The sequence below is a fragment of the Mirounga angustirostris genome, unplaced genomic scaffold (assembly GCF_029215605.1).
Source record: "Mirounga angustirostris isolate CCGP_5_RB_7025 unplaced genomic scaffold, mMirAng1.0.hap1 SCAF_2, whole genome shotgun sequence".
NCBI classification, from domain to species: domain Eukaryota; kingdom Metazoa; phylum Chordata; class Mammalia; order Carnivora; family Phocidae; genus Mirounga; species Mirounga angustirostris.
In genome coordinates, this window is record NW_026991710.1 from 39,984,790 (window position 1) to 40,247,920 (window position 263,131).

The 263,131-nt window shown below is 40.3% G+C and overlaps 3 protein-coding genes, 1 long non-coding RNA gene and 1 pseudogene across 15 annotated transcripts; 2 read left to right on the forward strand and 3 right to left on the reverse strand.

Annotated features, from left to right (window-relative positions):
- Positions 1-287: 287 nt before the first annotated feature.
- Positions 288-45,876, reverse strand: TXK (TXK tyrosine kinase). Of its 2 annotated transcripts, XM_045881189.2 has the most exons (14): positions 45,506-45,876; positions 44,357-44,459; positions 43,336-43,541; positions 40,744-40,809; positions 34,703-34,757; positions 26,933-27,012; positions 25,301-25,428; positions 17,930-18,004; positions 15,316-15,487; positions 11,755-11,971; positions 9,523-9,587; positions 6,699-6,817; positions 5,064-5,221; positions 288-2,649 (listed from the first exon to the last, which is right to left on the reverse strand). In XM_045881189.2, exons 1-14 carry the CDS (start codon positions 45,595-45,597, stop codon positions 2,581-2,583), a joined length of 1,605 nt encoding a protein of 534 aa, XP_045737145.1. In that variant the 5' UTR covers positions 45,598-45,876; the 3' UTR covers positions 288-2,580. The 2 variants fall into 2 exon arrangements, with proteins under 2 accessions (XP_045737145.1, XP_064440520.1); XM_064584450.1 differs by lacking the exon at positions 5,064-5,221.
- Positions 45,877-51,633: 5,757 nt separating this feature from the next.
- On the forward strand, positions 51,634-137,281 carry LOC135363589 (uncharacterized). 3 transcript variants are annotated; one of them, XR_010409391.1, is made up of 8 exons: positions 52,726-52,986; positions 54,579-54,722; positions 59,084-59,309; positions 71,017-71,187; positions 80,016-80,181; positions 102,404-102,480; positions 103,500-103,640; positions 137,144-137,281. It is a non-coding gene; the product is annotated as an uncharacterized LOC135363589 (long non-coding RNA). The 3 variants fall into 3 exon arrangements; XR_010409392.1 differs by lacking the exons at positions 52,726-52,986; positions 137,144-137,281 and adding an exon at positions 51,634-52,099 and having other exon boundaries at positions 103,500-104,412; XR_010409390.1 differs by lacking the exon at positions 137,144-137,281 and having other exon boundaries at positions 52,728-52,986; positions 103,500-104,412.
- TEC (tec protein tyrosine kinase) lies at positions 62,116-200,080 on the reverse strand. 6 transcript variants are annotated; one of them, XM_045881188.3, is made up of 18 exons: positions 199,981-200,080; positions 150,211-150,396; positions 98,380-98,484; positions 96,774-96,855; positions 95,985-96,113; positions 94,234-94,274; positions 93,138-93,310; positions 89,365-89,430; positions 81,880-81,934; positions 79,460-79,539; positions 78,080-78,213; positions 72,825-72,899; positions 71,899-72,070; positions 71,563-71,779; positions 67,490-67,554; positions 64,576-64,694; positions 64,334-64,491; positions 62,116-63,162 (listed from the first exon to the last, which is right to left on the reverse strand). In XM_045881188.3, exons 2-18 carry the CDS (start codon positions 150,346-150,348, stop codon positions 63,079-63,081), a joined length of 1,893 nt encoding a protein of 630 aa, XP_045737144.1. In that variant the 5' UTR covers positions 150,349-150,396; positions 199,981-200,080; the 3' UTR covers positions 62,116-63,078. The 6 variants fall into 6 exon arrangements, 5 of the variants coding, with proteins under 5 accessions (XP_045737144.1, XP_064440515.1, XP_064440518.1 ...); XM_064584445.1 differs by lacking the exon at positions 199,981-200,080 and adding an exon at positions 199,765-199,962; XM_064584448.1 differs by lacking the exon at positions 199,981-200,080 and adding an exon at positions 199,806-199,915.
- Positions 132,438-133,004, reverse strand: LOC123848591 (eukaryotic translation initiation factor 1-like; annotated as a pseudogene).
- A 15-nt stretch (positions 200,081-200,095) lies between the features above and the next one.
- On the forward strand, positions 200,096-241,695 carry LOC123848589 (neutrophil gelatinase-associated lipocalin-like). Of its 4 annotated transcripts, XR_010409389.1 has the most exons (5): positions 200,096-200,206; positions 204,884-205,037; positions 222,678-222,764; positions 238,501-238,569; positions 238,950-241,695. XR_010409389.1 is itself a non-coding variant. In XM_054508933.2 (4 exons), the coding sequence occupies exon 4, from the start codon at positions 225,733-225,735 to the stop codon at positions 226,120-226,122; it is 390 nt and encodes a 129-aa protein (XP_054364908.1). In that variant the 5' UTR covers positions 200,109-200,206; positions 204,884-205,037; positions 222,678-222,764; positions 225,697-225,732; the 3' UTR covers positions 226,123-227,135. The 4 variants fall into 4 exon arrangements, 2 of the variants coding, with proteins under 2 accessions (XP_054364908.1, XP_064440521.1); XR_006791830.3 differs by lacking the exons at positions 238,501-238,569; positions 238,950-241,695 and adding an exon at positions 227,148-227,624 and having other exon boundaries at positions 200,099-200,206; XM_054508933.2 differs by lacking the exons at positions 238,501-238,569; positions 238,950-241,695 and adding an exon at positions 225,697-227,135 and having other exon boundaries at positions 200,109-200,206.
- Positions 241,696-263,131: the final 21,436 nt, after the last annotated feature.

Consider the following 263,131-nt stretch of genomic DNA (forward strand, 5'->3'; position numbering starts at 1 on the left):
GCAGGCCTCCCGTGGAGCAGGGAGCCCGATGCAGGGCTCAATCCCCAGACCCTGGGATCATGACCTGAGCCGAAGGCAGACGCTTAACGACTGAGCCACCCAGGCGCCCTGTATATGCTATTTTAATTTAAACTAATTATGTTATAAATTTTGTTTGAATTAGAACAAAAAGAAACTGAAACTAAAATGATTTAATTTCTGAATTTCAGGTAATATTTTCTTTTATACAGAGAATAGTTTTTTTTTTTAAGATTTTATTTATTTATTTATTTATTTGAGAGAGAGAATGACAGAGAGAGAGAGAGAGAGCACATGAGAAGAGGGAGGGTCAGAGGGAGAAGCAGACTCCCCGCTGAGCAGGGAGCCCGATGCAGGGCTCGATCCCCGGACCCTGGGATCATGACCTGAGCTGAAGGTAGACGCTTAACGACTGAGCCACCCAGGTGCCCCTCTGGCCTCATTCTTGATCCGTACTCTGTCTCCCGGCTTTGCACTGATGGCAGAGATTCTGTAGTTGACCCTAACTTTTCAGTTGGTTATAACATCAACCTTCCCCCTGGTCTTGGCTTTTGCTGTTTGATAGTCTCATACCCTCTTGCACTAAACTCTGGCATATCTCACTTGAACTAGGGTCTCAGTAGTAGGAGGCCTGTCTCACCTCCCATAGTCATGAGGAAAAGGGTTATGATCGTTTCAGAAACAGCACAGGGTCTCATACAAATATTTCTGAGACCACCACTCGAATTATCAGAGTTGAACACTCTCGTGCCTGATGCTCATTATTTCAGTGCGTGTTGACCGAGCACCACGGATATTGAGATATGTCATTTTGGCAGTGGGGAAATACGACTTAAAAGTCACAACTACTACCAGCCAGCAGCTTAGATTCTAATGAGAATCCTAATGCAGAACCATGATGCAGGGTGGGACAGCATCCCATTGTGAAACCTTATGGTGATAACATCTGTACTTTCTGCCACACCCTTCCTCCTATGGGAATTGTGAAGCACTCACAATGACAAAGATAAATTTCCAATCATTTCTACAAACAATGCATGAGAAATTAAGATTTAATTATGACTCCTGGTTATTTTATCTTGAATTCAAAACCCTGGGCTTCAGAAATAATGGAGTTTGAGGTAACATTTGGGTATCTTGTTTTTGCCTCCTCTTGTTCTTAGGGAAAAAAACAAGTCATCTTCTAGAAAGGTCCTGGAGGTACTTTCTACAGCAAAATGAGGCTTCTTACAAAAGCAGACCCATACATACAGAGAATGAATTGACGGTTTCCATAGGGAAGAGGATAGGGGGATGGACAAAATGGGTGAAGGAGAGTGGGAGATACAGGCTTCCAGTTATGGAATAAATAAATCACGGGGATAAAAAGCACAGCATAGGGAATAGAGTCAATGATACTGTAATAGCATTGTATGGTGACAGATGGGAGCTACATTGTGAGCACAGCGTAACACACAGAGATACTGAATCACTATGTTGTACATCTGAAACTAATATCACATTGTATGTTGTATCAAAAAAAATTTTTTAAGAATTTAACTTAAAAAAGATATAAAATCTTCAAAACATATAACTTTTCTTTACCTAACTGTGCAATAAGCATTCTTTTACACTATGAGGAAAACAAAATAAAATGGGTACATTACACATTTTTTTTAAAAGTCTCTTAAATTGTCCAATTTCACACAAAGTATGAAATTTTAGCATTGAAATTCAGGTTCTGAACTGACCCTCACAATGGATATTACTGGAAATAGAAATGTCACCAGGTCGTGTTCAAAGAACTTTGCCTTCACAGTGTTTAAAACTGGAACACAGTGGGGCACCTGGGTGGCTCAGTTGGTTAAGCGTGGGATTCTTGATTTCAGCTCAGGTCTTGATCTCAGGGCCGTGAGTTCAAGCCCCATGTTGGGCTCCGTGCCTACGTAAAAAAAAAAAAAAAAAACTGGAATACAAGAAACTGTCTCCAAAATAATCAGATATGTGTAAAACCAATTTGTTAAATAACATAAGGAAGATTATAAAAGACAGCTTAAGAATGTTCACATTCATGTGGTTTGTAAAGGTGCATTTTCCATAAAGATCTGTACAGCTCAGAAGCATTAAATTCTGCAGAGAAGGCTCCTTTATTCCATGCGTTAGCAGAATTTCTTTATTTCAGTGAGTCCCTGAAGTAAAGGATGTCACTCCTCTTCAGAAAAGAAATTTCCTCAGCTCTGTAATGGGTCAAGTTTTCATATACCCTCAGGGGCTCTCAGGGCTATTCTCATGAAGAGCAGCCACTATGAAGATGGTTATGGAGCATTTTTCCCTTCTTCACATACAGGACACAAAGAATAGTACAGAAAAAAGGAGAGTTTGGAAGTCCCTCTCCAACATCCGTGTAGAAAAATTACTTCCAGAATATTCTTAAATTTTAAAGTTTGAAAAGCCTGTGATCTTTGCACTGTTTCTAAGAGTTAGCCACTCTAAAGGAAGGTGTTCGTCATCAGTCACCCCACGCAGGATTTCCTTTTGTGATAATTTTGCGAGATGATCCTCTGGGTTGGCATTCCATTCAAGTCACCAGGTTTCTGCAATCTCTGTGAGAACCTGCAGCAGCTCAGCAAATGTAGGGCGGCCTTTAGGCTTCTAGAAAAGAGAAACAGAGATGGTCAGCTCAGCCTGAAACTCACTCAGATACCAGCTCTGGAACTTGCTGGCAGGGACCTGGAACCAGGCTGGTTCTCCACAGGTAGAAGAGAAAGATATCTGGGCTGACACACCGGGCATGATTGGTAGTTGAGTGAAGCATGAGTGTGAAATTATAAGAGTAGAGAATGCTGCCAGAAAACACAAGCCACCTGAGACCATTTAAATTTAAATTAATGAAAATTAAATACATTTTTAAGTTCAGTTCTTTGTCACACTAGCCACTTTCCAATTCTTCAATAGCCAGGCACCATATTGGATAGCACAGACATAACACAGTTCCATCATCACAGGAAGTTCCACTGGATAGCGTTGCCCTAGAGATTTATTTGGATGACTTGATATGCATGGGATAAAGGAAGAGCTGGGAGAGAATGGGCATCCAGAGTTCCAGGCTCCCAGGCTCTGCCCAGTTATTTACTAGACTTGATCCCCTGTAGAAAGAAGGATTTCAATCAGAAAGCAAAATGTTTTCATAAGGGTCTTTGCAGGTCCTGGAGCACCCACTGTGCTGTCCTTAAGGCTCGGTCAACAAAATCCTGGTCACAGAGACGAAGACTGGAACATTTATCTTATTTCACCAAGGGATGTGGTTTGGCTTTGGCTCCATGAAGAACAAAAGATGACACTGTTGGCATCTTTAAAATCCATGGGAAATAAACAGGGCATGTTCTGCATGGAGCCCTGGGTGCTATATGTGAACAATGAACCATGGAACACTACATCAAAAACTAATGATGTCATGTATGGTGATTAACATAACATAATAAAATAAAATCCATGGGAAATAGAACCACTTGGGGTAGCCACATTCTCACAAGGATAACTGGCCGCAGAGTTTGTGGGGAGACACCACCCTTAGTGCTTTATAAACAGAGGGCATCAATAAAAAGGACCAAGCAGAAGGGTGTGTAAGCACACATTCAAGTTCTCCTTGGGGTTCCAGGAATAATTTCTGGAGGTTTTGGAGAAGGCTGTCGTTCTGCAGCTAGAAGAGCCTATGAAACAGTATGTGTATATCAGTGTGTGTGTGTGTGTGTGTGTGAGATAATACAATCACATTTGAATTTAAAGGTGCCTAAGCACTTAGGGTGTTTAGATTACCTTAAAAAGTTGTAGGCAAATCACCTTTTGCAAACAAATAAATCAGCATCACCAAAAACACTGTTTTAATCAAGGCTCGGGCTACGATTTGAGACTGGTATCATTTACTCGGGCCTCCTGCCAGCGTCCGATTTGTTCCCTTTTCTGTTTCCTCTCCACAGATAAATAAAATCTCAGTAAATATTATATTTTATGCACTGTACATGTCTATTGTTCCAAAAGCAACATATATTTCTAAGCTCTCCACGTTGTTACTGCAGGGAAGCTCCTAAGACAGCCATTTGCTGCTAACAGCTCACTTAACATGTGCCTGTTTTTCAAAATTCCTTGCAGAGCAGTTCATCATATGTAAAATATTTTCATACATCAAGGATCTTTATAAAATTAATACTTCTCTGGAATGTGAACAACTACACTGCTCTTGAAATATTGAGTTTTTCAGTGTTTGTGGATTGAGAATCAAGCGACTTCTTTTTCAGCCAGGAGGAAACTCCTCATCCAGCTGTGGTTTTTCTGGACGGACACTGTCAGCTGGAAAGAGAAAGCTGTCAAAAGTCACAGGGGAGTCTGATATGAAGGGGAGAGGTGCACTGAGTCTGTGCCCAGAAAAGACAGGACATGTCTGGCTTTATTTTGAAGCGTGGCATCTCGAGAAAAAGAAAAACTGGACTGACCCCTGCCCTCCCCCCAAAGGGAATTTCCTGAGTACAAGTTCCTGACACACTTTCTGCCTTTATTCCTAATCTATCAGGAATCTTGAGTGCCAAAAAGAGATGAAATCCATTACTGTTAGCCTTGGAGAAGCAAGACAAATTATAGTAGAATGAAGTAAATACAAACAACATCCTTCTCTTTCCATGTCAGCATTTACCAAACCTGTTTCTACCCTTAGTTTCCACCCACCAGTTCTCAAAGGGAGTGAAACATCTCACCCCTGAGGCTCTAGTCACCACAAGAGTTTCTGCAAGAACCAATCTCAGACAAAGAAGACCTGAAAAAGGCGCTGAATTCCTCAGGTAAGAGGCCATCGTTAAAAACAAAATTGGTTGACGACCTCGACCTCGTAGTGGGAGTTTCAGACAGAAATAGCACTTCCTGCTCTTAGGGATCCTTATCAAGAAAGAGACTCCTCCACCCCCTCCACCCCCACCCCCACCCCCATGGAGTCCTGGGGGGTAATGTTTGTCACACTCAGGCCTGTGCTCTGATGCTGGGACTGCCCACCTCCCAGGAGAGTAAGGGACACTCACCTCGTGCCAGCAGCCGTACATGACCTCGTAGACGGCCATCGGCGCCAGTGGAGGCCGGTACAGCCGGAAGCCTCTAGAAATGGCTTCCACAACCTGCAAATTTGACTTATTTTCAAACGGCATTTTTCCTTCCGTGAAAACTTCCCACATCAAAACTCCTACAACACGAAATGCATGTAAACAAGAGGTTACTTGAAACTGAAAGAACTCTTTGAAACTACAAGGCCTTTTTTTCCTCTTCCGGCCTCTGTGTTATAATCGGTCCAGAATGAGAACAGTTCTGTCTAGGTATCAGCCCGTGTGCGTCTTCGTTTTCGAACAGGCCTGTAATCTGACAATATTCCAAGTGAAAACAATGCCTTTCTTTTCCACTGGTCTTGACCGCCTCCCGATTGAAAGAAAACGCTGCCATCATTTTTCATTTCTAAGTATGTTCCTGTCTTCACACCCTGAAATCAACAAGCCTCTCTGCCACCCCATAGAATGTGACAGAATTGTGTGGCCAAGAGTTTGCCAGCCCGCAGAAGGCACGAGTTCCTTCTGCCCACTGAAAGATGAGACTGCTGGGTAGAGCAGAATATTTAGCAGGGGCTTGGTACGTGAGTAGGTGTTCTATAATCATTGATTGGTTGATTAGTGAAACTCCTTCAAGGCTCCCATCTGAACTTCATTTAATTATTCACTTATTCTAAGAGTATGTATTATGCATTGATTAGAGGCAGGGCATATGCTAGAGCCAGAAGACTCTAGAAACCAGTCCATGGGCTCAAGCAGCTCACTGTCCAGTGGGAGATAGAGACAAGTAGTCAGGTAAAACTCAGATATTCTAATTGTTCTGCACCTACTTGATGAGATCCCTGTGTTGCTATCTGTTAGTCTCACAACTTGACTGCTCTCCTGGAGAGTGTAAAATGTCACCTGCCAAAACTACCAAAAGTCAGTGGAGAACTAAAGGGATCAATGATACAAGTTTCACCTTACGTGGACAATAAAATTCACACCCTTCTGAGGGTGCAGAGGTGTCTCCAAACCCAAGAAGCTATCCAGAGAGGTCTGGATGAAAGAGAATAGATAGCTTATTGCAAATTGACCGCCACTTTTTGAAAATCGACTCAAAGAACAGATTCCACTGGACATGGATCTGCAACATCTCTTTCTCGATGAAGAACATTACACAATATAAACTCCAATTGACAGTTCCCAAGGAGGCCTACATCTAAATACCACAAAATCTGAAGGTAACGAAATAAATGCAATAGTCTTGCTTAGTAGTTAGAAATGAAGTTTATTAATTACACTCAAAATTCAGTGACACCTTAGATCTATTTTCCTTGCAAGTCTCTGTGGTGTAAAAAAGGTGGCTGCCTTTGTTTTCTAGATCAGTAGACTCTCTGTTACGGTTTTCCTGCAAATGCTCATCAGGAAAAGGAAAAGATCCAAAAGGTAGACTTATATAAGAAGGTGCATGACACTGGTTGCCAAAGACAGCCTGGACGTGTTTAGAACACTTAAGACAGAAGGACAGTTCCAAGAAGACCTTTCTAGAACCCCACATCATACTAAGAAATCAAAGCTTAAAAAAGATTGGCCTTTTATTAAATCAATCTCCATCAAATGAACATCAAATTTACTCACCAAATGACCAGACGTCAGATTTGCTGCTGTACTTGTTGAAATGGAAAACCTCAGGAGGGGACCACTTGATTGGGAACTTGGCTCCAGAAGAACTGATATATTCATCATCCAAAACGTACCTAAGGTCATTAGATTCAAAGCACATTGTGCTAATTGCTTCCAAGTTCCATTTAGTTCAAACCCCCTTAGTCTACCTTAAGTTCTAAAAGAAAAAGCAGGGGTGCCTGGGTGGCTCAATCAGTTAAGCAGTTGACTCTTGATTTTGGCTCAGGTCATGGTCTCAGGGTCCTGGGATCAAGCCCCATCAGGCTCCGTGCTCAGCAGGGAGTCTGCTTGGGGATTCTCTCTCCCTCTCCCTCTGCCCCTCCCCTCACCTGCTCAATCTCTCCCTCTCAAATAAATAAATAAATTTTTAAAAGAGAAAGCATTTATTTTTACCCCCCAAAGTTTCTCTTCTTGTTACCAAAATGGGAAGGTATCCTATATAGTGATTCCTCCTTAAACCAAGCCTCAATTGGGTTTATTTGGGTCTCAGAAAACCAGATCAATTCTTCAATCCAAAACCAATTGGAATCAGGAACCCACTGATTATTTCAGTTATGACAAATTCTTAATTTTGCAAGGGAGCTTGCTGAGTGCTCTAACAACCAAGATTATAAAAAGGAAATTAAAAAATAAGTATATATGGCAAAGAATAAAATCAAAGCTGGATGCCTTATTTTTTTTCTTCATGCAGATGGGTTTTGTGAGGCAGAGAAAGGGGGAAATAAGAGTATTGAACATAATACATTTGATGTGAAAAATATCCAATGCATTAAAATGGCCCTGTATGAAATCAGTAATAACTACCAGTTCCTTTTAAAAACTACAAAAATATGGGGCGCCTGGGTGGCTCAGTTGGTTAAGCGACTGCCTTCGGCTCAGGTCATGATCCTGGAATCCTTGGATCGAGTCCCGCATCGGGCTTCCTGCTCGGCAGGGAGTCTGCTTCTCCCTCTGACCCTCCCTTCTCTCATGTGCTCTCTCTCATTCTCTCTCTCTCAAATAAATAAATAAAATCTTAAAAAAAAAAAAAAACTACAAAAATATTAAACCCTCCCTCTCTTTTGAGGCTTGCAGGCAGGAATATCCAAGTAGGGGAATCTGGAGAGAAGAGCGAAGAGATGATGACTAACTTGTAGCAGCTGGAGTGTGCAGCATGGTAGTTTTGAATTATTTATCAGTGCTTCCTCACACTCTCTTTTTTTTCCCACGCACCCTACCTCACCCTACCTTTAAGCGCTTTATTGAGCCAGAAGTCATCCTACTCAGGGAAAGAGTAGCTAATAGAAAACAAAAGAGAAAGAGCCATTTTTCATAGCTTTTGAGTTTCAAAAGTCTAAGATTTCCAGAGAAGGAGAAGGACTGAGCTGTTAAAATATTGGGGAGAATGGCTCATAAATAAGAGTGAAATCTCCCCCCCCCCACACCCCACCATCCATCCCTCTAGCGAACGAACCTCTGGAGCTGGGAAGTGTCAGAGAACAAAGGGAAAGGGGAGGAGTATTAGCCTGTAGTGGGTGACTGAGGCAGGGTCCCGTCCCCTGTGCTCTACAAGGACTGCCCTGCTGACATGGCAGGGAAAGAAGGCCCCACTGAGGGTTGCTGGGATTCAAGAGCAAAACAGAGCCTCTGCCTCTTCCCCAGGTCAAGCCCCAGGAAAAGCAAAAAGATTCCCAAAAACAAATAGCTGTGGATGTTCCCAAGTAAATAGGGCCTTAGATAGCTCCAGGGGCTTTCTTTTTTTTTTTTTTAAAGATTTTTATTTATTTATTTGAGAGAGAGAATGAGAGAGAGAGAGAGAGCACGAGATGGGGGAGGGTCAGGGGGAGAAGCAGACTCCCTGCTGAGCAGGGAGCCCGATGCGGGACTCGATCCCGGGACTCCAGGATCATGACCTGAGCCGAAGGCAGTCGCTCAACCAACTGAGCCACCAAGGCGTCCAGGGGCTTTCTAATCATGGAGAATGCCTGTATGACAGCATCTTGCAGACAGAATGGGATGAGTCAGCAGCCGTCTATGCAGATGTTCCGCCAAGGACAAAACAGGACGATGGTGGCCGCAAGGATACCAGTTGTCAGTGGTTAACACCAAGGACCAGACATGCCCTCTCCAGGACGTGGCCCCATGAAACACTGAATCTGACCCTGAAGCGAGTCAGAGAGAAACTCTGAATTCACGGGCATTGAATTTTTCGCAACCTGAAGGAAAGGGCGCTCAAAACCAACTCTAATATTGCTTCTTGTGTTTTACTATCAGATTAAATTACAGCTTTTATGGATGATTAAATTTTAGTACATTTAAAAATATATATATATCAATGGCATTGAGTGGCAGAAAATATGGTTAGATTTTCCACACTTGAGTCGTAGTCTTAAAGTCAACTACTGCACTTGATCATAGAAATGCATGACAATGACATGGAAAAGTCAGAACTAAACAAATTTATCCTTTTATCTTTCAGAAATATACATATATCAGAAGAGCTTTTTTCTTAACCTCATGCATATAACAAGTAGTTTGAGACATTTTTAAAATTTTTAAGTTATGCCTGAAAATAACCTGAAAGAAGATCCGAAGAATAGTCCGAAGTATCCATTTACCTCACAGCTAACATTGGGTTATGTCCTAAAATTCAAAGCAGGGCAACAGGCCAAGCAACAATATCAACATTCTCCTCCCAGGAAAAAACAAAAAACAATGCTGTTGACATCTTCAGATTGTTAGTAGAGAGATATAAGATTCCCTCTTATGAGTAAACAAAAAATATTTATATATATTATACCTCGTCATTCCAAAGTCCGATATTTTCACTATACTTGCAGCACTGACCAAACAATTCCTTGCTGCCTATAGAAAGAAAAGAATCCGCATTTGAATATAGTCTTTCTTTTGTTTCTACTCTTGTTTTCCTTAGTTTACTTGGGGCCCCACACTACTTCTATGAGCAGCCGTTATTTTTTTGGTAATACACATAGATGCTATGTAGGATTCAATATATCTGCCCTCATGATGGATTTTAATGATTCTTCAAATAACCAAAAAGGGTGCCTGGGTGGGCTCAGTCAGTGTGGTGGCGTCTGCCTTTGGCTCAGATCATGATCCTGGGGTCCTGGGATCGAGCCCCGTATCGGGCTCCCTACTCAGTGGGGAGTCTGCTTCTCCCTCTTCCTCTCCCCCTGGCTTGTGCTCTCTCTCGCTCACTCTCTCTCAAATAAATAAATAAAATCTTAAAAAAAAAAAAGAAAGAAAGAAAAAAGGAATAACCAAAAAAAAAAGTAAAAAGCAATTTTAATACTTTTCCCTTTAAAAGTTTTTAATCCCTCTCAACAAGTATTTTTTATAACTAGGAAGACTACATCAAAGAGACGTTAAACTATGAATCCTGGCATTAAGAACAGTGTGTATTTTTAAATAATGCAGAGACCATGTATTTGATGCCAAAATAATCCATTTTCGGAGAGCTTCATCAAAGAAAATCATTGATTTGGTTATTGAGCCTCATGTAAGTCAACAGTTTGATAGATTTTGTTCTCTTCTAAGCTGATAGGTGCTTCAGTTAGTCCCAAAACAAAAACAAGGAACTTAAAATGGTAAGCCAGAAGGAGCCAGTTTAGAAGATTTTGACAAATACTAGCAAGGATCCCCAAGCCAAACCACAAGTTAAGCCCTTGACAAGGAAAAGACTCATGCTTAGCCGATAGATTTTAAATGGCATAAAGATGAATAAAATAGAACACAAAAGAAAGCAATCAAGGAAGAAACAGGGGGATCTGAGAAAAGCCACTTGGAGCAAAGAGAATGACCAGAACCATCACCCAAGGAAGTTTTGAATTCTAACCCTGTCAGGAAAGACTGACCTGCAGAGACTAGGAAAGTAAGTTCAGTGGAATAGATATCATATTCATCCCTTCAAAAATGTGTTCCTACTACATGCTGGGGACTGGGGGACATGCCTTGAGGGAGACAGAACAGTGGTCTAAACGGCTATGGAAGGGCTATTGCTATGGGAGAGCAGAGCTGAGCTCTTCTATATGCCAAGAGCAATTGTAAGTGCTTACCCATATTAATTCATGTAATCTTCCCAACAAGCCCACAGAAGAAAGGTAGTGTAATTCATACCATGTCCTAGTTAACTAGCTTGCCCAACATCACACAGCTAGTGAGAAACAAAGGCCACATTTCAACCCAGGCTGTCCACCTCCAGAGTGGTACTTCTGAATCGTGGCTGCCCATTGAACTCCCTGGGGCATTTGGGGCAAGACAAGCGTTAATTTTTTTTCTTAGGATGTAATGTTCGGAGCATTCCAGCACAGAATGAATTAACATTTCTAGTCCTCCTCAGTGAGGAGGTAACACTACTGTGATACTGTTATAACTAAAAACACCCCCACATGGGGGCGGGGGGAGCCCCCGGAGCCTGATCTTCACCACTGTCTGTCCAGTGCCCGGCAGAGCGCTTGGCCTATACTGGCCCTTGTCACGTATTTGATTATTGGTTGAAAGGAAGAAAAGTGGAAGTAATGGCAGAAGGGAGGGAAGGCGAGAGGAAAGAAAAGTAAAATAGTTCTGGTTAGTTGATGGGCATGGTAGTTAATCAGTTGAAGGCATATTTAGAGTAATGCCTCACTTGGCTACAGCATCAGGGGGCAATTAAAAATAAAGCTGCCTTTCCCAGACAATTACAATAGGAAAGGGTTTAGAAATTAAGCCAAAGGTATTTTATTTAAAATAGTGAAAGTCCTCGGGATGCTGGGTGGCTCAGTCATTAAGCGTCTGCCTTGGGCTCAGGTCATGATCCCAGGGTCCTGGGATCGGGCCCCGCATCGGGCTCCCTGCTCCGCGGGGAGCCTGCTTCTCCCTCTGCCTCTGCCTCTCCCCCACCCCACTTGTGTTCCCTCTCTCTCTGCCTGACAAATAAATAAATAAAATCTTTAAAAAAAATAGTGAGTCCTCAATTGTCATATTCTTCTGACTATAATGCCTAGAATAATCAGCCAGCTTACATCCTACTTACTAAATCCCTATGGATGAAGCAGTTCCTCTCCAGATACTCCATCCCTTCACAGGTATCCTGGCACATGCTCAGCAGCATCTCGTTCGTAAGCGTCCCCCTTCTGTCTCTGAGATAGTTCAGCAGGCAGCCGTTCTCCATAAACTCGGTCACAATATACAGTGGCTTCTGCTGGATGCACACTCCATAGAGCTGGACCAGCCTGGGATGAGACAATCTCCTGTTCAAGAAAAAACACACACCAGTGAGCAGATTCATTTTTGCCCTTGAGAGTGCTGAGATTCAATCGGTGATATGCACCAACTCTACGTAATTGTCAACATCAAGATATGAGAAAAGCGAACCCAACCACAGAGAAAGTAGAACAGTTTCCTTTCCAGTGTACGTGCTGCATAAGTGGGGTCAGGAGTTCAAGCAGTACTCCCCAAGTCACTGCAGACGCAGAATGTTACGTAGGTTTGGTTTTTTCTGCTTTTCCTCTTGAGTTTCAGCTTTCCTAACTGAAGCTGCTCAGACAACAGTTCGAGGAGGAAACCATGATTGATGCATTAAAAAAAGAAAGAAAGAAAAATTATTAAAAAAAAAAAATAGGGCGCCTGGGTTGCTCAGTCGGTTAAGTGTCTGCCTTCGGCTCAGGTCATGATCCCAGGGTCCTGGGATCGAGTCCTGCAACAGCGAGCCTGCTTCTCCCTCTGCCTCTGCTTCCCCCTCTCTCTGTCTCTCATGAATAAATAAATAAAATCTTTAAATTTTTTTCTAAAAAGGCATTAAAAAAGAAATTTTAGGTAAAGTTGGAGACTGAAAAACACTTGCCAACTTGAAACCCTGCTCTGTATTTAGCAATCACACACACACATACACACACACAATAACACACACACACATGTCTTTGAATGTTGCCTATTAAAATACACACAGAACTCTTTAGTCCTCTAAACTTCAGAAGTTTATTGTTTCTTCTGGAGCATAGTATTCAATCCCTAAAGGCCTGTTATGCCAAGTAGGCACCATGGAAAACAAAATTCAAGATAATGTTTGTAATTTTAGAAGACGTAAAATAAGCCAACTTCTCTGCTAGTCAAAAGTAACTTGAGGGCGCCTGGGTGGCTCAGTCGGTTAAGCGACTGCTTTCGGCTCAGGTCATGATCCTGGAGTCCCGGGATCAAGTCCCGCATCGGGCTCCCTGCTTGGCAGGGAGTCTGCTTCTCCCTCTGACCCTCCCCCTCTCATGCTCTCTCTTTCTCTCATTCTCGCTCTCAAATAAATAAAATCTTAAAAAAATAAAAATAAAAATAAAAAGTAACTTGAAATGTTACCAGTTTTCATTCACAGAGGCAAAATAAAGTCAATGACTCAGGGAGATTATTTACCTTAAAATAATGTATATGAGTGATTGACATATTACCATATGATTAGCATGCAAAGCCACTACCAGGTAGTGGGAAAGAGGCGTTCAGAGGATCTCTACATGATTTTAATCTGTAGATACATATCCTGTATATGTATATTTTGTCTGATTTATCTTTCTCATTTATAAAGTGTATTTTTCAGTTAAGGGATGCCATTTATATGTATGCAGAATAACGGCAGGAAAGTCACTCTTAAAATGGAATATTGACTTGCCATGAGAAAACCACCAGGCTGAGACCCACACATAAACATCTGAGAATTCAAACATCACACTGCGTTTGCTTAGGAATATCACCAGAGCAGTGACAAGTATGTTGATGGAACTAACACAGGTGATACAACAGAAACCACGTGGGAGTCAGTCTGCTGATTAAACATGGTAGGGAAGACTTCCTGGAGGAGGTGACACTTAAACTACACACTTAACAAAAAGGAGGTAATACAGTATTACCAAGCTGTGTATGCTTGGCAGATAGAGCTCAATGTGTGTCAGCTATGCAATTTTGTAAAGATGAATGGGTTTGCAACAGGATTTCAGAAGGAAATTTTTCTGCCTCACTTTCAAAAAAATCAGGAAAAAATAGACTATGTTCAAACCATCTGAACTGACTTAAAAATAAGCCATGAGCTTCATTCCTGCCTCTGTAAACTTCCAGGAGCCATTGGTATTTCTCACACTCTGCACATCTTCCACAGTCCTCAAAATATCATCCCCAGAAACCTTGACCTGAAATGCCCAATAAGGCTTGAAGCTTTCAAGAATCCTCTTGTCATGACATTGGACATCTGTAATTCTTTCTTGTTCCATAGGAGTTTCTACGGCTTCAACTTTCCCTGAACTAAATGTCTCCCAGTCATTCTTATGATACCTATTGAATCAACACAGCAATATAATGTTGTGTCTCTCCTTTAGATGTAGGAAAACTAGGGTCCGAGGCAGGTCGTATCAGGGAATACAGACCAGACAGATATATGCCTGAGGTCACCCAGGGGCACACGATCAGCTTTGGATATCACTGGAAAATTGTGTTTATCATAACTTCCCTTGAAATTCACTTAATTGTAACTGGATGGGAAGAACATTTTGATAGGACACTTGGGGTAGGGATGAGAGCCCTCAGAGACAGCACTGCTCTGCCATTAAAGGAGAATGGGTCCAGTTAATCACTTCTGGTTTTTTGGTTGGTTTGTCTGTTTGTTTGTTCAGTTGACGTCTGACATTTAGAGCAGAACTAAATTGCTTTGGATAACAGAATCTAGGTAATGCCATCTAGGGTTTTTGTTTTTCACCACATTGCTGCTCCTGTAAGTAAGTGTTGAACAAAGACTTAAAGAAAGTCAATGGATTTGATTTGGCTTGTCCGGATCCAGCCCAGATTACAGACATAAACCACAACCACATATTCAACGGAGTCAAATGCTGATCTGGGAAATCACAGATGTGATCCCATAGGAACGGCATCCGACAGGCCACAGGAGTCACTTCTATTAGAGCTCTGGGTTCTTAAATTCTCTGAAAGCAAATACTTTATCCGTATATGACTATTTAAATAAAATCAACATTTTTTGCTTCCGGGAAAAGAAAGAAAAGAAAAAAGGAAAGGAAAGGAAAGGAAAGGAAAGGAAAGGAAAGGAAAGGAAAGGAAAGGAAAGGAAAGGAAAGGAAAGGAAAGGAAAGGAAAGGAAAAGAAAGAAAGAAAGAAAGAAAGAAAGAAAGAAAGAAAGAAAGAAAGAAAGAAAGAAAGAAAGAGAGAGAGAAAGAAAGAGAGAAAGAAAGAAAGAAAGAAAGAAAGAAAGAAAGAAAAGAAAGGAAAGAAGAAAGGAAAGGAAAGGAAAGGAAAGAAAAGGAAGGAAGAAAACCATGTAAAGAACATACATGCTTGTCACTTCCATGGATTTCTTCATGTAATTCACACACTGATGCAATGAATAAAGTATTGTTATCTCCATTTTATGAGTGAAAAAATTGAGGCTTGGAAAGGTAAAAAAACTCACCCCAGGTCACGCAGGGGTCAAGTAATTTGCCCAGGTCACACAACTAGCTTGGGCAGAGTTGTGACATAAACCCAAGTGTGACTACTCCAAAATCCATGTTCTTTCCATGACACCAGAATGTTGTATGCTGTGTATCTGGTGTTGTATGCGTATACTCACATCATCACTTTAGCCTCTTCGATGAAATCCTCTTCGGACATGGAGCCTTCGCTGATGGCCTTGATAGCTACCTGGATGTGCGCTCGCCATTCACCTAAATGGACCACCCCAAACTGACCGCTTCCAATCTCCTTTACAAAAGCCAACTCAGCAGGATCTATCTCCCACTTTTCTAGAAAAGTAAAACATCCATGTTACAAGTAGGGAAAAATTTTAGCTAGAAGAGATTCAGGAATTATCTAGACCTACTCTATTCTTTCACAAAGAGGTTAAAAATTTTATCAGTGAGGGGAGCAGAACCGTAACCATTTTTAATACTCTCATGGTCATTTACATGTGTAATTCCAGAACTCAAATTTAAACATACAAACTTGACTTGCTTGGAGAGGAATTACGGATATCAAAACACTTTCTCTTTCCAGAGAGACCCAAGTTAAAAGGCAACATTTTGCCTTTCTGAACCAAAGCTACCAAAACTATACCTGGCCCCAAGAATATGTATGTCCCCATCTATTTTTGTCCTGCTGAGTAAACTTGTGAGGCACAGAACATTTGGTCCCCCACCTCGCCCCCTATATCACTCCTCTGCTCACTCCCACCCCTAAAGGGCTTTTCTGCCTTGGTGTCTTCTCCTAGGGAAGAGTCTAACAAATTCACCTAATAAATACATGCACTGCTAGGATTCTAACTCACATATATCTAAGTGTACGTTTGAATTGAAATTTGTGTGATGGTATATTTCACTTCCATAGAAGCCAAGTGAGGAAAAAATAACTGTTTTTAAAATAACCCTCTTGAAAACACTTGGGAAGGATCCAATCTTTCCTTTCCAGTACCTCCTTTTGCATAGCAACACCGCCATCTGCTGGAACTTTAGAATAATGCAGTTAAAAGAATTGTAGAGGCTGATGACCCTTATACCAGCTTTGCAAAGTGCTCCCCCTCCCAATAGCAGGGTACGTTTTAAAAGTAACACGGGAGAATATATTTATGACTTTGATATTGGCATAAATTTATTCAACAGAATATAACCCTAAAGGAAAATATTGACAAATTACACTTCATAAAAATCCTCTTTATCAATTGCACCCGTTTAAGAGAGGGAAAAGGTAAGCCACAGATTGGGAGAAGATATCTCTAAAACATGTAACCAGTAAAGAATGCCTATTTCAGAATATGAAAAATCAACTAGAAAAAGGCAGATAACTATATTTTTAAGGGTTAAAAAACCTAAACAGAGTATCTTTCACAAAAGAGAATACGCAAATGGCCACTCAAGCTATAAAAAGTTGATCAAAATAATCAGTCATCAGGGAAATGCACATTTAAACCACGATTAGATATCACTACTACACACAGCAGATTGCCTAAAGTGAAAACCAAAGAAAAGAATACACGAGACTACTAAATATTGGCAAAGGTGTGGAGCAGCTAGAATGCCCCTACGCTATTGATTGAGGCGTAATTTGGCATAAGCTTTTTAGAAAACGAACGAAATCTGAGTGTGTACATACATACTCTATGGCCGAGCAATTCTACTTTTAAGGATATATCCAACACTGCTGGAGCTTACATGTGTACTGAACTTCATCAAAAGACATGCAAGAATGTCCATAATGATGTTATTTATGAGATAACAATTGGTTTCAACCCAACTGGCCATCTAACAGAGGATGGGTAAATCAACTGTGGTACAGTCATGCAATGTCGCACTATACCACAATGGAGATGGACCAACCACACCCAACACCACGGGTGAAGAAGGAGAAGCCAGATACAAATGCATGGTGTCTTATTCTATTTATATTAAATCGTCAAAACCAGGCAAAACTAATTGAGCTATAGAGTTATGAGTTGTGCACTGTTCTACATGTTAAAAAATTGAGTTTATTTTTAAAAAATTAAACAGGACTATGCTTAACTTAAATAAACAGCTAATGGCAGAACTTTTATTATATATATTGTATTAAGGGCAGAGTAATAACCCAGGATCCATAATACCCTGAATCATTCTCCCATCCTAATTAAAATAGAGACCCCGAGTCCTGGTTATCTGATACACTATATAATTATATGATCATTTTTTCAGTATTTTCTGTTTCTCACTAATGAGAGAAATTTAAGGGAATAAAGTGTCACCAAATTACAAAACAGAATTCTTTGGCTCTTCTTTATTCTCACAGATTTGCAAGTACACATCTGCTAGAAAATAGTTCAAATTAAACTTTCTACGGGTTGTATTTTAAAAAGGTGAAGAGGACAATCTGGGCAGCTCTTTTTAGCAGGTTCTCTTGGAGAACAGTCATTTCCCAGCCACCCTTGTACCCGGAGAGCAACAGCTCAAACAGCCAAATAAAAAGAATTATAATTTATCAAAAGAATGCCTGTGTAATGTATAATGAAATTTGAAGTAAAATTGAAACATTTCTTTCCAAAGTTCAAATTGCTCTTGTGAGATGCATAAATTTAAGTATCTCAGAAGAGAGATTTAAACTTTGAAAGGAAACCTATCTAGACATCTCAGAAAAGCTAAGAATTTAAAGAACGTAGAGAGAACGTGGAGTAGATTCTTTTCTGGATTTGATATTGTACTTGGGTGATGCGCATACATTACCATAGCTAAAACCAGCTGTGGCTGGCAAACAGCTGCCCATCAGTCCAACTGGGTAGCGGAGACGGGTCATGAGGCCTGGGGAGAGACAGAAATTGGCATTTCAAGCCTACTTACTGACATAAAAGAAAAAAAACAATGTATTAGACGACGATGCCAGTCTTCAAGTAAATTAGGTGGGAAAGTATTCTCCATTAGCCTATTTACTTATTTTCCCCATTTTTCATACAATAATATTTGCTCATGGGACACACCTTCTTAATTTTTTTTTTATTATTAACATATAATGTATTATTTGTCTCAGGGTGGAAACATATTTTAAAATCTAAGAAAATTTAAAGACAAAGTAAAGATCTCACTAAATCTTAGTAGCCAGAGATGCACTGTTATTATTCTGGTGAACACCTCTGCAAAAATCTCTGTATATGTTCATGAAAGCATATACACACCCAATATGTTTCACAGAAAAGTAAATGTCTTGCCAAAAGCTTTTCACACTCAATATGTCATTGATATATGGCAGTGACTATAAATAGAGCTGAAAGTTACTTCTAAGATGCCACTATTATGTTTTTGAACATAAATTTTTAGGTACCTCTCAAATTATTGCCTTAGGATAAATTCCAAAATGTGATTTCTTGATCAAAGCACATATAGAAAAACTGTACTAATTCATTCAACCACCAACAGTGTTTAAGTGTACTCATTTCCTGACTCCACTTTTTGAGAGTAGTTTTTTTTTTCTTTTCCTTTTTTCTTTAATAACATGGTAGCATAAATGAGACTTCTTTTGATTGGGTCAACATGTAGTATTCTGTTCCATCAATTTCAATTTAGTTCAACAAGCCTTTGTTATTTATTTCCTCGACTAATGTTTATTTGGGGCCTGCTTTGTGCCAAGCACCATCCAGATGGTGGGAGACATCAGTGAAGCAGTGAGTAAGCCAGTGATGGTCCCTGCTCCCGTAGAGCTTACAGTTTAGTGGGGGAAGAGAAAATAAACAAGTACATGCACACCCAAGAAAAAACAGAAGATGATGAGTGGTAAGCAGAGTAGATACAATACAGCTTCTATTGAGTGGGTGCTCGGGAAGGCCTCTCTGACAAGATGACAGCTATGCTGACATCAACTGATAAGGAGCCACCTTACAAAGATCAGGAGGAAGAGCATTCTGGGCAGATGGAACAGCATGTGCAAAGGCTGGAAGACAGAAAGAAACGTGGCCAGTATAAGAAGAGAAGGAAGCATCATTAAGTGCCTATTGTGTGCAAGACACTCTTCTAGGTAGATCTCAAAGATTCTGGAGGACCAAAGATGAATAAGGTGAGGACTCTGTACTCAGGGGCTCAATCTCAGTGAGGGAAGACAGGCAGAGAAAGGCAATTCCAATATATGAGGAATAAATCCTGTGCTAGAGATACACAAGATGCTCCAGGACACAGCACCTCACACATTTTTGGATTTGAAGAAGTCTTCTGAAAAGAAATGATGCCTGAGATGAATATGGCAAGTGGAGTTAAGCCATGAAGAGGATCTATGAAAAACACTCCAGGCAGAGGGAACAGCATGAGATGATACCTAGAGGTATGAAGCAGGATGGGCTACTTGACAAAAGGTGAGAGATAGAAGAGGCAAGAAATTACACTTGAGAGGTAGGTAATATTCTGGTTATGATGGGCCTTGTAAGCCATGTTAGGGAACATTACATCATGCTGCAGGTGAGAAGGAGCCATTGAAAGTTCCCAAATAAGGGAGTGGCATGGTCAGATTTACATTTTTGGTAGATCATTCTGACATCAGCATAGAGGATGGATTGAGGGGAAGTCAACATTGACGACAAGACCAGTTAAGAGGCCATTACAGTTGTCCAAGTGAACAATGATTAGAGCAGCACTAGAAGACAAAGAGAGGCAAGAACCTATATGAGACACACTTAGGATATGAAATTCATTGCACTTGATAATTAACCAGAAGTTGTAGAACAAATAGCATTAAAATTTGTATGGAATTGCAAAAGGCCCTGAATAACCAAAGCAGTCTTGAGAGAGAAAAAACAAAGCTGGAGGTATAACACTCCCTGATTTCAAACTATACTACAAAGCTATAATAATTAAAACAGTATGGTACTGGCACAAAAACAGACACATAGATCAATGGAACAGAATAGAAAGTCCAGAAATAAACCCAAGCTTATCTGGTCAATTAATCTTTGACAAAGAAGGCAAACACATACAATGGTGAAAAGATCCCCATTGATGTTCTCTTCAATAAATGGTGCTGGGAAAACTGGACAACTATATGCAAAAGAATGAAAGTGGACCACTTTTTTACACAACACACACACACACACACAAACTCAAAATGGATTAAAGACTTAAATGTAAGGGCGCCTGGGTGGCTCAGATGGTTAAGCATCTGCCTTCAGCTCAGGTCATGATCTCGGGGTCCTGGGATCGAGTCCCACATCGGGCTCCCTGCTCCTTGGGAGCCTGCTTCTCCCTCTGCCTTTCTCTCTCGCTCTGTCTCTCTCATGAATTAAAAAAAAAAAAAAAAAAGACTTAAATGTAACACTAGAAAACATCAAACTCCTAGAAGAAACCATATGTAGTAAGCTCTTGGACATCAGTCTAAGCAATATTTTTTTCATCTATCTCCTCAGGCAAGGCCAACAAAAACAAAAATAGACAAATGGGACTACATCAAACTAAAAAGTTTTTGCACAGTGAAGGAAACTATCAACAAAACAAAAAGGCAACCTACTTGAATGGGAGAAGGTATTTACAGATGCTATGACCAAAAAGGAGCTAATATCCAATATATATAAAGAATTCATACAACTCAATATCAAAAAAAGACCAAACAATCCAATTTTTAAAAAATGGGCAGAGGACCCAAATAGACATTTCCCCAAAGAAGACATACAGATGGTCAACAGACACATGAAAAGATGCTCAGCATCACTCATCATCAGGGAAATGCAAATCAAATACACAATGAGATATCACCTCACACCCGTCAGAATGGCTAGTATCAATCAGACAAGTGTCGGCGAGGATGCAGAGTAAAGAGAACCCTCGAGCACTGTTGGTGGGAATGCAAAATGGTGTGGCCACCATGGAAAACAGTGTGGAGGTTCCTCAAGAAAACTAAAAATAAAACTACCATACAATCCAGCAATTCTTCTTCTGGGTATTTCTCCAAAGAAATAAAAAACACTAATTTGAAAAGATATATGCACCCCTATGTTTATTGCAGCATTATTTAAACAGGCAAAATGCAGAAGCAACCTAAGTGTCCACTGATAGATGAATGGATAAAGAATATATGGCTGGAATAATGAAATATTCTTCAGCCATAAGAAAGAATAAAATCTTGCCATTTACAACAACATGGATGGACCTAGGTGGTATTATACTAAGTGAAAAAATCAGAGAGAGAAAGACAAATACTGTATGAATTCATTTATATGTGGAATCTAAAAAAACAAAGCAAACAAAACAAAACTGAAACATACTCATAAAAACAGAACAATCTGGTGGTTGCTAAAGTGAGTGTGGGGGGTGGTAGGATAGGCAAAATAGGGAAAGGGGATTAAAAGGTACAAATTTTTGTAGGAGACACAATGTATGGCATGTGTTAATAATATGTAACAACTTTGTATGGTGACAGATGGTAGCTAGATTTATTGTGGTGATTACTTTGTAATGTACATAAATGTTGAATCACTATGCTATATACCTAAATATACTATTGTATGGCAAATACACTTCAATAGAAGAAAGTTTTCCAGTAACCGAAGAGAAGAAGAAGAAGGAGGAGGAGGAGGGGAAGAAGAGAAGGGGGAGGGGGAGGAGGGGAAGGAGGAGGAGGGAGAAGGAAAAAAGGAAGAAAGGGAGGGAGGGGAAGGGTGGGGGAGGGGAGGGAGAGGAGACAGAGGGGGAGGAGGAGGAGGAAAGAAGTTATCCATTAACGAGAATAGAATCATCTCTTGTGACTCCTCTATGTTTCCAGCCCCTGTAATTGGCAGGATGATGACCCTATTATCTGAAATGGACAACAGGAAGAAGAGTAGGTTTGGAGAGAAAGCAGTGGTTAAGATGAAGAGTTCCATATCATCACTGAAGCTCAGGGCCTTGGGATTGCAAGTGCCTGGGACTACCAGGCAGAAGAATTCTGCAAAGGGAAATGCCTAGGGTGAGGAGAGAAGTGACTGGGGACAAATCCCTGCAGAACACCAATGTTTAAGGGAAGAGTAGAAGTAAGACCCATTGGGAAGAACTTTAAGGAATGATCTGAATTCAAGCACAAGAAAAGGCAGTGTCAAAACATCTGGAAAGCAGGGAGTTTCAAGGGGTGACATGTCAAATATAGCAGAGAGGACTTGAAAATATAAGAACTAAAAGCATGACCCTATAGGTCACTATGGGGGTCACTGGTAAAACACAGGGCAATGGAGGCAGAAGCCAGATTGCAGACACCTAAAAAGCAAATGGAAAATGGACCAAGTGGAGATAATGGATGTGGACACATTTTTCCAAAAGTGTGACTTGGAAGAGCAATGTCTAAAGGAAGAATGGACCAAGGGAGGGCTTTGTTTTTTGGCTTTTTGAATAAGAGATTCTTAAGGATGTTTGCAGGGTTAAGGGAGAAGGTAAGAAGAAATGGACTAGATATAGGAGAGGAAAGAAGAGTGGATGGTGGATGGTCCAAGCAGGAGAGGAGTGGAGGGAACAGGAGCATAGGCTCAGCCTTACCAGTACTGGAAGGAGTGAGGTGAGGATGAGAGCTTGGCAGCAGGAGGACAAGATTGAGTGAGCTCATGTCAGGGGGCTTCAGTTTTCTTAATGAAGTAGACAGCTAGAGGTTTGCTGAGAGGGCAGTGGATAATACTGGAAAAGGGGTCTTGAGGAGAATGGTAGAAGTTTGAAGAGAGAACAGGAAAGGATACTTACCAATGACTCAGAAGACCTAGTTGAGGTTAGAGCCCTCATCGAGTTGGGACTCTGTAACACATGATCCCAATAAAGAACATAACAAGGAATTTCTTTAAGACCCTAACATTGTCTTCTAATTTTCAAAGTTCTTATTTGCTAAACATTTTTATTCTGTGATTTATTTATTATTCTATGATATACTACCAGGGGTTTAATGATAGTCTATCTTTCTGACAGAAAGAAGTCTGTCACTCTCTTGGCATTGTCCTTACTTCTGGGAAAGAGATGAAGTGTCATGAACTAAATTGACCAGAAGTCAAAAAGTAGGCAAGATAGTCATGGGCTCTGATTCACAGCGTCCTCTGAAACTGGACCCTCCAAAGTACTCTCCGATGATCTGATCTGTCTCTTTCTGGAGGCTATAGCAGTCATTGAGTGCAGACGCCAGAGCCAGTGGGTTCAATGGCTCTAAATAGGTCTCAAACATTCCTCGAGTTCAAATCTCAGCACAAACACTTATTAACTGTGTAATCATGAGTACCACTCATGTCTCAGTTGCTTCATCTGTAGGATGGAGATACCAACAGCACCTACTTCATAGGATCATTCTGAAAATTAAATAAATAAATATACATAAAAGCACTCAGAACAGGGTCTGGCCCAAAGTAAGTCTTCAATAAATATCGCTATTTCTGGGTCCCCTTCCCTTCCTCTTAGCATCCTTCTTTCTTGTTATATCTTTTGTACTTTCTTTTCTCCCTAATAAATAGCAGCTATAGTTGGAAGTTTTTCTTTTTTGTTGTTGTTGTTTTGTTTGAATCAGTTTTTTCTTTTTTTTAAAGATTTTATTTATTTATTTGACAGACAGAGGGAGCAGGGGGAGCAGCAGAGGGAGAGGGAGAAGCAAGCTTGCTGCTAAGCAGGGAGCCCGACATCAGACTGGATCCCAGGACCCAAGGATCATTACCTGAGCTGAAGGCAGATGCTTAAATGACTGAGCCACCCAGGAGCCCCGGATCCAGTTTTTTCTTTTTAAAAGTGATCTTTTATGCATTATAAGAATAATTTATGTATATTGTAACAAAAGTATCAAACCCTAAGCAATCTCAACAGGCAGAAAATAAAAGCTTCCCTTACCCCCAGTGTCATTCCCCAAAAGTAAACATTAAGTTTGTAGTCTGTTATAATCTTTTCAGTTTAAAAATTCTTACCTAAACTTTAACAGAATTTTTCTATGCACTCATATGTATGTATTTTTGTTTACAAAAGTGGGACTATATTCTCATATACTGTTTTGTACTTTTTTTCTCTTTACTAAACAACTTACCACTAACATCTCTTCATGTCAGCACATCCTGATCTACCTTAGTATTTTTTTTAACCACACCAGCATAACCACTCTGTTTCTCAAATTTTTTCTAAAGGGAAGGAAAAGAGGACTATAAAGAAAAAAACTCAGAACTGATCTCCTGATTCTAAGGGTTTCTGTCTCTACACATGAATATGTCCTCTCTGGTCCCACTCAGACTCACCGCTACTTCCTCTCTAACCAAACTCCCAGAGACCATCTGGAATATCCATGTGGACTCATCCCATAAATGGATAAAAACTTCCTTGGATTTACTCTTGACATATAGACCAGTATAATGGAAAAGTGGCCACTTTCCAAAAGGATTTTTTTTTTTTGTCAACACAACTTTTCATGAGAGAAATCTAAAATAATGGCAAGAAATCAAAATAATATGAAAAGTTACAAGGGGTTCCAAATTCTATAATATTGAGGTAAGAAGATTCCCCTATGGGTTCAAGGTGGTCCAGGAGAGGTTGGGGGAGGGCTAAAGCCAGAGCTGTGACTATAATTGTGGTGGAACTTTCTGGAATCTTGTATCTTTCCATAGATAATAAGTTTGCAAAATTAGCAACTATTGCAAACAACACCTGAAGAAGGGGGTTAAATAATGCTTCTGCTTTATTTAAGTCAAATTTTAACTGCGAAAGGCTGTGTCCTATACAACTTTTTGTGTTCTCCAAACAGAAAGAACAGAGAATGAGATATTTAAGGGTAATTTTCTATACGACTGAAGTAGAGAGTAAATTTATGGGGGCATGATTATCGAGGGCACTTGAAATGCCATTACACTTAGCCCTATGTAAATTTCAAGAACAAATGCATTGATGATTACATTGCCTTTTGCTTCTCTGCCAGCTATCATTTTTCCTAACCTGGCAGAAATGTAAAAAATCAACCTACCTCTTTCCCTTGACTAGAAAAACAAAGAAGCATCAATGAGGAGAAATGTTCAAAACACAAGTTGTATTTCAGGCTCTTACAGATCTCTGCAGGGGTATTTGCTCCTGTTAAAGTGTCTGAGACCAAAGATGCATTGCCTGTCTGGGGCCAGGCTCCCTGACTCTCCCAGCCTGAAGCTCCTGCCTTACCTGCCGCATTGTGCTGGTGATACCAGATCAAGTCAGGGATTGATTGAAAGAGGTGTCTTTCAGCCACGTACCACTGTCCTGAGTCATTCTTTTTAATCTGATAATGTTTGATGGTAGCCTCCATATTTCTACAATCAATAGAATGTGAATTAGTAAAAAAGCAAAAGATCACTTTGGAACTAAGTCAATTCGTGAAGCGACAGGACTCCACCTCTAAAACTTTTTTTTTTTTAAGATTTTATTTATTTATTTGACAGAGAGAGAGAACACAAGCGGGGGAGTGAGAGAGGGAGAGGCAGGCCTCCCGCCGAGCAGGGAGCCCGATGCGGGGCTCGATCCCAGGACCCCGGGACCATGACCTGAGCCGAAGGCAGACGCTTAACGACTGAGCCACCCAGGCGCCCCTTATTTTATTTTTTTTAAAGATTTTACTTGTCAGAGAGAGAGAGAGAGCACAAGCAGGGGAAGTGGCAGGCAGAGGGAGAAACAGGCTCCCCACTGAGCAAGGAGCCCAATGTGGGATTTGATCCCAGGACCGTGGGATCATGACCTGAGCTGAAGGCAGACACCTAACTGACTGAGCCACCCAGGCGCCCCAAATCAACTATAATTTTACTTTATTTTTTTTAAAGATTTTATTTATTTATTTGACAGAGAGAGAGAACACAAGCGGGGGAGTGGGAGAGGGAGAGGCAGGCTCCCCCTGAGCAAGGAACCCGATGCGGGACTCGATCCCAGGACCCCGGGACCGTGACCTGAGCCGAAGGCAGTTGCCTACCGACTGAGCCACCCAGGCGCCCGCCACCTCTAAAACTTTTATCCTAGTGACACTATGCACTGCAGAGTGGGTTACATTCAACTGGTGCCTCAGCATGCCTGGGTAAATTCCTGAGCCATCTATTGGGTCCTTAGATTCGAACATAACTTCAGCCAAAGTTGTCTAGTTGACAACTCCAGTGTCCAAAATCGTAGAGCCCGTTAGGGACACTTATAAGTATTTAGTTATCAGTTCAATGAGTGAATAAATGCACTGCGAGGGATATAAGGAGATATGAAACAAAGAAAGGAGGAAAACTGATAGAGAGTATACTGATGAGCAGGTCTGCTATAGCCACTGGGGCTCTAGGCAGCCTCGAGAGACTGTGGAGCACGTCTGAGAATTGTCCCACCAAAGTGCAAAGGAGCTGAGGGGCCAATCTTCCATTCCTCCCTGAAGGAGGGTTGCTCCTAGGATGTTAACTCTCAGGCACCTCCAGTCTACCCATGGGGACCCCGAGTTCCCACAGCCAGAGAACGTCCTCCAGCAGAAAGGCACAGGACGCTTTCTGAGTGCAGGAGAATGCTCTGCAGGTAAACCCCAAGGGATATGCGGAAAGGACCACCATTGTCTGCTACCACTAAGCCAACTTCCTCATGGTTGAGAAAAGGAGACGAGAGGGAGAAGTCCCTTAACTTACCAAAGTCACACACAGAGCTTGTTAGGAATACAACTTGAATCGATCAGTTGTACTAACTTCCAGGCCAGCAATCTTCTGTGCTAAGACCTCTCTTTCTCCATGTGACAGTGTCTCACTAAGAAAGGCTGTCCCAAGAACCGTTACCTCTAAAGTGATCAAAATCACAATTGCTTACCTTCTAGCTTTTATAAACACAGAAATTGTGTAGGATCCCAAATGTCTTGAATCTCTGACAATAAATGCACCTTCTTTAGACTGCAAAACAATTCATTGTACAGATTTAGTCGTTATTAGGAAGAAAGACAAACCTACATCTCAGGAATGAAAACCAAACCATACTGACTTACTACAAGTGGATAAGATTGTTTTCACAAATACATGCAATCTTATCTCCCTTATACGTTAAGAAGTCACACCTACAAAAATATTTAATTGGGACAAGAATTTATAATGTATGAGTATTTTTAAAACCTTGGTCCCGATTTTTCTAAGAAAAATTCTGCACTTGACAACCTTGTACCCCACCATTTCATTATTTTTGTTATATCAATCAAGGTAATTGATACACATTGCTGATGAACAGGAAGCGCTGTGAGACAGATTGGCAGGTTGTATTTTGGAAGAAAAGAAACAACACAGCAGGTGGGGTGAGGGAGGCAGCAAGAAATACATCTGGAAAAGCAGGGAGGGAGTGGGGAAAAGGGAGCAGAATCCATGACAGGGATGGAGAGAGGATAAGCTTTGAGGGAGTCTGGAGAGAAGAGCGGAGGAGTGATTTTAGTTGCCACCAGGGCATGGGAGAGACAAGAAGAGAACGGGCAGGAGAGAAGAGTATTTTAAGTTTGATGTTAGGTTATAAATTGGATTCCCACTGACATCCTCTGGGAACCCCCAATAAAGCTGTAAATTGTTTTCAAATGACTTGGAATGTTGGACTGTTTGGTTTGTGTTGTTTGTTTGATATCATAAAAAAAAGTTTCCACCTTTACTTAGTATGTTTACACTTGTGGAGAGGGAACCATCTCAGAAGCTTGCCAAACGTGTGAAAGTTTACACTTTCGAAGTGCCAACAACTTGCCTGAGAATTGCCCTAACCCAACAAACACCATGGTGTAACCCTCAAAGTGAGCACGATACATCAAGCAAAGCCTTCTCTTCCTTCTAGATGCTTACCAAGGAACAAGCCTCATTTTCTGGTCAAACTTTTAAACCAAAAAATCTCTTACAGCCACTTAAAATAATAAAAATGTAGCTTTTATTGAATTCCTACCATGTCCATGGACTAGGTTACAAACCACAGAGGACAGAAGGTATAAAAGATGGAGATGTAAAAAGCAAAGTTGTACATACAGTGGCTACATAGGTAGTATATATACACAGACATAGAGATGCTATGCATTCAGTCAAGTTGTCTAAGTAGTGACCTCCTCTTCAAGGTGGAAAGAGTGCAAACAGTCATGACCACAAAGCAATAAAAGTAGAAATTAATAACAAGCCCCAAAGGAGAAAGCTACTACTGCATGGATATTTTCAAGTTCTCTTTTATATAACTCAAGGAAATTCAAATAAAAATGAAAACATCTAGAAAATAATAAAGAAATGCCACATATCGGAAACTCTGCTATATAGTTCAAGCAGTACTCAGTCTTCATGCTTACATCAATAAACAAAAGAAATACAAAATAAATGTATCTACCTCAAGAAGTTAGGGCAAGAACCAGGTCAAGTGGAAGAAAGAAATGAAGACAAAAGCAGAAAACAATCAGTTATAAAAACAAAAATATAATAAAGCTAGTCATTAAGTTCAAAATCTGGTTATAGAGGGAAAAACAATGAAATAGGTAAGTTGCTAACCAATCTAACCAATAAGAGGGGAAATATATCAAAAAAAATAAGCCACAAAGATCCAGAAAAAAAATGAGAGCATCACCTTGACTCTACACAATACATTTGAAAATTTGAATGAAATGAGTGATTACCTAGCAAAACATAAAATTTATCAAAATTGATTCCAGAAGATCTGGAAATGTTAATGGACCTACTGAATGGGAAAATGGATAAGGCTTTAAAAGAGCTACAACATTAAAAACACCACGGAGGACATATTGTGATGCTGCATGATTCCAGAGCATGTGAAAAGAAGAAAAACTTATAAATTTTTATATAAAGTGGGTTTAATATCAACACCAACAACACAGCAAAGATTGTGCACAAATCTCACTCATGTCCACTCAAAAATCCTAATTAAATATTAACAAACTGAATCCAGTAGCACAGTGGAAGAATAATATACCATGACCAAGAAGGATTGCATACAGGAATGAAAAAGTAATTCAATATTAGGGATTTTATTAATTCATCCTACTAACAGATCTGAGAAGAAAAATCTCATGAACATCGCCATAGATATTGAAAGGGCATTTGACAAATTTCAACTTCTAGAATCAGTTTTCTTTAAATTCTCAGTAAAATAGTAATAAATATGTACTTCTGTAACACAATAGTCCATGTTTACGTTAGTCCCAAGTCCAGCATTATGTTTTCTGTGGAATCATTCCAACTAAAATCAGGAAAAAGAAATGCCCACTGTCAGCACTGGTATTTAATATTGTTCTGAGATGCCAGCTAATGCAATTAAATGAGAGGCCAAAAAAAAAAAAAGAAAGAAAGAAAGAAAAGAAACCAAAACAAAACAAAAAACCCACCAAGAAATACTCTATTAAATTATAAAAAGGAGCTGAAATCATCACTGTTTGCTATTGATAAGAGTCTACCTGAAACTCATGAGAATCAACTAAAAAACTACTACCAAAAAAAGTTTTGAATTCACCAAGTCTTCTGTTACAAAATTAATTCACAGAACTCAAGAGCTTTCATAAGTAAAAAAAAAAAAAAAAAAAAAAAAAATACCCATTTATAGTAGCAACAGAAAAATACACAAACAAATGTGCAAGAGCTATATGAAGAAAACTTTAAAATGATCCTAAAGGGGCTCCTGGATGGCACAATCATTTGGGCGACCGACTCTTGGTTTCTGCTCAGGTCATGATCTCAGAGTCTTGAGATCAAGCCCCGCGCTGGGCTCTGCACTCAGCCTAGAGTCTGCTTGGAATTTTTCTCTCCCTCTCCTTCTGCCCCCTGCCACACCGTGCACATGCTTTCTCTCTCTCTCTCTCTCTCTCTCTCTCTCTCTCAAATAAATAAATAAATCTTTAAAAATAAATCAGTAAAATGCTCCTAAAGAATATAAAGATGTTTGCTTTTCTCATTAGGTTTTCAATCCATCGAAGATTTATTTTTGCTTGAAGTAGGGACCTAATTTTAATTTTTTCTACAGGAATAATTAATATGGGTCCCAGAACAAACTGGTCCCCAAACCCCACTGATTTGTAATGCCCAAACAATTTTCCCTAAATTACTCTGTAAATTTAATACACCAGCAGGCAGCTTTTTAAAACTAGGCAAAATAATTGTGAAGTTCACATGTATAAAATGTATCTCCAGAGTATTTCTGGAAAAAAATAATGAGGGAGGCTAGCCACACAAAGAGAGCCTCAGTATTTGAAATATTATAAAGGTATCACCTAAATACACAGGCTGATCAATAAAACCAAGTAGTGAGTTCAGATGTAGTCCAACATAGGAGCCGTGCTTATGATGAAAGTGGTACCTCGAATCAATACAGAAAAGATAGACACTTGGTAACTATCTAGAAAAAATAAAATAAAATCAGATCCATACCTCACTCCACATCAGGAATAATTACAAATGAATCAAACATGTCTATGTAAAAAATAAAACCACTGAAGTAATCAAGAAACATGGGCATTTTTTTTTAAAGCTCAGAGCGGGTAAGATAATTCGAACCTGACACAAAGCTTTAAAAAATTTGTCTGATAAATTTGAACACATAAAATTTAAGCACTATTCATGGCAAAAAAAAAAAATATGACAGTTGAAAAACTGGGGAAAGTATTGCCACATATCACAAAGAGCTAATTTCCTTAATGTAGCTACATAGGTCCCACGAACTGTGAGGAAAGCATTAAAAAAAAGCAACAACAGAAAATTTTGCAAAGGATATGAACAGACATCTTACAGAAAAGGAGATACAAATATTTAAAATTTCATATACACAGAGATGCTTAACATTTTTGGGATAGGAGAAATGTAAATGAAACCCACACTGAGATGAGATGTCAGAGAGCAAAGTGCCACACATTTCATTAAACATTTGCTGGAAAGGTTGTGAGAAAATGGGCACTCTTACAACTTTTAGCAGGTATGTAAATTGTACAACTCCTGTAGAGGGTATTTAATACCTCCCCAAATTAGAAATGTACATTCCCTTTGACCCAGAATTTCTATCTTGGGGGATTTATCCTACATATATACTCACATAAATGGGAAAAGCTATGTAGGTAGGTTACCTATAGCAGCACTGTTTTGTTTTGTTTTGTTAAGACTTTTATTTATTTCTTAGAGAGAGAGACACAGTGAGAGAGGGAACACAAGCAGCGGGGGTGGGAGAGGGAGAAGCAGGCTTCCCGCAGAGCAGGGAGCCGGATGCGGGGCTCGATCCCAGGACCCCAGGATCATGACCTGAGCCAAAGGCAGACGCTCAACAACTGAGCCACCCAGGCGCCCCAACAGCACTGTTTCAATAGCAAAAGAGTGTATACCACTTAAATTCCCATTAAATTTTTTTAAAGATTTTATTTATTTATTTTAGAGAGAGCACAAGCAGGGGGAGGGCAAGAGGAGGAGGGAGAGAGAATCCTAAGCAGACTCTGGGCCAAGCGCAGAGTCCCACGCAGGCAATCCCACAACCCCGAGGTCACAACCAATCCAAAACCACGAGTCCAGTGCTCCACCCCTCCATTAAATTTCCTAAATAAAGTGTGATATGTCCAATGCAAGAAATACTATGCAGCTGTAGAATGAATGAGGACACTTTCTGTGTATTGATGTGAAAAGTTTCCTTCCCAATACATATTGCTGAGTGAAAAAAGTAATGCACACAAGAGTATATATAATATGTTACCATTTGTGTAAAAATAACAATATAAGAAAATATATTTCTAGTTGTTTGTGTATGTATTAAATATCTCTGAAAGGACACAAAATAAACTAATAATAGAAGTTTGTCTATGGGGAAGGGAACTGGTATCTTGGGGACAAGGATGGGAGAAAACTTCAAAATCTTTTGATTTTTAAACTATATGAACATGCCATTGAAATGTGAAATAAATAAAATTATAAAATACTTCTATAAAAATTTATGCAATCAATTTGAAAATAAATATAAAGTAGGCAACTCTCCACGTAAATATAAATTGTCAAACATCTCAAGAAGAAAAGGAAATTAAATCAATACTCAATTATCTGTTTGAAAAAGCTGCATGTCCAAACTATTTTATGAGAGATATATGTAACTTCAAGGAGCAAATAACTTCTATTCAATATAAACTATTTTAAAGATTGGAAAGAGACAAAACCTCATGTCCCAACTCATTTTATGAGGCTAGTACAGCCTTTATACTAAAACTAAACAAAGAGAGTGGGAAATTAGAAGCCAGGCCTCTTGTGAACATAGCAGGACAAATGCTAACTAAAGTATTAGGAAACTCAAACTAGCAATATATATGTTTTAAATGCCTCATGATCAAGTAGGATTTAATCCAGGTACTTAAAAAAAATAGAAAATATATAAATTACAAAAATATTTTTAGATATATAGGAAAAATATGTATATTTTAAAAAATATCCACACACATAACATACACACACACACACACACTTTAGACAGATTAGGACCTAAATATGAAAAGCAAATCTTTAAACCATTTAAAAGAAAATATCATTTTATCACTTCAGGAGAGAGAAGAATTTATTATACTGAAAAAGGAAAAAAGATCATAAAAATTGAGAAATTTGACATTAACATATTTTAAAATTTAAAATAAGAAAAGAGCATAAAAAAATTTTAGGGCCAAAAATCAAAAGAACATAGTGAAAAATGAGCAAAGGGTATTAGCAGACATGTAACAGCAGAGGAAGCCCAAATAGCCAGCACACACATGAAAAGTCACTCAATTGAACTGTTCATCAAGGAAATGCACATTTTAAAATATATATACCATTTCTCAGTGAATCAAAGAAAAGCTACCAACTGTTGGCAAGAACGTAGGGGACCAGTTTTCTCATTCCTTGTAAGAATATAAATTAGTACAAGTACTTTGAGTCATGATTTCAAAATATCTAGTAATGCTAAGTCTGCACATAGTTTCTGACCAGATCATTTCTGGGTATAACCGAAAGAAACCCTTGCCCTTGTGTACAAGGTGACATGTGCATGGAAGTTCTTGGCAGCATTGTTCATACTACTAAGAAGTTAGAAACAACGTGAATGATTAGTAATACATTTGTTATCCTCATCTAATGAAATACAGCAGTTAAAGGAATGTGTTTGCTCTTTATGTATCCATGGGAATGAAACTGAAATACAATGTTTCATTAAAAATCAACATACCTATGATCTCCCTTATGTCAAATGTTAAAACACGTAACACTGTGGGCTGTTCATGCACCAATAGATGATAAAAATATAAGCACATGGATGCAGTGGGGGCACACCCTTCTAAGGTGATTGTCTCTGGAGAGTGGGCGGAGACAAAACAGATGAGGGAAGGGATGGGTGTCAATTGCATCTGCCAGGTTTTATTTTGTCTGAGCATGTTATGGCCAAATGTTGCTATTTGTGCCAAATGTTGCTATTTGTGCTGTCTGGGTTATGGGTGTGTGGAGGTTTGTTGCATAACTCCCTCATCTAGTCTTTGTAGGGAGGTCAGCCCCCGGCTCTGTTCTGGCTCCCTGGCAGGCGCAAGAGTCTCTCCTGCTGATCCCGCACAGCCCCTGTGATTTTGACCCTATCACCCTATTCTTTCAAAATAAATGAGAGAGGGTAACTTGCTTACCGTGGACCGACTTGAGAATTTTCCTTCTCCAGTTCTGCCTACTTGTCATAACATCTTTGTCCATTCTAGACCTACTAATAGCACTTTACAGGAGGCCACCTGCTGTCACCATGCCCGGTGGGTCCCACATTTGCTGCCGCGTCCCATTTCCTCCTAGCCAGTGAAGCCAAGCCTGGCCTCCAACCTCCTTCCCCACCCCCAGCTGAGCCTGGGTCTGGGTCGCTCAAACTCTGTCTAACCCCCCTGCTATCCACCGGACCTCCCTTCTGTCTTGCGTCCTTACTGGTATTGACTTTGTAGTTCCAGAACTGACTCTTTCTCACTCATATTTCTAGATTTCCTCAACATCTGACAGCAGGGCAAAGTGACACACATACCTCTTACCTAGTTTCTAGGTTTGACTCTACATTTACCCACAGTTCGTATTTACCGTCCGTTGGAAACTGTATGCACTTTTGTTTTGCTTTGACCTAAAAGAGCAGTTTTGATCTGAGTTTGATATTTTGGCTACCTCACTCTTCCTTTTGTTCCCAAAGAACAAAGAAAATGTAGCACTTGGTATTTTTCTCTATTTGTGTTTTTAAGAAGCCTTAGCTAAGCTCATGAAGACAGAGTATATATTTTATTGTATGTGATGCAAAGGTGTATGGGCAATTCCAATATAGACTCTACTGCGGGATGCACTTTGGAGTGAATGAGGAGTTTCAGTACGTTGGAGTTGAAATCATTTCAGGAAAAATACACTTCTCAAATTACAATGAAAGTCAATGAAAAACATGAGCTGATACAAATACATCTGGTTTACAACTTATCGGAAATTGCACAGTAGAGATAAAGTTGTAATAATATTTTAGAACTGAAAAGAACAGGAAGTAATAAAACTTTTAAGTTTGGTCAAATCTTTACAATGAACATCTGTTAGAAATTTTGAAAATATTCACAAGTTATTCATGAATAAAGTGAGTTACCTCTTGTCTCAAAATACGTTCTGCCTGATTTCTGGTAATGTTTCTATGGTACCACCTGTAAAAGCAATAAAAATAATTTTAAAATTTTATATTCTATTTTTTCCAGAAAAAAAAAAAAACCTGCTTCATTTCCTTCATTTTTAGGAACTTTACTCCAGAACTGATTTTAGAAAGCTGAGCGTTTTTTATTTCCGATAAACAACAATGTACTATTATGTGTCATTTAGTATAACAGTTTTATTAATTGTAAGCCGATACCTAGTTTATTCTATCATATCTCAATTCAACTTTCTGACAGATACTTAGTTTGTGATTTTGAGTGATTTAATCTCCTGAAAATTTTCATGAAACGTATGTGGTTAATAAGTCAATGAACATTTACTGAGCTTTGGTAGACAAACTAAAAAATACCCGTTTCTTTCTTTGCTCTTGGGAACTTCCTATTTGCCTGCTTTCATCTGTGCCATATTACCTTTCCAAAATTAAAACGTACTCTGGCCCATCTGACTCCCCCAAGTATGTTAACCTGTAGTAAAGTTAGTGGTTTAATAATGTAAATGGAGCAACTAGTACCTGCCTTGCTCCAAACACCCTCTCGTCTTTCTGCTTGTTCTCCCCTCATGCTAAGCTTCGGCCATATTGGGATTCTTTCCTTCCTCAAATTCACCAAGCCCCTTTCTGCCTCCTATCTTGCTGTTTCCTCCGTATGAAACATATCCTGAAACGACTTTAGAATATCAGATCCTCTCACAGTAAACACAATTAAATGAGTATAATTGAAACCCATAGTTTGGCAGAACAAGACCTAGTCAGTAAGCAAATGTTGTACAGGAAAGAGAGAGGAAATGGTAGAACAAAGGAGAGAAAACAAATGGAAAAGTTCTTGTTTCAAAATAAGATTTTAAAAAGGAGTTAAGGGAATATTACCAGAAATGCTATTTTTGTGGACAGTGGAAAGAAGAATGCATGTATAACCATACACTGAGTCACAGTGGGTAGGCCAAATGGTGGCTACATGAAAATCCTCTATCTGACTTTGAGGACAGAATCTATCGTATCTTGTGGACTAACCTGCAGTAGTAAAAAGCTGCCACTAAAGTAGAATGGTCACATATTAAAAATGCTAATGGCCTCAAGTTGAAAATGAACTTTTAAAAAGATAAAGCATAGAGAAGAGAGGATGATTACAGGTGATTCTAGATGAAACCATTGGACTACTTATCACTAGTGGGAACAGGAGTTAATTGTGATGTTGGACTGTGAATATCATTCAGCACTTTTTAACGAATATTCATATTGGGGGAGGGACTTTCAGAATGAGTCTAAGACCTCTTGTTGTAGAAAGAAGAAATTCTTTCAAAATAAATGAGAGAGGGTAAGCATCTGCCTTGGGCTCAGGTCATGATCCCGGGGTCCTGGGATGGAGTCCTGCAGTGGGCTGTCTGCTCAGTGGGGAGTCTGCTTCTTCCTCTCCCTCTATCCCTCCCCCCACTCACCCAAGAGTGCACGCATACACTCTCTCTGTCTCAAATAAAATCTTTTTTTAAAAAGTTCACATAAATTGTTTTATTCTAAATGTTTCTCACCTATAATCACATTAAGTGTTCATTTTGTTGTTTTGTACTTATTTATTATGGTGATAAGTAATATAAGCAAATATATTAATTTTGCTTAAATATAAGTTAAAAATCCATCCATGTGTGGATGTCATTAAAATGACTTCAAAGTAGTAAGAGAAGAACCAGAGACAAGTATATGATGAATTTCATATCCTTTAAAATAATGCAGAATTTCAACAGGCAGAAAAAAGAATAGATGGATATGATATAGGTGAGGTGAGGGGGCATGCTGTTTCAGAATTTCATCTGGTTAAATCAGATAGTCAAGAAGAATTTTGTGTTTTGTTTTGTTTTTAAATAGGTAATGCTGCAACTCTTATGCCTGGACAACACTGATTATAAAACTCATACTGAATGATGTGGACAGAGGGCTTAGGGTGGGGCTTCTACTGGCATATGAAAACCATCTAGTATGTCCAACTGTTACCAAGTACAAACGTCTTGTGTACATGTAAGCCTTGGGTACACCTGTCCCAGTCTTAGAATCAACAAGTAACAGTATTGTGGTCTTGAGTTTTCAACCTAGAAACCCTGTTAGATCTAAGATGGTAAATCTGCTTCTCTTAGTCATTTTCTAACCCTAAGAAGATGAAACTTTCAACAGAGAGAAAATGCAATAAATGAAACTCATACTTCCGTAAAATTCAGCATAAGCAATATGTTTGATATTTTAAGTATCTATTATTGGGGCACCTGGATGGCTCGGTCAGTTAAGCAACTGCCTTCAGCTTAGGTCATGATTTCAGGGTCCTGGGATGGAAACCCACATCGGGCTCCCTGCTCGGCGGGGAGTCTGCTTCTTCCTCTCCCTCTGCCCCTCCCCCCACTTGTGCTCACTCTCAAATAAATAAATAAAGTCTTTAAAAAATAAAATAAAGTATTATTTTAAGAGAATCGGACATATTAAGTTTTAGCCTCTGATTTTAAACGCAAATTTAATTTTAAACTTACAATTTGAAGTTTAAGGGAATTTGACTTTTTAAATGTTTGTATGGTTACGAGAATTTGGCTTATCACATTTAAGTTTGATTTATTAGATTTCTGAGATCATATATGGACTTACAAAGGGCTATTGAAATTGTAAATTCGCCCTGTCAGGCATATAAAATATTTAAACAGAAAATTGAATTCATTCAGTTTATTAATGCAAGTGAAATGTTTTGGGAAATTTAATTAACTGAGCTTATAAATAGGACTGATTGTTTAAGGATACTGTTGAGTTTGAATTAAGGTGACTGTTCTTTTTTTTTTAGATTTATAAACAGTATATCAAGATTTGAAGGCTTACTGAAAACCAGGTTTTCACACTGTACTGTTGATAATTTGGATATTAATTTAAAACCAAAGTAGCCATAAATATTTCAAAGTATAAAGTTTCCCCTGAGATGTCAGAAGCCTACACTAACATAGCATTCCTTCCCCCATCCACCCCTACTTCCTTTAGACCTCAAGTCACTTCCTCAGAGGTCTTCCCTATCCCAATATCCTCATCTTTTAGCCTTCTCCATTGATTTCTCCCAGTGTCCCATACTGTTCCTTCATGACACCACAGTTTAAAAAAAAATTTTTTTTAAGATTTTACTTATTTATTTGACAGAGAGAGAGAGAGCACAAGTAGGGGGGCAGCAACAGAGAGAGAGGAAGAAGCAGACCCCCCGCTGAGCAAGGAGCCCCATGCAGGACTCCATCCCAGAACCCTGGGATCATGACCTGAGCCACCCAGGCACCCCCACAATTTAAAATTTTATATTTATTTGTGAATTTGAGGTTTATGTCTCTTTTCCCATGAAGCTGTAGGTTCCACAAAAGAAGGGAGTGCATCTACGTGTTATAGGTTGTATCTCCAGTGCCCACAACAGCTAACACCCGGCACATCATAAGTGGACAATAAGTAAAGATTGAACAGATGAGTGATTCAGGGGCTGAGGTAACTATGAAATGTGGTACCTCTGTAACAGCAGGCAAACTGGGAATGCCCTTCCTGTTAGCTTCACAGTTCTAGAATGTATCAAATATTTACTAGGTCCTACATGAGACAGGTATCACAGTTCCAAGTTTTCATATCATTTAGAGTTTTATAACTATTCAGTAATTCTGCCCAGAGCCCAGGCACTAGTCAGTGGTGATGTCAGGCTTTGAACCCAGATTTCTCCGATTTCTAAGCTTATACTATAGTATTTCAACCTAGGGCCATAATTTCTACACAGTCATTAGAACGATGTTTGGCATATAGTAAGTGGTGGATCTATTTTAGTGATTTATATTGATAATTTTATATCTATATTTTAACAAACCCCTTTAAAAAGAAACAGAAATAAAAATTAATTTTCCCACAATTAGAAAATTAACGAAGATAACTTTCAAAGACACATAAATCAAAGCCAAGAAAATGAGATGATTATTTTAAGTTCAGGGTAGTTTAATTCAAATTACCCAATATCTACAGTATGAACAAGCTGTTAAGGGCAGACTCCAACCCTCGTCTAAACTAAGGGGGTGGCCAGCAAATTAATTAATAATGAAAGGAAGGAAAGTCACACTGTTGCTTAGTGAGCATCCATTTACTCACTCCCGGGCACTGTGTTAGGTACTTTCACACATACCTCCTTTAATCTCCTGGAAAGTCTGAACTGGGTTTACGATATGGAAAAAAGTATTTTTTTTTTAAAGATTTTATTTATTTATTTGACAGAGAGAGGCAGTGAGAGAGGGAACACAAGCAGGGGGAGTGGGAGAGGGAGAAGCAGGCTTCCCGCTGAGCAGGGAGCGATGCGGGGCTCATCCCAGGACTCCGGGATCATGACCTGAGCCGAAGGCAGACGCTTAACGACTGAGCCACCCAGGTGCCCCGAAAAAAGTCTTTCTCTTAACAGGAGATTTTCACACAGAACTTCCCCTGACCTGACCTTCAAAAGAGACCTATTGTGCTGGGCAGCTCCAGTTGGGGGCAGTGGCGAGCCCCCCAAGGTGAGGGTAGGGAGTTGTGAAACTGTTTTCTTAGGATGGTGTGTTCAGTCACCTAGGGCCTTTGTCCTACTGAGTGGAGGCTAGATTTTGGGGGCAGAGCTAAATGACTCCGGTCAAGAGAGGGGGCATGACAAGCTGAGTGAAGGACAGAGAAGACAGAAGAGACCTGTGATGGTACTAAGCGGGGAGAGGGGAGAGAGAACAGAAGTAGCTGATAGAGAAGCCTGGTAAAGTCATGTGGATGTGTCATGTGTCCTGTAGTCATCCCTTGTCCCCTCCAAGAAAGTCTACATTATTCACCAATGCTTTTATTTATTTTTTTAAAGGAATTATCTTATTATTATTATTTTTTTAAAGATTTTATTTATTTATTTGACAGAGAGAGACAAAGTGAGAGAGGGAACACAAGCAGGGGGAGTGGGAGAGGGAGAAGCAGACTCCCCACTGAGCAGGGAGCCCAATGTGGGACTCGCTCCCAGGACCCTGGGATCATGACCTGAGCTGAAGGCAGTCGCTTAACCAAGTGAGCCACCCAAGCGACCCCCACCAATACTTTTAGAATTGGATTGGCTTTAGGGAGAGAGATGCTGAGTCTGGCCTCCACGTGGGCTTAAATTAGTAGCAAGGCAGACACCTAGGGGCTGGGAGGGAGGGGTTCGTTCTCATTCAATTTATATTTGCCTTCTGGTTCTCTGAGAGGCACCTGTCTTCATGCCTCAACCCACGTCACCTACCGCCACAAGGCTGGAAGCATATGCTAATTGCAAAGCGAGTATCTAAACCGGGGGAGGGCAGTCAAGTGCTAAAACTTAGGCAAACCTGAATTTATAAAAGACTAGGACTACTCCCAGTTCTGCCACTCTCTGCTTGTAAATTACTCTCACAACCTTAGTTTCTGATCTGCGGAATGGGGGGGCTAGAAAAGTGATTGCCAAGATCTCCATCTTCCAAATCTATCATTGTAACAAAAATAAGTTTCTAAGCAGAACCTTAGTGAACACGCCAAAAGTTCCCCCCAAACTACAGCATTAGCCTGCTTCTCCTCTTTAGCTATTTCTAAAATGTTTCAAAACATGAGCCAAAATATAGTTGTGTGTCTCTGTGTTAGGCTCAATTTACCACTCATTAAAAAACTAAGGTCATTTTTGAAATAGTTATTTTTCCATTTAGGACATAGAGTAAAACAAGACCAAGATGAGTGTTTGGTTTCCATGCAGTCACTGTTAAAACAAACCCAAGAAAGTCGTCATACAAAACAAAACAAAAAGAAGTTTAAGAAAAAGAAGTTTCTGAATCAACCATTATAAGGATCAAAGATGTCTCAAACTAAAGCAGCCAGATGTGTTACTTTCTTTTCCTTTTGTAGACCAAAACCAGCTTCTATACTCGTAAGCTGCCCAAATGTACCTGATTTTTCATAGATCAACCATAGAGCATATTTTGGAGGAGACTTACTCATATATTTCTAAATTGGTTAGTTTGTTCTCGGTCACATAGTTGCTTGGGATTAAGCCTTCATTCCTACAACAAAAGACAAAGCCAAAATCAAAATGCTTGGTACATCTGTGGCATTACCGTGACAACAATCCTTTTTAAAACCTCAAGGACATAGGAGGAAATCAAACTCGTTTTACTGATTAAATTCTAAAAGAAGAAAAAGGATTTTTCATTTCCATATTCAACTAAAATCTCTGTTTGACAAATACTAAATGACTTACAATGGAAGTAATTTAAGATGTTTCGTGACACCAAAATTTTTCAAAGAGGGAAAGCGGCACTTACGAGATCATTGGGATGTCATAGTGACTAGATTAAAAACACAGCAACAACAAAGATATCAACTTAATTCTTTTGAATTGCTGTAAAATAGATAGAATAGATATTCTGGTTTAGCCATGTCCCTATTATAGCAAATGCTGCACAGAAACACATGAACATGCCTTCTTGTGCACCAGGAAAAGTAATTCTCTAAGACAGATACCAAACGGGGAAATTGCTGGGTCACCAAATATGTGCATCTCCCCTTAGATGCAGCAAATTGCCATTGAAGGAAAACATACAAATTTGCATACCCATCAGCAGGGTAAGGGTTTCTCTTTTTCTATACCTTCACCAATGAAATTTGAAATTATAAAATTGCAAAAAGATCTCCATGACATTTTTGAAAAATCCAAGCAAGTTGCAGAACAACGCATAAAGCATGGTAAGAATTAGGTAAACTAAATCTGCAAATAAGAATTTGTATTTCAATATGGACATAAAAGTGCATTGAAAATTTTCCAGAAGGGTACTCACTAAGTGAATAATGGTGCTTGGGTTTGGAGGCATTATTTATCACGGTTGCATATTATAAAAAGCGATATTCACTTATTAACTTTGAAATTAAAAGGTAATTCGTCTTTTTTTAAAGTCTGAGTCATGCCAATGCCAACCTGCAGGAGGGCTAATTACATGGTCCTGAACTTACTCATACCTCTTTTCCCACTGAAAAGTCTCCATCACATGTTAAGTTGAAACTAAAAACTGTTAAGAGAGCCAAACCATCAGGAAAATATAATTAAAGAAAGAGGTATATAACTAGATACGTCTAATACACAGATACTTATCATCTCCAAATCATCACAAAGAATAGAAATCAAATGTCAGCATTCTCTTCCAAGCAGCCCAGATCCCCCTCAGAATCATCTACCTCAGACTCTAGGCAGGTACAATCTATTGCTCCCAACATGATGAAGTCTGTTTGCATCCCAAGGTCTTTTTTTCCTTCCAATTTAATTCGGCAAGTACTGCAATGTTTACTTCCAAAACTAGTCATTGCAGAAATATGAAAATTAGCGAGATACTATTTCTGTTCCTACCTTAGAGCTTAGCAGAAAAAAGGAGTCAAATACTCAAAGAAAGTATAAATCAGAAAAAAAAAACCCTGTATGGTAGAAATTATTATTCCCATTTTACAAGTAAAGAAACAAAAATACATTAAAAATAGAACTACCACATGATCCAGTGATTCCACTTCTGCTATTTATCTGAAGAAAATGAAAACACTAACTCAAAAAGATGTGTGCACCCCTCATGCTCATTGCAGCATTATTTATAATAGTCAAGATATGGAAACAACCTAAGTGTCCATTGATGGATGGATGGATAAAAGGAAGAGGTATATATATCTATATAGATATAGATATACAGATATATAGATATATACACACACAACAGAAAATTAGTCATAAAACAGGAGAAAATCTTGCTATTTGCAACAACATGATGGATCTCAAGGGCATTATGTTAAGTGGAATAAGTCAGACAGAGAAAGGCAAATACTGTATTATCTCATTTACATTGGAATCTAAAAAATTTTTTTTAATTAAAAAAACAACCAAACTCATAGATACAGAGAACAGATTGGTGGTTACCAGAGGCAGGGAGTGGAGGGTGGGTGAAAGAGGTGAAGGGGGTCAAAAGGTACAAAGTTTCATTTATAAAATAAAGAAGTCATGGGGATGTAATGTACCGCATGGTGACTCTAAGTCAATAATACTATATTGCATATTTGAAAATTGCTAAGGGAGTACATTGTAAAAGCTGTCATCACAAGAAAAAAATTTTTCATGATTATGCATAGTGATGGATGTTAACTACACATATTGTGGTGATCATTCCATAATAGATATAAATATTGAATTATTATGCTGCACACCTGAAACCAATATAATGTTAAATGTCAATTATACCTCAATAAAGAAATAAGGAAGGAAGGAAGGAAGGAAGGAAGGGAAACTCAGCGTAAGTGACCTACCAAAGGACACACAATAGTAAGTGACAGCATCGGGATGTGAAGCCGGGTACATGCAGTTCTGTGACTGCCTGAAATTGCAGTGCTGTAATGCTCTCTCATACAGATAGGACATGTGGGGACAGGTTCTGCTCCATGCAGAAGGAAGAATTCTAAACCCAGAGGAAATGAGCCACAAAACAGATTTTACGCTTTAGAAGTCTTCAGAGGATAAACGAAGAGGAATTTGATGAGGACCATGACACCAGTCTTACCCCAAACGGTCTCTTGCCTTCCACCAGTGAGGGTTATACTTCTCCAATATCAGGTACTCCTCTGATCTCTTTAATGCTAAATCACACGGCTCTCTGGGCAGAAAATCATAGAGCGCCTTTACTTGGATCTTCTCTTCAGTAACCTCAGAGGGTGGGAGGGGAGGCAGTGGCTTGCGTTTTGATGGTTGCACGTGGTCTCTGTTGGACTGTAAAAACCAAGGAATTATTTGTCGTACTATTGGTTTAGTAATCTGCACTAAAAAAAAGAATAGGGATAGAGTACATTTCCCTGCTGCCCCAATTCACCCGTCTGGATGCACCAAAGCAAAAACCAGAGTGGATAAACACAGGAAATGACCATAAAACAACTTTTGAATCCAGCAACCCACTCATCGTTTTGTATGTTGTCAAGATCACAAATTCTCTTGCCAGCATCACACTGGATGTTTCTCTTTTCTTTTTTACAATAGCTCTGTGCTCAACACGAGGCTCGAACTCATGAGCCTGAGATCAAGAGTCGCATGCTCCACGGACTGAGCCAGCCAGGCACCCCTGGATGTTTTTTAAGCCACAATTCTTGAAATTTGATTTCCACCCCAGTAGTTTCACTTTGTTTTATGGGTTTTTCTCTCTTGAAAAAAGATAAACAGCCCTTTCCTTTCACACACGCTATAACCTGTGTTTGGGTTTATCACACTTCTTAAGAACACTGTTTCCTCCAACACTGAGCTGAAAATTACTCCTGGGTTCAAAATGGCAGTAGCCAGAATACATTTTTCCCCATTCACTGTCTGGTTTCAAGTTCTGCCAAAACATAGCAGAGTAGGCTATTTTAACTGGTCTTTTTTTTTTTTCTCTCTCTCTTCTAAGGCATTCATTCACTAAATGTTTATTAAGCACTTGTTACGTGCCAAGCAGGACCCTAGATTCTGGGCATGGCAGCAAACAGTACCTCGAGGAGCGCAGACCCTAAAAACTCAAGCTTCCTCTGTTCCTTCTCCCTCATCAAGATGATACTCACTTGCTTCTTGCTTGGCAATTCCCTGAACCACAGCCTGCGACGCTGGGTGTATTTTTCTGAAAATTCTTCATCTTTGCTCAGGCTTATATGTGCTCTGACTTGTCTGAGATTGAAAAACAACCATGTTACCAATTATGATCTGAATTCAGGTTATCCAAGCATTCACCAGATATTCACGAAACTAGTAGGAAACTCCAGGTCTCTTTCTGACTTCTTTCTTACTTAAAAGACTTTCCACAGGCAAGTTACTACCCCCCAGAACTGCATTTTCCTTATGGAGGAGCTAGAGATGCTAAGAGCAAATGGAGTTGTTATGGAATAAAATTGAAGAAACGTACGTCCCATGCCCAAACCGAACCTGGTGCATATTCAGGTGATAAAATAATGATCATGATAATGAAAAACTCATTCTGCGTCAGGCACAGTGTTTATCATTTTACATGCATGACCTCGTTTGACGGTATCCATTGTTATAAGTAGACGCGGTGTAGTGATTAAGAATATGAGTTTGAATCCCAACTCTACCATTTTACACTGTGGCCTTGGGAAGCAATAGAACCTCTCTAAGCCTCAATTCCCTCATCTGTAAGATGGAGATTATAAAAACCATAGGTGTTTTTGAGAGTTACGTGGGCTAATAAATGCAAATCTTTTAGCACAGTCTTACACAGAGGACACCTCCATTAAATGCTAACTGTTACTATTATCATGGTACCTTGCATTTATTCTATACAATCTTTTGCTGGCCATCAAAGTGCAAGAGACCCTGATCATTGGTGTGGGCGGGGGGAGGAGATATTCTAATAAATAAGACAGGATTCTTGCCCTTAAAGGGCAAAAATTATTGAGCAGAACACAGAGAAGTAAACAGCATACACAAAATAAATATTAAATACAGACCCAAGCCACATGCTGTGGGAACGTAATGGAAGGAGCAATTCATGCCAAAGGGATCCAGGACAGATGGTGGAAGACCTGAAATTTCTGAAGGAAGACCTTTAGATCAGTGGGCACGCAGCCGGGAGGAAATGGGAGAAGGGCTTCCCCGGCAAAGGGAAGGGCAGAATCAAGGAGCCACGGAGACACAATAGACAATGAAGAAACTGAATGGATGACTTTCCAAGAAGTTGCCCTCAGAAGTAGACTTACCTCTTCTGCATGGAACAGCAGCAACAACAACAGAAAATTGACTGGATGCTGTTATCTGAAAAGCAGATCATTGGAGAGAGCCGTAAGTCCATGACATTGGCTAGATGAGGCCAGTGGTGCTAGTCCAAAGGAGGAAATTCCCAAGGGAAATTCCCAAGGAGCAATAGGAATGATATGCTAGGTCTTGACTCTGCCCTCCTTTATTTGTGGCAGACGAGAAACTGTCTCGAAAGCACAAAGTTACTGGTACCCTGGCCAGTGTGGTTTCCCTTCTCAGGCTCTTCTCTCCAGGTCTGGTTTATGCATTTCCTCAGTCTGTGAATGACAAATGACCACTCTATTCTACTTCACCTTGATCAGGGCTAATGTCAGCTAATAAATGTACAAACACAATGTACATGATTCCAAAAGCAATGTTCTCCTAGGAAATCTGTTAGCAGGGATTTTGAATTAGGTCCATCACATTTCTTTTAAAAATATTTTTAATATTTTAATATTTAGTATTTTATGTTCATAGAACCTGGGTTTCCCAGTCAGCTCTCTCTCATCATGACAGTTGACAATGAAGCATTAGGGAAGCAGAGAGTATGTCAGACATGAGTTCTGAGGTTAGACAGACCTGGGTTTGAATCCTCACTGTGCAGGTGACTATATCTGGGATGAGTCCCTTTACTTCTCTAAGTTTTCATTTTCCTATCTGCAAAAACAGGATAATCATACCTAACCCCTTTGAGAAGCCTTATGAGGCAGAGGTTAATCTCTAACTTAGTGGGTTCGGGGAAGTTACTGGACTGTTCTATACTTAAGTTTCCTCATCTGTAAAATGGGAATAATTGGATACTTGGCATGTAAATCTACTGGGAGGATTAATTGAATGGATTCCTGGAAAGCACCCAGAACAATGCCAGATATATAGGACGAGGGTAATCGAGAAGACCTATTATTACTATAGGTTGTTGAGAAGATTAAATTAGACATCATCTCTAAAGTCCCACGAAAATAGAAGAGGGGTACAAACAGAAGACACCCACTACAGTCTACCCCTCAGCACCCACTCTGTGCCCCCAGAACAGGGGATGCAACGGAGTTTTCATCAGCCATCATGTTATCACCAGGTGATGAAAACTCTGATACCAATGACTGTATCAGTCAGGGTTCCAATATGAAACATGACGTATTTAAATTAGAATAATTTTTAAAGGGTTCATACACAAAGGGACTAATTACAAAGGTGTGGATAAGGGGTAAGGGAAACTGGGTCCAACAGTAGAACTGTCACCATCCCTAGGTCCAAAAGGACCAGGAAAGTGAGAGAGTTAAGTAGATTTCTAGACACTAAAATAAATTACTGAGCCCCCCAAATCTACATTATATTGTGTATTATTAGGTTTGGGGATTTCAGCTGCTTTTGTCAATTATCTGGTAGTATTTGCATGAACAAGTGGCCAAAAACTCCTGGGAATGAGGGTATATTAGCACTTAGGGGTTCTGTCTGCTTTAGCAGGACTGGGTCTAATTTACATTCTTGTCAATTGATTCCAGTGTTGCTTTAGAGTCCCATATAGATCTGTCTCTATCCAGGCCAAAAGATACAAAGTCAAATGTAGGTTACACAAATGAGTGAAGTGGGTCAGAGTATGGTTTAGAATGTGGCAAAAATGCTGTGGCCTCATGTAGAGGTATTCAAATTCAAAATTTTAAAAATACTCCTTCCCTCTCTTGTATCACCATTCCCCTCTCCACTGGATCATTGCCATTAGCATACAAATATGCTGTTACTTCCCTCATTAAAAATAAAAGAAACTACTCTTGATATTATTTCCTTGATCAGCTTTGCTCCCCATTTAGAGTAAAATCTAGAAATGAATCATCTTTACTTGCTGCTTCCAATTCTTCTCTCTTTTTCTCTTAACCCATTCCAGTCAAGCTTTTGTTCCTACCACTTCCCCCAAACTGCTCCTGTTAGGGTCACCAGTGACCTATGCACCACTCTAGCCCATGGTTAATTCTACGTCCTCATCTTGCTTGACCTCTCAGCAGCATTCCACACTCTTCTCTTGGTTTTCTTTCTTCTTGATCTCTTTTGCCACTTCTCTTCCTCCCTACCCTCTCAGTCTGGGGCTAATGATAGCCGGCTCCAAAGCTTTTGATCTCTTCTCTGTCTCATTCACTCCTTTGATTACTTCATTCCTTTCTGTGTCTTAAAAACAATCTATCTGCTAATGACATCCAAACGTATACCTCTACCCAGTTCCAGTGCATTCCAGACTTGCACACCCAAATGCAGTCTCAAATTCTAGACACTTGGGTGTCTAGTGGACACCTCCAATTCACATGAAGAAATCTCAACTCCTTCTCTTCCTTTCTACCCAGACTTGCTCTACCCATCCTCTCCATTTTGTCAATAGCAATTCCATTTTTCCAGTGGCTCAGGTCAAGGATCCTGGAGTTGTCTTTGACTCTTCTCTTTCTCTCACACCCCAGTCCAATCTGTCCGGAAGTATGCTGATTCTGCCTTAAAAATGTATCCAAGAGGGGCGCCTGGGTGGCTCAGTTGGTGGAGCGACTGCCTTCGGCTCAGGTCATGATCCTGGAGTCCCGGGATCGAGTCCCGCATCGGGCTCCCCCTGCTCAGCGGGGAGTCTGCTTCTCCCTCTGACCCTCCTCCCTCTCATGCTCTTTGTCTCTCATTCTCTCTGTCTCAAATAAATAAATAAAATCTTTAAAAAAAAAAATGTATCCAAGAGTTTCAGTTTGGGATGATGAAAATGGTCTGGAGATGGATAGTGGGGATGGTTGTATGGTAATTCAAATGTACTTAATGCCACTGGACTATACACTTAGAGAGAGTTAAAATGGTAAATTTTATGTTATGTATATTTCACCATGGTTTAAAACTCTCTCTCTCTCTCTCTCACACACACACACACACACAAACACACACAGAATCTTACTGCTTTTCCCACCCTCTGTTCTTACTATGGTCTAAGCTACCATGATTCATCTGGATGATACCAACAGCCTGCTGACTTCTTCCTGCTTCTACTCTAAACTCCCTATGGTCTCTTCTCAGCATAGCAGCCAGAGTAATTAATGTAAAACCCAAGTTGGATCATGTTGCTCCTTGTCTCCAAATCCCACAATGGCTCCCCATTTCATTGACAGTTATAGCTAAATTTCTCACACTAGCCTATAAAACCCTCCGTGATCTGGCCTACTGTTGCCTCTCATTTCTGTCCAACATGGCCTTGCTTGTGTTACTTAGCCACACTACCCTCCTCCTGCTTCTGAGGCACACCAGGCCTGCTCTTCCTGAAGTTTCTTTGCTTTTGTCTTGGCTAGACCACTCTCCCCTCCAGGTGTCAACCTTCTATTTTTTTAAATATTTTTTAAATTGAATTATAGTTGATGCAAAATAGTATATTCATTTCAGGTATACAACATAGTGATTCAACAATTACATGCATTATGTAATATTCACCACAATAAGTGTAGTTACCATCCATCACCATACAGGTTATTCAAATTTTATTGACTATACTCCCTATGCTGTACTTTTCATCCCTGTGAATTAATTATTTTATAACTGAAAGTTTGTACCTCTTAATCCCCTTCACCTATTTTGCCTATGCCCCCATCTCTCTCTCTTCTGGCAACTACTAGTTTGTTCTCTGTATTTATGAGTCTGTTTCTGTTTTTGTTTTTTCATTTGTTTTGTTTTTTAGATTCTACATGTAAGTGAAATCATATGATATTTGTCTTTTCTGTCTGACTTATTTCACTTAGCATAATACCCTCTAGGTCCACCCATGTTGTTGTGAACAGCAAGATTTCATTCTTTCTTACGGCTGAGTAATATCCCATTGTGTGTGTGTGTGTGTGTGTGTGTATACCACATCTTCTTTATCCAGTCACCTATCAATGGACACTCAGGCTGTTTCCATATCTTGGCTATTGTAAATAATGCTGCAATAAACATAGGGTTGCATATATCTCTTCAAATCAGTGGCTTTGTTTTCTTCAGGTAAATACTCAGAAGTAGAATTACTGGGTCATATGATCTCAGAAATGGACCAAAAAAAGGTAGAAGTAAATCACTGGGACTACATCAAACTAAAAAGCTTTTGCACAACAAAGGAAACCATCAACAAAATAAAACAGCAACCTACTGAATGGGAGAAGATATTTGTAAATGATACACTGGATAAGGGGTTAATATCCAAAATATATAAAGAACTCGTACAACTCAACACCAAAAAACCCCCACATAATCCAATTTAAAAATTGGCAGAGGATCTAATAGGCATTTTTCCAAAGACACATGAAAAGATGCTCTCAACATCACTAACCACCAGGGAAGTACAAATCAAAACTACAAAGAGATATCACATCATACCTGTCAGAATGACTATTATCAAAAAGACAAGAAATAACAAGTGTTATCGAGGATGTGGAAAAAGGGAACCCTCGTGCAGTGTTGGTGGGAATGTGAATTGGTGCAGCTACTGTGAAAACAGCCTGGAGGCTCCCCAGTCCTAATGAGAAAATGAAAACTATATTTGGAGACAGAGTAAGTAGGTACAATAGGAAGCAGTGAACAGTAAGAGTGGAGACGTACCAATCTCATCCAAACCCTCAGCAGCCCACACTGGCATTTCTGCAGTAACTCATTTAATCCTCATTTAACCGTGTAAAGTAGGTGCTGTTTTACAGGTGAAGAATCTGACCACAAAGGGGATCCTCCCTGCTGAGACTCAAAGGGCTTTTAAGTTGAGAGCCAGGATCAGACCCAGGCAGCCCGACTCCAGAGTCTCTACTCTCAACCTCCGGCCACAGTGTTCACTCAGTGGCTGAATGAACTGGTCAAAGTACCAGCCTCTGAGCCCTCCTTCAATCCGTCCTCTAAGTTCATTTCCCTGAAAGTCTGTCTCAGCCAACGGCCCTCCATCCTCAGCTCCCAAAAAGACCCTCAGTTACATACGGCATCAAGATGATACCCTCCCTTATGTTCATTGCCTTTTATAACCTGGCCAACTCCACTCCAAATCTCCATGTTCACCACTCCTCTTGCACTGGCTCCCTCCACTTGATCTGCTCTCGTAGACATCCTGAACATTCCTATGTCCAACCTGAAAAGGACTGCCACTGCAACCCACTCCCATCTAATGGCCCTCTGGGTTCCCAGAGCACAGGTGATTGGTCCTGCCCTGTGGCTCGTAATTGGGCACCATGTTAGATGGCCATTTATTTTTTTTTAAAAGGTTTTATTTATTTATTTGACAGAGAGAGACACAGCGAGAGAGCGAACACAAGCAGTGGGAGTAGGAGAGGGAGAAGCAGGCTTCCCGCGGAGCAGGCAGCCTGATGCGGGGCTCGATCCCTGGACGCTGGGATGATGACCTGAGCCGAAGGCAGACCCTTAATGACTGAGCCACCCAGGCACCCCTAGATGTTTTGTTTTATTTAATAAATTTATTTAATAAATTTAAACGGCCATCTTTGCGTAGGCTCCATCTCTCACAGGGTTTCTCAACCACACCACAACTGACATTTTAGATTGGATGATTCTTAGGGGGTTGGGGGCCTCTGTCTCGGGCATTGTAGGATGTTTAGCAGCACCTCTATGACCAGGTGTCAGCAGCAACCCCTCACCCCCCTTCACACCCATCTCCTCTTCTGAGTTGTGAAAACCAAAAAACTCCCAGGCATTGTCAGATGTCCCTGGGGCGGCGGGGGGGGGGGGGGGGGGGGGGCAGGGGAGCAGTGTGCAAAAATCCCTTGATTTTGAGAACCACTGAGCTCCATTGTAAGCTCTTCAATTTCAGCGCTTCTCCATCCAGCATGGGTGCCTGGCACACAGGGAGAACTCAATAAATCGGCCAATACCCCCACACCACCACATCACACCTGGGCTCTACTTTTCAGTAGCTCATTCTACCACAGGACATCTCACAGCACGATGCTGGCCACAGAACAAGTTAGGCTGACCACAACCCTTTGACTAAGTAGAACAGCAAAGTTGAAGAGAACAGCTTCCGGATCTTTGGCTAGTACTTATAGGTCATAAGCCTAACCCGCAGTCCCAGAACCATTGAATAAAGAAGTAACTTATCCAAAATCAAGCATCAGTCCATGAGATACTAAATGAAATAGTAAAACCCTCTCTGGTGTTCAAGGATTTTTTCCATATTGGGACAGCACATGGGGTTTTGAGTGGGTTTTGGTGTCAGACCAACTTGCAGTCAAATCATGGCTCCATTTTCTAGTGGCAACAATGTGATTCTGGGCACAGAAAACTCTTCTGTGCCTTTGGGAAATTCCCAGTTTCGGCCAAGCTCGTGCATATCCAAGCCGGAGAGACTAAAATGCCCCAGAGACGGGCAGTGACTATTTGCCCGCTGGAAGGGTTGAGGATTATCTCAGGAAGGAGCCGGAGCCTCCTCTCCCTCGCTTCCGTCTCGCGCTCATCTCTTCACCTGCTTCTTATTCCCCCGGCAAAATCTTTAATTATCCACCAGGTCGCGGCAACTCAGGGAAAGGGCACCGCATCCTGGCGTAATCCCTGCGACCTTTAGGAATGGCCCATCTCCACGGGTAAGGCAGTCGAGCCTCTCGCCGGGGCGGCCGTTCGCGTTCCTTCCAGGGAGGGCTTGCCGCCCCTTCCCTCACTCGCGCCAGCCTCCCCGCGCCTGCGGGCGGGGGTGGGCGGCCACAGCGGGGCTGGGGGGACCCGGCTTCCGCCAGGGGGCGCTGGAAGGGGGCGAGTGAGAGACGGCCCGCGACCCGGAGGCCGCCTCCCGCGCCCTCGCCAATCGCGGCCCGCCGCCAAGCCGGGCCCCGCCCCCTCGCCAATCGCGGCCCGCCGCCAAGCCGGGCCCCGCCCCCTCTGGGAAGCGGAGCTCGAGGCCTTCGCTGCGTCTCCCATGGTTTGAGGTTTACATCGGCTGAAGCTCGCGTTCATCCCCTGGCATGTCCGACGTCACTGTTTCGTTCTGAATCAGCCTCAAGTGAAATTTTATCCCTCCTGAATCTGGTCAGAAGTGGCAGATGGCCGCTGCTTTTTATTTGAAGACATGAATAACTGGCTCGGTTTCGAGGGCCGTCCTGAACCAAAGACCAGGCTAGTTCAGTCGCCCAACCCACACGCTCCAGGTGGCGGTTTTAAGGCGAGGAATTCTGGTGGCAGCTGCCTCGGCGGGGGAAGGAGGGCGCGGGGGCGGGGGACGAAAGCTCGCGGCTTTGGGGAAATGGCTCTGGGTGATTCATGAGGGAGTCTGACGTTCAGTACAAGAGAGGCGCCATTGTTCCCAGAAATTCTCAGAAAGACCACACGTCCTCGTGACGATCATAAATTCCCACCATGAGATGTTTCTTAAGGGCCTTTTAAAATCAGACACATTTTAATCGACTAAACCGATGTCATCTGGGAGGAGTGACACACAGCCAGCTTTCCTTTAGCGCGACATTCTACCTCTGATCAGGTATCAGAGAAGCCTTTCCACCTGCCAAACCAAGAACACACACCTATGGGGGGGGGGGGAAGGAAGGAAGGATGGAAGGAAGGAAGGGAGGAAAGAAGGAAGGAAGGAAGGGAAGAAGTAAGACACTGAGTTTTTCATAGAAATGTTTATTCAATTTAGAAAGCTATCCTTTACACTAATATCTGAGTGTATGCTCTTTATATATTTGAGTTGTTAAATTATCTTCGTTTTGTGTATACACTTCCTCTTGATATTAAAAAGACCTACCCCTCTAAGAGGAATGCTAGAAGAACACTCCTGTGTTTCCTTTTGATGTTAAAATGTCCCTGCTTCTAAGAAATGATGGTCACCAGAGAGGTTAGTCTTTTTGAATGTGTTGACAAAATAAGTTAACAACCCTATGTTAAACCCCAAACTGTTTTTTTGACATCCTCTTGAGTCTTACCTTAAAGGAAGAGGAATAACTACTTTAGGGGAATTCATGGGTCACTAACAGAAAACAGGTACCTAGCTTATGTGACCGTAAACTGATAAATTTGGTGGCAGACACAAATGGTACTTGGTCGGGCTGGGGCCTGAAGGGGCACTGAGTGTGGGGAAGGAGTGAGGAGACTCTAGAAGCCCGAGGAGCTGGATGGGGAACTGGGCAGCAGGGAGATGGTGTCCAGGGAGTAACGGCTGCTCTGAGGGAAGGCAGAGGCTGCCTGAAGACTGCACATCTGTTCTCAGCCTTGGCCAGGGCACAGCCCCAGGCACCAAACATTCCAGCGCCCTGAAGCTGTTGTTTGCTCTCTGCAAGGATATTGCTTTCTTCCCAGTAATGAGCTGGTGTGAGGTGGGCTGGGCAGGCGCCTTGCAGACAACTCCTCCCTGCCCCCAGGTCTCAGAGCAGTATTTTCTAGAAGACTGATGTCTGTGACCTCAGAATTCATGACGAGCTCACAAATATCACACCCAAGACATTGAGCCAGCTTGTGCTCAGACACAAGGCCTGATGGCAGGGTTGGCACTGTGCTGGAAGCTGTGACCACTGGCCCTCAGTGGGCAGGGGGTGCACAGACGCTGCCGGCCGGTGGGCTCCACGGAGGCACGGCAGGGAAGCTCAGCATGCCAGGAGACACGGAAACCTCACAGACGCCATCCCCCATGCTGGCTGCTGTTGTCATTATTACGACAGACTTGAGGCAGTTGCAGGGGGATAAAAACGAAATGATTTAAAAAACAAAAGACACATATTTCTGCTAGTGTCCATAGGAACAGGAGGAAATTCTCTGTTTTTGATAAAGGGGAAAACTCCAGCCTGAGGCAAAATAGTGGTGGAAGTGGCCACGTTTGATTTTGGCCCAGGGGTTCTCCCTGCTTTTGCCACCGAATTCGTCATCTGTTGTTGGAAACAAATCATTATTAATCTCACAGTTTCTGTGGGTCAGGAGTCCAGGCACAGCTCAGCTGGGGGCCTGTAGGTAAAGGTTAAGAAATTCATGAAGCTCATGAAATTGTAGTCGAGTTGAGTTGATCCACATCCACGTTCACTTCCATGGCTCTTGGCGAGCCTTGGTGCCTTCATTCCTCATGATGGGGATCCTCCACAGGCCACCTGAGAACGCTCACAGCATGGCAGCTGGTAATCCAGGGGACAGAGAGCCCGAGAGCACGAAGCCAGAAGCCACAGTCTTTATACAACCTCATCTCAGAGAGAACACTCTACTGCTTTTATCATCTTCTCTTCATGAAAAGTGAGTTACTAGGTCCACTTCAGACTCAAGGAGAGGGATTGCACAAGGGTGTGAACACGGGGCAATGGACACCATTGGGGGCCATCTGAGAGGTGGCTATGCAGCTCCCCTCTTTATCTTCATATTAATAATAATGGTAATGATAGAAGATAGTAACTTACGGTTGGTGTGGAAATTGAATACAACGAGGAATGAGAGGGGGCTTTAAAAATAGGGGCCTCAGAGGGGCAGCTGGGTGCTCAGTCATTAAGCATCTGCCTTCAGCTTGGGTCATGATCCCGGGGTCCTGGGATTGAGCCCCGCATCGGGCTCCCTGCTCAGCGGGAGGCCTGCTTCTCCCTCTCCCACTCCCCCTGCTTGTGTTCCCTCTCTCGCTGTGTCTCTCTCTGTCAAATAAATAAATATTAAAAAAAAAAAAAGGGTGCCTGGGTGGTTCAGTTGGTGAAGCATCTCCCTTTGGCTCAGGTCATGATCCTGGGGTCCTGGGATCGAGCCCCGCATCGGGCTCCCTGCTCAGCGGGAAGCCTGCTTCTCCCTCTCCCACTCCCCCTGCTTGTGTTCCCTCTCTCGCTGTCTCTCTCTCTCTCTGTCAAATAAATAAAATCTTAAAAAAAAAAAAATAGGGGCCTTAGAAAGGCAATGTGATCAGGTGTACATACCTCACGCCCAGATCAAACTATGGAGGTGAGTCTGGAAATCGACGTTTTATCAGTATCCTGTAATACTTCAGGCACACTAAGATTTAAGAATCACTCATATACATCATTAATTTTTTTCCCTTCTACTTCATAAATTGGGAAGAAAAGAAAGGCAGAGAAGTTAGGTGAAAATGAGGTGGAGGGGAAGGAAGAGGTGAGTTTTTCAAACCCCTAGTTCTCCCTGGGCTCTGTCCTCTAAATAACTCTACGGGGGCTGGATCTGTCCTCAGGGCCACTGTTAGTGGGTAGAAACCTTGACCATACCCAATTATATTTCACAAATCGAACTTCACTGGAGCAGTGCTTGGCAACCTCGCTCAGGCTCTCCCCACGGTTCAGTATGACCAATATCTCACCTTCTCCATGATCTTCTCCCGCCCTACAGCAGCCTATCAGGCCAGACTTCTATGACAGCTCTTAGAACAACAAACATATTTGGCAAATGACTCTGGCCTGGCAAACACATACAAACATTTTCTGATTAGCAGTAATACACCTGGAGACATCTCTTGGCTTTCTCTTTTCAACGGTAAACACCTAAGTGTTTTAACCAGAAGCAAATAGAGCCATATCTCCAGGTGGTTGGTGGCAGAAATAAATAGGGGATTCTTACATGGAACAAATGACCAGAAGCTGGAAGAGATGGTGAATGTTCATCAAATCCATGCCCTTCCAGGCTGGCCAGAATGACCCTCAAAATAGTCCCGCCAAAAAGAAGAAGTCAAACTCTCACTCTTTGCAGATGATACTTTATGTGGAAAATCCAAAAGACTCCACCCCAAAACTGCTAGAACTCATACAGGAGTTCAGTAAAGTGGCAGGATATAAAATCAATGCACAGAAATCGGTGGCATTCCTATACACCAACAACAAGACAGAAGAGAGAGAAATTAAGGAGTCGATCCCATTTACAATTGCACCCCAAACCATAAGATACCTAGGAATAAATCTAACCAAAGAGGCAGAGGATCTGTACTCAGAAAACTATAAAATACTCATGAAAGAAATTGAGGAAGACACAAAGAGATGGAAAAACGTTCCATGCTCATAGATTGGAAGAACAAATATTGTGAAGATGTCAATGCTACCTAGAGCAATCTACACATTTAATGCAATCCCTATCAAAATACCATCCACTTTTTTCAAAGAAATGGAATAATCCTAAAATTTGTATGGAACCAGAAAAGACCCCGCATAGCCAGAGGAATGTTGAAAAAGAAAAGCAAAGCTGGCGGCATCACAATTCCAGACTTCAAGCTCTGTTACAAAGCTGTCATCATCAAGACAGTATGGTACTGGCACAAAAATAGGCACATAGATCAATGGAACAGAACAGAGAGCCCAGAAATGGACCCTCAACTCTATGGTCAATGAATCTTTGATAAAGCAGGAAACAATGTCCAATGGAAAAAAGACAGTCTCTTCAACAAATGGTGTTGGGAAAACTGGACAGCCACATGCAGAAGAATGAAACTGGACCATTTCCTTATACCACACACAAAAATAGACTCAAAATGGTTGGAAGACCTAAATTGAGACAGGAGTCCATCAAAATCCTAAAGAAGAACACAAGCAGCAACCTCTTCGACCTCAGCCACAGCAACTTCTTCCTAGAAACATCGCCAAAGGCAAGGGAAGCAAGGGCAAAAATGAACTATTGGGACTTCACCAAGATAAGAAGCTTTTGCACAGCAAAAGAAACAGTCAATAAAACCAAAAGACAACCGACAAATGGGAGAAGATATTTGCAAATGACATATCAAATAAAGGGCTTGTATCCAAAAGCTATAAATAACTTATCAAATTCAACACCCAAAGAACAAAGAATCCAATCAAGAAATGGGCAGAAGACATGAACAGACATTTTTATAACAGACAGTGTAGGAGGGTTCCCCTTTCTCCGCATCCCTGCCAACATCTCTCATTTCCTGACTTGTTAATTTTAGCCATTCTGACTGGGCAGATGGTGTTGGGAAAATTGGACAGCCACATGCAGAAGACATGTTGTTTCTAGGAAGAAGTTGCTGTGGCTGAGGTCGAAGAGGTTGCTGCCTGTGTTCTCCTTTAGGATTTTGATGGACTCCTGCCTCAATTTAGGTCTTCCAACCATTTTGAGTCTATTTTTGTGTGTGGTGTAAGGAAATGGTCCAGTTTCATTCTTCTGCATAACAGACTTAAATAACAGAGTTATTTAGAGGACAAAGCCCAGGGAGAACTAGGGGTTTGAAAAACTCACCTCTTCCTTCCCCTCCACCTCATTTTCACCTAATTTCTCTGCCTTTCTTTTCTTCCCAACCAAAGAAGACATCCAAATGGCCAACAGACACATGAAAAAGTGCTCAACATTGCTCGGCATCAGGGAAATCCAAATCAAAACCTCAATGAGATACCACCTCACACCAGTCAGAATGGCTAAAATTAACAAGTCAGGAAATGACAGATGTTGGCGGGGATGCGGAGAAAGGGGAACCCTCCTACACTGTTGCTGGGAATGCAAGCTGGTGCAACCACTATGGAAAACAGTATGGAGGTTCCTCAAAAAGTTGAAAATAGAGCTACCCTACGTCCCAGCAAATGCACTACTGGGTATTTACCCCAAAGATACAAATGTAGGGATCCGAAGGGGTACATGCACCCCGATGTTTATAGCAGCAATGTCCACAATAGCCAAACTGTGGAAAGAGCCACGATGTCCATCGACAGATGAATGGATAAAGAAGATGTGGTATAGGGCGCCTGGGTGGCTCAGTTGGTTAAGCGACTGCCTTCAGCTCAGGTCATGATCCTGGGGTCCCCAGATCGAGTCCTACATCGGGCTCCCTGCTCGGCGGGGAGTCTGCTCCTCCCTCTGACCCTCCCCCCCCTCATGCTCTCTCTCTCTCTCATTCTCTCTCTAATAAATAAAATCTTAAAAAAAAAAGATGTGGTATATATACAATGGAATATTATGCAGCCATCAAAAGGAATGAGATCTTGCCATTTGCAACAATGTGGATGGAACTGGAGGGTGTTATGCCGAGCGAAATAAGTCAATCAGAGAAAGACATGTATCATATGACCTCACTGATATGAGGAATTCTTAATCTCAGGAAACAAACTGAGGGTTGCTGGAGTGGGGGTGGGGTGGGAGGGATGGGGTGGCTGGGTGATAGACATTGGGGAGGGTATGTGCTATGGTGAGTGCTGTGAATTGTGCAAGACTGTTGAATCACAGATCTGTACCTCTGAAACAAATAATGCAATATATGTTAAGAAAAAAAAAAAGAAGATAGCAGAAGGGCAAGAATGAAGGGGGGAAATCAGAGGGGGAGATGAACCATGAGAGACGATGGACTCTGGAAAACAAACTGAGGGTTCTAGAGGGGAGGGGGATGAGAGGATGGGTTAGCCTGGTGATGGGTATTAAAGAGGGCACGTTCTGCATGGAGCACTGGGTGTTATACACAAACAATGAATCATGGAACACTACATCAAAAACCAATGATGTATGGTGATTAACATAACAATAAAATGTTTTTTAAAAAAATTATGCACACACACACACACACACAAATAGTCCCGCCAAGAGGTCGTCTCTTATTTAATCCCTCGGGCAACCTAATCCTGTCTCAACCCTCACCATTATTTATTTTCTATATAATCAAATCTTGTTAAAATTTACAGCCTTTTCTCTAGTTCTGACCTCAGGAGAAATGAAGAACAGATGCTCGCACAGCTTTTAATAAAAAGGTTATTAAGTCACTGCTCATCTTCGTTCTACCGTCGGGGGCGGTGGGGACAGAAATTGTTGCTTCGTAGCTCTTCCGCTTGGCCCTGGTTCACCTGTATTTCTGATAACAGGCAGCCCCATTCTGTCGATGAGTGGATCAAGACTGTAAGTTATATTCAGGTCAGTACAACTGAAATAGCCTGGTTTATCTTTTACAAATTCTACCAACAAGCGTTGGGTCCTGTGAAGTGATGTGGCTTAAACAGATGACATTTAAAAATTGCCACCCGTTTTTCCTATCGCCACTTAAGAATCAGAAATGTAAAAACTTTGTTAGCTGGTCTTTGATTACTTTAATCTGATATGACCGGGCTTTGTTAAAACTAGGTTCTATAGTCATTCAGAATTAAATAAATCAAAGACAGTATTTTCCTTTCTTATTTTTTAATATTTTGTGCATAAGGTCCTCATAGAGTTAAATTAATAAGCATTTTCAAAATTGCGCATGGAACGGAACAGTCTTCCAAAGCAACTCCAAAATTAAGATCATGAAGGACGTGTCATTTCTAGCTACTGTTTATGCTATCTTGTTGAGAGGTGGGCAGAAACAGGGTACCATTTTACAGATAAGGACCCGACATAAGAAGTTGCCAAAGGTGACCCACCAAGGCTGTAGCAAATCCAGAGGCTAAAACTTGGTCTCCCAGCCTTCAGCTCGGAGCTCTTTACCTTAATATCGCCCTAAAAACACACACTTTTCAAACTGCATTTCCATACACACATATAGATTTAAGGACACTATTTTGTTTCCTTTGCATTCTCCATGCTGAGCATTTACTAAAATTACATCACTACAGTGGTCATTTGAATAACACACAAAACCCTGTCACAACACCTGGGGAAATTATCCTCAAAGTTTCACAAGCCTTATGCCTGCCTCTGCCAGTCAAGAGTAAGTAACAGGCCCAGAACAAGCCCTGAAGATAAAGGACGAAGCCGTCTTACTTACAGGTGGAAAGAATCATGGCTGTGCTTCTGCAGGGAGCAGACCAAACAGCCTTCAGTTCTTCAGCGCCGCTCCAGTCACAAAAACACATCTTTTAACTGAAATCATAGCTCGCCCAAGATGTTTCTCACGAGCAGAGTTAACCCCACCTATTTTCCTGTTCTAAAAACCTCAGAGAAGTGTGTGAATGACAACCCAATGGCCTATATAAGAAAGCTCAGTAATCTCCATCCAGATCTCTGAGGGTAGCTGCTATTGGTTCCTCATTCCCAACTGTGTGGGTGACTCCAGCAAACAACATTTTCAAAAAAAATCACAGAATTTTCGTGCAAGCGACATTAAAAATCATCAAATCCGAAACTGCCCTCTCTGGACAAAGAAGGAAACAGATGCGCAGATAGGACAAGGGACACAGTGGAAGAAATAGAATTAGATTCTAGGTATTGGAGTATAAATCTACAATGTTCTGTCCTCCCACTCAGTACTGACACTTCAAGGACCATATTACAAAACTTCGTTTTTTTGTGGGGATGGAAGCCAGTTCAATAATACACCTAAAAGGTGACTGAGCCATGGCTCAGAAATATAAAAACATCATCAATAAAAAATGTACTTAGGAGTTCCACTTCATTCCCTTGGAAAATATAACCAAAAAATTAAAACTAAAGGGAACAATTCTAACGAGCACATAGCATTTTCACATTGCCCTTCCTATTTCCTGCTTTATAGATTAAGATCTCTTTAAGCATTCTGGGTGGATTCTTTTATTTCTACTTCACTTTTTGCCTTCGTTACGCTTTATACAAAACCTTTTGTTAAGTTTTGGTGAAAAATTTAAAGATTTTTGAAGATGTTCCCAAATGTTGCCAGGTATTATCCATCTTGTTTTCCACATCAATAGTATACGTAACGATTACTACAAGGACTATACTTTGTCCTCACTTTTCTTCAATACCATCCAGCTCCTCTAGGTGAAAAGGAAAGTATGGGACCGGACAGGGAGGTGTGGGAGGAGTCAAGGTGAAGAAGAAAGGAAGGAGAAAGATATAACTGACAGTACTCAGACTCAAGTATAACGAGTATGACCAACTCCTTGAATGGACTACCATTCAGTTAAAAGGTGCATATGTTTTCGTGATGGGGGTACGGTTAAACAGGAAGATGAGGAGGAAGGTGGCAAACAGACTGTGACAAGACTTAAGATAATTTTTTTTTCCATTATAAGGAGGATAAGGAAGGATAGAAGATAGCTTTCAGTGGATGGACAGACCAGAAGGAAGAGATGGTTCTCCAGGGTCCTAGGGAGGCACCACTCAGAGCAGCCAGCAACAGCTCTGTGTTCCCACAACACCAAAGCAGCTGAAACTCCTACAGAAAGGCCCCGTGTGTTGTGTGTGCCTCAACTTTCTACCCCCATAATACCAAGAAACATGTGTGGGCCATACAGGGCCTCTGCTATTGATAACAGAGACTGTTTCCTTTCCCTGGGCTCATGAGGAGAAATAAAGGTTCCAACTCAGCTGGTGTCTTCGTCAGAGATTGTAATGGTCAGAAACCCACTCAAACAAACCTGATCACAGGGTCTACCGTGAGGCTCTTCTAGACAATCTCACTGATCCAGGAACCCAAGTCCAACCAGATCTCCTGAAAACCATCTGGGAGACAGCTCTATATACCATGTGCTCCATTTTTCCTGGTCTCTCTGCCAGAATTTGAGCTTGCTCCCGGGTCTTGCTTGCGGTGGGGGCAGGCTTTGTTGTGAACATCACCCCATCATTCTGCCCCAGAGCCCAGCACCTCCACTTACAGCACCTATGTCCTGGGGCAGATTCTCAGGATGTAGAAAGTCATTGATTGCCTCTAGTTCAATTTTTTTTTTAAGATTTTTATTTATTTATTTATTTGAGAGAGAGAGATAGCATGAGCCGGGGTGGCGGGGGAGAAGCAGATGGACAGGGAGAGGCAGACTCCCTGTTGAGCAGGGAGCCCAATGTGGGACTCGATCCCAGGACCTTGGGACCATGACCTGAGCCAAAGACAGACGCTTAACGACTGAGCCCCCCAGGTGCCCCACCCCAGTTCAATTTTTACCTAACTCCAATTAGTTATGGATACCATGGGCACGGTCACTCAGCCCAAACGTGGGCCTGATTGGGGGCTTAAATTAGACAGGAACCCCCAAACATGTCTGCCTAAGTGGGGAGGAGGCATTAATGGTAGAAAGGTCCAGACTTTTTTTCTCTTCAGTAAGGAATATTTGATCCCCAGGGGTAGAGAAATTGACAGCTGCAAGGCACAGTCCCTAGTCCTGAGAAAGTAAGTTCATACGTTACAGAATTAAAATTTTTAATTAAAAGACAACTCAGTTTCTTATAAATATATATCTTTATATATTATATATATTTACAATATATACAGCATACAAATAATGGCAGTCTTAAAAACGGATGTTTTTAAAACAAAAGAGGGGTACTTATCCAAGATGGGTTCCTGATTCATCCAGAACCCACATTTTAGACAATGCCTCAGGCCCAGATTTCCATAGAAGTCAAAGGAAAGAGAAAGGTTGCTGGAACAAGGCTCTAAATCCCTTTCCTTTCCCAAATATCCTGACCTTCCACTGACACCAGCCAACATGGCCCCACATACACCCCTAAAATGGGAAAACCTTGGGGTCTGGGCATCATACATGGTGGGTGCTCAAGTACTTGTGGGATGGATAAAAGTGAGTGTTTTTAATCACCATCTCTCAGGCAGCATTTCCATAACTTGAAAAATCCAGTCCCAGAGCTAGGACTGGTCTAGAAGCAAATGCTTTAGGTTTTTCCACTTTATAAGTAAAACAGTCTACATGTCCAAGTGCTAAATAAATTAAAAGTTAGCCACAAAGTGCCATTTCTTCCTCATGCTTTGGAATCTGGACTCCACGGATCACACCACCACTTATCTTCCAGAAGTTTCTTCACACTCAACTAGTTCATCTATTGTGCGCAGCAAATCTTCAAAGGAAGGCCTTCCCTCTGGTTTCTACAATTAAAAATCAAAGAGAAGCTGTGGGTTCCAGAATCCATCCCCCAAAATAATTTTTCACGTCCAAACTCACATAACATAGCACACAAGTGCAAGGTACTCATTGTTTTGGAACTAGAACACTCAGGTGTCTCCAAATGGGTCTACCCTAGCCTACACATACTGTTGCTAGACATACCTTTCCGTGACATTCCTTTTGTGTCTCCATTTAAGAATCTAACACAGCTCCCTAATGCCTGCAAAATCAAGTCCTCCTAATTTGCAGTGCCCTCTATAACCTGCCTTCCCCCATCCTCTTGCTACCCAATTTCATTCCCCACAAAAACCCTCACCTGGGCTCTCTGCTCCATGAGACCAATCTCCACCCTCCTGTACACACACCACACTCATTACCACCACCTTACCTCTGCTCATGCTGTCCTCTCCCACCCCCAGCAACACTTCTTGCCCAGGCCTTTCCCATCCCAATCAGTGTTCTTTGGAGACATTATAGCAAGTGACCAAGAGCATGGTTCTGCTTCTCTGTAGCAACGTGGTCTTGGGCAAGTGTCAGTTTCAGGAGCCCTGATCTTCTCGTCCACAAAGTGGTTATATAAAAATCTCTGCACCTCTGAAGGTTATTTTGAGAACTCTATCTAAAGCACTTAGTACAGTGCCTAGCACACAATACACATGAACTATTATTATCTTCCAAAAATCATTTTGTTGTCTAATCTCTTCTACAAGGTGACATTTTAATACACCGGGAAGGAAAACTTCCAAAGACTGACTCAAGAGATCTGGGGGAAGTTGAGGTTTGGTGAAAGAAACCCCCTCTGGTGAAAGAGTAATATTTCAACAATACAAGCAGTCCAGTGAAAGAAGAGCTACTTCTCTGGACTTAATCCTGGAGTCCCGAACTCAGGCAACTGTGACAGGATTTCCCCTTGGGAGTGGGATGGCAACCTGAATTTATGATCTTAATTATTATCATTTTCTGCTGCTTCACCGTCTTCTTCCCATTATTCAGAACTGACTTGAGAAGGTTGGCTTTCTACCCAGAGTCTGAAATCGTATAAAACACATACTAACTCACTAGGCTGTAGAGACTATACACTGTTAATCTACCAAGCCCAGATCCCTGAATGTTTCAGAGATTCAGAATGAAAGCACAAAAAACTTCTTTTACCTCCTGCCAACATCTCAGCATCACCTCGTATACATATTTGGACGCCAACTTTGGCCGGCAGAGTCGGTGGCCCCGGGTAACCATGGTTACCACTTCATAGTTGGTGTTTTTCTCAAAGGGCATTTTGCCTTCAGTGAATACTTCCCACATTAAAACACCTAGAAAAGGATAAAGGATTACGAAAAGGATGCATCCACTTCCGCTTCAGAGTAGAGCTGGGGAAAAATGGACCATGTTCTTACCAAATGACCAGACATCTGATTTGCTACTAAAGCGGCTGTAATTAAACACCTCGGGAGGGCACCACTTCACTGGAAATTTTGCACCAGAAGAACTTGTGTATTGATCATCCAGAACATACCTAAAGTAAGACACACCACAGGTTCATGCCTCTGAGTTACGATCTACACGTTGCACATGTTCTTTAAATTTTTTTTTTCCTCTTAGAATCAAAAACACAGTTGACTGAAGTCCAACAAGCATCCGGTTGAAGCTAAACATTTGCCTCCGTGGCCACGCCTGGTGCTTTCCATCTTCCCCTCAGCTTCACTTACGTGCTTAAGATGGATGCATTGTAACATTAGTAGCTGCACTTTCATTTTTCTGTGTGTTTTTCTTTTTTATAAGGCAATAGAGGCAGGACACAATAAAAGAGTTAACTAATTTTTTTCTGGTAGCAATTTTGTTCTTTAAACAAAATTTAACCCAAAGGCCCCACATGTAAAACATCTAAAGCAGAGCTGCTGTAAAGGAAGTGGTGCAGAGCGTCTGGAGACACACGTGCTTTTGGCCCCCACGACTCCACAGAGTACAATTTAAACCTATAGCAAATGAAAAAAGCAAATTGCAAAATGACATATGTAAATGGTGGAGTATAGATTTATATACCATGACATCCCTCACTCACACACACATACACACACACACTCAAAACAATACTCTGTAATTTTTGCTATGCAAGCATACTTACATCCTTCTGGAAGGACACACATAACCTGATAACTTTGGCTACCTCTGGGGAGGACCCTGGATCAGGGTGGCAGATGTGGAGACGTGAGCCCTTCCTGTAATGTGTTCAGTATGGATTTACAAGAGGACTGTGTTTACATAGTATATGCACATATAAAGCTCATCTCTAAAAGCCCCGTGAAAAAACATTCAAATAATTGCACAAACTTCCCCTGCTACATGGTAACAATGCCACCATGAGTGGGATCCACATGCCTGCCCATTGGGGGGGTTTGAGTTTCGCGTCCAATGAGTGTTTTAGAGGGGCTGATGCAAAAGCACAGATTTTCTGAAAGCCAAACATATAAAAATGCAACATGTGAAACTGGAGGACTGCCTGTCAGAGGAAAATCTTCATAAAAAGCACAAAGAACACTGGGTCAGTACTCCCCTGACAGGCAGCAGTCCTGCTCTCACGACGAGCTAACCTTGGCCTGTGTGACCTTGTGCTGGGGTAATCCAAGCTTGTCCCAGATTTCAAGCTTTCATACCTGCTGTTTCTTCCACCTGGGCTATTTTGTCCTCAGATCGCCACCTCATTGGCTACTTCTGTCTTGTTGGTCTCTATTCAAATATCCCAGCCTCAAAGAGGTCTTCCAGAGCACCAGATCAGATGTAGCTACCATCACCCCGCCCTGTGCCATCACTCAGCGCCCACCCAGCCCACCAGCCCCACGTGACCTCTATCCTGAGGGGAGCACATTTTTTCTGTAAAGGGCCAGATGATGACTATTTTCTATTTTTCAGGCCAGTCTCTGTCACCACTAACCAACTCTGCCTTCATCATGTGAAAGCAGCCACAGACAACACATAATGAGTGAGGCTGTGTCCAGTAACACTTTACTTATGGACACCAACATTTGAATTTCAGATATTTTTCACATGTCCTAAAATTCTTTTAATTTTTGCCAACCATTTAAAAATTGGAAAACCAGGGGCACCTGAGTGGCTCAGTCAGTTAAACTGCCTTCGGCTCAGGTCATGATCCCAGGGTCCTGGGATCGAGCCCCGCATCGGGCTCCCTGCTCAGCGGGAAGCCTGCCTCTCCCTCCCCCACTCCCCCTGCTTGTGTTCCCTCTCTCGCTGTGTCTCTCTCTGTCAAATAAATAAACAAAATCTTAAAAATTGGAAAACCATTGTTGGCTCACAAGCTGAATAAAAAGAAGTGTTGGGCCACATTTGGGCCAGAGGCCTTTGTGTGCTGACCCCCACTCGGTCACATTACTGGGTTTTCCTCTCTTCGTGATTCTCTCAGGTCTTACGTCTCTCTCTCCTCCTGAATATAAGAGGCATATGGCAGGGGCTCATATGCCTTATTCTCTGCTATGGTTCAGCCTAACACCCTGGTACACAGTAGGTACCTAATGTTTTCAAGGATGGATGTATGGATGAGTGAACGGACAGAGAGGAGGGAAAGGAAAAACAATACTTTTTAAAAGTCTTTTCTAACACTCTATTAAAATTACAAAAATTAAGAGAATAAAAACACAACAGACTATTCTAAGGTATTCTAAGGTATTCTAAGAACTTTACCCCTAAACACATTTCTGTGAAAACGGAAGACTAGAAATCTAACCCACTGCCAGGGAGAAAGTAGAATATTTAGCAGGCTATACTCCCACCTAGTGGAGAGAATGAGTAACATCACAATGTATACTTTTTTAATGAATTTATTTATCTCAGAACAGCTAACAAGATTTCCTTTCTATTTCATCACTGCAGATTATTCCCATGCTTATCGGCTCTACAAGCTAATGTGACCATCACCTGACACCACATAATAAAGCATGAAACAGTCATAATTTCCCAACAATTTTTTACCTGAGAAAAAGTCCACAGTAACAGTAAAACGGATACGTTCAGCAAAGAAATTTTTCAAAATATAATCTAACTTATTTTATTGCCTTACATCAAAAACACACTAAGAAGCAGAAAAATCAATTCATCTTCCTATGAAAATGATGGATACTACAAATATTTTGCTAATAGAACAAAAGATGTAGTTTAAAAAACAGCTCTTCGATAGGCTTCAGAAAAAGAAGTCGACACAGTCAAATTGCAAAAAAAGTCAGGCTTTCTATACCTTCAAAGTTACATATTAATTTAATCCAAAATTGATAGAAAATGTTCACATAGACTCAGCCTTACCTGGCCATTCCAAAATCTGATACTTTCACAACTCCCGCTTCATTTACTAGACAATTTCTGGCAGCCTGGAAAACAACATTTCAATGGTCTATTAGTTACAAAGTTCTACAAAGTAGAAAAATATAAATTCTGTTTATATTAAATTTAATATAGCCCAGTCAACATTTACAGAAGGCAGAAATGTCTCTTTATAAATTGGATTTATCCCTGTGGAAATGTCTCCAACAAATATTTGAAAAAATGGGTAGAAAGGTCAGGAAGTCATGTGCAATAAGACATGATTATATGACTTTGCCAATTGTCATACCTAAATGAAGACTAACAAGGTCAACCTACTTTTCCCCCCTCCCATTTCTATTCTTATTAAACTGTCAGATTTTCTTATTGATAATGACAACATCTCTTTAAGTCCTTAATCCAGGTTCTCATTAGGTGAGTTTAATAACACACAATAATCAAAGTGATAGGTAACTGATCTTTTACCCAACAGCTTTGCTCAGTGATTGGTCATCCTGATCTCAGTAAAAACAGCAACAACAACAACAACAAAAAACAGCCAGGTGTAACATAGTTTACCTTGTCATTTACAATGTTTCCAGTATATTGTGATATGACATATGAAATTGGTCAAACATAATTCTGGATTATTTAAATTATATTTTCTTGCCCATTCTTTAAGGGTAAAAGATTCAAGAAAACAGTTTGGTAAAAAGACATAGTATTTCGCAGAAGGAAAACATGATAACAATATTTTTAATGCCATATCCTATGGACTAAGCTGCATTTTTGTTCCCGACACTTCTAGCATTTTATTCTCTGTATGTGGCAATTCCACAGCAGGAGATTATTTCCGCTGAATGCATTTTAAGAGTCTCTTCTAAAGTTCCCCAGATTTGCCCCCATCTTCCTATGGGGATACCTTATCATTACTTCACTTCATGGTCAACAGCATTCTTTGCCCAAAAGACAGGAGCATCAGAATCTTCCCTTCAGGGGTGACACAAACCTACCATGGTGATGTCAATATCATAAGCACAAAATTATCAAAATTGCTTTCATCAAGATATGGTCTTTGTGGACAGATGTAGTCTGCCATACTCATGTAGGCATCCAATTTTCATCAGTTTTGAAAGTATAAAAAAAGAGGAAGGTACTTAGTTCACAACTTTCAATATGACAGAGAGATGTTCTTTATCATCACTGAGCATAATAACAATAATGAATGTTATCTATATCACATCTATCTTACAGAGTCCTTTGCCCCAATCACATAATGCGATCTTTAAAACAGTCTTGTAAAGGAAAAGCCCAAGACCAGATGGCTTCACTAGTGAATTTTGGGATATGACACCAAAAGCACAAGCAACAAAAGCAAAAATAAATAACTGATCTACATCAAACTAAAAACCTTTGCATAGCAAAGGAAACAGTCAACAAAATAAAAAGGGAAACTACAGAATGGGAAAAACAATTTGTAAAACCATATATCTGATAAAGAGTTAAAATATAAAGTACATAAGGAACTCATACAACTCAATACCAAAGAAGCAAATAATCCAATTTTTAAAAGGAGCAAAGAACCTGAATATACAATTAAAAAAAAAAAACCCACATACAAATGGCCAACAGGTACATGAAAAGGTGCTCAACATCATTAATCATCAGGTAAATGCAAATCAAAACCACAATGAGATGTCACCTCACACCTGTCAGGATGGCTATTACCAAAAACACAAGAGATGGGCGCCTGGGTGGCTCAGTCACTAAGCGTCTGCCTTTGGCTCAGGTCATGGTCCCAGGGTCCTGGGATCGAGTCCCACATTGGGCTCCCTGCTCGGCGGGAAGCCTGCTTCTCCCTCTCCCCACTCCCCCTGCTTGTGTTCCTCTCTCGCTGTGTCTCTCTGTTGAATAAATAAAAAAACAAAAACAAAAAACACAAGAGATGACAATAGTTGTCAAGGAAGAAAAAGTGGAGAAAGGGGAACCCTTGTATACTATTTTTGGGAATGTAACTTGGTACAGCCATTACAGAAAACAGCATGGGGTTTACTCAAAAAATTAAAAAATAGAACTACCATATGATCCAGCAATTCCACGTCTAAATACATACAAAAGAAAATGAAATCAGCACCTCAAAGAGATGTCTGAACTCCCATATTCATAGGAGTATTACATAATAGCCAAGCTATGAAATAATCTAACTGTCCATCAATGGATGAGTGAATAAAGATGATGTGGTATATCTATACGGTGGAATATTATTCAGCCATAAAAAAAAAAATCTTGTTGGGTGCCTGGGTGGCTCAGTCGTTAAGCGGCTGCCTTCAGCTCAGGTCATGATCCCAGAGTCCTGGGATCGAGTCCCACATCGGGCTCCCTGCTCAGTGGGAGGCCTGCTTCTCCCTCTCCCACTTCCCCTGCTTGTGTTTCTGCTCTCGCTGTCTCTGTCTCTGTCAAATAAATAAATTAAATCTTTAAAAAAAAAAAAATCTTGTCATTGTGGCAACACAGATGAACCTGGAGGGCATTATGCTAAAGAAAGACAAATACCCTATGATATCATTTATATATGGACTCTTAAAAAAAAGAATGTAGAACTCAGTATGTTCTGAGGAGCTAATGGATAGCATAACTATAATAATACTTTATTGTTTACTTGCAATTTACTAAGAAAGTACATCTTAAGCATTCTCACCACACGTGAGGTATGGATATAATTAACTTGACTTTGATAATCATTTCATAATGTATGCATATATCAAGTCATTATGTTGTTTACTTTAAGTATATGCAATTTTGTCAATTATACCTCAATAAAGCTGGGGGGAAAACAGTCTTGTGAGCAAACCAATATTATAACCCACCTACAATTTACAGATGCAGAAAAAGAATCTAAGAGAGATTGGATAACTACCCTAAAACACATCTAGAAGTCAAGTCTTCCACTCACAAATATTCAACTCTTTATTATGCCCTAAGTCTAGAGATCGCATAATACAGTAGCTACAGTGTAGACTCTGGAGCTGAACTCTCTGGGTTCAAATTCTGACTCCACACTATACTTGACTATTGGTAAGTTATTTTATCCTATTTACACCTCAGTTTCCTCATCTGTAAAGTGAGAATAATAATCATAGGTACTTCTCATGATTACATGAGTTGATATATGTTAATACCTATAAAAGCAATGACTGTTTAAGGTGATTGTTAATTTTTTTTAAATGTTTTGCTGCTATTGCAGAAGAAATGCATCCATGCTTTATGACAAGAAAGTTAAAACTAAAACATGGAAAAATCCCAGGTAGAGAATCACGTTCTTTTTGGTGAAAGAATCACCTTCAAGGTTTAACAGGAACTGACAGTTCTGTCATCGTGCTGAAAATAGACACATTTGAGGAAAACAGGCAGAGAAGAAAAAGAGAAAAGAAAGAATAGAGGAGATAGGGAGACAGAGTCAGGGGAGGGGAAAAATTACGAAGTGTCTTCATCACAATACTTTAGAACCAATAATAGATTCCTTTTTCTAGTATTTTCAGGAGTTAATGTGGGCCTCCATGTTTTCCCAGTGACTTCAGAAATCAGGAAAATAAACCAAGGATTTCTGTTATGGCTTCTGCTTACATTGTGTGAGGTGGAAAAGAGTTTAGGATTTAGTAAAAGGAGGAGTCAACCCTTAACTTCCCCATTTGTCACCTTAGGTAAGTCATTTCACTTCTCTCAAGCTAATTTTCTTATCAAACAACAATGATCAGAAAGACTGTTGTGACTAGCTATCACATGAGATTCTTATGGAGATCAAATAGTTAATATATGGTAAGTTGCTTAGAAACAATGACCTATGTAGTTACATATTATTTATGCAATTGCTTATGTAATTATGTATTATATGTGTTAGATTTGATCAAGATTTTTCTGTTAAAATTATGAGGCAAGTTAAATTTACCAGGTTTAAAGATAACGGTGAAACATCGTTGAGAACAGAAATTGGATATTAATACATCATTGCTCATTTGCTGCCCCGGTGTTACAAAGGAATTCGGCCACTGAATGGGAATACGGGTGGTTAGGATTACCAGATCTCTGTGGATGAAGCTGTTTCTTTCCAGGTACTCCATCCCTTCACACACATCTTGACACATGCTCAGCAGCACATCTCTACTAAAATGACCTTGTCTCTGTCGGAGGAAATTCAGAAGACAGCCCCTTTCCATGAACTCGGTAACAATGTAAATCGGCTTCTGCTGGGTGCATACACCATAAAGCTGCACTAGCTTCGGGTGTGTCAGCTTCCTGGGAGGGAAGTCATGCATACACACAGTTACTATAGGAAAAGAAACGTGCAGGGCTATTAGCTGATGAGAGGCTACTTTTTAATGCAAAAAGAGGAACCAGAAAGAACCGGTACTTACATCATCACTTTAGCTTCTTCTATAAAGTCCTCCTCACACATGGCACCTTCCCTAATAGCTTTGATTGCCACTTTGTACTGAGCTCTCCACTTGCCTAGCCTCACCACTCCGAACAGTCCGCTGCCCAGTTCCCTCATAAAGGTCAGCTCTGAAGGATTGATCTCCCATTTTTCTGTGAGACAGAGGGGGAAAGTGATAACATTTAATAAGGAGAACACAGCATGAATCAGTGGGAAACAGAGAAACGACAACCAGTCAATGTCAAAGTTACAGGATAATACAATTATCATTAAAACATAGAACAGACTTGCAACCTATCTAAACTGCAAAAGGTGGCTTTCCAGCCTCTGGGGAGGATGTACTCCCTTCTAAGCCATCATAATATAACCAAAGTGAACAACAGAAGGCAAGAAGATGCTGAATAAGAGACTAATAATAATAGAGCTTAAAAGTACTTAGAAAAAAACTAGATCAAATACTTACTCCTTTACCATTCTTCCCCCTCGGCTTGTTGCACCCCACCCCCAATTATATCAGGTTGTAAAGAATTTAATCCTCTGTTTAAAAGGCTTTTGCTAGAAGGAACAAAGACAATCAAGTTGGATGCCTTCTTTATTACCTCCATCCTCACTTTCCTGTGATTAACCAATCAAGCTGGTGAGAACCAGAAAAGGATTTGATTTATTTTAGAAATAACATGGTAATGCTTATTTTTCACCGAGAAAGTTTTCTGCTGAATTATGAATAAGGATGAAAACAGAAAATCTAGGGTTACCATAGCTACAAGCATAATCATCTAAAACCCCATACTATAAAACTGTAAAAACAATTCTACTATGTGGAATTCTAAACATCTGAATTGGTCTTGTGATAATGGATTTTTTTTCCTAAGGAAAATTAGCCAGTGGAACTACAAAATGAGTTACCATAGCTGAATCCTGCAGTGGTTGGTGCATTCTTCTCCTTCGTACTAACTGGGTACCGCAGTCTTGTGACAAGTCCTGGAAGTCAGAGAAAGCACTGAAATTGAATTCATCCTTTTTTTTTTTTTTAAGATTTTATTTATTTGACAGAGAGAGAGAGACAGTGAGAGAGGGAACACAAGCAGTGGGAGTGGGAGGGGGAGAAGCAGGCTTCCCGCAGAGCAGGGAGCCTGATGCGGGGCTCGATCCCAGGACCCTGGGATCATGACCTGAGCCGAAGGCAGACGCTTAACGACTGAGCCACCCATTCTGCATGGGAAAGCACTAAACTTAGACACTCATGTATAAAGGCCGTTCATTTATCCACTTAGTGCTCATCCTCTGTGTACATACAGCACTCTGCTATAGCTAACAAAAAATAAAAAGAAAGGAAGGCAGGCAGGAAGAAGATGATCCTGTTCTTTGAATTGACAATTTTTATGGAACATAAAAAACTTTTTTACATATATATGTTTTTATTCACTCAACAAACATTTCCTTTTCAATACAACAGTGTTTACCAAGCACTGAGCTAGCATATTCTTAAACATTTTTTAAAATGTTAAAAAAGGTGGGGCGCCTGGGTGGCTCAGTTGGTTCAGCGTCTGCCTTTGGCTGAGGTCATGATCCCAGGGTCCTAGGATCGAGCTCCAAATCGGGCTCCCTGCTCAGCAGAGAGTCTGCTTCTCTCTCTCTCTCCCTCTGCCTCTCCCCACTGCTGGTTCTCTCTCTCTCAAATAAATAATAATAAATAATAAATAAATAAAATCTTTAAAAAAATAAGTAAAATGTTAAAAGGTTTCTAACAGCTATTATCAATTATTATTTCATGGTCTTTTCCAATATGATCTGAACTATGAAAGGGAATTAAGGGAATTACTAGTCTATTAAAAATTAAAGTGATTCACCTTGAATAACTCAATACTAGTAAGCTTAGTATAAATATGGGGCTTTAAAATATCAACAGCTGGGACCCAAATAGCTAAAGCAACGCTGAAAAAGCAAAGCAAAGCTGGAGACATAATGATTCCAGACTTCAAGCTATAATACAAAGCTGTAGTCATCAAGACAGTATGGAACTGGCACAAAAACAGACACATAGATCAATGGAACAGAATAGAAAACCCAAAAATGGACCCATAAGGTTAACTTATCTTCGACAAAGCAGGAAAAAATATTCAATGGAAAAAAGACAGTCTCTTCAACAAGCGGTGTTCAGAAAACTGGACAGCAACAGAGGAATGAAACTGGACCACTTTCTCATACCATACACAAAATAAATTCAAAATGGATGAAAGACCTAAACGTGAGATAGGAAACCATCAAAATCCCAGAGAAGAACACAGGCAGTAACCTCTTTGACCTCAGCCATAGCAACTTCTTACTAGACATGTCTCTGGAGGCAAGGGAAACAAAAGCAAAAACGAACTATTGGGACTTTATCAAGATAAAAATCTTTTTTTTTAAAAAAGATTTTTATTTATTTATTTGACATACAGAGAGAGAGCGAGCACAAGCAGGGGGAGCCGCAGGCAGATGGAGAGGGAGAAGCAGGCTCTCCGCTGAGCAGGGAGCCCGATGCGGGACTTGATCCCAGGACCCTGGGATCATGACCTGGGCTGAAGACAGACGCTTAACTGACTGAGCCACCCAAGCACCCAAGATAAAAACCTTCTGCACAGCGAAGGAAACAATCAATAAAACTAAAAGGTAACCTATGGAATGGAAGAAGGTATTTGCAAATGTCTTATGAGATAAAGGGCTAGTATCCAAAATTTACAAAGAACTTACCAAATTCAAAACCCAAAAAACAAATTATTCCAGTTAATTTAATGTTAATCCAGTTAAGAAATGGCAGAAGACATAAGTAGATATTTTTCCAAAGAAGACATCCAGATGGCTAACAGACACATGAAAAAATCTTCAACATCACTCGGCATCAGGGAAATACAAACCAAAACCACAATGAGATACCACCTCACACCTGTAAGAATGGCTAAAATTAACAACACAGGAAACAACAGGTGTTGGTGAGGATGTGGAGAAAGGAGAAACCTCTTACACTGTTGGTGGGAATGCAAGCTGGTATAGCCACTCTGGAAAACAGTATGAGGGTTCCTCAAAGAGTTAAAAATAGAACTACCCTATAATCTAGCCATTGCACTACTAGGTATTTACCCAAAGGATACAAAAATACTGATTCAAAGGGATATATGCACCCCAATGTTTATAGTAGCATTATCAACAATATCCAAACTTGGGCACCTGGGTGGCTCAGTTGGTTAAGCATTTGCCTTCAGCTCAGGTCATGATCCCAGGGTTCTGGGATGGAGTCCCACATGGGGCTCCCTGCTCAGTGGGGAGCCTGCTTCTCCCTCTCCTCCCTGCTCATGCTCTCTCTCACTATCTCTGTCTGTCTCTCTCTCAAATAAATAATAAATAAAATCTTTAAAAAAAAAAAATAGCCAAACTATGGAAAGATCCCAAGTGTCCATCGACTGATGAATGGATAAAGAAGAGGTACACACACACACACATACATACACAATAGAATACTACCCAGCCATCAAAAAGAATGAAATCTTGCCATTTGCAACGATGTGGATGGAGCTAGAGGGTATTATGCTAAGTGAAATAAGTCAGTCAGAGAAAGACAAATACTGTATGATTTCACTCATCTGTGGAATTTAAGAAACAAAACAGATGAACATATGGGAGGGAGGAAAAAAAGAGAGAGGGAAACAAACCATAAGAGACTCTTAACGGGGACGCCTGGGTGCCTCAGTTGGTTGAGTGCCTGCCTTCAGCTTGGGTCATGATCCTGGAGTCCCGGGATCCAGCCCTGCATCGGGCCCCCTGCTCAGGGGGAGTCTGCTTCTCCCTCTCTCTTTGCTCCTCCCCTGCTCATGCTCTCTCTCTCTCGCTCACTCACTCTCTCTTAGAAAAATAAGTAACACTTTTTTAAAAAGAGAGAGAGAGGCTCTTAACGATAGAGAACAAACTGAGGGTAGATGGAAGGAGGTGGGGGATGGGCTACATGGGTGATGGGTATTAAGAAGGGCACTTATGATGAACACTGGGTGTTGTATGTAAGTGATGAACCACTTAATTCTACTCCTGAAACCAATATTATGCTGTATGTTAACTAACTAGAATTAAATAAAAATTTGGGGGAAAAATGAAATAAAATACCAACAACTGGGAATACCAACCACTGGAAATCAGTGAGGTAGGTTAGACACTTCAACGTAAGTTGCTTACAGCACTAGATTTGAAGAAAGGCAGATATCTCTCCTATGGGCATACATAGCACTCTGTGTTTCTTCGATTATAGCATATCTCACAGTAACTTTAAATTGTTCTATACTTCTCTGTCTCCCCCACCAGACGGTAAAAGATCTGAGAGAGACAGGATCAATGACTAGCTAGTCCACCATAGCCTCCCTAGAGCCAGGCACAGTTCCTGGCATGTAACAGGTACTCAAGTCATGTTTGCTAGATGAGTGAATTTAGATAATGGTGAAGAATAAAATTTATACAAGAACACACACACACACATACACACAAAAGAAAGAAAGAAGGGAATGTGAACACTACAAAAGAAAATAACAGAATAAGAGATAAGAAAAAGTTCTTTGGGGGATAAATTGATATGAAAGTAACTCTTCACATGTTAAACACAGAGTTAACATATAACCCAGCAAATTAACTCCTAGGTAAGTCACCAAGAGAAATGAAAGATATTTCCATGCAAAAACTTGTACACAAATGTTCACAGCAGCATTACTCATAACAGCCAAAATGTGGAAACAACCCAGATGTCTACCAACTGATGAATGATGACAAAATGGATTAAAAAAAATTAAGAGTGGATTATTTGTCAATAAAAAGGAATGGAGCGCTTATACAGGCTACAATATGGACAAATGTCAGAAACATTATGTTAAGTCACTCAAGCCAGTTACAACAGACTACATATTATATGATTCCATTTATATGAAATGTCCAGAACAGGCAAATCTATAGAGACAGCAAGTAGATTACTGGTTGCCAGGGGCTGGACTGATGAAAGGGGGCTGAGGGGTGATAGGTGATGGGTACAAGGTTTCTTTTGGGGATGATGAAAATGTTCTTAGATTATAGGATACTTGGTACCACTCTAAATATACTAATGACCCATGAACTGTATACTTTAAATGGGTGATTCTTATGATATTTAAATTATACCCCTATAACTGTTCCTATCATTATCTGAGAACATGGGCATAAATATGGTTTCTGGTTTTGGTGTTTGGTTTGTTCCCACTCTGGTAGTAAGTATAGCAGAGATTCAGGAAGATGGAAAACTTGTCCAGGACATGATTACTCTAGTCTCTGGAATCCAACAGCAGAGCCCTAAGCCCTGGGCTTGTGTGCTAGCTTCTGCGACATCTCTGACATAGACGTATCTTGGGTTTTAGTTTCATACAGTTAAAGAAAGGAAACTATTCAACGACACTTTTCAAGATGGTAAGGCAGATTTTATTTAGGACCACTGTGATTTGGTATAGGGACCACAGCAATGGGATTTTAGAGTTCGAGAGAGATTGGGTTCAACTCCAAATATAGCACGGACAAATGGGAATTTATAGACAAAGAGCAGAGTTGGAGTCCGTGGATGGAAAATTGCTAAGAGAAATGCTGGGGACTGGGTGGTTCTGGGATACACCTATCTAAGAGGATCTTGCTGAAGACAAGCCAGGGTAACCAGACATCACCTGGTAGAAAATAAGAAATCTGAGATAGATACTGTGTGTGAGCAGATATCAGATGTTAAGGTGGGACTTCTGGTTAAACTGACTTGGCAGGGTTCTTGCTAAAAACTGGATTTTACAAGAAAGTGCACAAATGGGTCTAGGAGATGGTTCGGGAGTCTGACTAAAGCTTGGTCAAGCAAAGAATCTTTGTCAGTACCACAGGTATAAATCACAGAAATGTGAACATTTATCATATGCAACAAGAATAACTCATGTCCTAAGGGCAAGACAGCTTTTTATGAGACTTAATATTATTTCTATTTTTTCTTTGTATATATCACTTCCTTAATATGCAATAATTTTAAATTAATCATATTCTATAATTAACTATAAATTGAAACTGCCCAAGGAAAAATCCATCACAATGTCTGATCATTTTAATCACGACTCTATATTTGAAAAATGTTTTAATAGATCACTTACCTGCTGCATTGTGCTTATGATATTCAATAATCTCAGGAATTGAACCAAATGCATGTTTTTCTGCCAGATAGTACTTCTTTGGGGATGTTGTTGTTTCCTTTATATGATAATGCCTGAAACCTGACGAGCCCTCACTGAAACGAAAATCCAAATGTGTTAGCACCAAGTTGGAATAATGTAACTTCATTCTTAAGATATTTTCCACCAGGCAACCACAGGTCCCTACATATAGCCCCTTCTATTCTCTGCACAACTTTTATTTTTTCCCCATGTTCTTCTTAGCTTCGCCTTTCACATTAATAGGTGGAAGTTTTTAAAGTGGTCACTGATAACATACTTGGCCCTTGCATGAGATTATGAAAGAGAAGATTTACCAATTCCATTTCCCAACAGTTAAAAGTCTTAAAATAGTTATTAGCTGACTACTGTTCTTTGTTCCTGCTATTGATGTAAACTTGCAAACATCTAGAAGACTTATGCTTCTAAAAACGAATAAGCTGACTTATAAAAAATGTACAAATTCTATTTTAGATATCTTCTTAGAACACAGATCTCCTCAAGTCATCTCTTGCTAAAGATCCTTTCAAGAGAACTCCCTCTGCTCTTAAAGCTCCTTGACATTGATGTGAGCTGACCTCTACTTTTATCTCGTAGGGTTCGCTTTCCTCCCTCACCCCGCCCCTCCCGTTCCAGCTATAATACGCTTTTGTCAGTTCCTGGAACTCACAATATCCTCACTCAATTCTGGGTCTAGGCAGTTTCCTAAATCAGAAACACTCTTTCCCCTCCCTCCAACTTCCGCCCTCATCACCCATCAGGTCTGGCTAGATGTCCCCAGACTACATTTGTGACGAACTGGGATATCTCTGGGCTGTGTACCACCCCCCACACATACACACATTCTCTCCAAGCATAGGACTTACTCATGTACTACCATAACTGCCTCTTTGCTTGTCTGAATCCCCCACTAAGCTATCAGAAGGCAGAGTCAGTGCCTACTTTGTTCACTGTGATATCCTTAGTGCTTAGCGCAATGCACAATAATTATTTCTTGAATGTTGCTAAAATTTCTATAGACATTCTCAACAGATATATATACATATATATATATATATACACATGCATACACATATATGTATATGTATATATATGTGTGTGTGTGTATATATATATGTATATATATGGAAAACCATAAGAAAAATTACCAAGTATAGGAAATATGGATATAAGGAAGTATGAATATAAAAAACAGGACAGACTTCAGAAATCAAATTTAGATTTTCTTATTTAATGCTAAAATGCAGCATATTTTTTGAGATTTAGGAATCCATACAAACTATATAAAAACTCTTAGAGAGGGAGAGATGATTGAGTACTTACCCTCCAAACTTTGTATAAAGGGAGACTGTGTACATGCCTGGTTGACTGGAATCCCTTACCATGAAACCACCTTCTTTATCCTAAAATCCAAGTTAAGAAAAATTTTTCAATCCAATAACAAGTATCAATGCCATAGGGAAGATTCAGGAAACCAATCTTACAATTTCATGATTATTCCTTGCCTAGAAAATCTGCTTTGGAGAAGCACAACTTACCAACAGCACGCAACTGTATGACTTTCCCCTTCACTTTACTGTGCTATGAGATTAGTTCAAGAAAGTATTCTCACAGTTCCCCACAATCACAAATCCTCACACACACCAGCATGAGACATTTCAGCAAGATAGCTCTCAGGGCCCTTCCAGAAACAACTGACAAGATGTTGCAATTCCTTTAAGTTCTGGACATGTGGGGAAACAGTTACTGAAAAATGTATTTCTTTTTTTTTTTTTTTTTTGAAAAATGTATTTCTTAATAACTGGGTTTCATTTCATACATTTTTCATATTTGCTATAAGCTTTGAATCCTGACTCAGTATCATCTTCTATCCACATAGGATTTTTCCTGTAAATATCTCAGTGCTCTTTATAAGAACATTTTTTAAAAATCCTAATTCCCCTGGAAATCAATGTTAAATATCATTGTTCACAAAGGAGAGATGGAAGCACAAGTAAACCAAGCAGAGAAAACCAAAAGATGAAACAACACAGAATGACTAAAAGGTAAGTCCTTATCAGGTTTTAAGCCAAACAGCAAGAAACAGAAGCTAGCAACCTCCAATACCTCTCCACCAATACCACCACCATCAGTCTCCAGCTCTGAAATTGCTTTAAAATGAGAGTGTGTTTAGTAGTTGAAAACCAAAATAAATTTTATTATTAAGACAATGAATTAAATAAAGCCCCACAAATAAATTGGGTAAAAACAATTAGGTACAATCAATGATCATAATAGTTCACCGATCAGTAAAAAGTATAAGAGCTACCATATATTTATTGAGAGCTTACTCTGTTTTAGTAGGTTCTAATATGTGGATTTACTTAATCCTCAAAACAGTCCTATGAGACAGGTACTACTGTTAACCCCACTTTATTTCACAGGTAGGGAAATGGGGCACAAAGAGGTTGGGTAACTTGCCCCAGATCACACAGCTAGTGAGTAGCAGAGCCAAAATTTGGACCCTAGGTTTTCTAGCTACCCACTCACCTACAGCTGCCTCTCATGGTGGGGTCACCAGTGAGGCATATAAGGATTATGTCGGGGAGTAGGTGTGGTAACATATCATTTGAATCAAGAAGTCACCTTCTTTTGCTCTCAACATAAACTACAGAAATAAATACTACCACCTTGACTGGTGGTGATAAGCAGGAGATAAAACGAGAAAACATGGGTTTAAAAAAAATTGAGAACTATTACTAAATAGAATAACTAGATCACAAATGCAGAGAATTATACAGATCATCATCTAACCCAACCTCTTCATCTTACAGGTGGGCAAAACAGATGAGAAAAGTCACAACTAGATTCAGGTCTCCTTACTCAGTCCATTGCAGCTTCCTCTATACTATATCTTATCCTTTCATTTTATTTCTTTTTAAAGTGTAAGAATTTTAGTACATTTATTATGTATTATTATTTGGCACATTTATCTCTAAAGGCAACTAAATAGTTATTAAACCTTCATTTGTAAAAGATATCATGTAATATTGATGTAAATTATTTTTAAAAAGCAACTTCAAAAACTAATGATGTATGGTATGTTGGCTAATTGAATTTAAAATAAAAAAAGTAACTTCAAACAAAAAGGAAAAACACATTTAAGGACTAAAATCAAGGTAGCAGATAATAAATCAGTGAGAAAGGAAGTAAAGAAAGTGTTACCCATGGCTTTACCTATTAGTATGGGTTTAATTGTCTCCCCCTCACAAAAGATACATTGGAATCCTAACCCCCAGTACTTCAGAATTACTTGAGAGTTACAGATGGAATCGAGTTGAAATGAGATCAGTAGGCTGGGCCCTAATCTAATGATAGAATCCTTATATGAAAGGGAAATCTGGACATAGAGACAGAGGTGCATGGAGGGAAAAAAAGGCAGGATGCCCAGGACAGATCCCTCCCCCTCCCTCACAGCCGTCAGAAGGAGCCAACCCTGAGGGCATCCTGATTTCAAACTCTAACTCTAGAACCATGCGACAATACATTTCTGTTGCTTAAGCCACTCGGTGTGTGGTATCTTGTTTTGGTGGCCCCGGGAAACTAATACTATACCGATCCTCAATTTTACATGATTAAAAAGAAACACTTATATCACCCTATTTTTGAGGCTTTAGAAACAGGTATGTGAAATCACTTCTCAGAGATCTGTTACAATTAATTTGTGCTGAAACCAAACCCACAAAACAAGTACAAACACTTACTTCACTTCTGAGGAGCTGCTCTGCTTTGCTTCTATTCGTATTTCTGCAATACCACCTGAACAGAAAAAGAAGAACCCTTAAGGCCTCTGGTGTTTTAAATTATTTTTTATTCTTTTTAGGATTAAGGTAATACTGCCCATCAATAACAAATAAAATTAATAGGAATAAGACATTACTCACAATCTCAATAATATAGGCAACCACTAGTAACATTTGGATATATATACTTTCAGACTTTTTCTACCCACATATTCTTTTAAAGATTTTATTTATTCATTTGACAGAGAAAGACACAGTGAGAGAGGAAACACAAGTGGGGGAGAGGGAGAAGGCTTCCTGCCGAGCAGGGAGCCCAATGCGGGACTCAATCCCAGGACCCTGGGATCATGACCTGAGCCGAAGGCAGATGCTTAAGGACTAAGCCACCCAGGCGCCCCTCTACCCACATTTTTATGATGATATGCACATATGCCAACATTCATATTTTTTATTAAAGTGGGATCAAACTATACCTGCTATATCATAACCAGAATTTTTTTATATAACAGCATATGATGGACATCTTTGCAAAGCAATCTAGTTCTGTGCATCATGGTATGGACATACCATAATTTATTTAAGCTATTCTTCATTATTTAACATAAAAATCATTTCCAAATTTTCACTATTGTAATAATAGTAAGAATGAAGTTTACTCCACAAATTCAAACATGTAGGAAACATCACCCAACTTTCATTATTGTATTTAATTCAAATTAAATCTTACCCCAAGCCCCCATCCCATCAATAGGCTGTAGATTTCACCTCAGGTCATTATGGAGGCTCCCCCATTGAATTTCACAAAGGTGCCAAGTGTCAAAGAAACAGAGCAAAATAGAAGAGTAGGCTTCCTGGGTCTTCTAGACAACCCCTGGAGGTCACCTGAGGCTCTACTGTAGGGATTCCACCATAGCCACGTAGAAGCGCCTGCTCCCCCCACCAGGTCCTGCCACCAGGTCCTGCCACCACGCTGTACAACAAACCCGAGCCCCTGCAGATCAGTGCCCTTCTTAATCCTTGGGAAATCTTTCCCAAGGAAAGATGGAAACTGCCATCTCCCACCTCATCCTCAGAAATACTCCGCCCTCTCCCTGCTTCCCCAGCCCAATCTTTTCATGAGATTGTAAGTTGGCCAAAGAACATGAACTCAAACTGTTTTCTTTGGCCTTCTGTTTTAAACTTTTTGTTGTTGTTTGTTTTGGTCTGTTTGTTCTAGATGCCCTTTAGTGAGCAGAGAACCATCCACCACAGTCATATTTCCTGAGGCTTACAACATTATGAAACCAGACTGGCCCCTCTGGACATTTTAATTTCCTACCACTGGCTCAGTCTTCTATAAAAGAACTGGCACCTACTTTTGACCCAGCAAGCACCCTGAGACAAGCAAACATAAAGGCCTTCTCTGATGGAGGAAGGGAAAAATACAATGACCAAAATACAATAACAAGATCTTTTTTGGGTCTAGATTCTTTTAGGTACTTGTAGCAGCCAAACTACAATCTCAATACAATGACTGCTATTTTATTTGGAGCCTGGGGTGATTAACCAGAATTATGGGCATTAAGATCTCATTGCTGAGGACCCCACTTTATGAACTGAGACCAAGTTTAACAAAAGTGCAGTTGTAATCAATCAATTTCTGAATGAAATAGAGAGATACAATAAATGAGGAGAACAGAATGGATTCTGTCCCTAAGCTTCTCCACTGATAACAAGAAACATTTGTCAGAATGCCAAAAAAGTCATAAAAATTAATTAAGGAAAGGCAACTGGAGCTCTCACGGTGTATTATAAACCAGCAGGACCTGAAAGATTAAGGGAAAAAAATTCTTTTTATAAATAACAAAGACCCAGCCCCTTATCTTCACAGCAGGAGTAAACATTGGAGGTTTAGTCTCACGTTCAGATGTAAGAAATCAGCAAGGCTGCCTCAAGAGGAAATTAACTTAAAGACAGTAAGAGAAAGAGGTTCTTTCCTCATCTAGTATATTCACAGCTCCTGGGAAGGGAAAAAGGAAATAAGAAAGAAAAGGAATCCACGGCACAAAGGGCAGGCAGGCTTTTTGAAATCCTGCCCTAAGCAGTCATTTTTATAGCATTTGCAGATTCCCCAGAAAGGATATTTTCCCTCCCTAGGATGTAAGCTCAGACCTTTAAGAGTATGTTGAAGGAAGGGAAGGAGGAAGGGGTGATGAACAAGCAGATGAATCAATTCGTGGTGAGTACTTCCCAATGGTCCATTGAGGCTTCCCTCCCTCTTCTGTGGTACTTTTCACTAGGCGAGAAAGGAAAGACAGGGGTGCCTGGGCCGCGCTCATTCTGGCAGGAAGAACGCTACACACGGGCGAACGTGAAGGAGCCCCCGTGGTGAGCAGGAGCGCGGGTGCAGATGCCAGCCCCCGGACATCTCTCCTAGCCTGCCACAGACACACCTCTGTGAATAGGAGGTTAGTTAGCTGCCCTGGATGAAGGAACACACTCTACATCTAAAAAGAATGGCCTGGGATTTGCAAGGAACTGGTCAGTCTGTCTTTAGATTATCAAAACCCGATGGGAATGAGGTTTTCAGATTGGCTAGTCATTTCAAAACACTCCAGAGGAGCAGGACTTCATAGTGGTGTCTGAACAGAGAAGAAAAGGAGATTTGGGGATACTCAGGCTTTTCTGGAAAGTTCAGATGCTGGCCAAGCTTCTTGGGGAAGATGGGTGGAGTAAATCACCAAGGGAAGACAACCAGTATAAATGGAGGAAAAACAGAAACCAACCAACCAACCAGCTATAAATCTTTGCTGGTTCTCTAATTTGACCCTTTCCTCCTGAGCCACCCACTTAAAAGCCTTATCCTAGACTTTGCCCCGTTCTAAGGGCCCTTTCATGTCGGTCCCCTCCTTCCTTTAACATCTTTCCATCAAGAACATGTCCTGACCAACATCACGATCCCACTTTCTTTCCGCAGCAGCTCCTTTGACCCTCTCTGCCTCCAAGTGTTACCTGGGTGTGGAGGTCAGAACCAAGTTCTGATAGCCCTGGGAGCCTCAGGCCTGGCAATCCTGAGTCCAGCCCTGTGGAGAGTCTGTTGCCGGGGACTCCTAGGCCCAAACAAACAGCAGGAGAATTCTTGATTCAATAGCTGGCAAAAGGCTTTTTAACCCTGGGGACATTTAAGATGTGTTCCAGCATGGGCTGTAGCAAAGAACAAGACAAATCTTGGCCTGGGAAGACTGGGAGGAGAGGGGGATCTCTGATGGTCTACACAGAGAAGAGGTTTCATCTTTCTCATTGAGCTAGGCATGGCCCATGCCATGTGGAATTCCTGAGCCTGGGCAGAGGGCTGGGGGATTCCCACGCCAGAGACCATACACAGCAAATTCCCTGAGTCACACAGAGGAGGAGGAGAGTCCCTTACAAGAGAGGAAATTTCCGAACTAAGATAAATCCAAAAACCTCATGGCAATGAATCATAGCCTTCATAAAATCCTTATTCGTAGTCCCATGAGTCAGGGGAGTTCTCACAGTTAGATACGGATTATCTGGTTTCCAAGCACAGACCTTCCCAAATCATCAATTAGGTCTCAGTGAGATCACTTTAAAATTGGGTACAAGTTTTCACTGTTAAGCACCTTCTCTAATTCTAAGGATTTTGTTATATTTTTCTAAAATTTATTTAAGAACAGAGACACTATTTATTTTATATATTTTGTATACCCTTACCTATTTCTAAAACAACTTTCAGGGACTCACATCCCTGAGTGCTATTAATCTTTTTCTAGATTTTAAGGGATACTTACATTACAGAAAGTGATATGGACAGAGGAGACAGTTTTTCTTGGTGGTGGTGGTAGTGGTTGTGTTTTTTTTTTTTTTTTTCTTTTTTCTTTTTATTAACATTTAATGCATTGTTTCAGGGGTACAGGTCTGTGATTCATCAGTCTTACACAGTTCACAGCACTCACCATAGCTCATACCCTCCCCAGTGTCCATCACCCAGCCACCCCATCCCTTCTACCCACCTCCACTCCAGCAACCCTCAGTTTGTTTCCTGAGATTAAGAGTCTCTTATGGTTTGTTTCCCTCTCTAGTTTCATCTTGTTCCATTTTTCCTTCCCTTCTCCCATGATCTTCTGCCTTGTTTCTCAAATTCCACATATCAGCGAGATCATATGATAATTATCTATCTCTGATTGACTTATTTTGCTTAGCATAATACCCTCTAGTTCCATCCACATCATTGCAAATGGCAAGATTTCATATTTTGATGGCTGCATAATATTCCATTGTATATATACACCACGTCTTCCTTATCCATTCATCTGTTGATGGACATCTGGGCTCTTTCCATAGTTTGGCTATTGTGGACATTGCTGCTACGAACATTGGGGTGCACGTACCCCTTCGGATCACTACTTTTGTATCTTTGGGGTAAATACCCAGTAGTGCAATTGCTGGGACATAGGGTAGCTCTATTTTCAACTTTCTGAGGAACCTCCATACTGTTTTCCAGAGTGGCTGCACCAGCTTGCATTCCCAAGAACAGTGTAGGAGGGTTCCCCTTTCTCTGCATCCCCGCCAACATCTGCCATTTCCTGACTTGTTAATTTTAGCCATTCTGACTGGTGTGAGGTGGTATCTCATTGTGGTTTTGATTAGTATTTCCCTGATGCCGAGTGATGTTAAGCACTTTTTCATGTGTCTGTTGGCCATCTGGATGTCTTCTTTGCAGAAATGTCTGTTCATGCCTTCTGCCCATTTCTTGATTGGATTTTTTGTTCTTTGGGTGTTGAATTTGATAAGTTATTTATAGATTTTGGATAATAGCCCTTTATTTGATATGTCATTTGCAAATATTTTCCATTCTGTCAGTTGTCTTTTGGTTTTGTTGACTGTTTCCTTTGCTGGGCAAAAGATTTTTATCTCAATGAAGTCCCCATAGAGTTCACTTTTGCCCTTGCTTCCCTTGCCTTTGGCAATGTGTCTAGAAAGAAGTTGCTGCGGCTGAGGTCAAAGAGGTTGCTGCCTGTGTTCTCCTCAAGGATTTTGATGGATTCCTGTCTCACATTTAGGTCTTTCATCCATTTTGAGTCTATTTTTGTGTGTTGTGCGAGGAAATGGTCCAGTTTCATTCTTCTGCATGTGGCTGTCCAATTTTCCCAACACCATTTGTTGAAGAGACTGTCTTTTTTCCATTGGATATTCTTTCCTGCTTTGTCGAAGATTCGTTGACCATAGAGTTGAGGGTTCATTTCTGGGCTCTCTATTCTGTTCCACTGATCTATGTGTCTGTTTATTGCTAGTACCATACTGTCTTGATGATTACAGCTTTGTAATAGAGCTTGAAGTCCAGAATTGTGATGCCACCAGCTTTGCTTTTCTTTTTCAACATTCCTCTGGCTATTCAGGGTCTTTTCTGGTTCCATACAAATTTTAGGATTATTCCATTTCTTTGAAAAAAGTGGATGGTATTTTGATAGGGATTGCATTAAATGTGTAGATTGCTCTAGGTAGCATTGACATCTTCACAATATTTGTTCTTCCAATCTATGAGCATGGAACGTTTTTCCATCTCTTTGTGTCTTCCTCAATCTCTTTCATGAGTGTTCTATAGTTTTCTGAGTACAGATCCTCTGCCTCTTTGGTTAGATTTATTCCTAGGTATCTTATGGTTTGGGGTGCAATTGTAAATGGGATCGACTCCTTAATTTCTCTTTCTTGTCTTGTTGTTGGTGTATAGGAATGCCACTGCTTTCTGTGCATTGATTTTATATCCTGCCACTTTGCTGAATTCCTGTATGAGTTCTAGCAGTTTTGGGGTGGAGTCTTTTGGGTTTTCCACCTAAAGTATCATATCATCTGCAAAGAGTGAGAGTTTGACTTCTTCTTTGTTGATTCAGATGCCTTTTATTTCTTTTTGTTGTGTGATTGCTGTGGCTAGGACTTCCAATACTATGTTGAATAGCAGTGGTGATAGTGGACATCCCTACCATGTTCCTGACCTTAGGGGGAAAGCTCTCAGTTTTTCCCCATTGAGAATGATATTCACTGTGGGTTTTTTATAGATGGCTTTTATGATATTGAGGTATGTCTGGCGGTGGTGCTTTTAAATAAGTGAAGGAAGCCTCAGAATGACCACCTCAGAATAATCACAAAAGTCTATTTGGTATATATGAGCCTCTCATTAAAACCTGGCCATGCACTGCTAGTGGGCATAAAAATAGTACACCCATTGCCTTCTCTGGAAAGCAATTTGACAGCATGAATTAGGAGCCTTAACAAGTTTGTAACTAGCCATTAGCCAAGTCCATAAATTTTTAGAGATCTAGTTTATGATAATAAGCAGAAAGAGGTTATCTCAGTTATTATTATACAGCAAAGATGCTAAACACCACAATGCCGTACAAATAAGAAAATGGTTATGTAAATTATTGTACATCCGTGTGTCACGTGCCTGGTTGTACCCGCTAAGGCCTAGCACAGTGCCTTACACATGCTAAACTCTCTGTAAATACTTGATGAATTTATGACTGAATGAAATATAATGCAGTTATGAAAATGTTTTTGAAGAATATCTAATGGTATGAGGAAAACTCACACTCATAATACACTGTGAAGTAGAATAAAGAGGATATAACACATACATAGCATGATTCTATTCCTTAAAAAATAGTAAAAAAAAAAAATTGAAATGAAATGCTAATGTTAAGAGGTCAACTCTAATTGATTTATGAGTAATTTTTGTTATTAACATTTTTCGTATTTTCAAACAATTTTAAAACAGCAATCATATATTGCTATTATAGCTAGAAAAAAGAAACAAACTTTAAGATTTTGTTTTTAAGTAATCTCTATACCCAATGCAGGGCTCAAACTTACAATGCCAAGATCAAGGGTCACATGTTCTACTGACTGATTCAGCGAGGTGCCCCACAAACATGTTTTTTTACTTTTTTTTTTTTTTAAAGATTTTAATTATTTGACAGAGAGAGAAAACAAGCAGAGGGAGTGGCAGAAGGAAAGGGAGAAGCAGGCTCCCCATTGAGCAGGAAGCCTGATGTGGGGCTTGATCCCAGGACCCTGGGATCATGACCTGAGCCAAAGGGAAATGCTTAACCGACTGAGCCACCCAGGCGCGCACAAACATGCTTTTTTAAAGACCGCTCTTAGAAACTGTATTCTGATTTCTTGAATGAATGAACAATAATCTGTATTTCAAAGTCAGCTAAGCTGTGATTTGTTTACAATCAGTTCAATTGTATTTGCCTGTGTTATTCCATTCATACATAGTACTTTCAGGTAATGTGTACTATAGAAACTAATTCTCACAACATCTTTTACCACTCTAGACAACTGAGTTAATGAAAGATACCCATTAATCTCCAAAATGTCTTACATAATTAGGAAAATGAAAACATTTTTTGGTTCTCCATATTTATAAAATAGTCATTTACTTACTCATATTGGTCTAAGTTGTTTGATTTCTTTCCTGTTACATAATTACTTGGGATATAACCTTCACTCCTGGAAAGAAGGAAAATAGGTAAACTGAAATTATTTTACTGAGAGGTTATTAAAAGAAAAATTACTGCCTTTGTGAAAATATTAAAGCACTATATTACCTAAAGCTTTAAGAAAAACTAGTCAACCCCCAATAATTCAATGTATCTATAGCATCTGATGCTTTTCAAACTACTTCCTCATTTGACCTTCCCTAAAATTCTGAGGTAGGCAGGCACAACTGTCCCCACTTCCTGATGGGGAAACCAAGGCTTGGAAAGATTCAGGGACTTTCTCCAGGTCCCAAAGCTAGCCAGTAACAGGGCCAGAACTTAAAATCTGACCTTATGATAGGTTCAGAGCCCTTCCTAATATTCCATGATGCTTCTCCTGAATTCACAATTTCTTGGGATGTTTGAAAGAAATCACGATTTCAGAAAAGTTAAAGTGTCAGATAAAAGTACCCATCTTGCCAATACTCCAACAGTCCGTGTAGAGTACTATTTCACGGAGGGTAATCCCTGACCTCTACATCAGCATCATCTGGAGCACTTGCTAAAAAGGTGAATTCTTGGATCATACCCCAAGAGAACTGAATGAGAAGGCCTATGTGAAGCCAAGGAAACTTCAGTTTTACCCCAGATGACTCTTACACACATTACCGTTGAAAAAGCCCTCATACTTGAAGTTTGCTAGAGAAAATCTCAAATGCTCACAAACAAAAAGAAAACTGTGTCAAATGAGGGCTCTTTTCATTTGATTTGGAAATCATTTCAAAATGCATACATACATCAAAACATCATGATGTACACCTTAAACATATGTAATTTTTTATTTGTCAATCATACTTCAGTGAAACTTAAAAATTTTTTAAATAAAAAAGGAAGCAATCCTAATAGGTAGAATCTTGGTAGGAGTCAAGATTTTAGTGTAAAATAAAAGACATGTGTATAAAATTTTAAAAATTGAGTAAAATCCTTGTAATCTTAAATTTGAATTTGAACTATTAGTAGGAACTCATAATACACACACACACACACACACAAGTACATATATGTAGCTCTGCTGCACCGAGAAAGGCCCAGAAACAAAGACACTCTAGGAGTAATTAGAATCCTAGCACCCCAATTGTTGTCCAAACACTATCTCACTAAAAGGAGCCAGCATTCCTTGGAAAAATGGCACATTGAAGGTTTGGCCAGGAAAAAATACCAGATGAACTTGAGCTGTCTTATTTTACCCAGAAAGCAAGGAAACTAAGAAAGATTAAAGAGGTCCCAAACCAGCTACCACTGACCTAAGATGGGTCAATTCAATCAAAAAGAATAATGACTGCAATGGTTGCGATATGCATCCATAATAACCCTTAAAACAATTATTGGTTACCATTGTTATCACTGATAAGGTGAGGAGGCTCAGTCATCAACCCATCATTCTGAAAATTGGTAAAAGGAAAAAATCAAACATTTCTCTTGCCTTTGCTGCACAAACCAAATGAACTGATTGATGAGATAGTTCTTCTCTAGAGAATTAATAAATACAGACAGAATGCAGAGTTAGAAAATCACCATCTTACAATCCCTAATGAAATAATGGATCTAAGCAGTAATCACTAATGAATGCCAAAATCATTAGGTGAAACCCTGATGAAGAACTTTATCATCACCTGGACCACTGAGCAATCTTCACATCATTAGAAGTGGGACAACCAGATATCAATTTCTAATGTGATCAAGCCTCTAGACTACAATTTATAGGAAATATAGGACACAGAGACACATTAAATGATACCATGTGAAAGCAATTAGGTTAATCTAGATTATGGCTCATTTCGTAGGGTAAATGATCTGGTTTCATCAATAAATCAAACTTCGAAAAAAAAAAAAAGAAGGATGGGGACTGTTGTAGAATAAGAGACATATCAGCCAAGCCAAAATGCAGTATCTGGACCTTATTTTAATCTTAATTAAGTTGCATAAAAACATCTTAGAGCTAATCAGGGGAAAATGGAATTATGTAATTGGTACCATCCTTAGACCAGAGGGGCCCCTGCCATGACCTCACACTTTCAAGAGCATGCTAAAGTCCATGTTCCCTTAGCCCTCTTCTAGACCATCACCTGGATAACTAGGACCCCCCAAATTCTCTGTCCATTGCTAAGGCCAACACAGACCTTTCCACCTTATACTCTGAAAAGCAAATTATGCTGGTTACGTGCAACTCCTTCTAGCCCAAGTCCAAGGAGTGGCCAAGTTGGGGAGTGGCTTCTGCCAGCGATGTGGACAGAGCTTGTCCGTATGGCTGGGAAATCCACATGGTGCATGTGGGATGGAGCTGGGGTAGAAGGGAATGAGAGGACCTCAGAGAGCCAGCCCTCCATGCACTGTCACATTCTGGCATGGGACTCTAATTCAAACCTTGCTTCCTTGTCATTTTGAAGGTGTGTTTGTTAAGTTAGAGGATAAATGTTATTTTATTTACCAGTTTGTAAGCTTGACTTAGGGCTTCAAAATATTTAGATAAATGATATGTGCGCTTTCATTTATACTCTTCCTCCAGTCCTGAAAATGTTAGGGTAAAGTCTATAGATGGTATTTTTTTAATTATTATTAAGTATGATAATGACATAGCAGTTGTTTAAAAACATCTTTAGTAGTTAGATTCAGAGGTAAAATGACAGAATGATTTGAATTTACTTTTAAATACTCTAAAAAAAAAAAAAAACAATTGGGAGGATTGGTAAATCAGTCCAGAAGTGAAGTGAGGAATAGAGAATTGGAATTGGGAGATGGGGCAAGGAGGTGAGAAAGCAGATTTGGAGGGAAGGTATGCTCTGGCCAGGACAAAAAGTCCTCTTCTTTTTATCCACAGGAACTCAGAATATAAGCAGGATTATATTTCAGAGGTAAACACAGGATATAGTCTCTTTAATGAAGCCTAAAAGATACTCATCCCCTACGTTTATCCATATTTACTAATCACTTACCAAATAATAAAGTTGAAAGGACTGTTCCTTTAAATCCAAACTTATCTTGTCTAAATAATGCTTGTTTTTAAATTTCTTTCTTTTTTTTTTTAGATTTTATTTATTTGAGAGAGAGAAAGAGCATTCGCATGCTAGCGGGGGGTAGGGAGGAGGGCAGAGGTGGAGAGAGGGGAAAGAATCTCAGACTCCATACTGAGTGCAGATCCCAACGCAGGGCTTGATCCCACAACCCTGAGATCATGATTTGAGCCGAAACTGAGAGTCAGACGCTTAACAATCTGAGCCACCCAGGCACCCCATTTTAAAAATTCTTGCATTTATGTGTATATATGTATTTTATACATGTATTATATATATATATACACACACACACACACACATGCACATATGTGTGCACCCGCACACACACAGACACACACATTCTCTCTCTTAGAAAAATGTAAGATTACTTACCTCAGGGGAAAAAACCTAAAATGTCATTCTCCCAAGATCAAAATAATCTAATTAAACAAATAATGAATGAGAAAGAGACCAATGTAATGCATTCTAATTTCTGGAAAGAAGTAGTTGATCCATTTGCATTTATTGAGTCATTACTAAGAATACATTGTGTTACTGCAAAGTAATAATGTGTACTTTGATTTACTGTTGACTGAACTAGTCTCATTACATAATAGTTAGACTCAGCACTCAGCCCATAACTCCCACCCACCCGCTGTGTGTCATACACAGAGGGGATACTTACCCGTATTTATCTCTTGCTCTCCACCAATGAACATCATTCTTTTCTAATATAATATACTCTTGGCCTCTCTCTAATCTGAGATCATGTGCTTCTGTTGCTTGGAAATCATACATGGCTACAACGATTTCTTCACTGTTGTCTTCTTCAGGTGGAATTGGTGGGGGAGGCCTTCGCTAAGAAAAGGAGACAACATATGAAGATGTAGTCATTCTCTTTGAAACTGGATGTGAAGCAAAACACTAAATGACTCACACACCACCAGAGAATAAAGTGGAAACCTCAAGTCCACCTAATACAATCTGGGGAACCCTCCCATGACTTTGATGATATTGGTGCTACCGGACTTCTCATGGGTTTCAGAATATAGGGCATGAGCAAAAACCCTCTTTAAACATCAAAGAGCCTCTGCTCGGTGTCAGGGCTAGCCTTCCAGGGTTATGTGAGTAGAAACCAAAGGACTAAAGGTGGACCCACCATTCCAGGGGCCTGCAAAGGGGAAAAGACACATTAGAGAGTGAGTCTTTTATCGGGTCTCCTCTCAATCAGAGCATTTTGCACTTCTTTGTGCCTACTATGTGCAAGGCACGCACCTACTACCTAGCACACTTTTTCTTTTATTCTTAATACTGATTCTATGAAATAGAGGGTATAACTCCCATTTTACAACTGAGGAAACAATGGTTTAAGTAATCCACCCAAAGTCACTTATACCAGATTCACACGGGGTACTATCTGAGTCCCAAGTACATGTGTTTCCAACCATACCCCACTCTTCAAAGGCATATCATTAAATCACTGAATTCACTTTTTTGACATAATACTGTGGTCGTAAGACTGAAATATTCCTTTAAAGTCCCATACCTTTTTTACAGTTCTTGAAGCCAAAATATAAGCAAAATGCCAGATGAAGAGAGGGCCCCAGTGATAATCTGTGATATAGTTAAATTAATATTATTTGATACCAAAAAAAATTTAAAAATCCTTAGCATATTGGTTTCTGATATGATATGGTGGGGAAGGGGGACAGAATCATGTGAATGAATATAAACTTACTTATTAAAACTGTAAATATTTCCAAAAGGTAAAGACCACCTACCTTCTTTTTTTCTGGTGCTGGAGGTAATGCTTTTTTTATACCTGAAAATGACAACAAAAATAGGTCAAAATGCCATCTTCCAACGATTGAAAGTTTTAACAAAAAGTGAAAACACATAGATGAGAAATCTACTTGGACTCTCTCATTCTGGTACATGTTGCTTATATCACTATTTCAGAGAAGAATTTAAAATGCTTTCGAAGCTGGTTTGTTTTCTGCCTTCCTGAGCAGACTAAAAATGCCAGAGGGATTGGGGCCATGTCTTATTCTTGGTAAACAAGTGAGACTACGACAAACTAAAAAGCTTACACTCGGCAAAGGAAACCATCAACAAAATGGAAAGGCAGCCCACAGAAGAGGAGAAAACACTTGCAAATCACATATCTGATAAGGGGTTAATATCCAAAATATACAAGGAACTCCTATAACTCAATAGCCAAAAAACTCAAATAACTCAATTAAAAATGTTGCAAAGGACCTGAACAGACATTTTTCCAAAGAAGACAGTCAGATGGCCAATAGCTACATTACGAGATGCTCAACATCACTCACCATCAGGGAAATACAAATCAAAACCACAATGAGATATCACCTCATAATTGTCAAAATGACTATTATCAAAAACACAAGAGGTAACAAATGCTGGGAGAGTGTGGAGAAAAGCCTCGTGCACTGTTGCTGGGAGAACACAGTATGGAGGTTCCTCAGGAAATTAAAAATAGAACTACCATATGACTCAGCAATCCCACTTCTGGGTATATATGCAAAGGGAAGGAAAGCAGTACCTTGAAGAGATATCTGCACTTCCACATTCATAGCAGCATTATTCACAACAGCCAAGGTATGAAAACAACCTAAATGTCCATCAACAGATGAAATGATAAAGAAAATGTACTGTGTGTGTGTGTGTGTGTGTGTGTATATATATATAATGGAATGTTATCTCGCCTTTAAAAAGAAGGAAATCCTACCATGTGCAACAACATGGATGAACCTGGAAGGTATTATACTAAGTGAAATAAGCCAGACAGAAAAAGGACAAATACCACATGGTTTCACTTATATGCGGAATTTAAAATTAAAAGAAAAGTCAAACCCAAGTAACAGAGAGTAGAAAAAGTAGTTGCCAGGAGATGGGCGTTGGGGAGAGGGAGATAGAGATGTTGGTGGAGGGCACAACTTTTCACTTTTAAGATGAATAAGGCCTGAGAGTCTAATGTATAACGTGGTGACTCTAGTTGGTAACACTGTAATGTATAACTGAAATGTACTGAGAGTAGAACTTAAATATTCTCACACATATACACCAAAAGGTACACATGTGAGGTAATAGATGTCTTAACTAACTTCACGGGAAGAATCCTTCCCCAATGCATCAGTATGCCAAATCATCACACTGTACACTTTAAATATCTTACAATTTTATTTGCTAATTGTACCTCAATAAAGCTGAAAAGAAAAAAGCTGCTGATGGTGCCACATTAAGCTCATGCTTTTAATAGAGTCATTTTGAGCAGGCTTCCATATTGTGATAAAAGCTCTTGAAAATAGACCTTTTGATTCCATGAGATGGCCCCACTGCTAAATAAACATAATTATTCATACAAAATACACCCACCCTACATTTACACGGTGCTAGAAGGTGTAAAGGTTATAGTTAACCAACATCAGAATCAAAACCAAGTCACTTTCACACTATACCAATAGTATGTATATCCTGCACATAATATAATTATAAAATAAATACTTACTACTTTCAAAAAGGTTATATTTTTCACATCCAGGTGCTAATTTTTCAGTTTGTCTGCAACACTGATAACTTCCGTCTGCCCAAAATTTAGGATGATATTTAATCATAATATTATTGTTGTTCTTTATTTCTGTAATTCATAGAAACATTAAATGATTAGTGAGATAAAACAGATGACAGAACATTTTGTAGGTAACACTGTCAATCATTCTCTATTTCTCAGATATTACGTTTATTATGAAAACACCTTCATAACATCATACAACCCAGCATTCAGAAAATCCATATGGTTCTCTTCCACCTTATTTTGATGAAGCATCCTTGTTAGCAGAAGTGACCTCTGCTGTACCATGATGGATAAACACACAAGTCAGCCCACACCATTCTGTTCTGCAGAAGAAGGGATGAGGACTGTGCAGAACAAATCACCCATTGAGACACTCTACGCATAAGTCATCATCCACACCAAATGTTGACTACATAGGCCATTTCTTAGAAAATAAAATTCTATTATCATAAAAGCCCAGTGCTTTCTCATCTTTAAATGTTTTAGGCATTAAATGAAAGCATGCATTTTTTAGAAACCACGTGCATACTACTAGAAGGAATCAGATTATAAAAGAGGAAGTTGTCTTCATCATGTATCACAATAGCAGAGGGTCCTCAGAGAAACACTTATTGTAGATTAAAAGATTAAAAATGCAAGATACATTAGCCATATTTCTCTTCTAGTGATAACAATGTTATATCCTAAAATTATGTACAGTTAATATTTCATTATGAGTTTTACCTTCTTTTAACTTCTTCACCCACCGGTCCCTGCTTTGTGCACTAGGTGCAAAAATGTAAAGTGTGTTAGCATCATGAACAACCTAAAATAAAACAAAAGATGGAATAGGTAGAAATACTTAGACACAGCACTTCTGTCTAGCACAGAGCCCTTGGTACCAGAGGCATCAATAAATGATTCTGAAATGATCAAATAAAAGTCAATTACTTTGGATCCAAAGAACCTACATTCCTTTCTTACAACAGCATATCTATTTCTTCATGTCTACATCAAATCGGATACACATTTTGCAAAGGACTGCGTTTTTATAGAGGAAAAAATAGAGAGGCCAAGATGCTTCACGAATCTTATTTCTTGCGATCTAATTAACTGAAGATCCTTAAGTAAATTTGGTGTAGCAGGGATTACTCTAATCTAGCATTTTTCTGAATATTTTACATGAATGGACTACTCTGTCAGTGTCATTGCTATACCTTCCTTTTGCCACTATAACTTTATTAAACACTATCCCAACTCTAGACTGTGTACTTTACAGACATTAACTCAGTTAATCCTACCATTAAGGTATCAGTATTTACATTTTACAGAGGAGGAGACTAAGGCTGATCCCCAGACCTTCCCCTCCTGTGTACCTCCATACGGCACCATTTATACAGAACACACGGCATATGGTGCCCCCTAATGCTGTGCTACGTAACCTGCCCATCTCATCTGGCTGGCAATCCAGAAAACCAGGATCCTGACTTCAGAGCCCGAACTGTGAACCACAATGCCTCTTTTAGAGGTAACTCGTGGTGAGCAATTAAAGCCTTATTCTTAGTATTTTTAATATTAGTAATAAAATTCAGCCTGGGAAACTAACCCAAGAATTTTGTCTTTGGTCTGTCACTTTACCTTTGGTCACAGTCACAAGGCAGAAACACCCTGACTGGCTAAAAAGAAATAGAAGGCTAGAAACCTCCCTTCTGACACAGAAAGACAAATACTGCATGATCTCACTCTATGTGGAATCTAAAATAGTCAAATTCATAGCAGCAGAGAGAGTGGCGGTTGCCAGGGACAGGGAGGAGGGGTAAATGGGGAGATGTTGGTCAGAGGGTACAAAGTTTCAGTTAAGCAACATGAATGAGTTCTGGAAATCTAATGTACAGCACGGTGACTACAGTTAACAGTACTGTATTGTATACTTGAAATTTGCTACGAGGGTAGGTCTTAAGTGCTCACACACGGGAAGGAAAGAAGAAGGAAGGAAGGAGGGAAGGAGGGAAGGAAGGAAGGGGGAGGGGGAAGGGGAAGGGGGAAGGACGGAAGGAGGGAAGGAGGGAAGGAAAGGAAGGGAAAAAGAAAGAAAATGCTAATTATGTGAAGTCATGGATACGTTAATCACTCAACTGAGATCATCTCATAATGTACACATATATCAAAACATCAAGTTGTACATCTTAAATATACACAATTCCTATGTGTCAACTGCACCTCACTAAAGCTGACAAAACATTTTATTTTTTACCAACCACCAAAGCAATGGCAGGAAACTGTAATGTTGAATAGTAAGCATGACTAAAAGCCCAGAATTATGCTGTGGCAAAAAAACATGCCAGCTTACCTGAAATGGATATTTATTTTGGCAGGGAATAACACCCTCATCATTCTTCACTATTTCCACACACTTGATTTTTGAAACATCAATAAATCCCTTTCTGTATTTTTTCTGTTAAAAGAAAAACAAAGGGAGGCAATCATAACAAGAAAAAATGTTATTAATAGAAATATTTGTTAATGAAATCACTGATTCAAAATACTACAGTTTTCTTAATAATTACCTAAATCATGTTTCCATTTATTGTCAAAACTGTTCAAAATACTAACATTGTGAGAACTGTAATAAAATAATAATATTATTATATAAAAAGTAATTATTTCTGTTTATTTCTAAAGATGAAATTTTCCTATCCTGCCCCCAAAACACTTTTTTGCCCCTAAAACTCCCTTTTATTGTCACCTTCCCCTTTCAGACATATATCTTTTCAATTTCTTCAACATCTTGTTGACAGCACTCCATCCCCACTCCCTCACCCCACCAAAATAGCATCAAAGACCAAACCAAGCAAAACTCCAGGTACTTGAGGGGGCACTCAGTCAGTTACACCTCTGACTCTCGGTTTCAGCTCAGGTCATGATCTCAGGACTGTGAGAGCAAGCCCCACATAAGGCTCGGTGCTCAGCATGGAGTCTGCTTGAGATTCTTTCCCTCTCCTTCTGCCCCTCCCCCCTGCGTATGCGCTCTCCCTCTCTCTCTTTCTCTCTCTCTCCCTCCCTAGCTCTAAAATAAATAAATAAAAAATAAAAATAACCTTAAAAAAAAAAAAGAACTCCAGGTACTTGAACAAAGATGCAAACTCTAGCCAGTTACTTTTTTCTCCTGCAACACAGATAACTCAGGAGGATTTGAGGTGGACTTAAGGTATTCGCATAAAACTTCCATTCAGATTCTATTGTTGGATATTCTACTCTATTTCTCTATTCCCCTCTCTCTTTCTGCTCACTGAACTTCTGCCTGCAGCAATTAACTAAGGACACATCAGGACCTCCCTCCACCCTGAAGCATAGTAATCTCATACCCGAAAATTCATCAAAGGGAAAAATCTAAAAGAAAACAAAGTAGCATGTGCCAACATAAGTTGATAAAATACACCCATTAAAAACCATTACAAATACAATGTAGAAATAAAAAAGGTTCACTGAATAATACTAACTGATATATTCCACACAAAAAGCTGTATAAAGACTTAAGTTATCTTTGGGAAGAGGATGGTAGATATTCATATGATAAAGAATAGAAGGAAAAGCAGAGAAATGAAGAACACTGTAATATTTGGGGTGACCCAGCTACCTCCTGGCTCTGGTCATTCAAAATTGCTTCACTGAATATTCTAAAATTGTCCTCTGGTCACAACCTTTGAGCCCCCTGTCCTGCTCTCAGGAACCTGCTCTGCATTTTTACTGTCACCATAAGACTTTCAGACCTGCCCACTTTCCCAGGCCACCAGCTCCCATCTGACAGCTGACTAGACTCTTCTGGAGGTCATTTCACCATAGTATCTTCTTTCTTCTCTCTCTTCCCTCTCTCCCCCAACCCCTTCATGAGTCCTACATATCTCTTGACAATTTTGTCAGTGACCAGTTCTATCTACACCCACCCTATTCCTTCATACCTGGCTGCAGAAAGTCAACGATAATCCTAATTTCTTCTCTATGCTTCCCCAGGCCTTGACTGCGGCTCCTCACCTCCTTTGAGAGAACCCGGTGGCCTCCATGGAGAACACCAGTCTTATCAGAACTACAAACCTTTCCCATTCCCTTCATCCCAGGAGACGTGCTCCCTCACTGCTTTATGAAGAAGAGAACAGCCTTCCCACGAGCACACCCTCCAACTTCTTCCCTCTAGAAATCAAAAGCATTCTAAGATTTATCTTTTTTTTCTTCTCTTTCATCCTGTCTCTTGGAGAAGTTAAGGATACTGCAGCTCAGACAGGTTAAATATATTCATCAAGGACCCCAACTGACCCCAAAGCCCAGTGGGCCCCTGGGATAACCAGGCTGCAAACAAGTAACAGCATTAATGCAGCTAAGTCCCCAAGCGGGGCAACAAGGATTCCGAGCATGGACTAAGCTTCAGCCAGGGTAGACAGAAGAACATTATCCCCAGCCGTGCTTTTTTGAGGAACTTCCTTCTACCTATAGACACATTCGGGCCTCTCCCATCCATACCAAGAACCCTTCTTCTGGCCCTGCTATTGCCCTCGCTTTCCTCTTCCCTTCCTGAAAGAGAAGATGCTTACATCCTCAGCCTTCATTTCCTTCCCGCCCACTCCTCCTCCTTAGCCACTTGCCAACTACATCCACCTCACCACAGCCTGCTAAGCTGGTATCAAAAATGTCACCAGGGACCAAACCCAACAGTCTTTCCTCAACTGTCATCCACTCACACCTTTATGAGGCATCTGAAAGTGCCACCACTCTCTTCTCCCTGAGTGGCCTTGACTTTGGGTCATCCTGGTTTTTCCTACTCTCCCTTCCCTTCAGGGTTCCACAGACAACACCTGTCCTGTGTCAGCAACTGTGTCAAGGAGCACAAGGTCAAGATCAGGGAAGCTTGGGGCGCCTGGGTGGCTCAGTTGGTTAAGATCAGGGAAGCTCACTTCCTGAGCAGACAGCTCAACTGTTAATGCCATTCAATCCTCACAAACTCTGTGAGGTAAACATGACCAGACACATTGTACAGAGAGAAGAATCAAAAATTACTTGCCCAAGACAGACAGTATTTATGAAACTGTATATTAAAAAGATGCTCATGGACACAGAGGAGTTGAAGCTTCAATGCCAATTCTGGAAGAGAAATTCTGGGATGTGACAGGGAGGAACTGAACGGCACATGACAGGGAAGGAGGAGAAGCACATACGAAGAAAAACATAATCCAGAATGACCTCAGTTGCCTCATATGTAAAATGGGAATAATAACAGCTATGAGAATTAAATGAGTTGTATTTGCCAAGTGCTTAGAATAGTGTCTGGCCTAGAATATGATATCAGTAAGTGTTGGCTACATAAAATAAATAAGTAGCAAAAAAAAAAAAAAAAGACCAGTGTGGCTGAAGCACAGGGTGCTTGAGGCAGGATGGAAAGATGAGCAGGGCCAGCCTGTAAAGAACCTGCTGCACAGTGGTAAGAGGTCTGGTCAGACAGAGCCACCTGCCCCGTTCCTGAGGCCTGTGACAGTTAATGGGTGGAAGAAATTGCCAGAGCACCATCCTCCTATTAACAAGTCACACATGTTCACTGTAGAAACCTTAGTAAATACTAACAGCACAAAGAGAATCAAATGACCCTTAATCTCCCAACCTTGGAGAAAATCACTATTGACATCATGGCATTCTCCCGACATTGGTCTCAGGGGTCATTTATCACCTGCCAGCTCTCTTAGCCCTTGAGCAGGAGGCTATATATGGTCTGTTTCCAAGATACCCATCTCCACCCACCACCTGCCCCTGCTATTAAATGCAGCTGTTAAATGCAGGTCAATCTATACTGGAAAATTTAGGATAGCCTGTATACTGGGTTGACTTATGCCCCCTAAATTCATGTTCTGGGACATACAATCTATTCATGTACTGTACGAATATTGGGGTTTGCAGATAAAGGTTCAAATATAAGCTGCTCATGCATGATTTTATCTAGCCCACTAGCAAACGCTGATCAGACACCAAGCACAGCATTGTGTGTTGTAGCTGCAAAATTTTGCAAGGGGGGGCTCCTGGGTGGCTCAGTTGTTTGAGCGACTGCCTTCGGCTCAGGTCATGATCCTGGAGTCCCGGGATCGAGTCCCGCATCGGGCTCCCTTCTCGGCGGGGAGTCTGCTTCTCCCTCTGACCCTCCCCCCTCTCATGCTCTCTCTCTCTCAGTCTCTCTCTCAAATAAATAAATAAAATCTTTAAAAAAAAAAAATTATGCAAGGGGTCTGGGGGTCTCCCTAAGAGCAGTTCACAATAATATATTGGGTGGAAGGAGAAGAAGGGAATGATTCACAATCAGAGAATGATGAACTCATGTGAACTCATGGTGTTTACAGAGTGGGGCACGGACTGGACCAGAAGAAGCTGAGGAAGTTTCAGGGAGGAAGTACCGCTTTGATTTGGTTTCTAAAGGGTAAGTAGGAGTTTTCTTATAAAGTAGAGAAAAAAATTCCAGGCAGCAGAGACAACAAAGCGCTCATTTAGGCAACAGGAAAAAATTCATGTGGCTCAGAGTGGTTCAGGGGAAGTGTAGGAAATGACACCAAAAAGGTTATTTGGGACCAAATTAGGAAGATGCCTATATGCCAGACTTAGGAGTTTGGAAGAAGTGCTGTACTGGGGTTTGCTTTTGAAATCGTTAATTATTAATGGCAGGGGGATGAATGGATAGACAGGGAGGCTGGCCAGGAGCCTGCTGCAGTTGTTCAGGTGAGGGATGACAAGGTCATGAACCCAGTCGATGGCAGTAAATCAGGTGAGGAAAGCAGGGATGCCAGAACATTAGAAGAGAGAGTCCACATAACTCTGGCATCAATTAAATGTGGGGATTAAGAGAGAGGAAGGAGTTAGGAAACCTCAGGGATTTTGAGTCTGAGTGACCAGTAGACCCCAACACCATGAATCACCACAGGGAACACAGAAGAATCAGGTTTGAGATAATGTTGGGAAATGTTTTTTGAGTTGACTATTGGACAACCCACTGGGAATGTTTGAAGGGAATTGACAATATGAGGCTCGTACTCAGCAATGCTTATCACTTTCTTTATAGTAAAGAGAATTCTGCCTTTCTCAACACATATGTTGTGTATATATAGTAGAATCTTATTCTAGCCACATCTCAGGGAACCCTAGGAGGTCAGGCAAGGTCGAGGAAGAGACTTGCCATAGGGATCCCTAAGAGTTACTGAAAGAGCCATGTGCCTGCCCCCTTAACACCTGGTCTTTGCACTCTGGTGAATCAAGAGTTAACACTGAGAAGGGACATAGAACATATAGTTTTTTCTCCATTCAGACTATTTAACATTTCTTCAATAGGAAAATTACTTCATGATTACTGAAGTATGCTATACATTATTGTTACTATTGTGGCCCAAGGAGAAATATCCAAGGTCATTATATGTTTCATGTGAAGTTTCCCTTTTATTTCTACAGGCTTCACCCTGCCCACCAAACTGAAAATCACAATTAAGCCAAGACATCACCTTACTCATGTTTGAGTCATCCAAGCTGAAAAATCTACCTGGCACTTAGCAGATGTTCATTAAACAGTGTGCTGAGCCAGTCTGCAAAGAAGTATGCATGACACTCTGTGTGTATGTGCATGTGTGCGTGTGTGGGTGGGTCTAACACAGGATATGTATCTCTCCTCTCTTGCATATACTCTATATACTCTACCAAACTTGAAAATGAGTTAAGTATTTGCCATTTTACACATTTCTAAACCAGCACAAATGGGGAAACTAGATCTAGATGAACTATAACTTGCTTAAAACTCCGTATCAACTGAATGGCAGAACTGGGAGGTAAATGCAAGAGATCCTATCCCCCAGGAAGTCTTTCAAGGTACCCTGTTTTCCTTTAATTTCCAGAATACTCAGTATTTTAAGAATATCAATATCAATCCTAAATTAATGAAGTAACATTTTTTCTAAACATATACAAGCATTTGTTGGCCCCAGGTAAATGTGGGAAGTCAGCCATTTATCTTCAGGACACCCTGTGTCCTCCTTCTACACCCTACTCCCCAGGCCTCTGAGTCCCCATTAGGCACAGTGAAAGACCTACCATAATTTTCCTCCAATATTGCAAATGATCCCTCCCCTTTTCCCCATCACAGCTTTTATTCCTAATGTGGCTATCCCCAGCTGCATGCCACAGAAGAAACTTGCTGGATGAAATCACCCTTGCATTGCAATAGGATCTCAGGAAGGGGGCAGGAGCTGTGGAAACAGGGCGACCCTGTGTCCAGACTCTGCTTTGCCACTTAGAAGGTGTATGGCCTAGGGCAAGTTCTGTCCCCTCCCTCTCAGTTCCCTTGTCTGCAGGACAGGACACTACTATTCATTCTGCTAAGCTTTCAAGCAGCAATAAAGATAACGCACACAGGTACTTAGCACAGTGTCTGGCATATGAAGTCGCTCCCTAAATGCAGCATTTGCTATTAATTAGTTTTCACAACAACCCTGGGAAGTTGTTATGAAACTGATCATATGAGCAGTTACAAGACCGGCTAAGAGGCTAAGCCACAGATTGAACCCAGAGCTCTCAAAAACACTAAAGCGTTTACCTGACTCCAGGTCTCTCAAGCTGGAATATTTTTGGACTCTTATAAAAAATAAAATTATCTTATGTCAACATCTAACACTTGTAGAGCACTCACTATGAATCAGGCACTATGTGAACCTCTGCACGTGGATGACTCAATGAACCTTCACAGCATTGTATGAGAACTCTTGTCATCCCATTTAACAGATGAAGAAATCAAGGCTTAAAGGGTATAATTAACCACCAAAAGTCCCACAATAAACCGGGATTTGAACTCGTCTAATTCCAATCTTGAATTCTTAAGTGGCACACACACTTGAGTAACTTGGTATCACTTAACTAAGGACACACATAAAATGAGTGGAAATTTCTAATGCTTATACCTCTTAATACCTATAAGACAAAAGCTAGTTCACAAATTAAACACAAATGAAATTATATAAAAAATAAGATTTACATGAACGTTACCTGAATGTGATGGATGGGTGTTTGCTGGAGTTGAATTTCTGTCCCTAAGCCAGTTCTTTTGGAACCTACAAGCTTGCATTACTGTGGGCTATGGGACAATCACTTCCACCCTTTCTCTCAATTTCAACTACAGGGAACCTCTGCTTTTGTACATACAGCACCATGCTAGCATTAGGCCTCCATCTGGCACACTAAATTGTTCAGTGTTCGATCAGCCACTTTCTTTCTCAATAGGCCACAACAATTAAAACATCTTAAATGTAAACCCAGAGATGGGAAATGGGCTGCTGACATGGCACATTCAGTGACAAGGAACTACCCAAAAAATATAGACAAAAAGTGTGTGTGTATACCCATATATGTAACATATAATATCATACATATGTATGGACACACAGGTTATATTTCTGGGGGAGTTGTGTAAAATATTGCCATCAAACTAAGAACAGAAAATTCAAAATTCCTAGAACCTGCAGTCCTCGGCAGATGCGTAGCACCAAAGTTGCTGTTAACATTCACTGCATTCCATCAGGACAGTTCCTTCATTCAGCCATATTCATCAAGATGGATTTCTACCTCCCCCTACCACCAGCAAGGCACAGATACCAAAGAACCACAATGGAGATAAACAAGTTCAAAATGTCTAGGTGTTAAGGAGTTTACAACCAGACATTTGCTGAGGTTAAGGAGAAGAACAGTAATTGTTTACAATGAAAGTTCAGATGGGTCAATACTACACAGCTAAAGAGTTCCAGTCAATTCTTAAAAAGAAAAGGAAAGAAAATGACGCAGTCTACTAAAGATCTCCAACAAGCCAAAGGCCTATTTTATTCATGAGGGTAGTTCTTTTCCCTTTCCACTCAGGACACAGTTCAAAGAATGGGCCTAAGTGCAGCAAGACACATTAATTATGACAAACAAGTCCCCAAGATGGGTTTGGCGGGGGGTTTTGTGGATATTGAGAACAATTTTGATGTAGACCTCTCTGGCATCAGGAGAAGTAGAATACATAAAATTCAAAGGCATTTCCAACTTGATGGTGGTATGATAAAATGCCCCTCTTCACCAAGGGCTGAATTCTAGTGAAAAATGAAAGAAAGTAAAAACAAAAACTTGGCATCCTAACCTTTCTTCCTCCCTTTTCAACAACTTATAATAATAATTGACATAGGTGATTTACATTTTGTAGAGTGCTTTTACACTACAAAAAAATAACGCCCAAAACAACAAACAACAACAAAACCCCAGCATTTTTACATAAAGAAGCCAGCAGTTACATAAACATGGTTCAGTTATGGTTTTTAACATAATATCCAGCATAAAAACAGGATATTGAAAAACTGCTATAAATTATAAGGAATCTGAAGGCAGAAAATTCCATTTCTGAACTCACAGAATGTAAGATAATGCTAATATAGACAAGCATAAGGTTTCTGGAGATACTTTTTTCACTGTATTTAAAAAGTTTTTTCTTGGGGCACCTGGGTGGCTCAGTCGGTTAAGCGACTGCCTTCGGCTCAGGTCATGATCCCAGGGTCCTGGGATTGAGCCCCGCATCGGGCTCCCTGCTCGGCAGGAAGCCTGCTTCTCCTTCTCCCACTCCCCCTGCTTGTGTTCCCTCTCTCGCTGTGTCTCTCTCTGTCAAATAAATAAATAAAATCTTAAAAAAAAAAAAAAAAAAAGTTTTTTCTTGAGTAACCATTCCCTCTTAGGACTTTTCTATACTTCTGGCAACCCTTCCCCAAATCCCCCTTGTGGCCCAAAAACACTTCTAAAAACTATTACCAGATATGTTTATCACAGTTGAAAGCAAAACTTACTAACACATGTTTTGAAATAAGTCTAAAAGGGATTTACCTAGTTTAATTTTTAAAATTAGGGTGCCTGGGTGGCTCAGTGACTGCCTTCGGGCTCAGGTCATGATCCTGGGGTCCTGGGATCGAGTCCCACATCGGGCTTCCCTTGCTCTGCGGGGAGCCTGCTTCTCTCTCTGCCTCTGCCTGCCATTCCCCCTGCTTGTGCTCTCTCTGTCAAATAAAGAAATAAAATCTTAAAAAAATAAAATAAAATTAGTAAAAATTAGAATGAGTTAGGTAGAAATAAATGTATATGGATCCTTCATAAATTTCATGTAACAGACTTCCAAATTCAAGGAATTCCAGACTTAATAAATTCAATCCAAAGATTACAAATCCTTTGGAGCCGAGACGATGCCAGTGAGCTCGGATTGCCACGTTTTCTTCTTCCCGGGTGCCCATCTCTGCTGTATTTTTTCACCGTCATGCATTTAGGTGAGGGCACAGGAATGAACTTTAGCCAAGGGAGTGCAGGTGGAAGTGATGTTAAGACCACTTCCTGTCCTCTAAAACCTTGCATACCATCTCCCATGGTCCATCGCCTCCTTTGTGATCCAGCTGGATGAGAAAGTCCAGTGGAAGGGTCAGAAGACCCCAAGACAATGGCGTGCTAATGGGTATAAAATTTGTTTTTGGGGAGGCACCTGGGTGGCTCAGCTGGTTAAGCATCTGACTCTTGATTTCGGCTCAGGTCATGATCTCGGGGTCCTGGGCTCGAGCCCTGCATGTGGCTCCACGCTCAGCCAGGAGCCTGCTTGAGATTCTCTCTCTCCCTTTCCCTCTGCCCCTCACCCAGAGCATGCTTACGCTCTCTCTTTCTCAAATAATAAATAAATAAATCTTAAAAAAAAAGATTTCTTTTTGGGTTGATGAATATGTTCTAAAATTGATTGCAGTGATAGTTGCACGACTCTGTGAACCTACTAAAAATCACTGAATTACAGAATTTAAGTAGGTGAATTATATCTCAATAAAGCTCTTCTTAAGGGCGCGTGGGTGGCTCAGTTGTTAAGCGTCTGCCTTTGGCTCAGGTCATGATCCCAGGGTCCTGGGATCGAGCCCCGCATCGGGCTCCCTGCTCAGTGAGGATCCTGCTTCTCCCTCTCCCACTCCCCCTGCTTGTGTTCCCTCTCTCGCTGTGTCTCTCTGTCAAATAAATAAATAAAATCTTTAAAAAAAAAAAAAAGCTCTTCTTAAATAAAAACAAAAAAAACAACAGAGCCACTATATGCAAGGTGCTTAGATTCCTGAATCAAAAGTATAGGGTAGTTGTATGTAATGTAAGTAAGAAATAAACTCTTTATTGTGTTAAGGCATTGGGTTTGGGGGACTGCATGTTACAGCAGTCAGCTACCTTTTAAAACACCTTCTAGAATAAGAAGATCCCACATCTCAGGTACTTAATACTTCAGATTCCCTATCCATAAAGGAAACATGTTGAACTAAATCAGTGTTTCCCAAAGTAAGCTATGGTGGTATCTGAGGTGGCTTTAGGTGGAACTTGGACAGACATTTGTTTTTATTGTATTTAGTTTCATGGTTACCTTTTATTTGGATTTATAATATATAAATAAAATATAATAATATATTATTTCCATTTACTGAGGGATACAGTTTCCTTTCAAGATTAAATGTATTTATGGAAAAAAAGACATGAAATTATTTACAGGAAACATTAAGCATAAGACAGTACTATACAGATGGCACATACATATGCCAAAATCATGTAAGTAGGATGCACAATGGCTGAAGTTTGGACAACACTGAGTTAAATTATCTCTTCGTTTCCAATGCTAACATTCCTTGATTTCTGTTATTTTGTACTTATTACTGTAATCCTCCAACACCGGGCCTGCCTGGTATACCTCCCGCTCCATGAGTTAAGAGTACACTGGGGGTTGGGGCACCTGGGTGGCTCAGTCGGTTAAGCGACTGCGTTCGGCTCAGGTCATGATCCCAGGGTCCTGGGATCGAGTCCCACATCGGGCTCCCTGCTCAGAGGGGAAGTCTGCCTTTCCCTCTCCATCTACCTCTCCCCCTGCTCATGCTCTCTCTCTCCCTCTCAAATAAATAATTTTTTTTTTTTAAAGAGTACACTGGGGGGCGCCTGGGTGGCTCAGTCAGTTAAGTGACTGCCTTCGGCTCAGGTCATGATCCCAGGGTCCTGGGATCGAGTCCCACATTGGGCTCCCTGCTCCACGGGGAGCCTACTTCTCTCCCTCTCTCCCACTCCCCCGGCTTGTGTTCCCTCTCTCACTGTGTCTCTCTCTTTCAAATAAATAAATAAAACCTTTAAAAAAAATTATCAAAAATCTGGAAGCGATCCTTCCAGTTTAAAAAAATAAAAATAAATAAAAAAAATAAAAGAGTACACTGGGGTTATTGACTTGTTATGACAAGATCAATCGACAGGTATACATTCAGCTAAAACCCCATGACTGTGACACATAATAATTCTCAGCTACCTGAGGCACCTGGGTGGCTCAGTTGGTTAAGCGTCTGACTGTTGGTTTTGGCTCAGGTCATGATCTCAAGGTGGTGAAATAGAGCCCCACATCAGGCTCCACACTCAGCAGGAAGTCTGCTTAGGATTCTTTCCCTCTGCCCCTCCACCCACTCACACTCCCGTGCACGCTCTCTCTCTCTCTCTCTCTAAAATAAATAAATCTCAGGTCCCTCTCTCCTTAAAAATACACATTCCCGCACAATTCCCGAATGCTTACTTGTTCCTACCCCACCTAGTTTCAATATTCCTTACTGATAAGATACAGAAAATGCAGCAAGAGAGAATGGGTTTTTACAGCAACATTTGAATTCTGGGGCAGACCTCTCACTTGGACACATTTACTGCTAAGACTGGTGTATAGGTATACATTTTTCTGGGCAGTAAGAATTTATATGAAACTCGGTGTTGAGATTTGGGCTCTGAATCTGATGGCTTAGGTATGAAATGATGAGACTTTCTGGGTGAATAATTGAGTAATAAACACAATAATAGGTTATTTGAATAATAAACATATTTGAATAATAGACACACTAATAGGTTAACACTTATACAGCACTATGTGCCAGGTACTGTCCCATGAACTTACATAAATGAACTCATTTATGCCTTCTAATAACCATTATACCACTCCATCTCTCCAAAAATGTCAAGAGCACAACACTGGAAAATCAGGAACTGGGTCACAAAGGCAGAAGGGGCTCTCATATGGCAGATCTGTCAGAGAGGACAGCCCATGGCCAGCACCTAGTATATGACATGCCGTATGTCTACCACACTGAGCTAGATATCATGAGATTCAGGGTGCTTACCACCACTACATACTTTAATATTTAGGTGTGCAAGCATAATATCATGGAAATACTTCATTTCTCTTGACTATTTTCCTATAATTTGAGTATATATGCTGATATCTGGAGCCTTCTTTCATACAGTCTGAAATAACAGGTAAGTGTTTATCAGACTATAACCATGAATTTTCCAGTTTTTAAAACATAAATTAATTGTATTAATTGCCATACCTAAACACTAACCCACCATGGAGCCTCCTTTTAAAAAAAATAGAAGCCCAGAGTCACCATACACTAGATTCTGATTATTTTATTACTTCAGATTAACAAAACTCTTTTACTCTCATAATGTTCTTCCCAGGTTCATGTGAAATCTTACTGGGGGATGAATTTCTCTGTAACTCCAGGATTTCCAGCTAGAGAGATGTCCGAGACCTCTTTAGCAAGAACTAAGAAATACAGGATACGGGATACACTTCCCACCTGCAGAGACCTTACAATCTAGGTAGTAAATAAGACAGACAGACACACACACACACACACACACACACACACACACCCCATTTTGATGCCTTACCAGGACCAATGAGGGTTCTCAACCAATACTTATTTTAAATGTCAGGCAAGAAATAGAAGAGTCATCACAAATAAAGCATTATCTTGGGTCTGTTGGATCTGCAGAATGCCAGAGAGCCACAAATTCCAGAGACAATGTGGTGGTTCCACTGCTAGAGAAAAGGGGACTGGATATTTCTGTCTATCTGAGAACTCTGCCTAACAGAAGATAATCAGAAACAGATTGGCCAATGAAAATGATGAGAAGAGTATAAAAAGTGGCTTTAAATATAAAGTCAGAAGTTATGGGGCACTTGGGTGGCTCAGTCGATTAAGCGACCGACTCTTGATTTCGGCTCAGGTCATGACCTCAGGGTCGTGAGATGGAGTTCTACATGGGGCTCCACGCTCAGCGAGGAGTCTGTTTCTCTCCCTCTGCCTGTCCCCACCCTCCTGCTTGCACGCACACTCCCTCTAAAAAATAAATAAATAAATCTTTAAAAAATAATAAAAATAAAGTCAGAAGTTCTTAGGGAAGAAACTTGTCAAGTTGATCAAAACTTCCAGGGAAATTTACGTGAATAATGTGTGCAACAAGTGAGAACCCTGCTAGAATCTCTTTATTAACTTACTGACCATGCCACAATGTGTTGAGTGCAGTCTTAATGTTTTGACAGAGCACAGCCAATGCATCGTACTGGCTGAGAGCACAGCTTCCGTGTCAGGCAAACCTGTGTTTAAATGCAGGCTCCATGGCCCCATGCAAATTAACCAACCTCTTCTAGTCTCCATTTCCTCATCTGTAAAATGAAGATATTAAAATAACTCAACCTAGATTATCATGAGGATTAATTGTGGTAACTCATAAAGCACTCAGCACAGTATCTGGCCTAATGTAATCATGAATATAAGTTTAGTTTAGAATATTTTTTGCCTTTAAAAATTAGATTTCTAAAATTTTTCAGCATTGAAGCTTTTTTCCCCACATAGAGTCTAATTTCGTTACAGAGTTCAATAAGAAAGAAGGATTTAATTTTGAATATTTTACTGGCTTTTACATTATTTCTTTAGAAAACATAACAGTATTTCTTCACTTTCTTCATTGAGGAATTCAGTAAATATTCCAAGAACTCAAAAAATATAGGAGTAGACAAATAAGTTTTGACTATAGTGCATAAAATACTGCAGAACACACAGGGAAACAGGATAATAGCAGAACTACTCTTTCTCTTGAAACAAAATAATGTTTTAAGTAGCTATTTTTAAAAATAAGTTAGCCTTACCTATTAATTACCATAGAAATGTAGGAAAAGTCCAACAACTACTTAGGACAATAATTGCTGGCATCTACTCTATGCTAGACAACATGCTAAGCACAAGAGATACAGAGATTAAAAAATGCAGCCATTATATTTACCCAAGATAAATGAAGGCATCTGACCATATAAAGATGTGTACAAGAATATTCGTAGCAGCTTATTTCTAATAGCTGAAAACTGGAAACAATCCAAATGTCCATCAAGAGGTGAATGGATACACAAATAGGGGTATATCCATACAATGGAATACTATTTGTAATAAAAAATACAATATTGACACAACAAAATAGATGTATTTCAAAATAATCTGCTGAGTGAAAGAAGCCAGCTTAAAAAGAGTACATGCTATATGACTTTGTTTATTCTACAATACTAGTACATGCAAACTGATCTCTAGCGTCAAAAATCAGATCAGTAATACCTAGGGATAATGGGAATAAAAGGAGAGGTATGAATCACAGAGGGGCACAAGGAAGCTTTTGGGGATGATGGATATGTTCATTATTTTATTACAGCGACGGTTTCACAGGTGTGTACATATATCAAAACTTATTAAATAATACAATTTAAATATATGCAGTTTATTGTATATTGATTATGCCTCAATAAAACTTAAGAAAATATGTTTCCTGCCCTCAGGGAACTTGAAATCTGGGAAGACTTAGAAACTATGAAATTCTCTGCTAGAATAATTTAGTGTTCTAAATCATAGATTAAAAAAGAAAAACTAGGGGCGCCTGGTGGCTCAGTTGGTTAAGCACCTGCCTTCAGCTCAGGTCATGATCCCAGGGTCTTGGGATCGAGTCCCACATTGGGCTCCCTGCTCGGCGGGAAGCCTGCTTGTCCCTCTCCCTCTGCCACTCCCCTGCTTGTGCTTGCTTTTACTCTCTCTCTCTCTCTCAAATAAATAAATAAAATCTTTTAAAAAATAAAAGAAAAACCAACAAATACAACCAAAGAGAAAAATAGGTACAAAGATTTAGCAAAACAACTTCACTTTATAATGGGCCAGAAGTAGGCAATCAATCAGCTCTCATTTAAATGAAGGCTCTAGGGCGCCTGGGTGGCTCAGTTGGTTAAGCGACTGCCTTCGGCTCAGGTCATGATCCTGGAGTCCCTGGATCGAGTCCCGCATCCGGCTCCCTGCTCGGCAGGGAGTCTGCTTCTCCCTCTGACCCTCCTGACCCTCCCGACCCTCCCCCCTCTCATGTGCTCTCTCTCTCTCAAATAAATAAATAAAAATCTTTTAAAAAAATAAAATAAAATAAATGAAGGCTCTACCTTAGCATTTATTCCAATTTAGAAACAACTCATCCATCTACACAATTCATCCAGCATTAAATGAATTTCTGGTAGAGAAGTAAGATTAATTTTACACCTTCCCCCAGAGTCGGTGCCTGGTCCTACCCTCTTCTTTCTTCCTTTCTCATTACTCCCTTCCTTGAGGCGGGCGTGATGGAGGCCACCAAGTGGGAGCTCAGAGGGGACAGACATACTGCCTCCCCAGCACCCCCGACAAGGCTGGCATATGAGAGCCCGGCACGGAGCAGGTGCTCGCTGATTCTGTTCAGTAAGTCAGCGAACGAATGAGGACCTGCATGGACAGGAAGGGCTTCAGCTAAGCAGAGAGCAGGGCTTCCTTGGGTTTAATTTCACATTATTCGGTCAGAACCACCACTTGACTATACTGTTTCAGAGAAGAATTTGGCTGCTTTTATCTTTGCCGCTGCTCTCTCAGAAACATGCCATTCTTGTGGGTGTAGGCATGCCCAGATCGCTGGGATCGAAGACACCCTGCTTCCTCGGCCCCCCTGTTCCACTCCACTCAAGGGTATGGCTGCACCAGTGGACATCCAATAAGCAGAGTACAGGTCACGTTACAACCGTCGGAGACACCCGTAACCACTGGCAAGGGATCCCTCCTCAACCACAGACGGCAATCACTGGATATGTCACTGCAAATCGGCCTGCTTTCTGGTTTTTTTAAGCAGCAAAAGAGAAGGAAGGCTCTATAACCAGGTTTCGTTCTTGCATCTCTATGGTTAACACTGACTAGTTGCACTGCGCTTTAGTACTAGGGATTCTGAGTGCCGTGGCGGGGGGGGGGGCGGGCTCTGCGGCAGACATATCACGTGTGCAGGCTTTTTTTAGTGACACTTTATCAATCTTTATGAAAGGGGAAATACCTAGAATCACACAAACCTGATCTCTTATTAAGAGGAACTCAGGAGAGAGAAGCTTTGTGAGTTTCAGATGGGTGAGAGCTGCAGACAGCTAACAGGGCAGGATAGAAAGTGTAATTTCCGGGATAGGTGGTGGGTGGCCGTGGCAACTGGTAAACACACAGGGCACACTCTGTGACTTTCTGCATGTGGTCCAGACCTGTAACCACAGCACGAGGGGCACAATTCCCCCTCCTACCCCTAGCATCAGCCCAATGGCCTGATGAAGTGATGACTGGTAAAAGGACAGCTCTGGGAGCGGGAAGCCCTGTGGCAACTGCCCCCCCAGCCTCGCACCAGGAGGCCAGCCTGTGCCTGAGAGGCAGGACTGCATTTCTGGACAGGTGAAAAGTTGGGAGGCTCACAGCCCCTCTAGAACCTCACACCTCCTCACTGCCCACTGCTGACCAGTTCCTCCACTGAGAAAAGCCCCTCTCTCTGCCAATCTGACATGAGTGGAGGGCAGAGATGCAAGCATACCAGTATGAACTCAAAACACGAATTATTTAAAACTGACCCGAGCTTTGCTAGGGTTTTGCGAAAGGAGAACATTAACTCGGTCTTTAAATAAACTTCTACAGGAACTCCCTACACTTCTCTAGTTCTATCATTCAGAGGATCACACTGCAGGCTGTTTTCTAAATACCTCCAAAATATGAAGCTACATATAATGGCAGCCTTTCCCCAAGGGCCAGCCCCCCCCCCTTTCTCCCCCCATCGAAGACCATCAGCCACGCTGGGAACAATGCCTTCCTTTTGCTTCTACCCAAGCCTGGGGGTGGGGATGGGAGTGAGGAAGATGGGGAGGGAGGTGGAGGAGAGGGTGAGAGGAAGGAAGATGGGGAGGGAGGTAGGGGGGCGGGGAGGAAGCACCACTAGAACAAGGGCAAGAAAGAGAAAATGTGAGACTTAGTGCAACGTCTCTAGTAAGAGAAGAGGAATTGTCCATAACTGTCCCCTCAGAAAGATACTCAAAGAAAACACAGAATGGCCTCATTACGTGTTCCATGGGTTTCTGTGGGCCTGATGGGTACTCACCATTCCTTTACTGTGGTTTCTATAGGAATAGTCACTTCATGTTGCAAATAATTTACAGAAAACTTTTGTAATACAACCTCTCAACTGGGAACCTTCTATAGATAATATTACTTTTCAAACAATGTCTTCCACTGACTGGGTGCTTGATGATGTCAAGGAAGCTCTGTTGATATGTTCTGGGTGACAGCATTAAGGTTCTATGTAAGATGAGTACCCCCTGTCTTCTGGAGATGGGTACTGAAGCATCTGTAGAAGAAACAACACGACTTCTGTGAAGTAATAGGAGCGGGCAGGATTTTCTACATGATGATGGAGGTGGGGTGAAGTGTGAGTCAGGGTCAGGTGGCTGGGTGCTGGGTATATGGGGGTCACTGTGCTACTCTATCTACTCTTGAATACACTTGAAATTTTCTGTAGTAAAAGGCAAAAAAAATACTCTCTCCATCACATTTTTTAAAGCCTTTTTTTTTTTAAAGTGGGTTCCACGTAGGGCCTAAACTCACGACCCTGAGATCAAGACCGGAGCTGAAATCAAGAGTCAGATGCTTAACCGACTAAGCCACCCAGGCACACCTACATTTTTAAAAATCCTGATCAAAGTTGTAGGATCTACTTACAAAAAATGTTTTGTGAGAACATAAAAAGCGTAATTAATTACAGAACTGCTGACCCTTCCGAAGTAATGAGTTGTGTAGCATCTGCATTTTACAACTGAGTAAATGGGGCGCTGAGGTCAAACAACTGACCAAGAACAAATGAAGATACACAAGTCCAGGCTGCCCTGCCATGCTCTTCATTGGCTCTCACCGCTGGGGGTCATCAAACTCTTCATCCCCTCCTAGTTTGCTATCGCTAATGCAATTAACTCTCAGATACTCTGGCCTAAGCTAATCCATGTTGCAACATACATTCTAAGAGATGCTCTTCAACGCCAAATACAAGATCCCCATGGCCCAAATAGCCAATCTACTCTCTGCGAGCCCACCAGCACCTGCAATGGGGACAATATCTGTTGGGTTTTCTCTTCCTCATTCCCTCACCTCCCTTCTGGAAGAGCAGAAGAACATCACAGCACCTATCCAGCAACCAGCCTTGGAAGGCTTTCGAGGAACACTAGGAGTTACCATAGTAACTCTGGCGAGTATATCTGAAACGTCCATATTACCATGCACAGGCTTTTAAGTGGATTCAGAAAGAGAGGTAGCTTTTCGCATCAATTCACCAAGATAATATATCAAACCATAAGAAACTGTAAGTCCAAAAGGATCAAATATGGTAATTTCTGATTGTTCAGCTTAATACATTTTGTATATTTAGTACGTTTTGGTCCTGCTCACATACCTCACACTCTGAAATACAAACTGTCTGTACTGCTCCTAACTTCTACTTAATCATAACCGCAGTTATGATTTGTGGGGCTCTTGGTAGGTACCCGATGCCCATAACAGATGGAACAATGCATGAGAATGGGAGCAGTGCCCACCTGGTGTGATCACCACCAGCACCCGGCACGGTCAGAACCCAGTCAATAATTAGTACTGATGACCCAGGAAAATGTTGGAATTTTTAAGTTAGCCAAATTTTAAATATCAGACAGTTCATCCGGAAAAATAACAGCTCTTTTAAATCGTACACTATTTTGGTCACCAACTTGATAGCCCTTTCCCTGTTGCGTGTTTCATAGCTATCAGGACTGTGAACTTCGCAATTTATAAATTTTTATTCCCAGTTACGAAAGGAAGCAGGTCACACTGAATAGTTTATGTCCCTAAATCAAGGAGTCTTATATGGCCCATAGACAAGATAATAAATAAAGTCAGGAACTAACTGAAGTAGCCCCACATCTTCTATTGTCTACCTTACACCACCTTACCTTTTCACTCTTCTGGACATTTATGTAGCATCTGCTCTCACCCTCAGGAATTTCCAAGTGACTGGGAAGAAATGATTGCTCATAAGGCAATATGGAAAGTTCTTCATTGAACAAAATGCAGTGGCACATAAACGAAGAAGAGGTTAATTCTTCCAGAAAAAGAGTCAGATAAGGTTGCACCAAAGAGGTGCCTCTTCAAACAGAGCCTTAAATCATGAATAAGAGTTTTCCCAGCAAAGAAAGGAGAGAAGATTTTACAAAAGAGAGCATCACAAGCAAAGGCCTGTAGTTGCAAAAGAGCATGGGAGGTTTCAGGACTGCAAGCATGTCAGTGTGTGGTGTGTTCTGATGCACTCAGGGGCAGGCGGAAGAGGCAGGAGAGAGGAAATTGAGAAGCCGAGTCAGGATCATATTATGAATGGCTCTGTATGTAGTGCTAAGGAGTTGCATTATTAATCTTCCAGGCAATGAGGAACTGTGGCCTGAAGGGACTATATTTTAACATGCAAGGGTCCCTGCTGCTAAAGACAGAAAGCTGAGTCTGGCTCTGTTACTCGGTGTGCAAAAAGATGAACCACTTTATTTGTTTTACATATCCTGTATCTCCTTAGGCTAGGAACCAGCAGGATTCTGTAACAGAGCTCTTATTGCTTAAGAGCAAAGACTCTGCAACCAGACTGCCTGAGTCTGACTCTGCCACTTAACTTGCTGTGTCTCCTTGAACAAGTTACTTAACTGCTTTGTGCTTCCGTTTCTTTAGCGATAGAATGGGAATGAATGACAGCAAATAACTTCATACATTGGTTGTAAGAATTTAAAAAGTCACATCATGTTAAGCTCTTGGAACAAAACTGACAAATGGTAAGTGCTCGATAAATTTAGCTATTAATATTTTTTTCAAAACTATATAAACCCTTAGGGAAAATAAAAGCAAAAGCCACTAGAGTTTTGTTTCAAGAAAGTCCCTCATACCCACCTTCTAGACTCCAAGAAAGATCTGAGAATGATGTCAAATTTGACTTATAAAATAAAATGACATGAATGAGATTCTTCCTTGGGCCTTGACAAATATCAGCACCCTAAAATTACAGGACACAATGGAACTGACCAGTATCTATCAATAACTACTCTTTCCAACCAGAAAAAAAGATTAACCTTTACTTCACTGGTTTTACAATTCTGTTTTTAAGAAGGATGGTTGCTGCTTCATGTGACTGTATATTTTTACCCTTTGAAGCTGTTATTTTAGTTCTGTCTTACAGTATGAAACCAGTACTGAATCAGCAAGCGACTATATTGGCACTTCCTCTCTATGTTAGAAACAGTTAAATCTCTGGTAACTCACAGCCTTAAGACACAACAGCAGAGAGCACATCTGGTCAAAATTTGGTCAGTTTCTCTTCCTAAGAGAGGATAATAGTCGTATTACAAAAACACACTTTTACCAGTTTGTTAGGCTTTCTTAAAGACTAATTTGTGGTCTGGTGAACATAGAGATCAATATAGTCTGATCCTTATGTAAATACACATGTAGCTAGCCAGAAAGTTTCACAAAATTACCCAGAAACAGTGCCATGTAAGGGTTCAGAGCTTGAGAATCAGACAGCTGGGCTGGGTTGCTCTACCATGTACTGACCGCTCTGTGACCTTGAGCAAGGTGTTCAACCTCTCAGCCCTTCAGTTTCCTTCGCTATAAAATGGGAATGATGACTGTATCTTCCTTACAAAGTTAACAGGATTGCAGTTAATGATTATGAAGCACATAGGACCTTGCATGACACATGGTAAACACTATGGAAGATTTTGTAAATTAAAAAAGAAAAAAGGCTTACAAAAGGCTCCAAAGCCCTTCTCCTCCTAAGACCAAAAAGCAGTATTTTCACTATGCAAAGGGATGTGCATTCAGGATGACCAGGAAGTGACAGAATGTTCTCCATTGTCTCTGCTTTTAAAGTAGAAATATTTTCCTTCTTCGGGTATTTTTTAACCAATCAGACAGAAAAATTTGTAATATTCCCATCTGCCAGATACTCACATACAAATGGCCTTGCAGGATAGGTATTTTCTCCTTTCCAGAAAAAGAAAATGAGACTCAGAGAGTTTTATCAACTGCCTGATTTCACACCTAGTAAATAACAGATCAGGATTCACAGCAGATCTGTCTGGCTTCAAAGCCCACTGCACATCCCCTCAGGAAGCTGCCTCCTTGTAGGATAAATAGCACTAAATAGACTAGATCTGGTGATTTCAGATTTACTTCTCTAACCCCAACGTCTTACTTGCGCCTGATTCTGAGTATCTGACTACCTAATGGATACCTCTCCTTATGTCTTTCTTTAATATCTTTAGCATGATTCAAAATAAATCCATCATATACATCCTTGAACCTGAATCCCATTCAGTCATTCAACAACCATTTATTACTTGCCACAGGTTGCTAAGCAATGCCTTCACCTGCCTTGTGAAGTTTACAGATCAGAGAAAGACTGAAAAAAAAATCATTGTACCAATAACTTGTTAGAGATAGGTGGTACAAAGTAAAAGTGAAAGATGATGTTATACAGGGAAAGCGAATCTAAACTGGAAGATCAGAGACACTGTACTGAGGAAGTGACATTTAAGCTGAAACCTGAAGAAGATGTCCAGCCAGTCGAGGGAGGGGAACATGGATTCTAGACAGAGACACAGCAAAAGTATATGCTGTAGAGATGGAAAGGAGCTGGATGCCTTCAAGGAACAGAGAGACTGCTGAGCTGGAAGGTTGGACGGAGGAACGGAAGGAATTGCAGATTCACGGAGACAGGAGGGCAGGCTGCTGGATCCCAGGCCATATTGAGGACTTTTAAGATTTGAATTGGGGAAATGAGAAGCTCCTGAAGGGCTTTAAGCAGGAGAGGGAAAGGATCACATTTGTGCTTTTAAAGATCACTAGGGCTGTCGTGTACAACAGACTGGAGAGGGCATACATGAAAAGAGGAGCCCATTAGGATGTGGCAGAGATCCCCAGGTGTCTGCCCCGGTATCCACTTCTCATCAGTAAAGGAACCCTGACTTTTAGTTGGGTACATGGATCCTGAGACTAAAAGACTTTCTCAGCTCCCTTTGCAGCCAGGTATGGCCATGCAGCTACATTGTAGTCAATGAGACCTAGGCAGAAGTCCTGTGCGGGGCATCAGGGAAAGCTGGTAAAGGGACCTAACTCAGATGGGAGAAGTCATTTCTTGTTTTCTGTCTTTCTTCCTTCTTCCAGCCTGCAATGCAGTCAAGATGGCTGGAACTCCAGCAGTCATCTTGAGCCAAAATAAAATATATAAGCAAAGATGATAGAAGGGAAACACAGGATCCAAGATCCCTGGATTGGATCCACCATACCTATTCAGGATAGCCTGCTTCCAGTCTTCCCACCCCCCCACTGCCCCCACCAACATTGAAAGAGAAAAAAAAAACTTTTTTGTTTAAGCTACTATTATTGAGGGGTCCTATGTGATACATAGCCTAAATCAAACGTAACTGATACAGAGGCTACTGTATTCACCCAAGAAGAGGCAGTGGCAGCTTGGATCATGGTGGTAAAGAGATGGGAAGAAGGGCAAAACAGATATATTTAGAAGGCAGAATTGGCAAAACCTGTCAAGGGTCCAGACATGAGGGAGAAGGGTAAGTTTAGACCAACTTCCAGGTTTCCAGCACAAGCACCTGGGTAGACTGTGGTACAATCACTGAGCTAGAGACAGTGGGGACCTCTTGGATTTCTTTTCAGACATGTTGAGTTTGAGATACCTGAGAAAACTCTTAGACCACAGAAGAGATATCAGGCTGGGAAATATAGACTGGAGAAGTCATCAGCACAGAACTCCTAACCAAAGCCACTGGAATGGATGACGCCTCCTAAAGCAAGTGCAGAAGGAGAAAAAAATCCATGGAAACAACCCCGAGGAACACCAACTCCTGAAGGAGACAAGAACGAGCAGCCAGAAAGGAAGTTCACATCAGGAAATAAAAGCCAGTTCTTCATTGCATGAACAAGAAGGGCTCAGGGCTATCACAAGGGCAGGGGGTCACTTCCCATGGGTGATGTAAGAACAAGTCAGCAGGATCTAAGAGACCCAGGCAGGCTGAAAGAAGGAAAAGGAAAGAGGAGAAAGGAATAGGGAAAGAAGAAAGTTCTCAGTCTGGCCTGGCAAGAGGGGGCTCTGAAACTCGAGCCTTGGAGGGGGCTACATCCAGGGGAAGGAGAGAAGTAGTCTCCTTACCCCACCCCCCCCACAGAAAACCAAGAGCCAGTCAGTGGCTGGACAACTCACAAAGTCAGAGTCACAGGTGCCATCCTAGGCTGCCCGATTCCAGCACACAGGGGCTGGTTTTTAGATGAACAGGCTTTCATCCACCACACTGGAACTTCTTTCAAACAATTATCTTAAATTTTCCATTGTTAATTAAAGTTTTAAAGGAGTGTGGGATAGACGGTAAGGAATTTAATTTACTCAAATCGACATAAGCAGTCAAAAAGAGAGAAAAGATTTTTACAGACACCAAGGGTTTCACAATAACAGCAACATTACTAACTTCTTCAAGGCTCACTCTATGGCAGATTTTGCTTTAAATTCCTTTAGTGCATGTTTTAGATGCATGTCTCAACTGAGTCTTCCCCTATGAGGTAGTAACCATTATTGTCGCCATTTCACAGATGAAGAAACTGAGGTACAAATATTTAAGTTTCCCGTTAGTCTCGTGTCATATAAACTAGTGAATGACAGAGCCTAGGATTTGGACACCGGCCGTCTAAGATCAGAACCAGTGCTTCTTGTTTTATTCAGAAAATTTGCTTTCCTTAACTCTAAAAAAGAACATTTCCAGCCATTACATTAGCCAGTGGAAAAATAATTATGCAAAACCATAGGCAGGAAAATAATCTCTACTTCACTTGAAAACTGAGGGAACTGGTCAAAGAGAGGGTAGGTTGCTTTTCTTTTCTTTAACTGGTCTGTTTGGTAACCCAGAAAAAAAGGAACCCAGGTTTTAGTCAGCTCATGGTATCCTGGTCTGTTTTTCCCCAGACCTGTTCCTCTGCGGCAAGGCCCCCTTGAACGTGCTTGTGACAAGGGGATACTGTGCAGACAATTCGGTCAGCCCCCCACCCGTGAGAACAGAGCAAGGTGTGACCCCAACATGGGACCCAGACACGGAGGAGGTCAGGTGCAGGAAACTGTTCCACTTTTAGTCAAAATTTACTGATGTAAAAGTGAGTCTGAAGCAGTGTGTCTGGGGCATTGGAACAAAAGAAATAATATTTCCACTGGAGACACAAATTGCAAACCTCAGTGTTTCAAATGAAGGCCTTTCAGGAGAGAAACATCACTGAGAATTCAGTCTGGTTATGAAGCTATAGTGAGATGTCTGGGCTAAGCAGTCATAATTAAGCATGATTTGGGTCAACACAGAGAACCTTTCAAGCACAGAGACTTTCCAGACACACACACATGCACGCACACACACACACACACAGAAGCTGAGTATCAAAATGAGGATGTGCACAACTCAGGAAGCCATTATTAGAAACCCACCATATATCAAGTGGTATGCAGGCGCTGGGAGGGGAAGGCAGACATAATAAGATATGAGCAGGCATAGTCTTTGGACTTTCTCAATTTTCTTTCCTATTTTTGCATTTAGTTAGTGTGCTGAGAAGAGTAAACAGAGCAGGCTCGAGACTGCTATTCTTAGGAAGGCCTCCTTGCATTTCTACAGTTGGCTGACATCTGGGAACTTGGACCTTGGGAAGGTCCCACCATTTCCAGCGCTGGTAAGACTAGCTCATTGTGCCTAAACTGTTGGTACAAACAACATGGCTTATGCTGAGCACCTGCTTTTGCCTTCTGGAGTCTGCAATTCTGGAACATGCTAGACAGAGGGTGCCTGTATCACTAATCAGTCCCCAGTAAAAAACGATGGGCACAGAGTGAGTCTCCAATGAGCTTCCTGGTATTTCGTGTATTGTCACAATTCACTGCTGGCGGTTTTAAGCATGTCCTATGTGACTCCCCTGAGAAAGGGCTCTTGCAAGCTTGTGCCTGGTCTCCTCTGGACTTTACCCCATGTGCCTTTTCCCTTTGCTGATTTTGTGTTGTATCCTTTTGCTGTAATAAATGGTAGTAATGAGTACAAAAATATGGTGAGTCCTGTGAGTCCCCCCAGCAATTAATGGAAATAACGGAACCTGGGAGTGGTCTTGGAGACACCCCCTCCATCCCTCCAAAGCAGTTGATGAACTGGTATAAGTTTTAGAGTAAGAAAGACCTGATTTAAATCCCAACTTCGATGCTTATTAGCTGTGAATCACTGAATTAGTCAACATGTTCTCTAAACTGTGGATTTCTCTGAAAATAAGATAGTAAAACCTGCCTCAAAAGACTGGTGAAGATTAAATATGTGGTAGACACTCAATGACATTATATCCTTTCCTCTTTAGACTAATATGTGAATGGCAGCCCTACAATTGTACAGTACCCACCCTGCACAACACCAGGGAGGGAGCCCTAATGAGGCTCACTTCACTCCACTGATGTAATAGAGTCAGGTCATGCCAGTTCATAAGAGCCTACTGTGCATACCACTTCCCTGCTCCACTTTTTTTTTTTTAAGATTTTATTTATTTATTTATTTGACAGAGAGAGACAAAGCAAGAGAAGGAACGCAAGCAGGGGGAGTGGAAGAAGGAGAAGCAGGCTTCCCGCTGAGCAGGGAGCCCCATGTGGGGCTCGATCCCAGGACCCTGGGACGATGACCTGAGCCGAAGGCAGACGCTTAACGACTGAGCCACCCAGGCGCCCCACCTGCTCCGCTTTCAATGTCATGTTAGTGGCTGGAAATCTGCCATGGTGGGAGTATTTACACCCCAGAAACTGGCAAACGCTGAAAATCAGGGCTTCTCCCTCGACTACCAATTGCTAAACATTTACTACACCACTAAACCCTTCATAAAAAAATCAAAAAAAAGATGGAATTCCTGCCAGACAGGTTTTTTTGCCTAACCAAAAACAGCAAGCATATATGCATTTTAAAAAGAAATAGCCTGTGGGCGCCTGGGTGGCTCAGATGGTTAAGCGTCTGCCTTCGGCTCAGGTCATGATCCCAGGGTCCTGGGATCGAGCCCCGCATCGGGCTCCCTGCTCCTTGGGAGCCTGCTTCTCTCTCTCTCTCTCTCATGAATAAATAAATAAAATCTTTAAAAAAAATAAAAAAAATAAAAATAAAAAAAATAAAAATAAAAATAAAAAAAAAAAAGAAATAGCCTGCATGAAAAGATGTTCAACACTATTAGCCATAAAGGAAATGCAAATCAAAACCACAATGAGCTACCACTTCACACTAAGTAGGATGGCTAGAATCAACAAGACAGATAATAACAAGTGTCTTACTGAGGATGTAGAGAAAATGAAACCTTCATACACGTCTGGGGGAATATAAAATATTGCAGCCCCCTTGGAAGATAGTCTAGCAGTTCCTCAAAATGTTAAACATAGTTACCCAATGACCCAGCAAGAGAAATGAAAATGTAGGTAACACAAAAACGTGTACATGAATATTCAGAGCAGCTCTATTCATAATAGCCAAAAGGTGAAAACAACCTGAATATCCACCAACAGATGAATGAACAAACAAAACGTGGTATATCCATATAATAGAACATTATTTAGTTATAAAAAGGAATGAGGTTCTGATACATGCTACAGTATGAATGAATCTTGAAAACATTATGCTAAGTAAAAGAAGCCAGACACACAAAAAGTAACATATTGTATGATTCTATTTATATGAAATATCCAGAATAGGCAAATCCATAAGGACAGGAGGCAGATTAGTGGTTGCCAGAGGCTGGGAGGAGGGGGGATTAGGGATTGACTGCTTAATGCATATGATGTTTCTTTCTTTTCTTTCTTTTTCTTTCTTTCTTTCTTTCCTCTCTCTCTCTCTCTCCTTTGCTTTCCTCTCATGGCCTTCCTTGTATCATCAGTCTTTAGGATTCTATAATGTTTAGTCTATTTGTTCACACTGGCAGCCCTTCCCTTTGAATATTTTAGTGACCTTGATAGCTTCCAGCTGTTTTTTTCTTTCTTCTTTTGTTTTGAGGAATGACTGAAGAAGCTACATGCAGTTTTTCAAGTGTTAATTATGTAATTTTGTGCCACCTGGATTTATGTGACCTAAAATGATCTGACTTTTCAGACGATTGATAAATAATGACAATCAAATGAGCATTAATAATGATAACTATTTTTTTAAAGATGCAAAATGTTTTCACTCCCATTTTCTAATAAGATTTTCACAACTGTGTGAAATAGGTAAGGCAGATGCTACTCCCCCCTGCCTTTGCCCTTCAGGCTCAAGATTATTGATCTTCAGAGTAATTATGTGACTCTCTGATCCCTAAAGACCAAACCAGCACTGGACCCCAAGTTTGCTGACTCCTGATTCTTACCTTTGATAGCCATAGAGACTCTCAAATGCTAGAGGTAAAAGTGCAGAATGTTATGTCTAGAGCTTAGTAATTTAAATTTAGGGACTAAAAACTATTAGCAAAGAATCTAATTAAACCTCTTTCTAAATAAAAACAAACAGAACAAAAAATACTTCTAGTGATGTGCAGGTGTCCCTATAAAGGAGATGCAATTTTTATTGCAATTTAGGAACCAATGGATCATCACAGAATATATGGGAAGCAGCTCATTTTTACTTTCAAAAGATGCTTTAATGAATTTTTTATGTAAAATAAGAGAAACTGTGAATTCTAAGTTTTGTTGTAACTTTTTTTTGCTCCCGATCACTTTATTTTTAAACTATTTTAAATATAATCCCCTGCCCTCCTTCACCATTTCTCTTACCCCCAACCCCCACCTTGGGCAACCACCGATCTGTTCTCTATATCCATAGCTTGGTTTTCTTGTCACTGTTGGGTTTTTGGTTTTATTTTTTAGATTCCACATATAAGAGAACTCATACAATATTTGTATTGCTCTGACTGATTTATTTCACTTAGTACAATGCCCTTGAGGTCCATCCATGTTGTTGCAAATGGCAAGATTTCATTCTTTTTTATGGCTATGTATGTATGTATACCACCTCCTCTTTATCCATTCACCCATCAATGAATACTTAGGTTGTCTCCTTATCTTGGCTATTGTAAACAATGCTGCAATGAACATGGGGGTGCATATACCTTTTTGAGTTAGTGTTCTTTTTTTTCTTCAGATAAATACCCTGGAATTGCTGGATCATATGGTAGTTCTATTTATAATTTTTTAAGGAACTTCCATATTGTTTTCCATAGTGTCTGCACCAATTCACATTCCCACCAACAAAGCACAAGAGTTCCCACTTCACATCTCACCAACACCTGTTATTTCTTGTGCCTTTGACAACAGCCATTCTAACAGGTGTGAAGTGATAGCTCATTGTGATTTCCCTGATAGTGATGTTAAGCATCTTTTCATGTACCTGTTGGCCATCTGTATGTCTACTTTGGAAAAATATGTATTAAGATCTTCTGTCCATTTTTTAATCAGATGGGATTTTTTTGCTCTTGACTTGTATGAATTCTTTATATATTTTGGATATTAACCCCTTATCATATATATGATTTGCAAATATTTTCTCCCATTCAGTAGGTTGCCTTTTCATTTTGTTGATGGTTTCCTTTGATGTGCAGAAATTTTTTTAGTTTGATGTAGTCCCCTTTGTTTATTTTTGGTTTACTTTCCTTTACCTGTGGTGTCATAACCAAAAAATCATCTCCAAGACTATATCAAGGATTACCACCTATGTCTTCTTCTAGGATTTTCATGGTTTCAGGTCTTATGTTCAAGTCCTTTACCCATTTTGAATAAATTTTTGTGTATGGTGTAAGAAAGTGGTCCAATCTCATTCTGTTGCATGTGGTTGTCCAGTTTTCCAAACACCATTTATTAGAGAGACTGTCCTTTGCCCAGTGTGTATTCTTGGCTCCTTTTCATCAATTAACTGATCATATATGCATAGGTTTATTTGGGGGCTCCTATTCTGCTCTATTAATTTATATGTCTGTTTTTAATGCCTGTACCATACTGTTTTGATTACTATAGCTTTGTAACATAGTTTGGAATCAGGGAGTGTCATACCTCCAGCTTTGTTCTTCTTTCTGAAGATTGCTTTAGCTATTTGGAGTCTTTTGTGTTTCCATACAAATTTTAGGATTGTTCCATTTCTGTGAAGAATGCCATTGGAATTTTGATTGGAATTGCACTGAATCTGTAAATCACTTTGGGCAGTATAGACATTTTAACAATATTAATTCCTCCAATTCAGGATCATGGAATATCTTTCCATTTATTTGTCTTCTTCAATTTCTTCCATTAATGTCTTGTAGTTTTCAGGAAACAGGTGAAATTGATTCCTAGGAATTTTATTCCTTTTGATGTAATTTAAATGGGATTATTTTCTTAATGTCTGATAGTTTTTTATTAATGTATAGAAATGCAACAGATTTTTTTGTATTGATTTTGTGTCCTACAACTTTACTAAATTCATTTATTAGTTCTAACAGTTTTTTCATGAGTTCTTTTGTATATAATGTCATGTCATCTGCTAATAGTGATAGTCTTACTTCTTCCTTTCCAATTTGCATGTCTTTTATTTATTTTTCTTGCCTAATTGTTCTGGCTAGGACTTCCAATACTATGTTGAGTAATACTGGTGAGAGTGGACATCCTTGCCTTGTTCCTGATATTAGATGAAAAGCTTTTAGCTTTTCACTACCAAGTATGATGTTAGCTGTGAGCTTGTCATATATGGCCTTTATTATGTTGAGATATGCTCCCCCTATATCTGCTTTGTTGAGGTTTTTTTTAAGATTTTATTTATTTATTTGAGAGAGAGAGCATGAACGTGGGGAGGGACAGAGGGAGAGGGAGAAGCAGACACCCCGCTGGGCAGGGACCCCGATGTGGGGCTTGATCCCAGGTCCTGAGATCATGACTTGAGCTGAAGGCAGATGCTTACCCAACTGAGCCACCCAGGCACCCCTGTTGAGAGTTTATATCATAAATGGAATTTGAATTTTGTCAAATTCTTTTTCTGCATCTATTGAGATGATTATATGATTTTTATCCATCATTTTGTTAATGTAGCATATCACATCAACTGACTTGCAGATGTTGAACCATCTTTGAATCCCTGGAATACATTCCACTTGATCACGGCATATAATACTTTTAACATATTGTTAAATTCAGTGCACTGATACTTTGTTGAGGATTTTTACATCTATGTTCATAAGGGATATTGCCCTGTAATTTTCTTTTCTTCTGACATTCTTTTTTTTTTTTTTTTTAAAGATTTTATTTATTTATTTGACAGAGAGAGAGAAAGCAAGCACAAGCAGAGGGAATAGCAGGCAGGGGAGAAGCAGTCTCCCTGCCAAGCAAGGAGCCCGACGCGAGGCTCAATCTCAGGACCCTGGGATCATGACCTGAGCTGAAGGCAGCCGCTTAACTGACTGAGCCACCCATGCGCCCTTTTCTTGTGACATTCTTGTCTGGTTTTGATATCAGGGTAATGCAGCCTCATAAAATGAGTTTGGAAGAATTCCTTTCTCTTCTATTTCTTGGAAGAGTTTGAGAAGGGTTGGCATTAATTCTTCTTCGACTATTTGGTAAAATTCATCAGTAAAGCCAACTTGTCCTGGGCTTTTGTTTGTTGACAAGTTTTTGACTACTGATTCAATCTCCTTGCTAGTAATTGGTCTGTTCAGATTTTCTATTTCATCATGATTCAGTCTTGGTAGGGGGTATGTTTCTAGGAATTTATTAATTTCTTCTAAGTTGTTCAGTTTGGTGGTATATAATGGTTCACAGTAGTTTCTTATGATCCTCTGTATTTCTGTGGTGTCAGTTATTAACAGCCCTTTTCTTTCTCATTTTGTTGATTTTATGTTTTCAAAGAACCAGCTCTTAACTTCACTGATCTTTTTTTTTTTTTTTTTTTGCTTGTTTAGTCCCTATTTCCTTTACTTCTGCTCTAATCTTTGTTACTTCCTTCCTTCTTCTAACTTTGGGCTTCATTTGTTCTTCTTTTTTTAGTTCCTTGAGGTATAAAGTTAGGCTGTTTATTTTAGACCTTTCTGGCTTCTTGAGGTATGCATTTATCACTATGTATTCCCTTCTCAGAACTTTTTTTGTTGCATTCCATAAATTTTGGTATGTTATATTTTTATTTTCATTTGCCTAAATGTATTTTTTTATTTCTCTTTTGATTTCTTGTTTGACCCATTGGTAGATCAGGAGCATGTTGTTTAATCTCCTAATATTTGTGAATTTTCCAGTTTTCTTCACATAACTGATTACTACTTTCATACCACTGTGATCAGAAAAGATGCTTGATATGATTTTAATTCTCTTAAATTTATTTAGACTTGTTTCTACCACATGATCTATCCCAGAAAAAAACTTCTCCAAGAAAATAAATTACATACTCATGTGGAGCCCCCATTTTTGCAACTGCTGCCCAAAGGACACCTCCAGATAGCCTGTCTCTGGTGGCCAGTGGGGCTTATGCTCGTGGTCCAATAGGACTGTGTATATTTGCATACTTTTAAAAGCTATTGTCTATGGGTCTGGCTTCCAATCAGCCTAAATCTAGGTGCTGAGATCCTCTTCCCCTGTGGGATAGTGACAGGTCTTGGCACACCCTCAACTACTGGGAGCTATTAAAAATATAATAGGCTGCTTGGGCAAGCACAAACAAGATCTAGGGCAAGGTTGAATGACAAAGTGCATGTCCTACATGAGACCACTCCTTTAGACCTGGGAAAGGTGGTGTTTCACCTACTGCATAGAAACCAAAACAGAGAGTCAAGAAAAATAAAGAAACAGAGGAATATGTTCCCAGTTAAAGAATAAGATAAAACCTAAAAAAAAAGCCTTAATAAAATAGAGATAAGTAATTTACCTGATAAAGAATTCAAAGTAATGGTTATAAAGATGCCCACTGAGCTGGGAGAAGAATGGATGAACCCAGTGAGAACTTCAACAAAGAGATAAGAAATATACAAAAAGGGGCGCCTGGGTGGCTCAGCCATTTAGCGTCTGCCTTTGGCTCAGGTCATGATCCCAGAGTCCTGGGATCAAGCCCCACATCAGGTTCCTTGCTCAGCAGGGAAACCTGCTTCTCCCTCTCCCACTCCCCTGCTTGTCTTCCCTCTCTCGCTGTCTCGCTCTCTCTGTCAAAAAATAAAAAAATAAAAATCTTAAAAAAAAAAAGAAATATACAAAAATATCAAGTGGAAGTCATAGAGCTGAAGAATACAATAACTGAACTGAGAAATGCACTAGAGGGGTTCAACAGCAGACTAGATGAAGCAGAAGAAAACATTAGTGAACTCAGACAAGGCAGTAGAAGTCACCCTATCAGAGCAGCCAAAAGAAAAAAGAATTTAAATAAAGTGAAGATAGCTCAAGGGACTTATGGAACAATATCAAACAGACTAACATTCACATTATAGGGATCCCAGAAGGAGAAGAGAGAGAGAAAGGGGCAGAATCTTATTTAAAGAAATAATGGCTGAATGGGAAGTGAAACAGGTATCGAGAGCCAGGAAGACTAGAGTTCAATAAGATGTACCCAAAGAGACCCAAACCAAGATACATTATAATTAAAATATCAAAAGTTAAAGACAAGGAAAGAATCTAAAAGCAGCAAGAAAAAAAAAATACAAGGGAAGTCCAATGAGACTATCAGATTTTTCAGCAGAAACTTTACAGTCCATAAGAGAGTGGCACAATAAAATCAGAGAGCTGAAAGAAAAAAATGTCCAACCAAGAATATACTACCCAACAAAGTTATTCAGAATTAAAGGAGAGATAGAGTTTTTCACATAAGAAAAGCCAAACAAGTTCATCACCACTAAACAGGCCTTACAAGAAATGTGGGGTTTTTTTTTAACATTTAATTATTTATTTGAGAGAAAGAGAGAGCAGGGGGAGGGGTAGAGGAAGAGGGAGAGAGAGAATCCCAAGCAGACTCCCCACTGAGTGCACACCCCAACATGGGGCTTGATCCCAGGAACCTGATACCACGATCTGAGGTGAAATCAAGAGGTGAAATCAAGCTGGTCAACCGACTAAGCCACCCAGGTGCCCCATGGCCTTACAAGAAATGTTAAAGGTGGGCACCTGGGTGGCTCAGTTGGTTAAGTGACTGCCTTCGGATCAGGTCATGATTCTGGAGTCCCAGGATCGAGTCCCGCATCAAGCTCCCTGCTCAGCAGGGAGTCTGCTTCTCCCTCTGACCTCCCCTCTCTCATGCTCTCTCTCTCTCAAATAAATAAATAAAATCTTCAAAAAAAAAAAAAGAAATATTAAAGGAACACCTTTGAATGGAAAAGAAAGGGTACTAATTAGGAACAAGAAAACATGAAAGAATAAATCTCACTGGAAAGGTAAATATACAGTAAACGTAGTGGGTTAATCACTTACAAATGTAGTATGAAGAGTAAAAGACAAGAGTAGTAAAAATAAGTATGATTACAATTATTAGTAAGAGATACATAAGATTAAAAGAGTAAAATGTGACATCAAAAACATAAAGCATGGGGGGCACCTGGGTGGCTCAGTTGGTTAAGCGACTGCCTTCGGCTCAGGTCATGATCCTGGAGTCCCAGGATCGAGTCCCACATCGGGCTCCCTGCTCAGCAGAGAGTCTGCTTCTCCCTCTGACCCTCCTCTCTCTCACGCTGTCTCTCATTCTCTCTCTCGCAAAAAAAAAAAAAAAAAAAAAACATAAAGCATGGGGGAAGACTAAAAATGTAGAGTTTTAGAATGTGATCAAACTTAAGTTGTTATCAACTTAAAATATATAAGTTGTTATATGTACATCTCATGATAATCACAATGCAAAAACCTATAGTAAATACAAAAAAGATAGAGACAAAGGAACATAAATATACCATTAAAGAAAGTCATCAAATGACAGAATGAGAGAAAAAAAGGGAACAGAAAAGGAACTACAAAAACAGCCAGAAAACAATTAATAAAATGGCAATAAATACATACCTATCAATAATTACTTCAAATGTAAATGAACTAAATTCTCCAATCAAAAGACACTGAGTGGCTATATGTATTAAAAAAAAAAAACAAGACCTACCTATATGCTGCCTATAAGAGACATTTTTTTTTCTTTTGGCTCTTTTCAGTTTATTGCATGAAGGAGTTACACTAGTCCAATTAAAAGCAGATCCCAAATGGTTACATCATACAAGCTGTGAGGTTTTTAAACTTGTAACAAGAGACAGAAGGGAAATTCTACTTATTTCAAGGAAATCCTCACTTAAGCTTCAGTGAGCCAAAAGCACTTAAAACCATGAACCTCTAGCTGGTCATCCTCAGCCATTCCAATCTCTCTGAATTGGCATATGTTCTTGCACTGGTCACCCTGTAGCTGAATTACTTCTCCATACTCTGGATATACAATTACAGTACCATTACAAACAAATTTCTTCTTAAACGCCTTCACAGCTTCTTTTTATCATAATCATCAGCAATCTGTTGGACAGCAGTAAGGGTCTTCCTGCTGGTTCTCTGTTGATTCTTATATGGATATAATCCTCAGTGCCAGCAGGAAGCAGATCATTACCCTTACTTGCATCAGCAAATGGGTTGAAAGAGTGGAGTTTCCCGACAGCAGACATAAGATACGATTCCTTTTCCTGGGTGGAAATGGCCTGCAGAAGGCAGTGGTGGGAGAAGGTAGGCACGGGGAAAGGAGCATCAGGAAGCAAGGGGACTTAAAGGAGAGACCACTGAGTCCTCAGAAGTGGTTCAGTGACTGGGGCCAAGAGACTCATTCTAGATGTAAAGACACAAACAGACTGAAAGTGAAGGGATGGAAAAAGATGTTACATGCAAATGGAAACCAAAGGAATGTTAGGGTAGCTATACTTACTTCAGAAAAAATAGACTTTAAAACAAAGATTGTAATAAGAATCAAAGAATGGCATTACATAATAATAAAGGGGTCATTCCAACAAGAGGAATAACATTTGTAAATATTCATGCACCCAACATAGGAGCACCTAAATATATAAAGCAAATATTAACAGACTTAAAGGTAGAAATAAACAGAAACACAGTAATACTAGGGGTCTTTAATACCCCCACTTGCATCAATGAATAGAGCATCCAGACAGAAAATCAATAAGCAAATATCAGCCTTAAATGACACGTTAGCCCAGATGAACTTAACAGATTTTTTTTTTAATTTGTCAGAGAGAGAAAGAAAAAGAGAGAGAGAGAGAGCACAAGCAGGGGGAGCGGCAGGCAGAGGGAGAAGCAGGCTCCCAGACCCTGGGATGATGACCTGAGCCGAAGGCAGATGCTTAACTGACTCAGCCACCCAGGCATCCCGGACTTAACAGATATTTACAGAACATTCCATCCAAAAGCACCAGAATACACATTCTTCTCAATGTGCACACAGGACTTTCTCAAGGTTTCTGTTTGGGGTGAGGAAAAGCTTTGGAACTAGAGAGTGGTGATTATAGCACAACATGATCACTGCACTTACTGCCACTGAACTGTACAGTTTAAAATGGTTACAATGGGGGGCGCCTGGGTGGCTCAGTCGTTAAGCGTCTGCCTTCGGCTCAGGTCATCATCCCAGGGTCCTGGGATCGAGCCCCGCATCGGGCTCCCTGCTCAGTGGGAAGCCTGCTTCTCCCTCACCCACTCCCCCTGCTCGTGTTCCCTCTCTCGCTGTCTCTCTCTCTGTCAAATAAATAAATAAAATCTTTTAAAAAATAAAATAAATAAAATAACATGGTTACAATGGTAAGTTTTATCTGTATTTTACCACAATAAACAAACAAACAAAAAGCATTAGGAGAATTAAAAAACAAGCCACAAAGTACAAACAAGTATCTGCAAAGCATATATGAACAAGGAGTTTGATTCAGAACACATATGTTATATCTTTTTTTTTTTTTAAGATTTTATTTATTTATTTGACAGAGAGAGACACAGCGAGAGAGGGAACACAAGCAGGGGGAGTGGGAGAGAGAGCAGGGAGCCCAATGTGGGGCTCAATCCCAGGACCCCAGGATCATGACCTGAGCCGAAAGCAGACCATTAACCGACTGAGCCACCCAGGCTATGTTATAGCTTTTAAAAATAAACAAGAAAGGGTAAAAAACCTAATTGAGAAAAGGAGGGGGATGCCTGGGTGGTTCAGTCGGTTAAGTCGGTCATGATCCCAGGGTCCTGGGATCGAGTTCCACATCAGGTTCCTTGCTTGGCAGGGAGCCTGCTTCTCCCTCTGCTGCTCCCCCCGCTCCGGCTCTCAATCTCTCTCTGACAAATAAATAAAATATTTTTTTGAAAAAAGGAGGAAAAATATCTAAATGGGCACTTCAACAGGGAGTAAATGCCAATGGACACCGAAAATATGCAGACTTGCTCATCCTCTATAGTAATCAAAGAAATGCAGGTTGAAAAAGCAGTGAAACACCACTATCCACACACCAGAACATGGCTGCTCAGAGGCAGGGGTGAGGCTCAGGGCTGAGAACAGGGAAGTTCCAAAGTTTGAGCAGAAAGCAAGGAGGGGAGGGTCTCCTATTCCCTACAGTCAACAACCACTGCCAATATATGTGGACATTTAATAACTATTTTAAGATCTAAGAATCATATGTGGCCATGAAAAAGATTCTGGTGAATTATTCATATAAATCCAATTTCCTCCTTTTAGGTAGAAACGGGGGCACTGACTGGATTAATGACCTCCCCAAGGTCAAACTGGTTAGCAGAGCCAAAACTGAACTTTCAACCTTCTCCCTGCCATTTCATGTTCCACTGTGCCCCAGTGTCTTGATGTGCAAAAGCCAAATTTTGTGACTGCCCACTTATAACCCACTAAAATCTTCCTATCACATTAAAAAAAAAAAAAAATCGAAAGTCTTTTCCATGGCCCACAAAGCCATCCATGCGTGATCTTGCCCAGGTCTCTGGCCTCGTCCCCCAACCATACCCCACTCCAGCCCTTCCCCCTTCCATTTCGGCCCATGGGCCTCTCTACTGTTCCTTGATAAGGAAGCACCTGCTGCCCCTCTTGAGGCCTTGCATTCCTGGCTTCCCCTCGCCCAAGGTTTCCAGATGGCCTGCCTCGTTCTTCTTAAGATCTCCATTCCCCACCCCCACCACCCACCAAAAAAACCCCTAAAAGCAAGCAGACAAACCAAAAAAACAAACAAGCATGCAAGGCCTCACCCCTCCCATCCTGCTTTGCTTTTCATCAAGGTGGGAGATGTGTATTGGCTTATCTGTATGCTGTCTTTCTCTAAAATGTAAGTCCATGAGAACAGGACATTTGCTTTATATACTTTTTTGTGTCCTCAGAGCCTAGAACAGTATCTGCCACAAAATAGGCACTTAAAATATTTTTGTTAAATTAATTGATTCAAGTAAAAAGAAATTTTTTTTTTTTTTCCGGCTAGAAAAGTAAGGTAGAGGTGTCTAGGGAACTTCCAAGTCAAATGGCCTGGGTTTGAACCTTATTATCCCACCAATTGGTAGTGACTATAAATTACAAATCTAGATTTCTCTGCTTTTAAATTTTATATTTCAGTCGATTCAGAAGGTTCACTGTTACTGGTTATGTATGTTCTTCTACCATCCCCCATGAATACTTCCCTCCAGCACACAGTTCATAACTTGCTCAGCAAAGAAATATTTAACCCCACTCTTTTGTATATTCCTACTTTGAATTTAAAATGCTTTTATTTGGGTGCCTGGGTGGCTCAGATGGTTAAGCGTCTGCCTTCGGCTCAGGTCATGATCCCAGGGTCCTGGGATCAAGTCCCACATCGGGCTCCCGGCTCAGCGGGAAGCCTGCTTCTCCCTCTGACCCTCTCCCCTCTCATGCTGTTCCTCTCTCGCTCGCTCTCTAAAAAATAAATTTAAAAAAAAAATCTTTAAAAAAAAATAATAAAATAAAATGCTTTTATTTTTGTTAACTTTTTAAAAATTGTTTTCTTCTGGGGCGCCTGGGTGGCTCAGTCGTTAAGCATCTGCCTTCAGCTCAGGTCATGATCCCAAGCTGGGATCGAGCCCTGCATCGGGCTCCCTGCTTGGCGGGAGGCCTGTTTCTCCCTCCCCCACTCCCCCTGCTTGTGTTCCCTCTCTCGCTGTGTCTCTCTCTGTCAAATAAATAAAATCTTTTAAAAAATAAATAAATAAATAAAAATTGTTTTCTTCTCATTATTTGAATTAAATTTAACAGAAAACAACCCTTTTATAGCAAAGTTGATAAGAGAAAGTTGTGCCTCTATGTCATATTTAGAAATAGCCTAGTATACTGGTCGGTTACACAATAGATTTATAAAGATCAAGAGCATGATTATATATTAACAATACCTAATTAAAACAAACATACTATGAAAACCTATTCACAAGAGTAACTCTAACCATAAAACACTCGGGAATTCGTTTAACATGAAAAGTATGGTACTTTTAAAAACAAGTATTAAAGAGAAATACAACAGAAGTAGACATATATCACTCTGCTCTTGAAAGGACGACTTTTAAGAACATAAGCCAATTAGAAATGTGCTTGTTTCTTAGCTATTGTACAGCAGAGATGCCTGTGTGTATCTCTCTGGCAGAATTTATAGATATTGTCAGATATTAGAACAAATCAAGTCTTCTGTGCTCCACAGAAAGAGATCCAGGTTTTGAATGGCCTGCAGCTTATACACTTTAAGAAGAAGACTTTTTTTTTTAAGTGCAAAATTAGAAACACAAAACTGTGAGGGTCCTTCCAGGAACCTGAGAAAGGGCTCTGGAATTAAGTCTCTAATGCTTACTATTCTTTCACTTCATAGTAGATCCACCTCTCGTGTATGAGAATGCCAGACTGATGGAACAGCCCATTTCCCACAACCAGTACCCTGCCACGTGCCCCACGGACAAATGTCAGAGGAAAACATTCACAGCAGAGGATCCCCAATGAGAGTTCTAACAGCACCGGCTCAGAGATGCCAGGAACGTGAAACTGCCCTACTCTGAGGTACACATTTCCGCCAGTTACCACAACCCCAGAATGCAACTGACTGCAAGCAACAGAGGATGGATCCCCTGCGATACTAGGAGAATGACACAGCTATGCTTATTGCAACAATGTCTAGATCTGGGAAAAGCCAGATGCAAGAGCAAAAACCCTGAAACACAAAAAAGGACAAAAGTGGGTGACCATGCAACGTACCTCCTGTGTACAGCTATTACAGCAACCACTGGTGATCATATGGCACTTACTGTATGCAAGGAGCTATTCTGACCACTTCACATACAGTGATCCATTCACTCCTCATCAAAACCTGTGAGGGACGTACTACTTTCTCCCCAGTTTGAAAATGAGGAAAATGAGGCGTAGAGGTTAGGTAAATTGTCCAAAGTCATGCAGCTAAAAAGTAATACATTGAACCCAGGTAATCTGGTTCCAGAGTCCATAGTCTTAATCTCTCACTCTTGAATGCACAAAAATTCTATTAATTTGGAAATGGGCTGTAGGCCATGACTGAAGTTCCCTATAATTAAGAGGGAACAGAAAATTGCTGATAACTGATTCCAGAACCTCAGAAAACACACTATTTCATCCAGTGGATGTTGGTTTTGTTTCCAGCAGATATTTCAGTCACAACCTCTATCCTTAGAAAGTGATTGTGACATCTGAAAATAAAGGAATGGCCCTGTTTTTAAAAAATCTGAATTATATATTGGATCTTTAGCGTAAAGCTACTCCTCTTTTTCTAAGAAAATTCAAATCTCTACCATTTCTTTTGATGATGTACTATAATCAATCCTAGTCAGGCTGAATTAACCTAAAAATCTATTTACTTTATTCTTGTAAAAAATGTTAAAAAACAAACTTAATATTATAGCAGCTTTATAGGGTGTCCTTTTCAGCTGTGACACTGGTCTCCCCTGTTGGGATTGACTATGAACGTGAATAAATTCATGCTGAATTGAATTACTTGTGAGTTTTTTCTGTGAAGAACAATTTCAAGTATTTCTGAAATGAACTATTTTACCAAACCCACTTTGAAGTCCTTAAGGGTTACCATCTAAGTATAACCGTTTTTAACCTCTTTCATATAACGACTCCCAGAAATATGTTCTTCCCGCAGGTCTCTCTTCCACAAACTCAAATTTACTTGCACCGGTAGGACCACCTCCCACGGGGCCAGTGAGGAAAAAAGAAACACAAACCAACAATGTTAAAAGAACTCCCTTTCCGAGGTCTGATACATAAAGCCAAAGCAGGGAAGGAGGAAGGAAACAATGTATACAGGTGGTCAGTAGAGTTACCCTTAAGGAAGTCCCCCTTTGCTGTCAGTAGCACAATGCGGTTTAACAGATAGTACATTAGCCAGAAAGATAAGACATCTTGGTTCACCTAGTCAAATGGGATGTCAATTCAGAGAAGGCGACCTAACTTTGTCCCCCAGTTTCCTCACTTATAAAATAAATAGTGGATAAATGTGTTGGTTATCTCAGATACACTTGACGGAGATACTACAGAGAAAGGAGCATTGCAAGTATGCATGCAAAACCCTTGTACTTTCATGAAATCTAAACTAAGTAAAATTGAAGAACAGAAGGAAATCTTGAAATCCTGTATGTGCAACCACCCCATTTACAAGTGGAAACCCAAGGGCAAGTCAAGTTCAAGAGTCACAGGCGAGGAGGGCATACAACAGTGGAGCACAAGGGAGAGAACTCCAGCTCCACTGTAGAGTAGATGCAGCATAGAAATCTGTCACTGGGGCACCTGGATGGCTCAGTCAGTTAAGCGTCTGCCTTCGGCTCAGGTCATGATCCCAGGGTCCTGGGATCGAGCCCCGCATTGGGCTCCCTGCTCTGCAGGGAGCCTGCTTCTCCCTCTCCCTCTCCCCCTGCTTGTGTTCCCTCTTTCACTGTGTCTCTCTCTTTCAAATAAATAAATAAAATCTTTAAAAAAAAAAAGAAAGTCTGTCATCATGAACCCATAAAAGTAAAACTACAGTTTAACCAGACTGTAAGCTTAAAGCCAGAATCATGCATCTTTTAATTCCTCCATCTCTAGCATAGTATACATACTCAGTAAGCCTTAGTGGTACAAATATTGAATAAACTAAAACAAGAGATGTGAGTGCCACATAACAAATAAAAATTTATGGACTTATGGCCTCTCTTCTGCCAGGAAATATATAAATAACATATTAATATATATTTAATAAATCTATAATTTTTTATGATTTAGAAATTCTATAACTTATATAATTCTATATATAATTTATAAATATACAATTCTATATGTAATTTACATATTCCTCTAAAATGAGAAAAATTCTGGTTACAATCTCATGAGCAGGGAATTATACCTATCCATGTTCCTTTTTTGCTGTGGCAAGTAAAATTAAGGACTAGCTATATCTATGTGGTTACGTGGAATAAAGATAGAATGGAAAAAAGTTTTCTCATAAACAGGATAATTGGGGCAAGGGGGAATTCCCTTCCGACAATCTATTAAAAATTACTAGAGATTTCATTTAAGTCTCTTTACTTACTCATTGAATTTTATTAATAAACAACTATATTTGGTGCAATTTTTCATTTTAGGTGTTTAGTAATGTGGAATCATGCAAGTATTACAGACAATTCTCTGATTAAAGATTAAAAAGGTAAATGAGCTTTAGTAATAAGACTATAAGAGTGTTTTTAATCATCTGAAGTAGTAATCAGCAAACTTCAGTATTTTATCTCAGAAGTACAGTGTGTTCACAAAACCTAAAGGCCAATAATGGGAGGAGTTCTCCTAATAGTCGGAATCACCTGCTGGATAACACAGGTGTTTCTAAGCTCCTTTCTGCAGATAATTCTCTACGTGCACCTGATCAGCATCAACCAATGGCTAAGACAGCATGTCCTAAACAACCCAGAAACAACTCGACGTGCAGTTTCACTTTCTCAGATTGCTGTGTGATTTCTTCTGACAGTTCAGGCTCTAGTTGTTTCAAATAATGTCCACATTTTAGTTTGGGGGCAGAGGATAACACTAATAAATATCAAATAAGAATGCAGTTTTGTTTCTAAACTTAATAATGCATCTCCTTTAAAAAAAAAAACAAACAAAATGGCATGAGAAGTAACTATCACAATGTCTCTAAAGATCTTTCTGCTTCCCCAAAACACTAACTGACCACCACCATCATAATTATTGCCAACAAAAACTTTTTTGAGAACCTAATGGGTGCAAGGCATTGTGTGATACGTTTCAATTATGAGGCAACAAACTTTGCCCTCAAGGAGATAATTACGTAGTTCATGAGAAAAAAAAAAGGACTATAATAATAAAAATACAAATAAATTTAACAGTAATTTTAAAAGGGCAAGACACTTATCACTGATATGTGGAGGGAGGGGAGAAGTAGAGATAAAAGGAAGGAAACTATTACATGCAACAAGAGCAAAGCTGCACAGGCAGAGAAGTGATCAGTGTTTTTAAGCAAAGGTGCCCAAATAGTCACTACATGGTGTCTATTCTATGAATCACCATATTGTACCAGCTGTGTAAGTGCTCTCACCTACTTGAGCAACCCAAACACATCCTTCCCAGAATTAAGGCAGTACAATCAGAGGCTAACTCAGGAACATTCAGATCTGAGTTTAAGTCCAGGTTTAGCAATCAGCTTACTGACTGAACTCAAGCGATTATCTCCTTACCCTCAGTTCCCACAAGTGAAAAACTTGGGGGTCATTCTTTATAATACCTTCAAGCTCTAAAATGGTATAACTCTAAAAAAATAAAATAAAATTATATAATTCTTCTTTATTACTAACAAATTAATTATCCCCTTGTATGTATGGGCAATTGTCAGTTACAGAAATCTATATAGTTCTAGAACAGAACAGTTCCACAAACACACCAAATTCCCTTATACCCCCAGGGCCTTTGCACATGCTGCTCCCACTGTATGGAATGGGCACTCCCTGCCCAACATTGCTCATACTCCAACCCTTGGCCAAGTGGAGGTCTCCAACCCTTCCCCAACCTCCACCACCCCCTAAAATCTATAGAATCTACACTTTTGCCACCAAAGCTTCCTCCACACATATAATTTGGTCTCTTTAAGTGTCCCTCAGGATAAGTGCTATCATACCTATCTTCACCAACAAACACTTACGAGAAACTACTAATTACAGAAGTAGCTTCAAAGAATTCTAAGAATTCGTAACCCAGTAGGTCGTGATGCAACAGAGAAAAATAAAACTCACATGTTACAAAAATCATGATGCCAAACATAGTTTTTTTCAAAAACTGCCACAAGTTTCACACATTTCCAATTAAGAGAAATTGCTTTCAAGATAGACAGGTGGGAAAACAAAAGTAAGGAGAAACACTATGTTTATTTCAACAGTGATGCCATTTCCAAACATTCTGGGAACTGGTCTTAACTGCCTTCAGTATCTATGGCACAGACTTCTGAATATATTCAGTGGAAAAACTGCTAAATAAAACTTTGAGGGAAATTTGACTTTTTGATATCACTAAAAATTGCTGAGAGCTAAGTCTTTTTTTAAGATTTATTTTAAAGAGAGAGAGAGAGCATGCATGGCCGGGGAGGGGCAGAAGGAGAGGGAGAGAGAGAACCTCCAGCAGACGCTGCACTGAGCCGGAGTGGAGCCCGATCCCGTGGCCTTAAGATCATAACCTGAGCCGAAACCAAGAGTCAGACACTTAACCAACTGAGCTACCCAGGCACCCCGCTGAGAGCTAAGTCTACAAATAAAATAAACTGGTAATGCCAGTAGGTTTTCCTTATACTCTTTGTCTCATCATAATACAAATAATCAATGAATAAAAACAGCTACCATAGCCAGATCCAGGAGTGTTTTGCAAGATCTAAACTATTTTTATTATTTCACTTTTAAGTAGCATGAGGACCAAACCTTTGATTAAACTCCCTCTTCATTTACCAGTAATTACTGATACTGTACTGTTCTTCATAATATGCTTTATGTGCCTAACAACTGTTTTAATACAGAAGAATAACTTAAAACTGAAGGTGGGAGGAGGATACGGAAACCGGAATAAGTGATTTTTACTCATCGTAGCAGACCATGCTAAAATAGTTTCTTTGGCAGGAGGGGGATATTCAACTCCTAATGATGACCATGAGAATGAGGAGAACGAGAACAGACTATAATGGTTTTTAAATCTGACTTCATGTTTGTGGACATTCACACACAATCACCAAATATTCATAAGATAGTTGGCATTTTATGGTATGTAACAAAAAACAGCATCTCTTCTATACATTTCTCCTCCTTGTACCATGGACATTTAAAAACTTTGTCTTGACCAACCAAATGCAGTATGTAACCCAGGATTAGATCCCAGACTTGGGTAAGGGGAGGAGGTTGAGAAATAGCCATGAATTCATCAGTGGCATAATGAACGAAATTTGACCATGGATTCTGGATTCCGTAATAGTGTTGTATCAGTGTTAACGGTCCTGACATTGATCATCATACTGTGGTTATAGAAAAGAATGGCCTTGTTCCTAGACAATACACAAAGACCTTTTTAGTGGTAAAAGGAGCAATGTCTACAACTTTCTCTCAAATAGTTCAGAAAACAACACGCAATTAAAGAGAAAGACAGAGACCAAGAGAATGACAGAGCAAAGGGGGCAGCTAGAGAAAATTTGTGAATCTGAGTAAAGGTTACTTGAGAATTCCTTGTACTATTCTTCCAACTTTTCTGTAAGTTGAAACTATGGCAAAATAAAAAGTTAGCCAGAAAATTTTAGGAATGGTATGCCCCCCCTCTTCTGTCTTAAATAGGTTTGCACTTCCTAGAGAAAAAAAAAAATAGTGAATATTATTATATGAAAATAGATTAATTTGGCAAATTAAAGGGGTAAATCAGATCCTAGGACTTCAGACCTGCACCTTGGCGCTTTAATGTAATTCATGATGAGGAAATTCAGATCCAGGACAGTAGGATAAGAAAAACAGATATGAGTGAAGAAATGGGGAGAAGAGACACAATAAAGGAAACTGAGACACAAGACAAGGAGCTGATAAAACCTAATTTCAGAAACAAGGAAACTCAATAGCCAATAAGAAAATGAGTTTTCATTGGATAATATAGTTGAGAATTTTCAAAGCCACACACACACAAAAAAAAAACCCACACCCTAGTACACTAACCACTATTCTATCTCTTAGAGCCATTCCACTTTTTACAAGATGGTGAACTACCTGGTAATCTCTAAAGTCTGATGCAAATGCTTCCAATTGACCTGTAAAAGAAACTATTTTTTCTACTCCACACCCACTCCCCAGAATCCAAAGTGCTGGAAGTTATACATGTTCAGATAGTGATTAGAAAGACCCTGTAAAGCTATGCTTCCCACTGGGAGGTCTACCTAATCTAAAGATAAATAACTAAAAGACAAACATCACATCAGCTCAGAACCTTAACAGGCTCTTATCCCTTTATCACTAAGAGTCTCCAGGTTCCCAGGGTTGGTCAAGAGAACAACCCTATATGACCCAAAAGACAGAAATGTGGGAGGCTGACCAGGGTATTCAAGAAACATGAGTCATTATAACTGATTGCCTCCACCATCCTGACAGTTAACCCGGGTAAAGGATTAAAATTCCAAGCATCTCATTACAAAGGATGTTTGAATAAAACAAGGAAGCACCTATGGCATTATAGAAGCTCAGATCCTGACTCTTCTACATAGGAGGCAGTATAACAACGTTAGTGGTTGTTCATGACGTACATTTAAGATACACCTATCCTGCCTGCTTCTAACGGTTGAAGCTTGTCCGTCCCTCCTTTGATCCATCCAGCCAGTACTGAGTACTCAGCTCTGCACTAGACCCTCGGAAATACAAACATGGAAAAGATACGAGCCCTGGCATCAAAGAGCTTAAACTGTAATGGGGGACACAGATATGTAAATAAAGGCAGGTTAACCAAGCCAACAACAAAAGCATGTATAGGGCACAGGGGGCTGAGGTGGGGTACGGATTCTACCTTTGGTGGGAGGATACAGGAAAAGCTTCAGAGAAGGCAGGCACTGAGGTGAGTCAGAAAAGATGAATATTGGGCACCTGGGTGGCTCAGTCAGTTAAGCGTCTGCCTTCAGCTCAGGTCATGATCCCAGAGTCCTGGGATAGTCTCACATTGGGCTCCCTGCTCAGCAGGAAGCCTGCTTCTCCCTCTCCTTCTGCCTGACACTCCCCCTGCTTGTGTTCTCTCTCCATACTCTCTCTAAAATAAATAAATAAAATCTTTAAAAAAAGAAAAATTGAGTATTTGCTAGGCACTCAACACATTTTTGATGTACAAAATATAGTGGGAAGGACAGATGGATCCTCACAGGCTGGTAGAGGAATATATCACTCCAAGTAGACTGAACAATATTAAGACAGGCACCATATGAAAGAGTGACTATAGGTAGAAGACACAGCAGGAGGTGGAGGAAGGAAAGAGGGATGAGAAGGAAAAATGGTATCAAGTAACTTATATTCCAAGCTAAGGAGTTTTGATCCTACAGAAGATACAAAGCTACAGGGTTTGAATATCCCCATGATGGCTGCATAAATAAAATATTAAGGACCAAGAGTAGAATCAAATAGAAAAGTAATCCATCAAGAGAATGGAGATGGGAACCACAATAAGGCTGTAACTAAAGGAAGGAGAATTCAAGGCGTTAGGTAAAAGATTGGATGTATGCTGGGTTAAAATAGAAATGACAAAGGAGGAGTTAAGAGTGTCAAGAGATATATGGGTTGAAGAATATTGTTTTACAAAGTCCAATTAGATAGTGGCAGAACCAGGACAAAAACCCTGCCTAGTGCTAATTTTCTTCTGCCAAGAAGAAAATTTTTTTTTTTAAATCATAACTGAGGGATGCCTGGGTGGCTCAGTCAGTTAAGCATCTGAGCATCTGCCTTCGGCTCAGGTCATGATCCCAGGGTCCTGGGATTGAGTCCTGCATCAGCCAGCTTCTCCCTCTGCCTGCCTCTCCCCCTGCTTGTGCATATGCGCGCTCTCTCTCTCTCTCTGACAAATAAAAATAAAAATCATAACTGAAAGTAGTAAATAAAAAATATTCTCAGGTGCTTGGGTGATTAAGCATCTGACTCTTGATTTCAGCTCAGGTCATGATCTCAGGGTCGTAAGATCAAGCCCCACATCAGGCTCCGCACTCAGCGCAGAGTCTGATTGAGATTCTCTCTCTCCCTCTGCCCACCCCCCCCCGCTCATAATAAATAAATAAATAAATAAATAAATAAATAAATAAATAAATAAAATCTTAAATATTCTCAAAAGCTTTAAAATAAAGCTTTATCTGTGTTGCAGAGAAATCTAATAGTTTTTTTTTTCTAATTTTCTGGAGTACCAAGGTTGTTTCAAAGATAGGCTTTAAAGAAATAGCACTGCAATTCACTAATGAATGATCTTGTATAAGTTTTTAAACTTTCTAAGGCTTGTGTCACTCATTTTTAAGTGGGGGCACTAATAAGATGTTTGTTTTGAAGAATATAGGAAATAATGTACGTAAAGTACTTAGCACAGTGCCTGGCCTGTATGTGATACTCAATAATTTGTGTCACTATTACTACTAAAGTGCAGACAATGGTCCTAAGAGACTGCTACCTGAGAAAGCCCTGCTTACTAGGCTGACCCTTGACTGGCATCTGGGAACTTGGACTTTGAGGGGGTCCTACCATTCCCAGCACTGATAAAAGAGCTCATTGTGCCTAAGCTGTTTGTACAAACAATATGGTTTATGCTGAACACCTATTTTCCTTCTGGAGTCCGGAATTTTGGTACATGATAGAGAGAAGGTGCCTATGTGACCAGTCTCCAACAAAAACCTTGGGTGCTGAGCCTCTAATGTGCTTCCCTGGTAGACAACATTTCATAATTGTCACAATTGAATGCTAGAAGAATTTTGCACACCTTTTGAAGATTCCACTGAGAAAAGGCTCTTGCAAGCTTGCCTCGTTTCCTATAGAAATTTGCCCATGTGCCTCTTCCCTTTGCCAGTTTAGTTCTGTCTCCTTCCATAGTCACAAATCATAGCCATAAAGACAACTATAAGCCAAGTACTCTGAATTCTCCTAGTGAATTACCAAACTTGGGGACAGCCTTGAGGATCAAAACCAGTTTCCCTACTCCTCAACTTGATAAACTATTCTCCAGTTTCCATACTGGAGCAGTTATTACAGACAACAAATGAACCAAATTAGTAGTACCAAAGTCCAATTATAAAAAGTTCCTGGGATGCCTGGGTGGCTCACTTGGTTAAGCGTCTGCCTTCGGCTCAGGTCATGATCCCAGGACCCTGGCCCAGGATCCCAGGAGGCTGCTTCTCCCTCCCCCTCTGCCTGCTTGTGCTCTCTTTCTCTCTTTGTCAAATAAATAAATACAATCTTTAAAAAAAATAAAATAAAATAAAAAATAAATTAAAAAGTTCCTGGTTTCTTAGCTAATGATAACTGTAGATTTACATACTACTTGAATTTTTTTATTCCAAATCTCACCATGTAGAAATCTCTCCATTCCTTGTTTTCTCACCATTATTTAACAGACTCTTTTCCTAATTAAGCTCCAGCCCTGCTCTTCCCTGAATTCCATCTCAATTCCACACGGAGCTTCGCCTGGCATGGCAGGGGGTCTAACCCACGTGTCATTTAGTTCCCCGACCAGAGAACAAGATCACTTACCAACCGCGCCCCCCCCCCCAGTCCTATGTTCTGTTTATTATTCTGAGTAAGATCAAACGACATCAATGCTAAGAAGATCTCATATCAGCTCATTAGAATATGCAGAAACATGAGCTAATTGAGGGCAGTAAGAGCAAGGAGGACAAATGAAAGAATGGCCCACAGCAGAAACTGAAACACAACTTTGCCAATACCAGACTTGGAAGAAACAGCTTGACTGAATTTCTCATCATCTAAAACAGAATTCCTTTGCATACTTTAAAAAAGCACAATAAACTGTATTTAATAGAAGAAACGCTTGTTGCCATCATGTTGAAGGAGCTGGGGTTCAGAGAACCAGAGGAGGATGGATGTCTGAGTCACATTATGATTAACTGAGAGTTTTAATAAAGCATTAATGGCACTTAATTGCCATGAAGACACTAGGAATCATAGTGACTAGATAAATCAATAGCCTACCCACTGTTTTTTTAAAAAACAGAACTATGAACAACTAAAATAAATATCTCTAGGCTATTTATCCTAACCCGAGTGCCCCCCATGGTTTTTCTAATCCACATCAAGTCCTACATTTTTAACAAAATAATTATATTTGAGATTTATTTATTTATTTATTAGAGAGAGAGAGCATGAGAGGGAGCAAGGGCAGAGGGAGAAGCAGACTCCCTGCCAAGCAAGGAGCCCGATGTGGGACTCGATCCCGGGACTCCAGGATCATGACGTGAGCCGAAGGCAGTCGCTTAACCAACTGAGCCACCCAGGCGCCCAAAATAATTATATTTGAAATGCCTATTGATTCTTATGAGTTACCCACATCACAGCTCTTTTTGAATCAGAGCTTCTAGGGCTGGGGAGATGGAAACTGGAATGTTCATCTGTGGAAAACTGAGAACGGAGCATATTAACTCAAACAGGGAGGAAACACGACAATGGGGTGCTCCTAGGCTTACCTAGAACCAGGCGGAGTATTGTTAGGCAGGAACTCAGCCCAGTATGGTCAGACTTTTTTTTTTTTTTTTTTAATGTTATGTTAGTCACCATACAATACATCATTGGTTTTTGATGTGGTGATCCACGATCCATTGTTTTCGTATAACACCCAGTGCTCCATGCAGTACGTGCCCTCCTTAATACCCATCACTAGACTTTTATTTTTACAAAAATTCAGATTCTTATCTTAAAATTCCTAACTTTTTACTATGGACAACAATTTATTTTTAACTGTGAGAGGCAAACAAATCTGCAACCACGTTTCAAGCTGGAAGCCCTAAATATGTTAGTGAATGTCTGTCTCTAAGAAAAAGAATCCGGGGGGGATCATTGCAGGAGTGGGAGTGAAAGCAGGATGAGGCTCACTGGGCCAATCAGCAGCCAGAAAGAAGGTGGACCCTGATGCTAAGTGTCAGAAGTTGGGTATTTATGTGTTGTGACAACCTCCTCCTTCTGTCCTTTGTGGTTCTCATAGTGACTGAGGCTGCTCTCAGGCAAGACAGTGGGCCAGGTTCTAAAATAAAAAGGGGTCCCACTGTTCTCTTTATTCCACTTAATCTGAAACAAGTAGGGCACTTTAAACCTTGTATATTTACCATCTTCAAAGTGACCTAACAATTGCAATATGTTTCAATTTTATCAGTCCATATTTCTAAGTAGATAATACAGGTTTCTGAGGCTTTTTTTGGTTAAGAAACTACCATGTTTTATCACTTTCATGGTTATATTTCTCTTCTTTTCCTAGACTTACTACATTTAATTCAAATATAACAATTACCATACAGCAAAAATGTATTGTTTTCCTAAAATCTATTTTAGATTTTAAAATAATTCATATTTCTGGTCTTACCTGAAACCCTTTTGGAACTCTGAATTTTTCAGATTTAATAAATGAAATATAGCACATATACCATATATATATATATATATATATATATATATATATATATATATATACTCCCAGCAGGGACCAGGACAGCCCCACATAAATAAGCACATTAATATTTCTGCACACATACACATGCCCCCCGCAAAAAAAGTCACAGTGACTAGGATAAATTAAGACCAAAAACAGCTTCATCTCAGGCCAAGTTTTACAACTAAAAGAGTTTTTCCAGTTTGGGTCTTCAGCATTTCAGGGATTTAGGAAGGTGGATAAAGGACTTTAGTCCTAAATTACATGAACCTGCAGAATTCTGTAAGTCGCAGTGACAAGCCACAACAGAAATTAACAGAGTTAAGGACAACCAGAAAGAATCAATGATGCCATTCTCTCTGAATTGGGGGTAACAAAAACACAGAGAAATCAGTGGGAGTAAAAAAACAAAAACAAGACAAACAACCAAAAAAAGTAAATCAATTTCTGAGGAAGGCACTCCAGGTAAAAAAGCAGAATTAAATAAAACCAAACAATAAGATCACCAAAAATCCCACTGTAACCAACTAGACAATAGCATGTGGTCAACAAGGGGCAACACACTCTCCAGTCATTCCCTGGAATCTGAGAGTATTTCTAGTAAGGAGGAGCATGGCTGGACCTGCAGGACGAGATGCTGCATTCCCAAGATGTTAGGAGGAAACAAGGTTGGCCAGAGGCAACTCTCCATTCACACAGCTCATCCAGTGGGAAAACCAGAGGCTAAAACCACTGAAAAGCCAGCAGCTGGCTGACAACACGCCCTCACCATGCCCCACACTCACTGACGAGGTTGTTGGAAGCCACTACTCCCTGCCCCCATAAAAGGCACTCTGCAGTAACTGCTTGTCACAAGAAACGTTGAACAGTTCTGCTTTAGGTCAACATCAGTAATGTGCTTGATCCACCAAATCACTAACCAGTTTTAAATAATTTCCACATAATGATGAAGAACTATTCATATAAAGCAATGGACACAGACACAGTGTATATGAACAGATTAATTCAGTAGGCTGATATAAAATGTATACTCACATATAATACACCACAATCAAGAGACTTGTGAATAATTTCTCACCATATTCTAAGCTTTATTGTTCAGATCCAAATGATAACAAATTATTACCTTAACTTCATTTGCCTCAAGTTTATTCCATAAGATCAGGGTGGGGCGGTGCAGAGGGGGAACAATATTGTAAAATATTATCAACAGACAAAGCAGCAAAGTAAATTTTTATTGTCTCCTACCTCTGCTCGACCCTCATAGTAGGTTAACACGGACTTTGTTAGCACAAAAAGTCTCTCTTTGTAGTTTAACGGTGATGTCTTCTTTTTCTGCTGTGACCTTTTAATAAGAATCTCTTCTAGAATAGTGTTAAAATTCATCTCGGTCTTCTGATCACTCTGTCTCCTGCCATTGAAGATCCTGGTATTCTAAAGTGAGAAAAAAAACAGTTGAAATAAAATGTGACATCTTAATTTTCCAAAGATGTTCTCATTCCAAATTACCAAAGTGGACTTTACCCTCTCTACAGCTGGAACTAGTGAATATTAGTCTATGCACCTGGACTGAAACTGCCCAGGGCACAAAAGCTCAACCTCTCTTCATCCCCAGGCTCATCCTGTTCCTCCAGGACCCAGCACTTCACAAGAAAATCTAATCAAGGTTTGCCATGATGATGAGTCACTCCTTTGTACCTCCCCCAGCATCCCTTAGGTTTCTGGCACATTCTTCTGCTATCTAATTGCAGGGAAACAAATATCTCAGATGAAAAAGCACATTTCATCACCTGCACGGCTGATTTAGGCTGGTATTTAAATTGCCTTGGGAGCCTGGTACACAAAATGGATGAGCACATGGACCCGGTGGACTTGTGAACAAAATGAATTACCACAGTGGTGGGTATGAGTCAATCTCCAGCTCTGATAAGTATGTAATCTTGATCAAACATCCTAGTTACCACAGCCATGAGGATGTTCTCCAATGTCTACACCATGCTCCATAGTTCTCTTTCCTATGGTTCCTGTCACAACCACAAGAGAAAAGGAAATCCACCTGGTCACAACTAACCTACTCAGGGAAGAACCATCTGGACAAGGTCCTCAGCCCTGTATTTGGATCCCCCACACCTGGACTAAGCCTTCCAAAATTCAACAAAATTTAACTATCTGAAAACCTAAAACTACTCAGGAAATACATTAAGATTCTTATTGGATAGAAACTGAATTGACAATAGCCTTTTCTTCCCTTCCCTTCACCATACATTTACAGTCATTGTACATCAAACCATAGAGGTAATGGAAGTCACGTGAAGAACATAAGAGGTTACCTGAAAGCAGAGCCAGAGCCTTGACACTGAGTTAGCCACTAGGAATTCTACCATTTTCATACCCAACCTGATGCCTTGGAAGAACCTCTGCAACTCCCTATTACTAATCTGTCATATCCAGTCAGGACCCCCACTTCTGTAAGGTTACTTTACAACAGTTTAACCTCTGGTATGTAAATTCCTTCATTTACAAAATATGGAGATAAATAACCCCAAGGTTATTGTGAGGTTTAATGATATGTGGGAAAGAACTTGCTTATTATGAAAACTATAAGTGTTTACTATCGTTATTTTTTTTTTTAACTCCACTGCCTTTTTCCTAGCTCAAAGCCTTATAATCTGGACCATGGTAGCAGCTCTCCAACTGGTCTTTCTTTCCCCAGGCTCTTGCCTCATTTTGTTCAAACAACATTCCCCTCATTCCCACTGAATCAATCTTCAAAGACACCACCTTGCATCACGCTATTTCATTCACCAGAAATCCTCAATGCCTCCTCAAAAGCCTTCCTACCACCTGCAGGATAAAGTCAAAATTCCCATATTAACACCAGACAATCACAATCTGGCTAAAACCTATCATCCAATCTTTCCTTCCACTGCTCTTCAAATAGTCCATACCCAGTCAAAATAGTTGGTATGAAAAGTCCACCAGCTCAAAACTTACTTCCTTGATGAAGCCTTTCCTGATGACTCCAATTAATTAAATGCCTTCCAATTCATGCACCCATGATCTCTGTATCACTCATCATAGAGCACATCATAGTCTTCCATGTCCTACAGCAATTAATGTACAGTTTTTAACTTTCACCTAGATTTAAAGCTCCTAAAGAAAAGTTCTCAACCTTAAGTGCACATTAAAATCACCTAGGGAGGGGCGCCTGGGTGGCACAGTCAGTTGAGCATCTGACTCTGGGATTTGGCTCAGGTCAGATCTCAGGGTCGTGAGATCGATCCCTGCAACCAGCTCCATGCTCAGCACAGAGTTTGCTTAAGACTCTCTCCCTAGGGGCTTCTGGGTGGCTCAGTTGGCTAAGCGTCTGCCTTCGGCTCGGGTCATGATCTCAGGGTCCTAGGATGGAGCCCTTCATCAGGCTCCCTGCTCATCAGGGGAGTCTGCTTCTCCCTCTCCCTCTCCCTCTGCCCCTGCTTGAGTGCTCTCTCTCTCTCAAATAAATAAATAAAATCTTTTTTAAAAATTAGAAAAAAAGACTCTTTCTCCCTTAATAAAAATCAAAACCACAATGAGATACCACCTCACACCAGTCAGAATGGATAAAATTAACAAGTCAGGAAATGACATGTTGGCGAGAATGCGAAGAAAGGGGAACCCTCCTACACTGTTGGTGGGAATGCAAGCTGGTGCAGCCACTCTGGAAAACAGTATGGAGGTTCCTCAAAAAGCTGAAAATAGTGCTATCCTATGACCCAGCAATTGCACTACTGGGTATTTACCCCAAAGATACAAACATAGTGATCCGAAGGGGCACCTGCACCCCAATGTTTATAGCAGCAATGTCCACAATAGCCGAACTATGGAAAGAGCCCAGATGTCCATCAACAGATGAATGTACAAAGAAGATGTGGTATATATATACAATGGAATACTACTCAGCCATCAAAAAAATGAAATCTTGCCATTTGCAACAACATGGATGGAACTAGAAGGTATTATGCTAAGCAAAATAAGTCAATCAGAGAAAGACAATTATCATATGATCTCACTCATATGTGGAATTTAAGAAACAAAACCAAGGATCATAGGGGAAGAGAGGAAAAAATAAAACAAGATGAAATCATAGAGGGGGACAAACCATAAGAAACTTTTAATCATAGGAAACAAACTGAGGGTTACCGGAGGGGAGCAGGGTTGGGGGATGGGGGAACTGAGTGATGGACATAAAGGAGGGGGCACATGATGTAATGAGCACCGGGTACTATATAAGACTAATGAATCACTGAACTCTACCTCTGAAACTAATATTATATGTTAATTAATTGAATTTAAATTAAAAATAGATTAAAGGAACAGACTAGAGTCCAAAAATAGACCCACACATATATATGGACAAAAGAGTATATGCCATATGATTCCATTTATATAAAGTCTAAGAACAGGCAAAAACTAATCTGTGATAATAGAAATTGGAAGAATGGTTGCCTATGTGGGGGTGGGGAGCGGGGTAGAGGTGGACTGGGCGGAAGCATGAGGGAATTTTCTACGTCTCAACTGGGGCAGAGATTACTTGAATGTGTATAAATGTATTAAAACTCCTTGAATTAAAAAAAAAAAAACTCTCTCTCCCTTTTCCTCTGCCCCTCCCCTGCTCGTGCATGCACACTCTCTCCCCCTCAAATAAACAAATAAATCATTAATTAATTAATTAATTAATTTTAAAAATCACCTAGGGGTATGTTTTGCAATGTCCAGGCAGACATTTTTTTTTTTTTAAGATTTTATTTATTTATTTGAGAGAGAGAGAATGAGAGACAGAGAGCATGAGAGGGAGGAGGGTCAGAGGGAGAAGCAGACTCCCTGCCGAGCAGGGAGCCCGATGCGGGACTCGATCCCGGGACTCCAGGATCATGACCTGAGCCGAAGGCAGTCGCTTAACCAACTGAGCCACCCAGGCGCCCCTAGGCAGACATTTTTCTTCAGTTGGTCTGGGGCGGGGCCCAGGGCATCATGACTTAATGTGCAGGTAGATTTGAGAGCCGTCATCTTAAAGGAAGAGGTTGGACTCTCAAAGTAACTACGGCACTCTTGGTATTCATGGCAGCCTCTCAGTAAGCAACTGGAGAACGGACCCAGTGAAGCCTTCAGTTTTTCTAGGTTAAGAAGTCAGGGGATGGGCGCCTGGGTGGCTCAGTTGGTTGGGCAACTGCCTTCAGCTCAGGTCATGATCCTGGAGTCCCGGGATCGAGTCCCACATCGGGCTCCCTGCTTAGCGGGGGGTCTACTTCTCCCTCTGACCCTCTTCCCTCTAGTGCTCTCTCTCATTCTCTCTCTCTCTCTCTAATAAATAAAATCTTAAAAAAAAAAAAAGAAGTCAGGGGAAAGCTCTTGTTCCTTTTGCATCTCAGTTGGTCCTGGTTATTCTAAATTAAAATTTTAGTACTTTTTTTTTTCTTCTGAGAAACTGGTTGACGGGTAAATAGCACTTCAGAAATCATCTTTTCATCTTTGTGCAACACATTTTCAATGCAGGGTGAAAACGACAACTTAAAGAATGGATTGTAAGGGAAAAAGCAAGCTAGGCCCTGGAAAACAGGCCATATGCAAATGTGTAGTTCCCAGGCCAGTGAGTAACACCATAGTTTCCAAAATAGAAGGCAGATTTTTGGAAGGTGGAAATGAGGTGTGGCTCAGCTGCAGTTTTAGAAGCAAAAGGTCTCAACATCCAGGGGCAGGAGAAAATACATCATGTTAAATGCATTGAAAGAAATATTCCCTTATCTGATTTATAGGAGATTTTAAATAGTCTTACCAAGAGCATACCAGTTGAGTTGAAATAAGTGTTAGACATCATCTATTTCACTCATTTTACAAATTAAGAAGCTGGGGTTTAGAAAAGTTTAGCGACTTGCCCAAAGTCACCCAAGCCAAGACTAGAAGAAAAGTCTCCTGGTTCCAAGTGAAGGGCTCGCTCCACCATTCCATACTATACAATTAAAACCTCACTGTTGTTTTAATAATTCATTGCTTAATGGGAAATCCTGGCCAAAGAAAACTATTAAGGTGCACAGAGATAAAAACAAAGGAAAATTCTCCTCATGTAGACTTCCAGCTGAAGACAGAGTGTTGCGTGTACACAGTTGCATTAGCTCCCTCCTGAAATCCCAATAAATCATCCTTTGTTTTTGCTGTTATCATCATTAAGGAATTAACTCTCATGGAAATAGAAAAAAGGACAGGAGATATCAACAAAATTTGGGAAACTGAAAAGCAAATAAACATGTGGTAGTTCCAGCTGGGAGGAAGCCTGGAAACCCAACTTACGCTGCAAAGCCTCCAAATAACTCAAGAATCAGCAGAACTTGGTATGTCTATAAATGGTGGTGAAGAAAACTTAAAAGGATTGTTTGCAGGTCTGTATAAGAAACAGGGTCCCTCACCCCCTCTCCCATACCATATAGCCAAGTGACTAATCCTCCCCAATCCTAGGAGAAAACTGGAGGTTTATAAAACTGAAGGTCTCTATACTGGGAGAAACTACAAACTGTTGAGGCTAGGGGTACCATCCTGCAAAGGAGGACTTAAGTGAACCTATACAAGCATATATACTCAATGTTGAGACCACTCAGCTCTCTTCTCCCACTTGTGACTCCATAATACTGGATAAGGACCAGACTAAAGAGTAAAGACCTACAGATAACAGACCCAGGAGAGCTCCCATGGCCCAGAAATGGCCCAGCCAGATTACCTATAGGAAAGCCCATAGGCAGTAAGTTCTACCCACAGAACAAAGCTTCCAATGGACTTTTAGAGCCCAATTCATGAATGAGAGAAAGCCAAGAGTCATCACTAAGAATGATTAGTAAAGATTCTAATATGAATTGAGGTCAAACAACAAATAGGGGAAAAAACAACTTGGAGGAAACAAAGACTCTGCAGAGAAAAGAAAATGCTTTTAAAAAAAAAAAGTAATAAAATCAGAGTTAAGGGAAGATACTGTGTGCATGAAATGAGGTCAGGATATAGCCAGAATAAAGAATAGAGAACCAAAAAAGAGGAGCATTGGTAAAAAAAAAAAAAAAATAAGATAGAAGAAATGAAAAGCTCAACAGAAAAGGTAGAGTATAAAGTTGAGAAAATCTCTCAGGAAATAAAACAAAAAAGCCAAAAAAATTAAAAATTGGAGAGGGAATATAATAAAATTAGAGGACCCATCCAGAAAGTTCAGCATCTGAAAAAAAAAAAAGGAGTTCCAGAAGTTGAAAGCAAAGAAAACAGTGAGAAACTAATCAGAGAAGAAATTTAGGAAAATTTCCCCACAGGGAGGGTTATCTTCATTTTGAAATAGAACCAAATCAAGGCACAACTCATAAAATTTCAAAATCATGGAGACAAACAGAAGATTCAACAAGCCTACACATAGGTTTCAAGGAAAGGCTCACATTTCAGATGGCACTTATCAAGGCAATACTGGAAGCTGGAAGATAATGGAGAAAAATTCCAAAAAATTTTGATTTCTAACCTAAAATTCTATGCTTAGCCAAACTACCAATGCAGTAATAGAAGAAAGACACTTTCCAAACATACAAGGCTTTAAAAATTTTCTCTCTGCTTTACCCTTCTTAAAAAGCTACTTGAGAGAGGCGCCTGGGTGCCTCAGATGGTTAAGCGTCTGCCTTCGGCTCAGGTCATGATCCCAGGGTCCTGGGATGGAGCCCCTCAGGGAGCCCACGTCTCCCTCTCCCTCTGCCTGCTGCTTTCCCTGCTTGTACACTCTCTCTCTGTCAAAAATAAATAAAATCTTAAAAAAAAAAAAGCTACTTGAGAATGTAGTCTACCAAAATAAAAAGTAAACCACAAAATACATGGAATCCAGGAAACAAGGGTTCCAACACAAAAGAGAGGTAAGGAGTATCTCCTGGGTGATGGTGAAGGGAAATCCTAAGATGATATTGAGCTGCAGGCCAACCGAGCAACTAGGCCACACTAGATCAAGTTAGAAGGTTCTTGGAAAAAATTCTTCCAGGATATGAACCTGAAGGCATTGGGAGAAGATTTATAATGAATTAGTAAAACTCAGCCAACTTAAAAAAGTAAATCAATGAATTCCAATAAAAGCAAAAAAGTGTGCAGAAAAGGAAAAATAATCACAGCATGCTCGAGAGTTCATAATAATGTAAATAATAAATAATATTATTATTACTGACATAAATATATTGGGGAGTAAGTGAGTGCAGTAAATGTGTTTGTGTGTGGGTGGGAGAGTAACCATGAAAGAGAGCTGTATCCTCCACGGTACTAGCAGGAAGCTAATAGATCATACCTCAAACAGAAAAAGCAAGAAGTGGCAATATAAGTATGTTACTTAAGAGACTGACGGTACAAAAATACTTTAAAATAATAAAAGGGGTTGCCTCTTAGAAACAGAATGATTGGAAGATCAGTGTAGAGGAATGTGTTCTCTACTCTCCTCCCTTAAAAAACGCTATGAAAACCAGAGGAAAATAATTCCATTGTTCAATGAACAAAATGATGGTCTTTAATTCCAAACTCCAAACTGTGAAACACATATTCGTGAAATACTATGAAAAGTGGACCAAAATAGAGAAGGCAGCTAAGTAGATTTCCCTAAAAATAAACATCATTGTCCTAAAAGGTCAATCCAATGACCTTTTGATAAGATCAGTGAAATCCAGAGAGATAAGCAGACCCTGGGAGAATCAGGAAGTATCCCCATTGAATTCCTATTTATACAGAAAAATAATAAAAATTATTATAATCACCATTATCAAGCTTTTACTATTTTGCTGTGTTAGCACTGTTCTAAGCACTAAGCACTTTCAATGTATTAAGTGATTTAATTCTCTCAACAGACCTTCTCAAGTAGGTACTATTACTATTTGTATTTTACAAGTCACATCAGAAGAATAAGAGCCAGGTTTTAAAACAAGGCAGTCTAACCCCAGAGCCTACACTACTAACCACTACACTACATGGCCTCTTTCACCGAAGGAAAGAGAGAACCGAAGGAAAAAGCATAATAAGTCACTTCCAGCCTCCTAGTTTAGGGAGATTGCTAAAAGCAAATTACTTCAATAGAAATAATTGATGACTTCCAAGACATCATTAAGAGAAAGGCACACCAACCTCTCAATACCAGAAACTGAAGGGAGATGTTCTGAGTGAAGGAAATAATAGGTTTGATATTCTAAATTAGAAAACAAAGATGAAACAAAATTTCAAAGTTCCCCAGCTTACTCTCCCAGCCATTCTCCACAAGAAAAAGAGCTGATCCATTCAGAATCACAAAGGAACCAATTCTGGGTTACAAATAACTTCTTAAATACAGGGCAGAGCTACAACATAAGGCCATTTATCTGTCCTATTGGAGATGAACACAAGAACACTATTCTCTTTACCCTGGCTGCTAACTATTAAAAGTTTGGAAAACTTAACAAACAATTCTAAAATTTCTATGGAGCCATGAAAGACCTCAAATAGCCAAAGCAATAAGAAGAACAAAACTGGAGGCATCACATGCCTTGATTCCAAACTATTTCGCAAAGCTATAGAAATCTAAACAGTATGGTACTGGCATAAAAATAGACACATAGATCACTGGAACAGAATAAAGAGCCCAACAATAAACACACAAATATGCAGGCAGCAACCTCTGTGACCTCAGCCACAGCAACTCTTGCTAGACACGTCTTCAAAGGCAAGGGAAACAAAGGCAAAAACGAACTATTGGGACTTCATCAAGATAAAAAGCTTTTGCACAGCAAAGAAAACAGTCGACAAAACTAAAAGACAACCGACAGAATGGGAGAAGATATTTGCAAATGACATATCAGATAAAGGGCTAGTATCCAAAATCTATAAAGAACTTATCAAACTCAACACCCAAAGAACCAATAATCCAATCAAGAAATAGGCAGAAGACATGAACAGACATTTCTCCAAAGAAGACATACAAACAGCCAACAGACACATGAAAAAATGGTCAACATCACTCAGCATCAGGGAAATACAAATCAAAAGCACAATGAGATACCACCTCACACCAGTCAGAATGGATAAAATTAACAAGTCAGGAAATGACAGATGTTGGTGAGGATGTGGATAAACGGTGGAACCCTCTTATACTGTTTTTGGGAATGCAAGCTGGTGCAGCCACTCTGGAAAACCGTATGGAGATTACTCAAAAAGTTGAAAATAGAGCTACCCTATGATCCAGCAATTGCACTACTGGGTATTTACCCCAAAGATACAAACGCAGTGATCTGAAGGGGCACCTGCACCCCAATGTTTATAGAAGCAATGTCCACAATAGCCAAACTATGGAAAGAGCCCAGATGCCCATTGACAGATGAATGGATAAAGAAGATGTGATACACACACACACATACACACACAATGGAATACTACTCAGCCATCAAAAAAAATGAAATCTTGTCATTTGCAACAACATGGATGGAGCTAGAGGGTATTATGCTAAGCAAAATAGGTCAATCAGAGAAAGACAATTGTCATATGATCTCATTCATATATGGAATTTAAGAAACAAAATAGAGGATCATAGGGGAAGAGAGGAAAAAATAAAACAAGACAAAATCAGGGAGGGAGACAAACCATAAGAGACTCTTAATCATAAGAAACAAACTGAGAGTTACTGGAGGAGAGGAGAATGGGGGGATGGGGTAACTGAGTGATGGACATAAAGGAGGGGGCACATGATGTAATGAGCACTGGGTACTATATAAGACTGATGAATCACTGACTTCTGCCTCTGAAACTAATAATACATTATATGTTAATTGAATTTAAATTTTAAAAATCTGTTAAAAACTTACACAAATATGGTCAATTAATTTACAACAAAGAAGCCAAAAATATATACAAAGGGAAAGGACTCTTCAACAAATGGTGTTGGGAAAACTGGACAACCAGATGCAGAAGAATGAAAGTGGACCACTGTCTTACACCATACACAAAAATTAACTCAAAATGGATGAAAGACTTAGATATAAGACCTGAAACCATAAAACTCTTCAGAGAAAACATGGGCCCTGAGCTCCTTGACATAGGTCTTGGTGATGATTTTTGGATACGATACCATGAGCAAAGGCAACAAAAGGAAAAGTAAATAAGCAAGACCACATCAAACTAAAAAGCTTCTGCACAACAAAGGAAACCTTATCAACAAAATGAAAGGGCAACCCACTGAATGGGAGAAAATATTTGCAAATCGTAATTCCAATAAGGGGTTAATATCAAAAATATATATGGAACTCATACAACTCAGTAGAAAAAAATCTGATTAAAAACATGGGCAAATCTGAATAGACATTTTTACAAAGAATACATACAGATAGCCAAGAGGTACGTGAAAAGGTGGTTTCAACATCACTAATCATCAGGAAAATGCAAATCAAAATCACAATGAAATATCACCTCACACCTGTTAGAATGGCTATCATCAAAAAAAAGAAAGAAAGAAAGAAAAAACTAGAAATAACAAGTACTGGCAAGGATGTGGAGAAAAGGAAACCCTTGTGCAGGAATGTGAATTGGTGCAGCCACTATGGAAAACAGAATGGAGGTTCCTCTAAAAATTAAAAACAGAACTACCACATGATCCAGCAATTCCATTTTTGGGTATTTATTTAAAGACAACAAAAACACTAACTCAAGAAGATATCTGCACCCCCATGTTCATTGCAGCAGTATTTATAATAGCTAAGACACCAAAACAACAAGTATTCATCGAATGATTAGGAGATAAAATTGTGGTGTATACATACATATACAAGTGGAATATCACCCAGCCATAAAAAGGAATGAAATCTTGCCATTTGCAACAACATGGATGGACCTCAAGAGCATTATGCTAAGTGAAATAAATCAGAAAGAGAAAGATAAATACCATATGATCTCATTTATATGTAGAATCTTTTTTAAAAAGATTTTATTTATTTATTTGACACAGAGAGACACAGTGAGAGAGGGAACACAAGCAGGGGGAGTGGGAGAGGGAGAAGAAGGCTTCCCGCCAAGCAGGGAGCCCAATGTGGGGCTTAATCCCAGGACCCTGGGACCATGACCTGAGCCGAAGGCAGATGCTTAACGAATGAGTCACCCAGGCACCGCTTATATATAGAATCTTAAAAAAAAAAAGAAAAAACCCACCCCAAGCTCATAGATACAGAGAACAGATTGGTGGGGGATGGGTGTGGGCAAAATAGGTGAAGCAAATACAAAGTTCCAGTTATAAAATAAATAAGTACTGGGGAGGTCATGTACAGCATGGTGACTACAGTTAATAATACTCTATTACCTAGTTCAAAGTTGCTAAGGGAATAGATCTTAAAAGTTCTCATCAGGAGAAAAAAATACATACAAGTTATATTCTGTGTCAAGTGTTGCAAATCTGGGTACCAGACTAATGGCTTGTAATTTCATGGTCTGATAATTTTAGCCAAAAGACCTTAGAACCTTTTTCATCATGAAAGGTTCTGCCTGAGGAAAAAAAGGTGGTTTTTTTGTGGGGTTTTTTGTTGTTTTTTTAAATAAGAAGGTATTAGAGCTGTCCATCCTAGTCCATACAACTTTTCGTAATATTTTTAATCAAAGGAACAGAGGTACTAACCCAGAAAGATAGAGACAGGTGAAAACAAAAGTGAATATGAGTTACTAAATGATAGGATGGTAAAGAGCACAGTAAACAAGAAACAAACCGCCTAACTATCAGAGGAGGGAAAGGAGGAACTCCTTACAGGAAAGAGAAAAGAGTGACTTAAGGTTGTTGAAATTCTCTTCTTATTAGGTTGAATCATATGAAATTGCCAATATCCAGCAATATTTTATCTACAAAATCATCAGTATCATGTAACTCAATCTAATACCTGCTAATGTCCTAATATGAGTACAGTATTAACTCCCTTGGTTTCTGAACTTCTACATCAGAACACATTGCCTATTACACATCTCATCACAGGTTTATGATAAAGTTTCTGGTTGTAATTTTGAGAAATCTAGCATGAATAAACATCAGACTGACATTTATCTGAGAAATCAAATGTTCTGCACCTGCCAGCAGTATCTGCAGATTATATTTCAGTTCCAAAGCACCTAAAATATAAGTAGCTATTATATAAGAACAAATGTAACCACGTTCTCTTCTGCAGTGTGTAATCTCAGTGTAAGCCCCAATTCCTTTTGTAAAGGTGGAATTAAGTAGCAGTAATACAAGCAGAAGGAAAAAAAACATGTTAGGATGACTTCAATCAGATAAATAAAGAGTACATTCTAGGCTCCCCATCTAACATCATGAATTGGAGCTATTCCCGGATTAGGCAGCACTTTAGCTCTCAGCAGTAACATTGTAGCCTTCTGTCCTCCTCAACTATTAAAAGAAGGCACTCTGACAACCTGTATGTTCTTAAAATCTTTCAGCTAGCTGACATGTGGTAGACTACAAAGTTTTGAGTACTTGACCTACTGAAGCTGAACCAGTGAGGAATGCAACCATCAAGATATCTAGTAGGGGCGTCTGGGTGGCTCAGTTGGTTAAGCGTGCATCCAACTCTTGATTTCGGCTCAGGTCATCATCTCAAGCTTATGAGATGGAGCCCCCTGTTGGGCTCCGCACTGGACATGGAGCCTGCTTAAGATCCTATCTCTCCCTCACCCTCCCTCACCACCTCCAGCACTCACCCACTCTCTCTCTTAAAAACAAAACAAAAACTAGTAAAGACATAATCACTTAGTATTAACAACATCTAAAAAGAAGATAAGAGGTGGGACGCCTGGGTGGCTCAGTCCATTAAGCATCTGTCTTCAGCTCAGGTCATGATCCCAAGGTCCTGGGATCTAGTCCCACATGGGGCTCTTTGGTCGGTGGAGAGTCTGCTTCTCCCTCTGCCTGCCGCTCCCCCTGCTCGTGCTCTCTCTCTGACAACTAAATAAATAAAATCTTTAAAAGTTTTTTTTTTAAAGAAAAAACATTTTAAAAAAAGAAGAAGAAGGTAAGAGGAGACTTCATGGGTCAAAGGGCAAAAGTTACAGAGGCCAGCTACTTGCCTCATCTCTCCTGGTAATGTAGCCCCCACCCCAGTCCACTGCCATATGGTGGATGATTAAGGCATTGGACTGGGGCAAGGGAACCAGGAAATAGACTGAGCAGTGCTGCCCTAAGGACAGTTCTTTCTCTTTGTCCATGTAATACAGGTATATGCATTGATTGAACATATACTCTTTAAGACAGGTTTGGGTCTCACAATGCAGGTTCCCTCTGTGGTCTCTGGTTGTGATTGGGGGTGGGAGGTCTCCCCACTGGTAAAAAAGAAGAAAAAAAGAGATAAGAGCAATGAATGGAGAAAGAAGTTTTGAGAAAAAGAATCCATGTGCAATACCTCTAAGCATTGACAAATATAATTCCTATACAGGAGATTCATAGGTAAGTGGTTCTAGAGAGAAGTAAAAGTTGTCAGGACATGAAAATATTCATTCATCAACTGACCATATAGGCCTCAATCAAATATTCCTTCCACATTACTGGGTTCTGCTTCTTTGCTGGTCATTCCCTCTCACTGAATGAGGGGATGCAACAGTCAAAAATATCAAATATTCAAAAGATGAGGGTCTTCAAGAAGTCAATAATGAGAGTGATGTTGGAGAATTGCTTTTATCATACTCAATGCCACTGGCAAATGAGGGCCTTACCATTATAGTTAGCTTGTAAAAACAATAAAATAAAATAACACAATAGAAGTATCAAAACATGATTTACAACTAAAATACTAAGATACACTGTGCAGGGGCACCTGGGTGGCTCAGTCAGTTAAGTGTCTGCCTCCCGCTCACGGCATGATCCCAGGGTCCTGGGATCGAGCCCCACATCCCTGCTCAGCGGGGAGCCTGCTTCTCCCTTTCCTGCTCCCCCTGCCTGTGTGCTCTCTCTCTGTCTCTCCGTCAAATAAATTTTTAAAATCTTAAAAAAAAAAAAAATACACTGTGACAGACTGTTTTTTGCTTCCTCCCCGCCTCCTTACCTGCTCTATCCATTCTATCCTTCTTCCTGGACATATGGGCTAGAGATACTTCCCAGCCTTCTCTATAGTTAAGTACGGCCATCTAAGTTAAAGCCAAAGGGATGTGTGCAGAAGTGATATGTGGGCCATCTTCAATTTAAACACAAGCTTCTCTCTCTCCCTCTCTCTCTGTCAAATAAAAAAATAATAAAAAGAAAAAGCACCTAGGTGGCTCAGCTAGTTAAGCGTCTGTCTTCAGCTCAGGTCATGATCCCAGAGTCCTGGGATCAAGCCCTGCATTGGGCTCCTTGCTCAGTGGGGAGCCTGCTTCTCCCTCTCCCGCTCCCCTGCTTGTGCTCTCTCTCTGTCAAATAAATTAAAAAAAAAAAAAATCTTTAAACACAAGCTACTTACCCTGGATTGGGGCATTTTCCACCTTCTTACCAGCCAGAAAGTGCACATAACAAACTCAACTTTCCCTATGCATTCAAGACATCATGCTGGTCCTTGAATGACTTCATGGAGCAGAGCTGCCCCACCAACCCAGACTCACTAACCTACTCTGTAAGGGAGAAATATACTTCTATTTTATTTTAGAAACTACATATAATGGTCTCTCTGTTACAGTGGCTTAACCTTTATTCCACCTAACAGATACACCTTTGTAAAAACTGATAAATCTTTCTAACGCTTTTGGGGGGGGGAAAAAAGCCCTCCTTAGAACTGTGCTGACATATTCAAATGTAAAGTAAAGGCAGTCAAATTTTTTTACCGTGTATTTTCATCAGATAAATTATCTCAAGGAAGCAACTAATATTTGATTCACACTTTGTTCTAAGAGCTAGCAATTATAATTTAAGTGGTGCCACACATGCTCTCACTTTATTTCTCAGGAAAAATTCTGAATCATAACAGTTTTTTTTTCTTTTACCACTTACTACGCTATGTAAGTGGATTCACATTAAGCGACAATATTCTGGCACTAATCCTCCTCCCCTGAGGCATTTGCTGATATCCAACAAATGTTTCCTTTCTGCTTCTTGTGACTTCAGAGGGAAACAATAACCAGTGGAAACAAGCCATGAATAACAAGCCTCTCCAGCGGGTAGATGATTTCTAGCACCTTTTACTAGGAGAAAACATGAGAATTTTTTAAAAAGTAATTTGGAAGTTATATATAAAATACTCAAATACCAATATGTGTTCCTTAGCTATGGTATTCTAAACTGTTTTTAATACGAAGCAGTCATCTATATCAACATATTCTTTTCTTATTGAATTCAATTTTTTTACAGAGTGAGAAAGTTTCTTTAACAAAAAGTTTCAAGAACAAAAACAGAACGAGATTAAGGAGGACCCAATAGATTTTAAGAATCTTAGGAGACATCTTAGTCAGTTGAAATGTAAGAGATAGGGACACCTGGGTGGCTCAGTCCATTGAGCATCTGCCTTCAGCTCAGGCCATGATCCTAGGGTCCTGGGATAGAGCCCCACATCTGGTTCCTTGTTCGGCGGGGAGCCTGCTTCTCCCTCTCCCTCTGCCTGCCGCTCTCCCTGCTTGTGCTCTCACTCTCTCTCTCTTTCTGACATAAATAAATAAAATCTTTTTTTAAAAAAAAAAGAGAAAAAAATGTAAGAGATAACTGTGGCAATGGTGACGTGAAGGTTTGCTGGTAAGATTTATCTGATGATATTAGGATTTGATAATATTAAGATAGTGTTAAGTGGTTTTAGAGTTTTTTGAAGTGTGATAATGGTATTGTGATTGTATTTTTAAGAGTTCTTATCTTTAAGAGATACATACTAAAAATTTTAGAGATAATTAATGTCTGTGATTTGCTTCATAATTGAAGGGGAATACAAGGGTGTGGACAAAATAAAATTGTTCATGAGTTGATAACTATTGAAGCTGAGTGAGACATATGGAGTTCATTATACTATCCTATTTTTGTGTTTGAAATTTTCCACAATAAAACATTTCTAAAATATGCTTAAGGAAATAGCATGGTTTTCCATGTCCCTGTCATCCAACACTTTGCAACTGGTAAAAAAGAGAAGAGAAAAAGGTAAAAAGAGGAAAGAAAGGGAAGTAGGGAAAAAATAAGAACCAAAGCAGACAAACAGAAGTAGAAAAGGGTGGGTGGGCTCTTCTTCCTCGAGGATGTTTTTGCCCCCTCTACCTAGCTCCCCACAAAAGCCCTTCCAATGATTCCTCGAGTCAGCAGAGCCTCATGATAATATAATGTGATACCATTTCTTCTCTGAGAAACCGGAAGACGTGGTCTCCAGCAGGCAAACATAAAACCAGAGTCCACACAACATTTGTCCTTGTTATAACTCCTCTCTCTTCTCTATTTCCTTTCCTTTTCCCTGTTCAAATTTCACGCAAGCAGAAGTGAGCTTTTCAAGTCTACAGTATGGTAAGAGGAGAATCCTGTACAGATTAATGAAGTACCAAGTACAGTGGGCAGTCAAGAGAGTCCACTCAAATTGCAGCCTTTTTATAAAAGAATCATTAGAAAGATCACAACAGTATCACAACTAAAACTACAAAGCACACTAAAGCAAGAAGGCAAATTTTATCAGAGAAGTATTTACCCTTGCTTCTAAGGCTTGTGGGGCTCAGTTAATGGAGAATGTCCAAAGATGAAATGCCAGGTATTATATACCTGATCTCTAAAAGGAAAAAAAATAAACTAATAAAAATGCTAATTTCAAAGAAAACATTTTCATACATCACTTGTAACAAAAATTATAAACTACATTCAAAAAGTATCATGAATATAAGCCATGTACTAATTATTGTTTGAAAAATGTCCAATGACCTTTTGCAGATGTCCCATCTCTAATGAAGCAAATTCAAATTGATAATATACTTTCCTGTTCTTTGCTCTACCCAACATTATCATGATCTGGCCCATTTATGATATGGTAATGCTGTTGTTTTAGAAACAGATGCAAATTCACTGGCACTCCTCCCATTGAGAGTCAAGATCTACATCTCCTCCCCCTGAATCTGAGTGGGCTTTTGACTCCTTTGACTAATATAGGACAGCAGAAAGGATAAAATATGATCTCTGAGGCTGAGCCAGAAAAGGCCAAGTACCTCCTGTCTGGCTCTTTTGGACTTCTTACTCTGGACAGTTCGCCTTGGAACCTTAGCTAGGTTCTGCCCCTCCAGGGGGTCCTGCCACGTGGAGAAGCCACATATGGGTGTTCTAGTGCAGAACTCCCACTGAGCCCAGGCTTCAAATCATCCTAGCCCAGGAGCCAGACAAATGAGTGACAGAACTCTCAGATGATTCCAGCCCCAAGTTGTCTGAGTCATTCCCGGCTTATCAAGTTTTCCAAGAAAAGAGATATTATGGAGTAGACACAAGACATTCCCACTGCAACGTCCAATTCTTAACCTACAGAATCCACCCATGTGATAAAATGGTTGTTGCGTGTCTGTACATTTCAGGTGGTTTGTTACATAGCAACAAATAACTGGGACATATAATATACTATATCATTCTTGACCACCTCATTCTCTCTCATTTCTTTTTTTTTTTTTTTTAAGATTTTATTTATCTATTTGACAGAGAGAGACACAGCGAGAGAGGCAACACAAGCAGGGGGAGTGGGAGAGGGAGAAGGAGGCTTCCCGCTGAGCAGGGAGCCCGATAGGGGGCTGGATCCCAGGACCCTGGGATTATGACCTGAGCCAAAGGCAGACGCTTAACGACTGAGCCACCCAGGCACCGCTCTCATTTCATTCATCTCCAATCTGTCAACCTTCTTCCTTCCCTTAAACGTTTCCTCTTCTTCACTCATCCATCTTTTCACCATTTTCAGTTCACGAACTGATTGTCTTGTGGGGTTTTTTTCAAAGATTTTACTTATTTATTTGAAAGAGAGTGTGTATGTGTATAAGCAGGGGAAGCAGAGGGGCAGAGGGAGAGAGAGAAGCAGACACCCTGCTGAGCAGGGAGCCCCATGCAGGGCTCAATCCTAGGACCCTGGGATCATGATCTAAGCCAAAGGCAGACACTTAACCAACTAAGCCACCCAGGTGCCCCAACAGGTCATGAGCTAATCTGCCCACAGGAACAGTTTCAGACATTCATGTGACCAACCATGCATTCTGACATTTATTGCACAGCCATAATGTATGAGGAACTATGCATTACGAAGATGAACAAGACTGATCTTTGTTCTAGGGAGGCACAGGAACAAGTGACTTAAAAACGAAGAGCCACAATATAGTCTAGTAAAGGCTATAAAAGTGGTATGGGCAAAGTGTTTTAGAACACTAATAGTCCCCAGAAATCGCTACTATGTGATGACTAAAGAGGAAACAATTACCTCTCTTCAAAGTATTGTGGACCGCTTCAATGAACAAATGGCATATGAACAGAATTTTGACAGTTGGCTAGAGATATATCAATACATGAATAAAAGTAGATATTAATGTTCAGCCTTTATATGACTTCCACTATAAAGCATATGAAAATTCTTTTTCTTAAAAGATTTTATTTATTTATTTGACAGAGAGAGACACAGTGAGAGAGGCAACACAAGCAGGGGGAGTGGGAGAGGGAGAAGGAGGCTTCCCGCTGAGCAGGGAGCCTGATGCGGGGCTCGATCCCAGGACCCCGGCCGGGATCATGACCTGAGCCGAAGGCAGATGCTTAATGACTGAGCCACCCAGGCGCCCCTCAGAAAACTTTTTTAAAAATTAAAAACAGCATGTGTTCACTATGTCATTTTCAAGTTTTATAGTGGCTCTCCACCATGAGTTTTAATTTTGAGTATTTTGTTAGTGTAGAAAAGAATTTAAACAGAAAATAGCCTTAGTTATGGAAGAATGATTTTTTTTCTGAGTATAGTTAGAACACAATGTTACATTAATTTTAGGCGTACAACATAGTGATTTCACAAGTCTATACATTATGCTACACAAGAACAGCTAACATCTGTCACTACACTCCACTATTCCAATATCATTGATTATATTCTTACACTATGCCTTTTATTCCTGTGACTTATTCACTCCATAAGTAGAAGCCTATATCTCCCACTCCCCTTCACCCATTTTGCCTAACCTCCCATTTCTCTCCCCTCTGGTAACCATCAGTTTGTTCTCCATATTTGTAGGTCTGATTCACCTTTGCTTGTTTATTCATTTTTTTAAGATTTTATTTTATTTTTTTAAGTAATCTCTACACCCAATACGGGGCTCAAACTCACAACCCCAAGATCAAGAGTCACGTGCTGCACCACTTTCTACTACATTCTCCAGAACAAACAAATTACTTCTCACTCATAAACATCCCCTAACCCTATAAAGATTTTCAAGCAAAATACTTCATTTAGGGTGATACCTGAGCATTAAATCTCAATATCATGTTTTGCCAACAGAGGATCATATATTTCAGTGAGCCTGGAAATTCCATTATTTGGGAAATCATCTTCTATTAAGAAAAAATCGATGCCCAATGTTTTTTCCAGTGCTATATGAAGTTCTGAAAATCAAATTTACTTAAATAAGCAGTAGGTATTTAGAGAGCCCCACAAAACAATTAGTTAACATATATGTATATATATGTGTATACATGTGTTACATATATATATAAGTCATTTGTTTCACAGAAATTTCTCAAAAACATATTTCCAAGTTGTTGTTGTTGTCTTCCTCCAAATACTCTTACACAAATCAAGTACAAGAAAATATAATACTTGGCATGCTCTAGCATCCAGTACACTGCATGAAACATAGCACGTATTCAGGACTTAATGATTTCACTTTATTTACGCCTTGATGGTTTTTACCTCAGAAGCCAAACCTCAAAGGTAACGGAAGGATCTACTTCAGACCCTTCACTATTTTTAGTTGCTCTTATTGTCACTGGACAGACTTGAAAGAAAAACCTCATATCAAAAGTATATCCATCTGGTTTTTAAATCAAGAGGATCTGGGGCGCCTGGGTGGCTCAGTCGGTTAAGCATCTGCCTTAGGCTTAGGTCATGATCCTGGAGTCCAGGGATCGAGTCCCGCATCGGGCTCCCTGCTCAGCGGGGAGTCTGCTTCTCCCTCTGCCCCTCCCCCGCTGTGCTCTCACACACGCTCTCTCTTCTCTCACTCTCTCAAATAAATAAATAATCTTTTTAAAAAATCAGCGGGATCTTAGAATCACAAATTATCAAACCATCAACAAGATCCTTTTTCACTCTGAGATGTTTCTGAGAATTAATTCTGCCCCATGCAAGAGGTTCTTTTTTTTGATGGGGCTGACAGTGAGCTTGCACGTCACAGAAGCCCAGGCCAGAGCCTCCTACATCTCTCCTGTGTCAAGTGACAGTGTGTCCACCAAGCTCTCCTGCTCTCATCTCTTTAATGTGACAGGTCTTTGTCCATCCCTACCCTGAATCCCCTGTAAAATATAAGAGTGAGCCTCATGGTATAGAGGAATTTTCTCTGCCCTGAACTGAAAATGCAACTGAGAGCAACCTCACAAACTATGAGGCCCCTGTGATGTCATCTATAAGATTAATGCACTGAAGCTGATATCTCTAACATAGTCAGTAGCCCTAAAATTGTAGTAGCTTGACATCCCAGAAACTCACCTGTTCCCCATATTACTACTGTCTGAAAAACAGAAAATTCGGCCATTTAGAAGGCAGGTCTGTACCATTTAATATATTAAACTATGAAAATTTTAATTTGTCTCCTAAGAGAGCTGGAAAAGACATAAACAATGGTTCTGTCAACATTACCCTAAAGATTCCTTTCCTTTCTTTTTTAAGATTTTATTTATTTGAGAGAGAGAGCAAGAAAGAAAGCAGGAGCAGGGGGAAAGGCAGAAGGAGAGGGAGAAGCAGACTCACCGCCGACGCAGGGCTCAATCCCAGGATCATGACCCAAGCCAAAGGCAGACACCCAACTGACCTAGCTACCCAGGCGCCCCTAAAGATTTCTTTCCCTATGTCACCCTCCATGATCTTACTTTACCAGTTACTTACACTGGAACTCCTGGCTAGGCAGCATGATTTAGTGGAAGGAACCTGAACTTTACAGCCTGACTGACCCGGCTCTTTGCCATTTATTAGCTGTTTAACTTTATTCAAGTTACTTAACTCTTCTGAGACTATTTCCTTTTCTGTAAAATGAGGACAATGGTACCAACCTTGAAGGAGTACCATGAGGCATAAATGAGAAAACGTACATAAAGTTTCCTACACATTGCAGACACTCAGGAAAGAAGCTGGCCCAGTTTGTTGTTGCTTTACCTTTGCTCTGAACTGATACACATTTACACATTGAACAACCGTTAACTAAGAATCTGCCAAGTGCCAGATATGTCCTTAGTCTCTGGGACACAGAATAAAGCATGACACACACCAGTAAGGTGCCCACAGCCTAGGAGAAGGGACAGATATGACAAAGCTAACAACTTCATCACCACGTAGTAAATGCTATAGCATAGATGGATAAAGCTTCAAATCCATCTGGAGATGGGAGATGGCAAGATCATCAGACAAGATGATGTCTGAGTTGGGCTAAAAAGGCTGAGGGAGCTGTCACCCGTGGAAGATGGTGAGGCAAGGGTACATCACAGACCAACGGCTTAGCGTCACGAAATGCAAGGTGAGTTTAGAGGCAAACAGTAAAAACAGCTTCTATTAATTGAAGTATACCCTATTTCAATAATCTTTCCTCTTTCCCACACCCACCCAAATACACACACATACTCTCAAAGGACAGAATGCTATTTTCACTATTAAAAAGAAATAAAACACCAAAATTATTCATTTCCAGCCTTGTGTTTATTTGTTCATTCATTTTTCAATGTTTCTTTATAATCTACTTGGTATCAGGCCCTGTGCCAGGGATACAAGAGTACAACGGAAAACACATGCCCTGCCTTCATGGAGCTATGCTCCAGAGAGGTTTGGACCTGATCCCTTAAAGAGCCTTCCCCTCTTTACTCTCACACAGAGGACAGGGGATGTATTGAATCCAGGTCACCTGATTACAGAAAATGAGGGCCGGGCACTCTAATAATTAGAGATCACTGGCTCCAAACCTCTCAATTGGGAAAAACTAAAGTCCAGAAAAGGTGACTTGACAAATATTACCCCCTTCCCTTTGTTCATTAATACTATTATCAATATCTTACTTTTTAAAAATTAACTGCTCACCATAGCTATTTTTTTGAGACCTCTAGGTTAAAATTATGTTTTTTCTCCCAAATGTCATTCAAAAGGTAAGGTTTCTCACACACACACACACATACACACACACACACACACTTATAATCCTTTAACTTTTAAAACTACATCCCACTCAGTATTTAATTTTATTAAATGAGTTAATAAACATAAAGCACTCAGAACAGTACCTGGCACATAAGGCACATTTGCTTTCAGCCTTATCATTTTAATTTCCATAGTGTCACTACTACTCACTAAGAAATTAAAATGTGAAGGAGTATATGGTACCTTGGCAGGTACCATTTTATAAATGACCAGATAAAAGCAAAGAGAATGTAACTGAAATAATAATAGTAACACCTTTGAGACTAGAAAGCTAGTATCCTTACTCCCAGACTTCTGGAATAAAAGTCTGGCTACATTAAATAGCTGAAGAGTTACACTAAAAACATTTATTTTTATTGATACATAACTGTACCTTGTATACATCCAGAGAGAAACTGAAACATCTTACAATAAAAATACATAAACAAAATTTAACCAAGAAAGTGCAAGACTTGTGCATTGAAAAACTACAAAACATTGTTGAAAGAAATTAAAGAAGATCCAAATAAATGAAAAGATATCCACATTCATGGATTGAAAGATTTAATATTGCTAAAGTGGCAATCTTTTCCAAATGGATCTACAAATTCAGTGCAATCTCTATCAAAATTCCAACTGCCCTCTTTTTGCCAAAATGGACAAGCTGATCTCAAAACTCATACAATAATGCTGATCACCAAATCAATCTTTAAAAAAAAAGAACAAAACCCAAGGATCCACACTCCCAATTTCAAAACTTACTACACTATTACAGTAATTCAAACAGCATGATACTACATAAGGATAGATGTATAGCTGTAAATAGAGAATTGAGAGTCCAGAAATAAACCTATGCATCTATGCTCAGCTGATTTTTGACAAGGGTGCCAAGACCATTCAATGAGGAAAGAAGAGTCTTTTCAACGAATGGTGTTGGGACAATGGGATATGAATGACTTTGGTACCCTACTTCACAAAAATGATCTCAAAATGGATCAAAGACTTAATGTAAGAACTGAAATTAAAAACTCCTAGAAGGAAACACAGCTGTAAATTTTCATGACCTTAGATTAGGGAATGGTTTCTTAAACATGACATCAAGAGCATAAGCAACAAAACAAAAATAGTTAAATTGGACTTCATAAACCTAAAAACCTTTGCATATCAAAGGACACAATCAAAGAAGTGAAAGACAACCCACAGAATGGGAGCAAATACTTACAAATGATATATCCGACAGGAGTCTAATATCCAGAATGCATAAAGAACATTTACAACTGAACAACAACAACAAATTTTTAAATGGGAAAGAGCTTAAACAGACATTTCTTCAAAGAAGATGTACAAATGGCCAATAAACACATGAAAAGATGCCCAACATCATTAGTCATTAGGGAAATGTAAATCAAAACCACATGTGATATTACTTCACACACACTAGAATGGCTATAATTTTTTTAAAGAGAAAATAAGAAGTACTGGCAAGAATGTGGAGAAATCGTAACCCTCGTGCATTGGTGGAAATGTAAAACGGTGTAGCCACTGTGAAAAATAGTTTGGCAGTTACCCAAAAGTTAACGTAAAACCCAGCATTTCCCCTCCGAAGTATATACGCAAGAGAACTGAAAACCTATTTTCACACAAAAACTCACACATGAATGCTCATAGTGGTATTACTCATAATAGCCAAAAAGTGGAAACAACCCAAATGTCCATCAACTGATGAATGGATATATATATATCCATACAGTAGAATGTTATTCCACCATAAAAAGGAATGAGGTAGGGGCAACTGGGTGGCTCAGTCGTTAAGCGTATGCCTTCGGCTCAGGTCATGATCCCGGGGTCCTAGGATTGAGCTCCGCATTGGGCTCCCTGCTCAGTGGGAGGCCTGCTTCTCCCTCCCTCACTCCCCCTGCTTGTGTTCCACTTCTTGCTGTGTCTCTCTCTGTCAAGTAAATAAATAAAATCTTAAAAAAAAAAAAAAAAGGAATGAGGTACTGATACATGGTACACTGTGGATGAACTTTGAAAACATTATGCTAAATAAAAGAATCCAGATCAAAAGGCAACACATAGTGTTAATTCCGTATCTATGAAATGTCCAGAATAGGCAAATCCATACAGACACAAAGTGCATGACTGTTTGGACAGATTGAGGGGAGAACTGGGTGTATAGGGTTTCTTTCTGGAGAGAAACCTTCTGGAATTAGTGGTGATGGTTCCACAACATTGTAAATATACGAAAAGCCACTGCGTTATACTCTTTTTTTTTTTTTTTTAAAGATTTATTTATTTATTTGAGAGAGCGAGAATGAGAGAGAGAGAGAGAGAGAGAGGACATGAGAGGGGGGAGGGTTAGAGGGAGAAGCAGGCTCCTCACTGAGCGGGGAGCCTGATGCAGGACTCAATCCAGGGACTCCAGGATCATGACCTGAGCCGAAGGCAGTCGCTTAACCAACTGAGCCACCCAGGCGCCCAGCCACTGTGTTATACTCTTTAAAGGTGGTTTAAATATTGAATTTTATTCTCAATAAAATAAGTTTAAGAAAAAATACACATACAACATGTCAACAATATACAGATAAGAATTAAAACCAAAAGGAGAAATCAGAAACCAAAAGGCAGGAAAACACCAGAGTGGAAGCAAAGCTTATATGGGAGTTGATTCTCACATAAGCATGTACGACAAAAACTGAATATAGTCTGAATTAGCCTTGACTATTCCCCAGAAGATAGCCACACTGTCCCTGGAGAAGTCCAACAGCATCAGCAGAATGTATACTAGCACTGGAAGTTATATCAGTTGGCTTTTGAGGAGAACAACAACAACAACAACCCAAAAACTCCACTCCATGGTTAGTAGCACAAAAACAATAAAAATGTATCATTTCCCATGATTCTGTAGGTTGGGTGGGCAATTCTAACTTAGATGTCTATGATGGTCTCACTCCCATTTCTGGCACTTGCAGGCTATCAACCGGGGCACTTCAGTTCCCATCCATGTGGCTTTTCAAAAGGACAGTTTGGGTTTATTCGTATAGGTCTCAGGATTCCATGAGCAGGAAGAGAGAGCAAGCCCCAGTACACAACACGTTTCATGTCTCTGAGTGCTTTGCCTTTGCTATTGTCTCATTGGCCAAAGCAAGTCACATGGCCAAGCCCAGAATCAGGACTAGAAGTGACTACTCAAGATGGAGTAGATATGGGGAGGGGAATTATGGAGGCCTTTTTGCAAACAATCTAGCACAGAGAAAAATAGATTTGGGGTTTTTCGGTTTAGCATTAGATAAATTAGTTGGCTTGAACTTGGGGAAAGTTTGTGTGAAAAAGTACTTATCTCGGGGCGCCTGGGTGGTTCAGTTGGTTAAGCGACTGCCTTTGGCTCAGGTCATGATCCTGGAGTCCCTGGATGGAGTCCCTGGATCGAGTCCCACATTGGGCTCCCTGCTTGGCGGGGAGTCTGCTTCTCCCTCTGACCCTCCCCCATCTCATGCTCTCTCTCTCATTCTCTCTCTCAAATAAATAAATAAATAAAATCTTAAAAAAAAAGAAAAAGTACTTATCTCTAATTACTGAAATCACATTCAGCACTGTGAGATGCTCATAGAAAAACCTTTGTTAACTAAGACAGGAGGGAGAAGTAACTGCACACTTCTTCCAATGCTCACTGATTAGAACAGAATCATCCACCCTCTTTACATTGTTTCTCTTCTCTCTTTTCTTTGTTGACCCACACAACGTTGAATTCTCCTAAGTCAAATGCACACATGCTACAATTCTACTATACATTGATAACTGGAACTCTGAGACATTTATTGCAATTGTGCATTAAATTTGGAGCGTCTCAAAATCTAGGAAACAAAGGATACTATAAATTCTCATAGAATAGTAATTTTTTGGTAAGAGATACACCAATTTACCAAAAGAAAAACTTTTCCTGTGATTAAATTCTAAAGAGACACTAGTGGGCGCCTGGGTGGCTGAGTTGCTTAAGCAACTGCCTTCGGCTCGGGTCATGATCCTGGAGTCCCGGGATCGAGTCCCACATCAGGCTCCCTGCTCAGCAGGGAGTCTGCTTCTCCCTCTGACCCTCCTCCCTCTCATGTCTCTCATTCTCTCTCTCGCAAATAAATAAAATCTTAAAAATAAATAAATAAATAGACACTAGTTTATGGGATTGTAAATTTACATAATACATCTTCAATAGAAGTTTGGGAAGAAATGATAATATCAATTCTCACCTGGCTATTTCTAATATTAACACTTGATAATAGCTTAGTAAGTAAATCCTTGTAAAAGCATTTCTTTGTGGGCTAGCGAGGTTATGTCCTTGTTAACTCAGGAAATAGGAATAAAGTGGGCGCCTGGGTGGCTCAGTTGGTTGGGCGACTGCCTTTGGCTCGGGTCATGATCCTGGGGTCCCGGGATCAAGTCCCGCGTCGGGGTCCCTGCTCGGCTGGGGGTCTGCTTCTCCCTCTGACCCTCTCCCCTCTCATGCTCTATCTCATTCTGTCTCTCAAATAAATAAATAAAATCATTAAAAAAAAAAGAAATAAGAATAAAGTATAGAAATAGGTAAGTACGATCCTTGGTCTGTATCTGTTAAATATTATCTTAAGCTCACTTTTGGCAAAAATTGAATGAAATTCAGTTTAATATTTATTCTCCAATATGTGACAGAAATTTTAATACTATGTCAAGAATAGACAGAAATAGTATATTTGTTGTAAAATGTTTTTAAAGACTAATACGTATCTTGCCAAGTATTTTTAGATGTACCCTCCTGAATAATCCACTATAATAGAAAACACCAACAGTTCCAAAGATCTGTAGCTTCACACAAGAAGCATTTACATTTTGAGATTCCAGTATATCTGCTTTAAGCCCTGCTTCTTGACTCCATGATATTTCTGTGAACACTGAGCTGACATTCGTCAGATTGCTATATATAAGATTTATTAAGACCCTGGCAGGTGTCCTTTTCAGTATTATTTCTGCTAAGTCAGAAAGCTCTAAAAGGCAGAGTGGTGACAGATGTGGTTCTCAGTTCACAATATGAATTGCACAAGTAGATACTAATATTTTAAATGAGTGAAATAGCAAAGCAGACTTGAAGCATTTGAACAAAAATCTTCCAAAGCTGTCAAAACACTTGAAGAGAGGGTACTGCATTTTTTCACACCACCATCCTCAACCACTACACACAGACCACATACCCCAGGAGCGTTGATGAAAATAGTTGCTTAAATACCACCAAATGTGGGCGCCTGGGTGGCTCAGTTGGTTAAGCGACTGCCTTCGGCTCAGGTCATGATCCTGGAGTCCCGGGATCGAGTCCCGCATCGGGCTCCCTGCTCGGCAGGGGGTCTGCTTCTCCCTCTGCCCTCTTCCCTCTCGTGCTCTCTGTCTCTCATTCTCTCTCTCTCAAATAAATAAATAAAATCTTAAAAAAAAAAAAAACCATCAAATGTATACTTGAACTTACACAAAATACATTTTAAACTACCATTTATTTAATAAATTTGCTTTACATTACACTTTAAAATTGAGCTTACATTGGCTTAAACAAAAAAAAAAACATAAAAAGCAAAATTCCTATCACTCAGCTAGAATTCCAGAATGCATGCCTTGTCTAGGATCTACTGAATGGCATTAGCCAATCACCCTAAAGTCTTCTAGTTTATGCATAAATGGTAATACCTATATTGCTGGGTGTAATTGGTTCTTACACTAGCATTACTGGACAAGGCAGTGGCACAATAATTGACATTCCTTTCTGAGCTCTGCCCGGGACCTGCCTAACTTGCTACCCATCTCAAAATCTAAGAAACTGAATTGATCAGTTTCACTAGCATTAAAAGAAACACTGAGCACCACCTACAGAGTCAGAATTCCAAAGAGGTCTCTCCTTCACAATGGCACTTGAGTGAGCCTAATACAGAAGCATTCAGTCTGCCTGGTGTGACAACAGAACTCATACTTCCCTACCCTGGCTGATGGCTGGAACTTTTCCAATAGCGGATATACCCTTCATTCCAAAATTAGAAATAAAATATAGAACTCAAATACCCTTTGAAGAAGGTAACACACTGACTAAAGTTTAATTCTCAAGTCCAGCCTCTCTTGCCATCTCGAACATTTCTGGGCTGCAGTTACCCCCTCTCTACTGGGAATGTGATCCCCTCTGTGGGTCAGCGATCCCCTTTGGCATAGTGGCATCACTTATGTTCCCAAACCTAAACCATTCCTTGACCCACATTCACCTCCAACAACCACATCACTTCTGAGTCCCTTTACAGAAGAAATTCTTGAAAGACAGGATGAGGGTTGCTCTCACCTCATGTGCTTTCCTCAACCACTCCCATCAGGCTTCTGTCTCCATCATTCCACCAAGACTGCATTTGTCAAGGTCACCAAGGACCTCCTTGTTGCCAAACCCAGCGGTCACCTCTCACTTCTTATCTTACCCCCAGCAGTGTTCAACACAGCTGACCATTCTCTCTTTGAAATGCTTAGTTTCTCTTGGTTCTTTATGACACCAAAGTTTCCTGGACTTTTTTTCCAGTCTTAGAGATGCACCTTCTCAGTCTCCTTTGCTGGCTTCTATTTTTCTGTTTTACTTCTAAACACTGGTGTGTACCAGAGCTTGCTTTGCTTCTTCATCCATACATTCTCCTCAGGAACGGCCTCATCCAGTTGCATAGCTTGAAAGGCCATCTGCATGTTGCTAACTCCAGAATCTACATCTTTAAGTCTGTCCCCAGGAACCTCAGATTTATTTATCCAGTTGCAAACCTGACGTCTTCATTTGAATATCTAATAGGTATCTCAAACATAACATGTCTAAAACAGAACTCTAGATACTCCCCTAAAACTTGCTCTTTACCTAGTCTTTGCCATCTAAGAAAATGGCTTTACTATCTCCCCAGCTGCTCAGCCAAAAATCTAAGAGTTATCTTTGAATCATTCCTCTGTCTCATACCTCAAAATTAATTCATGACCATGCTCTTTGGACTGTACCTCCAAAATATCCTAAATCTGAATACTCATGTCTGATTTTTTATACTTCTCTGTACCTTTTCACACCTCTCTGTATCCCTTTGGCAATGTCCTCCCACACTAACTGTGGGTGTACCGGGAAACTTGCCTTGACCAATGGGACGATAGCAAACTTGACACAAGCTAAGGTGTTAAAATCTGCTTGCTTATTTCTACTCCCTTGTGCTTCTTTGCAATCACTATGAGATTATGACAGGGCCAGCCTGAGAATAAGCCCAGGCTAGCCTACCAGAGGGACATAATATAAACACAGAGGAGAGCAGAGTTGTCCCAGCCATCTCTACTGAGGCCATCCCAGAGAGTCAGCAGTCAGCTAGCCCTTCCAAACACATCAGACAACCAAGGCAATATTGCAGAGCTGCCTAGTTGTCCCACAGCTGATCACAGATCAGCTGAGCCTGACCCACATCAGAAGAACTACCCAGCTATCCTATCACCTCATGAGCAAAAATAAATCCTTATTCCTGTATGCCACTGAGTTTATGGGATGTTTGTTACAGGGCATTACTGTGGCAATAACTGATATAGACACCACCATCCCTTGTCAAGACTATTGCAATATCCTCCTAATAGATCTGCTACTTCCTGAGGCATCTGGAAGGTGCAGTCAGTAAGGTGCCCAACTCTTGGTTTCGGCTCAGGTCATGATCTCAGGGTTGTAAGATTGAGTCCTACATCAAGCCCCGTGTCAGGCTCCATGCTCAGCACAGAGTCTGCTTCAGATTCTCTCTCCCTCTCCCTCTGTCCCTCCCACTCGTGCTTTCTCTCTCTGAGTAAATAAATCTTTTTTAAAAATGGATCCACTAGGGGCGCCTGGGTGGCTCAGTCGTTAAGTGTCTGCCTTCAGCTCAGGTCATGGTCCCAGGGTCCTGGGATCGAGCCCAGCATCAGGCTCCCTGCTCTGCGGGAAGCCTGCTTCTCCCTCTCCCACTCCTCCTGCTTGTGTTCCCTCTCTCGCTATGTCTCTCTCTGTCAAATAAATAAAATCTTTAAAAAAATAAAAAATAAAAATAAAAATAGATCCACTATTTCCTTCCATATCTTCTTATTATCCTTTCTCCATTTATCAATCAACACAAACTTTTAAAAAAATTAAATTAAGAAATAAAAACATAAATCAGTTCATGTCCTCAGCCCTACTTAAATCCTCCAATAGCTTCCCCTCCCTTAAACTAAAACTCCATCTCCTTAACCTAGCGTACCACCTACTTGTCCAGCTGCATCTGGTACCACTCTCCCCCAACCCACTAAACCATATAAGCTTTCTTCCTGTTCTTCAAACACAGCAAATTCCTGGCATGGTGGAGTCTTTGCACATCACGTTCCCTCTACCTAGAAAGTCATGCCACTTGCTCTCTGTTGCTCTCTCCCTAGTCAACAACTTCTTGTAACTCCAGTATCAGCTTAAATGTCACTTTTTGCAAAAAGGCCTTCCCTTGACAACCCAATCTAAAATAGATAACCAGTCACTCTCAGGTCTCTATTTTAATGATTTCAATGATACTGATCATGTCAGCTGTACTCAAATGAATGAGTGAGTGAATAAACAAAACTTATCACTACATGACATTTTTCTTGATTTTTTTAAAATTGTATGCTCTCCCCACTGATTATAAGTTCCACACAAGCAGGAACCTAGTCTGTATATTCATCACTGGATCCTCAGCATGTAAAATAGTTCCTTCACATAGCAGGTACTCATTAAATATATGATGAATGCTACCTGACTTACGGAATAGATCCTTTCTGAGATCAGGTTTTTATAAAGGACAAGGAAGTGGGTAAGTTGAAATGGCAATGGAGAAAAGACAGGCAGATTCTGACAGGGAAGTCTAGAAGCCGAGAAAATATTTCACCTAATATAAAATGAAGTTAAGAGTTTGGACTCTGAAAACAGCCTAGTATGGAAGTTTGGCTCCGCTCCTTCTTAACTATGTGAACATGGACACACTACTCACCTCTCTGAGCCTGTGTCCACATCTATTAAATGGGGTCATAATTGCCACTTCATTGAGTTGATATAAAAATTAAATAAGAAAATATATATCTAAAGTGCTTAGCATGGTACATGGATCATGGCAATTACTCAATATTAGTGATAAAAATGGTGGTGGTAGTGGTGGTGATACCTAAGTCAGTTCTACCATTATTGATTAGCTTGGCATAATCCACAGCATCTCATTTAACCTGTTCAGTCTATCAAATTTTTTTCTTTCAATTTTCAGCCATGTCATATTGTCCCTTTTCACCAAGATTGGAATGAGCATAGAACTTAGAGCCAGAAGAGCTGGGTTCTGGCTCTGGTTCTGCCACTTACTAGCTGGGTGACTTTGGGCAAGTCACCAACTTCCCAGACCTGAAAGTTACTTTGTCATCAGCTCTGTCCATGCCCAAGGCAGGACGTGCAGGAAACATTCTGAGAAGAGGCGAAGGAACTGGTGTAATACAGAGACATGGAGACAGAGAGACAAGCAGGCAGCCAATCACTCCAGCCCATTCCAGAGCACAAACAGGAATACCTAAACACCTTAACTCCAGGCTTCCCAAATTGTATTTCTCAGAATACTAGGACCTATCAGATTATACCAGACCCTAACCTCATAACAGCAGGGACACTGGCTCATTTTATTCTCTACCATAGGACCAGTGGCAGTGCCCAAAGCCTACTATCATATGGCCAACAGACTTATGAAAAGGAGCTCAACATCACTAATCATCAGGGAAATGCAAATCAAAACCACAGTGAAATATCACCTCACACCTGTCAGAATGGCTAAAATCAGAAAGACAAGAAATAACAAGTGTTACTGAGAATGTGGAGAAAAGGGAACCCTCTTGCACTGTTGGTGGGAATGTAAATTGGTGCAGCTATTGTGGAAAACAGTATGGAAGTCCCTCAAAAAATTAAAAATAGAAATACCATACCATCCAGTAATTCCACTACTAGGTATTTACCCAAAGAAAGCAAGAACACTAATTCAAAAATATATATGCACCCCTATGTTTAATGCAGTATTATTTACAATAGATAAAACATGGAAGCAACCTGGTTCAGTCAGTTAAGCAACTGACTCTTGATTTCAGCTCAGGTCATGATCTCAGGGTGGTGAGATTGAGCCCCATTAAGATTCTCTCTCTCCCTCTCCCTCTGCCCCTCCCTGCTCCTCTCTCTAAACAAAACAAAAACAAACAAAACAAAACAAAAAAACAGAAAAAAAAGATATGGAAGCAACCTAAGTATCCACTGACAGATGAATGGATAAAGATACAGTGTGTATGTGTGTGGGGGTGTATATATATATATATATATATATCAATGGAATATTATTCATCATTCATTCATATATTCATCCATAAAAAAAATGAAATCTTGCCATTTGTGACAACATGGGTGGACCTAGAAGGTATTATGCTAAGTAAGATAAGTCAGACAGAAAAAGACAAATACCATATGATTTCACTTATATGTAAAATCAAAAAATAAATAAAACAAATGAACAAACAAAAAAAGGAGAAACAGACCCATAAATACAGAGAACAAACTGGTGGTTGCCAGAGGGGAGGGAGGTTGGGAGGATGGACAAAATGGGTGAAGAAGAGTGGGGGGTACAGTCTCCCAGGTATAGAATGAGTAAGTCATGGGAATGAATGGTACAGCATAGGGAACATAGTCAATGGTGTTGGAATAGTGTTGTATGCGGACACAGAGTTGTCAAAACATTAGGTTGTACAACTGAAACTAACATGACATTGTGTGTCAACTACAATTTTAAAAATGCATGTATTTAAACCAAATCAAAACAACACATACTATCATAAGATGTGCTTACCACAGGCTTGTTGAATGAATGAACAAATGTATTTGGGCCAAGCTGCATTGCACAATGTCAAACTGGTTTCTTATGTGCGTTCCTCACAGCCTTTTCTACATGAACAGGCTCTGTGAATCATAGAGAATGCTGCCTTTCCCAGCCTTATTTGATCACAGAACTCACTCTACATCCCTTAAGCCTTATTAACATCTCCCAGAGTTGTAGTATTCTATAAAACAGTTTGAGAAACATGTTATGCTTAGATAATTTCAGTCATTTTCACCATCATAAAAGATACAAGTTCTCTTACTCTTTACATATAACATAATAAAAGGCCAACTAATTTGACTCATATCTGGTCTGAGCTGTTTCCTCCGCCTTCAAATCTCGCAACACCACGCAGGGCCTCCACGCTCCTGTCCCCTACACAGCAGATGTCTTGCCCAGTTTCTCTGCCCTGTTCCCTGTCTCCTTATAACCAGTCTGCTCTCCAAATCCTTCCACTTTTCTCTTCCACTATCCCTTCTCTCTACACCCCTAGTCTTCTTATGAACTTTCTTAAACTGCTTTAACTACTCCTCTTCCCATTTTCCAATCAGCCCAATGTCTCAATCTTGTAATTTACAGATCATTCCACCTCTGCAACTTTTCAAAGTACTTCTTCTCCCTTTTATAATAAAGGCTGTTCCTTCTCTTGCATTCTCTACATTGGACTGTCCTTAGGGCCATTCCTTAATCTTAAGTAAACATAATCATGTCAGATCCAATCTGGTTTCCCCCTTCCCTTCCTGCCATTTATTTCCAAGTGTTCGAGAAAGCAAACACACTAGGCCTTTTCATATCTCCACACCTTTACTTGAGTTGTTCTCTCTGCCTAGACGAGCACCTGCTGAAATGCTACTCATTTTTTAAGGTCCTGATCACGAGGAACCTCTTTCATAAAGTCTCCCTCATTTTCCACTCCTGCCACAATTAACTACTCCCTCGAACCAGCCCAAAGGCAACTGGATAACTCATCGCAGACATCTCAAGTTAGTTGTGTATATGAATGAAGAGATGGCAGAGTTTGAAGAGAAGACCGTGAACCAAGTGAGTGTATCAAGGGGAATGACCAAGAGGTTGGTGGCAAAAGGGGAGACCACGAGGGTATCTGCATGGAGGGCTTTACCTCTAAGAGAGAAATCAGCAAAGGGAAGCCAGAAGGCTATAGCAGAGAGAGTTACAGAGAAGGGAGTGCTCCCATCATGTGAGGAGGCTGGGGTGTGGGAGCATTGATTCACAATGGAACAATGCCCTCGGAGGACCGTAGGAAAGATTGGGAAGGAAACCAGCAGAAGAATGGAAGTTCAGAATCACAAAGGAGTTGAGAGTATTTAGGAGAGAGCTGATCAGAAAGGCTAGGAGCCAAGGAAACTGGGGACAAGAGGCAAAGGCTAGGCCTGAGCTGGCTGAGGTCCCAGACAGTGTCAGAGGCCAGATGAGTTAAGCATTCAACAGTCTTTTATCAGCATTCAAATGTAGGTTGATGAGTAATTCTGTAATGTCTACGAAGAACAGATTTCTCCAATGCTGTACTCATGGCATAATATTTATCCCTGTGTGTGGGCTCTGTAATGTGGTGAAGAAGGTGAGAAGGGGCTGGGTGTGGTATCCCCTTTCCTTAGGGCAGAGCTCAGAGACCTAAAAGGGAAAAAGCAAGATGAATACCTAGAGTCTCCAGGGATCAAAGGTCTCCAGGCAAACTACAGGCAACAGTAAACACCAAGGCCCAAGAAGTAGGGGGCTCATCCAAAGGGTAGATAAAGAATGGCAAAGTCTGTACATTAGGCACGGCTCTTTCAACTGCAAATAACTTGATTTAAGCAGACAACAACAACAACAAAAGGAATGTATTGGCTCACAAAACCAAGCAGGCTTGGGATGCTTCAGGCACATCTGAATTCTGGATTGTTTTTCTTTTTTTTTTAATTTTATTTTCTTTTGAGAGAGCGCGAGGGGGCGGGGGGGGGGGGGGGGGGGAGAGCACAGAGCCCGATGGAAGGCTCGATCTCACCACCCTGAGATCATGACCTGAGCCAAAATCAAGAGTCCGGCGCTTAACCACCTGAGCCACCCAGGCGCCCCTGAATCCCTGAGTTTATTTTATTTTATTTTTTTTTAAGATTTTATTTATTCATTTGAGAGAGAATGAGATAGAGAGAGCATGAGAGGGGGTAGGGTCAGAGGGAGAAGCAGACTCCCCGCCGAGCAGGGAGCCCGATGCGGGACTCGATCCCGGGACTCCAGGATCATGACCTGAGCCGAAGGCAGTCGCTTAACCGACTGAGCCACCCAGGCGCCCCCAAAGATGAAATTTTTTTTTTTAAGATTTTATTTATTTATTTGAGACAGAATGAGAGAGAGCACATGAGAGGGGGGAGGGTCAGAGGGAGAAGCAGACTCCCTGCCGAGCAGGGAGCCCGATGCGGGACTCGATCCAGGGACTCCAGGATCATGACCTGAGCCGAAGGCAGTCGCGCAACCAACTGAGCCACCCAGGCGCCCTTGAATCCGAGTTTAAATGGTGCTGTCTGTGCTCCCACCACTGCTCAGAGCTGTGTCTCACTGCATGCCGGCTTCATTCCTACTCTCCTACCTCAAGCAGCTTCCCCCATAGAGCAGGCAAAGATGGCCACCAGGAGCTCCCAGTTAAATCACTCTAGTGGGGGGGGGGGGGGGGAAGAATCCCAGAGGAAAAGAACGCCTCCTTCCTTACCTGGAGCAGAAATGGAGCCTGACTGAGCAAGGCTGGGTCATGTGCTAACCTCTGAACCAATCAGTAGGTCCGGTGGAAGAATTTCTCAGATAGGCCAAAGCTAAGTCACGTGACCAGCCCTGGGGCGAGCGTCCACCCCACCCAAACCACAGGAACCGTGGACAGAGAAGTTCCCCAAAGGAAGGAAGTCCAGGCCAACAAATAAGGAGTCCACTGCGGTGAAGTTACTTGTCAGTCAGGCCCCAGATAACGAAGGAGAAGCACAGTCCTGCTACTTAAAGCGTAGAAGTGATGTGGGGAACAAAGGCAAAAACAAATGTAGATAAAATTAAATGTCCTTATAACCTGCAGCCTGTTGGCAAATACTTGAGGCAGACGGAGTAGAGCATTCCTCTAGGAACTCCCAATCTTAATGTCTTGCTAGAGGCAAAGACAACCTTAGCTGGACAGTAGCCAGGACTCCAGGATCCCGTGAGTCTATAGCATATGAAAGTCATTTCGTAACTTCCCTTGGTCTTTACCTCCCCACCCCTCACTCCATAGCATATAATCAATTGCTCCTCACAATCCTGGGGCAGCCCTTTCTGCCCAAGGGTCGTGTCCCCATGCTTTAATAAAAATTACTTTTTTGCACCAAACTCTCAAGAACTCTTTCTTGGCCGTGGGCTCTGAACCCCAACATTTCCACATCACAAGGGCTTTGAAGTCAGACAGAACTGGTTTTAAATTTCAGCTTTGACACTTACTAGCTGTGTGACCTCAAGTAAATTACTTAATTTCTCAGTGCCTCAGTTTCCTTCCTATAAAACAGGGATAATAATAGTACCTACCTCCTAGAGATGTTTGGAAAGAGTAAATGGAATAATGCACATAAATTGCTAGACACAAAGCTTGACACAAAATGATCAATAAATGGTAGCTATTATTAGTAATAATAACAATAATGACAACTGTACATGGTGGCCCTAGGCAGAAGCAAGGAAGCTGAGCTGGGCACTGAGAGAGGTCAGGATGGAGGGTGGGGATGGAGTGTCTGGGAGTCCCGGGGCCTTTGGAGACGGAGAATAACTTTTGCTGCACTATTTTATATGGTAGAGCCCACTTACCACAAATAGTTATTGAGCACCTGAAATGTGGCTAGTGCAAATGAGGAACTACAGTTTTAATTTTAATTTTAATTTAAAATTTAAAACTGAAGCAGTATAAAATGTTTCTCCATTAACTGCAACTTTATTGTTTGGTAGGACTACATCTTACATTATCCACTGCACTGCATAGGACATTGCCTTGCCTTGCACTGTACTGGATTGTATTACTCATATTCAAGCTCCTGGTTGTTTCTGGCCTCTCATTAATAATCATTATATGATTACACGGTGAAATTATCATGTTTCTTATATATTGGGCTACACAAAATATATTATTAAAATAAATTTCATCTAGTATGTTTTGCTTGTTTCACATGGCCACTAAGAACTTCCAAATCACAGAACATTTCTATTCCACAGTGCTACTATGAAGACATCTTAGGATCTTCAGGTTAAGGTGCTTGAAGTGATATCCAGAGAAACTGGCTGCTTTCACTTGGTTTGAAGCAGACTTTTATGTTTTTTTCTAGGTTGTCCTATTCTGTTTACCAGGACAGAAAATAATAAGAGGAGAGGAGCATTGCTCAGTGTGGATACTCAGCAGAGCTATAACGTACCCTCTTGAGTCAGATTGTATTGTTCTCAACTTTGGCTCCACCACTGAGCCAAATTTCCCTGAATTTCCAAGCTTTAGGCTCTTCATCTGTAGAATGTTGAAAATAATCTTGCCCACTTCATTGGATTGTAGGGCGGGTTAAATGAGCTGATCCATGTAACAAGCCCCACTTGGAGCCTGGAACATCTTATGTCTCAAAGACATTAACTATTGGGGGCAGGTGGTATATTATTTGGGGATAAAGAAGGTGCAACTGAATGGTCTCCCTGTATCATTGAGCTCTGCTTGCTGTGGTGTAAAAGGGTGCATCCCTCCTATGCATTTATCTTTCTGGACCAAAGAATTCAATGGGAGTATTTTACTCAATCTTCTCTGCCACCGATAGATATGTTTGCTTTTCTCTAAGCCCATTACATCTTTACAGTACATTGATGAAACTATCTTAGATGCTGAAACATGAAAATGGGTAAAATGACATTTCTGAATTATTTGTAACGACACCTAAGATCTAGTTAGCGCTTTTGTTCCAAGTCATACACGTAGTGAATCTCTTCAGTTGAGAGTCCACAATCATATCTGAATTTCTTTAGTAAAAAACTAGAATGCAGGGGCATCTGGGGGGCTCAGTCAGTTAAGCATCTGCCTTCAACTCAGGTCATGATCCCGGAGTCCCCGGATAGAGCCTCGCATCAGGCTCCCTGCTCAGTGAGGAGTCTGCTTCTCTCTCCTTCTGCCCCTCCCCCTGCTCTCATGCTCTCTCTCACTCTCTCTCTCTCAAATAAATAAAAATCTTAAAAACAAAAAACTAGAATGTCCATCTGCATATACAGATAGATTAATTTTACCTAAATGCATTCTTCACCACTGCATAGACTTGAGACCAGCAGTTTGGCTTTTAGCGTCCCAATATGTTCATGTTGACTGTAAACTTGGGACTTTACACTGTGTACTCCCTCTTCTACATAATTTTTTTTTAAAGATTTTATTTATTTACTTGACAGAGAGAGAGACAGCGAGAGAGGGAACACAAGCAGGGGGAGTGGGAGAGGGAGAAGCAGGCTTCCTGCTGATCGGGGAGCCCAATGTGGGGCTCGATCCCAGCACCCTGGGATCATGACCTGAGTCGAAGGCAGATGCTTAACGACAGAGCCACCCAGGTGCCCCTACATCATTTATTTTTAAAATATAATAATAATGATTAGACTAGTTTACTTACATTTGTGTTCTAGGAAATGTCCATTATGGCTGCCTTTGTTCTGTTTTTACCCCCCTCCCCATTGCTGATTTATAAAACATTTTTCCCAAACTCCCACTGACTCAATTTATTTAACAGCCTTTGTGTGGGGTCTTTTCAAAGTTACTTTGAAAATCACAATCTAACTTCCATGATTATTTAATGCTCTTTAAGAATGCCAGTGAATGTGTCAAACATGACTCCCCTGACAAAGGTGTGGCCTATGCCTATCCCCACAAAAGGTTGTATTTGCTTAAAAAGTGTAAAATCTGCTTTCCCAACACACACACTCATGGCAGAATTTATTTTAGATTCCACTTGTTCCACAAAGTTCAAGAAAAATGTCATAGACTGTACGTTCAATTTACCCTCTGAGTCTCAGCAAGCTCTTATCCTCTGAGGCTTACCTTTCTCATCTGTAAAATGAGCATAATATAGACGTCCTTTGCTAAATAGAGCAAGTCATCTCATTATTCATGAACGTGTATAAAACACTCTGAAAAGCTCAAAGTCCTTTACAAGCATTAGGCCATGAATCTTTCTGAAGTGGACTGTTAATTATGTGTCATTATGCTTTGCTTAATAGGTGGAAAACCTGAGGCACGGGAACATAACACCAGTTAATAGCCGACTTAAAAATCTAGACCAAGCTTTAAACATTAGACAGGAAGATGTTAAGGGAAAAATCTGAATAGGAATCCACTCTGCTCTGGTTCTTTATCAAGAACCAACATCAATGCAAAATTCCCTCACATTGCTGGTTGTCCTGCCCCTCCTACTTCCTCTTACAGTCCAAGTACGGGGAAATGGGTGGGAGGGTTGGAGTTCCCTGCGGGCTTATAATGCCTTCCCCTGCTTACACAAAGGTTCACGAACACTAGGCCAGGTACTGAGGTCAAATGCTGTTTCACAGATACTATAACAACCTCTCCACCTTTTGTTACTGATCCCTGGAAACTTTTCCTACCACATCCAACAAAATGAAATGAGGCTATAGACATTACCAACCGGAACACAGCCTCTGCAAATGGGACCTGTTGGATTACTCTGGCTTTATTAACTGATCTACAACCTGGTACATAACATGGCCTGACTAGCTCCCGCTAAACTTTGTGTCTTCACACAAAGTAGATACTGTTGATCTAAAAGGTCAAAAAAGAGGATAATGGAAACTTTAGATAGCTTTATATAGCTAGTGAGCTTTTTCAAATTATTATTTTGTGTCCTTCTGACAATGATTAATAGAAACTAGAAATCCTTAATCCCAGAGTGGTATTTTGAGAAAAACTCCCCAAGAAAATAATCCCCAAAAGGGAAAAAATGTATAACAACACTACTTACTTAACAAAGAAAAGAACCCTAATTGTCCAACAATTGAGGAATGGTTCAAAATACTGTTGTGTGTGTGTGTGTGTGTGTGTGTGTTGGTGCAAAATGGTAGTTTTATTAAAGCACAGGGACAGGACCCGTGGGCAGAAAGCTGCTGCACGGGGCTGTGAGTGGTGGCTGATTATATACTATGGGGTTGGGGGAGGTAAGGAAAAGGGAGGTTTCTTTCTTTTTTTTTTTAAACTTTTCTTTTCTCTTTTTTTTTAAGATTTTTATTTATTTATCTGAGAGAGAGAGAACGAGCAGTGGGGAGGGGCAGAGGGAGAGGGGGAGAGAGAGAGAGAGAGATAAGCAGACTCCCTGCTGAGCAGGAAGCCTGATGCAGGGCTTGATCCCAGGACCCGGAGATCATGACCTGAGCTGAAATCAAGAACCAGATGTTTAAACACCCAGGCACCCAAAGGGAGGTTTCAAAAGGATTTCCATATGCTAAAGAAGACTCACAGGATACTGAGGACTTGCCATTGTCAAGTTAAGGTTGTTTTTCCTTCTAGCAGTAAGATAGTTGGGAGCTTCCTGGAAGAATATCACATATTAACAAGACAATCAGCTAGCTACTAAAAATGATAATTAAATTAAAAATGTCTATATGAAATAATGCTACCCAAAGAACTTTATGCCTGAACTAATTATAATCTCAAAAAGTAAGTGCATATATATAATATATAAAGTACATATATATTGCATATATATAAACATTACAGAACTTGGGAGTTACACAAACAGTTGCATGCAGTGCTCCTTAAGTTAATTATTTTCTAGAAATTTGCTAAAGATTTTTAACAAGTCAAATAATGATAGAGATGACTGAGAGGGGTTCACCAAGATTCTCTCTGGAAAGGTTTTGGGGTTGTTTTTAATTTCTTTGTAGGCTTCAGCATTGTTTACACTTTTTAACAATTAGCGTATATGAGACAAATTTTTTTTGTCTAAATGATGTCAGGGAGAATCCACAGAGCACACTGAGAGTTGAGGAATCTCTGTGGCATCCAAGGATTTATCCTTAGTCTAGGTGAGGTAGGAGGATGCGTCACCAGCTCTGAGCCCAAAACCCTCTTTGAGCTACGACTCCAGAACCTATGAACAAGAATTCTTTAATGCAGTGCTTCTATAACTGGTTTAAATGTGTGACAAATAAGTTGACAATCTTTTAAAAAAATTAAAAAGCATTCACACCTAAATTTACGTCTTATTCATTCATAACTCAGTTAAATTGTATTTCTGCTTATCTGCATGGCTAAAGGATCAGACATTTTTATCAGTCAAGGCAGGAAAATAAAAAAGAAAGCCAACCACCTTCTATGAAACAAAAATAACAACCCCAATGGTAAAAACCAACTTCGCTGCACACTTAAATTATATCTGCAGAAAAATAAACCTTGAAATCACTCCTTTGTAGGAAGAAAAAAAAAAGCCAAGACTTAGGGGAGCCTGGGTGGCTCAGTCGGTTAACTGTCGGACTCTTTCTCTTTTTTTAAGATTTATTTATTTGAGAGAGAGAGGAGAGAGAGAGAGAGACAGAGCACAGCACGAGTGGGGTGAAGGGCAGAGGGAGAAGCAGACTCCCCGCTGAGTAAGGAGCCCAATCCAGAAATCAATCCCAGGACCCTGGGATCATGACCTGAGCCAAAGGCAGATGATGCTTAACCAACTGAGCCACCCAGGCACTTTGAGTGTCTGACTCTTGATTTCGACTCAGGTCCTGATCTCTGTGAGTTGAGGGGGGGATTGAGCCCCATGTTGGGCTCCCACTCAGTGGGGAGTCTGCTTCTCTCCCCTTCATACTTCCTCTGCCCCCCCCCAACTCGTGTGCTTTCTCCCGCTCTCTCTCTAAGATAAATAAATAAATCTTAAAAAAAAAAAAAGCCACAATTTCACTTTTGGGGCAGTCATGTGGAGATTCCACATGTTGTGGTTGAAACATAATATTGGGGTATACATGAGGACATGAGAGTTTCCAAGGAAATAGTAACAGAAAGACATTGTTGGAACTCTATTCAGGATAAAGAAAAGTTAAAATCTTTTCCTATGAAATCAGGCTAGAACTTCACAAAAATTAAAGATAAATGGAGCAGGATATTTAACAGAGAGTTCTACATTAAAAGTATCTTATATAGCTAAAGATAATTTAAAATCCGTCACTTTGATACCCTGTAGCTAATCATTTCAAAAGCTTTTAACTTTCAAAAATAAATGACATGTAGTCACAAAAGGAAATATATATACACTGCTGAAATCCAAAGAGATCTTCCTCCTTTATAAATGTACAACTCACCTGTCTAGACAACCTAATCAGCACATACTTCCCTCCCTCCTCCAAAAGCCACTCTTCTTAGCTATAAAAACCAAGACAATCACAACAATATGCTAAGAGAAAATACACAGGTGGGGGAAAAAAATAGTAGTAGTAGTCGTAATCTGTGTTGTCCTTTTAAGAATGTTATCAGTGGGGGCGCCTGGGTGGCTCTGTTGTTAAGCGTCTGCCTTCGGCTCTGGTCATGATCCCGGGGTCCTGGGATCAAGCCCCACATTGGGCTCCCTGCTCAGTGGGAAAGCCTGCTTCTCCCTCTCCCCTAGCCCCCGCCCTGCTCCTGTGCTCTCTCTCTTGCTCTCTCAAATAAATAAAATCTAAAAAAAAAAAAAAGAATGTTATCAATGAGGGGTGCCTGGCTGGCTTGGTCGGTGAAACATGTGACTCGGGGTTGTGAGTTCAAGCCCCGCGTTGGGTGTAGAGATTACTTAAAAAATAAAATCTTTAAGAAAAAAAAAGAATGTTATCTGTGAGAACTATTTCTAAGTAATACCGAGAAACAATGCACTTGGGAAAACTTAAATGACGTTCTATGTTTCAGTCTATACAGCAAAAGTGAAGTGAAAGTCTAGTCAAGAATTTAATGAATTTAGGCTATTGGGTTCAACTTGGATAACTATGACCAAATATCTTTTTGTCCTAACTGCCAAATGTCCACAATTATCTGGAAAATTCATTCAGTACATTCATCAAGTATTTATTAGGCATTGCACTCTTCCCTAGGAGAGTTTACAGTGCAGCTGAGAAAACAAAAAGAACTTAGGTGAAGCACTTAGCACATTAGAGAAAAACATACTGCATGGAAAGCGAGGTTGCAATGGCTTCAAAAATTCTGTTTAGAAAAGGGAAGGATGGCCATGGACGGAAGAATGAGCACTGCAGGTATTCCCACCGGCCGAGTTTCCATTCACAATGGTACCTGGTGGGTTCCAGTGGAATAAGTGTTTTCTACCCATCTTCTCATTTGCTGTCATCCCCCAGGGAGCAAGTCACTCCTGCACCACTCCAATTAGCAATTGCCAGCACTGGTGTTTTCTGCCTTCTGTACTCCCAATGCATAGGCATTACCTTGGGAGTATAGAGCTTTGCTTTTTCCGCACAGACAAGATGGTTTGGGAACAATGCTCTCCCTCCTTCCGTAGAAGCTGATTCTCCTCATTCCTCTGTGTGTAAGCAAAAAGTCCTGTTGACATGGTCAAGCGACTGGCATAGAGGGCAGCAAGATCACACTGAATTAAAGAAGCCTAAGGAGTGATTCAATTGGTAAAATGGGGTTGGGACAGTTGTGATCATCCACGAGGCCCTGGATAGATCAGTCATCTCTGCTCAGCCCAGCCAGAAACAGGAACTTGGTGCACATTCCAAGAAAGACATGAGCTTTGAAACAGGAAGTGAGGATGCTTCTGCTGGTAAGGAAATTGTGTGATAAACTGGCCCCCAGAAGGAAATATTGATAACTTCCACTGAGGCCACAAGGCCACCACCAACAGCAGGCCTGCCTTTCAGATGAAAATATTAGACTTACTATAGACGAGTTTCACTGAAAGGTAAGACAGTCAGAGGCCAAGGTGATGGCATGAGTCCTCCTCGACACAGTGAACTAGAGTAGGAACAAGGGCTCTATGACCAGTAAGCTATGTATCACCCACGCTAGGGCTAGAGGTTTTGCCTCCCACGACAAGTGTAATTAGTTGGTAGTGGACGCTTAAAGTGGTAGAAGAAGAAATCTGAGGTCCAAACTGGGTTCAGTGAGAGACTATGCCTGGACTGGTCCAAGAAAGTTACTGTTGGTAAAGGCAGGAAAACAGCAGTATAGTGCCATGGCTGAAGCTCACTGGGCTCTCAGCGGAGGTTCGTTAAGGTACCAATGGCAGATTGAACAAAACTTTCTACCTTCTCTCCCTCCTGAAAGGCCAAAAAATAACAACAAAAGGAATTTTTTTTCTTTAATGTAAGAACCCAACAAGGATGGAGAGAATGGAAGAAGAGAAAATGGTAAAACATTTTGGTGGGGTGAAGGGAAGCCAAGAAACAACCTCATTTATACCACGGAATCTCCAAAATGCTACATAATTAAAGGCAGTTCGACCCCCTGTGGGGAGAGGGGAAAGCTAAAATAAAGAGGACTGAAAGCTTCTTTAAAAGGCAGGGCGCCTGGGTGGCTCAGTTGGTTAAGCAACTGCCTTTGGCTCAGGTCATGATCCTGGAGTCCTGGGATCGAGTCCCACATCGGGCTCCCGGCTCAGCGGGGAGTCTGTTTCTCCCTCTGGCCCTCTCCCCTCTCATGCTGTTTCTCTGTCCCTCTCTCTTTCTCTCAAATAAATAAATAAAATCTTTAAAAAAATAAAATAAAAGGCAGTTGTATGTCCCATGTCCCTTCAGCCATTCTGAGCAGGTAGGTGATAGCCCCCTCCCTATCCTTGCAAAAACACCTGAAGTTTCTTCCCCACCTCCTCTCCAAGAGAGGGTCTCTGGAATGGGGTACATCAGGCTCAGATGTTGTACTGGAAACACCATGGAGGGGTTTTATGAACATGTGGATGCTGAGACTTTCAGCCTTCTCCTCTACCTAGCTCCCAGACCACTGGCAGCCAGGCTCTCCACCACCATCCAGGAAAAAGAGTAGAAGAGCCTTTTCTGAGGACTCTCCATGGCCCAAGAGGTAATGACATCAGAGTTTCTCCAAATAAAAGCCCCAGCCAGATCAACAGACAGTGACATTTCCAGTCAACAAGCCCACACACATCTTCAGCTTTTAACACCCCACTCAAATGTGAGCAGACAACAGAGGGCTTTAGAAATAGGAGGCAAATCTCTAACATGAATGATCCAGACATAAACTAATAAACAGACAAAAGCAACTTGGGGAAACAGAGTCTGTGATGTAAGGATTAAACTTTCCAAAAAAGTTTGTCCTCAGAGAGATAAGACAGATAAGCACTGAAACTATAAAACAAAAGCAAGAAATAGATATTGAAGGGGCCAAGAGCAGACCACCTAAAAATGTGTCACTTTGGCATGCTGATTATTTTAAATAAAAGTTACTGAAGAGACAGCCAATGCAAGAAGGACACTCAGACCCTCCTCTGTCTCCTGAAAGCAGGAAAGAAATCTCCCATGTGAAAGGTGCCCTCCCTGTACCAGGAGGTAAAAAGACATCCCTATGGCCAGAGATGGGAAATTTAGAGCCAAGAAGGCTGTATAAACAACCCTTGTTACTTTTTACTCGTTTACTACTATAGCCCAAATTCTGTTTAGAATTCTTTACTAATTGAAGTTCCCAAAATGTTCTTTGTTCTGTCAATTCTTCACAGAGTTATTGTTTCTTTGTCTAAAAAAATATAAAAACTGCCTGCTTTAGTCATTTCTTTAGGTCTCAATTTCATAATTGAGCCTCTGTGCGCTTGGAATAAAACTGTTTTTCCCCTGTTAATCTGTCTCATTTAAATTTAATTCTTAGTCCAGCTAGAAGATCTTGAGGGCAGAGGAGAATTTTTCCCTTCCTTCAATATACCACACACATACACACACACATTCAGAAAGCAAAAAGAGCTTTTAATTTAAAATAATTAGAAATGTGATTATACTTATTAAAAACTCAATGGAAGGGCTAGATGATAAAATTGAGACAATCTCCCCAAAAGCAGAACCAAGAAATAGAGACATAGAAATTAGGAGAGAAAATATAAGAAAATTAGGGGCTCAATATCTAATATATGAACAATAAGAGTTTCTGAAAGAAACATCACAGGGTGCCTGAGTGGCTCAGTTGGTTAAGCAGCTGACTTCAGCTCAGGTTATGATCCCGGGGTCCTGGGATAGAGTCCTGCATTACATCAAGCTTCCTGCTCAGCAAGGAGGCTTGCTTCTCCCTCTGCCTCTGCCTCTCTCCTCTGCCCCTCCCCCCGCTCGTGCTCTTTCTCTCTCGCTCTCTCTCAAATAAATAAATAAAATCTTTAAAAAAAGAAAGAAACATCACAGAAAATGGAGAGGAGGAAATTATCAATGAGTCAATTCAAAAAAATTTCCCAAACTGAGGGATATAAGTTTCAGGATTCAAAGAACCCAGCACAATGGATGAAAGCAGATCCATACCAAGGTGCAGCAACATGAAATTTCAGGATCATGGAAACCAAGAGAAAATTCTATATACTTCCATAAAGGACTCAGCAGGCTTGTAAACTGTACATAAATTACAGGCAAAATTTGAGGAATCAGAACAGTTCTGAATTTCTTAACAGCAACACCACAGCCTAGAAGGCAATGAATCAATGCCTTTAAAATTTCCATCCTAAAATTCTAAACAGTCAATTGTCGGTGGAAAACAACTATTTCCAGGCATTCGCTGCCTCAAAAAAATGCATATCCCATGCATCTTTTTCCAAAAAGCTCCTTGAAGATTGTTCTACCAAAACAAGGGAGTTCCCCAAGATAGAGGAAGACGTGTGCTTAATAAGAGCTCCAATACAGGAGAGAAATGATGGGGATCCCCAGGATGATGATGAAGGTCTTCAGGGTGACAACTGGTCTCCACGTGTAGAGGGCAACTGGTCCAGATTAGGGCAAGGCAGGAGACTCAAGGACAACTTCTTCAGGAAAATGAAACTGACAATACCCCATGCATTTGAGGCAAGTTTTAGAAATCTGGCCAAGAGTTTTGGGTCAAATTAATGATGAGGACATACAAAACTAAATAAATGAACAAACAACTATTAACGCCAAAGAAAACAAAAAGCTGTGCTTGGCTTAGCTCTGCATATTGATCTAACCAAAATTACTATGTAACTACTGCAAGGATGGGAAAATAAGGAAGCTGTGGTCAAGATGGGGGTGAGAGAAATAAAGGGAGCCACGTCACCATCTTCCACAGTGGGCAGTCAATAGATAATGCTTCAAACTGCAAAATTCAAGAAGTAGCAACTATAAGCAACAAATACCAAAATAAGCAGCTCAAAGAATTACAAATGGTTGTTTCTGGAGAGAGAGATATGTAATTTAGATTAAAAGTTTAAAAATTAAAAAAAAAAAAACAAAAACAAAATGCATGTTGACTTCTATGCCCAGGCATTTTTACATTTATTTGCTTTTGCTTTGTGTCCCCAATAACAATTTGGCAAAATTCCATCCTTGTTTTTCCCAAACAAAAGAAAATGTAATTTTCTACATCTAGTCCACAGCAGCTATGGCCATATGAGCTCTGAGCAGCCAAACGTGGTGGGAAAGGTAATAGTTATAACCCAACCCAAGGAAGGACTGGTTGAGCTAGGGCAGAAACAAAAAGGTTGAGACAACTACTAAGCCCCTCTCTTCTGGGATTCTTTTCAACAAAGCTATCCTCATGGCATAATCACATGGTACAGGATAATCTTACAGTTGCCAACAACCATGAGCCAATTTCACTCCTTTCTAACAGACCCAAATGTCCCTCTTTATGACACTAATCTAACCAAGATCTGAGTTCAACTTCACTCCTCTTTACCTCTGTAGACTGAATAGCAAGAGAGAATAAGGGCTCTGACGCAAGTGGCCCTGTCCTCAACAGATATTTACTAAGCATCCATGGGGGACCCAGCACTAGGCTGAGGGTCAACACCCCTGTGACAACTACGTGGACCTAGCCTGTCCTGAACAGTAAGTTGATTCTCCCTAAGGGTGAGAATCCAGGGAGGGGTGGAGTCGGGGTAGAAGCCACAAAACTGGAAGAGCTGGGGCGGGGAGAGAAGGCACCAACTGGGCCAACCTGGAGGAACCTGTAAGCAGAGGTGTGATTGGAGGCCCAAGGCTCAGGCTCCTACCACTCTGGATATGCAGAGGAATGCAGGGAGACCAACAATTCTTCCCCAAGCATAAAAGTAGCCAGACACTGCCCACAACCCTTCCAACCACCCTGTCAAGTGTCAACTTTACAGAGCAAAGGTTACCATTCTCTGAGCTTTACCACGGTTGGATAAAATATTGCCCCTGCCCTTGAGTGAGTAGCTGCTGAGAAAACATGATGACTGTCTTAGTATACAGAATAAGTAAAGCAGGTTGAAAGTGCTAGAGCACACATTAATATTCTATATTCTTTTCTATTTGGGAAGATGTGAGAATTTTAGTTCAAGGACCTGTGTGGAGCAAAGGTTTTGCCTACTAGAGTACAGCACTGATTTGCATGTGTCTACAACACTTGCCCTATACAGTTCCAAAAACCAAAACATATACACCCTTGTGGGAAGAATCAAACTCATTAACAAATACATTGCAGTAAGCAACATGAATTGGCAAGAGTAGTACTACATTGATCAGATTAATTCAGGGAAAGTAGAGGTCTATCCTAAACACTGAAAATGTAACTGAACTAAAAAATACTTTCCAAAGCAAAATAAGAAAATTACAACATACTTTCCTTTCTCCATATAAATCATGATATTCCATACTACATGTGATTCTTGCTGACTGAGCTATACCAGTGTCACAAACCAACCTGTTAAATCCTAAACTTAATTGGGAAAACCACTGGTTTGTTGAAGTTGTTTCTTCCTCCTCAGCTCTTTAGGGGAGAATCATCTCAAAGAGAGTAAATTCTTGGAATTTCCTAAAAGGAAAATGGGCACTCACTGGAAAAATACAGGGTATATGCTCAAAACACTTGAGTATTTTGGATAACCTTCAAACCCACTTAGCCACCGGCCCATCCTGTTGTTCCCAACCCTTCTAATCAAGTATTCCAGTTTCCAAAGAACGGCAATAGATGAGACTGTTTCCGAACCTGGTACACAGAAATGTATTATTATTCTTCCATTGGGGGGAAAAGATCAAAAGCAAATTTAGGATCCAAGGAAAAGTGCACACACCGGATCAAGGTCTAGTTTTCCTAATACATGTATTCACCGAACCTCTGTTTTCAAGATTCAGACTATTTCCCAGATTAAAAAAAAAAAAAGAAAGAAAAGTGAAGTTGGTGGGGTGAGGCACTCGGACACGTACAACTGTGGAATGTCTCTGTCGATTGTGCCAACTTTCAATCGAGACTGCGCTGCCGCCCAATCAGACTGGAGGAACCAACCTGGCCGCACCGCTGGGAAGTGAACGCAACGCTGAACCTGGCGCGGGCCGGCTTCAGCCCCGGGACCCAAAGGGAAAGGAGGCGGGTGCTCCTCGGGAGAGGCCAGCGCCTGAACTCGAGAGGCGGAGAGGCGGCGGCAGCCGGGAAGCCGCAGCTACGCGGGAGCGCTCACCTGTCCCTTCTTCCTGGACCGGAATGGACCGGGTCCCTCACCTGCCGTCGCGCGCCCGCGCTCACCGCGCCGCGCTGGGGAGAAAATCTTCCTCATCCCAGGAGGGTCTGTCTCTGGGCTTGCGAGAGCCACCTCTCGCCTCGCGCCGTCCTGACCCTTTCCTGCCCGGATTCCCGCAGTCCCGGCGCCGCCCCTGCCGACCCGCGGCATCCTTACCTGGCTGGAGCGCGCAGGGTGCGCGGAGCCGCGGACAGCGTGAAGTCCCGCGGGCACCGCCGAGTTGGGAGCCTGGAGCCGCAGGCCCCGCCCCCGGCCGCCCCGGCCCGCCCCGCCCCACTCGCTCCGCCCCCGCTCGCTTCTGCCCGCAGCCACCCGTTCCCGCGAGCGCTGCCGTGGGGGTTGCACGCGCGTCCCGGCTGCCGCCACCCAGCTGGAGTTTCAGGTGAGTCGCAGGAGCGTCCCTTGGGTTCCCGAACGCGGGGCTGGGACTCCCTAGGCCCAGGCTTCCTACCCCAGGAGAACCGCCCCGCGAGGTCTGGGACATCCCCGGGCCGGGAGAACCCCGAGCAGTGCCACCTGTGGGTGACTGGGCACTCTGTCGGAACTAGGGGCCGCACCTCCCCTTCCGCTGAGCGGTGGCGGGTCAGGCGGGATGACACGGTGCAGTGGAGCGAAACAAGAGTTTTATGAAAAGAGTAAGTCTTTTTCTGTCAAACCTGAGGCATCGGAGCATATCTGGTACACTTACAGGGTCACGTGCATTCGCTATTAATGTATTAACACTTCACTCACGGAAGAGTAGAAAACAGCACTTGTGTAAGACTTACTATGTGCCAGGCACTGTTTCGGAACTTTACAGGTATTCACATTTATACAAAGTATACGTTATATCAGAAACCCCCATTTTACCTGTGGTGAAAGTGAGGCACAGAGAAGTTAAATAACCAATCTAACTAATGTCACCCGACTTAGTGAATTGAAAAGCTGGGATTTCAATCCAGGTAGTCCTCCCCTGGAGTCGGTCGGCCCTCTAAGCCACTGCTATCCTGACTCACCAGAATCTGCGTGTCCACCGTGTGCGGTGAACTCTTTACAGGCCTGGGGAAAACAAGACAAGGGCTCTGGCCTCAAAGAGCTTTTATTCTAGCCTGGGGAGAAAGACAGTAAGCAAGTACAAAATGAAACCACTGCACGTGTGAGAAGTGTCTGGACTATAAGAAAGCAGCGTGGTGGCTTTGAGTGTGATGGGGGGAGGGATCCTGGACACTTCTCTGAGAAGGTGACAGTGGAGCTTGAGCACTTAATGAGAGGACAACCTGAAGATGAAGCTAAGGGAATGGCAAGTCCATTAATAATTATTATAGTTCATGCTTGTTCGGGACTTTACAACATACATTATCTCTCCTTTGACCATGCAATAACCCTGAGAAGTCTGACAACGTTCCATTTTACAGAGGCGGGGCGGACCCTAAGGGTTGGGAAGTCTAATGACTTGCCTAAGTCATTAGGTAGGAAAAGGGGGGGGTGGTGGATGGGAAGATGGCACAGAATTGAACCAAGGCCTTCTGATGCCAAATCGTCTCACACTCTGGTGGGGGGGCCTTGAGGATAATGACCCGTACTCAAAATGAATCTAGTAAAATTCTCTTTTGTCATCTACTGTCTCTTCCTGGCCCCCATCTCTCCTTGCCTCTTATCCCATTCAGAAACTACTGTTGACTGGTTGACATGATTTCCCTCCGGGCAGGTGTTCTTTGAGGGAGCAGAAGTGAAATTATATGCCAAAAAAAAAATGTGTGTACATAGAGAGTTATAATTATTTATTATGGTAATAAAGTTGGTTTTCTCCCAAGAAAAACGCTCATCACTGGGTGTTATACGCAAACAATGAATCATGGAACACCACATCAAAAACTAATGATGTAATGTATAGTGATTAACATAACATAATAAGGGGCGCCTGGGTGGCTCAGTTGGTTAAGCGACTGCCTTCGGCTCAGGTCATGATCCTGGAGTCCCGGGATCGAGTCCCACGTCAGGATCCCTGCTCAGCAGGGAGTCTGCTTCTCCCTCTGACCCTCCCTCCTCTCATGTGCTCTCTCTCTCATTCTCTCTCTCAAATAAATAAATAAATAATCTTAAAAAAAAATAACATAATAAAATAAAATTAATTAAAAAAAAGAAAAATGCTCATATCATAAGTGAGAGGACTTAACACTTCCATCAAATCAGCTGATCCCAAAAAGGGAGGAGAGCCACTGTCTTAAAGGGTTAACTGATACTATGGTGGTTAAAAGAACCGATTTCCAATTCACTTTGCCTGTGCTTGTTGGGTGACTCTGGTGGCTCCAGTTTCTGGCTTAATGGAAATGAGGTTCTCAAAGTTGATGAAGTCTGACTGAAAGGCGGCAAACCCAAACCCTCATATTACCCCTTCGTAAAGTTTTAAACCTAAAAGAGAGGAAAATATCTATATTATACCTGTTAGTTCTCAAGAAAACCAGAGAGAACTGTAAACAAAATACCTAGATAACAGAAGTCATTATCAGTGATAATTGAGGTAGTTTCCATAATGTTATACTGTGTCCTAAAGAAGACATTCATTACGTTATCAATGTAGGTAGGTGGTTGCTACAGGTGTATCATCCCCAAAGCATGTAGCATAGAGTACTGGCAATTGTTTTCAGCAGAGTGTTGATAAGAAGAGGGACAGAGATAAAGATAGCAAGAGAGACTTTTTTATAGAACTTCAGCTACACAGATGAAAAGGTGTAAAACTGAACTCAGGATGTGGTGGTCTAAAAAAACCATTTAATCTTTATTATTTCTTATGTGAAAAGTTCAGTATCTTTAATAGAAAACAGAATACAGTTTAGGCCTATATAACTCAGTTTTTACACTGGGTCCTCATCAAAAGAAGGAATGTGGTCATGCTGGACTTAAAACGATTTCTCCTTCTGCCTTCAAAGAGAAGATTTCAACTGTATTATTACTGTCTTCTTTATTTTAAAATAATATTGAGGCACAGGAAAAAAGGCATTTATGTAGACTTCTCGGAGACAGGGACTCCCTTCTTACAAGATATCCCCATGGCTTCTATAAAATTCGTATGTTTAGATGGGCAGTATCAGGTTGACATAACGTTAGTTCCTTGAGAGACGAAAATGCTTCTTTTTAACTTGCACATAGATTCCACATTGTGCATTAAAAGACACACGGAATCAACATGGGAGGTTTATAAATAAAATGATGTTTGTATTTAGAGCTCATCACACTTTTTTTTTTTAATCTCTGGCTTTCTTTTATAACTTCCTTCCTACTCAAAAAAGACCTGACCCATCCTGCCTGAATACTACATGTTTGTTGAATGAATGAATGATGACAGTGATGAAAATAGTATAGACCTTATCAGTCTTTTATCAACAGTCTGTTCCTAAGAGAAAATGACTTCACTGTGGTGGTATGATATATCTGCTTCTCTTTCCATCACGTACTGAAAGTAGTTGCTTCTTTGGAACTACACAGAAGGAAAGAAAGAGGTTTTTTGTTTATTTGCTTTTTTAAAGTATGCACCACATCCATCATGGGGATTGAACTCACAACCCTGAAATCAAAAGTTGTACACTCTACCCACTGAGCCAGCCAGGCGCCCCCTGTAGGAAGGACTTTTAAATGTTGGACATAAAATCAAGAATTATATTCCAGGAACAGTTGCTAAATAAATCATTCAAAAGAAAGAAAAAGCATCAGATACAAAGTATGTTTATAAGATCATCACTAATAATAATATAATAATCAAATGCTCAATAACAAGGAAATATTTAAGCAAAACTTATCAATAGCATGGAATGTCAGGCTGTCACTAAAAATAATATATAGGTTAATAAAATAGGAATGTAGAGAAAAACATGAACATTGAGTGAAAAAAGTAGAACACAATGCTTTATGTATCCTGTGATTGCAACTGAATACAAATCGTGTGGGAAGAAAATTGTTGGGTTGAAAATAAGAATAGTGATTAGTAGTTATTGAGGGGGTTGCTATGTACCAGCCTCTGTTTCCAGTACATTAGTTTAATTCATCTAATTTTCACAACAGCTGTGTGAGGAAGGTACAGTTGTTATTTTTGTTTTGCTAATAAGGAAACTGAAACTGAGAAGATCTGAGTAATTTGCCCAAAGTCACACTGTTAGTGAGTGGCAAAGCTAGGATGTAAATATAAAGCAGTATGACTCTAGAGTTTGCACATTTACCAACTCAAATCTGGCAGAGAAAATCATGTTTGAATTGTAGATCATGGGTTTTGTTGTGTGTTTATTTTTTTTTAAGATTTATTTTTTTTTAAAGATTTTATTTATTTATTTGATAGAGAGAGACACAGTGAGGGAGGGAACACAAGTAGGGGGAGCGGGGGAGGGAGAAGCAGGCTTCTGGCTGAGCAGGGAGCCCGATGCGGGGCTCGATCCCAGGACCCTGGGACCATGACCTGAGCCAAAGGCAGATGCTTAACAACTGAGCCACCCAGGCACCCCAAGATTTATTTATTTATTTTAGAGAGCATGCCTGCCTGCCCTCTTTCTTTGCCCCATGAGGAGGAGGAGGGGCAGAGGAAGAGAGAGAGAGAAAATCTCAAGCCAACTCCTTGTTGAGCGTAGAGCCTGATGCAGGGCTTGCTCTCAGGACCCTGAGATCATGACCTGAGCCCAAATCAACAGACAGTTAACCAACTGAGCCACCCAGGTGCCCCATGTTTTGTTTTGTTTTTTAATATCTCCTTGTATAATGTTTTTATGTTGATTTAATAGTAATCAAAAACTTTTTAAATTGCAAAAGTCAGAAAAGAAGGCACAGAGGTAAAACCAGATTACACTCAGAAGAGAGAGATACAAAGGTGAGAAACCTACTGAGTGAAACCCTCTGGGTTTGACCAGTTTATGTTTTGGATTAAGATATAAATAGTGTTTCACATGGGTGCACTATATCAACAACTTGATAGTTTATGAGAATTGAGATAAAATGAGGTATGTCACAACAGATGTTATATTCATTATTATTACTATGAATAAAAAGTATATTCTGGCCTGATGTTGTACTTGTACTTGCTGTTCCTTCTGCCTAGGATGCTCTACACCCAGGACTTTTTGAAGCTGCCTTTTCAACAGTGACAGTCATGAAAATGTGACCATCACTGCATTAGCAGAAAACCAAAAACACTGATGAACAATCCTGAAAAAAAATCCCCATTATGGTGGAGCTTACCTTCTAGTGAAAAGGTTAGTCATTTAAAATCTGATTTAGGGCGCCTGGGTGGCTCAGTTGGTTGGGAGACTGCCTTCAGCTCGGGTCATGATCCCAGGGTCCTGGGATCAAGTCCCGCATCAGGCTCCCTGCTCTGCGGGAAGCCTGCTTCTCCCTCTCCCACTCCCCCTGCTTGTGTTCCCTCTCTTGCTGTGTCTCTCTCTGTCAAATAAATAAATAAAATCTTTAAAAAAAATAAAATAAAATAAAATCTGATTTAGTTGCAAGTTAACAACATCCCCTCTTGGTAGGTAAATAATGGTCCCCAAAGATGTCCAACTATTAAATCCCTGGAACCAGGAATATGTTAACTTATATGATAAAAAGACTTTGTAGATGTAAGTAGGTGAAGGATCTTGAGATGGGGAGATTATCATGGACTATCCAGGTGAGCCCAGTGTAATCACAAGGGTCCTACAAGAGGGAGGCAGGAGCTTCAGAGTCAGAGAAGAAGAGGTGATAAGAGAAGCAGAGGACAGACAGAGAGCAAGAAAGAGATTTGAAGATGCTACACTGGCAGCTTCTAGAAGCTGGCAAAGGCAAGGAAACAGATTCTGCCCTGAAGCCTCCAGAGGCAACCAGCCCTGCTGACAACTGGCTGTTAGCCCAGTGAAACTGATTTTGGACTTCTGACCTGCAAAACAGTAAAAGAACACATTTGTGTTGTTGTAAGCCAGTAAGTTTGTGGTACTATGTTCCAACAGCAATAGGAAACTAATAGAGCCCTTAATAAGAGTTTATTTTTTCTTATCTATAAGCTGTCTACGTCAGACTGACATGATGTCCATAGTGTCAGGGCCCCAGCTCCTTTTGTCTTTTCATATAGGTGAGAGAACCTAGACAGAAATATGAATATCTCCAGAGACTCATGATTTGGGCATCAGGCCTTATAGTCACCCATATCAGTGTTTCTCAAACTGGTGTAAAGTATAAAGCCCTTTAAGAAAAAAAAAAAAAAGATTGATTGATTGATTGATTTTAGAGAAAAAGAGAGAGAGAGAACATGAGCAGGCAGGGCAGAGGGAGAGGGAGAGAGAAAAACTCAAGCAGACTGTTCTGAGTGCAGAGCCCAGCGCAGAGCTCAATCTCATGACTCTGAGATCTCGACCGGAGCCAAAACCAAGAGTGTAAAGCCCTTTTAAATAAAACATTTTCATCCTTAGTCAGTTAACTATATATAAATATAAAACTAGTTATGTATTACTTAAGTTTATAGCATTTTATACATATTTAAAACCAAAATAGATTTACACAATAAATTCAAACAAGAATATAAAACCAATTATTGAGGCCACACACATACCCACACTGTAATGTCATTGGAGGTCACGTAGGAAGCAGTACCAGGAAATTCCTATCCCCCTCAGCCAGGGAAGCATCACTGAAAACCTGGGAAAGAGCTGGAACTCCCAACCCCACCAGCAGGAATAGGGAGCACCTCCCTTGATTGTCAATGGAGGCAAAGTGGGAAACCTGAACTTCTAACTCCAACTGGCAGATGGTGGAGACATTGCCCCCCACCTTCCTCTGCCAAAGTAGTGTGAGAAGAAGTCAGTTAAAACAAGGATTAAATACAATCAAGAATCTTCATAACGTAATTCCCCAAATGTCCTGGTTTCAATCAAAAATAACTTGCTATATCAAGAAACAAGATCTCAAATTGAATGAAAAAAAAGGTAATGAAGAGACACCAACACCAAGATCACAGAGAAGTTAGAATTAGGTGACAAAGATTTTAAAGCAACCATCATTAAACTGATTCAACGAGCAGTTACAAACACCTTTGAAACAGATTTTTTAAAAAATAGAAAATCTCAGCAAAGAAATAGAAAGTCTCAGTAAAAAAGTAGAAGACCTAAAAGTTAACCAAGTGAGAATTTTAGAACTGAAAATACAAAAACTAAAATTTTATAACCCCAAGGACGGGGTTATAAAAGCCCAAGGATGGGCTTCAGCAGAATGCCTGAGCCATAGGAAATTAGTGAACTGGAAAGAGCAATAGAAGTTACTCAATCTGAACAAACAGGAACAAAACAAAGCAAATCCATGAAAAATCCTATGGGAATATAACAAAGGATCTTCCATTTGTGTCTTCAGAGTATTAGAAGAGGAGAAAGAACAGGGCTGGAAAAGGACTCAAAAAATAATAGCTGAAAACTCCATATTTTACAAAATCTGTAAACCTACAGATCAAGAAGTTAAGCAAACTTCATGCAGGATAAAGGCAAAGAAATCCACACTAAGACACATTGTAGTCAAACTTCTTGAAACTAAACACAGAGAAAAAAAATCTTAAAAACAGTGGGAGAGTCATAACATCTTACCTATGGTAGGAATACAGTTCGAATTCAGAAACCACGCAGAAGGAAGTAGCACAACAGTTTTGAGTGCTAAAGTAAAATAATGGCCAGCCAGCCCACAATCCTATACCCAGCAAAAATATTCTTCAAAAATGAAGGAGAAACCAAGTCAATTAAGACAACAAATTAAGATAATTTGTCATCAGCCAACCTACCCTAAAAGAATGGCTAACGGAAGTTCTCCAAACAGAATGGAATTGGGGAAAAAAGGGAATCTTGGAATTATTCCATCAGTGAAGAGAGAGCACAGTAAGTAAAAATATTGGTAAGTGCAATAGACTTTCCCTCTTCTCTTCCTTTTTCTAAATTACAATGGATAGTTGAAGCAAAGATGATAACATTATCCAAGTGGTTCTAAAAGTATATGAAAGAAGTATTTAGGACAATTGCAAATAAAAGAGGATACATGTTTGTAAGGGGAGCTAAAGTTTCTACATTTTCTTCACACTGATAACATGATGGCACCTATAGAAGTTGTCAAACCTAGAGCACTGACTAAAGAAGCTATACAAGGAGATATATACTCAAAATTACTGTATTTATAGTGAAATAGAATTGTAAAGATATCACTTTCTCAACAGTTAATAGAACAAGTAGAAAGCTAGCAAGGATATAGAAAAACTCCCAACAATACCATGAGCTGAGAGAATCTAATTGACACTTGGAGGATACTCTACCCAATAGTGGAATACACATGGAATATATACCAAAATAGATCATATCCTGGGCCATAAAACAAACTCCAGCAAATTTAAAATAATAGAATTCATACAGAATATGTTCTCTGATCAAAATAAAATTAAATCAGAAATCAATGTCAGAAAGATACCAGGCAAATCTCCAAACCAATGCTTGGAAACTAAACATTGTATTTATGAAGAATTCATGTATCAAAGAGGAAATCATAAGGGAAAATAAAAAAATAAACTAAGTGGAATAACATCAAAATTTGTGGGACACAGCTAACAGTATTGAGAGATAAATTTATAGCAATAAATGCATACAGTAGAAAAGAGAATTCTCAAATCAATAATCAATATCTCTCAAACAAATAATCTATGCTCAAATCAATTATCTATGCTCCCCTTTTAGAAACTGAGAAAAGGAAGAGCAATGTAAATCCAAAGCAAACAAAAGGAAACAAAACTAAAAGCAGAAATCAATGCAATTGAAAACCAAAAAACAGAGAAAATCAATGAAAAAGCTGGTTCTTTAGAAAGATGAATAAAATTGATAAACACCTAGGAAGACACAAAGATAAAAAGAAAGAAGACTCAAGATACCAATATCAGGAATGAAACAGGAGTATTGTTACAGACCACTCCAACATCAAAAAGATGATGAAGGAATATTACAAACAACTCTATACATATAATTTTTTAATTGAAATATAATTGCCATATAACATTATATTGGTTTCAGTTATACAACATAATGACTCGATATTCGTATATATTGTGAAATGATCACCACAAAAAGTCTAATTAACTTCCATCACCATTACATAATTACAGATGTTTTTCGACAAACATAAATTTGACAATTTAGATGAAATAGACCACCATTAAAAAGTACAAATTACTACAACTCACCTAATATAAAATAAGTGGGAAAACCTATAACGATTAAGGATTGAAGATGTAATTTTAAAATTCCCCAAATAGAAATCTTCAGACCAATGGTTTTGCTGGAAAATTCTAATGCTTAAAGAATAAACACTAATTCTTCACAATCTCTACCAGAAAATAGAAGAAGAAAGGACAATTCCCTATTCATTTTTTTTAAAAGATTTTATTTATTTATTTGAGAGAGAGAATGAGAGCGAGCACAAGAGGGGGGAGGGTCAGAGGGAGAAGCAGACTCCCTGCTGAGCAGGGAGCCCGATGCGGGACTCGATCCCGGGACTCCAGGATCATGACCTGAGCCGAAGGCAGTCGCTTAACCAACTGAGCCACCCAGGCGCCCCTCCCTATTCATTTTTAAAGCTAGTATTACCCTAATGCCAAAACCAGAGAAAAACAATACCAAAAAGGAAAACCGCAGACCATTATCCCTCATGAATATAGACATAAATATTTTAACAAAATAGCAAATAGAACTCAGTTAAAAAGAATTACATACTATGACCAAATGGGGTTTGTTGCAGAAATGCAAGACTGCTTCAGTATTTGAAAAAAACAGAGACAAAAACTTGCACTGTAGAAAACATTTTGCAGTTCCTCAAAAAGTTAAACACATAATTATGACCCAGCAGTTCCACTCCTAGGTATATACCCCCAAAGAACTGAGAACAGGTACTTAAATACTTGTCTACAAATGTTCAAAGCAGCATTATTCAAATAGCTAAAAAGTGAAGACTACCAAAATTTCCATCAGTTGACATACATATACAGTGGAATATTATTCCACCATTAAAAGAAGTGAAGTACTGATACATGCTACAACATGATGGACCTTGAAAACATGCTAAGTGAAAGAAGTCAGACACAAAAGGCCACATGCTGCACTCATTTCATTTATATGAAATGTCCAGCATAGGAAAATCCATAGAGACAGAAAGTAGGTTACCGGTTGCCAGGAGATAGAGGTAGGGAGGGAATTTAGGACAAACTGCTAATAGGTATAGAGTTTCTTTTGGGGGTGATGGAAATGTTGGGGAATTAGGTGGTTGTGATGGTGATAAAACATAGTATATAAAAATTTTTTAAAAACCTGAAGTCTACACTTTTTTTTTAAAGATTTCATTTATTTATTTGAGAGCGCACACACATGAGCAGGGGGAGGAGCAGAGAGAGAGGGAGAAGCAGGCTCCCTGCTGAGTAGGGAGCCCAACGTGGGACTACTCGATCCCGGGACTCCGGGATCATGACGTGAGCCGAAGGCAGACACTTGACCAACTGAGCTACCCAGGCGTCCTTGAAGTCTACACTTTAAAATGGTGAATTTAGGTTATGCGAATTATATCTCAATTAAATAAAACTTTGGCTTTGTGAAAGTCCCTGTTAAGAGCATGAAAAGACAAGCTATATACTGGGAGAAAATATGTGCCAACTGTATATCTGATAAAGACTAGTATCTAGGCTATATACAGATCTCTAAAAACTCAACAGCAAAAAACCAAACAATCCAATTAGAAAAATGGGCAAAAGACATGAAGCTACATTTCACCAAAGAGCACATAGAGATAAGCAAATTAATACGTGAAAAGATCTTCAACATGATTAAATGCTTGGTAAGTGCAAATTAAAATTATAATGAGGTATCACTAAACAACTATCAGAATGGCTGAAATAAAACATACTGACAACATCAAATGCAAGTAAGGATGTAGAGAAATTTGATCATTCATACATTGCTGGTGGGAATGTAAAATGATACAGCTACTCAGGAAAATGGTTTGGCAGTTTCTTTAAAAACCAAACATATAACTATCATATGACCCAGCAATTGTACTTAGGCATTTGTCCTGGAGAAACAAAAGCTTAAGTTCACACAAAAACCTATATTCAAAGTTTACAGTAGTTTTCTTTATAATAGTCAAAACCTGGGAAAACCCATATGTCCTTCAATGGGTGAACAGTTAAACTGTAGTATATTATACCAACTACTCAGCAACAAAAAGAAACAAATTATACACTCATTTGACACACCCAACAATCTGCATAAATCTCCAGAGAATTATACTGAGGGAAAAGAGCCAATAAAAATGGTTACATACTATATGATTCCATTTATATAACATTCTAGAAATAACAAAGTTATAGAAATGGAGAAGAGATTAGTGGTTACTAGGTATTAAGAAGGGAATGGGGGCAGAACAACATGGGTATGGCTATAAAAGGGCAATACTAGGGATCTTCATGGAGATGGAAATGTCAACCTGACTGTATCAGCATCAGAATCCCGCTTGTAGGGGCTCCTATGTGGCTCAGTTGGTTAAGACCTTTGGCTCAGGTCATGATCCCAGGGTCCTGGGATGGAGTCCCACATCAGGCTCCCTGCCCAGCAGGAAACCTGCTTCTCCCTCTGCCTCTGCCTGCCACTCCCCCTGCTTTTGCGCTCTCTGTCAAATAAATAAATTTAAAAATCTTAAAAAAAAAAAAAAATTCTGCTTTGTGATATTGTATTATAGTTTTTTCAAGATGTTACCATTGGGGGAAACTGGGAAATAGGAGATCTCTCTATAGTTTTGTCTTATAACTACATGTGAATCTATAACTAACTCAAAATTAAAAGGTGGATTAAAATCTTAATTAACAGCTGATAATGACAGTAGCCCACAATTACTGAGTATTTAATCCTAAGTATGGTTCTAAGCACTTGATCCATTTAACCTTCCCACCATCCCAACAATATAAATGTTCCCGATCTCAAGCAACAGACAGGTAAGCCCTGGTGTGCTAATGCTGCCTACTGCTCGGATCCCTAGGGGACTGGACAAAGCGAAAGCATAGCTTTGGCTAGGTTTGCCAACACTATTGTTTTTTATTTGAGAGAGAGAGAATGAGAGAGAGCACATGAGGGGGGGAGGGTCAGAGGGAGAAGCAGGCCTCCCGTTGAGCAGGGAGCCCGATGCGGGACTCGATCCCAGGACTCCAGGATCATGACCTGAGCCGAAGGCAGTCGCTCAACCAACTGAGCCACCCAGGCGCCCTAGGTTGGCCAACACTATTGCCAAACAAATTTGGATAAACTTGTCCCAAGAGAAGCCAATAACTCAAGAGGATTTGGGAAAGAGAAAGGGAGAAATGTATTCAGGGTGCCAGGAGCCAGAGGAGGCAGATTCAAGCCTTAACAACTAACCTGTCTGCCTGCAAGATGGGCACCTAGAGTTTTATAGGGAGAGGTTCAAGGGGTACATGCAGGAGAACACGTGGCGAGCAGGTGATCATGGGGGGGGAGTGCTATGTGTTCAGCAGTGATCATGGGCAGAGAAGGGGACAGGCTCTTCGAAGCCATTCTGTCGCTATCAGGGCGTGTCTGGCCTGCCAGTTGGAATGTTCCAATCTTTGCCAAACACCTTCATCAATGCCTCAAGAAAATGTGATGAGAAGTAGGAATAATGGGGGCGCCTGGGTGGCTCAGTCGGTTAAGCGACTGCCTTCGGCTCAGGTCATGATCCTGGAGTCCCTGGATCGAGTCCCGCATCGGGCTCCTTGCTTGGCAGGGAGTCTGCTTCGTCCTCTGACCCTATCCCCTCTCATGAGTTCTCTCTTTCTCATTCTCTCTCTCTCAAATAAATAAATAAATAAATCTTTAAAAAAAAAAAAAAAAGAAAAGAGAAGTAGGAATAATGGGCTTTAGTTAGAGTGTGAGTTAAGCAGTCTCATCGATTTCTAGTTTTAAGTGTTGGGTTCTGACGTAAGGACAGTCATTAGTCCCATTCAAGAGATGAAAAACCTGAGGGTCAGAGAATAAGTAATTTGCCCAAGGTTACATAATTAATAATTGGTAGGAATGTGATTCAACTTCAGGCCCCCTGGCTGCAGAGTCTATGATCTTAAGCACCATGTTAATAATCAAACAACTTGGCATATTCAGGCTTCTCAACTTTCCTTGAAATCACATCCTCATTCCTACTCTGCAACAGTGGCTGAGGATCAGTAGCTGCTGCCCTCTTCAGGCAGAGCATTGTTGCACATTTATCACAATGTCCACTACTCTCTATTCAATAGAGTCCATTTTAGGGGCGCCTGCGTGGCTCAGATGGTTAAGCATTTGTCTTTGGCTCAGATCATGATCCCAGGGTCCTGGGATCAAGCCCCATGTTGGGCTCCCTGCTCAGCGAGGAGTCTGCTTCTGCCTCTCCCTCTCCCTCGTAGTTGTGTTCTCTCTCTCTTTCAAATAAATAAATAAAATCTTAAACAAAAAATAGAGTCCATTTTATTACTCCCAGTTCACTTCATCCATGGATGTTACCACCAAATTCTGCAGACATTTAAGTTTTAGACCCTGGCATACAACATTACCTAGTGCCTGCAAAATGAAAAAGCCATGAAGGGGGAAAAATACATGTTAAAATTACATTGATTTAAACCTAACAAAGAAGAACCATTATAATTAATATGAAGTTTGAATTATATAATTTTTTTAAAGATTTTATTTATTTATCTGACAGAGAGACACAGTGAGAGAGGGAACACAAGCGGGGGGAGTGGGAGTGGGAGAGGGAGAAGCAGGCTTCCCGCCGAGCAGGGAGCCCGATGAAGGGCTCGATCCCAGGACCCCGGGATCATGACCTGAGCCGAAGGCAGACGCTTAACAACTGAGCCACCCAGGCACCCCTGAATTATAGAATATTTTTAAAGTAACTATAATAAAGCAGATGCAGATAGATACCGCTAATATTGCAGCATAAGTTATTGATTTTTAAAAAATAAGGAGCGCCTGGGTGGCGCAGTCAGTTAAGCTTCCAACTCTTGATTTCTGCTCAGGTCATGCTCTCAGGGTCGTGAGATCGAGCCCTGCATTGGACTACAGAATAGGCCTGGAGCCTGCTTAAGATTCTCTCTCCCTCTCCCTTTGCCCCTCCCCCTCCTTCCAATCTTAAAAAAAAAAAAATTAAAATAAAACAAAATCTTTCTCTGGGCCAGTTCTCCTCATGCTATTAATTACTTAGTTCATCCCTCTTCCAAACTAATGGCTGTTAGTCTCCCTTCCCTACCTCACCCCACTGTAGTAGCTGTCAGTGTCCCTCATATATCCCCTGCGCATTCACCTTTCCCCTACAAGGACAAGGTCATTCTCAGGCACCTTCTGCCGGAAAGCTTTCTCTTGGCTCCTCTATAGGGAGCAGGCCAGAAATGCCAGGGCAGTTAATCCTCAGGGAGCTGCCACCACCCAGTGATGAATGAGAACTGGAGGATACATACCAGTTTTCCTGCCCTTGGATGGGACAACTCTGAGTCATGTTCCCAGTGGATCCCAATAGGACTGAGACCCAGTTACCCTCTGTGGTAATCTGTTCACTAATACCGCTTCTTTCCCTTCCTTGTCTCTTTCCTTATGAGTGCTGTCTGGAATCCCCTCGTAAACAAACCATTTGCATTAAAATCTTTGTCTTAGGTCTGATGAATTCCCACCCTAGCCTAAGATACCCATCCCAGGAAAGACAGAGAAAGAGAGAGAGAGAGAGAGAGAGAGAGAAAGAGAGAAAGGAAGGAAGGAAGGAAGGAAGGAAGGAAGGAAGGAAGGAAGGAAAGAAGGAAGGAAGAAAGGAAGGAAGGAAGGAAGGAAGGAAGGAAGGAAGGAAGAAAGAAAGAAAAAGAAAGAGGAGAGAAAAGAAAGGTGTCTTTAAAAACAGCATCACTCAGAAGGAAAGTGAAGATCAGCTGTGTTTCTAGCCCATTGAAAAGGATTAACCTGGTGGATTTTAGAGGGAGAGATAACCTGCAGCTTTGAATTAAGGAAGAAAGTGAAAGCAAAAATAATCTGAAATCCCAGTTCATACCATTTCCTCCTTACCTCTGAATTCATCCAAGTCTGAACTTCCAGTCACTTTACACTAATGAGTTTGCTCTCTACCCTGTGGCTCTGGTTACCCCTTCAAGGACAACTGTTATGGACTGAATTTTGTCTTCTCACCCTCCCCCCAAATTCATAAGTTGAAGTCCTAACGCCCAATGTGACTGTATTTGGAGATTGGGCCTATAAGGAAGTAATGAATCATAAAAGTACAGTCTTAATCCAGTAGGACTGGTGTCTTTTTTTTTTTTTTTTTAAGATTTTATTTATTTATTTGTCAGGGAGAAAGAGAAAGTACAAGCAGGGGGAGTGGCAGGCAGAGGGAGAGGGAGAAGCAGGCTCCCCACTGAGCAAGGAGCCCGATGTGGGGCTAGATCCCAGGATCCCAAGATCATGACTTGAGCCAAAGGCAGATTCTTAACCGACTGAGCCACCCAGGTGTCCCAGGACTGGTGTCCTTATAAGAAGAGAAGGAAACACCAGGAGTATGTGTGCACAAAGAATAGACCAGGTGAAGATACAGCAAGAGGGTGACCATGTATAAGCCAAAGACCGAGGCCTCAGGAGAGACCAAACCAGCTGTCACCTTGATGTTAAACTTCCAGCTTCCAGAGCTGTGAGAAAATATAATTCTATTGTTTAAGCCACCCAGTCTGTGGTATTTTTGTGTCAGCCCAAGTAGACCAATACAGCAACCCTCAACAAATGATGGACAATATTTGATGTGTATATGAATTTTTCTACCTCCAGTCCTTTGAACCAACAATGGGAATGAAGTCAATGTCCAAGGACTAATTTTAGGCCCCCTCTCAAAGTTCTTGGGACAATGTAAGCCTGTGATTCTTGTATGATTCTGTGGAAGGGAGGACAAGGGCTTAAATAATAACAGAGATTTTATTTTCTGCCAGGTAAATGGGTGAGAGCTCAAAGCTGATGACATTTGGTTTAGAAAAGTAAGGACTATGAGTCAACAAAACCAAAAGGCAACCGACAGAATGGTAGGAGATATTTGCAAATGTCTTATCAGATAAAGGGCTAGTATCCAAAATCTATAAAGAACTTAACAGACTCAACACCCAAAGGATAAATAATCCAACCAAGAAATGGGCAGAAGACATGAACAGACATTTCTCCAAAGAAGGCATCCACATGGCCAAGAGACAAGTTAAAAAATGTTCAACATCACTTGGCATCAGAGAAATATAAAAACCACAATGAGATACCACCTTACACAGATCAGAGTGGCTAAAATTAACAAGTCAGGAAATGACATATGTTGGCGAGGATGCGGAGAAAGGGGAACCCTCTGCACTGTTGGTGGGAATGCAAGCTGGTGCAGCCACCCTGGAAAACAGTGTGGAGGTTCCTCAAAAAGTTGAAAATAGAGCTACCTTCTGACCCAGCAATTGCACTACTGGGTATTTACCCCAAAGATACAAACATAGTGATCCAAAGGGGCACCTGCACCCCAGTGTTTATAGCAGCAATGTTCACAACAGCCAAACTATGGAAAGAGCCCAGATGTCCATCAACAGATGAATGGAAACAGAAGATGGGCGGGGTGTGATGGAATATTATGCAGCCATCAAAAATGGAATCTTGCCATTTGCAACGATATGGATTGAACCAAGAGGGTATTATGCTAAACGAAATAAGGCAGTCAGAGAAAGACAATTATCATACGATTTCACTCATATATGGAATTTAAGAGACAAAACAGAGGATCATGGGGGAAGGGAGGGAAGAATAAAACAAGACAAAGTCAGAGAGGGTGACAAACTATAAGAGACTCTTAAACTCAGGAAACAAACTGAGGGTTGCTGGAAGGGAGGGGTGGGGGTATGGGGTAACTGGGTGATGGACATTAAGGAGCACATGTGATATAATGAGCACTGAATGTTATAGAAGACTGCTGAATCACTGAACTCTACCTCTGAAACTAATAATATACAATATGTTAATTAATTGAATTTTAATTAAAAAAAAAATAAGGACTATGACGTCTTATGCCCTGGGGTCATGGACTCATTGATAGCTACAACTGGTGGGGTGCCTGGGTGGCTCAGTCAGTTAAGCATCTGCCTTGGGCTCAGGTCATGATCTCCGGGTCCTGGGATCCAGCCCTGAGTTAGACTCACTGCTCAGTGGGGAATCTGCTTCTCCCTCTCCTTTTGCCCTCCCCCGACCCACTTGTGCCTTCTCTTTCTCTCTCTTAAATAAATAAATAAATAAATAAATAAATAAATAAATAAATAAATAAATAAATAAATAAATAAATAAAATCTTTTTTAAAAAAATAGCTGCAACTGGTTGTATAAGAAACTGGGATGAAGTCATGTTCTCCACCATCTCCCATAGGTTTCTACCCAGATGTGCTCAGCCAAATTAGTTCCAAATTAAGGGGATTTTGTACTACATGTGTTTAAAAAAAAGAAGAAATATGTTTGCGTCTTCTGTTCTCTTTTCCCCAAGTACAAATTTAAATACAGAAGAAATAAAGCAGTTATGAAGAACTCCCTCTTTCTGTACTTTGTTTTTCTAACATTGTATATTACTTCATAACATTGATAACACAATATGATGACCAAAAACAAGCTGGGCTTTTTCAGTTCAACTTAATTCTTGGCTTCTGAACAATAGTGGAACAAAGCCCATAGGAAAATTTGGCCAGGCAGACACATTGTTGTTACTTATTATGGAGTCTGCTAGAATTGATAGCAGACCTCTTGATCTTTTTTAAGAGATAAAAACAAACATCTTTCTCTTTTAAAAGAAATTTCTTCACGTTTGCTAATTTTGAATTTCTCCATTTTGAAATTTTCAGGTACATACTAGAAATTGTCCTCTGTGAGATTTCCTCTTCTTTTTTTCTTTATTGAGTTATAATTAACAAATAACATTATACCGAGGTTTCTTCTTAATTGCCTGCAAGATTTCATGAAATTAGCATCTACTGTATACCTTCACCTTGCACCTAGCTGGGGGACTCTCATCAAATTGCCAAGCGAGTAAACAAATAAATAAATTTCTCTTTGTGGAAGAAGATGGTCAATGAACTCAACTCTGTTTTCAAAATTGGCTTCATCCTAAGGCTGTTTTTCTGCCCTTCATAATTTTCTGCATTGTGAACTTTAACAGAAAAAAAAATGTCTTCAGTAGAATTCTTGTACCCCATTTAAACGGAAAGTTCTTGAACATCTTTCCATAATAATGCAACTGGAGTCCTCAAGGGCTGATATAAACATTCAAAAGGATGGCTTAACATATTACCGACTCCTCTCACAGGTCCTAAATGTAGGCACTTTAATTAAGTGTTAATAGCAAAGCAATGTGAGACTATGACTGCTGTATAGATAATGTTAGGGAAGAAACAGTATGGGGCAGCCTGGTTGGCTTCTCTCCTTCCTTGAAAGACCCAAAGCTAACTATCTCCTGATATGATGGAGAATATGAACCCTGTGCTGTATGAAATAGAAAAGTTAAGAATTCACAATAAAACCAGCAAATAATATTATTATTATAATATTTATTCAAAGAATCTGAAGTAAACAGTCACCTTGATGTAAAAAACCAAACATCAGTTGCCATATACACACATCCACAGACCTAACTGTACTAATACATTTTTTAATTTGCTCGCTTAGATAAATCTACTAAAGGAAACAAAATGCAAAGATCTGTTATTTTCTCCCTCTTTCATCTGCTTTCAACCCCAGACTCAACCCCAGCACCCAGCACTGAGCTCCCCACACAGCCCCCGGCTATTGGCCATCACACAGATCTTCATTCTGCCTGAGCCCGAGCCTTCTCTGGTGGTTCCACGCACAAGTCCCAGCATTCTGTGAGAGTGGAGTGTTGGGATGGACAGGAGCTTTTTCAGGTGCCATCTGTCCAGAGCAGCACTGTTGAGTAGAAATATAATGTGCGCCACAAATGTAGGCCACACGTAATGGAAAGTGTTCTAATGGCCACTTTTAAAAAAGTAAAAAGAAATAGGCAAAATTAACGTTAATATATCTTATTTCTTTATTAAAGTGTAATTAATACACAATGTATGTAAGGTTCAGGTGTACAACATATTGATTTGGCATTTCTGTATTTCACTCAGAGCTCACCATGATAAGTGTAGACACCATCTGTTACCATGTGACATTGTTACGGTATTATTGACTATATTCCCTGTGCTATATTTTTCATCTCTGTGATTTGTTTATTTTATAACTGGAAGTTTGTACCTCTTAATTCCCTTTTTCTATTTTGCCCATCCCCTCGACCTCCCCTTTGACAACCACCAGTCTGTTTTCTGTCTTTAAGAGTCTGTTTTTTGTTTGTTCATTTGTTTTGTTTTTTAGATTCCACATATAAGTGAAACCATATGGTATTTGTTTGTCTTTCTCTGCCTGACTTATTTCACTTAGCATAATATCCTCTAACTCCATCCATGTTATCACAAAGGGCAAAATCTCATTATTTTTTTAATGGCTAAGTAATATTCCTCTGTGTGTTTGTATGTGTGTGTGTGTGTATCTTATTTAACTCAATTTATCCAAAATATCTTTTATACATATAAAAATTATTAGTGAGATATTTTACATGTTTCTTTTTTTATACTAAGCTTTCAAAATTTGGTGTATATCTTGCACTTACAGTACATCTCTATTTGGATTAGCCACTTTCAGGTATTCAGTAGCCATACATACTTAATGACCTCATATTGGAGAACATGGGCCCAGAGGACACCGTGGTCACACATTCACAGAGGGGTGGGCAGGAAAATGGTATTACCTTTCACTATAGTAGCCATCACACTTTGGGAAACACTGCCACTGGATTTTCCACAGCCCGAGTTCATAATATCAAGGGATCTCTCTAGACTGAGATTCTGTAGTTGACCCTAAAATTGCCCGCAATCTCCTCAGAGATGTTTCAGGAACTCCAGACTAGGGATTGATTACCCCATTTTAGAATAGATACTTCAAACTGGAACAGTCCTGGTGGGACTCACTTTGATCTGAATTGCTACTCTTTTGGGCCGTTGCTGAAACTACACAAAATTCCAGGCTAGAGGCTGAAGAGCACTTTGTTAGATACTGGATTATATTTTTTCCTCTTTCTCCAGGCAAATTCTGTGATTTTACAATCCAAGCTTTCAAAGTTGTTGATTGTCAATGAGCTGCTCCTGTAGTATTTCTACCATACTCTAATTCTATTTTATCTCAAGCCATGTGTACAGTCAATATGGAGTGTGAAAAAACTGTTTAAAGCATAAAGCCATTTTTTTTAAAATTATCCTTACTGCATGTAAAAATAGCCTGCATTCTGTCATCTTGAGTGAGGATTGTTTAGACTAGGCACACAGCTCTGCTGTCTGAATCTACTCAGTTCTGTTTCCATTGACAATATAGGTCTGGCCTAACTATCCCGGGTTTGTTGGGGTCTTTTTTTTTATGTTTTTCTTAAAGGAAACTATTTAAACATGAAAAATAACTAGTTTTGAAGATTTGGGCATTTGTAGTCCAATGAGTCATAAAATGGTAGAATTACATATTTTCATAGATGATGAAAGAGAGGCCATCCAGGCAAACTCCTTATATTGTAGATGTGGACAGTTCTCCTTAAAATATCTTAAAGTCTTGGGGTGCCTGGGTGGCTCAGTCAGTTAAGCATCCAACTTTTGATCTTAGCTCAGGTCTTGATTTCAGGGTTGTGAGTTCAAGCTCTGCATTGGGCTCCACACTGGGCATGGAGCCTACTTTGAATAAATAAATAAATAAAATATATTATTTTATATAATAATATATCATGTTATATAAAATAAGTACATATATAATATATATTTATATATAAATATATATATGAAAATCTTGATCTGTATTTTAATCCAGAGGTTTTTCAAAAATCAAGATATTTCAAATCATTTACATTCTTAGGAAATGATCATAATTTAAAATTTTTTAAAATTTAGCTCATTGATTCAACAATCATTTATTGGGCATCTCTTATGTGCTACAAGTCTGGTAGATGCTGAGAACACACAGACAAATGATTTCATTCCTGTTCATATTTATTCCAATATATTATGATATACTATGATAGAAGTCTACACGATTTGTAATGCTTTCAATAAACAACTAATAGTTTAACCAACGTATTATTGTTATATACAATATATAAAGATTCTTTTATTTCGTGGTTAACCACAGTGGTAACATTAACGAGAAACTACAACTTTAGCCAGAGACACTATAATAATGTAGCAGAAGACATTCAATGACAGATAGAAGGTTATTAAAACACTACAATGCCTTACCACAGGAGAGTGGGATTTTATGTATAAATAAAGGTTATTTCTTCAAGGTGCATTCAAGGAAATGTACCTGCAAGCAATGAAAAACAAAATGCTTGTAATTACTTTGTCGTATCCTCTAGCCCAGCACCCCCAACCCTCTGTTGCTCTCCCTTTAGGCAGGTGAGCCTGAAAGTGGTGTGGGGACAAACAGCCTGCTTGTGCAGCCTGAGCTTAATTACCAGCAGTTTTGAGGAGTGCTGACGACACTAGCTGGTCGATATCTGGAAGATGAGTTTGGATGTAGTATCCCCACTGTAGAGAGAGAAAATCTCCAGCTCCAGCCATTGCCATTTCTAGGACTCCAGAATCATTCACCAATCATATATGTCTCCACAAATATCAAAGGTTTAGTACTCTTGATATTCTTTTGTAATTTAAGCATCATGAAATTCCAAACTCTTGAATATGAAATTCTAGAATATGAAATTGCTAATGGAAGATTGTTTATAGAAAAAAAAGACTAAAAATCTTTAAAATCTGGCACATATAGGCACTCAATATTTGTTGAATAAGTGAATGTAAGGACAATAGAATATAATAAATTTCATTTGGTATCAGATTACTAGGCCACCTAATATTTATGATGAATGTAGTTCATGGGAAAGTGTTGCTATATGAAATAATTGTATATACTTAATCTCAAATTTAAGAGTCAATCATTGTTGAGTCATCTATGAATTTATCTAGATATTTTTAATTTCTATGATAGTTGCATAGTCTATATGATTTTTAGGAATAATTTCCAAATGTTTATATTACACTGTAAAGATACACTTCTGTTCAAAAATTGCCATTTTTTAAAGATTTAATTATTTATTTGACAGAGAAAGAGAGAGTACAAGCAGGGGGAGCAGCAGAGGGAAAGACAGAAGCAGTCTCTCCATTGAGCGGGGAGCCTGATGCGGGACTCCATCCCAGGACCCTGGGATCATGACCTGAAGCGAAGGCAGTTGCTTAACTGACTGAGCCACCCAGGTGCCCCCAAAACTGCCATTTTTATATCTCTTACTTATATTCCAATGATATGGTAGTTAGTGGAAAAAAACAAAAAAGTATTTTCCTGGATATATTTTGAAGCAATTCATGGATAAGTTTTTAAATTTACTTTTCATCTTCATGTAATGTTGGAAATGGCTCTCAGATTAAATGATCATCTAGTATATGGAGGAGACTTCTATTGGAAAACTCTATACTAACTGAATGCTAATGGATCAAGTAGTCAATTGGATATTGAAAAACATTATTAAGCATGACAGGTATTATCTATAGAGTAGGGCAAACAAATTTAAAGTTCTATGTATAAGAAAGTAAAAAATAAGGATTAAAATACTTTGAAGTGCATAAATTACATAAGTTTTAACAAGGGAAATTTTAGGGGAAATATGAAAAGTCCTAAAAATTTATGTACTGTTTGATTGAGCAATTCTGTCCTCGTGTTGCAGGATTGCAGGGTTCTTGTCTCACGGAGTCGAAGAATGAATCTCACGGACACAAAAGGGTGAAGTGAAGTGAAAGTTTATTAAGTGAAGGTAAGAGAAGAAAGGAAAGGAAAAAGCTCTCTAGAGTGAGAGGGGTCCCAAATGGGTGGCCACTGAGGGCTCTTAGGGGCAGGCTTTTTTTGAGAACTGACTGGGAAGCTTGTGGCCTTGAGATTCTTGTGCTGTCTTGGTTTGTTCCCTTATCTCTTGTTCAGCTCTGTCTCAGCATCTCCACCTGCCAGGAATAGTTTCGGAGCCTAGTGTAGAGTCAGGGGCCTCCTATCTCTCCTGTCTATACCTTACCCGCTTCCCTACTCATGGGACAGGACCTGTGGCCAGAAAGAGCTGTACTGGGATTGTAAGGAGTGACTGATTGTATACTTTTCAATTGGTGGGGATTAGAGATAGCGCAAGTCTCCAAGGAATCTGGAAGCAAGACTTTCAGGACCTTGAGGGGCCAGCTGCTGCCAAGATAGAGTTACTTTTAAACATTAAGGCACTAAAGGCAGCCACAAGTTCCTTGAGGAAGGTCATGCTCTGCATGCATCAGGTATCTGTCAGTGGGCTGCGAACTATAAGGAGATTTCAATTTAAGCTACATTTCTTTTGCTTTTGTTTCCCACATCACTGGGGCTATATCCTAAAGAACTATTCATGGACATGTGTAAAAAGTTATTAAGGGGCACCTGGGTGGCTCATTCAGTTAAGCAACTGCCTTTGGCTCAGGTCATGATCCTAGGGTCCTGGGATTGAGCCTTGCATTGGGCTCCCTGCTCAGTGAGGAGTCTGCTTCCCCCTCTGCCTCTGCCCCTCCCCCTGCTCATTCTCTCTCTCTCTCTCAAATAAATAAAATCTTTAAATAAATTAATTAATTAATTAAAATAGAAAGTTATTAAGAATAAGCTTCACTGGGGCTCCTGGGTGGCTCAGTCAGTTTAGAGTCTGCCTTTGGCTCAGGTCATAGTCCTGGAGTCCTGGGATTGAGCCTCACATTGGTCTCCCCGCTCAGTGGGGAGTCTGCTTCTCCCTCTCCTTCTGCCTGCCAACCCCTCTGCTTGTGCTCTCTCTCTCTGTCAAATAAATAAATAAATCTTAAAAAAAAAATGAGCTTCATCATTAGAATTCATAATATAAAAATTAAAAATGATTTGGTATATTTACATATATTATGACCCAACCCTATGATAGAATACTATGCATATTTTATATATGTATAAATATAAGAATGTCTTAGATATAATGTTTTATTTTTTTTTAAAGATTTTATTTATTTATTTGACAGAGAGATACATAGCGAGAGAGGGAACACAAGCAGGGGGAGTGGGAGAGGGAGAAGCAGGCTTCCCGCCGAGCAGGAAGCCCGATGCCGGGCTCGATCCCAGGACCCCAGGATCATGACCCGAGCCGAAGGCAGACGCCTAACGCTGAGCCACCCAGGCACCCCAGATATAATAATGTTTTAGAAGAATATTTAGTGGGGCACCTGGGTAGCACAGGTGTGCCTGTGGCTCAGGTCATGATCCCAGAGTCCTGGGATCGAGTCCCTCATTGGGCTCCCTGCTCATCTGGGAGCCTACTTCTCCCTCTCCCTCTGTCACTCCCCCTGCATGTGATCTCTCTCTCCCTCTGTCAAATAAATAAATAGAATCTTAAAGAAAAAGAATATTTAGTGACATATTTTACATGTCATACCAAAAAAGAATAGGGAAAAATAAATTTATAAAACCAATGGACTTTATGACTTCATCTTTGGTTAAAATGTACAGATATATGCATAGAAAAAAGACTGAAATTATGATATAAAATATTAATAGGTGTTACCTCTGGGTGGTATGCTTATAGATTTTTATGTTCTTTTTTTGGTATATTTTCCATATTCTACAATTAGCATGTATTCTTTCTATGATCACCTTTTCAAATTTATTTTTTAAAAACTCTCCTTGTTAGCTGTTTTACTGAATTTAAAGTAATGATTTTATATAGCGGTGCCTGGGTGGCTCAGTCGTTAAGCGTCTGCCTTTGGCTCAGGTCATGGACCCAGGGTCCTGGGATCAAGCCCCACATCAAGCTCCCTGCTCCGCGGGAGGCCTGCTTCTCATCTCCCACTCCCCCTGCTTGTGTTCCCTCTCTCGCTGTGTCTCTATCTGTCAAGTAAATGAATAAAATCTTTAAAAAAAAAAAAAAGGTAATGATTTTATATTTAAAAAAAACTCAATAGTTTAAGAACAAAAACAGTCCTTAGTACAGGCTAGAGAGATTATCGTAAAAAATGAGGAAAGCATCACTTATAAACATGCAAGAGAGCATTAAAAGGCAGGGATTCTCTCTGCCCCACCTCTCTGAAAGTTAAATGTCTATCTATGGAGAATCCGGGAAGTAAGGGTATAATTTTTAAGTATTAGTAATGATGAATAGATTGTTCTTTAATTTTGCTTTAAAACAGTTTGCATAATGAGGAAAATTCACCAAGGATATTTTAAACCTTGGCTTGATTCACCCAACTCGTCTTAGGGAGAAAGTAATTTTTCTACTTCTCACAGTCATTAAAAAGGACGCTGTGCTACCTTGTTCTCCCTGGTGGAAGAAAGATAGGTAGTGTGTCATCTTTGTACATACATCCTACTATTCAAGCATTCAGCAAGACAGAGTAGGGTATGAGCTATTTCATTATGGATATGCAAAGTAGTGACTCGTCTAATCCTTCCAGGAAAGAAATTTCTTAACAAATGACATAGCAGTAGGCACCAGGTGTTACAAATCCCAGCTGTCATCCACAGAACTAAGAGTGATGTGGGAAACAAAGGCAAAAGAAAAATTAAATTTTCTTACTACCTATAGCCCACTGACAAGTCCCTGAAACAGGCAGAGTGACATTCCTCTAGAAACTTGGCTGCCTCACTCAATGTCAATAGAGCAGAAGGCAAACTTAGCCCGACCCCCAGGATCCTGTAAGTTACTTTAACATATAAAAATTCCCTTGGAGAATTCAATTAATACAGAAAAACGAGCCCAGTTGAAGATGTACACCACCACCTACCAACTGAAAGACAACCGCAGCTACAACGTCACCTCCACCCTGATCAGGAACCAGCGCTGCGACCACTGGATCAGAACTTTTGTCCCAAGTTCCCTGCCTGGCCAGTTCACCCTGGGCAACATTAAGCGTTACATCGGAGTGCAGAGCTACACCGTGCAGGTGATGACCACCAACTACAACCAGTTTGCCATGGTGTTCTTCAAGAAAGTTTACAAAAACCAGGAGTACTTCAAGATCACCCTCTATGGGAGGACCAAGCAGCTGCCCACTGCTCTGAAGGAATACTTCACCGGCTTTGCCAAATCCCTGGGCCTCACCAATGACCACATCATCTTCCCTGTCCCCACTGACCAGTGCATCGATGATAAGTGAATGAGTATGCGGTGTCCCCCGTCTCTCTCCACCCCATCACCCTCACGCTGACCTCTGCCCAGGGCACCGCCCAGCTGTTCCACCGACCCGGACACCAGGAGAGAGCCCGGAGACCCTTCTCACCACACAGCCCACCAGCTGCTTCCCAGGCTGCCCTTCTGATGGAACCCCTCCTTGCTTGCTAAATAAACACATGCGCCCCCCCCAAAAAAAAAAATTCCCTTGGAAACTTCCTTTATCTCTACCCCCCAAGATACAGGTTGGCAATCATCCGCCAAGCATATGACACACTGATATACATCTGAAAGGTCTCATGACTAAGGTTTTACTAGACAGTAATAAATGACCTTTCCCCAACAATAGCTAGCCCCCTCAAGGTCATGGAAACCTTGCTTCCATAATTCCATAGAGACTTTCGCTATCACCCTCCCAACCTGAAAGTATATAATGGGCCACTCCTCATGACCCCAGTGCAGCTCTTTCAGCCCACAAGTCCTGGCCCCATGCTTTCATAAAACCACCTTCTTTCTTGGCCATCGGCTTCGAACCCTAACATCTTTCCTACATAAGTAGGATGTTATGAGAGATATCTTGGCAACTTCTATGCAGTAATGTTTGTTGGTTTTTCTTTTTTAAAGAGTAGCATATTCCAGGGCGCCTGGGTGGCTCAGTCGGTTAAGCGTCTGCCTTCTGCTCAGCTCATGATCCCAGTGTCCTGAGACTGAGCCCCACATCGGGCTCCCTGCTCAGCAAGGGAGCCTGCTTCTCCCTCTCCCTCTGCCCCTCCTCGTGTGTGCTCTCTCTCTCTCACTCACTCTGTCTCTCAAATAAATAAATAAAATCTTTTAAAAAAAGGAATAGTGTGAACGATAATAATTGTTAAGCAACAAAAGCCCATCTATCTGGTTCAACTCCTGCCCTCCCCAAGACAAAAACTGATACTGTCACCAACCAGACCCCAAGACCTGACCTTTACTGCTCACCTGCTTGTACCCACTGACCTTTGTCCCACATTTTCCCTTAAGCTCTTTTTCCACCTTATCTCTTACTCTGGCAAAAGACCTGACTAGCCTCCTGTGAAGGAAACTGAAACTACACCTTGAGCAATAACAACTGCCCAGATGAAGAGCTCCAGCAGCCCAGACCACTCAGACCAGTTTGAGCTTAACTCCTGACGCACACCTGAGCAGATGGACCATGGAGTGACCCATGGAGTGACCCATGAAGTGACTGACACTACCCTTACCTCATTGTAATACTAAAATCCCCACCCCAGGAAGAGCACAAGCCTCATTTACATGACGATACAATGTATTTATAGGCATGTGTCCTTAAGGTGCAAACTTCACTTTATGCCTGCCTCTACATACAATGACAAGGCTCTCCTTTCTAAATATTCATCTTAACCCTAAATAAAAGGAACCCATTCACCCTTGCTTGGGGAGCAAGGGCTTTGGAAGTTATACTTATTTGCTGCAAATAAAGTTTCCTTTGTGTGATAACTGCACTCTCATTCATTCAGTTACGATGTGTACTAAACCTGTGAGTTGGTGAGAACCTCCTCCATTTAGCTCAGGGAAAACATTTGCCCAAAGTGCAGCCAGTCTTAAGATTACCCACTATCTTCACACTCTAAGGATTTGTCTTAGTTTCTTCTGCTTCCAGAGACATTTTAGGGATATAGAACCAGGGAATGTATAACACAGACAAATAGGTCTCATCCAGGTAAATTCTCTAAGTACTATGCCAGTTGTCTGGTCGTTAAGGTCGTTAAGACAAGCAAATGAAATGATATGATTAATAATTTTAGCTACATTAAACTTAAAATTTCTATTTATCTAGAGCCTTAAAAACAAAGTAATCAATATAAAGGAGGGAGAAGGTGTTTGCAAGGCATAGAAAAAAGGATTAAGATCCATAATAAAGAACTCTTACAAAGAATATGACAACCCAAACAAAATGAGCAAAGATATAAACAGGTATATCACAGAGAAAGAAAAACCCAATAGCAAAAACATGAAAAGAAGCTCTGCTACTATTAATTAAGAAATGCAGAAAATAATGGATCATGGATCACCACATCAAAAACCAATGATGTATTGTATGGTGACTAACATAACATAATAAACTTAAAAATAATAATAAATTTAAAAAAAAAAGAAATGCAATTGGCGTGACCACTGTGAAAAACAGTATGGAATTTCCTCAAAAAAATAAAAATAGAAATACCATACAATCCAGTAATTCCAATAGTAGGTATTTACCCAAGGAAAATGGAAACACTAATTTGAAAATATACAGGCACCCCTATGTTTTTTGTAGCATTATTTACTGTAGCCAAGATAATGGAAGCAACCCAAGTGTCCACTGACTGATGATGAATGGATAAAGAAGATAGAATGTTAGCCATAAAAAAGAATGAGATCTTGACATTTGCAGCAACTTGAATGGGGATAGAGGTATCATGCTAAGTTAAATATGTCAGACAAAGAAAGATGAATGCCATATGATTTCACTTATATATGAAATCTAAAAAACAAAATAAACAATAAAAAAAACAGAGACAGAATCATAAATACAGAAAACAAATTGGTGGTTGCCAGAGAGCAGGGGGTTAGGGGGATGGGTGGAATAGGTAAAGGAGATGAAGAGGTACAAATGTCCAGTTATAAAGTAAAAAAGTCACAGGGATGAAAAGTACAACATAGAGAATATCATCAATATTGTAATAACATTGTATGGTGACAGATGGTAACTATACTTACAGTGAGCATCTTGTAATGTATAGAATTGTCAAATCACTATGTTGTAGACCTGAAACTAATATAACATTGTATGTCAACTATACTTCAATATTTCATAAGAAAATGGAATGCAAATTTAAGTAATAAAAAGATCATTCATATCCTTCCAGGTGGAAACAAAGTATAAAGTCTGACAGCACCAAGTATAGGAGAGGATATGAGTTGCTGATAGGAGTTTAAATTGGTACAACCATTTGGAAACCAATTTGGCAATACATAGTAAAACTGAAGATGTGGTTACACCATGACTCAGGGCAATTTTTTTTACTACAGAGAAACTTGCCCAACATATACACAAAGAACATACAAGGATAGGGGCACTTGGGCGGCTCAGTCGTTAAGCGTCTGCCTTCGGCTCAGGTCATGATCCCAGGGTCCTGGGATGGAGCCCCGCATCAGGCTCCTTGCTCCACGGGAAGCCTGCTTCTCCCTCTCCCACTCCCCCTGCTTGTGTTCCCTCTCTCACTGTGTCTCTCTCTGTCAAATAAGTAAATAAAATCTTAAAAAAAAAAAAAGAACATACAAGGATATTTATTACACCTTTTGAGACAGTAATAAATAAAAACATAAAAACAGTCTAGTTCTCTATCAGCTGGGAAATGAATAAACAACATGATTATTCATACAATGGATTTCCATAAGTAGTTAAAATGAGTAGATCATATCTACATGTATCAAGGTGGATAAATTTAAAAAATATTATACTAAGTAAAAATGAAATTAAATAGTAATAGGATACATTTGACATGCATAAAACAATGTTAGGTAAGTATATATATTATAATATTTTTTTATTTAGAAAAAACATTCTTATTTTGAAAATTTTATTTATTCATTTGAGAGAGAGAGAGAGCGAGCATGAGGGAGGAGAGTGGCAGAGGGAGAGGGAGAAGCAGACTCCCCGCTGAGCAGGGAGACCAATGCAGGACTTGATCTCAGGACCCTGAGATCATGACCTTAGCCAAAGACAGACACTTAACCAACTGAGCCATCCAGGTGCCCCTAGAGAAAAAACATTCTTAAGCAAAGATGATAAAATGTAAATATTTAAATTCAGAGTGGTGAGTAAATGGTTGTAATATTATTTCCTGTATGTTTTACATATTTAATAATTAAATAATTTTGTTTAAGTTATTAATAAGGAAACACTCAAATTTCTTTGGAGAGATATGAAAGCAAGGCATATGGAAGCAGTCTTGTAGGGCTTGAATTCATTAGTAGAGTTAATTTCATCCCTGTGATAAGTTCTTGATGTGAGAGTAAGCTCCAATTAAGCCCATGAACATCCTTTTTCAAGTTTACATTAAGTGGTGGACCCTTTTTATTTATCTCCCAAGGCATGTGTGACAAATAAAATTTAAAGTGTTTCTCAAGCTTTCTTTCACCTTATAGTTACTAATCAAAAGACAGAGTTAGGCAGTGAGAGACTTGCTCATTCTGACTTCTAATTAGTCTTTGTTAATTTTGCAAATTACTTGTCGTTGCCATTTCACAACCTCTTTGGGTTACTGATTTGAGCTGTTTGATTTTCTCTGGCATCAGATACATTTTATAAACATGTAAACAAAACATATTTTAAAGAAATCCAAACTAAAAAATATCTTTATGCCACCATTTGGTGACCATCACAGTAACTGTTGGTTCAGTCAAGAATCATCAGTGGATGATTGGATAAGTAAAAGTTCGATGAGAAACTATATATAATCTCAAGGGACACTGGGTGACTCGGTTGGGCATCCAACTCTTGATTTTAGCTCAGGTCGTGATCTCAAGGCTGGCATTGGGCATGGAGCTGGCTTAGGATTCTCCCTCTCCCTCTACCCCTCTTGCCCCTCACTAAAAAAGAAAAAAAAAGATATAATCTCAAAATATCTCCCTACAAATTGCTTTTTAATTACAAAGAAAAAAACATAGTAACTTTACAGTGGAGAAACCATACAGACATTGCTTTAACACAAGTAGCTGCAGTTAACATCATGACTACTGGGACACATCAATATATGTAGGACATGGTGCACTGAGAACACAGCATTGCTTCTGTGTTACCCCTTTTTTTTAAGATTTTATTTATTTTAGGGCGCCTGGGTGGCTCAGTTGGTTAAGCGACTGCCTTCGGCTCAGGTCATGGTCCCGGGGTCCTGGGATCGAGTCCCGCATCGGGCTCCCTGCTCTGCGGGAAGCCTGCTTCTCCCTCTCCCACTCCCCCTGCTTGTGTTCCCTCTCTCGCTGTGTCTCTCTCTGTCAAATAAATAAATAAAATCTTTAAAAAAAAAAAGATTTTATTTATTTTATTTGAGAGAGAGAGCATGCACACACATGCGTGAGTGGCAGGGAGGGGCAGAGGGAGAGAATCTCAAGTAGACCTGCACTGAGCATGGAGCCCAATGCGGGGCTTGATCTCATGACCCTGAGATCATGACCTGAGCCCAAACCAAGAGTCCGACACTTAACTGACTGAGCCCCCCAGGTGCCCCACTTCTGTGTTACTCCTGCTCCAAATGCGTGACCTGAGTCTAAGCACGAGGGACCATCAGACAAGTTCAAATTGAGGGACACTCTACGAAGTAACAAGCCCGCTGCTTCAAAAATGTCAAAGTCACAAAGAAAACCTGAGAAATTATTCAAGATAGAAAAGTCAAGCAAAATGGCAACTACATGCAGTTACGAAATCCCAGATTACATTGGATCCTGGACCAAAACATTTTTCTTTTGTTTTGAATATCAGTGGGTAATTCATTGCACCTTGTTGCTTTTGTTAAGAAGCCTCAGAATGCAAATTTAATATAAAGTACTTTAAATATCTGCACCATAAAATGAGAATAAAACTGTGAAGCCACTGCAGTCTCATCTTGCCACCCCATAAGAATAGATCCAATTCAAAAAGGTATTTCTCCATACTCTGCTCTCAAGAATTACAAACAAGTTTGTCAGAGCAAGATTGACAGAGAATTTCTCATACTTACAGGCCTTGTCTACAGATTCCGTATCATAAATTCGGGGACTATTGGCAGGAAGCCCATTAGCTGATCTAGTCTACTGTAAAGCTGAAAAGAGAGAAAGATAATTAATAAGACTGTCAGAACCAAATGACATTGGGTTTCACAGCTGCATTTAGAAACCCAGCAGGGGTAGGGGCGCCTGGGTGGCTCAGTTGTTAAGCGACTGCCTTCGGCTCAGGTCATGATCCTGGAGTCCTGGGATCCAGTCCCGCATCGGGCTCCCTGCTCGGCAGGGAGTCTGCTTCTCCCTCTCCCGCTCCCTCCTCTTGTGCTCTTTCTCTCTCTCACTCTCTCTCTCAAATAAATAAATAAAATCTTAAAAAAAAAAAAAAGAAAAAAGAAACCCAGCAGGGGTGCCCAGGTGGCTCAGTCAGTTTAGCACCGGGCTCTTGGTTTGGGTTCAGGTTATGATCTCAGGGTCCTGGAATCAAGCCCCGCATGGGGCTCAGTGTTCACTATGGAGGCTGCTTGTCCCTCTCCTTCTGCTCCTCCCCCTGCTCCTGCTTTCTCTCTTGCTCTCTCTCTCCATCTGTCTCGAGAATGAATGAATAAATAAATAAATAAAAAGAAAGAAAGAAAGAAAGAAAGAAAGACACACAGCGGCAGTCAGTCCAGCCTTGGCTTTGATGCAATGAATTCTACTTCCTGTATCATTTAAACTTAGTGGAATTGTTATGAAGATGTGTGGTATGCATCCCAGTTTCTTGGATAGTGTTCTTCATAATATTATATATTGACTGCAATATATAAAGTGAGTTTTTAGCTTTAGTTAAAAGTGAGCTTAGGGGCCCTTGGCTGGCTCAGTTTATAGAGCATACAACTCTTAATCTCAGGGTCATAAATTGAAGCCCTGCATTGGGCGTGTAGCCTACTTAAATATAATTTTTTAAAAAGTAAGTTTATTTTTCATTGATCATGTGACTTGAAGTTAATTACTTGACTTTTTGAGTCAAAGAGCTTTCATTTGCTAAATGATAGGATCAGAAATTTCTTGCCTCTAAGATTCTTTCCAGTTCTAGTTGCGAATTATTCCAATTCTTTAGTCAACATTTAGATTATCAGTAAAAGTGGCATATTTCTTCTAAGACCAAAATAGAAAACCTATTTTATTTAAAAGAAATTCCTTATGGTGGCTTATTTTATGAAATATGTTAGATGCATGGAATGTATAATTAAGAATAGAACAAACTTCCGTGTACCCACCATCCAGCTAAAATACAGAACATTACAGTTTTTCATCTATCATGTTGGCAAAATCCTTAAGTTTGACCAAAAACAGTCATTTTCATACATTGCTGGTGGGAGTGCAGAAATGGTATAAGGCGAATTTGACAATATCTAGCAAAATTATATATGCATGTAACCTTGGACAGCATTAACTGTATCTCAAAGATATAGAGGCAGAAATATGAAATGATGTATGTACAAGGTTATTCGTTGTAGTATTTTTATCATAGCAAAAGGTTGTAAACCATCCAATGTCCATCAATAAGGGAATGGTTTAAGAAATAGTGGTACATCTATATGATGAAATCCTATACCTCCATAAAAAAAATGCTCTATAAAATGCTATGGAATATGGACAGTATGTTACCTTCTGTGTAAGAAAGAGGGACTATAAATGTTTGTGTGTGTGTGTTATTTTTTAAAGTAGCAGTAGTAGGGTTAAACCAAAAGCCAATATAAAATGGCTGGGGCACCTGGGTGGCTCAGTCAGTTAAGTGTCTGTCTGCCTTCGGCTCAGGTCATGATCCCAGGGTCCTGCTCAGCAGGAAGCCTGCTTCTCCCTCCCCTGCTCACCCTGCTTGTGCTCTCTCTCTCTCTCTCTGTCAAATAAATAAATAAAAATCCTTTAAAAAAATTTAAAAAGAAAATGGTTACCTATAGTGGAAGAAAAAAAAAACAGGAAGCAGGAGATGTCAAATAACATATGAAAAGATGCTCAACATTATATGTCATTAGGGAATTGCAAATTAAAACAACTGTGGTATACCACTATATACATATTAGAATGGCTAAAATCCAAAACACTGACAGCACCAAGTGTTGGCAAGAATGTGATATAATAGGAACTGTCATTCATTTCTGGTAGAAATACAAAATGGTACAGCCACTTTGGAAAATAGTTTGGCAGTTTCTTATAAAACTAAACATACTCCTACCAAATCGTACCCCTTAGTATTTGCCCAAATAAGTTAAAAACATATCCACCCAAAGCCCTACACATGGATGTTTATAGCAGCTTTATTCATAATTGTTAAAACTTAGAAGTAACAAGATGTCTTCAGTAGGTGAATGGATAAACAACTGTGGTACATTCAGACAATGGAATATTACTAAGTTCAATAAAAAGAAATGAGCTATCAAGGGACAAAAGACATGGAGGAATCTTAAATGCATATTGCTGGGGCGCCTGGGTGTCTCAGTCGGGTAAGCCTCCGACACTTGGTTTCAGCTCAGGTTGGGCTCAGGTCCTGATCTCAGGGTCGTGAGGTGGAGTCCGCTTCGGGCTCTGACTGAGTGCTGAGTCAGCTTGAGACTTTCTCTCCCTCTCCCTCTGCCCCTACCCACCACACTCGCTTGCGCTCCCTCTCTCTCTAAAATAAATAAATAAATCTTTTTAAAAAATGCATATTGGTAAGTAAAAGAAGCGAATATGAAAAGGCTATATACTGTATGACTCCAATTATATGGCATTCTGGAAAAGGCAAAAGTATGAAGACAGTAAAAAGATGAGTGGTTGCCAGTGGTTGTTGAGGAGGAGGGAGGAAAGAAGGGACAGATGAATAAGTGGAGCATAGGGGATTTTTAGGGCCCTGAAACTATTCTGTATCATATTGTAATGGTGGATACATGTTATACATGTGTCAAACCCCATAGAATGTACAACACAAAGAATGAACCTTAGTATAAAACATGGTCTTTGGTTAATAATAATGTATCAACATTGGCTCATCAGTTGTAACAAATGTACCACACTAATACAAGATGTTAATAAAGGGGAAAGGGTGGAGGATGGGGGAAGGGGAAGGGAGTATATAGGAACTCTGTTCTTTCTTTCTTTTTTTTTTTATTTTATTGGAACTCAGTTCTTTCTGTCCATTTTTCTGTAAACCTAAAATTGCTTTCAAAAGATAAAATCTATTAAATAAGAGATGGAAATAAACCTTTCTGAATGAAATTTGTCAGATAGTTTTGATCTGGAACCTTGCAAATGTGGTTATTAAATAACTTAAAAACATAAGGTTAACTTAAAAAAATAAAAGAACAAAACAATCCCTAAAAATCTAAGCCAAACTGAAACAAGTGAGCTTAATTCTACATCAAGTTGATGGTACAACCAGAGAAGAGCTATTTCAGGTGATCGTGAAAGCAATATTTTGACTACATTTTTTTGTGGGATATATTCTAAAGACTATAGGAATGACAAAGAAATCTTAACCTATATTTAGTTGTTTTAGTGTTAATTAAAATACTGTGATTACTCTTTTGAAACTGTTATTTTAAAAATACCTATGCACATATATTCTAATAAAAATATTAATCATTAACAATTAACAATTACATATTTGCTTTTTCCTACCATATATTTTGATCCTTCCTGAAAGCAAATAATATGTTAATGTTATAAAAACAAATTTTTATCTTAAGAGAACAGAGATAAAATATAAAATAAAAAATTAGCTGAAATTTCTAATCTTCAATTTAAGTAGAAATTATCAGTATGAACTCATTATTTACTTTCTCTTTCAAAAAAATGGTTATTTCCTTGTTCTGCTAACTGGAAAAGTCTGGAAGTAATAATAACTTATTACTTATTAATAAGTTAATAATAACTTAATAGGGATGCAACAAGCAACCCTAGTGCCCAGAGTGTTGTCTCAAAATACCAAGGAAGCAAATTCTATGGTGAAATAGCTAATTTCAGATCTAGAATAAGAAATATACCTGGTGAATCTGGGGCCTGAAAACCAGGAAGCTATCAAACACTACAGGGGTTATGTCAAAATGACCAAGAGCCAAACTGAAGAGGCTCTGCTGGCTGAAATTGGCAACAATGTGAGCATCAAAAAGAATAATAAGGCACTTATCATATGATCTAATCGAGTAAAAGGATTCAGAGAAATGATTTCATTTTTAGGAATTTCTAAAAAACTTAAATCAAATCTATAGTGACAGAAAGCAGATCAGCAGTTGCTTCGGGCCAGAGATGGGGTAGGACTGACTGCAAAGGGGTGCAAAGGAACTTTTTTGATGATGGAAATGTTTTATATCCTGATTGTGGTGGTAGGTACATAGGTATGTACATTTTTCAAAACTCATTCAATTGTACTCTTTACATGGGTGCATTTTATTGCATATAAATTATACTTGAAGATAGTGTATTTTTAAAGAAATAATCATTGCAATGGATAAAAAATATGTAAAAATCCTGCCAGAATTCTTAATAATTCTTAATTTTTAAAAAAGATTTATTTATTTATTTATTTATTTAGACAGTGGGGGAGGGGGAGAGAAAGAGGGAGAGAGAGTTGTAAGCAGACTCCATGCTGAGCACAGAGCCTCTCACCTGGAGCTCGGTCTCATGACCCTGAGATCAGGACTGTGAGATCATGACCTGAACTGAAAGTAAGAGTCCGATACTTAACCAACTGTGCCACCCAGGCACCCCTTAATAATTCTTTTTTTTTTTTTTAAGATTTTATTTATTGGTCAGAGAGAGAGTGTGTGTGTGCAGGAGCAGGGGGAGTGGCAGCCAGAGGGAGAAGCAGGCTCCCCACTGAGCAGGGAACCCGTCTTAGGATTCCATCCCAGGACCCTGGGATCATGACCCGAGCCAAAGGCAGATGCCTAACCGATTGAACCATCCAGGCATCCCAATAATTCTTTAAATAAAACCTTTTTGGTCACCAAATTGCTAGGTTACCAGCTCATTATTCTAAAAATTGATAATTTGGAAATTATCAAACATATACTTCTTTTCCTATATGCGCTGGACTTCAAGGAAACTACTCATTGATGAGGGAGAGTTCTTTATAGAAGCACTGCAGTTAATAAATGCAGAAGGAATGATAAAATTAGATTATCATTTTTTAATCTTTTATGAAAGGATGGATCTAAGCAATGATTACCAATGGTTGCTAAAACCATGAGGTAAAAGGTTGATGAGGGACCTTATTCTTATATGTATTGATGGATGAGGTTGACCACATTTGAACCTACCGACTGCCAACCAGACATTATGTGCCTCTTGATGTGATACAATAGATAGTGTATAGCATCATGTGTGAAGTAGTCTTGCCTAAATAAATAAACCTGAATCTAAAACAAGCCTCTTGGTGGGGCACCTGGGTGGCTAGTCGGTTGAACACTGGGGTCTTGATTTTGGCTCAGGTCATGATCTCAGGGTTGTAAGATCAAGCCCTGCGTCCGGCTCTGTGCTCAGCACAGAGTCGGCTTGAGATTCTCTTTCTCTCCCTGTCCCTCTGACCCTCCCCCCACTCTCTCTCTCTAAAATAAATAAATAAAAACAGAGAGGGAGGCAAACCATAAGAGACTCTTAACTATAGGGAAAAAACTGTGGATTGCTGGAGGGGAGGTGGGTGGGAGGATGGGGTAACCGGGTGATAGGCATTAAGGAGGGCACTTGATGTAATGAGCACTGGGTGTTATATGCAACTGATGAATCACTAAATTATACCCCTGAAACTAATAATACACTATGTGTTAACTAAATTGAATTTAAATTTTAAAAATATATAAGAAAATAAATAAATAAATAAATAATAAAATAAATAAATAAAATCTTTTAAAAATAAAATAAAATAAAACAAGCCTCTTGGGGCACCTGGCTGGCTCAGTTGGTAGAGCATGCAAATCTTGATCTCAGGGTTTTAAGTTCGAGCCCCATGTTGAGTGCAGAGAATACTTAAAAAGTAAAATCTTAAAAAAACAAAAATCCAAACCTCTTAATCGAACTTTGTTTATAGGACATACCATTCTATACTCATTAAAATGATAAAACTCGGTAAGTCTGATCTTAGCAAGCTTGATGAAGATGTGCGACATTGGAAACTGTCACGTCCTACTGGTAGGAAAAGAGCAATTTGGCCCCCACACTTTGATTTTGACAATCTTTAACCCTAGGGAAAAAAATCACTTTCTTGCCACTAGATGGTGCCTATTGGCTTATCGGTTTATTGCACTGTCTTCTATTACATTGCTTCATTTCTCTTATTACTTCTAGTGGGTCTCTGGAGGAAAGGACTAGAGTCTCACCAAGAAGTTGTAATCTAGATCCAGTCAGCCATATGAGCCATATGAGCCGTATCTGCTTTCTGGCTTTGCACAATGTTGGCCCTGGGGACAAATCATTGACACTTGCTGTCTCCCTAAGGCACTTAGTTAATTCAGTTCCTTAGCAATATCTACCTTTAATACTTTAATACTGTAAAAAATACAAGAGTATTTTTCTGAAGAATATGTTTTTCAATATATTCTTATTATTTTCAATTAGACCATAATAAGAATAGCTACATTCTCTATGTTAAGTTGTTTTTGTTTTTGTTTTTTAGTTTGAGATCATTTCAAAGCTACAGAAAAGGATGCGAAGAAATCCTGTATACTCTTCATCCAGGACCCAGGTTCTCCTACTTATTAATATTTTACCATTCTCTCCCTCTCCCTTTCTCTCTTTCTTCCTCCCACCCCCACCTTCTCATTATCTCTCATACATAAATATACAAGATATAATCATATCTAATTTTCTAAACCATGTAAGAATAAGTTGCAGACATGATGCCCGTTGGCTTTATAAACAAGGGCACTATTCTACACAACTACAGCATACCTATCAAAATCAGGAAATTAACATTGATACAGTACTATCTAATCCACAGACTTCATCCATATTTCAATTATCCCAATACTGTCCATGATAACAAACATAAAACAGAACAAAATAAGCAAAAAACAAAACAAATAATTTTTTTTAAATTTTTTATTTTATTTCTTTATTTGACAGAGAGAGAGAGCCAGAGAGCACAAGCAGGAGGAGTGGCAGAGGAAGAGAGAGAAGAAGGCTCCCTGCTGAGCAGGGATCCCCATGTGGGGCTCGATGTGGGGCTCAATCCCAGGCCCCTGGGATCATGACCTGAGCCGAAGGCAGATGTTTAACTGACTGAGCCACCCAGGTGCCCCAACAAATAATTTTTTTAAAGCCTTCCTATTTTCCCCTTTCCTTTCTGTTCTGGACCCAACTGAGAAGCACGCACAGCATTAAGTTGTCATGTATTTTCTTCAATCTGGACAGTTTCTCGGGCTTTTCTTGTCTTTAAGATCTTGACATTTTTGAAGGTCAGACATTTTGAAGGCTTTCAATTTGGGTTTGTCTATTGTTTCCTCATGATTAGATTCAGGTTATGATTTGAGGGGCAGGAATATCACAAATGTGATGCTGTGTTCTTAGTGCATCGTATCAGGAAATCTACAATGTCATTTTGTTCTGTTACAGGTGATGTTAGCTCTTATCATTTTGTTTTTCCACTGCAAACTAATTAATTGGTTATTAACCTAAAAATAGTTTCTAAGTATTTTATAGGGAGATACTTTGGGACTATGTAAATATCCTTTTTCTCATCAAACGTTCATCCACTATTTTCCCTGAACCATTAATTACTAGGGTTGTTACCACATGGTGATTTTCTAATTACATTATTTCTTCTACATTAATTAGTTGGCATTCTACCATAAAGTAGAGCTTTCTATTTATTTATTCATTTCCTTGTATCAGTGTAGATTTATGGATTCCTATTTTATTCAGTAGTTTATAATGCATTATTAATATTATTTATTTTGGTGCTCAATTTGTTTCGTATTTGGCCAGTGGGAGCCTTTTCCAGTTGAATCCTGTGTCGTTTAACATGATCCCAATATTTTCTTAAGATTTTATTTATTTATCTATTTATTTATTTATTTTTAAATATCTTATTTATTTATTTATTTATTTGACAGAGAGAGAGACACAGCGAGAGAGGGAACAGAACCAGGGGGAGTGGGAGAGGGAGAAGCAGGCTTCCCGCCCAGCAGGGAGCCTGATGCGGGGCTCCATCCCAGGACCCTGGGATCATGACCTGAGCCGAAGGCAGACGCTTAACCGACTAAGCCACCCTGGGACCCCAACATGCTCCCAATATTTTTTGAGAGCTTCTTTATTTTCTGGAGCAAGCAGATGTTTCAGACTTAACTTGTGTTTTCCTTGGAACAGTCCTGGAATTGGCAACTTATCCAATGAACCCTGGTTCCTTTAAGTAAGGTGTTTAGAAACCAAGACCTGGGTGCTAAGTTGCTCTTTGTTATAAGAGCACCACTGGTTTCAGGCCTCTTGCCAGAAAGAGCCAGGAAAAGTTCTATGCCTACCCAACATCTATATCTATATCTATATCTATCTACACAGTAAAACAACTATGAGTTCACAACATTACCTATACATCCAATCCAATTCCACAGTTTGTTCTAGTGTTCCCCTTTCCGTATTTGTACTACTTCTCTGATAATAAGAAAATTGTCTCCCATCATCATTAATACATTTATTTTCCCTGTAAGTAACCAATATCCAGATCAAGGGAGCCATCTCCTCCACCTCCTTGGTTAACATCACCAAACCAAATCCACAGGCCACCTTCTCAGTCCTGGTCCTGCCACACCTGCCAGTGACACTATTTAGTCCCTCTGACCCCAAACAGTCTCCAGTCATTCGTGATTGCGCCCTCCCCTTCACTCTGCCCGTATAATCAACCACAAAGCCCTGATTATCCTGCCTCCTAAATATTCCCTGAATCTGTCTCCTTCTTTCTACTCTTTCCATGGATGGTATAACAGGTAAACTGTACCAACTGCCTAGCAAATCGTTGATGTAATTGAGGGCGCTGGTAGATTCTTTCTCCCTCCCCCTCTAATGTTTTTTGGCTGGTGACCAATTTTTAAGGGACTTATTAACCATAATTAGAGAGTGACATGTTTCCCAGGCCATGCTTGCTCTCTCCCCGATGATTATTCAGAGCCAGGAATTGAATGGGAGGAGTTAAGCTTTGGTCCTGGCCTGCAAGGTGGGGAGACGCTCAGATGACAGAGCTGTTCTGGTTGAAGGGTGGAGGAAGAGGCAGAAGGTGAGAGGCCATCTCTATTAGTTGAGCCCCCCTGGTGGCTTGGTATCTTCTAGCTTCCAGTCCTAACCTCTAACGGGCAAATTGAAAAGCCCAGCTCTTCTCTGTAATTCTGACAGGTAACTAATACAGCATTAATCAGCTACTAACTAATTGCTAAACTCCTATGGGTAGGTGAGTGCAGCTCAGCTTGGTGCTGCACCCTCTTTTCTAGTAATTTGTCCCAAGAGTTGAGTTAACTTCCCTGTCTTTTAACTATTTCACATTGTCACTGACCTTGCCTTATCAGCTCAGAGCTGATCTAAGAAGTGCAGGTGGGGTAGGGTTGGGAAAGTGGCTTTTCTTCTGATTATAAAAGAAATCACAACTTTCCAAAAACTGGGGGACAATGAAAAGAAAATAAAGAAAATGAAAGTCATCCACAATACCACAACTCTCTGATGTAATTTCTTCCAGTTTTTCTCTGCTCTTATAAAACAACTTGATATTATAAAAGGTATTTCCTTTTATATCTTTTTTCTTAACATTATGATATCAGCATTCTTCCATTTCATTTAAAATCTTTTGAAAATATTATTAATGAAAACATAGATGTGTCCTAACAATATCCCAATTTTTACATTGAGGTTGTTTCCAGTTATTTTACAATCATAAATATTGCTGGAATAAACACTTGTGTACATAAATCTTTGTCCATTGATAATTATTTTCTTATGTTCGATTATAGATGTAGAATTATCTGGCCAAAGTTTGAACATAGTTAAGTTCTTGGAACATACTGCCTAATTGTTTTCCAAAAAGCTTGCTGGGGAAAAAAAAAAAAAAAGCTTGCTGGAATTTACACTTTCATCAGTCGTGTGTGAAAGTGAGTACCCTTCTCACTCTAGCAACACTGCACCATAAAGGATTGGATAAGAAGCAAGATAGGAAGATAAAAAGGAAGATAAATGGAAAAAAAACAGATCAAGTAGTCACTTGAGGAAGAACATTCCTATCTGACTTCCATCTTTTTACACTAGGATTTGATGGTGATATGTAGCCATTCTGATTTTCTTAGGCGCTTTTAGCCTTGGACACTATGTATACATCGAGGGAAAGAGAAGATTCTAAATTGCAAGATGCTTTGGTGGTGCTGGACGCTCAGCTTTATTATTTGGTAGGTAGGTTAAAGACATTGAATTGCCCAGGCTGGACACTTTAGAGCATCCTCTCTCCCTCTTTTCTCTTACCCTTCACATCTGATCAATCAACACAGCCAGCCACTCTGCCTCTTCTCTATCTGTCTCCATGTCCTCACCCCATTAGCTTCTCAGGTTCAGGCTGTCATCACTCTTCACCTGAACAAATGCAATAGCCTCCTAACAGATCTCTCTCAAATCATCCTTCACACAGAGCAATCTGTCTAAAGCATAAATCTAGCCATGTCATCTTCTGGTTTAAATACCCACAAGGGTGTTTAATTGCCTGCAGAATAAGGATCAAGCTCTTTATCCTGAAGACAAGGGTATTGTCTATTCCCCTCTGTTACTACTGCTTACTTTCTCCTGCCTTGAGCCTTATACATCATTAATAGCATGTTATTTACTGCCCAAACATCATTCTATTTCTTGCCTCTAATTTGCTCATTCCCACTACCTAACACACCTTTCCCTCCTCCCTGATAATGGCAGGGTTACACCTTATCCTTTTTCAAAGATAGTAATTGCCCCTCCTTGGGATCATATCACATATCCGGTTTGGACATATGATTTGTTTTGGCCCATAACATGTGAGCAGAATTATGTTTGTCACTGCCAAGTATAAGCTTTAAGAGTCAGAGTGTAGCTTGCTATGCTCTCCTCATGCCCCACCCCTGCAGCTGTGAGATCAGCAGTGCTCCAGGTAGAGAAGCTTCATCAGCTGGGTCCAAAAGTGAAGACAATACGGACAATCTGCAATAGACATGAGTGAGGGATAAACTTTTGTTGCTGTAAACCACTGAGATTTTGTAGTCATTTGTCACTGCAGCATAATGAATCGTACTCTGACTGATACAATGGCCATCTCCTAATCATCCTTCACACAAGGTACTACCTCTAATGAGGTTCTATAGTACATGTCTGGCTGCCATGTTTGGTGATACAAATAGACTTCCTATTTGGGAACCATCATTGCCCAAACCATGAGTTTGGGCAGGGGGCAGTTTCTGCCTCCCACCAAGGAGGCCAAAAAGAACCAATACCTGTTCTCCCAGATTCCTCACAGCTAGGGAATAGGCGTGTGACCTAATGTCAACCATCTAGAAACTCCCTACACATGACGTGGAGTCTTGATACAAAGAAGCAAGAATGGGATATTACAGCGTTAATTCTGGTGCTGGGGGCAGCATCCGGTGGAGTGACAGCAGTGAGAGCAGAGTTAAGGGCTGAAAACAGTGAATGTCCTGTAGCGACAAGATAAGCAGACTGTTCCGGTGGTGTGATCCAGCTGTGTTCCAGATGGCCTCGTCCCCTTATTTCCTGCTCACTTTCTGAGCCCACTTTGCCAGTTCTCCTACAATTCTTTGATGTACCCAATGTCCTTCCAATCAATCTGTTTTCTTAAATTATTCAAACTTGTTTTCTATTGTCTGCAAGAATCTTATTCCTACTCATCCCTAGGGCTCCAAGTGATCTGGTCTCCATATGGAGTCACATTTTATTTTATTTTTTTATTTTTTATTTTTAAAGATTTTATTTTTTTGACAGAGAGAGACACAGCGAGAGAGGGAACACAAGCAGGGAGAGTGGGAGAGGGAGAAGCAGGCTTCCCGCCGAGCAGAGAGCCCGACCCGGGGCTCGATCCCAGGACCCCAAGATCATGACCTGAGCCAAAGGCAGACGCTTAACGACTGAGCCACCCAGGCGCCCCTGGAGTCACATTTTAAAAGGCCAATCCTGCATCCAAAAAGAACTTTATTTTTTTTTAAAGATTTTATTTTTTATTTATTTGCGAGAGAGAGAGAGACAGAGATAGCGAGAGAGAGCACAAGCAGGGAGGAGAGGGAGAAGCAGGCTCCCTGCTCAGCGGGGAGCCTGATGCGGGACTCAATCCCAGGACCCTGAGATCATGACCTGAGCCAAAGGCAGACGCTTAACCGACTGAGCCACCCAGGTGCCCCAAAAAGAACTTTAAAAAGAATTCCAATATTTATTTAATTTCTCTGAAGAACATTAAAAGGAATCCCATTCTGATCCATATTCACCCACATTAATCATGCTCTTTCCTCACCCACCTCCACCCTGAGAAGAGTTCTCATTTTTAGAGTGTCTCGGAGCCCCAAACTCACAACCCACCTACCTCTCCACATCTGGATTGCCCAACTCTGGCACCTCTTTTCCTCTTACCCTCTTTCTCCCCCAGTTCTTTGTTAGCTAGATCATCTTACCTCACCTACTAGGTCTTTTGTATTTTATTTCACCACCCAGACCTCGTACCTCTCTACTCATTTTCTCAATTCTGCATCATCAATTCTGCAAAAGGTCTGTTGCTGTTGTCTTTATTGAGTTAGTTGCCAACATTAAACAGTGGGAGAATTCCAACACAAAACCTGGATTTCCAGGTCTTCCGAAAAATCAAAAGACCTGGCAATGTTGGGATCCCATTTTTCCACAGTAAGAGTCAACTGAAATTTGACAGCTGCTGCCTCCTTCGACAGGGCATCCCTCCAGTTCTCCATGATCTCTGCCCCATCTTCCCCACTCTGGCTCCTACAGGAATTTGAATTTGCAATTTGAATTTGCAATCCGAATTTGCAATCCATGCTCTATAATTGTCCACCTGGAATGGCAGGAAGAATCTGTGAGATGAAAGAGTGCATTTTCTTTAGGGATGGGGCCATAGAGTGAAAGGAAAGACAAAAGAAGGCAATACTTCGCATATTGTAAATCCAGTCCTCTTACAATAGGACTGATGGAAAAAGAAATGCACAGGAGAAAGTAAGGCAGCTTCAGAAAGAACCAGGGGGCCAGGAGGCAAGACAAATGCATTAAAGTGGCTTGCTGACAAGAACCAAAAAAAGTACGTTTACAAACTTTCACGAGCTTACATTTTGTTTTCATTTTTTTATTGAGTTTTTTATTTTAGTTCCAGTATAGTTAACATACAGTGTTATATTAGTTTCAGGTGTACAATATAGTGATTCAGCACTTCCATATATTACTCTGTGCTCATCATGGTAAGTGTGTGTACTCTATAATCCTCATCACCTATTTCCCCCATCCTCCCATCCACCACCCCTCTGGTGACCATCAGTTTGTTCTCTATAACTAAGAGTCTATTTCTCGGTTTGTCCCTTTTTCTTGCTCTCTCTCCTTTTCTCCTTTCATGAGCTTATATTCTTTTAAAGATTGTATTTATTTATTTGGCAGAGAGATCACAAGCAGGGGGAGCGGCAGGCAGAGGGAGAAGCAGGCTCCCTGATGAGCAAGGAGCCCAACGTGAGGCTCAATCCCAGGGTCCGATCCCAGGGTCCTGGGATCATGACCTGAGCCAAAGGCAGATGCCTAACCATCTGAGCCACCCAGGTGCCCCTTCTTAAGCTTATATTTTGAATGCTCTCTCTCTCCTCCCACTCTCCACCCCTACCAACCCCACCCCCTTCTCTATACCTGAAAGGCATCATCCTTGATGTGCCTCCAAGCTGCCAAGGAAGATATATAGTGCCTACAGTTTAGTAGCAACTACATTTGATTCCATGTTAAGCGTATATAGGGGAAAGTTTTTGAAAGGAATCATAAGATAAAAATATTTCAAAAGGAATACTTACTTTCCAAAGTTTGCTCATATTCCTTTTAATCCTAATTTACATGTGCAGTGTTAGATTTGTTTAAAGTTAGACACATCTGGGGCACCTGGGTGGTTCAGTTGGTTAAGCAACTGCCTTCAACTCAGGTCATGATCCTGGAGTCCCAGGATAGAGTCCCGCATCGGGCTCCCTGCTCAGCAGGGGGTCTGCTTCTCTCTCTGACCCTCCTCCCTCTCATGCTCTCTCTCTCTCTCAATAAATAAATAAAAATCTTTTAAAAAAATAAATAAAATAAAAATAAAGTTAGATGCATCTAACTTATCAAACAACTGGGACTAAAATTTCTTATACCAAATTTATTGTTTTCTTACAACTTTATCATAGTTCTTCACTGAGAGAACTTACTTGATATCTATATCTCTATATTGTATCTGTATTTGTATATGAAACAGAGTTTCAGCTCTTTAATACTCCATGGTTGTGAGTGAAAATAAAATGGTAAAGTTCAGGCTGGTAGAGAAGAAACCTACGGCAATATTTAAGGAAGAGAAAGTCAATAAAATAGTAGATTATTAAGGAACTCCACTTTAGGGGCACCTCAGTGGTTCAGTTGGTTAAGCATCTGCCTTCAGCTCAGGGTGTGATCCGGGCATCTGGGATCGAGCACCCCCCTCACAATGGACTCCAGGCTCAGTGGAGAGTCTGCTTTTCCCTCTCCCTCTGCCCCTCCCTCACCCTCTGCCCCTCCCCACCTCCCGTGCACACACTCTCTCTCAAATAAATAAATTAAATCTTAAAAAAAAAAAAAAGGAACTCTACCTTAACATAATTCACCCTTGTAGGAAGAATTCAGGGATTTTAATGTTTATAAATAATATATCACACTCATGCTTTTCATGGGAGATCTGAGAGTTGAATTTACCTTGGAAGGAAAGGAGAGGGAGAGTTAAGTTGAGAGTAGAGAAATACTGTTTCTTTTTTTTTAAAGATTTTATTTATTTATTTGAGACAGAGAGAATGAGAGGGAAGAGGGTCAGAGGGAGAAGCAGACTCCCTGCCGAGCAGGGAGCCCGATGCGGGACTCCATCCCGGGACTCCAGGATCATGACCTGAGCCGAAGGCAGTCGCTTAACCAACTGAGCCACCCAGGCGCCCAGAAATACTGTTTCATCTCTGTTGCATACACTTAAAAGAAAGAAGTTATAAATGACAGATTTGGGTTACTTTACTACACTGTTTTAGCTTCCATTTCTTGTCACTTTATTCTCTTGCAGTATTTGGTTATTTCATATATTGTAAACATGAACTGCAGAATTTTTTACAAACTGATTTCTTGGAAGTAAAATGATACAACCATTTTAGAGAATAGTTGGGAATATCTAGTTAATTTGAAGATATGTGTACCATGTGACCCGGAAATTTCTCCTATAGGTATATACCCCTAGAGAAACTCTTGCATGTGTGTACAGGGAGAACTGTACAAGAATATATGGCTACTGGAAAATGAAAATGGTTAGTACTAAAGTACTAAGAAAAATATAAGGTACCATTAGTTTACATAAAGTGTATATTGAGTCTAAAATCATGCAAAAATACTGTGTATTCTGTAAGAATGTATATGTGTTAGTAAAGTAAGTATACATGAATGAGAAAGTAAATACAAGTTCATGATAGCAGTTATCTCCTGGACAGAGAGATATTTCTTGGGCTGTGATAGGTACATGAGTGTTTTTTATTATACTTCTTCTGCCTTTGTGTATGGTTGAACCTATTTCATGATACATCTTAAGTCAAATGAATGAAATCTACTTTTAAAAACTATGCACACAGTGTAACCAAATTTCTGAAAATTTGGAAAATAAAGGAAAAATCACCCCAAATTACACCATCTTAACCCTCAATTTATTTTTTTTTAAGATTTATTTACTTCTTTATTTGACAGAGAGAGACACAGCGAGAGAGGGAACACAGCAGGGGGAGTGGGAGAGTGAGAAGCAGGCTTCCCGCTGAGCAGGGAGCCTGATATGGGGCTTGATCCCAGGACCCTGGGATCATGACCTGAGCTGAAGGCAGACGCTTAACGACTGAGCCTCCCAGGCACCCCTAACCCTCAATTTAAAAAATTAAGTAATTCCTTCAACATCTGAGTGAGGTTGGTGAATACAAATGTTATTTCTGCAGCTATTCGTAATAGCCAAAATCAATCCAAATGACCATCAATGAACGAATGGATAAACAAAATGTGGTATATCCATACAATGGAAGGAAATTCAGCAATAAAAAGGGAATGAAATGATAATATATGATACAACTTGGATGAAATTCAAAAACATTATGCTCAATAAAAGGAGCCAGACACAAAAAAAACACATGTTGTATGATTTCATTTATATGAAATGTCTAGAAAAGGCCAAAAAAGTGCCAAAAATAGATTAGTGTTACCTAGGCCCTCAGAGGAGGGAACAAGGAATGACTACAAATGAGCACAAAGGTTGTTTAGGGGATGATGGAAATGTTCTACAATTCAGTTGTGGTGATGGTTGCACAACTTTGCATATTTACTAAAACTCATTGGATTGTACACCCCAATGGATGAAGGTTATGGTATCCAACTTACATATCAAAAAAGCTGTTTTAGGGGCACCTGGGTGGCTCAGTCAGTTAAGCATCTGCCTTTGGCTCAGGTTGTGATCCCAGGGTCCTGGGATTGAGCCCCATGTCGTCAGGCTCTCTGCTCAGTGGGGAGCCTGTTTCTCCCTCTCCCTCTGCCTGCCGCTCCCCCTGCTTGTGCTCTCTCTGTCAAATAAATAAATAAAAATCATTAAAAATAAATAAAATAAATAAAAGCTGTTTTAAAAAAAAAAGTCATTGAGGGGTACCAGGTTGGCTCAGTTAGTTAAGTGTCCAACTCTTGATTTCAGTTCAGGTCATGATCTCAGGGTTGTGAGATCAAGCCCTGCGTCGATCTCTCTGCCTCCTCCCTCTGCCCCTCCAATCTCTCTCTCTCTCTCTTAAAAACAAAAACAAAACAAAAACAAAAACAGTCATTATAGAAGAAACAGTTAGGCTTGAGGGAGGAGGAAGGGAATGTTATTTCAGCTTAAGGACCTGAATGTGGTAGAATATAAATCTGAAAAAGGACCCAGAATCCTAGCCCATTAAACTACATCAGTTGAAACCTTCCAGGTAGGTTGAGGTGGAGGCTGAAAGCAAAGCTTCCTTTCAGTCGGGGGCTCTGGAAAGAGGCCACCTTTTAGGAAGGCCCTTACCAACACGGAACAGCCATGGTAGAAAACATAGTAATGGTGGCACCATTAGGTAGAGAGAAATCTAGAGATGATGTTCCTCATACTCCATGTTCTGTGGGTGGTTTGCCAGAGATTCAGAAGTTCCTGCATATCCTGAATTGGAGAAAGTGGGCACCAAGGCCTGAGAAAGAATAAACTGAAAGAAGACTTAAAGATTAGAATCCTGGGAGCAAATACCATGTATATATTGAGGATCCCCAAATATATATGTCTAACTTGGATCTTGCATCTAACTCGAGGCTCCCATCTTCAGTGGCCAACTTGATAGCTACCCTTGGGTACTGCAGAGAAATATCAAAGTAAACATAGCCCCAAATGGCAATTTTGATTTCTACAGACCCACACCTCCCTACCCCCGCAATCTCCCAGGTTGCCACTCCCACCCACATCCACTGTTTCTGTTTCCTCAGGACATGGAATCCACTTTCTCTCTCTGCTGCCACCACCTGTTCTTGGGCACCATCATTTCTCTCCTGAACAAAGCAACCACCTCTCCATTTCTGCTTTTGCTTTCCTCCAACTACCCTCCACATAACAGCAAAAATATTTTTTTAAGTGTATTTGTTTATTTTTTTAGTAATCTCTACACCAGTCGTGGGGCTTGAACCCATGACCCCAAGATCGAGAATCATAAGCTCTTCTGACCGAGCCAGCCAGGTGCCCCACAAAAATCATTGTTTTGTTAACTTGGGTCCTGTCACTCAAGGGCTTAAAACTCTTCAATAGCTTCTCATTGTACACAGAATAAATCCAAACTCCTTCTGTTGGATGATAAGGCCCTGAATAATCTGGCTCTTGCCTAAATCTCTGTACCATCTGGCCTCCTTCCCCTTACTCACTGTGCTTATTTACATTTGTTCTTTTCTCAATTTTCACTTTTCCTAAGCTTTTCCCATCTCAAGGCGCTTACTGTTCCTTCAGTTCGTACTGACCTACTGCCTTCTTCTCTGCCACATTTCAGCTTAAATCTGCCTCTCTCAAAGTCACCCTCTCCAATCACTCTCTGTAAGGTAACCTCCCTTTCTAGTCTGCCTTTGTCCTGGTTTTGTTTTCTTCATAGCACTTTTCACTATTTGCAATTATTATGTGTTGGTTTACTTATATTCTGGCCTGCTCCGCTTATGAGAATTGAAACTCTGTGAACCATATGCTATTTACTATTGTAGCCCCAGCATCCAGCATAATACGTGGAACGCTGCAGTGCACAACAAAGATTTGTTGAATGGAACCACTTAGAAAACCACTTGAATATTTCCTCCTATTGTTCAATTTTCAGAAAGAAACAGATTTTCTTGGCTGGATCAGACTATTTTGATTACAAGGAATGAGAGCCCATTGAAGCCTAAATAAAAGGGAGATTTATTGTGCAGACACAGGGTTCTCTCAGGAAGCTGAAGGGCAAAGGTACAGACGTGTCTTAGGAAAGAACTCAAAGCAAAAACTGGGGTGATGTTAGAAGCCTATCGATTTTGCTCTACTAGCAAATTAACAAGTTAGCCTGCCACGGTTTCATAGATTCTGGCAGAAGACACAAGATTCCTGCATTAGAGAAAAAGAACAATATGTCATTTATACCAATAGTATTAGCCAGCGTTTGCGCTGGTTCCAAGCTCTGATTCCCACAGGGTGGGACGTGAAGAGAGCCGAGTGATGCTTACCTACCCAGGGGGTTGTGTTACAGGCGAGAAACCCTGAGTTATGGGAGCCAAATTTTTTTTATCGTGGGTAGTATACTTGCCTGACCTTGGCTCTGGGAAGGCACATTAGCTTTATCATGCTGGATAGTAAACAAACCTGCTCTTTATTCCGGAGAGACACATCATCTCTATATTCCAAGGCTGTTTGCTGTGTAAACATTTTTGAAAAGATAATTCAGAACAAGGGCAGTCAGTGCCTCACTCACAAGATATGCAGAGATGCAAGAGATCCAGGGAGAAATGTCTCCCACCAATCAGGTGGTGGGGAAGTGGGGACAGGATGAGCTAGGCAGAAAAAACAACGGACATCCTCCACATATACATCTCAGGGAATAAGTGCAACACTTTTTACAAGTGAATTTAGGGAATATTTACTAATTTTATCTTACAAAACCTCTGTCCTTAGACCTGTTTTTCTTTCTTTTTTTTTTTTTTTTTTTAAAGATTTTATTTATTTTTTGACACAGAGAGAGATAGTGAGAGCAGGAACACAAGCAGGGGGAGTGGGAGAGGGAGAAGCAGGCTTCCCGCCGAGCAGGGAGCCCGATGTGGGACTCGATCCCAGGACTCTGGGATCATGACCTGAGCCGAAGGCAGATGCTTAACGACTGAGCCACCCAGGCGCCCCTAGACCTGTTTTTCTTAAGAAACACACTGATACCTCTTTCTAAAAGGCGCCTGGGTGGCTCAGTTGGTTGGGCGACTGCCTTCGGCTCCATTCATGATCCTGGAGACCTGGGATCTGATGGAGTCCCACATCGGGCTCCCTGCTCAGCGGGGAGTCTGCTTCTCCCTCTGACCCTCCCCCATTTCATGCTCTCTCTCTCTCTCTCAAATAAATAAATAAATAAAATCTTAAAAAAAAAAGAAAACAATATTGTATTTTCATACCAATTGGTATGGAGAACAATTTAAATTCCTGGCAATGATGCATTTGAAATAATTCTTTGAAAATAGATTCTCTCTTTTTTTTTAATTTTCTGTTTCCGTTATTTAAAGTGCAGATTGTGGCAAAGGGTCAAGGTGGGTATTGTTTTGTTTTTCCTGCCTAAGGGAATGTGAACTATTTTGATACTGTGTGAATAAAAACAAAACTTGAAACATTTATAACTGACTTTAAAAGAAACCTAAGGCAGTACTAAGAGAGTTAAATGCTCTGGTCTAATTCCCCATAACCATTTCAGATATTTTTAAATTACATTTGTGTATGAATTTAAAATTCTAGTTACCCAGAATTCTGTGGATAAAGAAAATCATATAGTCTTGGGAAGTAAACCAATAGTCAAAGCTTGCTGCTACCAGAGTAATCTTACTCTATGATTTCTTTCAGATCAATGATTATAGAGTGGTAGTTTGTAAATAACTATGATTTATTTATTATTTCTTCACTTATACTGGTTGTTACATTTGTCTTAGATGATGAAACCATAAAATATTGAGCTTAAATCAGTTTGATTCTCTGTATAAAGAACTTAGCATAGCAATTAAACTTAAATACTTGCTAAATTAAGAAAATGGTCCTTAAAATAAAGAAAAGAAAGACAGAAAATTGACCTCAAGTCAACTACAGAATCAGGATTTTAAATCTTTATGAAAGGTGAACATTTAGAAACAGCCTTCCCTCTAATTCAGTGTGAACACTTTTTCTTTGTCTGTCTCTGAAATTTAAGAAAGATAATTCCTTTGTCCCCTTATTTCTCCCGTTTCTAACCCAAGAGAAAATCAAACCTATTTCAGGTATACTTAGCGAGAGCTAATATGTAACAACAAATCTAAATAGAACAGATTACACATTGTTGTTCATGTGACGAAATGTGTCCTGAAACTAGGGAAATATTTCAGTTAACAAGGGTTCGTTAGAAACTACATGCAGGATACTAAACTTATTTACTGAGAAGAGTGAAGAAAGTACAAACAACAATAACATAACTTCCTTTCTTTAATGTACTCATTCAAAACGTGAAATGCCATTCACCTGCTGTCGGGATTGCAAAATGTAGCTACTATTTGGATAAATGAGTGTGCTATTTAAAGTGTGGAACTGCTTGTGACTAGTGCGTGGTAAGTACAGAAATGGAGACTAAGCATGTAGAGACCTTTTTTTAGCAATTCGACAGAATAATTTTCTGCGTGTTGAATCTAATAAAAAAATTAGGTGTCAATTTTGTATATCTTCTTAAATTTACTTTTTCTAAGAATTCATTTTTTTTTATATTTTACAAAAGTACCATTCTCCTACAGTTTGGAAGTAAAAATAAGAAAACTGGTCCTTACCACAAATCGTTTTAGAAGCTGTTTCAGTAGAGAGCATTATAAAGTCATCTATGATGACTACTACCCGTAAGCAGTCACTGAGCACTACGTCATATGATGTGATTATAGGTTTGCTTACTAAATAAGCTAGATGTATTGACTGTTAGGTATGTACTGAGAACCCAAAATATTTGGGGTACCTGATGAAGCTGACATGCTAGCCATGACCTCTTGGCCTATAATCCCTTCTCGGAAATGTTGTAGGATCCTGTTCACCTCTGGGAGCTGGCCTCAGCTTGTTCTATCATGGTGGACTAATATTAGTTAGCCTAAATAATATGTGAGTCTAACATTATGTCACCCAAGAATCTGGAATTGGGACACTGAGAGACTGAGTGGTTAGGTCACAGTTGGGCGTATGAGCTGAAATGTCAAAAGTTGTTACAACACCAAACCACATGTAAGCTGATGTTATAAAGGCAACACAGAAGCCACGAGTAAGCAGAAATTTTGCGAGCGAATAAAGGGAATGAGAAACTGGCAAACGTGCAAGAAGCAGAAAAGAGAGGGATCTTATTAAAATAGTAATCAGATCATGTCACTTTTTGGCTCAAAATCTTGCCTTTTCTTCTCATTTTAGAGTAAAAGTCAAAGTCTTTACAATGGCCTACTACGCCCTATGGAATCTTTCCTCCATCCCCCTGAGCTCATCTCCTATGATTTTCCCCCTCATTCATTCCAGTTTAGCCACACAGACCTTGTTTTTCCTTGAAGCCAGCACATTATTGCCTCGGGGCCTTTGCACTTGCCATGCTGTTCTATTTCATGTTCTTCCCTAGTTACCTGCATGTCTTGCTCTCTCACCTCCTTCAGACCTTTGCTCAAATGTCATCTTCTCAGTGACGCTTTCCCTGATCACTCTGTTTAAAATTGTAATCCCATCCCCACCCACACCCCTAATCCTCTGTCCCTAATTCATTTTTCTCCATAGCACTATCATCATAAGGCATACTATACATTGTACTTAAGTGTTTATTGTCTGTCACCCATCACTAAAATGTAAGCTCCATAAGGTCAGGTGTTTCTCTTCCTGTTTGGTTCTTTGCTATATGCCCAATTCCTGTGCCTAGTTCCTGGTGCATGGTAAGTGCTCAATAAACACGTGGAATAAAATAAATGAATAAATCAGTAATGGAAATGGAGGACATTGCTTTGCTTTCTTGCTTTGTAATTCTAGTCCTCAAGGGGTCTGGTCACACTCTATTACCTATCATCAGATATTAGAATACTACCTTTTAATAGCTCTTTTCTTTTTTATTTTTTAAAAATATTTCATCTATCTATTTTGACAGAGAGACAGAGAGAGAGGGAACACAAGCAGGGGAAGTGGGGAGAGGGAGAAGCAGGCTTCCCTCTGAGCAGGGAGCCCGATGCGGGGCTCCATCCCAGGACCCCAGGATCATGACCTGAGCTGAAGGTAGACGCTTAATGACTGAGCCACCCAGGCGCCCCTTCTTTTTGATTTTTTTTTAAAGATTATTTATTTATTTATTTGACAGAGAGAGACACAGCGAGAGAGGGAACACAAGCAGGGGGAGTGGGAGAGGGAGAAGCAGGCTTCCTGCTGAGCAGGGAGCCCGATGCGGGGTTCCATCCCAGGACCCTGGGATCATGACCTGAGCCAAAGGCAGCCACTTAATGACTGAGCGACCCAGGCGCCCCCAAAGCAAAGTTTATTGAGTGATAGTAAAGTTATTGAGTTATAGAGTACAAAGCTCCCGAACACGGAGGGAACCAGAGAGTGTTGCCACCAGAGTTTCTAAGTCTAGGGGTTTTTACGGGCTTGTTGGTGGGGCTGTTTTAACCTGATTAAGTCTCTATGCACCTGTCATCCAATCAGGTTTTTGTCATCTATATATCATGTGGGAAAGAGTGGAGGGCAGGGTGGTGTAAAATCCTTTAAGGGTGGTTTCCTCTTGGGGTGGGGGGGGCCCTTGTCCCTGCCTGCCTTTCTTCCAACTATCATAATTTTTATTGAGATGATTCAAGCGGTTTTCTGTTCATTGCAACCAACAAATCAAGATTAAGATAACTACCTATCCCTGAAGGCCCATCTCAAATCACACTCCTTCTGGGAAAACTCTTATTATCCTAGGCAGAAGGAATAAATTTCTATTCCCCTAATACTCTTAAAAAAAAAAGTCATAGGAAAAAAAACACAAAGAAAAGCCCTTGTATTCTCTCTTTTCTATATTGCTCACGTGGCCTTTTCACATGCTGCTTTGTATGTACAGATACCGATGTTCATCTCATCTCCTCAAATGAATAATAAGCTGCTGCAGGACAAGGAGCACATTCCTTATGATCTTTATCATCCCTGGCTCCAAATGGTGTACCTTGAACTAGGAACAATGACCAAATGAACAAATGTTAATGCAGCACATGACAGGGCCTTATATGAACATGTCCATTCAGAGTTATGCCTCACATAACATACCAGAATGAATCTCAGATCAACTAAAGAGTTGAATGTAAGAACTATAAGAAACTATAAGAAAAAAAAGATGTGATATTTGCCATTTGTTTGGAGGTCAGAAAAAGGACTGTCTGAACTTTGCACATTTCAACTAGACTGACCCAATAAAAATGAGCCTGAAGCCCTCTCACACGTCATTTTGGATCCTTTTTTCTCCTGCCCATAGTCTCTGTTCCTGGTACTAATCCTGGCTGGAGCCACTGCAAGGCTGGCCCTTTAAGGGACGATTGAATACTCTTGCCCAAATCTAAGGCTCCAGAATCAAGCCCATAGCTACAGTCATGTAGAAGATCTGACAATTACATGATTGTGTTCAGTGAGCACATTGGCTTTAGTGTGAAGGTGGTGGCCTTTGTTAGTCTGTTGACTAAGTGTAGGAAGAATTTTTTTTTTCTGCTTGTACTCTAACAGGCCATGCCCACTCTTGAAGGGGACCTTGTGCAACATTATGATGTAGCTCTGAATGCATCTGAGGTGGAGAAGTACAAAGGCATCTCTTTGTTCTGGCTGTTAGAGAGGTTGGAGAAATTCATTGCCTTCCATGCAGCCTGCAATTCCATCTTTGAAAACAATACCCATTTCCAGGCTCTCCCATTATCTACATACCCTCTCCCTGCCAGGATGGTCCTGGTAAACACTGTGATCTGTCCTGCTGCCAACGCACAGCAAAATTTTGGTGGTTTTCTCAAGAACTGTCTATAAATGATACCACATCATAATTTGGGTCCGAGACTCAGAGGATGCTTAAGCAGAATGGCTGAGAGCTGCATGTGACTGGAAGTTGCCCAAATACCTGGCCACACTACATGATCAACTGACCTGGGCTGGTAAAATGGGCAAAAGTGAAAGCTCCACCGATTTGGGAGAATGGTGCTTGTAGAAAAGAAGAACCAGGTCTTGCAATTATGCTAGTAGACAAACGTGCCAACAGACAGAGCAGCTCTGTTTGAACCGTGAGCCACCACATCATGTTCAGGAGCCCCATCTGAAGCAAACCGTCACCCACTGAAAACAGTGGAACCACCTGTGCCGTGCCCTACTACTCATCTCTTCCCTACCCAGCCCAAGAACCTACCCTCATTTCTCTAGACGAGAGCACAGTTGTGAGATGAGGGCTATCTGGTTTCCAAGAACTTTGGGGAGATGGAATCTGTTTACAGATCAACACAATGGTGGACTCTTGGGCATCAGGGAGCTTTGCAGATCGGGCCCTGGTCCAGGATACCTGGTTACCAATTTGTCCCAAGGCTAGAAGCTCATAATCCTGCCAGGCAACAGCAGTACTGGCCCTTTAAACGCCACTGTTTCTCCCACATATCTTGCTACAAAGGCCATAGAAAGGCAACTGCCTGCGGCCACTTAGTATTTACTAAGGATCACCTTCTCATCTACTGTTGAGACCACTGCCCCTTGCTCTGCTCTGTTTCCCTGGTTCTATACTTGCTCTTTTGATATCTGCTTCTAGTCTTCCTTACTTCAGGACTGGTTCAAATTTTCCTTCTCTCATTTATAGGCCTAGGGCTCTTGCCAGTAAATTCCCTTAAATCTTCATGCTTTGTTGATTTAGGTGTGCTACTGCCCTGGGTAAGAGATTCCCCCTCCTAACTTCTTCTCCGTAAAACTAATCTAATAGCTTTTCCAATGAGAAGCTCAGAGGCTGAAACTTATCTTAACAAACTGCTAACTGGGGGGTCTTGAGGACTCCTGCATCCACCTCTCAAGTGCCTGGAGTACTGTCCAAGTAAATGGCCTACTAGGAAATCTTTTGAGCGAGAAGTAGAGGAATTGCCTCTCTCTCTAAGGAACAGATTGTTTCAATATGTTGGGCTGAGACTTCAAAACTGGCAAACCTGCTCTTAGAGCAAGAGGATTGAGTCATTGGGTATCATAAAGGCAATACCCCTTGCTCCCAATCTCCACCCCAGATGGTAGCTGACTGAGATATCAATACGCCTATAAGGTCCTTTTCTTATAGGAAAACATGGAGAACTCATTTGGTCATGGACTGTTGGAGACTGTGAGTGCAGATTCTGAAGTCAGACCACCTGAGTTCAAATCCAGCTCTACCACTTCCTGACCATGGACCTTGGGAAATTATGTTACCTCTCTGTCTCGGTTTCCTCATTCATAAAATGGAAATGATGATGTTAATAGCAGCAACCTCAAAGGGCTATTATGAGTTTTAAATGAATTATTACATATCTTAAAAGTGGTCAATGATTGTTAGCTACTATGATTATTAGGCCAATTCAGATATACCTGGATATTTACAGAATTAATATTCTAGGGTACATATAAGTTTGTTTACATAAGGATGGTGATAAATAAGAAAATAACCTTTCCAGACATGCTTGGACAAATTGAATAGTTGATGATGTCTTTCAGTCTGTAATATCCCAGGAGTATCTCAGAGACTCAGGAATGGAATTGTCTACAACTTCTGAGATAGAGGAGTATATTAAGTATCTCAGTGACAGCTTAATTTGCTTTAGCCTAATACAAACCTCTATTTTTTTTATTATGTTATGTTAATCCCCATACATTACATCATTAGTTCTAGATGAAGTGTTCCATGATTCATTGTTTGCGTATAACACCCAGTGCTCCATGCGGAATGTGCCCTCTTTAATACCCATCACCAGGCTAACCCATCCTCCCACCCTGCTCCCCTCTAGAACCCTCAGTTTGTTTTTCAGGGTCCATCATCTCTCATGGTTCATCTACAAACCTCTATTCACAGTCTACTATCTCTATAGCATCTCTAAGTCAGTACTCAGAATAATATATTTTAGATCCCAGATCAGATTACTGGGATTTGTATTATCAACTTGGAGATTTGGATGATTCTTAACAAGTTTTCTCCTTTCCTTAAATGGTAGGTTTTCTAGATCATGGATACTCAGAAGTAGTTCAGATCCTACTTTTCCAACTGTGCTGTGCTGCTGATGTAGTACTTACAGAGGAAATAATAAATGTTATTTAGCAATCTTATCTCCTCACTTGCTACCACAAAAAGTGTGGCAGAAAGGTATTGTTTCCTTCAGGGCTAAGATAGCAGTCTCATAGAGTTTAAGAATATGTTCACATCTGCCCTGTTCATGAACCTCCTCACCCCTACATCAATATAATACATGCCCCCACGCTGTGATAGGGGGCCACTCTCTGGCCAGAGGAACTTCCAGAAGGAAGTGATATGCTGACTAGAAAAATTCTAAGGTCCAAATCTTGGGTCCCTCTTCTTTTTGCCCATAGGATTTCAATTCAGAATCTCATATACACCTAGCCTTTGAAGTTCCTGAGATTCCTTCTTAAAATTGCATATGCCAAGACAGTGAAGAAAAGATCCCTTGACAGACCTGAGGAGGTACACCTAGGAGAAGGATGCTGGTGAAGAATAGGTGAGAGAGGACACATGGGAAATGACTAGCCAAGTGGGTGTGTGTGAGGATAAAATGGATGTGTTGGATAGTAGAGGTTTCTTCAACAAATTTGAGCATGTTTTAAACAAATGCAAATATTTCTGTAAGCGCCTTGAGGTTTCTAATATCTTTTTTTTTTTTAAGATTTTATTGATTTGAGAGAGAGCACGAGCAGGGTGGGGGGCAGAGGGAGACGGACACACAGACTCCCTGCTGAGCAGGGAGCCCGACACGGGGCTCGATCCCAGGACCCCAAGATCATGACCTGAGCTGAAGGCAGATGCTCAACCATCTGAGCCACGCAGGCGCCCTTTCTTTTAATGTCTCTCTCTTTTTTTTCCTGCCTTGCGGTTTCTTTTTTTTTTTTTTTTAAGATTTTATTTATTTATTTGAGACAGAGAGAATGAGAGAGAGCACATGAGAGGGGGGAGGGTCAGAGAGAGAAGCAGACTCTCCGCCAAGCAGGGAGCCCGATGCGGGACTCGATCCAGGGACTCCAGGATCATGACCTGAGCCGAAGACAGTCGCTTAACCAACTGAGCCACCCAAGCGCCCTGCCTTGCGGTTTCTAAACTACCTTTGGGCATGTGCTCAGTTACACTCTCACACACACATATGTACATACATCGTGATTAGGGATTTTAGGATTGCTGAATACCTTTAGGCCATTGAGTAATAGTTTTTCCCTCTAAATACTTAGAGTGGTTTGTAATATTTTTCACTTCGTCAGATTTGGCAGGAGCTAACAGGCAAGTAGGAGCAAGTTACGGAAAGGGCCACACCTGCCGAGAAAAGGAGCCACTCCTTCATCCAGGAACAAAGCAAGCTTATCGTGAAAGGCAACACCTGATAAACCTAGTTGAGACACCTGTGATGCACACTGCAGACATGTACCAGAGGAACTTCTCCTATCTCCATGAGAGAGCCACTTTTAGAGTGACTTTTTAAAAACATGCTCTAACACTTCTGAGTCATCAGAGAAGACAGTACTGTAGTTAACCTGAAAGAGAAGGATCCAGGCAGCATTTAGGACAGAATGGAAATATTCTTGTCCTCATACTTTTAAGTGACAACCTGAGACTTTCCTCAGCAATTCTTAAAGGCTGTTGACACCCAGGAAGTGGAGAATGACCTAGTTTTGAGGATGACATATATAGTGTGACATGTTGCTCTGTGGAAGACAAATATATAATTAAAAAAAAAAACCATTCAACATTATTAGGAATTTCCACTTCAATGATTTGAGACATAACACATTTATCTGAAACTCTGTTAGGAGGCTTCACTTGACCTAAAGCCATCATTTATTCAACACTTATTGAAAATCTGCAATATAGTAAGGGCACCAGGGATAGTGCAGTGAATCCCGTTTTCACATAGTTCATATTCTACTGGGGAGAGATAGGCAACAAACAAAGGAAGAAATAGACGATGTGTCAGAGGAAAAATGAAACAAGCTAAGAGCTTGGGGAATGATAGGGATGCTATTTTATGAGGGTCATAACGATGAGAATAGTGAACTCAGTTGGTGAGATATGAGCTGAGACCTGAATGGAGAGAGTTAGTAATGTGACAATGTGGAGGAAGAATGGATCCTAGATAGAAGGTATAGCATGTACAGAGTTCCTACAGTAGAAACATGTTTGGCATGTTTAAAAAAACATCAAAAAGGCCAGTGTGGCTGGAGTGGGGTGATGGCGGGGAAGAGTGATTGGAAGTCAATAAGATACTTGTACAAGCTGCCAAATATCCAGTCTTACAACCAAGAAAAGGACGTGGTAGTTTAAATACGTTGAGAAGCAAGTCGAGGTTCCTAGCAGGGGAGTGACCTGATGCAACTAAGCAAAGGATCATTTGGTTGCTGTGTGCATCACAGATTGTAAGCAGCAAAGTGGAACAGCCCATTAAGAGAGTACCGCAGTAAGTTAAACAAGAAAAGATGGGAATTGGAATGACAGTCCTACCAATGGAGGTGCCAGGAAGTATTCAGATGTATTTTAAATATACAGCCAGTATGACTTGCTTAAGGATCAGAGATTAACGTCAAGCACCACATTTGCGTTACAGCTAGAGTCTGCCACCGGGCCTTCTGATTCTCCATTCATTGCTCCTTGTCACACCAACCTCTTCTTGCTTCCATGAAATATTAGTGTTTAACTTCATAATGTCATATGAACTATTCTTTTCAAGGAATATATTTGAAGTGTTCTCATTAAAGAGCCTAGCTAGTTGGCATCTATTTCACAAACTGTTAAATGCAAGTGAAAAGTGCTATATGTGAAGGAGTCATGATACTGAACCCTCCGGCAACTAGTTCAGATGTGTCACACAGACATGATATTCAGATGTGCATTATATAGATAATACATATTACTTCACAATTACTGTGTTAGCAAACAAAGACATCTTTTGATTAGATACATATATCTATGAAAATGCTTATTTATAAGTAGCAAACTTTGAAAATACTCAATGCTTTTTTTTTTAAAGATTTTATTTACTTATTTGACAGAGAGAGACACAGAGAGAGAGAGGGAACATAAGCAGGGGGAGTGGGAGAGGGAGAAGCAGGCTTCCCTCGGAGCAGGGAGCCAGATGCGGGGCTCGATCCCAGGACCCTGGGATCATGACCTGAGCCGAAGGCAGACGCTTAACGACTGAGCCACCCAGGTGCCCCGAAAATACTCAATGCTTTTTTTGCTATCAGTAAACATCTAGACCTTGACCTGTCAGAATTTAAATTCTTCTCAACTTTCAACAAACCAGATATTGTATGTCCGCTGTGTCAGACACTAGACATGAAAAAAACCCAAAATAAATGGTCCCTTTTCATCAAGTAAACAGACAAAAACAAAAAAGCAAAAAATTTAAAATACAAACACCTGTTGAAAACTATTGATCAGGTAATGCTAGAGTAAACAGAACAGCTGAATCCTGTGGAATTGTCAGGAAAAGTTTTCCTAGATATGCGAGCATGGGTTTTAAAAAAAGGAATCAGATTTGGCAGGTAGAATATTCTAGGCAAGGAAAATACAGCACAGAGAGGCTAAAAGGTAGAAGTAAGCCATGGCATATTAGTCCACACCCAGGTGTAATAGGACTGGATCATTATAAGCTAAGGGTGGAGGAGGCAATTAGAGGAAACCTGCAAACATAAACCAAATAGTTCACAGCTGACATCTGAAAATAATGAATGTGATTAAAAATAAACCCATTTAAGTGGTTTTTGGCTTGTTTTGCTGTTAGTACACATTATAAACAGGTGCCACTGAAGGCAGATTTTTACATTCATACATCCCTCAGCATTCATCAGTATGTTTATTTATTTTTATTTTTTTAAAGATTTTATTTATTTATTTGACAGAGAGATAGAGAGAACAGGTAGGCAGAGAGGCAGGCAGAGGCAGAGGGAGAGGGAGAGGCAGGCTCCCCGCCGAGCAGGGAGCCCGATGCGGGGCTCGATCCCGAGGACCCTGGGATCATGACCTGAGCCGAAGGCAGCCGCTTAACCGACTGAGCCACCCAGGTGCCCCAGTATGTTTATTTTTGCTTATTAGGTTTATTTTAGTTTTTAATGTTTATTTATTAAGTTCTCTTAATACACTTTTTAAAAAGGCAAGCCACACCATGAAAAAGTTTTTCCCAAGAAAACGATCCAAAGAGCAGATTACGCATCAATTAATAAAGGTAAGAGGAGCGGTTTTCTATCCCCCGCTTCCAAGCCAGTGTGCAGTAAACTTTAAGTGAGAAAAACTGTTTTAATCGATGAGATGCCTTTAAAATGCTTAGTACAGGGGCGCCTGGGTGGCTCAGTCCGTTGAGCGGCCAACTCTTATCTGGGCTCGGGTCTTGATCTCCGGTGAGTTCCAGCGGGCTTTGGGCTCCTCGCTGGGTGTGGAGCCTACTTAAAAAAAAAAAAAAAATGCTTAGCATAGTGTCTGGCCCATAGTAAACACTCAACAACTTCTGGTTATTATTTTGACCGTAGACCTCTCAACCATTTGAGGTTCTGTTTTCTCATTTTCAGAGGAAGAAACAGGTCACCGACAGTCCCTGAGGCTCCT

Excerpts from the sequence above, each read along its gene's own strand:
- TXK (XM_045881189.2), bottom strand. The coding sequence starts at position 45,597 with ATGGACTTACGGCTCTCTCCAATGATCTGCTTTTCAGATAACAGCATC. Across the intron at positions 15,488-17,929 it reads CACAGCTGGTTTTAGCTATG|AAAAGTGGGAGATAGATCCT; the intron begins GTAATGTATGCG and ends TTACTTTTCTAG. Across the intron at positions 11,972-15,315 it reads GAAGAGGCTAAAGTGATGAT|GAGATTGTCTCATCCCAGGC; the intron begins GTGAGTATACGC and ends TTTCTTGAACAG.
- TEC (XM_064584445.1), bottom strand. The coding sequence starts at position 199,860 with ATGAGGAAGATTTTCTCCCCAGCGCGGCGCGGTGAGCGCGGGCGCGCG. Across the intron at positions 72,071-72,824 it reads CACTGCAGGATTCAGCTATG|AAAAATGGGAGATCAATCCT; the intron begins GTAACTCATTTT and ends TCTGTCTCACAG. Across the intron at positions 71,780-71,898 it reads GAAGAAGCTAAAGTGATGAT|GAAGCTGACACACCCGAAGC; the intron begins GTAAGTACCGGT and ends CTTCCCTCCCAG.
- LOC123848589 (XM_054508933.2), top strand. The coding sequence starts at position 225,733 with ATGTACACCACCACCTACCAACTGAAAGACAACCGCAGCTACAACGTC.